Source organism: Caretta caretta, chromosome 2 (genome assembly GCF_965140235.1).
Source record: "Caretta caretta isolate rCarCar2 chromosome 2, rCarCar1.hap1, whole genome shotgun sequence".
NCBI classification, from domain to species: domain Eukaryota; kingdom Metazoa; phylum Chordata; order Testudines; family Cheloniidae; genus Caretta; species Caretta caretta.
The window spans coordinates 180,458,546-180,744,035 of NC_134207.1; the positions used below are offsets into that span (position 1 = coordinate 180,458,546).

Genomic DNA, 285,490 nt, shown 5'->3' on the forward strand with positions numbered 1-285,490 from the left:
TCCAATCACATAAAGCCAAACACCCTTGCCCTGCCTCTGTCCCGCCCCTTCTCGAAGTCCCTGCCCCGCGCACTCCGTGCACCCTCCCTCTGTCGCTCGCTCTCCTCCACCCTCACTCACTGTCTTTCACTAGGGCAGGGGGGTGCAGGCTTGGCCGAGGGCTTTACAGTGCGGGAGGAGGCTCCAGACTGAGCCTGGGGCAGGGGGTTGGGGTGCAGGAGGGGGTGCAAGCTCTGGGAGGGAGTTTGTGTGCTGGAGGGGGCTCAGGCAGGGGGTTGGGTGCAGGGGGGTGAGGGGTGCAGGCTCTGGGAGGGAGTTTGGGTGCTGGAGAGGGCTCAGGGCTGGGGAAGGGGGTTGGGGTGTGGTAGGGGATGTGGGGCGCAGGCTCTGGCCAGGAGGCCGTTACTTCGGGCAGCTCCCGGTTGGTGGCACAGCAGGGCTCTCTGCCTGCCCTGGTCCTGCACCACTCCCGGAAGCAGCTGTCACATCCCTGCAGACCCTGGGACTTGGGGGTAGGAGGGGGGCTCCGCACGCTGCCCCTGCCTGCAGGCACTGCCACTGCAGCTCCCATTGGCCACAGTTCCCAGCCAACGGGAGCTGCGGAGTAATCACTGGGTGCACAAGGAGTGCGCAGAGACACCTTAGGGGCTACAGGGACATGCCGGCCACTTCCAGGAGCGGTGTGGGGCCAGGGCATGCAGGAAGCCTGCCTTAGCCCCACTGCGCCACCGGACTTTTAGCAGCCTAACATCTCTCAGAATGCTTCCGTAGCCTCCAGGAGATAGAGCCCGATTCTTGGAGACTCCTGGCAAAACCGGGAGCGTTGGCAACCCTAGCCCTGACCCTTGCCTTCCACCCGCCCTGTCTAGTGGTTGGGGTCAGAGCAGCGTTCTGCTGAACAAAGCACAGCATCTTGGCATCACCACCCTGATAGGTTGCATGGACTCTTCCCTCTCGGAGCAATTGTTTCAGGCTCTCTGCAGCCTCAGGCCACTAGGGCTGCTGCGCTTAAACACACTTCATGTTTTCAAACTTTTCTTCAGACCCACAAGAGCCATTACTACACTTCAAAAGCTGAGATTTTGAAATACTTAGACAATAATGCCCAGGCTTTATTCCAGCTCTGCTGCCATCTTTCCCCAAGGTCACGAACAGCATTTCCTTGTTGCACTGAAATGGGAAGTCCATTGTCACTTCAGATGACATGTATGGAGATGTCTTTTGTACTGTGCTATAGTTGGAGTAGAAAGTGACTCTCTGTTCCTCTTTAGATGTACCCTATCCCATGCTACGATTCTCCCAGCCTCCTCCTCTAGCTTATGGTCACTGATTTTGTATTTGATGAGAATCTGCCTTAGTCTGCCACATGTAATGGGAGTTGCAGCAGCTCTCAATCCAGAGGTTAGAACATGCTCATGGGAGGTGAGCAGCATTGGAGTCCCCATAGAGACATACCACTTATAATATGCTCTGTGACCACACAAGCATTCACAACTGTAAGAAGGGTGAGACTTCATTTCCTTCTCCCAAAGAACAAGCTACTACTTGTGGGGGTAAAAGATCAATTTCTTTAGCTGTAGTATTAGAAGACTCCATAAATGATAGAAGAGGTATAGAAAGCAGGACATCCAACATGCAGTCCACAGCAATCACAGCAAAGGGAAGATGGATCAAGAACCAGCAGGCTGTATCATCAGACATCCCCATGAAACACCTGGTGCATGCACAAGAGGTCTTCAGCTCCCTGGAATGCAATTTTAGAACTGCTCCAGTTTGACTTACTACATCTTCTGTTACATATGCAGACTCAGTGGGATCATGCAGTGCTGCTCTAGCCTGTATTTCTGCACCGCCATGCAAACACTCTGTCCTGCCACTGCACTCTTTCAAATGTATATACAGTACCATATTGCACTATACTGCACCTAGGGGCACTGTGACGGGTTCCCCCCGGGGCGCCACCTGGAACTGGGGTGCCACTGAGCCTTCTGACCCACTAGCATGGGCTCCCTCTCATACTGTGCTGCTGTAACAAGTTGCAAAGCCCTCCAAGCTTGCAATTTCACCAGCATTCACATCCTGCTTCCTAGGTGAGGAACCCAGAGCAGTACTGTCCTGCCCTAGTCAAATCTGGCCAGTCAAATCTGGCCAGTATAAAACCCGGTCTGCCTCTCCCTCAATGTAAAGAGAACAATGCACACTTGTGATAACCAAGTGGAGATTTTCCCCAAGAACTCCAATCAAAGCTCACTGGTATAGATTAAAATATAAAATAAGTTTATTAACTACAAAAGGATAGATTTTAAGTGATTGCTTTGATCCGTTTGCTGATTACCTAGTAAATAAACAAAACCACAAACTGAGCTTAACACACTAGATAGGTAGGATATGAATTAGCAAATTCTCACCCTGAGTGATAAACAGGCTGCAGATTCTTAAGGCACAAGCTGCCGTGGCTCTGCAGCTTGAGAATTCCAGGTTTTCATACACAGGCTAGAAATTCCTTTCCACAGTTCATCCCTTGTTCCTCAGGTGTTTCCAGGTGTGTTGTTGTAGGGAGAGTGAGGTTCCTTCATTATCTCATTTTCCCCCTTTTATATCTTCTTCCCATTTGCTAGAAAGCTCTTTTGCTGTGAGCTGGGTGAAGGGCCAAAATCCATTTGCTGTGGATGTAAGATCTTAACTACAATTTCTGATAAGAACTTTTCATATAGGCCCAGATGAGGGCTAGCTAACAAAGAACAATACATGGCTAAGAGAAAGCTGGGGTAAACAGACAACTTTGTGTGTTTAAAGTCAGTGAGCGGAGTCAGCTTAACTCCGAATGTAATTGGGCATCCTTATCATGAGTTATAGGCACACGAAGCGCTGAGAAAGGCCTCAAAGTTAACTCCCTAATGCAAGGAGAAGATAGTGGCACAATACCCCTCAGATTCTAGACAGAGTTAGGGAGAGGCCTAATATGATTGAAATGAGTAATGACATCCTCCTCTCACAGATGTATGCCAATCCTAGCCCACAGAAATTCAAGGGTAAACCTCTAAACAATTGTCATTGTTAAATACTAATTACTACCTTTTTTGCTTTAAATCTCTAGGAATGTACCTGTTGGTCAACCGAGAGAGCTGCTACCTCATTCCCCTGGACCCCAAAATTATGCTTTAACCTATATACTTTAATAGACATAGTTTGGGGGTAATTACCTGTGTGTCAACAATATGTTAATTTGGGGCCATGGATGGAACCATTATGTAATCTTTTAGACCTTTGGCTTATTGTGCTTATCTTGTCTTGCTGCTAGAACCTCTCCAGGGGCTTGGGAGAACCCATCCCTGTTGCTTCTCTCTGCCCAATGAGCACCATATATATTCTATTGTAATTAATTGTTCTGCAGTGTCTCTGAGCCTAATAAGCAAAGTGACACTCCGCCAGCGCTGTGCGTAATAAATTCCTGTACTTGACTCTACACGGTGTGAATTACTGTCCTTCACTGGGTCAAGCAGTTTCCATTGTGCAGTGCTACCTCTGGGAGGTTTCTATTGTACACAGTTCCTGGGGTAATCCTTGTGCTTGTGTGCATTTCCTCAAGAAGCCATTAATATTGTTTAGCCTTTTTACTGTTGTACCTGAAAGGCTGCTTGTGGGTGCTTTCAACCTCACAACATGTTTCAGTAACACAAACACAGCTTTTAACTTCACATACGGCGATAGCACATACAATCCAACAAGATGTTGTCAGGTATCATTCTAAAAGTCTTGATCTGCTAGACAAGGCATACTTTGTACAAAATATATCCTAATTACATGACAGTGGTGAATACTGGCATCATTTTGGCAAGTCCATCCATTCCCCTTTAGACATTGTCAAGCTGCATTAGTATATTGTACACAATTTTGATCAACTGTGTGCGGTGCAAATAGTCAATAATTAACCCCCTGAGTTTAGTCTTTAAAATGAAACTAAGATACACTTAGAGCAGGGGTCTCCAAACTATGGCCCGCGGGCCGGATCCTGCCTGGGGCTTGCATTTGTCCGGCCCTCCAACCACCAACAGGGGAGAAGCGAACAGCTGAGTAGGCACACCGAGCAGGCGGGGGAGGGGCCACCGGCAGCAGCTCACGTGGGTTCGGGGGCGGGAGGGTAGCTCAGCTGAGCTGTGCGGATGGGTGAATGCCCCCGGGAGCCAGTGTCCCCCCAAAAGGGGAGCCAACTTAGGGGAGAGTTGCTGCTGCAGCCGAGCAGGCACGGACCCCTCCCTAAGAGTAAAAATACAAGCCAGATGTTAATTACATCTCCAATAAATGGAGTAAAGAAGATGGAAATGAACAATTTCATAATGGTTACATTTTAACTACAGCACTAATCGAACCAAACAGTCCCAACAACAATGGGAACCTGGAGCTTCTCTTACCAAAGTACAGCCAAACTTTCAATCCTTTGTCATTTTCTTCAGCAGAGCAGGCACGCCTAGCAGGCAAAGGGAGAAGGGAGCAGGTACGGGGCAGAGCAGACCCAAAAAGGGGAGCCAACTTATAGTACCTGCATTGATTAACTTTTATACCCGATTTAGAGTTTAATGCAACAGTGACACAATCGAGTAATGTTGTTTTTTAAACAATTTTGCATATATTTTGCATATATTTAATTTCTTTCACAGTCGCTTCGGCCCACGAAGCCCCTTCAAAAATCTAATATGGCCCTCGTCTCAAAGTTTGGAGACCCCTGACTTAGAGAAATCTTAATATGTTTATTTTCTTTGTTCAGTATGTAGTTAATAAATGCCTTATCAATTTGATTGACGTGATTTGATTTGGCTGATGTGACTGGGAAAATGTATATACCGGCATTCTCAAAGGAAATGATCTGTTATCGCTAATAATACATAGCACTTTTCATAGTTAGATATCAAAATCTTTTACAATCTTTAATGTGTTTATCCTCATAACACACAGGGTGGAAGTGCTATTATCCTCATTATACAGATTGGGAACTGAGGCATGGAAAGACTAAGTGACTTGCCCAAGGTTACAAAGAGAGTTTATAGCAGAGCAGGGAATTGGACCTGGGTCTCTCAAGTTCCAGGCTAGTGGCAGAACCGCTAGACCATCCTGCTAACATGATATCTTTTTATCAGTCAAAGGCTTCAAAGGTGGTCAGTCTTCTGGAACAATGCTACAGAAAGGCTTGTGAGCACAACAGTGGCCAAGGGACCTAAAGTTACTAGGTTTCATCACAATGGCACACTTTTTTCTCCAAGTAAATTAATACTAAGTTTTAGTATTCCATAGGGCCTAAAAAGGAATCAAAAGACAGACATCGAATAATCTTTTACAAATTTGAAAAACTGAAAGAGAGCAAGGAATTCTGTTTTGGGGATAGGTGAAACAATGCCCAGCACTATGCACTGGACTCACCGTATTGTCACTCTCAGGGATTCAAATATCGTGAGTTAGGCACCCAAATATCATAAGATTGGTTTGAGAGATCAATTTGGGAGACCATCAGATTTTCCATTTTGCCAGCTGGCAATTGTCACCTAGCAGTGGTGAAAGAGAATCCTGTGGGTAATAAACGATAAAATCCAAAGTAGATATAGAATACTTTCTGCAGCTTTAAAAATTTGTCATGAAAACTAGCAGCCCAGACACAGAAACTAGTCACTTGCCTTTTACCATGGTAATATATAATTAAAATAAATACCTGAATTGTCAATTTCCCCTACAAAAACTACTTGCACAAGTCATATGGAATTTTTCCATTTTCAAAGAGCTGGACAAGCACGTATCTAATGACTAATAAAGTGGAGCACCTTCTTATCTCACTTGGAAAGTTTGGGCCAAATGCTGCCTAGCTCTGGCTTTCTTCCTTAAAGATACTTGTGCGTTAAACTTTAACTTGTGCGTTAAACACTGAAGACAAAATCCTTGCCTTATTATGGTCCACAGTGTGGAGCTAGCCAGACTGTGCAGCCCAACCCTACTACTCACCTATGAAGCACTACTCTAATCCTGAGAGGACCTAAACCTTGCCCTTTGCTGACAGGATGGCGTCTACAATCCTGGTGGTCCACCAGCAAAGACAATTGGGAGGTATTATGCATGCAAAGTGCGTTCCTAGCTCTGTGGACAAACTTAGAGGAACCATGCATTAGAGAGACAAATCCTAGCCGACTGCCTTCTTCCAAACAGTACAGAACAGTTCCCTTTCTATACAATAGATACAACACACACAATTCAAAGTGAAAGCTTACACTGAAGTTATTTGCCTTTGCATCTAAGTAATGAGGACATTTCAAAAAGATTTCTTATAATGTTTACATGCAGTAGAATTTTGTCTACACTAAGTCATTTTCATAAAAATTCATGCTGGGTCAGCTGCTGTAGTGAGAGCTCTAATATAGATGGCTCTTATACTCTGGCTGCTGTTCTCAGTACTGTCAATTAAAGCTGCCATCAATTAAACCCATTAAGAGCTAGTCTAATCAGCACAGTGCTTGAAACAGCTTCTGGAACTGAAGAGCTGAAATACACAAAGATTAATTCTCCACAGCATTGCACCTTGTGCCATCATTTACATCTGTGCTAAATGGGTGCAAAACACTCCCCCTCTGATCTGGCAGTGTTTTACATTTGCTCAAGGTGCAAGGCAGAGGAGAATCGGACCATTATCTAGTGCACAGGACTGGGAGAAACAATCTTCTAAATGGGCCCAGCTCTGATATTTATTCCAAAATTGGGCAAGTTACTTAGCCTAGGTGAGGGAGCTAAGAGGGAGGATCCTTTGCAGAGTTTATTTGGGATTGTTCCATCAAGTGTGGCTTCTGCCCTGGAACATGGTTTCCTCCTCTCCAGTACAGACAGGTTTAATTTTGAGAGATCTATACAAATCGCAGTGTAGAATAACTCATAACGCTACAAACATGAGCGTATCAGGGGATCACTCACAACCATATTAATAAATGGCTCAATTTTCTAAAGCAGTTGGGATCTTAACTTTATTCCCAAATCATCCTACAGTTCTGCTGTCTCTAAGCTGGTAGTACATTGCTTTCATGCCATCCCAGGAATCCCTTTCCATAGGAAATTCCCCAGATCACCAAGTTTGCAACCTTCTGTGCCAGTGGAGTTGCTCAAAAGAGGTTGTAGGTCAACAGAGTATAGGGCTCAGAAAACCAAAATAGGTTAAAAAAGATGGTTATACCTCAGCAACGTGGCTGAACAGTCTTCAAATAATGAAGAAATAATGAAGAAAAGACAGGGCCACCAATGGGGGGGGGCGCAAAAGCCCCTTTAAGGGTACTTAAAGCACTGCCATGTCAGTGCTTTAAAGTAAGGCGGTAGCGGCCGGTACCGGCGGCCACATTTTACCGGTACACCGTACCGGCCCGTACCTCCTTACTTTCACCCTTGCTAGAAGCTCCCTGCTGCTAGAGCCTTTCCTTACAGCCTGCCAGAGCCTTCAACTGCTGCATGTAGCTACATATGAGATTTGGATGCAGTCTGCTTTTCACTGTAGTTTAGGCCTGCCCTCCATACCACCACCAGTGTAGCCAAGGCCTTAGGATCTGTTCTCTCTGCAGAACCAGAGCTGATCATACAACTTTTCTGAATATACGTGAAAATCATCTCGGCATTATATATTGGCAAATTTGGCAGAAAGGAAATTTACTCATGACAACGGTGAGGGAATGTGAATAAGCAACCTGTGCAAGTTCACATGTTGCACGGCTTTAAACTATCTATGCTCGGAGCACAGAAATAATTCTCATTAACCTTAGTGGGAGATATGTGATCAGCACAACCACAGTAAGAGAACATGAGGTCCCTAACTCTTGCAATATAATGTTCAGTATTGTTGAGACTTTGTTTTACGATTTGAAACTCAGCATCAATTTATTAGTCCAGCCTGATGAGTATCAAAAGAATAAAATACTCTTTCAATCTGATCTTTGCAAAAAAGGAAAAATATATTGCATTTTCAAAATTGGTAAAATGCACAGAGTTCATTTTAGACTTTGGGACTGCACCTAGGGGACCATATAGGGTTTATACCCCCATCCCCAAACTCCTGGCCTCTGGCAAAGCTATCTCATCAATTATCACTGGTAGCACCACTCATATTACACATTAGAACAGAGGTGGGCAAACTATGGCCCGCAGGCCACATCCGGCCCGCAGGACCCTCCTGCCCAGCCCCTGAGCCCCTGGCCTGGGAGACTCGTCCCCGACCCCTCCCCCACTGTTCCCCCTGCCCTGCAGCCTAAGCTCACTGCACCACTGGGGCGGCAGGGCTGCGAGCTCCTGGGGCAGCGCAACTGCAGATCCTGGCCTGACCTGGTGCTCTGTGCTGCGTGGTAAGGGACAGGGCGGGTTGGATAGAGGGCAGGGGAGTTCAGGGTGGTGGTCGGGGGGTGATTGAATGGGGGCAGGGATCCTAGGAGGGCAGTCAGGAAGGAGAGGGGGGATTGGATGGGGCGGCAGGGGGCAGTCAGGGGCAGGGATTCCGGAGGCAGTCAGGGGACAGGGAGAAAGGGTGGTTGGATGGGGCAGGGGTCCCGGGAGGGCCATCAGGGAATGAGGGGGAGTTGGATGGGGTAGGAATCCCCAGGGGGAGGCTATCAGGAGGCGAGAAGTGGGGAGGGGGAGACGGGGGGGAGCAGGGCAAAGCCCCCCTCCCCTAACCGGCTCTCCATACAATTTTCTAAACCTGATGCAGCCCTCAGGCCAAAAAGTTTGCCTGCCCCTGTATTATAAGCACCACATAAATGCTGATAGTCTGCGTAGATGGGGGCCATATAAGCATCTAGATAGATGAGCACTGCTATGGTTAGAGGTCAGATGCATCATCTAACACTAAGAATGGTTAGGAGAAAGTGGTGAGGAAACAGAGGTTGGAAGATAAAAACAACAGAAGGTTGTGTGGTGGGGAATAAGAGGAGATGATGAAGAATGGAGAATTGTGAATACCACTGAGGAGATAAGAAGAAGGAAGTGGAAGAACAGGAAGAGAAAAAGGAAAAGTAGAAATCAGAAGACAAAATAGAATAAGAGGTAGTGTAACATGGAAGGAGACAAAAATAATGCATTCCACCAACAAAAAGAGCCTCTTGTCAGACAGGCTAGATTCCAGAAAAACCTTCAGAAAGACAATTTAGGTATAAGGAAGTGGCAGGACCAAGATTAATAGATTCCAAGGCCCAAAGAACATAAGAACGGCCATACTGGGTTAGAGCAATGTCTATCTAGTCCAGTATCCTGTCTTCCAACAGTGGCCAGTGCTAGATGCTTCAGAGGGAATGAACAGAACAGGCAGTCATCGAGTGATCCATCCCCTGTTGTCCACTCCCAGTTTCTGGAAATTAGAGGCTAGGAACACTTAGCGCATGGGTGTGCACCCCGATGACCTTGGTTAATAGTCAGAGGTGAAAGTAAGCCGGTATGGGCTGGTACAGCGTACCGGTAAGAAAGCGGCCGCTGGTAGGGGCCGGTACTGCTGCTGTGGCAATGCTTTAAGGACCATACCAGCAGGGCCGCTGATGCGGGGGGGGAGGGGGGAGGGAGGGGATGGCAAAAGGGGCAGCTGCCCCGGGGCCTGGTCATTTAAAAGGGCACGGGCCCTTTAAATCACCACCGGAGCCCCAGCCGGTGCGGGCCGGGCAGCGCTGAAGGGCCAGCTGGAGGAGTCTGCCCCCAGCCCTGCCCCTTCCAGGGGCCGAGAGCTGCTCCCCCCAACCTTGCCTTTTGAGATGGGGTCAGAATTGCACATAGTATTCAAGAGGTGGGTGTACCATGAATTTATATAGTAGCTTTATGATATTTTCTGTCTTACCTATCCCTTTCCAAATGTTTCCGAACATTGTTAGCTTTTTTGACTGCCGTTGTGCATTGAGCAGATGTTTTCACAGAACTATCCACAATGACTCTAAGACATAGTCACTAACTCCATGGGTGTGGTGTTCAGCACCTACTGGCAGTCCTGAAGATCAGCTCCTCTCCCACCCCCAGCGCCTCCTGCCTGCCAGCAGGCCCCACTGATCAGCTCCTCCCTTTCCTCCCTGCGCCTCCCACTCACCTTGATCAGCTGTTCTGCAGAGTGCAGGAGACACTGGGAGGGGAGGGCAAGGACTGCGAGCAGGAAGAGGCCGGGGGAGGGGGAAGAAAGGGGTGGCAGCTTGGAGGAAAGGGTGGAGTGGAACAGGGGCGGGAAGAGGCGAGTGGGGGTGGGGCCTGGGGTGGAGCAAGAGCAGGAAGAGGCGGGTGGGGGTGAGGGCCTGGGTGGAGGGGGAGGTGGGCCTGGCGCAGAGTGGGAGTCCAGTACCCCTGGGGAAATCACAAAATCAGTACCTCTGCTCAAAGATCTCTTTCTTGAATGGTAACAGCTAATTTAGATCCCATCATTTTGTATGTATAGTTGGGATTATATTTTCCAATGTGCATTACTTTGCATTTCTCAGCACTAAGTTTCATCTGCCACTTTCTTGCCCAGTCACCCAGTTTTATGAGATTCCTTTGTAACTCTTTGCAGTCAGCTCCTTCAGATTTAACTATCTTGAGTAATATTGCATCTTCTGCAAATTTTGCCACCTCACTGTTTACCCATTTTTCCAGATCATATATGAATATGTTGAACAGTACTGGTCCCAGTACAGATACCTGGAGGACCCCACTATTTACCTCTCTCTATTCTGAAAACTGACCATTTATTCCTACCTTTTGTTTCCTGTCTTTTAACAAGTTACTGATCCAGAAGAGGACTCTCCCTCTTATCCCATGACGGCTTACTTTGCTTATCTTTGGTGAGAGACCTTGTCAAAGGCCTTCTGAAAGTGGAAGTATACTATGTCCATTGGATCACCTTTGTCCATATGTTTGTTGACCCCCTCAGAGAATTCTAATAGATTTGTGAGGCATGATATCCCTTTACAAAAGCCATGTTGACTCTTCCTCAACAAATTGTGTTCCTCTGCGTGTCTGATAATTCTGTTCTTTACTACAGTTTCAACAAATTTGCCTGGTACTGAAGTTAGGTTTACCAGCCTGTAATTGTCAAGATTGCCTCTGGAGCTTTTTTAAAAAATTGGTATCACATTAACTATCCTCTAGTCATCTGGTACATAAGCTGATTTAAATGACAGGTTACATGCCACAGTTAGTAAGGGGCAATTGTGGTCAACTAGTCTAACCTCCTCTACATAGTACAGGCCATTAAGCTTCCCCAAAAGAATTCCTGGAGCGTATCTTTTAGAAAAATATCTAATCTTGACTTAAAAATTGTCAGTGATGGAAAATCCACCACAGCCGCTGGCAAATTTTTCCAATGGTTGACTACTCTCATCATAAAATTTTGCCATATTATATTATCATACATATTATAGATAGGTGTATAAGGCGGCATTCATCCTGTTCCCTTGTGCGGTTTACTGATCTGTAGCAGACACCACCTCATACCCCAACTTGTGCTTTATCTGTTAGGATATTGATCCATAAGCATTCAAGATCATTGTCTTCTGAGTTACCAGTGACTCAAAAACAGGTAATGCTATTTTTGACAGAGTGCCACTCCCTCTCTGCTTTTGTTCCCTCGATCCTTCCTAAATAGATTATAACCATTTATTTTAGCAGTTCAGTAGTATGAATCATCCCACCAAATTTCAGTAATACCAGCTAGATCAAATTTATGCTCATAAATGAGCAATTCCAACTCTTTTTGCTTGTTACCCAGACTCCTAAATTTTGGGTATAAGCAATCCAAGAATTTTTTCTCTTCCCTTTGAGTCCCTGATTAATTTTGTTCTCAACATCTCGATTTTGTGCTGAGTGCTCATATCTTCCCTCTTTTTACCCTCCTGTTTTGATATTAGTTTAATACCCACCCAGTTACTCTAGAGCAGGGATCTCAAATCACCATGAGGGCCACATAAAGACTAGTACATTGGCCGAGGGCCACATCACTGACACCTTTTCATACAAAGATACAAAAGCCGCTCCCTCTGCCCCTGGCCTTGCCCCCACCCCACCCCTTCCACAAGGCCCCACCCCTGCCCTACCTCTTCCCACCCCTTCCTCACCCCCATTCCAACCCCTTCCCCAAAGTCCCCGCCCCAACTCCACCCCCTTCCTGCCCCTATTCCAACCCTTTCCCCAAATCCCTGGCCCGGCCCCAGCTCTTCTCTGCCTTCTTCCCTGAGTGCAACACGTTCCCACCCCTGCCTACTGGAAAGCCCTAAGTGCCAGCAAACAGCTGTTTGGCAGCAGGAAGCACTGGGAGGTAGGCGGAGGAGCAGGATGTGGTGCACTTTGGGGGTGGGGGAGCTATGGCAGGCCGCAGGAAATAGCTCTGTGGGCCACGTGTTTGAGACCCCTGCTTTAGAGGAATAGGGGCTGAAACATTTAACCTAAGGTAAGGAGACCAAAAAGATATATACATTTCAAATTCTCTGTCATTGTTGGAGTACCATCCCAAATTGCTGAAATGTACTTTACATGCAACTCAATAGCAGGCTTTCAAAACTGAAATCTGCTGAAGAAAAACATTGTCTGAGCAATCCAACTTTGCATCTTTCCAGGGCCATGTAGGTTAAGAAACATTTCCCTGGAATTTGAAAAACGTTGCTCCACTCTTAATCTTTTCAGTGTAATATTGTATCACAAAATCATAGAAGGTTTCCCAGGACCTCTCTGAATTCAGTCTTCTGACTTCATCATTGATGTAGAAAGATAGAGGAGGGGGAGAACACAAAGACCGCTTTCATTTGTGTCTAATTTATTAAATACTTTCTCTTCTATCTTTTGCCATTCAATACAGCTGAGACATTTTGCTGACACAAAACTCCTGACAAAGACCAACGGCCAGATGGCAAAAATGGAAGTATTTCAATGGAATTGTGCTTATTTATGCTAACTGAGGATCTGGCTTCAAATGTGCACAAAACGGTGGTTGCTGGTTATGTAAAATGACTCAATAAATGACAAAATCACATCATTAATTATATCCCACATAACATAGTATCATATTTTGTATTTTGGAAGGAGTTTTTGAAAAAGTGAGAAATAACTCTTTAAAACCTGGAAGATTTTATTTGAAAAGCTATTTTTAATCGAAAATTTGTTTTGATAAAACAATTAAACCAATTACAATTTGGTGACGCAACATGCAGTAAATTCAAAAGCTAATAATTTTCAGTACTCTATTGCTGCCAAGGACTGATTCTTGTCATGTTGAATTACTGTTTGACAGTACACAATAAACATGTGCTTAAGTGCTTTGCTGAATACCAAGCACACAAGCATGAGCTTAACAGCTTTGCTGAATCATGGCCTAAAAACTGCATCTTATGGATAGAATATTGGCTTATGACCTTGCCTTCTCTACCATTTCTTTTGCATTTTTATTCTAACAAGTGGGTGCAGTGACCCCAGAAATTGTTTATGCAATAACAACATGTTTACACTAGAGGGCATGACTTAAACAACTAATGGATTTTAAGACTATTTAAAACATTTTGCAACTGGAAATCTATTTTTACATTAAAATATATAAGCACTGCTGAAATTAACAAGAGGCTGTGTAAGAGGGTAAACTGCTACCGTGCTGTGAGCAAATCTAATCTAAATATAATGTAGAAAATATTTTTCACATGCTACACTGCAGAGACTTTATTAACATAGCCATCTCTGCTGCAGTATTAAGCTACTCAGATAAACACAAGAAGGCATTGCAAGAGACAACTAAATATCCCAAACATTTCAGCCCTGCTTTTATAAATATTATTGAGTAGATTAACTATAACTAAAGGGACATGGAACGGAGATTTTGGCATGCACATCAATGAGGCGCAAAAGCCTCTGAAAATAATACATAAAATACTAATATTAACATAAATGCAGTGTTATGTATTGTATGGGTCTAATACAAATACAGTGTTATAGAATGTGTGGGTGTAATACAAATGCAGTAGTATATAATCCATGGACTATGGGCAGGACCACCTCCTCCTGCAGTAAAACCCAAAGGAAGAAAACACCAAAAGGATTCCCTCAGAGGATTCCCATCATTTTGGTGGTGCTGTTTTGGGTGAGGGGAGGAGAGGGGCTGCTTGTCCTTCTACAAGTCTGGGATCCACAGGAGGCCAGTGTTACTTATGCAGAGGCCCTGTAGCTCCACACTACTGCCTTGCTACCAGGGCTTCCTATTATGAAAGATAGATTCCCAACAGGGGGGTGCTATAGTATGTAGGCTTATATATAGAGTAATATCCAGACTCTTAAGGAAGTCTACTTTCAAAAAGTGCTAGATTAAAGAGGAATATATATGTGGAGCAGGAAACAAAGCTTGAGTGTTGCACTGTCTTGGTTCTCTCTCTCCCTCTGAGCTTATGTTTGAATGCTGAACACTTGCCCTTGCCGCACCTGCCTCTGAGACCCTGTGAAAGGGGGATACCCCGCCATGGAGGACCTTCATTGAAAAGGTCAGAGCTCCCAGGCTGTACTGCCTGACCTTGAGGAACTCCACAGGACTGGTGAGGAGACAACCCTGGCCAGGCTAGACAAAGGGCAGATCCTGACCCTGATGACTGGCTCCCCGTAAATGAGACAAAGCTGCAGAGGCAGCTGACCCTTCCTGCCAGAGTTGCTTGAGGCAGTGGCCTCTGAAGTCAATGGCAAAGCTTCCATAGTGCAGGACCAAACTCTACGAGAGCACTGAGATCCACATGCAAAGAAAGCTTCAGGGGCTCTTCTTCGTCATCTATTACAAAATCTCTTCCTCTTTAAAATATCTGATTTGTTAAAAGTACCCAAAATGGGATTTGAACTATTGCTCTCCAACAAGATTGAAGAGCACCGGGGAAATCGGTATGATAAATTAAAAGAACAGAGGTTTTTTTAGGCCCAAATCCTGAACTCTTATCTCTGTTTTTACTTAATGAAAACTACCTCCGCCTTCCGTGAGAGTTTTGCCTGAGTAAAGACTGAACAAAAACTAAGGAAGGACTTCAGGATTTGGTCCAGAGTTGGTAAAACTTAGTGATCTAAGTTCAATGGGAAGGAAAAAGACATAAATCCAAATTCTTCAGTCAATTAAACTCATCCCTGGATGAGATCCACTCTTGAAGATGTAGGAAGGTGGAATTTTGTATGACCAATGGCTGCCACAGTCCAGGGATTCACAATCAGGTGGGGCAGGAAGTATTTCCAGTGCCACCATCCCTCATGATTCCATCAGGAAACAGCTTTAGTACCAGATTGCTCTCGGGCTGTGCCACTAACTCCAGGCTGTGCTGGCTGTATGGAGTTCCTTGGCATACACCACCACTGAATTTAGCTCCTGAATTCAGACTAATTAGGCCCTGCATCAGGTCTTACTCTTTCAGAAAAATCTGGACAGTACCTGCTTGCCTTAAAGGTGTAGTCCCATTGAATAGGGTGGTTTGCACAAGTAAGGTGATTTGAGCCTCTCTAAACACGTCGCATAGTCGCTGTTTACAGGGAGAACTTTAGAATCCAGTCAGACAGCGATGTCATAGAGACTTTAGGAGAAGGTTCTAGAAAAGGTGCAACAGACAAGAGAATCAATTAAAGGAAGATTGTTAGTGAAGTTGTTTGGTCAGAAACTAGTCAAGCAGTTAGCAGAACCACTAAACCAGATAATGGGGGATGACCCTTCCACTGCGACTGCTCTAAGTCTGGGCCAAATAATGTGAACTTTTTATTTCAGCTACCCTGGGTCTGTACTAATCTTTCTGAACAGAGTAGGATCTCATGGATAGCAGAAATTAGCCTGAACACAGGGACCAACACAGCGAGAGGAACAAAATAAAGCAGAGATTATTTTAAAAAAATAAAACAGCTTGTGATTTGGCAGCATTACTTAAATTGCTACAGAGTAGGGAACCACATAATATCTTTCTGTTCTTCTGGATCATGCACATACAGACAATAATACTCCTGTAAGGATATTTTTCTACATGCAAGTAGGTCAAATAATTATATTTCTGACCAAAGAAAGTGAAATTATCTCTGGAATGAATGCAATGTTGAAGTGCAGATTTTAAATCCCAGGTTCCGTTCCCATGTTAGTTTTCATTCTATCTCCTAACAATGGGTGAATAGGTTGAAACTGGGATTTAGATTTGTTTGTTTTCAGGAATCCTGCTATTTAATATATTCATACTCTAGGAAACTATCATCTGATCCCAAACATCATCCTCCAGAGTACAAGACTTCCCCACCCCTCCCCACAGTAACATCCATCCTCCCAAACAGATACTAGCTGCATCCCCAGTTTATCTAGACATGTCTTTTCTGTGGAAGTAGGGGAGCCCTGCAGTGTTTTACCCACTCTTCAACTGTACTGACTTTCCAGGGAGAGCAGAGTCTTTTTGCGGTGCTGTACCAGGTTTCAGGTACCTTTTTAAATGCACTAGATTCTTGTTATGACTACGTGAGCCAGATTTCCCTCTAGGGTGAGCTCATGTGCAGCAATGACCCCTGCTCAATAGACACTGCACAGAATACAATCAGTGCCACTCCAGAGGTGATCTGGGCACTTGACTGAGCACCCTGCTTCCTCACTGCTGCTTGCTATTGCTGCCAGGGAAAATTTCCTTGAGCAGCTTTCCCCACTTCCCACCTCCTGTTACCAACAGGAAAACTGGCACTGAATTCTCAGGGGCTCCCCACCTCCGGAAACCACTGGGACCCTATGTAGTCCTTCATTCTGCTTACACTGAGATGACTGACTGCAAGAGTGAGTGTGAATGTGAGAGAAATGAGACATGAGGGAGAGGTAACAACCATGGAAAAGTGGCTGGCAGGTAGCCAAAAAAGGATAGGAAGATGTCTAGTGGGAGTTGGGGGAGGAAGGTGAACTGCAACTATTTAATTTTTTCAAATGCTCTGGCTTCCAGTGACTCTGGGCTGTGCCCACAAGACTCCACTGAATTAAGCTACCTCCAGGATCTAAGCTACCTTCAGGATCCACTGAACCAATTTAGGACTCTCCCTTCATCCCCAACTTCACAGTAAAACAGAGAAAAATCAGGAAACTCTGAGTCTACATCAGTTTGCAGACAGTTAATGAAGTTACTTTATCAGACAGATATCCACTACCTACCACTGAGGGCTTTATCTTACCACTTGCAGGACCTGTGTACTTCTCCAAAATGAACCTGACTCAAGCTTAGCAAGCTTAGCACTTGGCTGACTACAGCCAGAACTCATTCATATCTCCTGAGAGTGGGCTAGATTCCTTAGTGGTATTTGCTGAAAACTGCACCCATGCCAGTGAGGGCTGCTGTACCCATGGAAGTTCACCCTTGATGAAGAGAAGGCAAGGTCTGCTTCCCTGCTCCCCCTGGCCCTCAGGGTTCTGCGGTGGGGAGGACGGCTCTAAACTTTTGACGTGGCTGTGTAGGAGCTCCACCAGCAAACACCACATGGAAGATGTGCTAAATTAGCATGTTACCTGAGTGCACTGGTGAACACCAATCAATTTATTCTCTTATTCTGATTATTTGCATTGCTTGAACTGAGTTGCTGTTTTTATTATAACTGCCAGATATCATGTGAAGAGATAACTGGCTTGTGAACAGACTCTAACCTACCACAGATAGCTTGGTCTATCTATATTTAAACAACGTGTTTATTAATTTCCTATGATTTTTTTGACTTGTAGTGAAGCCTGTGGGTTTGGATACTCCAGTGCTATCAAGATTTATTATAAATATACAGATTAGATCCATTTGTTTATAGGTTAAGCTTAGATTTGCTTTGGACAGAGTGCAAATCCTTTCTACTCCTAGAATTCAAGTTAAAAATGACCTAAAGTCTGTCAGCCTTCAACTATGTATAATTGTATTTCAGTACTAGCTCACACATTAGTATAGATTCTGAAAATGTCATTTAGCCCTCTTCACAGAATGAGTTTAATACCCCTGCTTTTGAGTACATATGAAGCTGTGGTGATGATAATGAAAAGCATAAGGCCATTTTTTTTGAACTGTGACTGCTTGTATTGTAGTACAATCTGAAGCCTAGTTTTTAAACATTGCTTTTGTATCCTATTGTTCTCCTTAGGTTCTTGTACATAGCCTGGGGGCTTCAAGCATTTAGAAAACTACCAAAAATGGATGGGTGACATATTGCTATCTAGATTCATGGCCTATAAACAGGAATAGAAAGAAGATAAAAATCTATATGATCAGCATTATGTGGGGAGAGCCCAGTTACTCAGCCATTGTATTCTATATTTAAAGATATCCAGTAGGAGGATTCATGGAGCTCCATGAAACATTATCAGGTAGGACTCAGAATGAGATTTTTAACTTCTGTAGAATTGGGGCTTATGGACATTCATTTTCTGTTACATCCTAATACAATCAGATGTCATGACTTTGTATTATTATGATTTATGAAAAAAGTTATATACAGTATGTTGTATATTTTTGTTAAATGGTTAATTCAAATACTGGACATTGTACATAATTGGAAAACAGGGACTGAAAGTGTCAACAAAGTGCTGACCATTTAGAAAAATCAAAATATATTACTGTACCAAGTGTATTCCAACAGAGTCAGATTCAAAAATATTTATCTCTGTAATATTCTGAAGTCTGAAAAAAACCAAAAACCTCCCAGAACAAATGTATGTTAGTTGGTCAAACAAATGTATGTGTCAAGGCAGTGTAATTTGCTGCTACTTGACACTTAGTGGGTATTTAAAATTTGGGTAACTTACATGTCAAGGGATGGATGGGTGTCATAACAAGAAATGCAAACAACCTCCCTGCTTTGAATTGTATCCACAGCATCACCTAAACTCTCAGATGCCAAATGCAGCCCTAGTGTAAGTGGATACTTGCAGTAACTTCAGTGAGAGTTGACACTGCTTATGCTAAGATTCAATTCGGGCCCCAGAGAACTCATAGTGGTATAAGCCACACTCAGTTTGCACATGCACTGAATGTTAAACTGGCACAAGTCACATTACTGGGGCACTTATATCCATTTTCCTACGTTATACCCGAGGTGTAACTTACACTATACTTTATTTCATTGCTGAATTTGGTCCAGTATTTGCATTTACATCAACTAGAGTAAAATTACAAGAGATCAAACTGGAAAAATAAAAAGTAGGGGTACTGGCCCAACTCTGCCTACAATGGCATGGAGAGGTGTCAGCCACAGTCCGCTGTGCAAGATCTCCACGCCGGCTATGGCATACATAGCACTGCCTCGTATCTGGGGTAGGCAACGCTGCTTAACCTCCCTCCCAGACTACAAATCCCAGGATGCAATGCTCCACCTTGCTCCCGGCTGTGCATAGGACTGCTGGGAACCGTTGTAGCGCATTGCATGCTGGGACTTGTAGTCTCCATGCGGAAAACCGCATTGTCTCCCTCTTTGCGCGGGTGCTGCGTTTTGTTCTTCCGACCTTCTCGCCCTAGGGCTGTGCCGTGCCATGGAAGGCTGGCGAGTGTCCAAGCAACAGAGCCTAGCCAGCCCTTTTCCTGCGGTCCCTGAAGCAGGGAGTAGGGGAGGTAGCAGCTGCTGCTAGGTGTGGGTGGGGGACAGGCTGCACAGAGCCCTGCACCCTCCCCACTGCTGCAGCCACCTCAGCCCTCTCCTCCCCTGCCTCCCCCTTTCACCAGCCTGTGGATAAAGAAAAGGAGGATACTGTCTCCACCCTGCTCCTTGCCTGTGTCTCACAGCTCTCCATGCAGAGGGGGCGTATTTAGGGTGTTAGGGCAGGAGAGGTAGACATACACACAGAGACTGCAAGAGGAATGATGCTTGAATCCATCCGTGTCACTGGTGAGTATCACTATTCATTATTATCATTATTACCATTCGATTTCAATCCTTCCCTTCCCATCCTATTCCTGCAGTTGCCAGCTACAGCAGGAAAGCAACAGTTTAAGCAGTAAAGTGAAAAAAAAAAAGGCATAAAATGGACTTTAAATACCCCCCTCCCATTAAATTATTAAACTGATAATATTTAGTTTCTGAGGTGTCTTCTGTCCCCTGATGAAGTTGGGATGCTGCACTGTTATAATGATTATAATGAATAACGATCACATTGGAATAAAGCCATAGTAAAAAAACCAAACCACGAATTAAATACTAAATGACTCGTAATTTTATTCATGAAGTGGCCATCTCCCACCTGCTGATATATGTTCTAGGGCACAGCCTTGCAAAAATACAAACATTTCCTAGCAACATCAATAAAAATGATATCAAAACAGAAAAAAAAAACAGTAAAATGGCAACCAAATAAAATACTAAATGATCTCACTTAGTTTATAAACCCCTCGCTTCCCAGGTGTTCATTGACAAGGTGACTTGGGATACTGAATACCTAAACAGCTTAAATTTAATGAAAAAAGGAGAGAACAAAAGAGGCAATATAAAAATCAAATAAAACACTAAACAAGAATGCTAATAATTTTGATTATGAGGCACCCTTCGATCCTAAGAAGTTGTAGAATTTAAATGTAACTACAGCATTTTAATGAAAACACAAAAGAGAGGTAACAAAAGTAAATTAATCATAAAATAATAGTAGTGAAAAGTATTGACAATTATTTCTTCAGTATCTTTCCTACCCCTTTGCCACTAATATGCTTCGAGAACTGTGCAAAGTTACCATATAACAACAACAATAATAGAGAAAGCAGTGTAGACTATAAATACCAATTAAAAAGTACCACTACATAATAAATGCATGATATAGGAATAAATATATGTACAGTACTGTATATAATTACTTTTAAACTACAGGGATATCCCATTAACTTCCTGTAGCTTGAAACCAGTTTTGTTTTGTTTTTCCCCCATACAATTGCTTTGTTAAAAGATTTTTGTACATAATTTCTTAAAGTGCTTCTGGCCAATACAGCCCACCACTGGGAAACCTGTCCAGCAGTGAGGGGGCATGATGGAGTTGATTGTAAGTGCACTGTCACAAGACATTGTTATGCTCATTATTAGGATTGCTTTTAATTAGCATTAACCTGAGTAGCTGTATCGGCTTTTAAAATGTGCATGGCTTCAGATTGGTAGTGGCACTGTCAGTTGAGTGATGGTGAAAATGTCAGTACTTGGGGAAGTTAAAGGAATAGAAATAAGAACTAGAGGGGAGAGTAGATGAAGTCTCCCCTAGAAATGTACAGTAATAATAATAATCTTAAATTATTAACCGTGAAGGTATTAATTTTGGGTTCTGATTCTGCTACTGAATCTGAATAATATCATAAATGATCTGGAAAAATGGGTAAAAAGTGAGGTGACAAAGTTTGCAGATGATATAAAATTACTCAAGATAGTTAAATTCAAAGCTGACTGCAAAGGGTTACAAAGGAATCTCACAAAACTGGGTGACTGGGCAAGAAAATGGCAGATGAAATTCAGTGTTGATAAATGCAAAGCATTGCACATTGGAAAAACATAATCCAAATGATGGGGTCTAAATTAGCTGTTGCCACTCAAGAAAGAGATCTTGGAGTCATTGTGGGTTGTTCTCTGAAAACTTCTGCATAATGTGCAGCAGCAGTCACAACAGCTAACAGAATGTTAAGAACCATTTGGAAAGGGATGGATAATAGGACAGAATATATCATACTGCCACTATATAAATCCATGGTACGCTCACACGTTGAATACTATGTGCAGTTCTGGGCACCCATCTCCAAAAGATGTATTAGAATAGGAGAAACTATAGAGAAGGGAAATAAAAACGATTACGGGAGTGGAACAGCCTCCATATGAGGAGAGATTTAAAAGTCTGGGACTGTTCATCTTAGAAAAGGGATCACTAAGGGGTATACATAGAGGTCTATAAACTCAGGAATGGTGGGGAGAAAGTGAATAAAGAGGTGTTATTTACCCTTTCACATGTAACAAGTCTCGGGGGTCTCCCAAAACCTAGGCCAGTAGGTTTAAAACAAAAGAAAGTACTTCATACAACGCAGAGTCAACCTGTGGAACTCATTGTCAAGGGATGTTTTCAAGGCCAAAAGTATATATGAGTTTAAAAAAGAACTAGATGAGTTCATGGAGAATAGGTCCATCAATGGCTATTAGCTAAGATTTCAGGGATGCAATCTGATGCTCTGTCTATGAGTGCCAGAAGTTGAGTCTGAACAACGCTTGATAAATTGCCCTATTCTGTTCATTTCCTCTGAAGCATCTGGCACTGGCCACTAATGCTGGACCAGATGGACCATTGGTTCTTACCCAGAGTAATCATGCTTGGAACCCAGTTGAAGCCAGTGGGCTGAAACTTACCCTTGCAGCTAAATTTATAGTTTTAATATAAAAAATACACTTTGAATAGCAGATATTAGGTTGCAAGATACAAATGTTAAGTGGAATTTTTAAAGAATCTTATGACCAGTGTTGACTTCTAAAATTTAATTTTGCAGGTATTTCATAACACAGAGTAGACCCTGTTGATAGGCAATTATCTGTTTTAATGTATGAGCTATTGTGATGGCATGAAAATTAGCTATTATTCTTTTTATTGAGCTTACTGACAAGCTGTACAATTAAAAACCATTTTCAGTCAATGGCAGAGCTGGTCACACCGCCTATATGGCTCAGGTTTCCCGACACTTTCCCATTGTAAGACCCACGTTGTGAGCCTCTGAAAAATCTCACTTCACACAGATAGAGACTTAGCAGACATGAGAGTGTCTTGGAAACTTTTAAAGTTGTCTAAAAATGCTAAGTATCTGAAAAATGTGGTCCTAGGTGTCTCAGATTGTGCACCCAAAATTAGTGGACACTTGACAATTTTGGCCTTAATTTCTCTGTGCCACAGTTCCCCAGCTATAAAATGGGGATAATACCACCATCTAATCTCACAGTAGTATTGTGAAGGGAAATTCATTAATGTCTTAAGCACCCGAATACTACCATTGTGAGAGCACTATAGAAATGCCTAGGAGGAAATGGATAATTTAGTATTAAGTGCAGGGTTAGGATGGTGTGCATTAAATAATTCCTGAGGCTTACTGAATGAGGAGTGTAAAAAGAAATATTGACTAAATACCCATAATTATACACATAATTCACATTTATAAAGACTGTATAATAATGCAGATGCACACGGAGGCTGAATTAAGGTTGCACAGGCATCTTTTGAGTTCTTTACTTTGCAATCCAATCATTCTAACATACTTCCCCCGCCGCCACCCGTGTCATATGTACTATATATGCACCTATACATATGAAGTCTCTGTAGATTGTAAATTCTTCAGGTAGGGACCATGGACCAACTTCATCACCAGGACAGGGAATAAGTGGAGGTGGCTGAAGCCTACCCTATTCATGGTCAACCAGAGTCCTGCACGGACCCTGTGTAGGTTAGGGCAGCCTAGAAGGCCACCTTAAGATATGACCCTGTTTCAGCAGCCCTTGTAAGCTTTTGCACGGATACAGAATCACCAGAATGCAGGTCTGCCTTAGCCATACTCACCCAATACATCGCTGTTCCACCTCAGAATGCTCCCTATAGTGGGGGGCACCAGGTCACTCTATGCTTTGCATAGGGTTCCCTAGTACTTTGTTTATTGCACCCATCCTTGGATCAGTCGCCTCCTTGCTTACTGCAGAGATTGGTTGCTATTGCAATATAATTTATAAATAATGAGTCAGCTGGAATATGTTTATCATTATAAGAAAAGGCTGGCCAGACAGGATTTTTTTGTTGTCACTGTGCTGCAAACCATGGTCACTTAGTACCACAGTGAAAGAGGGTTTAGGAGTGTGAAGCTGAGGCTTCAAAAGCACTGGCCTCTGTCATTTGCGCTAAATAAGAATCTGGTGCACATACACATTTATGATATTGCATAGCCATCAGAATTTTGATTCTGCAGCTGTCTGTACAAACAATGCACATTAGCTTGAGTCTTCAATACAGTCAGAGCATGTACCATCTATTAAATATTCATGACAAATACTGAATTGTTTACAAGTTTAAAAATACCCAAAAAAACATAACTGGAAATTTGTGGGATGAGTCAGAGGGAGGACATCAGTCCTAAAGAAATTAGTGAGATATCTTCCCTACAGCTTTCCATTTTAGACTTTTGCTACTTTATTATTTTGTACATGAAATGCTGTAAACTACTTGGCCTTCCTGCAAAATAGCCAAACACATGATGTTATTGTGTGTGGTCGCTGTTATTGAATAGAAAAAAAAATCATATTAGGGTAACTTCTTGAGAGTCATGCTCTAAAATGACAGCCACAAAACTAAAAAATCACAGCCATATCTTTACCTTCCCACAATTAAACACACGGGGGGGTGGGCTGGGGAAGAAATCTTTCTGAGGACCTCCGTGCAAAGATTCTCCCCAAAATCAGTACAGTGAGAGGGACAGGATTTGCCCCTAATGCAGCAAAGGCCACTCTCCTTGTGTGCTATGCAGCCTAACTCCACAGGGGCTCCCTATGTGCTGAGAGCAGGGAATAGAACGGCCAGGGAGATTTGCGACTACAAAAATCCACCAAACCATTCACTCCATTGTCTTCACCTGCAGAGCAAGATTTAAGAGCCTTGGGAATTACCCAGTCCTTGGGGGTGCAAGAATGACCACAAGTGGCCTAGGTGGGAGAAGTTTTCTTCCACCAAGCCTTTTTAGAGATCCCTGGTATGGTGTTCAATCTTTAAGCTGTACACTGGGCCAGGATTTGGCCCTAAGTGCTGATCAAAAGCCCACTGAAGTCAATGGAAAAAAAAAACCCTTCAATGAACTTCAGATCAGGCGCTTAGTTACAATGTAATAAATGATGGTATTAACATGCCAGTTTCTAGATGTTGAAAGCAAATAACTTCAGTAAGAAATTATATGAAATTTAAATCTATAGTAATAATTTTAATAACCTCCAACAAATATTTGCTGCCACTGTGTTTCTACATGATCTGAAGCTATGCATAGGCAGTTTATAAATGCAAAATATATGTTAATACAACATTTTGATGAGGTGCCACATACACAAATAACGAAAGGCAGAATTATGGCTCCCACAACAACCACAACTCATCCCCAGTCTTGGGCCTGAGTCTCTTTTTGCAGTGGGATAGATCACATGTAACTCCACTTAAGTAAATGGAGTTATAGTAGTATAAAACCATTGTAAGAGAAATCAGAATCAAGTCCCATATATTTTCTATTGCTGTACAGTGTATGGTGTTGGTTTTCATGCTGTTCTGTGAACTTTCAGTGTGCCTGAGCTTTAGCTGCTGTAGGAATCCTGACAATTTCTTGACTTGTGTGTGTTAAGAACTCAGCCATAATATTGCAGAAAGTATTTCATATTTAATTGCAGGAAAAGGGGAATAAGGAGAAAACTACCCAGTCAGTGTACAAGCTAATCCACCGGTGTTAGAAAGGGACTGCACACTTGGGTAGGGCCTCAATGTTCGCAGCTTCTGTGTGTGTGTTGCAGAGGGGAGCAAAAGATATGGAGAAAGCCAAACTGGGATAATGTGGTTTTAAGGGACTCTAATGATTTTTTGTCAGAGGTATTGTGTTTTTGTGATACAGTTGCAGTTGCTGGGTATTATGTAGTGGGATCAACTGAGAGAACCTGTGTGTATATCACATAGTTTTAGAGAGGTCATCAGAGCTGCCCAGAGTCTGGAACAGATGCTCTTTTTAATTTTATTTTCTGTTGTATAAATTGAAATAAATAGAATTAAGTCAGAAATCCACCCCTTCCCACTTCCCGACCCCCTCAGAACCTCCGACCCATCAAACCCCCCTGCTCCTTGACCCCTGACCGCCCCCTCCCAGGACACCCTGCTCCTAACCGCCCCCCCAGGATCCCGCCCCCTCCCCCACTCCCTGTCCCCTGACTGCCATGACCCCTATCCACACCCCCGCCCCCAACCGCCCCCCAGGACCCCACCCCCTATACAACTCGCCCTGCTCCCCATTCCTGGACTGCCCCCCACCCCCAGAACCTCCGCCCCATCCAACTGCCCTGTGCTCCCTGTCCCCTGACTGCCCCTCGGGACCCTTTGCCCCTTAGCCAACCCCCCTGCTCCCCGCCCCCTGACCACGCTGGAGCCAGCCACGCCACCGTGCTGCCTGACAGGAACGGCGGGCCAGAGCACTGCCCATGCGGCGGTGTAACTGCTGGGGAGGGGGGACAGCAGGGGAAGGGCCGGGGACTAGCCTCCCCGACCGGGAGCTCAGGGGCTGGGCAAGACGGTCCCACGGGCCAGATGTGGCCCGCAGGCCATAGTTTGCCCACCTCTGCCCTACTGGCTTGGATTGAACCCTAAAGTATCACAGCCATATGCTACATATAATTTTTTAAACCCAAAACTCACACTGATCTCAATAGTAATCCTGCAGTTATATCAAATGAACTCCCGGTGTAGACTGTGCCATGGCAACAGGAGGGCTTCTCTTGTCAACATAGCTACCATCTCTCAGAGAGGTGGAGTACCTACACTGATAGGGGAAGCTCTCCCATCATCGCAGGTAGCATCTTTACTAAATGCTACAACAGCACTGTAAGTGTGGACAAGATCTCAGAATCAAATAGGGGAGGGGGCTCCCAGTCCTTCCTAGCAATCAAGAAGGTGGAAGGTAGGGTTGCCACCTTTCCAATCATTGGTAACTGGAGCCCCAAGGCCCTGCCCCGCCTCTTCCCCCAAGGCCACGCTCCTGCTCTGCCTCTTCCCTCAAGGCGCTGCTCATGCTCAGCATCTTTCCCCAAGGCCCTGCCCCCATCAGTCGCTCTCCTTCCCATCACTTGTTGGATCATCTGAAAGAGCCTGCCTGCAGGTAGGAGGCAGCTCCGGCTGAGCAGTGGCTAGTGTGGGTTAATGACCTGGCGCCTTTCCGCCACCCCACGGTAACCAAACTTTTCATTCAGGTGCCATTTAGGGTTGCCAGGTCCTCTTTTTGACTGGAGTATCCTGTCAAAAATTGGACACCAGGCAACCCTAAATGGCACCCAAACACAGAAGCCAAAAACCAGACTGTTCTGGGTAAGACCTGGTTGGGTGGCAGCCCTAATGGAAGGTTCCCTCTTAACAGTCAGGAAAAGAAAGAGGGATGTCTTTAATGGTGTATATATAAACTGTGCACTTAAAAGGGACACCATCAAACTAAGGAAAAAATCATTGTCTAAATTTATTTGGCCTATTTTGCTACTTGTAGCTCTTAGGATAACTAAAAATGACAAAAAAAAAAAAAAAAAAAAAAGGAGGAAAATAACATTAGTTTACTCACTGTGTGCATTTGATAGCAATGTTTCAAATCACTTTCATTGTTTCCCTGTTAGTTTTCCCTGTTAATTGTGTAGGTCTCATGCAGTAATAGGGGAGGGAAATTTAAAAAAAAAAAAAAAAAAGAAGTGGTTGTAACAATAGGCAGAAGGATTTGGGGGGTGGTAGAGGGCCTGCAACTACTTGTATCTAACATTAAAAAGTATACTAGATTTCAAGTGGACAATTTTCCTTTAAGATCTGATACTGCCCTGTACGGAAAAAACTCCCATTGCAGTGTATTGGAGTTGGGAGCATATGGGTCAAGGACAGTGTTTTGTGTGTAGCTTGTACATTTTTGTTTGCACACCTAATGGCACTGCTCACACAAAATATAGAGCAAATATGGCTGTGCACCATGTCCTCAGTCAGTCTAACAGAACTGCAAAACCAACTTTTCTGATATTTGCTGCAGTGAAGGACATTTCAGGCCCAAATAATGTTCTACCTCTTAGATGGAGCAACTGAAGTGTGTCAGCCTCTGCAGATGTAGAGGCATTAGGCAGAAGATAAGATTATTGCACCTGAGTCTCCTCTCATCTACTTCAGAGATTTCAGTTGAGCTACTCTAATACACACTGGTGTAAGTAAGCGGGAAACCAGGCCTACTGCATGTATGGCTGCACATCTGGTGAAGGCTCCAAGATTAGCACTTAAGAACATCCTGTGGATTTGGGAACAATCCTCGAGAGGCTTTTAGTGCCATTAAGAATTTTGTTTGACTGTTTGGGGCAGATATAATCCTGCTTCCACATGGAGGTCTTCAAGGGACATTGTAGCCATGTCTTAAAACAATCATAATGACATTTCAAAACTTTAATGTGTTTCAAGCGGAATAAATTCAGGTATATGAGAGTATTATTTAGCATCATCTTTTGATATTTCGGACTTCTGAAGTAAAATGGATATGCTTTTCTTTGTATCATTGTTGAAAACAATGTGAAAAAACAGCAAATCGATCATTTATTTTGCAAGAAGGACTGTACCATTTTGAGGCCTGTTTGCATGTATAGCAGTGAACTGACAGGCTGGTCTCATGCCTACTATTCAGTTGTGTCATGACACCAAAAATATACATTGCCACAGGTTGGCAGTGACATGGCACAACCGAGGTGAGAGGTCACTGAAAAAATCAGATTTATATACACCTGTCACTGGCCCAGGGCAAGTAAAATAACATAAATGTTTTAATCATTATCAGTCACCAGTTTAATTGATTATATACCAAAACAATTGAATTTTCACGACACTTTTTCAAGGATACTTTGCCATTATATCTCAGAATGTCAGTCCTTTCCACTTTATTTTGGAAAATAAAGTAGTGAAGATTACAGTATCAGATAGAGGATTCAGCACAACAGTTACACGATTTTTGACCTTTGTATAATCTATGGAAAATAATATCTGTTATAATTATTCAAATCTTTTGGCTCATCCATTGACCCTTATCTTCCAACACAAATGTGTCTCACACAATATTAATCCTGGTCATATTCTGTGTAAATTTAGGTTGGAGAACGTTTAAAGAGCCCATACGGTGTTTGGCAGATGGTTGTAAGGCTTTTTCTTGCAGAATGCACATTTAAATCTAACTACAGATTTGGAGGTGGCAGTTGGTGGAACATTTACCATATATTTGAGCTGCAACACCCACATATGCATGATAGTCACAACAGCATTCGGATTGTTTGCTGCTGCTGCTGCCCTGTGTTATGCAGAGATTGGCAGATAATTGGGTGATCCATTCATGGATTGCCATGACAGTAGTACTTCGACCCAAAAGCTCCATTGGCACGTGCATCCCCAAATAGGTACATGATATTAGATTGATGCAAGGGTAGGGTGACCAGACATCCTATTACCATCATCAGAACTGTCCTGGTATTAGGGGCTTTGTCTTCTATAGGCAACTATGCCCCTGAAAATAAAAGCGTCTCGATTTTTCACACTTGTGATGTGGTCACCCTATGCAAGAATCTCTGGGATTGTATTTTATTTTGGACTGGGTTTTTTTTGCATTTTACTTCTATTTCACTTTTATCATTTCTTAGATATGCTTGCGACATGCTTCTTCAGTTCCAAAGAATTGCTTACATTGTAGCAATAGAAAACCCTTCTCTACCTCAACACTGTTTTGGTTAGGTTCATAGTAAAGGTGACAAATTTCCACCGTTAGATAGCTGGAATTTAATTGTTTTGTAAATACTGTGGCTAAATTTTCAAAGGTGGTCAGCAAATATACACTTTCAGTTTTGCATGCACAACCAAAACTGTGTGCCCAAAATTTTGTGTAAGATTTCACATGATCCGGCAATCAGATTGGCACTCTAACATTTAGAGACTAGGTTGAGGTCACTTGTTAAAGGGCAAGTTTTCAAGCATCCACCTTTCTTAAAGTCAAAGAGCCTCACATTGTTAGATTTAATATATGCCTGAAGGTAGGTTTCCCTACCTTCCTCCTTTCACCCTCTCCCCAAGAAAGAGATGAGAGCAATCCTTTTCTTGTTGCCAAAAGGACCTTTCATTGTGTAGCAATATATGTATACTAATGTGGCTTGTGAACTTTAGCCCACTGGAGAGTATCCTGACTGCACCATACTCTGTGGGACAGATACTTGATATTGTTTTCTTTATGCTGGGAATTGTGATTTTGCACACCACTACAGTATACGCCAAAGCAAAATAAGCTAGGTAAGCAATCTGTCCTGCGTTGATTAAACTGATTTTATTAAACTTGAACTGTAATGCCCTGAAGCCATCTCTGTGCCAAGCCTAAAGGAAGTCTCTCAAATTGACCATAAAGCAAAACTAATCTTACATAATATCTGCTTGTCAGAGCAGGGAAAATACAGTAGAGCCTCCGGAGTTACGAACACTTCAGGAATGGAGGTTGTTCATAACTCTGAAGTGTTCTTAACTCAGAACAAAACGTTGTGGTTGTTCTTTCAAAAGTTTACAAGTGAACATTGACTTAATACAGCCTTGAAACTTTGCTAGGCAGAAGAAAAATGCTGCTTTTAACCATCTTCATTTAATTGAAACAGAAACAGTTTTCTTACCTTGTCAAAAAAAATTTTAAACTTTCCCTTTCTTTTTTAGTAATTTATGTTTAACACAGTACTGTATTTACTTTATTATTATTTTTGGCTCTGATGCTGCCTGATTGCATACTTCTGGTTCCAAATAGGTGCGTGGTTGATCAGTCAGTTTGTAACTCTGGTGTTCGTAACTCTGAAGTTCTACTGTACTTCTTACTCCATCCTTTCAGTGTTGGAAGGACGCTCCACGACTGTGTGGTATTTTCCCCATTTCTAGATGTGTACATTCATGCAAAATGTGAGACCACAGTATCTTGATCAGTTTACTGCTTGCACCAGTATCCCCAGTAGCACTGAACAACATGAGTTTGTACAATGTGAAAAATGAAAATGAATTCATAAAGCATGAAAACTTACATAGTGGTATGGTGTTTTTGGTCTCATTTGTTCTGAGAGCCAAGTCTAATTTTACTAGGAAAACAAAGCTGGAATTAAATTATTGATTCAGTTACCTGGGAGGGATTTAATGATCCCTTTGTTAATGTTCTATTGTCTGTCATGTGATAAACCTCAAGGAATATGTCTAACCAAAATTGGCAACCCTACCCTCTTAGTCCCTTAGGCCCTGCAGAAGCCCAACTGTAGTGCTGAGGATCTGCTTGGGAGGAGTAGATAGGGCCAGTGAAATGCACATCATTCTTCCACTAACTCCATGAGGAATCAGCACAGATGCTACATATGGATGGAGACTGTATTAACTTTTATGTGCCAGTGCTTGGCACTGTAGAAATTCCCTCCTCCCTGAGGGATGTTGCAGGGGAAGGAACCAGCTGCAGAGTTGAAGCCAGTAGGGCTCCAAGCCATTAGAGCTGCCCTACCACACAGCCCAGCAGGGGAACAAGGGACTGGCTTTGCAAAAGTGGATTTAACACAGTCAGTAGGCCTGTAGGGGTGTGTGGCTGTCTCTCACAGTCAATCTCTGAGGGAGGCCACACCTCTTTGCTGTCATGCCCCTGGAGTAGCAGTCTATCAAAGGGGAGGGGGGGGGGTGGAATTAGCAGTCTCTTGGGCTCAACCTCAGGCAAGGGAGAGCAGCAAATGATTTCAGGGCCTAAGCCCATAGGTTGAGGCAGAGCCTCAGTTTAGAGTTCCCACCCTCAAGCACAGTAAAGTAGTTAGGGACCGTTCAGGGGCCCAGGCGCTTGGGCAGGGCAAGGCACCTTGCAGTCTAATACTCTAGCCCTCAGGCAGGGGTGAGCACCAAGCAGTCAAGGGACCCACACAAGGGACAAGCACCAAGCAGAGTCTGTGGTGTCTGAGGAATGCAGGCCTTCCACCCTAAAGATAGGGAGTACTGCCCCCCCACCCAGGGGTGGGCTTTCAGGGGGGACACAGGCCCACCCAACATCACCATGTCCCAGCCCAGGACAGAGTGTTCTGTCACCAAGTCAGCAAGGACTCCACCCACAAAACAGTGACTATGTCTCCAGGAGCACCATTGCCAGACAGTGGTCTAGTTCCCCATGGCTGCTTCCTATACTCCCCATCAGGCATATCTGCATTCAAGGGTCATCCTCCATCTCCCCAGATTACACTGCAAGTAGCAGTCCCAGCAAATCCTCAGCATCAGACATGCCTGGCTGTTCAGGTAGATTAGGAGCCTCCTGCACAGAGGTCTCACTCAGGCTCCAACAGCAAGCACAGCATATCTGTCTCCCTCAACAATTCCCACTCAACTGAGTTACAGGGCCCGCCTTTTATGCTTCCTATTCTTGTCCCGCCTCTCTGCTTCTGGCATGGACTTCCTGGTTCCGCCCATCAAGGGGTGTGTGGGCCTCCCTTACTGTCAATCTCAGAGGGAGGCCACACTTCTTTGCTACACAGACCTTAAGGAACTTTATTTGCCTGTTGAATTTAGTTTAGTTTGTCATTTTTATACTTTAAAGCACATTTTTTTAAACCCAGCTGATATTATACAGCTTTGAGTAGATGTTTTGAAAATGGGGTTAAGTTCCTTATAAATGGCTTTGGTACTAATTGCTCTCTTTTCTTAATAGTCTTAATTAATGGAGGGTTTTAAGTGATAGCTGATAAACCCCCGGCAACTAAAAATGTGAGTTTGGGGAAATATACTAAATACCTGAATATACCCTACCATTTTTGTCATGTTGAAATTTGTTCGCAGGGGCTGGCACGTCCTAGATATTCCTCATTTCTCTGGGACCTTATTCTGGGGAGTTTTCTGGAGAGGGACAGTTTCTTTATAGGTAGGGCCCTTCATTTTTGGCTATTTTAATTTTTGCCAGGAATTTATTGGTGTTTATTACTACAACAATAAAAACAGGTGAAAATTGGTGGAAAAATCTTAATATTTTTTTTCTGGGTAAATATTGGGATCTATTTTGATGGACAGAAGGATAGGGGAAAAAAGTATTCAGTAGATTAATGCTTTGATTAATGGAATTCAGTGTGGTTTGCTGCAGAACTAAAACAGAACTAAAAACACAGTGCCACCTCTGAGTTTAAAAAGCAATGCATATCTAAGCCCCCCCAAAAAAATGTTAATTTGAATAAACAGTTTACTGCTGTAGACTTAGAACTATCAGCCTATAAATATTTGCTTTTAATAATTGGGCCACACCATTTGCAGCACATATGCTTAACTTCACCCTTTTCTCCTGTTTTTTTTTTAAATTTCTAATACTTCTTTGTGTTCTGAAAGGTATTCTGCTACAGATTTTTGTTTTCTTCTCATTTTAGTGTGTCAAATATTTAAACCATTATCTGTTAACAGCTTGAAATGTGTATGTGATGGGAGTGAGATTCATCAGTACGTTCAGAGGTGCATGCACTTCAGAGCTTGCGAGCATGCCTGTTTGTTTATTGTATGTATCTTCCAGACTAATACATGTAGCCGTACTTCAACAGGTAGCTTTGCATATACATACAGACTAATGTATTATCGTAATACATATATCTCATGCAATGTATTGTATTTTCCTACTAAAACAAGTTATTTTTTATATATTTGAATGATACAAAAATAGGGTGAAAATCAGAAAAAAACAAATAATACTTTTTGTAAAACGTGGGATTTTTTCAGTCAAAATCAGTTTAAACTGAAAACGAAGGGGCTTATTTATAGGCTAGATAACACAGCAGCTCAGAGGAGAAGGGAGTACTAAGGTACTCCTTATTCCATTGTGTGGTAACATTAGGGCTGCTTGCATTGGAGCCTGGGCACTTGTGGCTTTCTCATACCAGGAGCAACTGGGCTGAGAGTAGCAGGTAGATGAGATCTGTGGTTCTGCCCCTACTATTCAGTGTCTTGCAGCGCAGACTAGATGCATGTGGGAGAATAAATCACACTCTTAAAGGACTTTACACATTATTTTCCTCTCCAGCACAACAGAGGAGTCCCTGAGGAACTGTGTCTAAGGTCTTGTCTACACTGGCAGTGACATGTAGGGTACATGTAGCTACATACCACAGTGAAAAGCAGACAACAGCCATATGGCTGTGTGTAGCTAAAAGCAACAGTGAAAGGTTCTGGCAGGGGCCTTTCCCCTTTGCCTCTTGCCTGCCAGAGCATCTGCCCACTGCTGAGTCTTTCGCTGCAGCAGGAAAAGGCTCCGGCAGCTCCCTATGGTAGGGAAAGGCTCCAGCACTGGGGAGTCAGCAGAACACTACATGGCTAAAGATAGCAGTGTAGACAGGAGAGGCACTGCTAGGACATGTAGAGAGCCAGGAAGCGTATATAGCTTAAGGCTTTTTTTTTTCATAGATATTTAGGTCAGAAGGGACCATTATGATCATCTAGTCTGACCTCCTGCACAACGCAGGCCACAGAATTTCACCCACCACTCCTGCAAAAAACCTCTCACCTATGTCTGTGCTATTGAAGTCCTCAAATCGTGGTTTAAAGACTTCAAGGAGCAGAGAATCCTCCAGCAAGTGACCCATGCCCCATGCTACAGAGGAAGGCGAAAAACCTCCAGGGCCTCTTCCAATCTACCCTGGAGGAAAATTCCTTCCCCACCCCAAATATGGCGATCAGCTAAACCCTGAGCATATGGGCAAGATTAATCAGCCAGATACTACAGAAAATTCTTTCCTGGGTAACTCAGATTCTACCCCATCTAATATCCCATCACAGGCCATTGGGCCTATTTACCATGAATATTTAATTACCAAAACTGTGTTCTCCCATCATACCATCTCCTCCATAAACTTATCGAGTTTAATCTTAAAGCGAGATAGATCTTTTGCCCCCACTGCTTCCCTTGGAACGCTGTTCCAAAACTTCACTCCTCTGATGGTTAGAAACCTTCGTCTAATTTCTAGTCTAAATTTCCTGGTGGCCAGTTTATATCCATTTGTTCTTGTGTCCACACTAGTACTGAGCTTAAATAATTCCTCTCCCTCTCCGGTATTTATCCCTCTGATATATTTATGGAGAGCAATCAGATCTCCCCTCAACCTTCTTTTAGTTAGGCTAAACAAGCCAAGCTCCTTGAGTCTCCTTTCATAAGACAAGTTTTCCATTCCTCGGATCATCCTAGTAGCTCTTCTCTGTACCTGTTCCAGTTTGAATTCATCCTTCTTAAACATGGGAGACCAGAACTGCACACAGTATTCCAGGTGAGGTCTCACCAGTGCCTTGTATAACGGTACTAAAACCTCCTTATCCCTACTGGAAATACCTCTCCTGATGCATCCCAAGACCGCATTAGCTTTTTTCACGGCCATAACACATTGGCGGCTCATAGTCATCCTATGATCAACCAATACTCCAAGGTCCTTCTCCTCCTCCGTTACTTCTAATTGATGTGTCCCCAGCTTATAACTAAAATTCTTGTTATTAATCCCTAAATGCATGACCTTACACTTCTCACTATTAAATTTCATCGAATTACTATTACTCCAGTTTACAAGGTCATCCAGATCCTCCTGTAGGATATCCCTGTCCTTCTCTAAATTGGCAATACCTCCCAGCTTTGTATCATCTGCAAACTTTGTTAGCACACTCCCACTTTTTATGCCGAGGTTAGTAATAAAAAGATTAAATAAGATTGGTCCCAAAACTGATCCTTGAGGAACTCCACTGGTAACTTCCCTCCAGCCTGGCAGTTCACCTTTCAGTAGGACCCATTGTAGTCTCCCCTTTAACCAATTCCTTATTCACCTTTCAATTTTCCTATTGATCCCCATCTTATCCAATTTAACTAATAATTCCCCATGTGGCACGGTATCAAACACCTTACTGAAATCTAGGTAAATTAGATCCACTGCGTTTCCTTTGTCTAAAAAATCTGTTACTTTCTCAAAGAAGGAGATCAGGTTGGTTTGGCACGATCTACCTTTTGTAAAACCATGTTGTATTTTGTCCCATTTACCATTGACTTCAATGTCCTTAACTACCTTCTCCTTCAAATTTTTTTCCAAGACCTTGCATACTACAGATGTCAAACTAACAGGCCTATAGTTATCCGGATCACCCTTTTTCCCTTTCTTAAAAATAGGAACTATGTGAGCAATTCTCCAATCATACGGTACTGGTGTGTCTTTATTTTACTTGCCTAAGCTGTGCCTCCCTGCTATTTGTACCCATGCTAGCGGGGCGTATGGTGTATGTACTCTACATGCTGCCCTATGTGTAGACATAGCCTAAGAGGAGAGTTTCTGAGGCATGTCTCCCTTTTGGTGAGGTGCACCTACAGACTGCCTCTTACTGCTTGTATAATTCAAGGATCACAATATTTTTAAACAGCAATTACTTTTTGAAAGAATCTTTAAAGATAATAATAATTTGCTTCAAAGTAAACACAAGTAAAAAAGATAATTATATAACTGAACTATTTAAATGTGTGTACACATGAACAGCACCTGAATTTAAACAAGGTAGTCGCTGAGATGTGCACTGAGATAGGCAGAGTTGCTTGTGCAAATTAGGTCTGAAATTCCACATCTAGCTTGTTTAACAATATGTGTGCACGCGCGCACACACACACACACACGCCTGTTTCCTTTTATCTTAAAATCAAGATTGTCTTAAGGTAGTTGTAGTCATGTAAAAAGTTACTTTGTATTCAGATTCTGTTTCATACTTGTTATTCTGTTAGGTCCTAAGAATTGTGTATTGTTTATTGTGTCATCACAGAACAGTCAGATTTGTTCTAGCTTTCCATTTTCTTCTTTTTTTTTAAATGCAGAAAAACTTCACTGGCCTGAGCAAGAGCTCTCTAAAAAATCCGTCTTAAATTCAGAAGAACATAAGCTGATCATTAAGAATGAAAGCAGTCTTCAGCACCTGTCCTCTGGAATCCTTAAGGATATTTTCACAACAGGAACCAGTAGCTACAATGTCCTTCTGCAAAGCAAAGAGGAGAAAAAACACCACTCTCAAAAGCTGTCATCTGCCCACCACAAGAGGAACAGAAAGTCCACCAAGTCTTCTACTACCTCGCGAAGCAACGAGCACCGCAAGATCAAAGTCCCACTACCTTTGCTCAGCAGTGGCTGGTATTGCATGAAGAGGCAGCCATCCATCTTTATCGCTAGCCCAGTGTCCAGCAGTGTAAAGTTTACACACGGTATTTCCGTTGCAGGGAACAGCATAGGACTGCCACCTCGACCCAAAAGCAAGGCTAAGAGACATTATTTTTCTAGTCTACCAAAGCCAAAGCATCCTCAATTGTCAAAAAGCCATGGTAAAGAGGTAGATGTCTCTGGCCGAAAACTGTGTATACTAACTGCTATCAAGCCTTCCAATGTGGAAAAAGAGAAGATTAAATTCTTCAAGTCTGATTTTACCTATAATCCTCAATTTGAATACGCAAATCCTGCATTGCCAAATGTGTTAGCTAAGCACAGCCAAGCATCCGACAAGTTTCTTAAACAGGTATAGTTATTGTTACACATGTTCCTTGTTCACTCCTCTTTGTAGTACCTTTTCCCACTTATAAAGACAGCATTTGGCTTTGTTTGCTGAGTTGAGAACAGTCTTCATTATCTCACAACAGGCTACATTAAAATAGAGTATGAAAATACGGCATCTGACAGAATACAAATTATATGCCACATTAGAAGTACTGAATGCACATCTGTATTATAGCAGCCTTTTCACTTTGAACGTGATTTGATTTGAAAAATCTTTTTCAGGACTAAAGCACCTAAAACATAGTATCATAATCTATAAGGATTTGTCCACAAACTGTTAATTACTAGATGTCTTTCTTTATTTCTTGTTTTCTTTGAGTAGTTTGCTCTATGGATAAAGATTTTACTATAACATTTTGTGGCTCTAACCCCATTTAAAGCATGAAAGGGACCACCATAGTAATTACATGGGGTCTAATCCAAGAAAAATACAGTGAATAAAGTAGGCTTTTTTTGTATATGTTTCAAGAGGGCGCCGGAGAGAAAGAGCCTAGAAAACCTGCCAGTCCTCTTGATGACACAGGGATTTAGGGGGCAATCATACATCCATTATTGCTTGTCTTAAGGTCACGATTGTTGGATAAGCATGTGTTGATTTCATTTGGTTTAATTAGCTTTGGAAGGATTTTCACATTGCGTCCGGCTCAGTCAGGCAGCAAATCAGTGCCCTTGACTCTGACTGAAATTCTGTTCCAGGGACAGGTAAAGCTGCATAAATCAGTTTTCCTATGATACATGGCCTAATTTCAGTATGGATTATTGTGGGTTACTAGGATGATGTTGTTTGTCTGATCACAAATCTGCAGAGTTTTCCGTTTGTTTTAGTAATGTGGCTTCCTACCTATGTATTCTCAGGCTCAAAATGTTTTTATTTTAATTTTAAACTATTTTAACTGTAAACAAAATAAGACACAGTCAGTGCTTATCTACCCAGTTTCAGAAGTGACCCTCTTTCCACTAGTGCTTTTTTGGTACGGTCCTTGACTAGCCTAGGAAATAAAGGGTGTTTGGAAAATGTGTTTAACAAAGAATCCAATATTGTAAGTGATGCCCTGGTTACAAGCCCTGTCATTGTGTAGTAGCTTCTGGTTTTGTGAGCATGAGAAGGCAAATTATTTCACTTCAAAACAACAAAGAAGCTCAGTGCAAAAATTTAAAACAAAAAACAAGCACCTATGATTCTAACATCTGCTTTAGGGAGAATTTTATGGCCACTGATGTGCTCAGAGATCCATTTTTTCATGATTCACAAGCTATCTTATGATATTTAAAGGTGTAGTTTGCAGGTTTATATTAAAATATATATATTAATATAACCCACTAGCTTGGTTTGATTATTACCATTATGAAAAATAGAATTTATAATTTATCTACTCTGTCCTAAAAAGTGGCAAAAAAATCCTCTATTGAGGAGCATATGTATTTGGTTTTTTCTTTCTATTTCTGTCTTTTTTTTTTTTTAAACAAATGTCCATTTGCTCTTTGGATAATTTTAGAAGCATTAAAAAAATAGATGATTTTAAATTCAGGTCCTCTTTTCTGTCTATAACTAATACAATAGTTTTATTGTTAAACTAAATTTTGCAGATTGCACTTAAATTAAAAAAGAGCTAGTGATATTATGAAAAAACAAACAATTCAGCCTGGTATGTTGGAATTTTTTTAAAAAATGAGACCTTAAAAAGATTTTATGTGAAGATCGCATATACAAATACCTGTGAAATACCTGTTTAAAGGTTTGATTTCTTTCAGCCTATTTCAGTAAACCAAAATACTGTAATAATAAATGCATGCCTTTTCTAATAGTGAATGGTTCCTCGGCAATATGCTGTCTGGTTTTAGGGACTGATGTGTCACTTTAAGCTTTTCTACTTTAGAATTAAATGCAGAGAATCACAATTTTTAATATCATAATACAAAAGTAATGCAGCACGTTTGTCTTCTGTCCAGTGAAATCTGATATTTCTGATGTTTTCTCTTTAGTCAGGCACGTAACAAGGGAAAACTTCTCTTCCCAGATAGAGCTGCAAGTGGCTGATCAAATTCATTATTCTAAGTGATTGAAATTATAAGAAATAACATCTCAAAGTCTGACTTGTTAAGGATTGAATAAACAGATTCTGGACTTAAAATAAACAAAATATCAGTAGTCATAACTCAAATAATACCAATCCCAGCAGATGGCACTAATTCTTTTCATTAACTGTAGAAAACCTCATCTTCCTGCAGATTTGAATTTAGACTCTTACAGATTTTGTCCATATGAACCAACATATTATCCAAAATGACAATCAGTAACTTGTATATTCTTGCTAAGATGTGGGCCATATAAGTTGTTGCCTCACTTCAGTGTGAACTGGAAGTCTGAACTGAAAAATGAATTTGGAAAGAGAAGGGGGAACACTCTATAGCCTTTTATAGTGACTGATACATTCTGAAGAGACAGTTCAACTCTTGGAACTAGTTAACAAACAGTACCCAGTATGTCAAGTAGTTTATAGTCAAACACTGCTATATACAGTACATAAAGCATTTTCCCTATAACAGGACATAGGCCTCAATGTTTTTGCAACATTCTCAGGCTTTGATTGGTTACCATAATTATTCTGGAAGAGCTTTCTTTCTACAAGAGAAACCAAATAAATTTCTAACAACTTACCCATGATTGGCTTCCTGGAATGTAACACTGCTGACTTGATCCCCTGACTATGTCTTTGTAACTGGTTTGGCTAGTTTTCCTTTCTTTCAGCTCTGTGCAGAAGAACAGTGCATTGTCCCATCTTTGCAAGTACTGCCTATGCTCAGGCTCTCTGTACCTTACTTTGGCACTGGGATAACTGCCCAGGTTTTCCTCAGACTGCACAGTGTAGTAGTTGTGGACACACAAACTCAGTTGACACATGGCTGTGTCATGAACACAGCTCAACCATGTTTATTATAATTGGATCAGGCAAGAGCATACAATGGTTGTATTTGCACTGTGGATGGGTTAGGCTGCTGTTAGTGTCCTCAATCTATCCCAACACTTTTACATATTTTAATAGGTTATTCTCCATTGGAATTGAATTCATCTAGCTAAGAAGGGTTCATCTCATGATCCTCAAAGGATTCTGTCCACCTCTTCACAGGAATGAGGACCTAATATTTACATAGTGCTTTTGATCCATAGGTTTCAAAGCACTTTACAATGGTTAGTAAGTATCACAAACCCCATTTTCAGATAGGGACTAGAGGTACAGAGGGGTTCAGTGACTTGCTCAAGGTCACACAACAAGCAATAGCACCCAGGTCTCCTGACTCTGAGGCCAGTGCTCCATCCACTGGTTTACAAAGACTCCTAGCCTAGCATTAGTGATCGGAGTTTCCTGTCACCGAGAGCTTCATTTGTGTTCAGTGTTCTAAAGAAATTTCCTCACTGCTATTTATAATGAAGTAGTATTAGAAAATACTGCATTCTGATTAGTTAAATGGCAGAGCATTCTTCTGGGATAGTGCCATATGTCAGAGCTGCTTCTATTGCTAAACTGCATCACAGGTAATATCAACATTCCTCTCTAAACCATGTCAAAATGGAGGATTATCTACTAAAGATTACCTGTAATTGCATTTACTAAACCTCTTCATTTTCCTTTATCTATGAGCTTTCATGTTGTGAACAAACTTACTCAGCGCCAGGCATTACATATATTTTCATCCACATCCTCAAATCTCTTCTCAATCCCTTTGTCCTTTGTCATCACTCTAATTTATCGTGCTCTTTTCAGATACCATCCCTTCCCTAGCTTTAGAGATTAGTTCTTATTCACGTCATCTTTGCCACTCCTTTTGCCCAACTTCACTCTCAAGATTCCTTCCAGCTCTCCCTCCTCCTTATTCAACTCTGTTTCTTAACAAGGCTTAGTCCCCACCAATGAGAGCTGTTTTTTCATTTAATTTTTAAAAAAAGTTGAACCGGGACTAGTGCGGGCTGCCCTTCGTGTTTGAAGCATCTCTCTGAAGCCCTGATGAGATACTTGGTTCTGACAGAAACAGTATGTTGAAGCCATTGCTGGGACCCATCTCTTAGCAGCCCTTAGCATGCGGGAGGACTGCCTTCTTACTCCCACTTCCACACCCCAACAACAGAGATGATGCTAATGCCACATGCTGCTTCCGACTCAGCATCTAGTAAAAATTAAATGAAAAAGAAGGTCCTCAAGTGGTGGCTAGGGTGGAAAAAGAGGAGAAAAAAAGGAATTGGGGAAAGTCTTGGGAGTAGGAAGCCACTTAAAATATGTAAAATAAAGATTTTTGTAAAGTTTTTATTTTTATTTAAGATAAATTGAGTGATCAAAGTAGGGGACAGGAGTCAGGATTCCTGGATTTCATTCCTGATTCTGTTACTGACTTGCTGTGTGACTTTGAGCTAGTTACTTACCAGCAAATTTTCCAAAGCGGCTACTAATTTGTTTGCCTCCATTCTTGGTGTGCTCATCTTGAGACTTCTAGGGCTTGAAAGTGCAGGGCACCCACAACTACAAGTGAGGTCAGTGGGAGTTGTGGGTGTTCAGTACTTTCTGAAAGTCCTGCCTGAGGTATCTTAAGTTGGACTTCCAAAAACTGAGGCTCTCAAAACCAGCGGCCACTTCTGAAAATGTTGGCCTTAACCTATCTGTGAGTCAGTTTCCCAACTAGTAAATAGGGACATTTATTACCTCCCTGAGTCCCCACAAGAGTGTAGAGAGGCCAATTTTAGCAATGTGTGTGAAGCACTTTGACTTGACTTTTAAAGGAATGATTTTAACATTTTTTTCTATTTACAGAATTCAAAATATGAAACTTTTTTCACAAAGGATTTATTACAGTTTTGATCAGATTATTTAAGAGCTTTTTAAAGGCAGTGTCATAATAAATGATTGCACAGACTTTAGACTTACAAGGATAAAAAGATACATGGATCTTGCTGATACAACATATTACAGCTTCTCGGGGAGTTGCATTGCTCTGCCTTTGGCCTCATGACTAACAGCCCCCTCAAGGTGTGGCAGGATCCTAGCCTGGAACACTCCCTATTGTTCATTCTTGCTTAAACATATTGCTGATTATTATATAATTAATGTATTATTGTTGTGGTTAAATTATGAAGTTTAACATAGTTGTGACAGAAAGTTTTAGGGCCTGATCTAGCTCTCAGTTGAGAAGCTCTCATTGGCATTTATGAGAACTGGATTTTATGCACAGGGACAGATTCTGCTACCCTTATGCTGAGTAGTACTATAATCTGCAGGAAGTTCATTCAGTGTGAGTAAGGATGGGAGAGTTGGGCCTTTACTGATCAATTAGTGCAGTAATTTCTCCTATCAGAACTGTCAGTTAAATTTAATTTAAATTCTTATTTTCAGCATCTTAATACATTTTGGTAAAACCTATCCACTATTCATTTTTAAGAAGTGGAATTGAATAGATGTGGGAACAAGAAAGAGAGAAGAAAAGAGGGCTGGGAATCAGAATAAGAGACTATTGGTCAATTAAGTTTCATTATGAATGGAGATATCTGTGGCATGTTCAAAGGGATTTGAGCCTCAGAGACGATAAATAAGTGCCCAGTTCTTAGCATTTTAGGTGCTTCCCCTACAGATTTCCTTGAGTGTCCTTGTTTCAAAAGCAGTGAAGAAAAGTCTATGCCAAAGGATAAAATACTAAAGGAGATATTCTGTTTAAATGAAAGAGTGAAATTAAATTGATTGGACAGTGAATCCAGATATATATAGCAACTAACAGGTAACATAAATATCTTAAAAGATCTGGTACACTATAAGAGAAACTGAAGAACTGTTGTACGGAATTATTCAGGTTATTCAGTGAAAGTAAACTGCACTCCTGTAACTAAGTAGGGAACTTATTATTCTTATAAGTGATGTATACAAGCATGAAAGTACATATCAGAATCTACACAGTGACAGAAAAACATCTATTTAAAATGAATATCAGAAGATGGCTAGAATAACTTGATAATTCAGCCTTTAAAAAAACTTGGAAAAAGCACACAGTTCTCTGACTAATAAACAAACTGGACTATAAACTGAGAATGAAATGTTGCTTAGATTACTCCTGGGAGAATTCTGCACCACTGTACATGCACTGTACATGCAGAATCTATGTCCCCCACATATTTCTTTGCTTCCCTGCAGAAAAATGACTTTCTGACGGGCAAGCAAAGGGAAACCACAAGAGTGGTCACATGACCCTCCCCAGCAGTATGTTTCGGGTGCTTGGGGCAGCCAGCACAGAGGAAAATCACTGTGGGGCGGGGAGTGGGACTGGGGAAGACTCAGCTGGTGGCTCCTACCCTGTGCCAGGCTCAGCTCAGAGTCCCGGCTTTTCTGGGGAGGATGGAACTCCCTCTTCCCCTGCACGGCATCCAGATTTCTCCCCTGGCTGTAGGAAGCTCTGCAAACTCTCCCCTTCCCGTGCTTCCTGCACCCATCGCTCCTCAGTTGCAAGGGGAGGGATCACTGTACAGGGAGCTGCTCCCCCATCCACCCATCCCTTGTGCATCCAAACCCCCTCATACTGAAACTCTCCCACTGAGCCTCCCCCTCTCCGCACCTGGGCCACCCTAATGATCCACCTGCACCCAGATCCCCCACACCGATCCCCAACCAGTTTCACCTGGATCCCACCCCACTGAACCCCACTTCCCCAGCATCTGGACCCCCTCAGTGAGCTCCCCACACCCAAACCCCCCTGCCGAGCTCTATCCCCCCACACCCAGAGCTCCCCGCTGAGCCCCAGCCATCTTCACCTGGACCCCCCTGCAGAGTCCCATTACCATTGCACCCAGAACCCTCTAACAAGCCCCTGTGTATCCAGACCCACCCGCACCTGGATCCACCACTGAGCTGCCCACACCCAGATTGCCCCACACAGAACTCTCTCAACCCACACCTGGATCCCCCCACACTAAGCCCCTCCACACTTGGATCCTCCCTTGCTGTGCCTGCTTGCACACACCTGGTGCACCTGGCATGGAGGGGCAGGGCCCTGGAGTGTTTCTGGGGAAGGGTGGTCCTTGCACCTCCACATTTATTTGACAAATAAACTTTGCAGAATTTTAAAATATTGTGTGCAGAATTTTTAATTTTTTGGTGCAGAATGCCCTCAGGAGTATTAGATTTCTTTTTTGCTTTTATCCCCTGAGCCTGAGAATTGCTAACAGCCAGCAATTTTCGACCGGAACACCCAGTCGCAAAGGGATCCTGGCAGGCCGCTAAACGTCCAATTGGCTGCTGTGCCAGCGGGGCAGGCAGGCTCCCGGTCCAGCTCTGTGTGGCCCCTGGGAAGTGGCTTCTGGCTTCTAGGCATCCACAGGGGCTCCACATGCTACCCCCTGCCCCGAGTGCCAGCTCCACAGGCTCCCATTGGCCAGGAACCATGGTCAATGGGAGCTGTGGGAGTGGCACTTGTGAGCAGGGGCAGCACGCAGAGCCCCCTGGCCGCCCTTCCACGTATGAGCTAGAGAGACATGTCGCCGCTTCCTGGGAGCCATCTGAATTCAGCACCATCCGCACCCCACACCCTCTACCACACCCCAACCCCCTGCCCCAGTCCGGAGCCCCTTCCCGCACTCCAAACCCCTTGGCTCCAGCCTGGAGCCCCTTCCCGCACCCCAAACCCCTCATCCGCGGCCCCACCCCAGAGCCGGCACTCCCAGATGGAGCCCTCACCCCCTCCCACACCCCAACCACCTGCCCCAGCCCGGTGAAAATGAGCGAGTGAGCAAGGGGAGAGCGAGTGACGGAGGGAGGGAGGGAGGATGGAGTGAGCAGGGGCGAGGTAGGGGCCGGGCTCTGGGAAGGGGCCGGACAAGGGTGTTCGGTTTTCTGCAATTAGAAAGTTGGCAACCCTAGGTGCCAGCCTCTTCCCAATGGGGGGAGTGCTGAGGTGGGCCTTAGCCCCCCCTTTCCATGATGTCCCACCCCTGCGCCTTCTTTCAACCCCCTAAGCCCCTCCCCTGTGGCCAGCTTGGCAATGGTAAGAGACACCCAGGGACCCTGGACTGCTGTGGGCAGTACATCTGGTGGGGGACATGGGCCAGGAGCTGCTCTCAGACACCATGTTCCCCCCACCTGGTGGAGGGTCCAAGGCTCCTCACAGTGGCCCAGGCTCCTCTTACCATGGCCTGACTCCAGCTTCTGGGCTGGCCACAGGGCAGGGCCTCAGGGGAAAGAGGTGGAGCAGGGGGCTCCTGCTTGTGTCCTGCTTTTGCCTTCTGAAAAGGGGATCACCCTACTTCATTGATGTATAGGCCTTGTGCTTGCCCTTCCGCACAAGGGTTTTACCCAGGAAGAATAGGGTCTAATAATAAAGATTTGGTCTGTGAGAACCAAGCAAATTATTCCACCTTTAAGGAACTCATATTCCTCCCTTAAAAACAAACTAGCACATAATCTGTCTGAGGTCATTTTTAAATAAGGCGAATTGACCTGATCTGTTGCAAGAGAAATAACTCAGTTATTAATGTAGGGCAATTCCTCTAAACTTCGCTTACCCGTTAGACCCACTCACAACTGGGCATCTATATAGATCTGATCCAAACTCCACAGAAATCACTGAAAAGATTCCCACTGACTTCAGTAGGTTTTGGATCAGGCTTGTGGTACACACATCCAGTCATAGTTCTCGTCACCCAGTCCCATACCTCTCAAATAAGCCAATGAACATACGAGTGAAAACAACAGAACTAACTAAATTTTATTTGAATGTTCAAAATTATCCTCATTTGGTGCAAACTGGTGTAACTCCGTTGAAGTCAGAGTTACTCCAGTTTACTACAGCTGAGGATCCAGCCTCTATATTTTATAAATATTTTTAAAAATGTGATTGTTTTTAAATGCAGTGTTTCCATAGCTTCATGTTTTTCCTATCTGTAGGATTTATTTTCCATACCATCATTTCAAAAGAGAAGCTTCACCCTCTGTTGAGCACTGAGCTGTACAGCTGAACACACACATTCCAGGGGTCGGACAACATCTCAGTAACCACAAGAGCCAAAGTAAAGTGGTTTGTGATGCCATCATAAACCTGAGACATGTGCATGATTTTATGCTGTGTATATGCTCACACACACATATATAATCACCTCAGGTTTTACAAGAAAATCTTTTTAAAAATTAAAACATATGAACTACTGCTACTCACTGGTATGTTTGTTGGTAATGGGACCTGATCCAGTTCCCACTGAAATCAATTACAGAAATCCCATTGGCTGAAGGGGGCACAAGAGAAAACTCTAAGTGTTCTATTGCTGGTTATTGGCCAGATCCAGGGGTCTCTTGTCTGAAGGGGAGGGCAATGGTGATTTAAGGCTCACCTTTGCACTCCCCTGATCCTGGGACTGTCCTGAGCAGGGCCAGTTATCCAATGTAAGTTAGAACAGCTGAGGGTTTCTCTAATGTGTGCCAGCTGCAGATGGCCTCAGTGGGCTGAAACTGCAGCTTGTATGGGCCATTAATATGGTATGGGGCCTTCTGGCCACTTTCTTTGCTCTGCTCCAGCAGCAGGAGGGAGTTGGGGATGCTGTAAAAGCCTCCACATGGCTTTAAAGCACTAAAGATCCTGCTTATATTGGAGTGAGCTTTCCAAGGCCAGATACTCTGACTTTGGGGACAGATTGTGTGGGCAGTGCTGCACAATGTAGCTGCATGTACCTGAGGATCTGGCCAGGTTGCTCCAACGATAATGAAAACTTCCTTTTTATCTCACTTACTCCTATGCTGTCCAGATTATTATTCACTCCACTCACGTCACTTATAAAGCAGTTCAGTAAATAACTTGATTTGGCAAATCAGGCGCAGATGTCTGTTAGGGAGGAAAGGTCATGCTAATTACTGTACACATAATACACAGATATATCCTTTGCCCCTGAACCTATACAAAAATATTTCTATTATTTTGTATAGAAATAAAAGAATGGCTTCGTTAGAGCTAAATTTAGTAAACTATGCTGCTGATAGCCATAGTTGACTAGAGCCTTCAGTCTTACAGGAGACCCTTCGGATACTGTAATAAGTGTGAGAGGCAGCATTCTAAGCTTCATCATAGGAAAATATCAGAAATGGTGTGGAATATTTGTTCAGCATTCAGAGAATCTCTCTCTTGTTCAGCCAAGAGCTACAATACTTAAAGAGTGTCTCATGTATAACATTATAGTGTGTTCCAATGATGATTGTTTGGCATTGCTCAGTTTTAGTTAAAACAAAACAAGACTATCTGTACCTGTGTAAGTTTCTAAATTAATCATATTTTGTGGACAGTAAGTCTACCCACAAAGTTCCCCAAATATCAGAACAATCTAGTCGCAAACAGTGTGCATGGTCACCTTATTAGCTCAGTGTGCTGGGAGTCAGAGCATTTTAAAAAAAGTCTTGAGTTTCCCATTATTATTAGTGGTATATTTGCAGTATTCATGTGGTAAGGCTCAGTCCTGTTCTAATCTATTTTATATAGGTTCTTATCATTATCATTGTAGCATCTGGGCACCTTCCAGTAATACACTAAGGCTTAGCAGTGTGACTAACATTGGTAAAGTATGGTTCCTTCTCGCTTTGATCCTCTCCCCAAGGGAAGGTGCTGAGTTCCTCCTAACTTCAATGTGAACAGAAGACATTCAGCTCTTCTTCAGGGAGGTTCCAGCATCTTGAAGGAGCAGACCTATAACCAGCAACACAGTTTGCAGATGCAGTTCTCATAATTAAAACATTAAAATCTAATTTTTGCAAGAAACTAAGGCTATGTCTACACTTCAAGATTGCAGCTCGAGTCAACATACCCAAGCTAGCTTTAATCTAGCTAGCTCAGGTCCTGGAACAGTGAAGCTGTGGCAGCATGCACTTCAGTTGGAAGCATGGGTAATTACTTGCGGGGCTAGCCCACGTTGAAGTGTGCACTGCTACGCTTCACTACTCTGGGACCTGAGCAAGTTAGATTAAAGCTAGCTTGGGGTATGTCTATACAAACTACAATCACGCCCAGTGACTTCAGTCTAATCCTAGCCTCAGAGATACTTACTCAAGGCCAAGTCCTGTAAAATGGTGCAGATGCGGAAATCCCATTCATATTACCTGTATTTGAGGGCACTAGGATCAGGCCTGAAATAAGGGAGCAACAAGAAATATTGGAGGAATATATTTGAAATGATGTCACATCATCTTAGACGGGTAGCTTTCTATAAACAGTCCAGTGCAACATTGTCAACTCTCATAGTTTTATAGCAAGTCTCATATTTCATGTTTGTCTGAAAGCTCCAGCTCTGGGAGTCTTGTGAACATATGAGAATCTCAGCTTTTTTTTTTAAAAAAAGGAGATTTCTAGGTCTGATGGTTGTAGAGAAAAGCTTGAAAATGTGACCCAAACGAACCTTAAAGGCTCAAAAATCAGCAGGGAAATAAAAAGAACTCAAACCATTTTTAAAAATCTCATGATTGTTAAGTCAATTTCATGATTTTTTAACATTTGTGGTTGGCAATACTGGCAGTGATATGCTGGATGGAGTTCCTGGGAGCTGTTTGTAAAAATTCTCCCAACAAATTTAATTCTCCTCAGTCATCCTGTCTCTGAAGTTCTCTTCCCTGCTTTGCTACTGCTAAATCATTCCTACTAAAGTTGACATATCTCTGGAATCATAAAATTGATCCTTATAAGTATTTTATTGTCTTTGGAATGCACTAAATGACATATTTGAAAATAAATTGGGCTATCCCCATCTCTCCTATAAGATCTTCAGCCACAGTAACCTCAGTTCTCATCATACAGGGCTGAACACTGTGCTGTGCTAGATATATTCAGTTCTGTTTTCAGCAACAAAGTGTAAGCATTTCCAGATAAATACACTTAATATCAGTTTGTGTGCCAAGTGTTTTTGCCTCCTTTCTTGTGCTTATAAGAAAAAATAGTTCTATATTTAAATGGGAAAACTGTGAACTGTCCTTCACATTTCATCTCTCCAGACACATGCATCCATTGTACAGAGGGGTTAAAATATCAGTCATCATCAGGAATGCTCTGTCATGATTCAGCACTTCTAAGTTAAAAAATACCAAAAAATAAACAGAGAGATTGTAATAATGCTTCTCATTTGTACATTGAATGAGAGAAGTACTAACTCCTTAACCCTCAGAACATCCCTGTGAGTAGGGAAGGATGTATTTTCATCTCTGGTTTACAGATGGGGACATTGAGACAAAGAGGCCCAGACCTCAAAGGTATTTAGGTGCCTAACTCCCATTGAGTATCTGGATTTAAGTGACTTTTCCCAAAGTCGTAGAGGGAATTGGTTGCCATTTACTGAGCTAATAGTAGGTGTGTGGGGCATGGTGGTCTAAGACGAGTAAACCAGGTTCCTGCAACTTTTTCTTAATGTATTTGCATTCATACGTGACTCTGAGGATGACAGAAGTTGATTACTGAGGGTAATAGCTTATATGTAACTACAGGAGTTCAGTAATGCATCCCGTAAGAGTGAAAGGGAACAAACAACCATTTGTCCCGTAGCTACAGAGGTAATACAATTGCTAGTCTGCATCTGGAATCTTATTGCACTTATGTCTGCTATGCTTTTGTCTTTTACAGTCTGTCAATATTATGGAACGGACATTGCAGAAATATGGAAGCTATGAAAAGTTTGAGCAGGCTACTGGAGGCAGCCTGCTACCAAAAAGTCGCATTTGGAATCATGTCAGGAAGTACATGGTGAAAGAAGGCTGCGTTGGTGAGGTAGGATGCACACAGGATCAATGAAAAAGCTTCCCCTTTAATCACAGAATCAGAAATTAGAGATCGAAAAGACCTATAAGGTTATCTAGTAGTGCATCCCTTGTCAATATAGACTTGCTCCTTACAGTATGTTTTCTAATGGGTTTGTCCATTCTAGTTTTAAATGATCTAAACAATGTGGCTTCCAACTACTTCTCTTGGGAGATTATTACACTGTGGAATAGAGCACATCAGGAAGCTTTCCTGCTATTTGAATTATGTGTTCCCATTCTTAATTTCATTCTATTACTTGGAGGTGAACCTGACATAACAACTCTCCTCCCTTATCCTTTCAGTTAGTTGTAGCGTAGCACATCCCCATTTAGTCACTACTGTGTATGTCTGCCCTAACCTGCGCTGAGTTTTTCTAATGCCGTATCACAGCACAAACTCCTCTAATTTGCAGTCATCTTATATTGCAAAGCTTTTTTTTGCTGCTTCCTATATTTCTTATTCCTGTTGTATACATTTATGCTGAATTAGGTTTAAACAGGAGAGCTGTGCTGGATTTTGAATTTTACCGGATAGACCTCATTGATATATATAATTATAATTTAAAAAAAAAAACTCAGACAAACAAGTACCTGTTTGTCAAGGTTGGTTTTTTTTAAATTTACTTTCTATTGCTACTAGTAATATACAAGTTTCCAATAAATGACTTAAAAGAGAATTTATTTTCTCTTTTCTTAGTCTGTTAACTTCGTGCATTTGACCGCACTTTTTGTTCAGTCAGTTTCACTGTTTCCCCTCTAGGACAGTTAGGTTCCAATTCTGCCAACTAATTTGCATGTCTGAACCCTTATATTCATGCAAAGTCCCACTGAAGTCAGTGAGGCTTCACACAGGCACAGGGGAACAGAACCTTTCTAGAGACACAAAACCTTAACACAGGGGTAATTTGCCTCTTGTTGGGAAGAGCATTGAGCAGCATATGACCGAGTCCAGACAGAGCGCTGGGGGAGCGAGAGGGAGAATAGAAGCGGCAAAAAGCAGGAAAGGAAAAGAACTTTTTTATGCCTCAAGCTTTCCTTTCTCCTTAGATTGTAGTTCATCTCACTGAGGACCTGCTTTCTCGTGCCTCAATGACAGTGGTGAATGGCCGCCCAACTCTGACTATCAATGTTTCCACTGCACGTGAGCACTGGCTAGAAGGGATGCTGAGGCATGAAATAGGTATGGACACATGTTTTGAATTCTTCATGCCGGAGTGAATATGTGCATTCCTATTTATTATTTGTTTTCAGTAACACGGACAACGTGCTAGGCGTTGTACAAACCCAAAAGGAGTTCTGGCTCCTGTTACCGTAGATGTGGTAAAGCATAAGAAAGGACTATTTATAATTGTAGTATACAGTAGAACTAAAACACCCAACTAGTACCTTGAGAGATGTAGATGTGAGAAATGTTGCCAGTGAACCCCAAATCTGTGCAAATCCCCCTTTTTGAGTTATCTGGAGAGAGAGGATGAGAGAACAAACAACACAACGTATGTGTAGTAGTCATATTGCTTAATGCACTGCTGGAAGGCACTCAGACACTACAGTGATGACCATGGTATAAAAACCTCTATAACATAGAATAGTTACAAACATTTAGCTCAGGATAATAGAAAGTTTTTCGCAAACTTTTTCTAGGTTTTGGGTGAACCTGCCAAACCCTAGTAGACCAAACCCAGATGAAATCCAATGGCTTTGATCAAGTTACTCTTTTAGGTTTTATGCCTGTGAATGCCCTGCACCACTGGTATAACTACCCTCTTATTCCAGGGCAACAGCCTCCTCTACAACTGCAGTAATGCTCTATGATCAGCCTCAAGGAGAAAGAAATACTAGTGCATGTTGAATCTTCCCTCCTCTGTTCTCCCCACTTCCCATCCACAGCAAGGCCTTGTCTACACTAGAGAAATGTGAGTGGGTTAGACACTTCTGAAAAATCTCCCTGTAGGGATTTAGGAGCATAAAGTTCCACCAATGTTCAATGGGATTTGTGCTTCTAAATCCCATAGGTCCTTTTGAAAATCTCTGCTGGAATCACCCGGTGGACACCCTACACTGTTGGCACTTAGATGATTGTGATTCCACTCGTTTAATTACCATTGATTACATTCTCCACGGTTATCAAGGCCAAAGTTACCTCCTTTCCCAGTCCCCCATTGTCCCAATAGGTGAGAATCCTGAAGTTGGATCCTAAACTTAGTTAGCTCCCGTGGTAGCTAACTGTACTATTATTTGAGACACTGGTTGTTACTGTTCTAAGCTCTCTGCTTCTTTCCTTTTAGGAACTCATTATTTTCGAGGTATTAACAACAACAGCCAGCCTTGGTGCAATTGGAATGGACGTAAAAAGCTTGGGTTAAAGCCAATCAATCCTACTGAGGAAGGCCTGGCGAGTATTCACAGTGTCCTGTTCCGAAAAGACCCCTTTCTATGGAGGGCTGCCCTTCTCTACTACACTGTCTATCAAGCTAGCCAAATGTCCTTCAGTCAACTGTTCCAGGATGTGGGGAGATTTGTCAAGGACCCCAACACTAGGTGGGATTACTGTGTACGAGCCAAGAGAGGGTGGACTGATACTTCCCAGCCAGGTTGGTTTCCTATGTAGCTTGAGCACATTCCATCTTCATTCTCCAAAAGCTTTGCTCAAAATAAGGGGCCTCTGCAGCTCTGTTGGCAGGTGATAGGATTTGTGCAAAGGACTGTGGAAAAGTTAAACTCTTTGTTTTCTAAAATGGATTCTATAAAGTGGCAAGGATCCTTCATTTAAAACAATGATTGAGATGAAAAACAGTATTTTTTCCCTACTACTTTCAAAGTGATTTGGTAAAGGAATTTTTAATGGATGTTAAAGGAGACACTGTCAAGACCTTTAGGTTCACAGTTTGCCCTCCCTTGTTTTTTATGTCCTGGGCAGAGCTTGTTATGATAGTGCTGCAAATTTATGTGACCCGGGGTTTTAAAGCTGCTCAGCTCCCTGCCTTACACTGAGATTCCCAGTAAGCCAGTCTGCCTAACGGTCGGTGCCTTTGCTTAGTGTCTTTCAAGTAGGCTTAATCCTTTAGCCAGTGGGTGTCAGGTAAATTTTGCAAGTCCAGGGACAAAAATACCTATGGCAGGAAGTAAAGTAATTTCGTATACAATTACTTTTGGCAAATGCATTGCTTTGAAAAAGCATGAAAACAATACCATGACTCTGATTCCTTTAGGCTGCTTCAGTAAGGATCAGGTATACTTGGATGGCATCCTCCAAATCCTAAGATACAGGGAGTCTATCGATTTCCACTTGCTGATGGCTCTTGGAAAGGTGAGTGGAATCAATCTCCGAACAGAAGCAATAGTAGTATCATTTTAATAAGCACTTTCCTAAATAGTTGTTAAATTGCATGAACATGACAGAATCACTTCCTGTAGGTGTTGTCTTAAAATGTGCTGTGCCCTTTGCATCACCTTGATCTTCAATCTCCACTGTCTGTAAAATCAGACATCACTGTACATTATAGTAAAGAGACACCACCAACTTGAAATATAGTCAATTTCAAATAGTAAGTCAGAAGTACTTTCAGGACCTATACCTTCCTGTCAGTTCCTACCACCCTATACCTGACAGATTGTGGTTTTACAGTCACATTTCTCTGTTTTTTAAAAATGTTTTTCTCCTCCCTGTTTGCATGGGCCTTTTGCACTGCAACAACAGGAGCAATGGGCAGACTTACACAAAGTGCTGTCAAATCTACAAAGTACACAAATGAAATAAAAAAGAAATAATGTCTCTCTCTCTCGAAATCATTTTTATCTTAGGTGTTTGTAACAATGGCAGGTAATGTATTTGCAGACAGAAGTTTCCTTAGCCCAGTTGCAGCGTTAACTGCACATACAGGGAAGTAGCCACCAGTTCATAACCCCAATGTGGGATTTGACTTTCAGATGAGAGTAGGAAGTGTGATCTAGTAGCTGAAGAAGGACACAGGGTCAGGAATCCTGGGCTCTGCTCCCAACTTGGCAAGTCACTTAACATCTCTGGGTAAGTCTACACTCCAGCTGGGAGCGAGCCCCCCATCCTGGCTAGACAGACTTGCACTAGCGGGGTTCAAGCTACCGTGCTGAAAAGAGCAGTGTGAGTGTTGCAGCACCAGGGGAAACTTGGGCTCTTAAGCCCACCCAACTGCCTGGGTCTGAGCTGGGGGGGCGGAGGGGTGGGGGCTATACTGAGCATCTGCTGGTGCCACACCACTATTTTTAGTTCATTAGCTCACGTAAAGCTAGCTTAGATCAGTCTACCTGGGCTAGAAGGCTCATTTCCAGCTGCAGTGTAGACATAACTTCTGTGACAAAGTATGCTCATCTATAAATGGGTGCTATTATTGCTTGTATTATATTAGCACCTAGAGCCCCAGCCACATTCAGGACCCACCTGGCCCGAGCCCAGGTGGCGAGCCCAGGTGTCTGTCCATGCAGCAACATCCACACTGCTATGTTCAGCGTGTTAGCATGGATCTGTCTAACTGGTCTGGGAGGCTTGCTCCCAGATGCACTGTAGACATACAGACCAATGTGTTGGCCCTTTGGGTGTCAGCTGGGGGCGGGCAGGGGGAGGAATTACATGAAATTGTAGAAATTACCTCAATGTACAAGTTTTGCAGAAACCACTAAAACAGACTTTCCCACAAAATCTACTGAGTTCCACTTTAAGCAGAGTCCTCTGCAAGCAAGGTTCCCCTCTCTTAGCTGCCGCTAGCCATGTGGTCCATTATCTGGACCCTGCAGTAGTGGGGCACACTGGTAGTATTTCCATGTAGTGGTTTCACCACAGCTTCAGTGATAACTGCTGGCAGGCTTCTTGCTGTGCACTTGAAAACTTAATTTGATGTTACCTCATTCTCTACTTAGCTTCAGGAAGGCTAGAACGAATTCCTCATATTTGAAGGGGCTGGAAACGTCAGGGACTGATGTCTAGGAGAGCCAGTGAATGACCTTGGTCTACCCAAGGCCTTTGCTCCATTTCAGAAGCATGGTCAGGAATATTTGACTCAGGTCATAAATTGCTTCCTGCCCGCTAGAGAAAATTATAGGGAAGTACTTTATATGGAGAGAAAGCAGATGTGGTTAGTAGTATACAACCAACAAGGAAACTATAACAGAAGTCATTGACATATAGATGTTACCAAGTGGTTTGGCTTTCTTGTTTGCAAACCATTTAGAAATACACAATGGGCCAAATCCACTGGAGTTACATTTGATCCATATTATATTAAGCTATATAAATAATGTATCACATTGGATGGACATGTGACAAATGGACTATTTATAGGTGTCCGTGGTAGCAATATCTATAGTCAAGCTTGTCTAACATTTTCCATGATAAGAATCTATTTTCAGTTGTTTCTAACTGCTGGACCTTACCATTTGGGCTAAAATTGTCCACAGTGAGGGTCTACCTTAGGCGGACTTTTTTGGGAAAGTTTCCATCAAAACAGGTCAGCTGTCGGTTAGGGGAAAATATGTTGTTTTGCCCATATTAAAAAATTCTTACAGCTGCTGTGCTTCCATGGTTTGGAGCAGAGATGTGAAATTTGACAGGAAGTCACTCTGGTATCAAGGATGTGCTTTTTGATGTCTTTGTGATTTCCCTGTTAAGTTATAAGCCTCTAGAAAAAAAAATCACAGTTCACACATACTCAACAGATGTATTTTAGAGGCTGGCAGCATTATTTTGTGAAGGTTCTTTCTGTGGACTTCAATCCCCAGAGTTCCTGTGTGCTAGGCGAACTGAGCATGTGCCATCCCTGCAGAGTGACTGCAGTACTACTAGCCCTCAGTGTTTAAAAAAAAAATCCACAAGTCAAGCCCCTCAAAAATCAGGACATTGGCTTAAAAATGATGAGGTGTTTAAAATAATAAGTTTTGTTCCTTTTGTCTTCTGGTGTTGGATTATTTTAGGTTGGTGGTTTTCTTTGGGCTAGAAACGTATTTTTATTTTAATGAAAGCTGAGATTTTTCAGGTAATAAGTGGACTCCAGTAGCTGGGTCTTTAAAATAATCAAATTGTGGGTATTGGTAAGGCTGCAGCTGAGCATGCTCTGTCATAGCATTGCTGGGGCTGACCAGGATGTTTTCCTGCAATCACTCCTTCTGGTTGCCAGGGGCCACTGTGGCATCAGGCACTGGAACTGAGAGCAGGGCTACTATTTTCCCTTTGCACTCAGTGTTCCGCTTATTGGCACCCAGGCAACAAAGAAGAGTTGGAGGAAGTAGACTAGCTTGAATGGAAAAGGGTGAGGGAAGACAAGCAGAGGGGGATAGGAGGAATGGGGCATTGGGGGGTGGGGGCTGAAAGATCTATAACCATTTTGAACACACTCCCCTTCAGAACCTAGACCTGAACCCAGGAGTCCCAAGTTCAGCATTCCTCTGCTGTCAGCAAATAGGTGTGAAACCCACTTGCAAACTGTGGCCCAGACCCTCAAAGATATTTAGGTTCTGTGACAGGGTTGGGACTCACCACCGCAGCACCTCCTGGGAATTAGCTCAGTTCATGCAGAGCACCCTCACCAGTGGTGTCCCATCCGTCCCTAGATTAGCATCTCGACCCACGTTGCTCCCAGCTTGCAGCATCCTCTTCAGGACACTGCCCTCCAGCAGTGCCCACTGCTCTGGTCTCACCCCCTTCCTGGGGTTTGGTGTTATCAGCAGTCCTCTTTGCCCCAGCCACCATAGCCAACTACACCCCAAAGTCTAACCCCTTTTGGCAGGGGTCTGGTGCAGTCCATGATGGCCACTCCTAACAACCAGGTGGAAGTGCAAGTGGGGGGGGAACCTAGGCCCACCCTCTACTCTGGGTCCCAACCCAGGGACCCTTTGGCAGCAGCCTTCCTGCCTGCCCTCCTTTTGTCAGTCTCTCTCCCTGGGCCATTTCCCCTTCAGCCCCTTTGCACCAGCTAGGCCCTTTTTCTCAGGGTCCACAGCCCAGCAGATACCAGGTAGGAGATCCCTCGGGTGCAGGTGTCCTCACACAGGAGACAGAGCTTCACCCTCTGAAAGCCTGGGAGAGACTGCCTGTGCCCTTCCTGGCAGCCTTTATATAGGACCTAGCCTAGCCCTGATTGGCTCTAACAGGCCCTCCCTGATTGGCTGCCGCCTTGCGCAGCTGCTCTGGCCTGTTGAAGCCCAATCTGGCATGGAGGTGGGGCACTGCCCCACCACAGGCTCCCACATTTCATTGATTTCAGTGGAAGTTAGGCCCAGATTCTCAAAATTATTTAGGGTCCTATGTGTTTAGTGGCTGGTCCACATAGAGGATAATAGCTGACTTCTGCTACCACGTACTCTATTAAAGTGGTGAAAATCTGAGCTGTGGATCCAAAGGTCCCATGCCAATGACCCACGTAATTCTATATGATCTAAATTCTGATTTTGCAGTTTTGTTTTATTAAAACTTTAGGAAATTACATAGAATAAAAACTACTTTAAAAGAACAATAAGGTTTCAAAATCAAGTGCTCAAAAAGTTAGGAGCCGCCAGAATTAAGGTTTCCTGTGCAACCCCTTGTGTGCATGTATTTGGATACAATTACATAATCACATACTATTTTTCTCACGGGACCCAGCCTCATATAGTGCAAAGGATGGGTTAGGCTCAGGGAATGAAAGGAGTTGGTGTATGTGTGAAGCTGTAGTATTCCTGGAGGACCCCTCCCACATTTGCTGTTGGAAGGTGTGTAATGAATGAGGCAGGGAGTTGCAGGAAAAGAAAGGAGAGTCTCATGGTTAAGGCAGCTGAATGCTACCCTGGAAAATTAGATTCTATCCTTGTCTCTGCCATAGAACTCATATATGATGCTATGCAAGTCTTTTAAGCCAAACTTTTCACACACGATCACTAACTGTGTGTTCCTCATTTTCTGGGTGCCCAACTAGAGATCCTGAGGTCTGATTTGCAGAAGAACTGAGCACGTCCAGCTGCAGATGAAGTCAGTGGAAGCTGTGCTTTGAACATATAAACTGCTATAAAAATGCTAAGTACTCTGGAAAAAAAAATCAAGCACTAGATTCCTCAAATTGGGCACCAAAAATTTGTCAACACATTTGACAAATTTGGCTTTAATCTCTGTGCCTTTTCTCCATCTGTAAAATGGCAATACCACCACCTTATGTCAGAGGGATCTTGTGAAGATAAATTCATTATTGTTTGTGAAACACTGAGATATAACACTGATTAAATGTAATAAAAAAGCCCTTGAGGAAATTAATAATTTTGTGTTGGTGCAGGGTTTAAATGGTATGCAATAAATGTAGTCTGTGGCTACTACACATTGAGTGATGAGGAGGATTAAAAGAAATCTTGAATCAGTAAGCACTGTCCCTATCCCGTGCACTGAAAGAGGCAGAGGTCCTGTGGAAAACATAGCATGGGAGCATGCAATTATTATTAGAGTGTATCATAATGTATACACACAAGAGGGCCAAATTACAGTTAAACAGACACCCTTCATTCTGGCATTTGCAACTTTAGTGTTCTTTTAATGTGGGTTTTTAATATAATTTTAATACATTTTGTTACATGTATCTTTTGCAAGAAAACTAAGTCTGAGGCATGTAAGAGCAGTGGCTATTCTTAGAAAGTCAAATTCTGCCATCAGATATGAACAGAAAGCTCCCACTGCAATTTGACAAACGATAAAGAAGTGTTATGATGAGACCAACTTAAAAAAAAAAGAAAAGAGGATATTGATGTTCCAAAAAGAATATTAAGCTTTGCTGAAAGAGCTTGAAAAAGTAAAGGATCCAATCATAGTGAAGATTGCCATCCACTTGGGAAATTCTCACTGCAAATCAGAAAATGTTCTCATGGCTTATTGCGGCAAATGTACAGATTATTCTGAGCAGACGACAGATCACAAGATATGCATTTTCCTCTGGCATTTTTCTACCATGAATACAAGTTCTATATGGGTCCAAAATGGAATAACTACTTTGTACAGTTTATTGATAGTTAAATTAATGTGTCTGTAAAATCAATCCCTGATTTATCATGGGAATGTGTTTAGTATGGTGCTCATTGGGGAGTTTCTATATCTTCTTCCCTTCCCCAGTGCTGAAAGCCTTGTCAATCCCAGGAAAAGTCCTCTCTTTTGCTACTTCTCATTTTACTTGGTATTTTGAAGACAGCAGTGTGTAGGAATGCATAGAGTAAGACTAATGTGCTGTGCAAGCCGCTTGGCCTGCCCAGAGGGGAGAAACAGATGAAAGAAGCTGAAGCCCGGAGAGAAATAATATTGAGAAGTAGCCATTTTAGAGATTTGCAGTGGTTTGCTAGGAATTAAATCTTAGAATCCTTACAGCCCAGAATGTGATAATCATGTACAAATTAAGCTAGACAACAGAAATAGAGCTCATACATTGCACATAATTCCTAAATGCATTAAATCCAAGAATTTTTAAAGTCAGAATGTAAAATGTCACAAATACACATTTTTGGAAAGCAATCTGGCGAGCGTGACAGAAAAATCAGCCTCAAAATAAACTCAAAAGCAAAAATCTCTTTTTTTTACCCAGTACAATAGATTTGCTTGCACAAAGTGGTGAAAGTACATTAAGAGAGAGCTATGTAGTGAGTCATATCTTTCCCTCCTAAAATGTTGCCAAATACCATTTTTAGTGATGGCAATGGCTGGGGGAAATGCAGCTTGATTGGGGCATAGTTTGATCACAGCTATTGAGCACCTGGGTAGATTCAGGTCAGATGGGAATCTGACCTTTTCTAAGAAACAAAAATAAAGACTTCCTTGTCCTGTGGAGGGAGGAGGTTGAAATTTGAAGGCAGGGTGTTGAAAGGGCGGCCTCATAGAGTGGCCCTGCCTTCAGCGCTCTCCAGCGGGAGGCCACTGCATGACAGGTGCACCTGCTTCAGTCTCCCTCCTTCGGAGTCCCTAGTAACTCCACACAAGCTTTCTTGACTCACTGATACCTGCGGGGGGCAGGGGGCAGAATATTGCCAAAACATAGTTTCAAATCCACAACCAAAGTCCCAAGCATGGACCATTTCTCACAGCCAGTGTGTGTAGTCTGTAAAATGCCACATCCTTGGGTCCATCAGCATAGTACATACCACACGCCAGCATCTTCACCACACCCAGGCTCTTTCTTGATCCCCCATTGATTCTGTGCTGGGAGTTCATCCTCAATTAGGGAACATCCCTAATACCCCATGGACCCTCAGCCCTCTGGCTTGGGAAGACCAGCCAGCAAACCCTTCTTGCTCCCCTGTCTTTAGCCTTCCCCCAGGAACAACCTAAAGCTTCCTTCAGGGACCTCTCAGTTGCCTGGTCTCTGGCAGCTCTCACTTACTGATTGCCTGGTTCTCTCAGGATATGTCTACACAGCAGTAAAAGAACTGCAGCGTGGCTGCTGCTGGGCTGGGTCACACTTGGGCTTGCTGGGCTCAGGCAGTGGGACTAAAAATTGCTGGATCCCAGGCTCTGAAACCCCACAAGGGGGATGAATCTCAGAACCCAGGCTCCTGTCCGAGCCTGAACGTCTACACTGTGGTTTTTAGCCCCACAGCCCAAGCTCTGCAAGCCTGAGCCAGTTGACCCAGGCTGTGAGACTTGGCGCTGCAGGTTTTTTATTGTGGCGTAGCTGTACCCTCAGGCTGTCGGGCACCTCTCACCTGGTTCTTTCCTGACTGGAACCCTCTCAGGCCCAAGGCCTTCACTTAAACTCATGTGGGAGGTAGCTGATGAATCACAGGTGCACTGGACACCACTTCCTCTTAAAAGGGGCCAGTCAACTTGTGACATCTTGTAGGCATCTAACCTCAGCCATCCTACCTTGTACACAGCAGTGCTCAGGGCCGTGTCCCCAGAGTTAGGGGAAAGAGTCCATTTCCTGCAACTTTCCACATAGCTTCCCTGCACACAGCCAGTTAACTTGAGCTAGTGTTTGGCTTTTTAGATGTTTCCATATTTGCACTAGTCAGGCTGTAATGTAGATCTTCCCTTTTTATGGTCCTTTTAAACAGTAAGTCTCCCATTTGACTTGGATTAGCCTGTGCTTGTTCTCTTTTATCAGGATTTATTTTTCCACTGTAGCTCAGAAGACTTATCTGTGCACAAGCAGGTGTCTTTCCCAAGATGCTCTACGAACACAGTCTGCACACGATATGAAGTCCAATCTCACCCATTTCCTGGAGCGTGGAGTTGTTAAGTAACAATGACACGATAACATAAGAGCAGCTCCCCAGACTTGGCTGCTTCTAATCTTCCTCCAGACTGCTCAGTCTAAACCCTACATCCTCTCTTTCCACCCCACCCACTTATGTATAGATGGATTGACAAGCCACCTGCCTCAGGGAGTCAGCAGAACTTTCTTTAACTCTTTCCCCAATCTGCTATATCACTGCCAGCCTGTTACACTGTGATTAAAGCTATATCCTAGAGAAGCTACATGTCTTTTCAGCCCTGCAATAGCATATGGGAGAATTTTGGGGGTGGGAGAAACCTATGCAATATTACAAAACTCTCTGGCCACCTACCACATTTTGTAAAAACAAATGGTATGTACTGTATTTGTTCCTTATTTAAAAATGAACAAAAAGCTCTAGCTGAAATCCCTTGTTGCAGAAACATTTTAATTTCTAAGGTTGTTTTAATTTTATAAAGACAGTTGTTGTTTTTTTAACTTAGTAACTGCACATGCTCGACTAGTAGGGCCCTACCAAATTCACAGCCATGAAAAACACGTCACAGACCATGAATCTGGTCTTTTGTGTACTTTTAACCTATACTATACAGATTTCATGGGGGAGACCAGCCTTTCTCAAATTGAGGGGCCTGACCCAAAAGGGAGTTGCAGCGGGCGGGGGGAGTTGGGAGGTCGCAAGATTATTTTATGGGGGTCACAGTATTGCTACCCTTACTTCTCCGCTGCCTTCAGAGCTGGGTGGCTGGAAAGCGGCAGCTGTTGGCCAAGCGCCCAGCTCTGAAGGAAGCACCCCACCAGCCGCCGCGCAGAAGTAAGGCTGGCAGGGTATGGTATTGCCACCCTTACTTCTGCGCTGCTGCCTCAGAGCTGGGCGGCCAGAAAGTGGCGGCTGCTGACTGAGGGCCCAGCTCTGCAGGCAGCAGCGCAGAAGTAAGGGTGGCAATCCCATACCCTGCCAGCCTTCCTTCTGCGCGGCTGCTGCTGGCCGTGGCTCTGTCTTTAGAGCTGGGCTCCCGGCCAGCAGCCGCCACTCTCCAACTGCCCAGCTCTGAAGGCAGCGTCACGGCCAGCAGCAGTGTAAAAGCAAGGGTAGCAGTACTGCAGTCCCCCCCGCCCTCCACAATAACCTTGTGATCCCCCCAAAACTTTTTTTGGGTCAGGACCCCTACAATTACAGCACCATGAAATTTCAGATTTAAATAGCTGAAATCATGAAATTTATGATTTTTAAAATCCTATGACCATGAAATTGATCAAAATGGACCATGAATTTGGTAGGGCCCTATCGATTAGCAAAGAGAAGCAGGTAGTTGTGTAGGGTAAGAGCTTGCAAAAATGCTCATGAGAGCATTCCCCATCCCCATGCAGGAGCAGAGCAGGATTACAACCTTGTACTTAAGAGACTTCTAGGGAAGAGGATCTGGCACAACACAGCCTCAGTGAAATGTGGCGTGCCAGTTAGTAGAAACATCCATGCCTCAGGCCTGCCTGTGGCACAACAGTGCAAGTCCAATCGCGCTGGACATTGCTGGGGGAATGGCGCTTGTAGCTAACACCCAAGCCAGCACTCCTCCACTCTTCCTCCCTGCACGATTCAATCACAGTGCTGCCAACTCTCATAATTTTATCAGGAGTCTTGGGATATTTGGAGTTTTTCTTAAAGCCCCAGCTCCTGGAGTGTAGTAATGATGTGAGAATCTCAGCTGTCATTTAAAAAGTAACTATATAGTCTGTATGGTAGCGGAGAAATGCTTGAAAATCATCCACCTGCACTCTGAAGGCTCAAAAGGCTAAGAAAATAAACCCATAATTTATTATTTTTGTAACAATCTCATGATCGTTGAGACCTTACTCATCATTTTGGAATGCTTAGATTGCCAATACTGCAATCATAATTTGTAACAAATTACTTACTAATTGGGTTGCCACCTATGCAAGTTTTCCCAGTATCATTCCTTTTTGGAGATACTGATTTCCTAAGACAGCTAAGTACACACTGCCAGCTGTCCAGTTTTATGGGCCCCAAATCATCCTGTATGTCCCAGATATTTTGTAACTCAGAGGTGGCAGCCCTCCGACTAGAATGACACATTTTTATTTCACTTTGCACAAGCACAAATGAATTATTGGGGATGAAACTAAAGCTTTGGAAGCTTGGGTCATGTTAGCACTGACAGTTTGGCTGCTTCCCCAAAACTTTTATGAACCATACGAGGACTCCTGGGAACTACAGGCCAGTCAGCCTCACCTCAGTCCCTGGAAAAATCATGGAGCAGGTCCTCAAAGAATCAATCCTGAAGCACTTACATGAGAGGAAAGTGATCAGGAACAGTCAGCATGGATTCACCAAGGGAAGGTCATGCCTGACTAATCTAATCACCTTCTATGATGAGATTACTGGTTCTGTGGATGAAGGGAAAGCAGTGGATGTATTGTTTCTTGACTTTAGCAAAGCTTTTGACACGGTCTCCCACAGTATTCTTGTCAGCAAGTTAAAGAAGTATGGGCTGGATGAATGCACTATAAGGTGGGTAGAAAGTTGGCTAGATTGTCGGGCTCAACAGGTAGTGATCAATGGCTCCATGTCTAGTTGGCAGCCGGTGTCAAGTGGAGTGCCCCAGGGGTCGGTCCTGGGGCCGGTTTTGTTCAATATCTTCATAAATGATGTGGAGGATGGTGTGGATTGCACTCTCAGCAAATTTGCGGATGATACTAAACTGGGAGGAGTGGTAGATACGCTGGAGGGCAGGGATAGGATACAGAGGGACCTAGACAAATTGGAGGATTGGGCCAAAAGAAATCTGATGAGGTTCAATAAGGATAAGTGCAGGGTCCTGCACTTAGGACGGAAGAACCCAATGCACAGCTACAGACTAGGGACCGAATGGCTAGGCAGCAGTTCTGCCGAAAAGGACCTAGGGGTGACAGTGGACAAGAAGCTGGATATGAGTCAGCAGTGTGCCCTTGTTGCCAAGAAGGCCAATGGCATTTTGGGATGTATAAGTAGGGGCATAGCGAGCAGATCGAGGGACGTGATCGTCCCCCTCTATTCGACATTGGTGAGGGCTCATCTGGAGTACTGTGTCCAGTTTGGGCCCCGCACTACAAGAAGGATGTGGATAAATTGGAGAGAGTCCAGCGAAGGGCAACAAAAATGATTAGGGGTCTGGAACACATGACTTATGAGGAGAGGCTGAGGGAACTGGGATTGCTTAGTCTGCAGAAGAGAAGAATGAGGGGGGATTTGATGGCTGCTTTCAACTACCTGAGAGGTGGTTCCAGAGAGGATGGTTCTAGACTATTCTCAGTGGTAGAAGAGGAGAGGACAAGGAGTAATGGTCTCAAGTTGCAGTGGGGGAGGTTTAGGTTGGATATTAGGAAAAACTTTTTCACTAGGAGGGTGGTGAAACACTGGAATGCGTTACCTAGGGAGGTGGTGGAATCTCCTTCCTTAGAAGTTTTTAAGGTCAGGCTTGACAAAGCCCTGGCTGGGATGATTTAATTGGGTATGGGTCCTGCTTTGAGCAGGGGGTTGGACTAGATGACCTCCTGAGGTCCCTTCCAACCCTGATATTCTATGATTCTATGACTCTATGATTCCTGCCATCCCTGCAGTCTGCATACATCCACAGAGCCTTTTCATATCCCTTTCTAGTTTCCCAAACCTTGGCCACAACAGCCCCCCTTCCCTCCTCACATCTCCCATGGGGCTTGCCCCTCCCCTTGCATGTGAACATGTGTAAGAGCAGATTTTCCATCCCTTCCCCATCACCTAAGAGGCCTGCAATAGCTCTGATCCTTCATGTGCGCAAGCTCATTCTGTCTTTCACATCTTGCTCACATGGTGGCTTCTGTGTCAGAGCACCCCTGTCCCAATTGCACTGTGCATCTCTGTCAGGAAAGCTCCAGAGCACGTAAGGTTTGCAAGGAGAAATCTGCCCCAGTGTAAGGAACTGGTTGTCTGCTGGCACGTACAACAGGAATGTCAAAAAAGAAGAAGAAAGGCCATCCTTGTGGATGGGAAGGAAATCAGTTTTTCCGGACCAGTTCATTCATCCTTAACAGCCACCAATCCTGCTCCCATTGACGTCACTGAGACCTGGTCTACACTACAGACCAAGTAGACTGTGTAAGCATCTACGCTACAGTGTTCCTCCTGCTGATTTAACTTCCCCACTACACCAACCTAACAACTCCACCTCTGCTAGAGGCGTTGCACTTAGGTCGCTATAGTTAAGTTGATGCAGTGTCCGTGCAGACACTGCGTTACTTACATTGTCTGCTGCTGCCTTTGACAGCTGTTGGCCTTGGGGTGGTAGGGGGCTTTGGCTGTCAGTGCCCCGAACTGCCCCACTTAAGTCGGTGCAAGCATTTGTGGTGAGGACACACACCACTGACAGAAGGAGCATAATGTGGACACAAATGGTCGATTTAATTACTGTGGTGGCTGTAGGTCGACCTAACTTAAGTCGACTTAATTTTGTAACGTAGACATGCCCTGAGAGTCTGTTCATTGACTTCAGTGGAAGCAGAACCAGGCCTCCTTCGAAAGGATTTAGTAATTCCCTGGGCTCATGTTCTAATGCACACTTTACTGGACCATGCGTAAAGCCAGACCCTACCATCCCTTTGAGAGAAGGATTCTGACAAGCTGCTTTAAAACACCTGTGCCCTGGAATCCTTTTGTCACCTATGGGAGGGGAATTAAATTGTGTGTTTTAGACATGTCAGTTTGCAAAATGGGTACAGCTTTGACTTAACCCCCTGTCCTCTCCTCTAGGTCTCTTACGAGGATGTGGATCACTTGAAGGAATTTGCGGTGATCGAGAACGTGAGAGTACCACACTTCTTGCAAGACCATGTCAGATACATGGAACACTTGGAAAAGATCATGGAGGTGAATGAGCTGACTGACCAAGAGCTCAAGGATCTCATAGTGTAAAGTCAGTCAGTCTCTTTTACCTGAAATCTGTTCTGTATGCCGCCGGTTATACAGAACTAGACTTCACCACAGCTTGCAAAACTAGAATGAATCAACTTTTGTTTTGTTGTCTGGCAAAAATCTTGACTATTCAGATTTGTTAATTTTTTTTAAAAAAAGAAAAAATTACAAACCTCAGACTATCAATTCAGAAATGTTTATTTGAAGGAAAAAAGAGAAAAAAAAGAAGAGTTCTTTGAGATTCTTTCCTCACTCCCATAATATATATTGGTGGGTGTTTTTGGTTTTTTTTTTAAAAAGGTTTGGTGCCTCTTCCAAATTAAATTATGGAGTGAACATCATTTAGGACTTCCCTTGTAACTGGTCAGTCCCATTGTCCCTTAAATGTTCTGTACACTGAGGAGGATCGTTTGAAATGTCTTGCTTTTAGGATATACTGCTTTTTATTCTTTCTAAAGTCTGTGTTTTGTAATTTTTCCCCTTGGCTCATTCGCATTGGCCTCATTTCTGGTCACGGCCTTCACAACAAACCCCCACAGCAGCAAAATTGCGGAACTGCTGTAGACTATGCCACCATCTTCTTAACTCTACCACATTGTATACTGCTTCCCTCATTGTAAGGTCACAATGCACAGACGCTCTCCCTTGCACAACACTGCTGTAGTTTGGATATGTTAGAAAGATGTGGTTTCCACACTTCATGTGTCAAATAGCAGCAGCTGAGGTTGCTGTTTAAATGGGTGTAAACAGGCTAGAAAGTTGCCCTCTTAATCCCAAGAGGGGATGTGCTGTTGCAGCATTGTATATATGCCTTTCCCTGAAGTGACTGTCCTCCTCTGGCTTGTACAATACAGGTTTCAAGAGGAGGAGTTGCAGGAAAGGGCCTTTTTTTGCCCTTAAGGACCCAGTTAGCATGTTTAGCAAATCGAATGTGCTAGTGGTTCGGAAGAAGGACTGGGCTGAACTGAGTTTTCTGACTAACGTACGTAATGAATCCAGATATGGAGCCATATTTCATTTCAAAAAGCAAAAGCACCCCTTCACTCTAGCACCTGAACCCTGCGTGTGTTTGGTTACTTGGAGTGGTTTCGGCCCTAATGCTGCAAGGAGCTCAGCCCTCATGGAGCTCACTGCCGGATTGGGAACTTTAATGGGGGGGTGGGGGGGATGACAAAATTCACAAGTGCCCTAGTCCACTATGCAAAGCGACTGAAGAGCTCTGGCACACCTGAAGCATCCTGAGCTCTGTTTTAAATGTGGGTGCCATACAAAACACGTAGCGAAAACACCTCAGTGTAGGGTCATCTATTCAAACGGCTAACTTAGGCAAGGCAAGAGGGTTGTTCCCTACAGAGGCCATAGTTTCTGAGTCCGGGGTATTAGAAAAGCGCAAATAATGGCACCACAGCACATGCTGAACTGAGCTTTGCACCTAAAGTATTGGGCTTACGTTTAATTCAGATCGTTTTACCAAGGCTAAACGCAGCCGTTAGTCCCTTGTGCCTCTGGAAGAGTCCCAGACTCACAATTCCTTCCCTTGCGCCTGTGGGGAGTGGGGACAGGAGCAGCGTACCGCCGCCGTGAAAAGGGTTCAGCTTGCTTTCCCACCCCCACGTTGGCTCAGCTCTGCTGGTCAGTGGGTCGGCAGGTGGGGGAAGAGAACTGGAGCCAAAGTGGCCTGCTTTGCAGCGGGAATACTGGCCACAATCCTCCCCTCCTCCTGTACAGCAGGAGCTGCCTGCGATATGTGGAACATTAATGCGGACACACCATGGGGGTAGGGAGGTCTTACTCCCCAGCATGGCTGCATCCGGCTGAATGACAATCCAGCCCCTGGCATCCAGTTGTGTGGAACTTAGTGGCTTTTGATTAAGGAATGGAATAACTCCCAAAGCCTCCGACTTTACACCAAGTACGATGGTGTCCATTCCAGATTTAAAGTTTAAACACCACATTTTGTGACCAGTGGGGATCTCACCTAGCCTAGAGGTTTTGAAGTTTTTGAATAACCCATAAAACCAGCTGCCTTTAAGGTACTATTACGTGTGTGTGCTGTGGTGGCTGCCTGCTTGAAAAAAAAAAAGAAAAGAAAAACATTTGAGCTGCTCCAGGAATTCAATGAGCAAATTTGATGATCTGAGTGTTTTATAAAATATGGACCAAGAACCTCAGAATAGCCTTAATTTTGTATTGTTTAACAGCTTCAGACTCTTAATCTCTGAATTCTAGTGGGTGAATCTTCCCTTCTGCCCCCAAAATATCAGTCTTAGCCTTGCCTGCCTAGCTTTGTTTCAAAGCCCTTCAGGCGACCTGGGGAGGTGCTGTACAATTGCATCAAGCTGGTGGAAATATTTGCACGTCAGTGTCCGGTAATGCACCCAGACATTCAGAATGTGTCAGCTCAGCTATTTTGCTGTGAGCAGCAGAAGTGCAGATCAGACTTTTCACATGTCAAAGGTTGAATGTGAAAATTCCAGGTAAAAATCCATCCTTGGGGGTAATTGGATTGAGGTCTGTGGAATTACACCAGGGATGAATTTGGCCCACTGTGTTGAAGAAGAGTTCCATATGTCCCGTTCTTTGCGAAAGGGCCATACGTTAGAGGTGAACTTTTCTTAACTGAAATACCCCTGCATTTCTCCAGTCACTTCTGTAGTCAATACAAACATGCGTAAGCAACCCAATCGTAGTCATGAGAATAGTCTTGCGTTTTATATTTACAATAATGGTGTCCCTGAAAACATTACATTTATGTGTTGCCTTACTGCACAATATGATGGTTACAGCCCCTTCTCAACTGCCTGTTGATACTCCATTACCCCTCTGTGGGTTTGCAGATGTGAACTCCAGGGGCTTATTTTTCTTCTTTAAGAGACCTGGGGTTTATTTTCCCCAGAGAAGTTGCTGCCATTCCACTTCTACCATTCTCCATTATGCGAATAGGTGTACTCCAGCACAAGCTTAGATTCTAGAAGTGTCAGCATGGATGTCTCAGCATAACATCGTACTGAAACAGGAACAAATGTCAACCTCTATTTTTCAGCACCTAACTTGTCCTGCCTCTTTTGTAACAGTGTTTCAGATTTGTAATGGTAGTTTTGTAAACTTTTTGAAATTTTTATTGTGATGGACCTTGTTATTGTCATAGTATTGAAGTTCTGTAATAAAGTATGTGGATGATACTGCATAGAAACTCACATGATCAGAAAGTCTCACAATGTCTCTAATGTGAAAACAGACTTCTGGTCTTTAATAATTGTTTAAGTTGAAAAGTGAAGAATATCACTAAAGTGTCCCACATGCCCTTCCATCTCCCCCGCCTCCCTCACCACCACCACCACTCCGAGCCTGATCTTCATCAGAAAAGTCACACCTCTTTAACTTAAAATCACTTTTAAGACCTTTAGATGCAAAAAAATGTTTCAAATGTAAACACACAAGTTAGGATGTGAAAGAGTTGTGGGGCTCACTGCCCTGTTAGCTCTAGAGCATGTCAGATTTTTTTTTTTAAACTGTGAACAATTGTGGCAAAAATGAATAATAAAAAAAGTTATCAAAATTTTCCATGGAAAATTCTGACTTTTTGGCAAAAATTGAAACCCAAGAGTTTTTCTCCAAAACTTCAGTTGCCAAATGCTACCACTCTGTCTCACGGGAGTTGTAGTTGAGGTTTCTCCTCCCTCTCTCTCCTCCGTACTGTACTCTCATGAAATAGCCGTGTATACGTTACCAACTCTAATTCAGGGTGATAGAACATAGCTGATGGAATATTTCCCATTTGCTCTCAGTACCAATCTGAAATTCATTAGACCCACTGCAGTGGCAGACGTACGACAAGAACATATCTTAGATCTCTTTTACAGCATTTGAGTTGTGTTGGTGCAAGTCATCAGTTAGGCAGCTTTATAAACGATCATTCTTAATTCACACAACAGATACAGCATGGGCAGCAGCAATGCAAACTTCTCCACACTGAAGGACCAATGTTGCTCTGGAGGGGCAAACTACAACACCCATGAGGCACTACAATGTCGAAATTCTAAATATATAGACAAAAAGCCCATCGCAGACACTTTTCACCAAAAATTTCGTTTACTTGACAACCCAGTTTTCCCTTGAAAAAACTGTTCTGATGGAAAATTTTTGACCAGCCCTAAATTTATACCAATTATTTTTTGCAGGCAGCACTGCAGTCCCTCCCACCCCCTTTGTCAATAACAGAAACAGCTCTGGGTATGCAAACAGCTTGTATGGAAGATGCCTTATACAGGAAATAGCTTTTAGCTGCCTGGGGTCTTGGTTCAGTAGGAACTCTTAAGAGTAGTGTGTCCCCTATTGAATCAACACCGCCACCACTTTCTGGAACACATCGGGTTTGCTTGGGGAGGTCTCCAATCCAAGTACTGAGCTGGCCCAATCCTGTTTAGCTTGTGAGAGGGAATAGCAATCACGGAGCTGAGTGGTACAGGGGGACAGCCAGCAAGTTTAAAAATAAAAACAAAGAGCCTGATCCTCCACTCACATAAAATTGTGTAAATCAGGAGTAACTCAAATGAAGTCAGTGTGAAGCTGGGGTATGTATATGAGAGGAGAACAAGGTCCAAAGTGACATGAAGGAGGAAAGGCATAAGGGGGAAGACTCTAGCCTCCCTCTAAGGAGCATTTACACCACACTGGACACCTTAGAGCAGGGGTGGGCAAACTTTTGGCCCAAGGTCCACATCAGGGTGTGAAACTGTATGGAGGGCTGGGTAGGGAAGGCTGTGCCTCCCCAAACAGCCTGGCCCCCGCCCCCTATCCACTCCATCCCACTTCCCGCCCCTTGACTGCTCCGCTCAGAAGCCCCCCCACCCCCGCTCCTTGTCCCCTGACCGCCCCCTCCCGGGACCCCCACCCATAACCACCCCGTGGGACCTCCCCATCTAACCCCAGCCCCGTTCTCTGCCGCCGCCCCCCAGAACCTCTGCCCCATCCAACCGTCCCCTGTCCCCTGACTGCTCCCCGGGACCCTCTGCCCCTTACCGTGCTGCTCTGAGCAGCAAGTCTGGCAACCGCGCTGCCCGGCCAGAGCTAGACAAGGTCCCTGTAAGATGTCTCAGTCTGAACACGTAAATACCAAGGCATCCAAGAATCACTAGTTACTTTTAAAAATCTTGCCCATTGAACCTAATCTAAGCAGCTCTACAGGTTGGACCTGCTATAAGGAGGAGACGTTCACAGATTAGTAGCACTGCAAAAAACCATACAAATAGTATCAATATTTTTAAGGCAAACCAAAGAGAAATGAAACATCAAAAATCACAGAATACAAAAAAAGCCCTACTAATTAAGTGGACACTTTATATTATAATATAAACACAGTGAATATTCATTGCCACATATTTGGCATGATACTGGATTGAAGTGGATCACGTCACAAGACTAAGTCAGTTAGTCTCTTGCAAAAGATATTTGAAGGGTCATCGTTACCAAGTTTAGGATGGCAGGGAGGGGAAAGGAGGAAGAGAAAGAAAGACAAAGGGGAATATTTTTAAGAAATAAATATAAAATAAAAAGTTAATTGAACCAAGTTTGGTTCTGATTTAAATAGTCCCAGGTGATGCATTGTAGCATTGGAAAAAACAAAACAAAACACCCATAATGGAAGGCTACAAACAAAATCTAAACAGAAGTGAAACAGACATTCATTGCCTAAACTTAGAGAAAGGCAAAAAAGAGTACACGAATGGCATAAAGAGTTGAAAAGTAAGTTGGAGTTTAAAAATTGTCACTTTTCATAAAATGGTAATACCAAATTAAAGGGTTCTTTTTAATCTATTATTTGTAACTAGATGGTGTCCCAAATGTCCAGGGGATCTGCAGGCTCTTCAAAGCATTTGGGATGAAAATACAGAGGTCCCTGGCACCATTGTGATGATACAGTGAGAGAACAAGCCGTCATAGGAATGATGCATGCAGGATCATGCTGCATAAGGATCTGTCTGAATAGGAAAACAGCAAGAAAAAGACAAGTGATGCAGGAATCGATGCTAGCGGTTCAGCAGATGGCGCTCTTCTCCAAGCCAGTACTGTATCAATTCCCCAGCATGATCTTGTGCACACTGTTGGAGCGAGGTGCCATCTATCTGAGGAGACGTATAACTGAAGTCTGTCACTGGTGGTTATTTGAGATCCCTGTCACAAGATTAGGAATACTGCCCCAATGTCCTGGCCTGATTCCAATTCAGGTAATTCCATGCTGCCTGCTGTAGCCAAATTTCCACTGCAGTTAGGGCAACTAGATTTCTGAAGTGAATTATCAGGACCCCTGTTTCTGCTCACTCCCTGTGCTTCAATCTGCTCACTCTTTTCTCTTCCCTCCCTTCCTTTCTCCCTGCTACTCTCCTGTCACACCATGTGCTGCACTTCTTCGTTCCCAATCTTTTGTCACCCCTGCCCCCAGAAACATGCTCACTTCCAGGCCCCTGCAGGATTGCTAATCCCCAGTATTCCAAAATTATGAGCCAGATCCAAAACGCTGGCTTAAAACTGGCTTAATACCATGTTGGGGCTTGTGTGTTTTTAAATCACCTTGGTTTTTGCCCTGCCTTCTGATTCTGGAGCTTTTAGGAAGGAAGCTGTTCCAACCCCAGTAGGTCTCTGATTCGTCAATGGAAACATGTTGTGGGTGTCCTACCATGAGTGCAATGGGAGACACACCTGGTTCTCTGCCCTAGACAGCCCTGTCATTCTGCCCCACTCCATCCAGCTCAGCTTCCATTCTCCTGCCCACTTCCCCATTTCCTCCCCTCCCAGTCTCTGGTCCTGCCCCACCTGTTCTTTGCTAGCCTCACAATCTTCCCTCCTGCTGTTGTCTCTTAAATTCATCTGTCCTCCCCCTCTTCCTTTGCAATCTGATCTCTTTCCATCCTCCCACTCTACACTCCGTATTACCTTGAACCTATATACTACCTCCAATCCTCATTTCTTGCCTCAGTTACACCTCCACATCTCCCAACCCCTCGCTACACCCTTTTCTCCCTGTCCCCTGTCTATCTTTCTACCCTCCATCCATTTCCAGCCTTTCTTAAGTCTCCTTCCCCCACCCATCCTTGCACTAGTCTCCGTCTTTGCTGCCAACTGTCATGAGAACGAGAATCAGAGTCACTTTCTTCTAATACTGAACAAGGAACATGATTAGAAGACGGGAAATTGTCCCTAAAGCTGCACTTACTCAGTGTCACTGCAGAGCTTCTGCCTAGAACCTTCCTTAGGCCCCTCTGGCCTGGCTTCCTGCTACAGATCTAAAGACACAGCATACATATCCTCACATCCGCCCCACATAGCTGGGAAACCCATTGGTAACGTGTATGTCTCATGCTCCTGTAGTGACAGGTCCACATTCAGGATGAATACCTGCTACTGCTGCCAGCTAGCAGTGGTAGAGGTTTGTGCTGATGACCCAAAAGTTAAGTATTCCAAAGTCAGGAAATACCAACATTAAGGTTGCCCATGCAACATCAATTTGCCCCCCTTGTGACTACGCATGAGGATACAGTCTTAATTAACATGATCGCTTACTATTTTTGAGTGCTTGACTTTGCAACTTTAATGGTCTTTTAACACAGGCTATTTTTTGATGTGGTATATAGTAAGGTTGGCAGTGACCAAAAAACATTAGTTTTAAAGTTTCAGTACTGTGGAGGAGTTTGCACTAGCCACACTTTACCTATTCTCTGCATAGAGAATTTCACTCTCTTGCACTGTCATTCAAGTCCTACGAGATACATAGATCAAAAATATTTCATTTCTCTCAAGGGGGAAATATACACGTTGCCCACAAGAGCCTTAAAATCCATCGGGGTACTTTTGATTTATTTAGTAAATATTTGCAGCCCTCCCATATCGCCTGCCCAGGTGATGATCGGTATCAAACCTGAATCTGCCACATAGCAGTACATCGCATAATCAGAAGGCCAGTTCCATGGTCAAGCCTCTTGAAAGGACACTGAATCTGATGTTATGTTTGAGAGAGTGAGGATATGCTTGATAGATTAACATTAGATCTTTGTCTAGGTATGATTCACCCCTAGCCATTGATCACTCAATCAGCTTGATGAAATCCATCTCTAGGACAGAATTACCCATTTAATCACTTTTTGGCATTCACTCTTTTAGGCTATATTGGCCTCAGAGACCTTTCAGGAAACATTTTGCCCAGAGCCAGACTATTTCTGCAGACCATTTAGAACACTGTGTTGTTAAATAAGTCACTGAAGTCCTCCGACCAGTTGCCGTGTATTATACACACTCTCCTAATTGTACAAGCTGGTAACCAGGTAGTTGGTACACAGCATAGGCCAGATCCTGAAGTCAACAGGACAAGGCAGCTGAAGAAATCAAGGAGGATTTAGTCCTGTGTGTTCTAAGAAGTCTGTCAATTTGGGTATGTGGTGCAGGGGAAGGAGATGGAGAGAAATGATACTATAGAGAACTAAACATCTCACAAATTCAGTCTTATCTAGTGAAATTCTTCTTAACTGATCTGAAGCTGGATATAAACTAGGTTCACAAAAAAATAGACACACCCTAAAGTGGAACCAAAAGGAAAATACTAGTGTCTAACAAAGCAAACTTGCCTACAAGATAATCAGACAACTTTACTAGGCCCCCTATCTAATGGTTGGTGTCAGATAGAATTAACTGAGGTGAATAGCTCTGAGCTATAGCTATCCACATACCTTTACTCTAGGTGGGTCATTTTCATAGCTGCCTTAAAAAAAAAATCTTGCTTTCATTTGTTCAATTAAAAGTGAACAGAGACCTTGAGAATCTTGGTCTCATCACTTCATGGACTGTATTTCCTGAGCATGGAAGAAAACTGTAGACCAACTTTATCTCTTACTCTGTATTTACATTGGTGAGACTAATTCCAGTCACTTGTGATCTCACTTGCTGGTGTAAATGCAGAGTGGCTCCGGAGTTACTCTAGATTTACATATATAGTAAGCAGCCTTGTCAGTTTTCACAACTTGCTCTGAGAATAGTGCCTCCTTTGAAAGGGTAAAACGCAGAGTCATATGAGCTGGTCACTTGGAAAGCACAGCATCTCAGACACTAACTGAATTAGTGTGTGGTTATAATTATTAACAATTAGTGATAGGCTCCAACCAAACCCAGACCCACAAAACACCCCCTAAGGCTGGATGGATTCAGAATCTACAACTGGCTCCAGATCTGAATGTCTTATCTGACCTGTGTGTCCCTAAGAGCTCAAACACTCCCACCCCAGATCTAAACATCCTGAATAGGTGTTGGGGTGTATGTGTTCAAAACCCAGATCTTGAGTCAAGTTTGTAGCTTGGACGGCCCTGTAATATAAAGTGGCTTGTAAAGATGCCATCATGTTCCAGCCCCTCTCTGCACTGGCTGAATCCCATCTACTTAGTTTGCTGACAGGCCCAAGTTTGTGTTACTGTCAGCACTGCGGAGCCAACGTGGCTATGGAAAGGTGAACTACTTTTGCTTCTGCTTTAGGCGCGCACACACACACACACACACACACACACACAAAAGCTGCCTAAGTTTTGCTTTTCTCCTCGGAGTTTCTGGTGGAGATGAATGCAGCAGGAAGGAGCACAGCGTGAGCTGGAGACAGTCGGCTGCATTTGCAGGGTTTGGTTTGGCTTGAAAGCGAAGTAAAACATGATGGAGACACTATCAAGAGGATAACGACATGAGAGCAGGCTGTGAGAGTGCTGGAAAGCAAAACACCCCAAGGCCCCCACTCCAAACAAGAGCTATTAATGCCCCCCCCTCACCATGTTCAGAGAGCACCATATACAACAAACGGAGCAAACTCCCCTTAATGGCTGCTACAGTCCCTTGTGCAGAGGGCAGCAAGAGGCCTATGCACCATTTATATCTCCATAAGTCCCAATGGGATGTAATAGGGGCCTATGCCTTACACTCCCCCTCACACAGAGGTTAAATTCACTTACTCTACATAGCCAGGAATCAAAAGCATCAGGGCTGTTTCCTCCACGCTGTAGACTTCTTGCTCCAAAGCGCCTCTTTCTGCTTACCAAACAGCTACTCTGTGCAGTTTCCTGCCTTTCTCCTGGGGAGCCTCACTGGCCTGCAGCCTTCATCCCTGCCTCACCAACCTTCCCCAGAGCACCTGCACAGCAGGAAGGCTAATGTTCAGCTAGAGTTATTAACCTGCTCTGCCAGCAATCTCTAGAGAGTCCCCCTATGCCATTTTATAGCCACTTTTCTGATTGTACCCACCACCGGTTAAAGGCTGCCATCAACACGCCAGGCCAGATCCTCAGCTGGTGTAAATCAGCATAGCTCCATTGACTTTCGTGCTACTCCACTGTTCACACCAGCTGGGGGTCTGGCTTATTTAGCTTAAGTTTCATTAGCTAAAAGGTAAATTCAGTCTCCAGCCATTTTTACAGGAGGAAAATATTAGGAACTAAAAAAAAGCAGGAAAAACTCTATGATAATCTTTTTCTGATGATAGGTTGTTCATACAGGCCTGGATTCTGCCACCCTTACTCATGTTGAGTAATACCTGACTCTGCAAGTGATCAGTTGATTTCAGTGGGATTACTGGAGGAATTAGGTGCCACTCACCATGAGTAAAGACCCCAGAATCAGGTCCATGCAGCACTAGGCATTAGCAAACCTCCTGGATGCTATTCCAAGCTCTGCTGGTTACTCACTTTGTGACTTTGGGCAAGTCACTGTGCCTCAGTTTCTCTGTATGTGTGAAAATGGGAATCAAAGGACATATCTTTGTAAAATTCTTTGAGATCTATGGCCCCAATTCTGTAAACGTTCATGCATGCACTTAAGCACATGAGAAGTCAATGGGATTACCCCTGTGCTGAAAGTTTAGGAGACGCACAGGGTTTCCAGAACCAGGATGTCTATGAATGGAAGATGTGATATAAATGTAAACTATATATTAAATCTCTTGCTCTGTGAAGCATTTAGAAAATGGTTACACTACAGCAGTGGTTCCCAAACTAGGGGCACCGCTTGTTCAGGGAAAGCCCCTAGCGGGTTGGGCCAGTTTGTTTACCTGCCGCGTCCACAGGTTTGGCTGATTGCGACTCCCGCTGGCCATGGTTTGCCACTCCGGGCCAACGGGAAGGGCAGACATACCTCTCATGGTCTTCAATGGCATTAGCCCAGGATTTATAGCAGTGTGAGTTCAGAATCAGGTCCAAACAGGTTTATTTTATTCCAGTTTCCTTTTTTTTTTTTTTAAATTTAAGCAAATCTGTTCAAAATTATTGTTTCTGCAAAATAACAATGTGTATGTGTGAGTGGTATCACTTAGTTACTCCTAACTAAGCGTTCAGACTTTATTTCCAAAAGCCAGTACAATGAAAGTAGCGTGGGGAGATTTAATGTATTTTGCTTTTAAGCACTCATTTATAATAACCCACTCAGATATAAAGCTGTGATTTATTTTTTCTCCATAGCACAATGTTATAAACCTTTTCTTTTAATTCATGGTGAAAATGTTCTGGATCATCTGTTAGAGCCTAGAACAGAGCGCACCTTAGCAGGCCATTTGGCAGGGCTACGGCTCCTTTCAAACTCAACACATTCCTTTGGTAAATGCTGATTTGTTCTTTCATATCCTGGTTGGCTTTGTGTCTCTTGCTTTTCAATAATTACTTTGAGAATTGTGCATATGTGCAAATGTAGTGCTTGGCTCCAGCCACTGGATTGACAGCCTGTTGACTGAAGTCCTCTCGCCACAAGACAGGCAAGGGAAACAAAATTTTCCCCAAACTGCCGCACACTTCACACAGGCATACCATGTTCAAGAAAGGATTGTCCAGATAATCATTTCCCTACCACTGTGGTGGCCTCGGGCATTGGTGCACCTCAGTCCCTCCTGTTCTCTGCCTGTGGCCCATAACAGTCCAGTCTCCAGTGGGCTGTAATACTTTGGTCTAATTTCAGTTGTTGGGTTTAGTGTGCAGGTGCTGAGTGATATTAGTGGCCTGTGATATATAGGTCAGACTAGATGAGCTTGTGATTTCTTCTGGCCTTAAACTTCACGACTCTAGGACTGTATTCCCTCAGCTTTCAGGACAGAACAAAAATAGGGCTTGCCTACCTGGTATGGTAGTGCATATCAGTGGGGCGTGAACTCTAATGTGCACCAAAGTGTCGCATACTCATGGCCTGTGTAGACCCTGCTGGGGTGCACTAGAAGTTCCCTCGTGCACGTTAACTTAGTCCTGGCTGATGATGTTGGTTAGCATTAGAATTCACACCCCACTGATGTGCACCACTGCACTGTGCAGACAGCAGTTTGTTAAAAATGCTAACTCATGGATAAATACTATGGACTAGATTGTCTCCAAGACCACCGCAAATTCTCTGCTCAGCCATACCAGGGTTACTCAGATTACAGCTCCATCTGCAGGGTGGGAAGCAGGGGCTGCTTCTCTAATATTTCACCCTGTGAGCAAGGAGGCAGAGAGGAGTAGCAGCCTTGGCTCTGCTCACTCACTGACAGCTTGAGTAGCTGGCTGGGTGCACGGGGGGAGTTAGCTGGAGTCTGAAAAAGGATGAAGTAAATTACTCTCCACCTTCGGGAGCAATGGGAGAACTGGGGAATACGTTTGCCTCTCTGAGATCAAAAGACTCAAACTAGCCCTATATAATCCTCAGGTCAGATCATGTATTGGTCAGAAAGAAATGTTCCATCATGACAGTTTTTGCACGTGTTAAACTATACTCGACAAATCACTGACAGTTTCCAAGGCATGTCTCTTGTCTCTTTTTATGGTCTCCATTATTGCTTCACTTTACAAGGAATCAATTAAAAACATCAACAACAACAAAAGCCCTGTTCTGCTGGGTTTTAACAGAGATAATGTGCTGTAGTAAAAGTGCATTTTATTTTCTGTATGATTCTCCTCCAAGTCTCCAGGTGCGTATGCGTCCACTGCATCTGTAAAAAGTTACAAATCGCTCTGCGGCAGTGAGATCTCCTACAACACCCAGGAGGGGCACTGGAGGCGTGGGGGTAGGTGCAGTAGGGGAGAGACATCATCAGAAGCAGAGGCTGATGCTCTTTAAATGGGGGAGGAGGCAGTTCTGCTTCACAGTTGAGCCTCAAGCAATGGGATCTTCTGACTGGGCCCTGCCACGCCCTAGTTCATCATCGTTCATGTTTAATGTGTGAGTCACTGCGTTCCACGGTCACCCCGTTTCCATTTCGGGTCACCTCTTTTCTGTTCCAGTCCTTTTCCATGTAAAATTCAGCTAATACAGGGCAGTGTTCTGAAGCCACTCCTCCCCAGGACCAGTTATCAGGGATCCATATATTTGTAAGGCCTTCTCTCACAACAGCCCAGTGACCTGCATGAAGAACAATTGCAGAGAAAAAGATTAGTACGGAAAGGGGCCAGAGGAAAGAGGCTTAATCCATATAAGACCAAGGGCCCAATTCTGCAAACATTTATGCACATGAGGAATCTCATTCCGACTGACATCAATGGGACTGATGATGAGATAACACTATCCACGGGTGAGTCAAGATGCCAGCCTAGAAGGGGTCATATAAAGAATGTGTTTTCAAACATTGTTCCCGCTGGTAGAGAAATTTTACCTGTGAAGATCTTTTTCAAGCTTCGACTGATCCAGATGTTATCCAGCGACTTAGATCCCTGAGGATTCTTTGTGCTGATGTTTGTAAATGTATTTGCAGGGACTAGGTGATGGAACTTTTCTTTTCTCAAAAGATCGAGGTCAGTGCTGTCTGGGGCTTGGTTAAAATCGCCTAAGATGATCAAATCTTTTTCTCCTAGAAAAATTAAAAGGACAAGAAAAGAATGGAGGAAAAAAATCAGTGATTAAATATGGGATGTGGGAAAAGATACAACCACTGAGTAGCGATACTGAATTTACTTTGCATAGGGCTGTTTGTTTTTTGAACATGACATGATATGGTTAAAAATCTTCTATTGTGAACGAACACATTAGCTTACCTATCTTACTAATAGCCACTCAGGTTACTACAATTGTAACCAAAAAAAGAATCTGGAAATCCAATATACATTGCACAATTTATGCTGCTTGTTTCCTTTTTGAATTTCCCTCATCACAACTATGTCTGGGGAACTATCCATTTGTACACGACAGACTGACCCTACCACCAAGTGGTGGTAAGTCTGGTCTTGTATATCTTAGGCGTTGTAAAAGGTGGGAGGGTTTTGTTTGCTTGTTTGTTGTTTTGTTTTAAACAAGATCTACATTTTGGGCCAAATATGCTCTGCTGCTGTCCTTTTACAGTTTTGCTACTAAGACATTTTTGTGAAAATCTAAGAAGGGTGTGTCTTCCTCAAGGATGGATTAGTGCCAGAAAAACACAAGAATGCAGGACCCTCATTCTAAAGTTGTAGATTTAAGAAATCTAAAAAAACCACCAGGTCTAGCAGCCTGTGAGCCTGATGGCAGAAGCAGCAGTCATGGCCCCTTCCAATTCACAATCCAGGACTCTATACACCTATAGAAGAAATGAAACTTGTATTTATTTGCCTATGTGATTAAATTGATTTTGTGGAACTTTGAGATGCCTCAGAGTTTGTCTAAGGTTGAGACTTTGAAAGGAACTAAGGATGTTACGCACTCAACTTCTTTAGGCTTCTTTAACAATCTCACCTTAAATATATGTGGAAAATTGTCTAGATTCCAAATATTTTATTTTTAAACCTCATCCCCATTCCTGAAATATCCTGCTGCTTTGACACCAGTGTAGCTCCAAGGCTACCAATGAAGATATCCTTGATGTATGCTAGTGTAAGAAGAGAATCAGTCTTTAGATATTTGTGTCTCTTTCATCCCTTGATAAAAGATTCTTCTGGTACCTAACTCAGACCACTCCCAGGGTTGTGGTGATGACCTCAATGATGCTGGTGTCCAACCAAAGAAGTCATTGCATTATGACCTGATAAATTACTATGAATAAACTTCTAAAAAAGGACACAGATGTGCTAAAATAGCCTAAAATTTGACCTCAGAAAATCTGATGGAGAATATCGTATGGATTATAAGTATCTGGGTGTTTGAGAATGAGTTTATTTCAAATATATGCTGTTGATGTACCATCCTACAGTTACTGTCACAGACCAGATCAGCTAGGTCCAGATACTGGCCTGCTCCCTAACTTCACAGCTAGGCAACCAGTGAGCCCACTGTACTGCCTTGGGATTGACAGAGTGTCCACAGCCCCGACTGGCTGCTGGTTTAGCAACCTTGCTTATAAGCCTGGTTCCCACAGCAGATCAGCAACTACTCAATGTGCACCATGTCTGCAGCTGTGCTTGACCTTGTTCCGGCCCCTGCTGCCCTCTGGCTTACTGCTCTGATTGATCCTCTGGTTCTGGATTCGGCTTCAGTCTCTCTGGTACTGGTCCTTGGCTTGCCTCTGGCTTACAAACTGTGGTTTACCCTCAGGCTCTGGCATTTGGCTTCTGTGCCTCCAGTACTGACCCTTGGCTTGTTTCCTGGACTGTGCTCACCCTAGATCCAGCTCTAACCAGTAGGCTGAACTCTCCCCTAGGTCTGAAGGTCCCTGGTCTAACTGGTTACAATTATGTTCTGTTGCTGTAGAGGCAGTCAGCCAGCAGAGGGAGCTTAAGTTAAACAACAAACACTGTTCATCTCTTCCCTGCTATCTTTTTACTTACTGGACCAACTTCTGTTGGTGAGACAAGAATTTGACAAGCTCTCTCACCAACAGATGTTGGTCCAGTATAAGATACTGCCTCCCTGACCTTGTCTCTCTAATATCCTGGGACTGACACAGCTACAACTACACTGCATTCATCTTTTTGCTTATGCTTTAGAAGGGGAAAAAATACCCCGCTGCAAAACCGAGCTGCCCCATAAGAAACAAAGGGTGGCAGGACCAACCTTTACTGATTAAAAATAATGAAGCAGAGAAACCACCATTATTTTCAGTCTTCTGAGAGTATCACAAACCACATGATATTTAGTAATTACTCTGCAGAGTGTTTGTGACGGTGGCTCCCCCTTTTAAAAGAAACAATCATGCTATTTTCAGCTCCATTAGAATTACGAGGAAAATCAATGCCTGCCTGATGGATAAGGTCAGAATCACTCTGGAAGTAATTCGTTTACTTGCGTGCTTCTAACGCATTACTACAAATAGAAAACACCGTTTAAACAGCTTATAAACAAATTCTTGAAGGCGTCCTTTTAAAAGGTATTATTCCCACCTTGCAGCCTATATCCAATCTGGTCGGGTACCACTTTTCATGCACTAAGTTGCACAGGATGGTATCCATCAGTCCTGAGTTTTGCATGTTTATCTCACAACCAACTAAGATCCCAGTCTTGGTAAGAGCAGGGAAATGAATCAGATCTCATTGGGTCATGATGTTACAATGTTGCAGTGAAGTGGGTGGCAGAGCACGGTAATTACCTCTAATTGCTGGACCATCCTTCCCCTTTTAGAAAGGAAGAACTGAGCCATCAAAAGCATCTCTCTCCAGCCTCAGATTAGGTCTACAATTGCTCTTGGACAAGGATATCAAAAATTGCTGAAATAGCTAAAAGAATCCACGTGGAGATGCAGCCTTTGGCCAAAGTAACTGGCCAAGAAAACTAATGCAATCACAACATCCCAGCTGGAAACTAGACTGAAAAGGAGCACAAGGATCCCAGAGGCACATTGCTGCAACTTTCCTAACCACTCTCTTCAAGAAAAGAAGTTTTGAGACTAAGCCGTAATTAGCAAGATTGCTAATGTCAAGGGATGGTTTCCTGAGCAAAAGCAGCTGAGAGAACCTAGTACATTTTTTTCTACCCAAAAGGAGGTATTAGTAATCTTCATAAAAAATTGACTCCAAACAGCCCCTCACTGGCCCAGTTTTCACCATTTGTGAGTAACAAAGGTCCTCTCACAAGTCAGAGCTTTGCGCTTCCAGAATCTCAGCTGGCAAGATCAGGTGGCACTCAGCTTTGAGATGATGGCATGCTTGTCCAGTCTTGTGGGTTCTTATGTTACCATAGCCAGAATCATCCAGATCAAAGTGATCTTAATTAAACAGATGGGAAAATCTTCAGAGTGAGAAAGATTCCACTATGTTCTATTTCCAAACAGAGACAAAGCATATTCACTAAGTCAGAGGTGGGCAAACTATGGCCTGCAGGCCATATCCGGCCCGTGAGACCGTCCTTGCCTGGCCCTTGAGCTCCTGGCCATGGAGGCTAGCCCCCGGCCCCTCCCCCGCAGCCTAAGCTCGCCCTGCAGACAGCGCAGCTGGCTCCATCCGGGCAGCGGGGCTGCAAGGTCCTGCTGCTCTGAGCGGCATGATAAGGGGACAGGGGCAGCTGGGGGGGGGGGGGTGTTGGATAAGGGGTAGGGAGTTGCGGGGGGGGGGCAGTCAGGGGACAGGGATCGGGGGCGGATGGATGGGGCAGAGGTTCGAGGGGGAGTGGTCAGGGGTTAGGGAACAGGGGGCGTTGGATAGGGCCTGGGAGTCCCGGGAGGGCCTGTCAGGGGGCAGAGGTGTGGCTACGGGTCGGGAGGGCAGTCAGGGGACAGGGAGCAGGGGGGTTGGATAGCAGGTGGGGTCCTGGGGGGGGGCGGATTGGGGCAGGAGGTCCTGGGAGCGGGCAGTCAAGGAGTGGGGGTGGTTGGATGGGTCGGGGGTTCTGAGGGAGGCAGTCAGGGGGCGGGAAGAGGGAGGGGGCGACAGGGGGCGGGGGCCAGGCTGTTTGGGGGGCACAGCCTTCCCTACCCGGCCCTCCATACAGTTTCGCACCCCGATATAGTCCTCGGGCCAAAAAGCGTGCCCACCCCTGCTCTAAGTTGTACACTACTCGGAACAGTTTCTCTGATCTGTACTTGGTTGACTTTATGGCAGTGGAGAACAATACTTTCTTAGCCTACCCAACAGCCACAGTATTGAAATGCAAAAAACCTCTGTACGTTGCAGATTCTGGGCAAGACGACGCTTATCAATGGTCTACTCCCCTCCTCAATCTCTTTATTTGATCATCTGTATACCAAAGTGATTAGTGAAGGCATGTCTAGATCCCTTGGAATGATAGTCAAAGAAAGGTAAATCACCATCTCCTACTAGGTAATGAGCAGTGTTGAACGCTGTTTTCTCTCAGAGAATTATGAAGCCCTCATTTCCTTCCAGCAGTCTCACAGGGCCTGATCCAAAGTCCACGTAACTCAATGGTAAGCTTTCCATTGACCTCAATGGGCTTTGGATCAGTCCCATAGCAATGAAATAGAATTTCCATCATGTGCTGCGGTAAGACCTGACCTACTGTTGAAGGAAGTGATGGCATAATCATGAGAAGGGCATGACACAGAGCAGGGAACCTATGAGGAGGCTCCAAAAAGAAGGACCCTCCCAGAACCTCAAAGATCTGTCTAAACTGGGCACTCAATACATGGACAGCCTGTGGGGGCTTGGCCAGCCAGGGGGAGGAGGAGTTACTGGACCTGGAGCCTGACTGACATATTAGGACAACCAGCTGCTAGCCCAGGATGGCTTGAATATGGGTGGGATCACACAGACTTGTGCATTGAACACAGACAGGCACAATGTTTGAGAGGAAAAAAAGGGAGTTGGCTGCATGGGGTCAGCTCCTAGCAGCTGTAGGAGAGACAGCCTCTCAATCGCTCCCGGAGGGAAGAGCATTAAGAATCCAGGGCTCACTGGCCTAAGACCACAGGGCCACTGATGAGGGAGGCACAAGGAGACTCTATTGCTCTTGAGGACCCAGGGTGCTCCATGAGGGAGCTATGCTTAATAACTAGTTTCCTCCAATGTACAGGTGCCACTTCCCGTGTGCAAGAAAACAAACCTGCCATTTGTTCACAAAAGGAGTCTGAAAGCAGAAAAGGTTTCCTTAAAGTTCCACTTTACTTCATTTTAATTCATAAACTAAGTGACACACTTGAGTATCCCGGTGAAATTCTGTCTTTACTATCCACATATTATGGCCTAATTAAGGAAGAAAATTGAGCACATGCATAACTTTAAGTACATGAGTTATCTCATTGACTTCAGTGGGACTGAACACTGTTCGTTTGGAGAAGATACATAGTAGTCTTCACACAAGACGAAGAGTCTGAATTCCTGCTTTAGGTGAAAAACTGAACACAACCCAACAGTACCATGCCTCTGTAAAGTTCCAAACCACAAGGACCATTGGTCTGACACAGCATGGCCATTCTTATATTAAACCCTGGTTAAAATAAATGAAAACAGAACTAAAATGAAACTCTAAAGATGTAAACCTAAATTCAGACCCAGAGTAAGTGGGTGCAACTCTATTGGCTTCTATAAACCTGCATCCCCTTATGCCAGGTCTGAATTTGGCCCATATGGGTTACATAAATGATCCATTTTTTAAAAGAATCCTTTCAAATTTCAAGTTATGTGAACAAATACTTAACACAGTACGACTTAAAAACAGCCTTGACTGACATCTTGCAGCTCAAAGGAAAAGAAGAGAGTGTGCATAAAAACTGCCCACACCTCTCCTGGAATAGGAGATTGGTATAGATTCTGAACTTTTCAAGCAGCTGACCTTGCCAAACTGGGCCAAACTGAAAATCATCACATACCTAACTTTGACAGGTTTCAGAGTAGCAGCCGTGTTAGTCTGTATTTGCAAAAAGAAAAGGAGTACTTGTGGCACCTTAGAGACTAACCAATTTATTTGAGCATAAGCTTTCGTGAGCTACAGGTCACTTCATCGGATGTATCTTATGCTTATGCTCAGATAAATTGGTTAGTCTCTAAGGTGCCACAAGTATTCCATACCTAACTTTGTAACTGTTTGGTCTTTGTTAAACAGCAAACAACATGCTCACTTTTCCTATCCCTATGAAGGGCCCTAATATCAAAAATCATAAGTACTGGAAAATCACTGCTTAGCCTCATAAGAAACTGTTTGAGCCCAACCTACAAGTACCCGGACAGGAAGCAGGCAGGTTGTCAGAAGTGGGACAGAGTCAAGCTTCCCTTTATTAAATTACATATTCAGTGCCAAAATCTACTCTGATTTACATGCTGTCAGTTGAATTACTCTGAATTTACAACAATTTATAACAAAGTAGGATTTGGCTTTCTTCTTCTTTTTAAATATGCATCAAATGATTTGAAAGATGCACTGTTTTTTTTCCAAATAGTTACAAAAATACTCTGAAGTTAATACATACACTCAATTTCTGCATGAAAAATCACTAGTCCTGATTCTGATCTCACATAAGCCCCATTTCAGCAAAGCACGTTAGCATGTGTTTAACTTTAAGCATGTGAGTATTCCATTGACATCAGTAGAGCTTTGCTGAACTGGGGTTTTACACTGGTGTACAATCAGGAGTAATTCTATATAAATCAGTGGCAAACCAGTGCAAAGTGAATCAGGCCCCATGTTAATTACTGTTAATTGTTCAGGATCAACAATGTGCCCAGCACAGTAAGATAGTCCTGGTACCAAGGAGCTTATGCCTTAGAAGTCAGACAAAAAACAGAGAAAAACACACTGAGAAACTCATGGGATGGAAATAGCTTAGAACTTTTAACCTGAAATAGGGATGGTGAGAATATAAAGTTGTTGTGGGTGTTTGTGGACCTTAGTTTTAGATTAGTTGTATTAAACAAGCTGACCTATGCCCATATCTTTGGAGAAAAATAATGTCATAGTCATACCTTTCAGTGTTTCTTGCAGAGTCTGTGCAAAGGTTGCTAATTTGTGGCTATCATGATTCTTCTCTGTATTCTCTCCTGCTGAGGGTGCAAGGGCCAGATGAAGGTTAACCAGTGTTAGATCATTCATTCCAACCTGAAAAGGAGCAAACAACATAACAAAGACAGGTTCAGGATAGTTCACAAAGGCATAAGCTTTTCATGCTGTCACTCACACCTAGAGCACACCTATTTAGCATTTGGGACTGGTCACCAGGATGAGGGTGTGATTTATTTTTTTGTTTTCTTTGAAAAGTCCAGGGCAGACATTCTGCAGCTCTAGCTGCAATATAGTTCTATCCTTTCAGGCCTGGGGAAGCAAGCAGCTTTTCATAAGCAATAAGCTCCTTTACTTTGTGTACCAACACAACACACGTTACTACTGAAAATACACATAACACCAACTTTGTTCAGTTATTACACATATTAATTATCCCATATTGTGACCAGTACTAAAATGTCACGGAGACCAAACAGGGAACACAACTCCTTGATGAAAACTGTTCACTGGTCTCTTTGCCCAGCGCACACATACTTAGCAGCTGGTACTCAGATCAGCATCTGGTGTGTGTAAAAAGCAAGCAGCAGTATCCCTAACTTTGACCTTTTTTGTACATACTAGAAATCAATTCAAATATTATCAAAGGCATCATAGTCACAAACCATGATCCCTCTGTAGCCCAGTTTATTTTATGTGAAGGCAGGTGCATCAAATTGACACTTGGTCTCCTTTGTTCACACACATACAGGCACACAGGCAAGTACCCCATTTCAGACAGACAACGCTTCTAGAGTTTGTTGACATGCCTAAAGGGGCTGTCCCAGTGAAAGAGCTTACAAACTTTGTGAGGTCTCACTGGTGGAACTGAGTTTACATTTCTCCACCAAGGGAAAGATATGAGCATGTCCTGCCCCCTGAAGGCATCGGGGAGCTCAGCCTGCAGATCTCAAGGCTACTGGAGCCCCTGTGCTTCCGCATTGCTTCCCATCCTCCTCCCAGAGTTTATGGCATAATTGTACTGGTCCTGTGGTCATTTCTATTGGACCTGCCCCACCCTCAAAGGAGTTCATTTGGTGAAGGTGGAACAAGATTAGCATGGATTTATACCAACAGTTCCCATGGAGTTTAAAGGGGACAATGCCACATATAGAGGCCCCACCCCATACCTTCCCTTCCTACCATGCATAGCCTGTGGTGTGGGAATGGAAGTGCTCCCCCTGGGTTGATAAAGAGGTGGAGCATAGCAGAGAGTCAGCATGCCCTATTCTACACCATCGTCCATGCTGCTGAGATCTGCTGATTGTTGTTTACCCCCTGTCCATGAGAGCAGAAGGGCCTTCACTCTCACTTCTTCAGTACAGAGGGATAAGGCCTGCTAATGCCTTATCGCAGTCAGAGTACAGCCAAGCTGCTTTGCTTATGATATAACAGGTCACTGTATTGGCCTCCATTAAAGGCCAGGCAACTTTTAGTCATTAGAAAGGAAATGTTGCTCCTTTAGATTTTCTATCTAAAACGTTTTTACAGAAGCATAATTAAAAAGGCAAACTCAACACGATGCCACCACCTTGAAATGTGCAAGGTAAGGGGGAGGGTAGGCGCGTTTCCCATTGCCATTAGTGTGGGCGCTCTCCTGGGAGGACGCATCCTTCAGCTCGATGCCAGCCGTCGTGTCCCAGAGGAAGCCAGAATATTCGACACCCTACAATTAAAAAGGGAAAAAGCTGGTAACAAAAGCTGAAACGTGACACCGTTCCCGTCATCATTCCACGACTCGCACAAAGGGCTACACTCAGCCCAACGCAGCTGGAGCATATCACTCCCACCAGCGTCTAGGGTCCAAGGTCAGTAGTATCCTCAACGGTGGCGGAAGCTGTTCAGAAAACATGAGACACATGGCAATGTGGGGCAACTTGTGCTGATTTAGCATCCAGTGGAGGCACAGAATGAGTTTAATTTACCACACATGCCAGGCGAGGAGGAGGAGGAGGAAGAGCAAAGCTACAAACAGTAGAATGTGAGAGTAAAACAGCTCCTCTACCCATTCACTTGAATTTATGCCCACAACACCCTAAAAGAATGCTCCATGGCCAAATTCAGCCCAGATGTGGCAAGGCACTTCAGCCACAACTTCCACTGACCTCAACGAAAACTGCTTGCACCAAGCGCTCAATTTACACAGCTTTGCACTACTTACAGCTACTTTATATCTGTCTTCTGGACAACTGAGGCCTATGTAACTTACAGCACTGCTAAATTTAGTCAACAGTCTCTGAATTTAATAAACCTCCTCAACTATTCCACTGGTAAAATGGCTGCATGCGGTATGGTCTGGTGCAGTGTAAGATGCATCCTTTCAAAGGGTATAGTATGGGCTACTCTGAGATCGGTTCTCTGGGTATCCTAGGAAATTACTCTGATTTAGATATAATATCTCCAGGAGCTCTTGCTGGGGTCACTAATGTCTGTCTGCCTTTCTTGCTCTTGCTCTCTCTCACACACACCCCTCTGCCTCTACTTGACCTTTTTTAAACACCTCCCTCCAGATGAATCATAGCTAAAGCCAGTAGTAGAAATGGCTTTCCATTCCCTGCTGCAATAAAAAAGCAGCATCCACTGTGCTGTATTTCCATAGGCTTTGTAAGACGACATTAGGATGAACTCAAATTCTTTGCTAGCTCAGTTAAAGACTGCATAAAACTTTAAAATAGTACCACAACTATTTCATCTGGCACAAGACTATTGTACCATATAAATAAGTAATATGAGGACGGAAAAAACAGCTCTCCCCTGTTCTCTCCATTCCCTGGCTCCAGACTACCTCATTACACTCACAGCCAGAAATCAACATTTGGAGGGGCTGAGAAACCAAATGCAAGGAACGGTGCCTCTGTCAAATGAAAGGGTTGTGTGGGAGCATGGGTCTCCCCATCCACCATCTTGTATTATTGATCACTGTAAAATGTCTTGGATGCAGTTTGTGCTAAAGATACCACACAACGTATGGCTAGGCTATGGTATTGTATTGTGTGTGCTGACTGCTCAAATCTGACTATGCTCCTGAGCCACTAAATAAGCTAAGACATAGGCTGTATGTCTTGGCATAGCTAGTGGCTCAGTAGCATAGTCAGATTTGCTTCTTGATAAAGCACATCACAGCAGAAGTCAGCGGACACAGTTTTTACTCCTAGTTTGGGCATAGACTTCCTCTGTGATTTGTGCAGGTCATTTAACTTCTCTGTACCTGTGAAACAGGCTTCCTCATGGTTATTCATCAGTCACTCAGTTAAAACTCCCATTGACTTCAGTAGGAGTTTGGCACAAGTAAAAGCAGAGAAAAGACTTCTGGACTGGGTCCAGGAATACAGAAAGACAGTGAATATGTAATTTTTTGAAAGTGTAACGGGGGGAACTTTACACCACTTCTATATTTCGTATTCAATTGGTCTAATTTTTAAGATGTTACAATAGATCCCAACGCCGCAAAGGGGATCAGTATCCCATCATAGAGATGGGAGTCCTATCAAAGCTAATGGGATTCTGTGCAGGAGCAAGGACCCTGCTTGTAGGTCCCTTAGGATGGAGGCTCTAGAGTATAATTCTTAGAAATTGTAAACTGACCTAACTAATCCACTCTGAGCTAGATTTTAATGGTTCATAACACCAGTAAAAGTCAGAGACCTCCTTGACTCAATCACCAACTGCACTTTATCCTACACATTATTAATTATAATTATTATAATTAGTGCCAGGAGTTCAGGGTTCTATTGTGCTAGATCCACAGACACATAGTCAGAGGCTGGGGAGAAAGAGTAATTATTCCTTTCCCCACCGCCCCATTTTACAGAAAGGGAGCTGAGGCACATAGAGTAAGTCGCCTTCACCTGGCTAATGTCACAAAGGAAGTCTCACAAAACTGGGAAACAGAGTAACAGCCGTGTTAGTCTGTATTCGCAAAAAGAAAAGGAGTACTTGTGGCACCTTAGAGACTAACCAATTTATCTGAGCATGAGCTTTCGTGAGCTACAGCTCACTTCATCGGATGCATACCGTGGAAACTGCAGCAGACTTTATATACACACAGAGATCATAAAACAATACCTCCTCCCACCCCACTGTCCTGCTGGTAATAGCTTATCTAAAGTGATCATCAAGTTGGGCCATTTCCAGCACAAATCCAGGTTTTCTCACCCTCCACCCCCCCCGCCCCCACAAACTCACTCTCCTGCTGGTAATAGGCTATTACCAGCAGGAGAGTGAGTTTGTGTGTGGGGGGGTGGAGGGTGAGAAAACCTGGATTTGTGCTGGAAATGGCCCAACTTGATGATCACTTTAGATAAGCTATTACCAGCAGGACAGTGGGGTGGGAGGAGGTATTGTTTTATGATCTCTGTGTGTATATAAAGTCTGCTGCAGTTTCCACGGTATGCATCCGATGAAGTGAGCTGTAGCTCACGAAAGCTCATGCTCAGATAAATTGGTTAGTCTCTAAGGTGCCACAAGTACTCCTTTTCTTTTTGCGAAAACTGGGAAATGAACCCAGTTGTCCTGAGTCACAGCAGAGTATATTAACAAGACCATGCTTTCTCTCAGGTGCAGCTAAATGGTGTTCTTAAAACAGCAAATGAATGCTTGCATAACTCTGGTTTCCTATACCCCAGCCATCAAATGCTGTGGTGAATCTAGTAACAGAGAGTAGAAATGGCATTTTCCAACCAAGGATTAAAAATGCCTTGAAATAGATTAGCTCATTGTGCACCCAATGAGGTACTGTCACGTATTCACATTAAAACTTAAACAGTAAGGCTGTCAATTTATTGCAATTTATTAATTAATCACAGTTTGAATTGCGGTGTTAAACAATAGATTACGAATTGAAACTTATTAAATATTTTTGGATGTTCTTCTACATTTTCAAATATATTGATTTCAGTTACAACACAAAACAAAGTGTACACTGCTCACTTTATATTATTTTGATTACAAATATTTCACTGTAAAAATGATAAAAAAAGAAATAGTATTTTTAATTCACCTCAGACAAGCACTGAAGTGTAATCTCTTTATTGTGAAAGTGCAATTTACAAATCTAGATTTTTTTTGCTTACATAACTGCACTCAAAAACAAAACAATGTAAAACTTTACAGCCTACAAGTCCACTCAGTCCTACTTCTTCTTCAGCCAATCTCTAAGACAAACAAGTTTGTTTACATTTACAGGAGATAATGCTGCCCACCTCTTATTTATGTCAACTCAAAATGAGAACAGGCATTCACATGGTACTTTTATAGCCGGCATTGCAAGTTATTTATGTGCCAGATATGCTTAACAGTCATATGCCCCTTCATGCTTCAGCCACCATTCCAGAGGACATGCTTCTACACTGATGATACTCGTTAAAAAAATAATGCGTTAATTAAATTCGTGACTGAACTCCTTGGAGGAGAATTGTATGTCTCCTGCTCTGTTTTACCTGCATTCTGCCATATATTTCATGTTATAGCAGTCTCGGATGATGACCCAGCACATGTTCGTTTTAAGAACACTTTCACTGCAGATTTGACAAAACACAAAGAAGGTACCGATGTGAGATTTCTAAGGATAGCTACAGCACTCGACCCCAGTCTGAGAGGGATGAGGTGCGGAGCATGCTTTCAGAAGTCTTAGAAGAGCAACACTACGAAGTGGAAACTACAGACCCCGAACCACCAAAAAAGAAAATCAACTTTCTGCTGGTGGCATCTGACTCAGATGATGAAAATGAACATGCGTCGGTCTGCACTATTTTGAATCGTTATTGAGCAGAACCCATCATCAGCATGGACACGTCCTCTGGAACGGTGGTTGAAGCATGAAGGGACATATGAATCTTTACCGCATTTGGCAGACACATATCTTGTGACATTGGCTACAACAGTGCCATGCAGAGGCCTGGTCTCACTTTCAGGTTACATTGTAAACAAGAAGCAGGGAGCATTATCGCCTGAAAATGTAAACAAACTTGCTTGTCTGAGCAATTGGCTAAACAAGAAGTAGGACTGAGTGGACTTGTAGGCTCTAAAGTTTAACATTGTTTTATTTTTGAATGCAGGTTTTTTTTGTACATAATTCTACATTTGTAAGTTCAACTTTCATTCTAGAGATTTCACTACAGTACTTGTATGAGGTGATTTGAAAAATACAATTTCTTTTTTTTTTACAGTGCAAATATTTGTAATAAAAAATAAATGTAAAGTGAGCACTTTACAGTTTGTATTCTATGTTGTAACTGAAATCAATATACTTGAAAATGCAGAAAACATCCAAATATATTTAAATAAATGGTATTCTATTATTAACAGTGTGATTAATCACGATTAATTTTGAAATTGCTTGACAGCCCTACTAAAAAGTATTCAAATCATCAATGTGTTTCCAGTGATTGCTAGAATACATTTCTTATGATGCTTGTGTGGCTTTTCGATTAGTCCCAGTAGCTGTACCTAATTTGTAAAGGAAATGCTTTTTTTCCTTTAGCTTCCACTTCAAAACCATGACAGCACCCAACAACTGTCACAACAAGCCATGAACAAACTTGAATAGTAACATGATTCATATGTGGAGGAGAAAAATGAAGCTGTGGGTTCTTTTTTCAGTACTGTGATGAGGTATTTAATGGGACACAACCGTTACCATCTGTTTCATAAAAACAATACCCAGAATAGACTGAAAATAATCCCCTTGCACAACCACAAACAATTCATTTCCTTCCATGGGGACATGTCTCATCTTCATGACATAAGGTGTGCAGAATACCCAACTATACAATTATAAGTGCCATGCAAATTACCATATTTAATAACAACAGACCAGATCCTGGCATGCTGAAGAGTACTTTATCCTCAGGTAGTCTCACTGGAATAAGACAGCTACTCGAAGAGTAAGGCACTACTTATCCTCTGGAAGGCTGGCAGAATCTAGCTCAGTGTAAATATATTTTGTATATTGTCAACAGCGGTGGGTGCCAATAAATAATTGTTCATTACATTACAGGATAAATACATTGCTACAATATACACTCTTAATATAGGAAGTGCTGCAGTAAAAGTAACACTGCAGTACTGTGTTTATTTTTTAATAGTGCCCACAGTGTACTTTAAATATATGCAAGATACAGTTGATGGGACATAGAAGGTAAGCTACTTTTCCAGATGACAAAAGAGCACTGAAGAGAGTCCCTGTGAGATCTTAATTTGCAAACTAAGAAAACTGGAAACATTACCAACTTCCAGCCAACATTTTATCATGGAACAAGGTTAGCTGACTAGCAGACTAGTACTTGGGAAGTACGTCAGTGTGTCAGCATGCAGAATGCAGGACTATTTTCTTATCCTATTGTGTGGCCTTTGCCACACACTCTTCTTTTTTAAATATATATTTTTTCCTTGCTTCCTGGCTACACAGAAAGAAAAAAATCACTCTTTGAAAAATCAGTAACAAAAGTAAAATCAAATACCACAAGAAGAGTCAGCTCAAAATAGAAGAGAATTGCAAACCTTGCCCCCCACCCCTGCCGAAAAAAAAATTGCTGAATGCTTTGGCCCAAATTAAAAATATGTCCTTGGCTACAGCAAAAGAAAATGAAGTAAAAGGTCAAGCTTTGGGGATTAATGTACCTTATGTAGCTCGCCTGAAGGTTTCTCGGAAACAACACCCTTCCAGCATCCTCTAGGGCCCTTCCATTTGCGGATATTTGGCAGAGTCGGCTGGTTCAACTCCATACAAAACTGCAAAGAAAAAGAAAAAGCTTTGTAGAGAGTTTTTTTTTTCCTCATACAAGAGTAAAGCAGTATTAATAATAGACATAGTGGAGATGACAGATTATAACCTCTACTGAAATATTAAACACACACCACCTATGGATGTAAGGCCAGCTCCTCAGCTGGTGTAAAACTACCTTGACTTAAATGGAGTGATGTCAATTTATACCAGCTCTGGATCTGGCCCCTGGATTTTGATCCAGCAACAGCTTGAACAAGACGTGGAAAGGAAGGCTTGTTAACATAGAGAGAACAAGCGCACGTCACTAGTACATAACAGAAACTCTGAAACGTTAACCTCGGCGACAGTTTGCATAAAAGGAACACCGAGCCAAATTCTGCACTAACTTGCACTAAGGATGAATTTGCACCAAGGATGAATTTGTCTAAATGAGTTTTTCAATAATTTAAATCATAAAACAAAACCACTGCTGGCGATAAGAGTTCTTATTATAAATCTAAACAAGGAATTCACCTATCTTTATGCTGCAAGGGTCTGGAACAGCAGGTCAGAATCTGACAATATTAAATAAAAAATAAAATATCCATTATTCAAAAGAGCACCTGCATTCAACTAGTACAAAGATTTTGGTTCCACTAAATTGAACTGACAATGCTACAATTTAAGTGTGCTCAAATGAAGTGGATGGAGCAAAAGATCACACGGTTCTTCCTCAAAAGGACCGATACATTTGGGATGTTATCAGAGGGATTTGAAAACTTGCTCTGAATCAGCTGATCTTGACTTGTGCTCCTTTTCCAGTAGAGGAGGCACACAAACGCTGAAATTCTCTCAGCTTGCTTGCTTTAGGTCATCTTTGTGCTCAAGTGAGGAGGGGATTTCTCAATTCATGCTGTCCTGCCCACAAAATCCAATATCAAAGTACATTAGGCTTCACTTTTTACAATATGAATATACAGATAAGTGCTTGGTCTACATGAAAAAACCCCTCATCCCTTATCCATTCTCTAATTTAAATTAGATCTGTGATAAATACATTTTGAGAGAGTCCTTTAGATGGGCAAGAAACATTAATACAAAATTCTTGATCAAAAGGATGCCTTGGGCTCATAAAAATAAATTCCTTATAAAAAGAGCAATAGGACAGAATTTGTTTTTCTTCTATAGCACCTTTCAGAATCCAGATTTCCCGAAGTTATAGTAAACCAGGATTATTAAATTTGGAAGGGAAGTCAAGGGGGTCAGCAGTGGAATACTCCATCCAACACACTATACTAGGATGTGTTTCATTTTCTGAACCCATGGATGCATACTGAGCATAACCTTGAATATTCTCAGTAATAGTGATTGTGTAACTACCCTTGACAGCTTGCTCCTTTGCAAGTTTTCCTAATATTTAACCTAAGCTGTCATTACTGCAGATGCAAATATTCAATTTTTGTTCCTGTTGACCAACAAGAATAACCGATCCGTATAAAGAGCTAAAAGTGACAACATGGTAATTATGTTTATTAATACAACACCGTTATTCACACTTTGGTGACTCATACACAGGCCTCAGAACCTGTCTCACAGGATGCCAGGGTTAACTTCCATTCTTATCAGAAACAGACAGAGAGGGACTTTGGTTTATCTTCTCCAAAGAACCGCATCTCTAATGCCGTACAACCTGCCTAAAACAGCACTGCAGTATCAGCACGGGGAACGAGGCTGAGCCCACGGCTTGTTTGAGGTGAAGAAAGACCTTCGGTCTCAGAAAAGGGTGTGCTACCCACCAAGCCATATGGAAACCACAAATGACCAAGAAAAAAAAGCTTGGGGTTTTTATAAAGTAGTGTGCAGATTATGTTATCTGTTGTTAGCACGTGCTTCCACTTTGGAAGGATCCTTAAATTTCAGACACAAAATCATAATGCAGGCTGAAAAGGAAAAAAAAATATTTCAAGAGACTTCTGCTGGAAGCCCATTAACACAGCACAACACACTTCCAGGTAGTATTTAGTGTGAACTTTAAAAAGGTGCTCGAAGCAATTAGCTGTCCAGTTTGTTAAATTCCCATAGAGGCTTTGGGACCAAAAGGGCACTACAGTAAATGTAAACAGCAACATACTTTACTAAAGCAATGCTGACCTTGCTTCCACTTTAAAAAAAAAAAAAGGTAGGGAATAAATTTTTTTTTTTAAAGATGCCTTTGCATATGCATTTTTCTATAGTTTTTTTAAAGTTGCTTGATGGATAATAGTTTTAATAGTTTTATTTTTGGGGGGGAGGAAAGCAGGGCAGTGAGGGGGAAACAGGTGGCTAATCTCTAGAGATGTGTTTTCTGAAGTGTAGAGATAATTGTAAAACGGTAGCAAATCAATACATTTAGAAGTAGGGGCACAGGAAATACATATTAAACCTATATCATCAAGTGCCAGTGATTCCAGATATTTTAAGAAGACCACATTAGCAGAGGCAGAGCTGATTTTATTTCTGCGGGGTTGAGAGATATGGGGAGAGACACTTGAAGTCCATGAAGTCCGAGGGCTGCGAAGGCTTGTTGTGGTTCTGGTATCTGAAAAGGAGAGCTTGACCAATCAATTAAATGTTTTACCATGTTAGGCAAGGACACAGGATGTGCTATGCATGAACAAACCATCAAATTCGATATCCTGCCTCCTGCAGCAGCCAGTACTGTGCTGTGTGCTTCAGAGGAAAGTAAACAAGAGAGACCTAAAATATGCTTTGTTAATTGTGCAATTCTGTCTATGGAAAATAATTCTCTTCCTGATGCTTCTGGCAATCAGCTTCCACCCTGAAACACGAGATTTTTATTTCAGATAGGCTTAAAGATTTAGAAGATACAACAAAGAGGAAGGATGAACATAGTTTCATAAGGCCATCCAGAGATAACTCTCTCCTAATTCAGTCTCTAATTTATCCTTCCCCAGATTTCTTCCTCCATTTCCCCTTCCCTTCCTCTCCTTCTGTTGCTACATTTCCTGTTGCCCCTGGAGCCACTATCAAGCTAAACTTAATAGTGGCTCCAGCTTAAACTTTGTGTTCAAATCCTATTCACTTCTCAACTGTTCTCATTCAGGAGTAGAGTTTAAATCTGCTCCCAACAAGAATACCTAATCAGAGCAAGACATTTGTAGTTCTCATCTGAGCTACCTTGGAATCCAAGAAAAAAGAATGATGTGAAGGATACAGGTAGGGCTAGTGTGCCACAACTGAGCCTGTGATCTAGACAATTGGGAGGAGAGAAGGTGGTTTAAGGTTCTCCCTTTCTTGAATATTTTTGTTCACACCTTCAGTTACAAGTGTCCTGATTTGACATTGATTCTCCAGGGGAATAGAACATGAGGTTGCTAGAAAACTTTTGTGATGAGGAAAAAAGAGGTAGGGTTTTCTTTTGCTTTTTTGTCCAACTGGTCAGCTAGATAAATGGCCAAACATTATGGGCCTCAGTGATTCTCCATTGCCCTACACCTTGTGCAGTCATTTACACTCGTGCAAAGTAAGTATAAAGTGGATGTAAAATGCAACCAAATCAGAATTCTCCATTCCCGTATGCAGACTGACAGCATTTTACATTCGTTTTGCCTAGGCACAAGACACTGTACAAGATGCGGGCACAGGAGCAGCATACCTTTGAATGTCATCTTGCTTATTCTATAACCAAACCGTACACCTGCTGGATGAAAGGAATGGGCCTCGTGGCTAAAGTACTGATGGGGACTCAACACATCTGGATTAAATTTCTCTCTACATATTGAAACCTGGACAAGTTACTTTCTCCCTATGCATATCAATTTCCGCTCCGTAAAACGGGATTAATATCACAATGTTTGGGTGGATAAATACATGAGTGTTTGGGAGGTACTCACATATGGCATTGATGGGAACCATACAAACATGTATATAATTAGGAATCATTTGCTGAAGTATTGTGTTTTATAAATGGCTATTCAATTAGTCCTTTTCAGGGAGACTTTATTAATGATCATTTAATGGTTTTTTACTAATATTTAAATATTGATATTGCATAAAGGAAGATAAAACTTGGAGACATTCTTTGGGCCCAACTAACAACCAATTATTAGCTATTTACAAAAGAGAGCGGAAAACCACATGAAATCAGTTTCTAATCACAGACACATAAATAGGTATGTTTTGGAAAAAAGCTTTCTACCTTTCATTCTTGATTTAGTTGTATAACGAGATTAAAGTGAAATACCAACAGCCTTGTGGGCTACAGGAGCTGAGTTATACAAGTTCAGAGAAAAATGCAAGAATGAAAGAAAGTTTAAAGAACAAATATGATGAAAGCGAGATCACCACCAAAAACAAAACCTTATGTGAACTTTGACTCTGCCTCATTTTGCCTTTCTACCTGCTTTGCCATGTCAGTTTGATCCTCCTATTCTCTGCTCTTTAGTTTGAATTGGGTCTGTAGCTTTGGATAGGCTTCTTATGTCTGCTTCTTTATTTATTTCTCCTAATACTAAATAACTAATAATACTTAGCCCTCAAATAGTTCTTGTCATCTTCAAAGTACTTCATAAACATTAACTAATTCATGCACCAAAGAACCCTTTCACAGACTGTGGAACTGAGACAGAGCAGTTCCGCACTAGACATTCAGCTGGGCCTCTAACCAGTCTTGTCTTGTGAATTTCCAGACTTCACCCACTCCACATACCCATCCTCACTTTGAACCTGTGAATACCTGCGAGCGCACTTTAACAACTATAACAACTGTGACCACAGAAGTGTTAAGAATTTGCATCTGCAAAACCCACTTGTCTTGGATGCAAATTGTAATATTAGCATGTACACAGCTATTTGAATTGTTCAAGTGAGCATGCATGTGTTTGGGGAGAAGTGGAAGCCAGGGCCTAAAATTAGGCCCCGAGGCGCAGCTCCACAAAGGTACATAAGCGCCTCACCCCCAGACCTAGACGCACTATGAGTCACACAATTCCCATTTAGATGTTGCCTAACCCTGTAGGTCCCTAAACTCACTTGGGACCTAGATATTTACAGTAACAGTTCTCCAGGTGCCTAAGTTTTTGCTTCTGGGCATGTGTACTGCTACCTGCCCCTAGGTGTCCAGAAGCATATCTCCTGCCTAAGCCCCAAGGTGATCCATGAACCAGGGGAAAATAGGTATTTGGCTGCCTTTCTTGCCCGCAGGGCCCACCCAGTAGGTGAGCTCAGAGGCAGCCTACCAGATTGGGTCTCATTCAAAACCTGGCAGGAGGAGGAGGTGATGGCACCCACCTTAAAACTTTTAGTCCAGTGGCTAGAGTGCTCACCTGGGATGTGGGAGACCCAGGTTCAATTCCGCACTCTTCCTAGTGGGGAGCAAGGATTAGAATAGGGGTCTCCCACCTCTCAGGAGAGTGCCCCAAACACTGAACTATGAGATATTCTTACATGGGGCTCCCTCAGTCTCTCCCTGCTGAAGCTGCTCTACTGTGGATAAATAATGAAAGAATCACTGGAGTTGGGGGACTGGACCCTGAGACTCCCATCTTCCAGGTGGGTGCCTTCACCACTGGGCTGCAGTGTCAGTCTTACTCTCTTTCTCTCTGACCCAATGACTCTCATCATCTACCCAGGGTGGAACAGCTTCAACAGCAGAGATGGAGGGAGCCCTCAGCAGAACATCCCATAGTTTGGTGGCTTGAGTTCTCTCCTGAGAGATAAGAAACCGCTGTTCAAATCCTTTCTCCCTGCCGGCCAGAGGAGGGAAAAATCGAACATGGCTCTTTCCCATCCCAAGTGAGTGCTCTAACCTCTAGGTTAAATGTTATATGGTCATCACTGCCTCCTCCTCTGGCCATTTGGTGTGGTGTGAGGCAGATGCCTACCTCATTCTCACAAAAAATGACCTATGCACCTCAGCCACTGGACTCCAGGTGCGGGGTTCCCATCGCTAACAGAGAGAGGCGATTATCTCTGTGAGAAGGGTGTGGCTTAAGACACAACCTTCTCGTTGGCATCTCCCACTGGCTAGCTTAGGCAGCTCCCCATCTAGTGTGCCGGCTTTTGTGGATCACATTCTTAGGCATCTCTCTCTCCCCATTCGTTGTATTTGGAGTCTAAGGAACTAACTCAGGCTCTGTGGATCGCAGTGTTGTTCCGGAGAGTTTCTAGGTGCTGAGCACTGGTTAAAATGAACCAGATCAGAATGTGAAGCACTCTTGCAGCTGCTGCAATACTCATTTAGGGTGCTTGCATGAATTCTAAAATCACTGTGTTCACTGCTGAAGCAACATATAGTACACCTTTGTTATTTTACTGTACAATCCTTATTTACTGTACAGTAGCCTATTTCCACTTATGAACTGAACGTTCTTGACCCTGATCAACTTTTGTAAAGATCTGGGGGTTTTTAAATCCCAAATTATTTGCTTTTCTTCCTTCAGTTGATGTTTTGGAAAACTGAATAGTGAGTTTTAATTGATATGGGAACACAGAGCAAAAACTCACCACAATTACTCCACAGAAGCCTCCTTTGTAATATCTGACAGGAAGTTACACATTTTATCTTTGAAGATTTGATTAAAAAGAGATTATAGTCTACAAAAATAGTCTGGTGTCCATCCTTTAAACACGGGAGTCTTGGGATAGCGGTTCAGACCTTTCATTTGTGTTTTCCTAGCTTCATTCTAAACAAAATTATTATTTATGTAAAGAAGATCTTCTTATAGATCTTCAAAAAAAAGACAGAGAAGCGCAATGTCTTTGGTGCAGGGCAGTGATATGCAGCAATGAAGAGAAAACATAATAACAATCATGCCCTGTAAGCATTATGTGCCAGTGCCAAAGGAACTACAGAACTATCAACTATCTGTGGTGAAAATGGACTGAATAGTATTTCTCAACCAGTTTGTGATTTGGTGCAAAATTCTCCTCTCCTGTGTGCATGCTGGAGATCTACACCACTGTTCTGCTCCCTGACGGGAGAGCCACATATATATACACAGGAAGAATATAAGAATTTTGCTCGAAATTAGTTTGATGCTACACCCACTGAAGTCCATGGTGAAGCTCCCATTGATTTAAATTACGCAGGATCAGGTCCAATATGAGAAGCATATTGGGGGGGAGGGATAGCTCAGTGGTTTGAGCATTGGCCTGCTAAACCCAGGGTTGTGAGTTCAATCCTTGAGGGGGCCATTTAGGGATCTGGGGCAAAAATTGGTGATTGGTCCTGCTTTGAGCAGGGGGTTGGACTAGATGACCTCCTGAGGTCCCTTCCAACCCTGATATTCTATGATTCTATGAGGAAAGAGGTCTGAACAAATTCCTTTAGAATTCAAGGGTTGGGCCGTAAGCAGCTACAAAAGGACAACAATGCAAGATTACTGCCAGAGTGAAGTCACCCATCTACCACGGTTGTAGGGGAGCTGCAGTGAAATCTTCCTCTCCCCAACAGAAAATCACAGAGAATTCTGGAGTTTTAATAGGAGGTGTGGGAGAAAAGGAAAGGCATGGTTCTCGTACATATTCATATGCTCTTATTTATAGTATTGCCAACCCCAAGCATTCAAAAAACATGAATCACTCCCCTGTTCCCCTCCAAATCATGAGAAAAATGTGTTGTTTTATGTGCTGCCTTCTGCTTTGAGGGCCTTTAGGGCTCACATTTTCATGCTTTCTTCCACAACCATGAGGGCTAGAAGCTTACTTTTCTTTTCTTTCTTTTTTTTAAATAAAAGCTGACATACCTATGTAATTACATGACTCCAGAAGCTGGAACTATAAGAAAAACCACCTAATAAAACTCATGATAAAAATGACTTCACTGTTCATAATTTCATGTTTCCAATAAATGCAGACAGTTTTGTTTGCTCATAGAGGCTCTGAAGGTTAGTTACTAAATATTGCAAGTCATTTTTGAAGTACTTTCAAATAAATCAATGTTTTGATCTAATTTATGCATAAAAGAATCAGTATAATCATAAATAACAAGATTACTTAAATATCTAGTTACAGCAGAAAAAAAGGAAAGTCCTCTTGATCATAATGCGATCTTTTAATCACAGAGTTCTTATAAAGAAATGAATCCTTGAACTCAGTCACCTTTTCCATATAGTTATAAACGGTCCACTCATTTAGTTGGCTGTAGCAAGAACACGATGACCTCAAAATTAAATAGTTTGTAGTTTCTGGAGAGGGAGGAAAAGTTTTAATCTGCTACCATTTTAGCCTTCAGAGAAACTACAGTACAATATCTCTCTTTGTATTTCTTTGTGCACATTCTTCCAGAGAATACATGAATGCTTGGGGGATCCTATTAGCAATATTGTTAGAGCAAAAAAAACACAGCAGAATATTCAGAAAACTTATTACAAATGTGCCAACCTGGACATAGCTTCAAATATAAAGAAGAAATTCAAAACTGCTACAAAGCAAACTACTGTATGTTTAGCAAAGGTATATATACACTCCATTTCCCATTGTTATTCTGAAACTGCACAATGAAACCATGTAGTATGCAATAGATGTTAAAGGGAACTTAAAGTTCAGGGATATTCCTTTGAGGCTTGTTTCTACAATGTAATGAGCAACTGAAGTCAATGGGAGTGGAAGACACTCAACCTCTCAAGCGTGTGCACTTATAGCTTGTTCTTGCTGCCACTGAAATGAATTGCAAAACTCCCCTTGACTTCAATGGAGCGGAATCAAGACCTTAATGCTAGATTCTGATACTCTTACTCACGTCCAGCAGTACTTTAATCATTGAGGAATCAATAGGACTACTCAAGGTCAATCAGATTATCAGAATCTGGCCCCTAATTTGCAAGCCAAATGGAGTAATTCCGTCTGAAGTACAAGATGAAAAAAGAACTAGTTTCCAGTTCAATGGTGAGGGGAAAAATAATAAAGCTATACCAATTTGCCATGATCTGGTCTCCCCTGAATCTATTTACCTTCCCACTGCCATGAGCACTGCACTGAGCAAGCAGAAAGGAAAAAGGAGCTGTAAAAAGAAAAGAAGGATTTTTTAAAATTGTTTCTAGGGCTGGGATAAATTTATACTGCCACATAAAATGTTACAGTAACCAAGACAGAAGAAAAAAGCTTAAAGGGAAGAGGAAAACCATTTTGATCTGATTTTAGCAAATTTCAGGAAAGTTGCTCTAAAAAGGAAAAATATACAAATCAACAGTTTTCTCCCACATCACAAATGTTTACCCTTTTCTGCATTCCTCCATAGATTTCTCATTTTACAATACATTGTGTTATACTTCATAATGTCATGGAAACAGATTTCATCACATTTCATTATTTCTTTTGGGGTGCTTATTATCAGGAGAATATATTCTAATCTACTACCTTCAAAAGACTTCACTACACATGAAGAAAACCAGTTTCCTCGCAAATTTAATATTATTATCCCCTCCTTTCTGATTATATATATTTTTCACATCTTTAATCCTCAGGCAGAGAGTCCTGATTTGACAATGATTCTTTGCTGGCACAGAAGACAGTTGCTAGTATATTTTTATGAGGAGGAAAAGAAAAGGGCAGGGTTATTTGTCTTCTCCCTCTGTTGCCTTCCCCCACACTGATTACATTTAAAGAACCGACCTTCTGTACTTTAATTGCACAAAATACTGTTTGAACAGTCCTAATGGTCACTGGCTCCCCATACAGAGTGAATACATTACTAATCCATTTAGACAGCTAAATGCTGATTTAGCTTGATATTATGGGGCTCCTGCTGCTATGTAAATTAAAAAAAAAATGACTAAACAACAATCTAAAACTAGGCATAGAGCTGTTGGCCTTCGCCTCTTTTCCCACTATCTTGTCCAATAAGGTCAGCCAAAAAGGACAGAATAAGGGCTCCATATACTATTTCTACCACCTCTGAAGAAAAACTATATGGTCAGCAGCAAGTGTGTGTCCACTGTTTCTTGTTCTTCCTTGACCTGGAATTTTGTGGGCTTATTTTACCTGTGGCATGCTTGGCTCAAATCCAGACTACAGTCACAATAGGCTTGGTCATGCATTTAGCACAAACACCAGAGAAAGGTGTGGCATGGAGATGCACCACCCGATGGGGAGCACCCATACGCACAGTGCCTCTTGGACCATCCCATCTGTGCTGCGGGAGAAGGGAAATTTGCAACAGCTTTTTAAAGGAAGCAATTATAATAGAATGTTAGGGGACTGTCAGTCACTTTATCTGAACTGCCCATACCAGCTTATCTGCCTACTTCTCTGCAATGGAGCACAGAGATGCCTACACAAGATGCACAGCATTGCTTCCCCCTGTTGCTAACTACATATCAGCTGTTCTCAGTGGGGGTGAAAGAGATAACCACTCCCACTGAGAAGCCCTGAAAAACATGAGGCAGCATAAGGACCTCTGCCAGGAGCAGCAGCTCTGAACTCTGGGCTAGCCAGGCCCCATAAAGTCTCCTGATAGAAGCAGGCCCCCTACGGTTCCCAGGTAGCTTTAAATCACCCTGCACCATGAAGAGTGCTGGAGAGGGAAGGGAAAAGATATGGCAGTGGGAGAAATGGTGGAGGAAGGAGAGAAGAGTGAGAGGTTGCGCTGTGATCCTGGTCAGCTTTCTGAAGTGGTGCTGGTGATTCAAAAGCAAGCATTCTCGCTTCCGTATGAGTACTGGACCAATGATTCACGGAACTATGGGCCTGCAAAGGTGCCAATTCTGAATGCAAGAGTAAGGCTGCTGTGAATCTGTGCCCTGGTCAAATTACCAAGAACATAAGAGTGGCCATACTGGGTCAGACGGGGGACAGTGCTTGCAGTTGAGGGCAGCACACGGAGCCCTCTGCACCCCCCTTTCCCAGGGACCACAGGGATGTGATGACAGCCGCTTCTGGGAGCGGCGCAGGGCCAGGGCAGACAGGGAGCCTGCCTTAGCTCCGCTGTGCCATGGGGCTGGCAATCCCGCAGGCCAGATAGGCCGTATCCAGCATGCAGGCCGTAGTTTGCCCTCCCCAGAACTAAATCCACCCACACAATCAAAACACTCCACTCTACCGAATTACTTAATCCACTGCACATGCTTCACCCTCTGGGGAGAGGATGAGAGGGAAAAACAACACATGTAGGGGTTATACTGAGGAGCTGCCTATTCTCTCCTTGCCCGTTCCTTCTCCTTCAGGAAGGACAAAACAAACCTATACATAAGTTGAATTTGGGCAGGGTGAGCCTTTGACAATTGCCTCTGGCAAACAGAACTGTTTTCTGCTCTGGCAACAAGTTTTATCCAAAGCAAACTCTCTCTCAGTGCAAAGGCTGGCAAGACCGCCGAAGTATGGCACCATTCAGAAATGCCTTCACCACTCTCCAGCACTTTGGATTTACACTTCTCTTCTGCACTGGCTCACAGCTGTTGCATTTTACTTATATAAGAAGTATTTATGTATGAAACTCAGGAAATTGTCTGCAACCTTGTCACAGGCCATTTTGATAATGTAGATCATAATTTCTTATGTTCTTGTCCCCAGGCCTAAACTGACAATGAGAAAGTAAGATGTGAAAGATACTTAAAGGTCAGATTATGATTTCTTTACTCACACTGAATAGCATTTTACTCCATGAAAGAAAATGATTCAAGTATAAATTTAATATGTGCGTAGAGGCTTTGGGTCTTTTAAAGGACACTGTTACACAGTCCTCATCTGGAATTGTTACTTAAAGTTTTTAAAGTTATATATGTGTAAGAATTTTTGCTAAATTTTAGTAGTATTCTAAAAGATCGATTCTCCTCTTGATGTGTGGGAAATACACTCTCCGAGGTCAGCTTGACTCCTGTGGGAGAAAAAAATCAGGTCCTCGACACAAAATAGCAGCACACTTTATCTAGCAAACATTTCTTCAATACTTTTTAACTGTGGTATAAAGGGCAATGGGTATTAATGTGCTAGTATAAATAAATAATACATCTCAATTATATAGTGCCCTCCAGCTAATGATCTAAAAGCATTTCAGCAACACTAAGTGATTATGCCTCTGGTGAAATAGGCTCATTAAATATTATTCTCCCTACATTACAGAATGGGAAGCAGCCAGAGAGGTAAAATGATCTGTTAAAGGTTACATTGTAAGTCAGAGTCAGAGTCAGAATTAAGCTCCCAAGTCTTTTAGCACCTCCTCCTGTTTTCAAACCACTAGAGCATGCTGCCTCCCTGTATCACTATAGAAAGCACAAATACTCAGATGTTAAAACAGATTAACAAAAAATAAAAAATAAAAAAAGTTTTGAGCACAGTCAATATTTACAACTTCTTAACTAACCCGGGGCTCATCCCTTGATTTGTGTTAATTGAAATACTATTATTTATCAGTTATAGAGTTGGGGGACAAACGCATCAGTCCTGTGGCCCTTATTAGTCAGGACTCCCATTAACAGTTCATAAAAATATGCACAGGAAGATGCTGTACTGGCCTAAATTCAGTCCTAGTCTAAGCAGGGGCGCCTCCTGCTGGAGTCAATAAAGCTTACGTCCATGAGGGAAAAAATTGTTTTTAAAACACTGGACTGGACTCAGGAGACCTGGATTCAATTCCTGACCCAGCCAGACTTCTAGGGTGACCTTTTGCAAGTCATTTAATCTCTGTGCATCTCCATTCCTCATCTATAAAATTAGGATAATAATTCTTCCCTACCCTATGGGATGCTGTAAGGATAAATTCATTAATAATTGTGAGGTAGCCAGATACTATCATGATGAGGGCAGTAGATAGATTATACCAGGTTCTGTTTGTCCCAACATATATAAGCACACAGCACATAAACACGCATACACAGACTCCTACACATTGGAGTGTAAGCAGAGTCAGGATGAGCTCTACCCTGACACCTGGTGGTGAATTGTGGCAAGTTGTGGAAAAGACCTTCAGGGGCTGATCTTGTTTGCATAGTCACACCCACCCCGCCTAGCATGAGCCCACAGCAGTCCAAATGGTCACTTTGGCTGCTGCGGTATCCCCAGTTTCTCTATTATTGGGGGAGGAAGAATAAAGTGTTGTTACCCTGATTATGCTATCAAGGACAGTGGAACTGTTTTATGACGGAGGAACTCACCATCAACTAAGCAGCACTCGCTAGACAAGGGACATGGGTTCCAAAACCCAGTGAATTGAGACAGGCTGGGGGATAGGTACTTGTACCAAGTGGTGTGGGCCTGAAACACCAATTGCACCTCCTCCTCCTCTCTCTGCTATAGAATATCAGAGCTAATTTTGAGTACATTAGGACTCTAAATTACAGGCTGCTGAGCTGAATTCACTTTTGGCCAATAATACATCAGCACTGAGGCTTCCCTACTACAAGCTGAAATCACTAAAGAGCTAAAATTACTAAGAGCTGAAATCACTGAGTGCTGTGTTAAGTAGTGGGGGGGCCTGAAGCTATATTGCAGAGCAGTTCACAGGATGGCTGGTGGAGCAGAGCAGCTTGTGGTGAAGGCTGCAGCAGAACCCCATGGAGAGGCAGGGCAGTCGGCCTTGGACCACGTAAGGTACCCCTTAACATGCCCCCATTTCCACCCAGGCTGGGAGGTAAAACCCTGCAGATAAACTTTTGAACTCTGGGCCTGCACTGACCAGGGACAGAAACTTTTGGGTTATTGGACTTTTGGGACTTTGGGTGATTTTTGGGTTGCTGGACTCAAGAACCAAAGAGAAAGGACATGGCCCAATTTGCTGGGGTGAGTCTTTGCTCATGGTTTGGTTTATGAACCCTAGTTGTGGTGTTTTCCGAATGTAATGCTGATGTTGTTTACCTCATGTTATTAAAGATTTTCTGCTACACCAAGACTCTGTGCTTGTGAGAGGGGAAGTATTGCCTCTTTTAGGCACCCAGGGGTGTGTGTAAGATTTTCCCAGGTCACTGGGTGGGGGCTCAAGCTGGTTTTGCATTGCGTTGTTGAGAGGGAACCCCTATGTACTGAATCCGGCCCTTGCTGCTATCAACTCGGCCTGGCAGAAGGGTTACAGGAGTATTCATGTACACAAGAACTGACATGCCTGTATTTCAACATGCAAATAGGAAACATGAGCTGTATTTCAAACACTGAACAACTCTTTTCTGCTTAACAGTCCATTCACACACACACACAAATCTGCTTTACTCTGAAAGCGATTTAGAAAGCACAGTGATTACAATGTGTTTAATCATGATCTGTCTCAATCTACTCAAAAGTAGACTAGCCCCCCCCCGCCCCAGCTGACATTCTAATAACTCAACAGAGGTTGTCAAAGTAAGTGCAGATAATGTCAGCACAAAATACTGTATTGAATCAAGAACACTGAAAATAGTTTTTTGTTAAACATCTCTGCCTATCAAGACACTTTGCAGACCACAGAAACAGCAGCGACAGCACTTCACAACTCAGCATTTTAAAAATGTTAGAAGTGCCTGAAATCCCCTCCAAACTGCAATAATAATTGTACAGCTAGAAAGGGGAATGCAACAGAGTTGCCTCTTTTCTCCCATCCTTTGGATCTCTTCCCTGGAACACCCAGCAATGCTAATAATGCAGCACTCAATACTTAAAGGCATCTCTATCAAGTAAACAGAATTTAATATCAGTTGCTATGCAGTTGACATTTGTCTTATAGTAAATAAACCAGCCTGTTCAACACCACACCCACTGTATTTCACTGATGCCTCTGTGGTTCTATATCAGGTTTCTGCATCAACAGGAATGGTCACACCTACCGGGCAGGTCCAAAATATCGATCCCAACATCTACTGTTTCACGTTACAATACAAACAGAGGTCCACAAAGGTGACCCAAAATACTCTTCCTACTGCTGAGTAGGGTGAAAATAGGTAAAAATGAACATATATCCTATGAATTACTTGCATTTTGGGATTGTCATCAATGCAGATAAATGCTACATGTTTTAAAACAAGATAATTATGTTCTTTTTATGGGAATGGAAATGGCCCTATCACATTCATATGATTTGGAGGGGCGAGCGGGGAGGGAAGAGACCTACCAGATTAATATCTCTATCATTTCGCCTTCCATGCACATGCCGGCACAAAATGTCAGAGTAAAAAGGATGCTGACATTTAGAAAACAACAGACACATACCTACTTAACCCAGCTATCAAGTCCTTTGGATATTAAGTCTAGTAAGAACTTCACTGTACATTAACCCAGTTCTCACCCCAGCCTGGGTCAGCCCCTCAAGAACATCACTCATTCCAGGCCAGACAATTCATTTCTAACTCATCCATACATTCCAGTTGACCCTAACACTTTCAAAAGACTACTGAACGAAAAATACTATCTTAAGAAGTAAAACTCTTAATAGTTGACAAGAAACTGGCAACCCTGACATATCTGCAGTGTAAATATCAGAGTCCTTTATCACACAATCCAGTGTATCAGCAGATAGGCAAGCATAGTAATACATAAATAGGGAAGGAATGGCCTACAATAAGTATAGTATTCTGCAGTACAGGATCTCAATAAAAATGGGATCAAGGCCTACAACATCATTAACATCTCAGACCCAACTGGGAAAATATTTGGCAAAATATCAGGAATAAGGAACTGGTAATAATCTTATGATTTTACCAAAATAAAAGGATCAAAATTGATATACTGGACTCCAGAGAGGCTGTTTAAGATTTTTTTTAAAAAACAGAACACATCGCAATTACCAGCGATGACGACAACCACATGCCAATGTCATCTAATTTATATCCTGATCCGAAGTCCACTGAAATTAATGGGAGTTCTATTGACTTCAGTTGGCTTTAGATCAGTCCCATAACATACACACGCCCTAAATTATGTTCTTATTGGGGGAAAATAAATTAAAAAACTATGCAAGGGCTTCTGTATGGCCTTGGAACTACCATACAATCCACATAACTGTGTCTGCTGCAGGATTTGAATATTCCAGTCAACCGCATAAAGTGGATGTGCATTGCAGTGGGTGTGGCAAAACATGTCTTACTGGGAAAATGGAGTTCTGAACCATCTTTAACACACAGAGTACACCAGCATTTCATTGTTAACACACAGAGGGCCAGAGTGTCAGCTGGTGTGCAGAGCTGAGCTAATTTATACCAACTGAGGATCTGGCCCAGATGTTTTTTTATTTTTTTTTTACCAGTGGCATCTTTGTTTTTGGAGGGGTAGGTTAGTCTTTTCACCATCATGAGAACGTGTGTGTTAAGTTTGTTTGCTTTATATATAGAAAAGTTCCTAGAAAGAGATTTCTTCCTGCATGTTCTGTTGGCTTCAAAGCACCAATGAGCAGAGCACAATAATTTTGGCATATTTGCTGTGCATAGCAAAACACTCGTGGGTTTGAACATAAAAACAGGAGCTGAGCTGGAATGTCACCTGGCTGGCTGTGCAGTTCTATTTTCTGACTACCTAAACAGACTTCTTCTTAAACTACAAGGAATAGATTTCCCTTGAGGGGATATTTTTTCTCCCTATATTTATTTAATGTGAACTGGCCAAGAGTTTCTCATCTTTAATTAGGGACTCTATACAATTACTTTTGTAATGTTTAAAATTTAGATAAGGTAAATAGTACACACCCCCACACCACGCCTATGTGCTGGTGATATCCATGGGATACATTGCAGAGCTATGTGATACATTGGATTTATAACATACCTTTAAACAACTCTGCCAGCTAACGAATCTCCTCCAGGGTTGCATCCGAAGTTCAAATCCTCTGAGAATCTTTGCATATCATGAGCAATGCAGCCATCACAAATTCATGCTGTTAAATCCTTTCTACCACACCCAATCATCGCATGCTTTCCCTATATGTCACTGCTTAGGACAAAAGATAGCCGTGCTTTTCAAACGAAGGACTGTGAGTTCTACACTTTAAACTGCCAAATAAGCCGCACTGTTGTAACAGATGAGGTAAGCTGAGGCTGAGTAAGGGAAAAACGGACAGATTTGGAGGTTTATGATATGACAAAATGCTTCTTATAGCTACAACTTACTAAGGATCCAGTAAAGCACTTAAGCACATGCTAAACTTTAAGCATGTGAATTCTACTTAAGTCAATGAGACTACTTAAATGCTTAAAGTTAGAATGAGCTGAAGTGTTCTGATGGACTGGAGCCAAAAGGAAAACAAATGGGCTTGCCTTGAGAGTCTTTCTCTGTCTGGATTTGAGTTGTAATACGGGCTCACTGGGGGAAATTCTTGGTTAAGGACTCACTCTTTTTACATGACCCAATCCTGTTCCATTGAAAAGGACAAGAATTCTTCTATTGACTTCAGTGGGAGCAGGCAACGGCCCATATTCCTCCTAGAGTCCTGTTTTACAACTCTCACCCACATTCAGTAGCACTTACTTGTGTCAACACTCTGTTCCTCGAGGGAACCCTTTGCACCCCAATGTTCATCCTTATAATATGATTGTGTGGTATCCAATGTAAAGTTTGTCACATTGGGTGTCTTCAGAAGGCTAATGATGTACTGAGCATTGTTGTTGTAGTAATGTTATAGGTTGTAATTTCACGTATATAGTTATGAGGCTGAAAATGTGTCCTCATGGCTGTAAGCAAGCCCAGGCAAAACTCTCCAGAAGCAGAGGGACAGTTCACACCTCATCAGGGCATGTATGGGACAAACCCAGCCGAGCCTCACAGGAATAAAGGACACTGGCCTAGGCAACAACAAAGGATCTGTTGGACTCTCGAGTGAGTCATCCCCCCCTTCCTTTGGTCAGTTTGGGACTGCGATGAGGTAATGCTCACCTGATTCTGATGGGGGAGGGCAAAGCCAAGAGGGAAGAAAGGACATGATAAAAGGGAGATATGTTTGCCATGCTCTTCCTCTCTCTTCCACCTACATCTACAGACATCCCCACCAAGCGACTGAAGTGCTGATCAAAGGGGAAAGCCTGGCTGAAGGGCAACCAGCCAGCCTGTGGTGAGAAGCATCTAAGTTTGTACGGCCGTTGAAAGCGTTAAGGTCAACTTTGAATGCGTTTTGTTTTATTTCATTTGATGAAATCCAACTTTTATGCTCTGCGTTATAATCACTTAAAATCTATCTTTGTAGTTAATAAATCTGTTTATTCTACCTGAAGCAGTGCGTTTGGTTTGAAGTGTGTCAGAGACTCCCCTTGGGATAACGTGCCTGGTACATATCAATTTCCTTGTTAAACTGATGAACTAATATAAGCTTGCAGCGTCCAGCGGGCATAACTGGACACTGCAAGACAGAGCAATTTGCTCTAGCTAAATCCAGACAATTTCACCTTCTGGCCGGGTTCCCAAGTAATCCTTAAAATTCGGGCAGACCCTTGTGGCAGATTTTTTTGGCTTCAGGGCAAATTTGGCCAGAAGGTTAGATTTTTCTAAAATTAAACTTCTACAAAACCTCAGAACAATGTAATGTTTCCATTATTATTATTTGATTCTAATGATAACAGATTTGTTTGTTTTTTAACAAAAAACAAATATTTCTTTACACTGTATGAAGCCCCATATGTTGCAGCATTGTTCTAGTCTGTGAGTACTTGAAAGTAAAACTGACCAATCTATTTATTGTCCAAGCTGGGAAAAATGCAAAAAGTAAACAAACATAAGTCGTTAAAGATGAGATTTAAAAAAACAAAACAACCAACTTTTGCTTTAGAAAAATCAAAGTATAAAGGTAAATCATTTAAATATACAGTTAGATCTTTATCTTGCTCTTTTTCTTGTGTTTAAGGTGTGTGTGTCAAAAACTGACATACTGAATCAGGCTATCACAGGCTGTTTTCATTCTACCACCATCAAGGAGGTGCTATGTTCATAGCCTGAGAAACTGCTAACTCTTACCCCAGCTCTGTGAGTCAAGGCAGTGCTGCCAGTCCCTCACTTTCATGAGCATCTCCCCAAAATCCAGATAAACTTTTAAAAAAGACACAAAAACCTGTTAATAGTTATTGCCTAATCACTTATTTTCCCATATCTAGGCCCTGATTCTGCAAAGATCTATGCACATGTTTAACATTACACACTTCCATGGGACTTTGCCTTCAGTGGGACTACTCCACAGTGTGCAAACTTAAGCATGTACACAGATCTCTGTAGGATTGAGGGGGAGCTCTTTCTTCTCCTCCTCCACAGATGTTCACATAAAACCTTCGTAAGTATATTATATCTCACCCTTCTAAGGAAACTTTTAAACGTCAACACAGGATTCTGTATCAAGAAATGAAAAATTAGGCTACTGAAGTTAAAGAAAATATAATATTAATGAATACACAGTAAGATGATGTGACAAAGGCCAGAAAACTTATTAAAGGAAAAAACACCTTTGTTCTTAAAAACTCAGCTAGTTTAAAAAAACCCATCCAAGAAATCTAGATTAAAGAAATCTAAGGTATATGGATTCGTAAAAGATATTTAGTATTTTGTTTTCTTTCTACAACACTATAAGATTAAATAGCAATTTAAAAGACATGAGTTGCATATGCCACAGATGAACTCTAAGTAGATAGCACAGAGATCACTGTTCTAGTCCCATGTGCTTAAAAAAAAAAATTAAAAAGAGAAGGATGGGGAGTGCAAAATGTTCCTGTATGTATATAATACAACACTGTTATTTTCCAGGGGGGATAAATTGGTCTTTTTAATTCTTTAAGCCTGGCATAGTATCAAAGCAGATATAAAATAGTCACAGAGCTCAATTTAGAAACATCATTTTTCTTATGTTGAGCTTTTATGAAGAGCTTCCTGCAAAGCTGCAAACAATGGTCTGTCCGGCAGCCAGACCACACTGAGGTCACCCTTTCTTGCAAGGCCTTGTTTAAGGAGGCATTTTGCCAAAAGGTAAACAGAGGTCTGCCAAATACATGTGGAATTAAAAGTCCACTGACCCTCAAAGAGGAACCCTATTAGATCCACCACCAGAAACAAAACAACAACAACAAATGCTTGTTTGTTTTATAAATATATAATGGGTGGGTGAGTGTATAAAAAGAAAGAAGGATCAGATATTTGATGCCCTTAACCAAAAATCTTGCTCTTAGTCTACTGAAGCCAATGAAACAACTCCCACTGACTTAAAGAGGTGTGGATAAGTCCCTTTGTGAAACTCACCCAAAAACAAAGCACAAGACACAGACACAACTTGTGCTGGCCCTCTGCACACAATACCAAGGGTTGTTCTTGTTGTTCAGGACTGAGGTAGTTCTCTACACATGTTCATTCTATATCTCCTAGTATTTCTAGAATATTGATCATACAAAATGAATGCAGGGCAGGCTATAGCAGCTGCAAATGGAGTGGACAACAGATAGGATGTCTGGTTCTCCATGGAATAGATAAGTATCTTTGAAAGATCTGAAGCTAGAGTGATTATAAATACATTATTTTTATGATTTACATGAAAAGCCTGGCTCTGGTGCATATGGCTTCTTAAATCTGCTGACTCAGATCTCAATGGCCTGTTTGCGATACATTCTTGGCCTTGTCTCAATAGGAAATGTATGCTAAACATTTTCCTTCATTGCAACCAGTACAGCTTCATTGTTGGGATCACTAGTGTAGACTGGATGCCAGCAACTGCCATTGTCTTAAACACCATGTTGTGTTGACTTGTTCTGAGTATTCAAATTGCTGGATCTCTCTCTACATCAGTACTCCTTCCACTGCATAAAGCCACTTTTCCCCTGGCCATGCCCCTCAGATTCCAAAGGGAGACAGCACAGAATTAGGGCCTTCCTGACCTCTTTGGACATTCCTCACTCTTTTTGCAAACCATGTACTTCACCTAGCTACTAGGAAAGTTGCTTTGGAAATGCTCCTACAAACAGATTAGAGAGAGATTTCTTTTCAAATCCTGCTATAAAGTACAAAAGCCTCCAGGGAATACAATCAGTCCAGAACAAATATTGTCCCTCTGTCACGATGTATTGTGAAGCTGAAAAGAAGTCCTACTTGTTTATGTTTTATGCTATTTGATTTCACATGAAATTTGGAAAGCCTGCTGACATTAAAAGATTTGAGCTTGAATACATTTTATTGTTGTTGTATAAAAGGTTAAAAAAATACCTTTCCCAAAGCATCTCTATCGACCAGCTCCTGCACTGCCAAGAGCTTGATGCTGTAAGAGAGAAACACAAAAAATGAATAATTTAATGGCAAACATTTCCAAAGCACCAGTTATACTAGGACTGAAATCTTGCCCTTATTTTTTTTCTTTCAGAAGGTTTAAAATGCCTGTTGCGTGATGCAGCATGCAGGAGTCTACAATAAATTAAGGACAGGCACTGTTACGTGCTTTGCTTGATCTGATCTAGCTGTCCTACATAGACTTTTTGGTTCCTAAATTAGTAACCATATTCAAATTCGCCCTATAAGAGGAGTCCACTGATCATCTCATTTGCACAGTTTAAAACACTGAAAGATCTTTTGAAAACAAATACTGAAGAAGTATTTAACAGAACGGTCATTTTTCTGTCCAAATGCTTACATCTCTGCAGTTGCAGAGATATATATACACACACATAGTTAATAAAATATGGGGGACGACAAGTTACACACGCCTAAAGAAAACTGCCTGGAAAGGAGTATATGATTTACCCCTTTTCTATTCAAAGCCTTATTCCCTCACCATTACAAAAATCTCTTCTTGGTCCACAAAGGGCTAAATCTTGCTCACCCTATGCCAATGACTTCAATGGGGTCCCTCCTGCACCCCAAACCCCTCATTCTCGGCCCCACCCAAGCCTGCACCCCCAGCCAGAGCCAACACCCCCTCCACAACTCCAACTCCCTGCCCCAGCCTGGAGCCCCCTGCTGCACCCTGAAACCCTCATTTCTGGCCCCACCCCAGAACCTGCTACTCCAGGGCCTGTCTACACTAGAGATTTTTCGGAAAAAAAATCGTACGCATAGTACTCTCAGTTCAGCTGCATTTCTAATCAAACTGGTAGGAACTCGGGTGCAGCTAAGGCTCTGTGGTTTCCCGTGTCTTAAAGAACATCTTGTAGAACTGCGTCTTTCCAAGTGAAAAAATGAGCATAACAGTGAGAAATCAGGTATCATTTCCCCCTCCTTTTTTTGCAAGCTTCAAGTCCAAAAACCCATTTTATACCAAACTCACTTCCGAAGGAACCCTAAGTACTGTTTTATACACATTACTTATAAAGCGTGCTGGCCATTTCACATTTTGGACTCGATTCAAACCTGTTTGGGTAGCAGGTGCAAACTTTGCACCCACTATACCAGCAGGATCATTGGAGAAGTCAAAAGCACTGTTTGCCCTTTTTCCTGCTCATGGGGCTTCACCAGTAGACATCGGGTATAACGTACAGTCAAGGCTCCATGGACTGAAGGCTAGCCAGAGTACGGAATAAATCAGTAGCTTCAGCCATGCCACCTAGCAGAAATGTGTGTCTCCTGGCAGAACAAAAACATCCTCCACCACCAGCGTTCTGCATTATGCTGATATTGCCACTCCGATTACCATGCTTCCTTTCCAGTCTTACAGCCAGCCACTGACCAGATTGTCCATGTGACCCTGAGGAAGCTCCACTTTTCCCCAGTATACCCATGTATTTGCATCGCAGCAGGGAATGTTGCTCACAGTCACTGCTGAAATGACTCAGTGATTCTGGACAGCCACAACAGTGTATTTAAGGCGTAAAAACTGATTTACTTCTGAGACCATGCTAGGAACTGATGCACAAGGCTGCCAGAGGAAGCCATTTGCAGTGTACAACAAGAAGTTTTATTGTCCTACAAACCCCTGGAACTATGCTGCATGTTCTTGACTGGCATCTTATTTATTAACTATGTGTGTGTATATATATATATATATATATATATATATATCTCCAGATATAAAGCATTCCTATAACAGAAGCTCAAATGACAAGCTTAAATCAAGCTCTTTTTACGAGATTTCCATTCCTTCCACTAAGAACTGTCATGTTCTAAACCAGGGGTGGGCAAACTTTTTGGCCCAAGTGCCACATCGGAGTGTGAAACTGTATGGAGGGCCAGGTAGGGAAGGCTGTGCCTCCCCAAGCAGCCTGGCCCTCACCCCTACCCGCCCCCTCCCACTTCCCGCCCCCTGACTGCCCCCCCCTCAGAACCTCTGACCCATCCAACCCTCCCCCCAGCTCCTTTTCCCCTGACTGTCCCCTCCCAGGACCCTCCACCCCTAACCGCCACCTCAGGACCCCACTCCCTATCTAACCCCCATCCCGCTCCCTGACTGCTCCCCCCCAACCTCTGCCCTATCCAACCGCCCCCTGTTCCCCGTCCCCTGACTGCCCCCCAGAACCCCCTTCCCCTTCTCCAACCCCCTGGTCCCGGCCCCTTTACCATGCCGCTCAGAGCAGCATGTTTGGGAGCTGCGCTGCCAGGCTGGAGCCAGAGATGCTGCCACGTTGCCCTGCATGAGCGTTGCCCGTGTGGTGGCGTGGTTGCGGGGGAGGGGGGACAGCAGGGGAGGGGCCGGGGACAAGCCTCTCCAGTCAGGAGCTCGGGGGCCAGATGCGGCTCGTGGGCTGTTGTTTGCCCACCTCTGTTCTAAATCCTAAATATAACTGTGCCCTCACTTTCATGTATTTCAAGCTTTCATACCTCTCCAAATTTCATAATGACCAGGTACATTGAAGTATAAAACAGTTCCAGGCAATGCTTTTTAGGTCTGCCAGGTCTATTGCTATCAGTACAGACAGGGCTAGCATCCTGATAAAGACAGTTCACACATTAACATGCTTCTATCAAAGGAGTACATCAGAGAAAATGTATAGCTCTAATGCACTGCTGCTGTAAGAGTAGGAGAAATCTGGATATCTGCTATGATTTACTGAGTATTCTGTACAATAATATTCTAGTAGAACAGACAGAGGTACTTAAGGAAAATACAATGCTGAAATTAGAGAACCTTTCCATCTACTTATCAGAAAGCTCGTAGTTGAGCAAATAAGCATTGAGCAAAGAAAAAATTCAAGAAAAAATACTTTTAAACCAGTGCAGTCCCACTGCCTCTTGTTTTTCTTATTTTTTGTTCCTAATTCTATTTATTTATTTATTTATTTAATTTTTAAATTGTGCTTGTGAATTGCAAGGTTGTGAAAGAAGTTAGTACTGACATCCTGGCTCTTTATTTATTCACAGAACAAGTACAACACGGGCAATGGCAGGACAACCCTCCCCACCCAGCACCATGAATACATCTTAATATTGGAGAAGCCACCTCTCTGGACAGGCAGTGTGAACTCCGTATCCACTGAACTCTTGGCCTCTCAGAGATGACTGTCATCCAGGGCAATAATTAGACAGTGATTTTTCTCCAGTGATGTGTACATTCATCACTGGGTGATGGATTGAGACCCATCAACTTGCATCTAGGCCTCTAGGCAGTTGTCATAGTACAGTAATAACTGTGTCACAATATATCTGTTCTGGATTTGAACTCCATGCTTAGTGGCTAGTTAAAGGTTCCCTATCCAGTTACACACCCTGCACCATTGAGCGACCAAACACTAACATTCTAAGCTTGCACAGGAAGAACATGAGACAGTTCATATGGAGAAATGCCTGTACATAAGTTCATTAGAAGTTCAGTGTGATCAGGAAGACAAACAAAGTGGTTCAGTAAAAAGATCAGACTCAGATCCATGCTGCAGATAATGCAAACTGGGATTTTGCCTTTCCCTGGTTTATACTGCAGCACAAGATACTTAATATGTAAATTACTTTCATTATTTCTCTAGCGGCTTGTAACCTTCATAAAGCATTTAATTTCTGATCAGTGGCAACACGAATACTTAAGATGGCTGCTGATTCTACCTATTGACAGGTTCGTTTGTAAAAACGCTATTTGTAGAGTTCAGTAGATAATTTGACCTTCCATGGCTAGAAGTGAGAGATGATGAGCCTAACTATCATTACAACTGCCACTCTCATTACTGGTCCCTCTGTTATTGCAAACTCTCCTACAGCGCTATTCTCGTTCCTTGCTATACTAAAGCCCATTAGAATTCCTCCCACCTGCCATGTGTTCTTATTTAAAACGGAATGTACTCAGTTAGACCAAAAAAGTGTTTACATGACGAGAGGGATCAGTTTCCTTCATCCAACTGATTTACAGGGCTGCAATCGTCCTATTCAGCAGCCCAGGACCAACATGAAGCATCTTTATTATAGAATTAAAATAGACCACAGTTTTCTAGTCTTTTCCACAGCACCTCACTGTTTTCCACTAAGGCTACGTCTACACTGCAATAAAAGACCCGCACTATGGCTGCGGCTCACCCAGGTCAGCTGACTCGAGCTCGGACTGTGGGGCTAAAAATTGAAGTGTAGATGTAAGCTCTGAGACCCCAAGGTGGGGTGGGTCTCAGAACCCAGACTCCAACCCACGCTTGAACATCTACACTGCAATTTTTGGCCCCACAGCCCAAGCTAGAGTCAAACGACCTAGGCTCTGAGACTCAGTGCTGAGGGTTTTTTATTGTAGTGTAATTGTATCCTAATATTGTCTCACTGTGTGGGCTACAATCCATTAGCTGGGAAGTTCTTTAATAAGCCATTTCCTTCTATTCCTTCCAAGTTAAAAAAAGGAATCCAGAACAACATTTACCTGTGGCTCTTTGTCCACCTTCAGCTTGAAATGTGGTGTCTCACTGGGAGCTCAGTGCTTTTGAAAATCAGGTCACTTATTCAGGCACCTACATGTGGACTTAGGAGCCCAATTTTAGGCACTTAATTTAAAAATTCTTGGCCTAAAGCACCAATCCTGCAAACACTTAAGTGCCTTCACAACTCTACTCATCTAAAGTTATTCACATGGTTATGTACTTGCAGGACTGGGGCCTAGTTCAGGAAAGGGAACATAGCTCCTTGGTAAGCAGGAGTAGAGCTGGGAGGTATGACTGTAGATACATGGTTCTGGGAAATGAGGTTTGAGGCACACTGTCAAGGCAGCATGAAGAAGATTGTGTTTCTGCTACCTGCGACATAGCTATTTGCACCACCCTAGTTTTGTGAATACCCAGAGCATGATCAATCCCCAGGGATGTCAATCCAGCCATCACTGAACATATCACACTTTTTATTCCTCTAAAGCAGCGAACCTCAGTGTAACCTTGGAACAGTGTAACTTATTGGACAGCCAATAATGACTACTTCTTACTTCTGCACTGATTGCAGAGCAAGTCTGGTAAAGAGCAATGATTATGTCCAATCATTTCTGCTTTCTACACCAGGCTATTTATTGGTCCCAGTTTGCTATCCAGCAGCTAGATAAACTGATCTCAATTCACTCTGCAGTGCTATAAATCCTGGTTCAGTGATTAAGCTTCTCTACAAGTGTTATACTTTCTACTAGTCAGCACACAAGCCTGACTAAAGTTAACAGACAGAAATGCCACTTGATTTCTCTTCTCTCTGGCGCATTTTGCACTATACAGCTATACTCAGTCACCCTCACCTAAACAGCATGGGCATAATACAAAGCCATTCATCCACAAATAAGCTACATTAAGTAGTAGTAAAGCATCCACCTTGAACCCACAAACTTCTCCCCCTCACACACAAAACCCCGACAAACTACTCTTGAGGTAAGGCCCTGTAACTGTGTTTCAGCCCAGGGTCTGTTATGGGATATATGGGAGTGGAGAGCAGCAACTGTACACACTGACGGGACACACCAAGGACTGAACCAGAAATAAAAAGTCCTACAACTTGAGTTAAAGAGCAACAGTTTTGTAGCTGGGGGCTGTATCAACTCATACGGACCATAGCACAGAGGGGGATCTGGAACGCACATTCCCCTGTGGGTTCTACAAGCACAGAGGAAACGACAAACATTTTTTCTTTTCTCTTTTTCCATTTCACTTATTACATGGCTCTTTGGTATCCTGTGCTGCCCTCCCAGTTCCCTACCTTCCCAACCTTTACTTCTGGACTACAGCCAACAGAGTCACAGACAGTATCTCTCTTTCTCCTGCTCCCTCCACGACTCTTATACTACAACAAACAAGGAGATTTAATTTTGTGGGGGTCAGGGACATTATATTGTGGGCCTAATTCACATTGGATTAACTTCACCGATTTCAATGGAGCTGCAGCGCCATTAACTGGAATAGCACAGGGATGAATCGTGTAGAAAATACACATGTGCATGCATGAACACAAAGAGGGAGAGATCAAGACTAAGAAGAGCAAACTTCTTCCAGACATTCCAAAAGTGAGTGAGAAATGCTCACAAAAATGTCTCAAAACATTACTGGGAATCTAAAGCTAGCCACTAATGGGCTGGAACACTTCAAGAGACTTTGGGAATAGGGATCTCCCATTAAGCCCATTTGGAACTGCGCATTCCTGAGTACTTTCCAAGGCAGGCAATATTCAAGCTCCTCAGCAAACTGGTTTATTGACATGCGTGCACATAACTCACTTCCTAAAGCAAATAATGGAGGACTCCAGGTCCAGCGACTGGTAAGAGAATGCTCATCAGCCAAGCTACTATGGAGTCGGAGGAAGAACAGAGAGGTGAGGGGCCAGTGAAGAATCAGAGGACCAGGGGTTAAAATAAGAAAGGGCACAGCTCCCCTTTCTCTGCTTAAAGCAGGTGAACTCCTGCTCCTCTCCATGACTTGGGAGAGCATTGCCCCTTATAGGTACCTCTCCTCTCTGCCCAAAGGAAGACTCATCAGGCAGGGGAGAGTGAAGTGGGAGAAGCAGATGCCTGGCTGGGGAGTTTCTACAGATTCTGGCCTTTTCTGCCAGGGACCGGAGCAGCAGCAGCACTTGAGAGGGAAGCACCTTATATTATTTTCCTCTAAGGCAGGGCTGTCTGTCGGTCAGCTCTCCCATCCCTCCAGAGGAAGAAGATCAGACATAACTCAACTTCCCTTTATATAATATCTTCCTTTCCAAAAGGTCTTTTATATCTTCCAAAACATAGGAAGTTGCACTGGGAATTTCTAGTATTTCTCTGGAAAACTGTGATGTTAAAATGAATGAAAACAATACAGATTCTCCATCCTGGTCAAAATTGGGGCAGGGAGCTCTAGGGATGTGCAGTCAGAGCCAACTGCACATGCTGCAGACATTTTTGTTTCCTAAGCCCTGGGCCTTCTTGGGGACATTTCTTCTCATGTGCTCATTCTCTTTCTCTTTCCTATGTCTGTTCACTACACACTGATGCAAAGCCATGGTACTGACACCTGTGATGATACTTACCAAAACTGATTAGCCTCCTCTCTCATCTAACTCTACTTTAATCATTATAGAAGGCCTCCCAAGACCATCAGCAAATTTGCAGGTATAAGGGATTTTTGCTGTGTAGGAGCAAACTTTTGTTCCTCTTTGATGCAGGTGGCATAAAAGTATAATATTGCAGATCAGCAAATGAAAATGCTGATACCTATTCCCTTCTCTAACCAGCATACATAAAACGTCACCTTTAATGTCTTTGTTTTCAGTTCACAGTTGACAAATACCAATCCAAAAAATGCCACTAAGTCTATTCATATTAAATTCTTGGTGGAATTATGCGCCACTGAGCAATGCAGAATTTTTGCAGAATTCCCTGTTTCCCCCGCAGAATTTCTGGCAGCCACTAGGGGCCGCTGGACTCTGCAGAGCCCATTTCGCAGTGAGTGGAGCGCCCAGCCTGGTGGGGCTGGAGGCTGCAAGCTCTTTGATCCTCATTCTCCCAGGGACGAGAGAGGGCCTGGGAGATGCAGCTCTGGCAAAGGGCAAGGACAGTAAAGAAGTTGGGGGAAGTAAAGGCTCCTGGGGGGCTGATGTCTGCCTCGGGGGCTGCCCTGTGGCTCAGCTCTGTGGGAAGGGAGGGCTGGTGTCTGGGGGCTGCCCCACAGTGGGGCTCTCGTGGGATGGGAGTGCAGGAGTCTGGGCTCTGGGGGCCCTACATAGCCCACTCCAGCACCCCACAACTGGAACTGGGTTGTAGTAGGGGGTTCTTTAACTCTCTACTCCAGGGGGAATATTTTTTGCTATTGTTTGTATTGTTGACATACTTGTTGACAGGTATTTGAAATAAATGACTAAAATAATTGAAACTGGAGTGATTATATTGTGTTATTTTGATAAATAAAATATGCACAATTTTAAAATATTGTGCCAATTTTTTTGATTTTTGGTGCAGAATTTTTGGGTTTTTTTGGCGCAGAATTCCCCCAGGAGTAATATTACACCCTTATAAAAACAAAAAGGTGTCTTATTTGTCCCTACTATAGTACATATTGGCTTCCTATTACATTTAACTAGCGACATTAACCCCTACTTAAAACTAGCTTACAGTATTTAGAATAGTTCTGTAATTAGGGAAAACATGCTGTGTATTATTTGTGGTATTAATATTTTTAACTTTCAGGGCACATCAGTTTTCTCAGGGTTTTGTCAGATAGGATGGGCTAGGAAGGGTGTTGTGTGTGTATGTATGTGTGCGTTTGATTTTTATTTAGTCATTTACATTGGGTTTGGGCAAATCATTTAACTGACACTGCGTGATCAAAATCTGATCATGGGAAGAGAAAAGGCCAAGATTTAAACAAAAGATTAGAAGCTCATAAAATGAAAGGTGACTGAGTGTTTCCAAATATAGAACTATATTATACTGCAGGATGGCCTTTCACATTTGGCTCCCTTTCTTGGATCTTCTGAATCACTTCCCACCTGAATTGTATTTAGTAGCTCCAGAAACTGCACCTTTTCCAGTCCACAATCCTGCCTCACTGCACCAACGGAAAGACTAACTAAACCCTTAGTTAAACGATACTAAGGATGTTTTGGAAAGGGCACATAAATGTGACCAATGTTTTACCACCATTCCTTCATTTGTAATGATTATTATCAATACAATTAATATTAAGGCAGTTGGGAATTAACTGGAGAATTATTTCTGTGCTCTTGCAAAATGGCTTTAAACTTTGGAAATAATCAAATGTAATTTCAGGTTATTTGCCTCCCTGACTCCCAAGAATGCCTGAGCCATATGCAGATACCTCTTTCAATGTTAAAATGCGCATCCTTCTCTCACCTACTCTCAAATTTTTAAGGCAATATTACTTGGACTCCATTGTCCTATTTGCACATTTCAATTCCTCAAAGAGAGATAGGCACATGAATTTAAAATCCTACAGAGGATACTTTGTCCTCACCCACAACTGTTTCACATTTGGGGACAATATATACCCCTTCAAGTCAGCGGCACTGCTATGGGTACCCGCATGGCACCACAGTATGCCAACATTTTTATGGCTGACTTTGAACAATGCTTCCTTAACTCTCGTCCCCTAATGCCCCTACTCTACTTGCGTTACATTGATGACACCTTCATCATCTGGACCCATAGAAAAGAAGCCCTTGAGGAATTCCAAAATGATTTCAACAATTTTCATCCCACCATCAACCTTAGCCTAGACCAGTCCACACAAGCAGTCCATTTCCTGCACACTACAATGCTAATAAGCAATGGTCACATAAACACCACCCTATACCGGAAACTACTGACCTCTATATTACCTACATGCCTCCAGCTTCCATCCAGGACACATCACGCGATCCATTGTCTACAGCCACACTCTACGATACAACCGCATTTGCTCCAATCCCTCAGACAGAGACAAACACGTACAAGATCTCTATCAAGCATTCTTACAACTACAATATCCACCTGCTGAAGTGAAAAAACAGATTGACAAAGCTAGAAGAGTACCCAGAAGTCACCTACCACAGGACAGGGCCAAGAAAGAAAATAACAGAACACCACTAGCTGTCACTTTCAGCCCCCAACTAAAACCTCTCCAGTGCATCAAAGAACTACAACCAATCCTGAAAAATGATCCCTCACTCTCACAGATCTTGGGAGACAGACCAGTCCTCGCTTACAGACAGCCCCCCAACCTGAAGCAAATGCTCTCCAGCAAACACACACCACACAACAAAAACATGAACCCAGGAACCTATCCTTGCAACAAAGCCCGATGCCAACTCTGTCCAAATATTTATTCAAGTGACACCATCATAGGACCTAATCACATTAGCCACGCCATCAGGGGCTCGTTCACCTGCACATCTACCAATGTGATATATGCCATCATGTGCCAGCAATGCCCCTCTGCCATGTACATTTGCCAAACCAGACAGTCTCTACGCAAAAGAATAAATGGACACAAATCTGACATCAGGAATCATAACATTCAAAAACCGGGAGGAGAACACTTCAACCTCTCTGGCCACTCAATAACAGACTTAAAGGTGGCAATTTTGCAACAGAAAAGCTTCAAAAACAAACTCCAACGAGAAACTGCTGAGCTTGAATTAATATGCAAACTAGATACTATTAACTTGGGTTTGAATAGAGACTGGGAGTGGCTGGGTCATTACACATATTGAATCTATTTCCCCATGTTAAGTATCCTCACACTTTCTCGTCAACTGTCTAAAACGGCCATCTTGATTATCACTACAAAAGTTTTTTCTCCTGCTGATAATAGCTCATCTTAATTAATTAGCCTCTTACTCCACCTTTTCATGTTCTCTGTATGTATATATCTTCTTACTATATGTTCCAGTCTATGCATCCGATGAAGTGGGCTGTAGCCCATGAAAGCTTATGCTCAAATAAAATTGTTAGTCTCTAAAGTGCCACAAGTACTCCTGTTCTTTTTACTGGACTTCAGCACACTTGTTCAAATAGAGCTCCACAGAGCAATCATAGAATCATAGAATATAAGGGTTGGAAGGGACCCCAGAAGGTCATCTAGTCCAACCCCCTGCTCGATGTGTTCTGGTGGTGTGACACATTATTTGGCAATGTCTGAAACTAGTAAATATTGGTGCAGTGTTATAGAAATAGGATAGAGTCATTGGTTACTGGCTGAATCAGCATACAGAACTTCTAAGTCTTTTATAAAATTGAACACTCTTCTTTTTGGTTGTGACAAAAAGACTGACCCTCAGACGGTGGGTCCTAGTTTTAAGAGACTAATAGTTTGACATGACAGTTGTGTTTCACAGAAGAATCTTATTCATAAGACTTAGGACTGGTCTACACTTAAAAATTAGATGGACCTAGCTATTTCGCTCTAGGCTGTGAAAAATTTCGTGCCCTGAGCACCATAGGTAGTCAACCTAACCCCAGTGTAGATGCAGCTAAGTAGATGGAAGAATCCTTCCACTGACCTAGCTACTTCTCGGAAAGTGGATTTACTACATTGAAAGAAAAACCCCTCCTGTCAACGTAAGAAGCATCCACACTATGGTGCTACAATGGCACAACTGCAGTGCCATAGGCCATGTCTACACTGCCAGCAGCACACCTAAGTGGCAAAACTTAGAAGCACTGAAATGGGGGAAAAGTGACTCTCTATTGTATATGAAGGAAAACACAAATGAGAGTTATTAGATAGCATGCAAATGAGAGGTGCTGCAAAATTACAACTGAGGCATTGTTGGGAGAGCAGGGCTGGGGGGAGGAATGGTGGAGAAATCCAGAACTGTGTTTTGGTAAAGAGAATGTTTCTAGAGTATATTTTTTTATTTTTACGTATAGTTTGTATTACTGTTTTTAAACTTCAATAAAGACATTTATATAAAAGGATAAAAAAAAGTGAATTGTAAGAGGAGTTGGGCCAAGATCCTCAAAGACAATTGGCTGGTTAAGTCCCACTGAAATCACCTATTGGACAGTAGGTGCCTAAATACCTTTGAGGATCCGGGCCTTACAGACTAAAAAATGAAATCTGTAAGTTTCCAGTATGTACATTTTTAGGACTTTTCTCCCCCTCCTCACAAAAATCAAAAGCAGTTTACTGGATTATTACATTTAAGGTTAATTCTGCAGAGTCGTTTTTGAACCACTTTAGTCACCTTTAATGAAACACCAATAACACATCAGAGTTAGCGTTCATTGCAGCATGTGGGAAATTGGCTGCATGACTCACTACCTCTAACGTGTGTAAGATAATTGTCGCAGTTCACTAATGATTTTGTCCAGCAGGTACTTAGAGCAAAAGAAGAATAGAAGCAGGGATCAAAATACTTCTCATTCCTCATTAGCTAGATTGCTCCTGTTTTCAGAATAATCACCAAACACAAACAGTCTGAGTCACACTAGCCAGGTCCCATCTTTTTTTTTTTTTTTTTTATGCCTCACAGATCACGTGAGTTTATCAAGGCACATAAATGTTGATCAGGTTTATGCAGCTTAAAACTGCCTCACACACAGAGCAGAGCAGCTTCAGTTAAATGAAGGAAGGTGTGCAGAATACAACACACACACACACTTTCCATGGACTGCATAAACCATCTTGACACTTATCCATCTTGATCAACTGTGAGGACCTGCCATGCACGTATAAAAACATAAAGATGAGACTTTGTCAGCCTGGCTGAAGCCTAGTCCTCGCCAGAAAAGGGTCTGCCAGAATAAATATACTAGCAAACCCACCTAGTACAAGTGCAGCTTGTATCAGCAAAAGAGTGCTTTTTGCTGGTATACTGAATTTCTCAGTGAAATAAGCTCTATCAGCAAAAGCACTTTTTTGCCAGTATAACTGCACCTACGCTCGAGCCACTACAGATACGTCATTTAAAAAAGAAAAAAAAAATCACACTTCTAACCAACATTACTATACTGACAAAGATTTCTCCTGTAGACTTGGCCCAAAAATACAGATGTTCCACATTTACAAAATAATCAGTTTTGTATATTAATCAGTACATATCACATAATGGACAAGAATGTTAACAGGGTTAACTGCCAACTATAAATCATCAGATGTCAGGCTGAACTTTTTTTTATGGCTATACCATATGAAAAAGTACACTGTAAATAACTAGACAAAAGGACCCACAACGAAAGTTGACGATAAAGTCAATGGGAGTTTTGCCTGGGTCTTTTGACTGCAGTATTAGGTCCATTAAAAATAGAACACAGCAATCAAAAAGTTAACACCAACATCAACCAATTCTTCCCTCAGGACATGCTGGCTACTGCTACTGAAAGTCCATTTACAGGAATTTCTGAGAAGCAACAGGAGTAAACTGCCATGTGGTTATGGGAAGTTTAGGGACTTCTTTCCAAAAGTTAATTTCAAAAGTCCCATATCAGCTTCACATGTGAAGTTGCATGAGTCACAGTTGAGTATTTAGCTTGTTGGGCATTCTCAATGCTATGTACAGCACCAGGACCATAAAGCAAATCAGAGAGGTTTTCAATCAGGATCCAGCTGCTTTTACTGTAATGATGACTTTGAAGTGTAACGTGGCTCCATGAAACTGGAACCTCAGGTTTGCCAGAAGCCACAACCTCATACAGACATTGCTCACTGTACAAGAATACTGTCAAAAGGGTTTGATTTAAACCTTCTGGGGATGCATCATGTATCTGTAATTCTAATCCAGGGGAGAATTTAATCCTTCCCCAATTCTGTGAGCAGAGCAAACTGGCTGAATCTGCACTATCTGAGCCAAGTGCTATCCCGGAGGCAGGCTCTGCTCAGTACGATGACAGAATTTTCTAGCAACGCTGTACTGAGTGGGAGATAGGAGCAACTAGAAAATAAAGAGTCCGCAAGCAATATAAATATATACTAAGGCAGGCTCTGGCTGATTTTAATGCATGGTGCAAGAACCAACAATTTGCTAATGCTTCCCACCCTAACGGAAATAAAAACAAAACACATGGTGAAGAGGTGAGCTTTGGCGAAGAACAGAATCCTCTATGAAATACACTCTGGACATCAACATGTAGGCCCATTAACCTTTTGCAGCACTCAGACACTACAATGATGGATTCTATGGAACATAGGAATAGCCATACCTGAGCAGACCATTACCCTGTCTGACAGTGGTGTGTGCTGGATCCTTCAGAGGATAGTGCAAGGTCTCAGTGGAAAATACCTGAAGTTTCTATGTGTAAGTGGGGGATTTGTCCCATTGTAGCCGGGGAATTTCTCTGTGTACACATTACCCTGGCTGAGCCTAGTGACGAAAGAATATGAATCCCTGCCCCGATTCACTTCACCCTGGTACTTGCCCACCTTGACTTTCCTTCCCAGCCCTGTGTGAACAGGGCTCGCATCACACAGGGAGGATTGAGCCCCGAGGTTCCTGGGTGTTTACCTCAATCTCTCCGTGCACAATGGTGGGGATGCCCCTACTCCAGAATACTCTAACTTGCTTGTTACCCTTTTAACCTGTGATCACTGCAATTCACATTTATTTACAACTAAAACCGTTTTGTGTGGGAACAAACAACACTTCACAGAGCTAGCACTGGGATGAAATGGTTTGGGTAAATTTCAATGCAACAGTCTCCACAGTGCAATAAACTTTACAGTTACATCAAATTTATGAGTCTGGTGTGTTTTTCCTGGACCTGGATGTGCTGCTATGAGGCTGCTGGTGTGGCACTGCCCCAGGATGGATCTTGGCACACCTTTCATGCCACATCCCCTTCTGAGGCTGGCACAATGCCCTCTTGACAGACCATGGGAAAGGGGCTTGTCTCTTCCTTTCTCCCTAGACCAGTGCACACAACTCTGGTGGGAGAGTTGGAAACACCTCCCCACAACTATTGCCTTGATACTTCTCTGGCTCTGGATGCTGCTCTGGCTCCGGGCAACTGCTTGGGCTGCTGCAGTCGCCCCTGGGCTGCAGCTCTGGTTTCACAGCTCTGCTCTGGGCTGCTGCACTCTCCCCAGCGCTGCCCTGGCAGCCCTAGCTCACACAGAGGATGCGGCCCTGGGCTCTGGATGCTCAGTGCCCTCACTGGCTTGCCCACCCTGTCAATGTGTCTCACTTGGAGAGCTGTCCTCTCCCTGGTGGCACTTGGGGCCTGTGAGTCCCAGGATCCTGACTCCTCTTCGGCCCTTCCCCTTTCTTCTGGTATTGGGAGAGGGCCAAGTGAACCCCTCCCCCGCCCACACCACTAGGTTTCAATAAGGGGCCAACAGCCCCCTTACATATGGTTTGCTCCTTATCTAATATAACTGGATTTTACCACTACCTACAGAAACGTCTAATCCTTCATTTGAATTCCACTGAGCTCTGAAGCCACCAGGGTACCTTGGAACACGTTAATTATGCATCACGTCAAAAAGTTTCTCTCTAGACAGGCATAACTGAGTTGTTATTTTGCTTTTTCTAAGTTTTATTTATAAAATATAATAGCCCAGTTATTTCACAATGGCTTATTACATTTGTCTCGTGTTCCTCTGTGGGAGGCAGTATGGCCTAGTGGACTGGCACTCCAGAAATCTGGGTTCTGTTCCCACCTTGGCCACTAGCCTGCTGGGTGACCTTATGCAAATCACTTTACCTCCCTGGCCTTATTGATCCATCTACAAATTGTGCTCACCACCTCCTTTGTAAAGTGCTTTGAGATCTACTGATGAAAAGCCTAATAATAATGATACTGAAGCTTTTGGTCAATTATTGCAGAAAAGCAGGGTGTGGTTTTTGTAAGGAAAAAGCCACCTGGCTGCCTGAAGCTGAGAACATTACAGATCAGTGACGTTTTGAATGATTCATATTGGCTGATCAAAACTGAAGTGACTCTACACAGATGTTTAAATAACCTATCATCATAGTGAAGCCTCCCAGGACTGGTTACTGAGGGGCAGATGAGAGTAGAATCTGGCACTCAACCTGGTTTGAGGACTAATCTAAGTGCCCTGCTGCCAGGGTGTCAGTCATGACTCACTCTTTTTATATATTAAAAAAAACCAAGTGCTGCATTTGTCACAGTAATAAAAAAAAAAAAAGCTTCATGGTGACAGTCTCCAAACTCTCTGATCTGAGATCAGAATCATACCATATATCGAACACAACACAACATTGTCCAGAGCAGGAAGCAACATATAAGGCAAGAAGCAGGATGATCTAGTGCACTAAGCACCACACTGGAAGTCAGGAACACCTCAGCTCTAATCCTAGCTCAGCCACTGACACGGTGAGTAGCCTGGAAATTAAGGGCCAGGTTTTCAGAAGAGGTGAGAACCTGTTTACTTCAAATGGATTTGTAGGTGCCCAGCCCCTCTGAAAAATCATGCCGGTAGTGCCTGATTATCAGAATTAAGTGCACCAATTACAAAAAATGTGTTCCTAACATGCATACACTACCATGACTGCATACAAATCAGGTAACTGTCCTGCAAATGACCAGTTATGCAGCTAACCAGCCATTTTAAATTCAATTTGCCTATTTAAATACACGTTTGTGATAATTAAGTGTGCAAATTAGTTGAATGATATTCCATGTCTAATTTTGAAAGTCCAGATCGTAACCTCACTGTCTCATGGTTCCCACACTTGTGGCATAACCACACTTACAGAACACTAACCTCACAAAAGGGTTATGAGAATTAATTAGGCAATGCATGAATCATATCAGAGAAGAGGATGTAACAGGTCTTTTCCTAAACCTTTTTCCTGCCACTGCAGGACAGTTCCTTTCAATACATTTCCTACTGTTTTGTGCAGTCTAATATCACCACCTAGGTCTTCATCTGTAGATCTCCAAGTGCTTTAAAAGGAGGCAAGTATTGTCCCCATTTTACACATAGGGAAACTAGGACAAAGAAATATGAAGTTTCTTGTCCAAGATCACATCACTGGAAGAGCTTGGAATAGAACCCTAGTCTCTTGATTATCAATCCAGAGCCCTATGCCCCACTGCCTTTTAATGTCTCTTTTACACAGTTTTGAAACACTATGAAAGTATAAACATTATATAAGTGCTAATTAGTTTACCATTATTGACCCTTGGTTCAGCCTTAAGAAAAATCTTAGCCTCTTATTTATTACTTTGTTTATCAGTTACTCTTCATTGTTTGGATTTTAAGACCCTGATTTTAAAAACTGCCTCTTTCTTAGCAGTTCCAATTTGTTCTCAAAAATAACTCAGATATACAAATGAGGGCATGCAGATGACTCACTACCTGAAAAATCAGATAGTCAGAAGTTGACTGTATCTTCATCTCTGCCCACAAATGGGCACAATTCTTTAAAAGTGCAAAACCGTAAACAAAAAACTATTTAAAAAGGAGGCCAGGTTAAGGCTCCTTTAAAAATCAAGCCACTGATGTGTACCACCTTGGAAAAGAATTCTAGTAAAGCCAGGGCAGTTATTCATTTCATTTTATGGGTTCATTTGCTAGAGATATGGCATAGGCATAAACAGAACTACTTTAGAAAAGCAGCAAGAATGCCAATCTTTTCCTTTTAGTCAAAACTGTTCCAGTAATGCATGCTTTAGGTATGTTCATATTTTTAAAGTTGCTCAAAACAAATAATCAGATTGAAATCCCCCAAAAGAGCCATGAGAATGTGAGACTTTTGTCAACTATGCAATCTTCTTCCCACTTTGCCCTGCTGTCTGTATTTTACAAGTCTCTAAGCTGCTTTGACTTTGGAGTGGATTCAGTCCGCCACGAACTCTGTGCACGGTGAACTTTCTGAACTCAAGTAACCCTCTAAAGGCAAAGATCCAAGCAGACATCTTAGGGGTTACTAGGATTCATGTTTAAGGAAGAGGAACATGGTTTCTATCTAACCAAAATAAAAATCGCTGAGGGCAGATGTCTCTCGACATTTTTGGAAGAAGTCTGCAGATATTATGTGGTTAGGATTGCATTGCTACAGGATTTATTAGGGGAGTTTCCTAATCTCCTTGGGTCAGGCAAAAAGAATTTTCAAAAATAATTCAGTGCTTACACTGGGTCAGCTGACCTGCTGTCAGTAGTAGGAGCCCTAAAGTAGCAAGGCTTTCACCTCCAGGCTTGTTTTTACAGGTGTGTCAATTAAAAACCTGCTTTTCCATCCAGATTAATTGACAGCAGTATTTATGTTATTTATTTACATTTAAAGGCTAAAGATGCCTATCCAAAGCCCTAGACATGCTAACCCTTGAATTATACAATACAACAAAATCCCAAAAGCACTAAAATAATCAATCCAACAGGAACTCAGCCAGCCATCGACCTACAGAAACATCTTTCAACCCTTTCGTCATTGTGGGAAGCACACATACACAGCCCTTTCCATTAACCCTGTGGAACAGAGGGTCTTTTGCAGTGTGTCCAACAGGTCACCAACTCTGGGCTATTTCAGACCAAGATGGAGAGCAAGTTCCAGAGTCTGCGGACCCACACAAAGAGAACCCTGCCTGCTGTCCTGCCTCTCTTTTATAAATGAGGGGGATCCAGCTCGGGCACCCCTGCTGCCCATAGCTGTATGGCACAAGGAGAGTAAAATGCTGGGGGCTAGCACAGTCTTGTCTACACTAGGGACAGTGTTTATGTTTAAAAACAAAAGTAGTTGATTTATGGGACAACGAGATTTTGCAGGTGAAAAAACACATCCTGAGGGAAAAGAGTTATGAGGTCTGGTTTTAGAAGGGTGCCTGCCCCCAGTCTGGGTCAGTAGCTGCCTGTACATGATCACAATATAGCCCATAGGCTCATTACTTGGAATGGTGCCCCGAATCTCAGACATTCTACATGGATCTGGCTCTGCGTGTGGGGGAAGGCTGGCTGGGATGCTTCATGAAGAATATGGTGGTAACATTAATGTACAACAGACCAGGGGCTGGCCTCTGTGGTGCTAACCCAGCCTGCTGTCAGCTTTGCCAGCTCAAGTGACCCTCACTTTATTTAAGGCAGATTTTCTGCTGGGGTTTATAAAAACCAGAACCAACTGTAAAACCAACAGCCCCAGGACCTGAAAACAGGGACATTCCCAGTGTCTCAGAACACAGAGTTACATTATCTACTTATGTAAAACGGAGGGCAAGACTGCGATTTTACATCACATTCTGAGTAAGGTCCATGTGTAGCTTCGCTATCCCAGGAGCAGCCCAAGGCAGGAACTGTGACTCTCTAAAGGGTAGAAGGATGTAATATGCTACTGGCTAACGCAGAAGGGACAGAGCCAAGTCTCTGCCTATTCCCCTCTCTTCTGCTCATAATGCAGAAGGCAGTGATGAAGCGAAGTTGCACAGGTAACTTAGGCTGCACCGTCGTGGAACATAAGCAAGTCATAGTATTGCCTTGATACTGTGTTGTTCATTCACAGGAATGATGCATAGGGAGACATGAAAATGGCAGAGATGAGACAGTTACATTTGGGGTTGGAGGCAAGGGCTGTGTAAGAAAGACTGGGATCAGAGTCAATTTTTATCTTTTGGAACAAGAGGGGCAGGATTAGTAGCAACATATTTTATAGGCCTTAACAACAAAAAATGCTAAGGACAGCCCTGCCTGAAAGAGAAAGATGAATATCTTTGGTAGGGGCCTTCCGAAATTTTCTGATCTATTATTTCAAGCAGTGGGGAAAACAGCAAGAAGTTAATGTGATACAACTGGAAAAAGACGACAAATTAGTCTTTATTTGTCAGTGGTGAGGATGAAATGTTACCAGCCATGAAGGACAGGTACAATGATGCACAGTGCTTTGGAGAAGTAAGATGTGCAGTCAGTCCAGATGCTGCCTCCAAGTGCTAGGTAGCAAGTGCCTCTCATGCTGCCCACTCTCAAACAGTGAATTGCTACGAAAACATCCGCCCTTCCATCAGTTAACGGCTTGCAGAGTTCATGGAAGAATAGAAGACACACAGAAAAATCATTTCTCCATTACACAAGTATCTCTGAACTCTGACTAGACAGAGAGAAGAGCCAGGATATTTGATGTAAGAGACATTGATTTTTCCTGTTTATAAAGAGAAAAGAAAAAATGTCATCCTTTTAAGATGTCATTAACCAGGGATACACACTGTGCTGAAGGAAGCTTCACTCATAAAACATTTACCCTGTTACATAAAGGAGAAGGAAAACTGGTGTTATAACAGGCTGTTTCTTACTATGAGTAAGTGGGGGATGATAAGTTTGTGCGCGCACGCACGCAATTTGGTTTGTAAGCCTGGCCATGGTAACAGTGGTGAGTAAACACACACTTCACTGGTGTCAAAACCTCAGCCTGAATCACCACAGGAAATGCTGATGCAAAGATTTAGGCAGCAGGGATGACATGTTACCAAAAGCAAATAACATCAGAAGACTGCCATCTCTGCCTTGATTAAATCTCTTACATGGCATTCAAATCATATGATCCCTAGCCAGAAAAGCTAGATTTTTTTTTTTTTTTTTTTCAGAAAAACCAACCTTCTGAGCTGCTCCTTCAGGAAGGGAAATGCCCAGACTGTCTATAAAACACATACAGGGAAAGAGAGGTGGGTCAACTTGATGCCAGAATTTACTGTACGCCCTTGAGGATATATCAGTTTTGTCCCAAAGCCCATTAGAGTCAATGGAAATGAAAGGGGGCTGTTGACCCCTTACTGAAACTTAATGTTTTTTTGGGTTGGCCCTCTCCCAATACCAGAAGAAAGAGGAAGGGCCATATAGGAATCAGGATCCTGGAACTGACAGGTCCCCAGGGCCACCGGGGAGAGGCCAGTGCTCTAAATCAGCCAGGGCGGGTAGGGCAACAAGGGAGTCCAGGGCCCAAACTCCATGTGAGCTGTGGCTACCAGAGCAGAACTGGGGAGAGAGCAGCAGCCCAGAGCAGCTCAGAGCCAGAGGTGCGTTGAAGCGATAGTGGTGGGGTGAACTCTCCCACTCTCGCAGTTGGGTCGTATGCGCTGGGCTAGGGAGAGAAGAAGAGATAGGCCCCTTTCCCAAAGTCTGTTGAGAGAGCATAAAGTAACAGCTGTGAACAAAAGCATTAGTCACACCCTACATACCACTGTAATAATCTTTATACCAAATATGCCTTATGAAGTATCATCTGGAAACTAATAACTTGCTGGTCAATAGTATCATGGTGAAATGCAAGTAGCAACCTTTTATGTAAAGTTATGAATTCTCCCTGTCTGATGTTGTTAGCACATGTTCAAAACCACACAGCCCTGCCTAAGGAAAAGTTGATAAGTAGGTCTATCCTAAACAAAGGAATGTGTGTTTACTTCAATTTGCATATAAGCAGTAAATAGGGTCCTTGAGACAGCAAGAGGGGAAAATGGCAGGCAACAAGGCAGATCTGCATTTCAGCATACACGGGGAGAAGAAAGAGCAAGGAGCCGCCTTCACCACCAGACTCCTCGCCATCTTCTTTAATGTTTGAATAAACTTTGCTTTGAGGGGTAATCCTCAGAAGGATCCACTTCAAAGGGTGACTGGACTATGAAAGTGATGGGCAAAACCACCCCAAGGCATCTCTCCCTAACACTCTCTCTTTTTCACCTAAGAAGACAAAGGAACAGCTCAGTTGTTTGAGAATTGGCCTGCTAAACCCAGGATCGTGAGCTCAATCCTTGAGGGGGCCATTTAGGGATCTGGGGCAAAAATTGGGGATTGGTCCTGCTTCGAGCAGGGGGTTGGACTAGATGATCTCCTGAGGTCCCTTCCAACCCTAATATTCTATGCAAAAATGCCACTCCCATTGAACCAGCCCTTTGACTTTGTGGGGGGAATCCTGACCTGAGAATTTGATAAGCAATGTTGCTGGGAACATATGGTAAGGATTTTACCTCAAACCAACTCTAGTTTTGATAAAATACTTTCCAGTAGCTAAAATGTTATCTTTATTTCTCTTGTACCCATTTCTGAGTTTAATACCTGATGCCTGTACTCACTTAAAATCTCTCCCTTTGTAGTTAAATAAACTTGTTTTATTTTTTTAATCAACACTAATCCAGCGCTGTGTTTAAACTGAACTTTTTACAGGTGCAAAGGATCTTAATATTGCAACTGCCCAGGAGAGAGCTGGACAGTGCAGAACATATTTTGGGAAAAATTCAGGATTGGGAGTATGTTGGGGACACCCTGCAAGTGGTAACCAAGGCTGGTGGAACCTACAGTGTGACTGGAGTGTTGCTGACAGGCTGCTGGGCCAGGGCTTCAACTATACTCAAAACACTCAGGGTGTGACCTAAGTGCTGGCAGGCTGTTTGTGAGCAGCCCAGATTGGAAGCTACAACAGCAAAACATTATGAAGCACCCATGGTTATGGAGCAGGTGGTAACACAACCTCTCACTGGTCTGGACTGCACCTCAGAATGTGATACCAGCCCCAGAGTGGGACACTGCTAGTCAAGAGGGTATTAAGTGCCAACCCCAGAGGGGGACGTGGCCTGAGAGGAGGGCCAGAAACAAAGAAATGTGTTCTGTGACTTCGAGTCCAAACCCATCCTGGGGCAGTGCTACACCAGCAGCCTCACAGCAGCACATCCAGCTCCAGGAAGATGACACTGGACCCATAAATTTGTCGTAACTGTAGAAGTTTATTGCACCATGGAGACTGCTGCACCAAACCTCATCCAAACCATTTCCTGCCGGTGCTTATGCTATGAAGTGTTGTTTGATCCTCACAGAAACGGGTTTTGGTGCAAACAACTATATATGTGTTTAAGTGAATTGCAGTGATCACAGGTTAAAAGAGTCCTCCCTGTGCGATGGGAGTTCTATTCACACAGGTCCAGAAGGAAAGTCAAGGTGGGCAGGTACCAGGGTGACGTGAATCAGGGCGGGGACTCAGATCCTTTCGTCACTCAGTTCAACTGTGATGCTGTGTATACAGAGAAATTCCCCTTCTACAGTGGGACAAATCCCCCCGCTTACAGAGAGGCTTTCACTGACTTCAGTGGAAGTTGGACTGGGCCCTCTGCCAGAATCCAGAAATGAGGTTGTAAGATCTAATATAATTCTGGGGCCCTAAATAAACATCTATTTAAGCATCTTCCCTTTTCGAAGGAAGAATAAGGTTTTCCTCTTTCCTAGAGCAGGTTGGTGGGTCTTATACTGCTGAAGGCTGACAGTGGGTGTAACTGATAGTTAATAGTCATAGTGGTTATAGAGTATATTAGCTGACAACTTCCAGCAGCTCAGCTCATGCTCTCCCAAAATTATTGGTTGTGGATATTTGGTGTGTTGGGAGGAGGTAATTTGGTAAAGGTGATGATGGAAAGTTGTGTTTGTTGGTTAGCTAATTCACTGTATTACACTAGTCCCATGAACTGTTGCTTTCGTTTCTACACAAAACAAAAATAAAATGAGTTCCTTTCCCTAAAAGTTATATTCAGGGCTGTGGGGAGAGAAAACAATGTCTCAGTGAACTGAAACCACTGTAGCTTAAACTTTAAAACAGCCAGCCATACAACAAATTTAAGAGCTCTCAAGTCTAAAATGACTCCTTGTACTTAGAGGCTTAGAGATGTCTGGGTATAAGAATGGACATTAAAGCATAAGGAGTTCAGTAGTGCATTGCCTGGCACACAGAAGATCACTGTGCAAATGCAAATAATCATAGCCCAAGTTTGACTTGTTCTGGAATCAGAAGCTAATTGCATTCTCTGGATTCTTAACCTTATTTTGGTCAGAGGCTCCAATACAACTGAATCTGAGAAACACAGTTCTCATCCCTCAGTTTCTTTGTGGGGATAAGAAGGTTTGTTTTTGCATTTCACACAAAAAATCAAAGTTCTCCAAAGGATTTCAAAACTATTAAAATCAAAGCAAGTTCACGTTGCAGGGAGGTGCAACAGGAGTATGAAGTATTATACTGTTATAGGAGCATTCTGTACACTGCAGGCTCTAACACAGGGATCTCAAACTCAAATGACCACGAGGGCCACATGAGGACTAGTACATTGACCCGAGGGCTGCACCACTGACCCCGCCCCCACTGCCCTGGCCCTGCCCCCACTCCACCCCTTCCGTGGGGCCCAGCCCCTGCTCTGCCTCTTCCCACCCCTTCCCTGCCCCCAATCCAACCCCTTCCCTAAAATCCCTACCCCAACTCATCCCCACCAGGGGGGTGCAGGAGGTGTGCGGGGTGCGGCAGGGGGCTCAGGGCAAGGGGTCAGGGTGCAGGAGGGGCTTGGGGGGCGGGTCCGGCCCAGTGCGCACCGGGGGCAGCTTTGGGGGAGGTACCTGGAGGAGCGGCCAGGACAACACACAGACCCCTGTGGCCCCCCTCCCCCAGGTCCCAGAGCAGCACGGGGACAGGGCAGGCAGGCAGGCAAGGAGCCTGCCCTACTCCCAGTGTGTACCGGGCCAGAGCTGCTCTAGGTAAATGCTGGGGGGGGAGGGCAGGGGTGCCGCAGGGAGCTGGCGGGCTGCAGAAAATAACCCCGCGGGCCACGTGTTTGAGACCCCTGCTCTAACAGCAGTGCAAAACTAAGTCTCATGCAGCTTTGTATATGCTCTATATCCACCATAACAAGTGGATGAATCAGCCCTTAAGCCAACTCCTTAACATCACATGTCAAAACAAAAACATGCGGAGAGTTAATCAAGCAGTGCCCTTTAGTTTCTCTATAGCGTCCATCCAGACACTGTGACAACAGGCCCTCAGTAGTGCCATATGGCATCTCCCCACTATGCTCCACAGAACAGGTGATAGCGCCATAGCTACAACTGGCAATGAAAGTGACAAAAGTAGCTAAGGACACCCCAAAGGGCAGAAGATGACAGCAGGAACAGAATTTCACTGTTTGTACTAAGAAAAGGAGTACTTGTGGCACCTTAGAGACTAACCAATATATTTGAGCATGAGCTTTCGTGAGCCACAGCTCACTTCATCAGATGTGTACCGTGGAAACTGCAGCAGACTTTATATACACACAGAGAATATGAAACAATACCTCCTCCCACCCCACTGTCCTCGCAAAAAGAAAAGGAGTACTTGTGGCACCTTAGAGACTTAGTCTCTAAGGTGCCACAAGTACTCCTTTTCTTTTTGCGAATACAGACTAACACGGCTGTTCCTCTGAAAACTGTTTGTACTGAAGCCCTGGTTTATACTGAAGTCTATTTTATCTAGTTCAGTACTGGATGTTTACACCCCTACCACCTATATTATATTGCTAGTGGAAAGCTACATGAGCAAAACTCTTGTAAATCTCATAAACAGCATCTATGCCCCTGCAGCTGTAGAAATTATAACCCTGGACATTATCCTATTACAACTGCATTCTGATCTTTCAGTTCTCTCTACTATTTCATGGCAACTCTGGGGATGAACTAATCACTGTTCTCGCAGAGCATTTCAGATAGTTTGAAGATGCACAATTCATACGAGTTTTATTAGTGTGACTGCTTCCTAAAATCTTGCCATTAAAAAAAAAAACAACAGGATAAGGTTGTGACGACTTAACACACAGAAGCATGCAATGGAGTACTAAAATACCATCAAATATTTATGCCATAACAAGAAATGACATTTAAAAAGTGGATACAGTAGATTCCCCTTTGAAATGTACATTTAAACTTAGGGTGAGAGGGACAAGAAGACAACCAGAAATATATGGGAAAGCAGGAAAAGGAGGAGGTGATTGGACATAGTGCAAAAAGAGGGTGGAGGTAAAGTAAAGAGGACAAGAGTACATTTTACCAAGATTGATGGAGTAGGTTCTTTTCTCAAAACCTGTTATATGAAGTAATGTATTACCTAATTAAGAATGTAATGCCATCTCAGGGTTTGGGTGACAATGAAAAGGGGTGATGGTGGGGGAGAGAGATTACTTGATCTTAGTTCTGGTGGTTTATGACGTTGCGAGAAACCTTTCATGGGACTGCAGCAGAATTACCTACACTTAGAAGTATGTTATTTATAAGTGAGCTCTCCTATCTGCCGTGGCCAAGTCTTTAGCATCCTTGCTGTCAGATTTGCATATGAACAGCAGTCTTGAAGGAACAGCAGTGATGCTATTTTGCACGAGAACTGCATAAAACTGCTTCATTAATTAGGAGCTAGTCATTTCTGTCAAGTCCTCCTTTGTTAACCTAGACACAGGGGCCAGATCCTCTGCTGATGTAAATCAGCCTAGCTCCACTGAAATCAACAGAGCTACCCCAATTTACATCAGCTGAGGATCTCGCCTAAGATCTAGCACTATTCTAGATATACACAAACTCTTTCTAAATCTTGCTACTTTTGGACGATGTTATCCCAAAGACAGCTATCATGTAACTCAGGGATGTCCTATGGAGAAACACAATAGCAACAGGAATGGGCCCAAAAAAGTCAATAGAAATTTTGCCATTAACTTCAACGGGTGCAAGATCGGGACTTCCATAAATCTAAATAAAAACTTTCAGGACTCAAAATTATACACCCTCTACAAGGTTTAAAGCACAATAATCTCTCACCTCAACTCGTGTAGGACTCTCCCTTCCTTGCACCTGCATAAAAACATCTGAAGAACTGAACTCAGGAAGGAAATGCTTTGGACATGCACCATCCTAACTCACCTGAAACAGACCCATGTCTTGCCTTAATATGGCTTTGAAGCTGGTCACTAAAGCTGAGCAGAGAATGGAAAATCCGTTTCATAAATTATTTCAAGATTTTGAAATTTGGCTTCGCTCCGAGTTGGAACAAAATTCCAAAATTCTAGAATTCTCCATAAAAGAAAATTTTGAAAAAACTGTTTCAGGTGGATTGAAATATTTCAACTTTTTCAAAACAAACTATTTAAAATGGATTGACAGGGATGTTTCAACATTTCTGGAACTTTTCCCACCAGTTTTTCTCCAAAATCAAGTTTTGGTGAAACTGACTAAATTTTACAACTCATTTCAATTTTTGACAGCACTGCATTCTCTGATAGAAAACAGTTCCCTCAAATATTTTCCCACCAGCTCTACTGGTCACCCATAATGCACAAAGTAAAAAGCATGGATGAAAGAGGTAACAAGAAGGGCATGCAAATAAGTAGATTAAAACATTTGAAAAATTGTACTAGCTTTAGTATGGGGATAAGGAAGAGAGGCAAGGCCAACTGCTGAAGTGAACAAAAAGGCTCAGCATAGATTTCCAGCTTCCTTCTAGCTCTTTAGGCTGTTTTTCCCCATGTAAATTAAGACAGATTACATCGCTGACTGAATCACTGGCAGGATGTGCTGAGGATGACAGAGGCAAAGTGATAGGGGATGATGCCCTAGAGGACAAAACCAAACTCCAGTGACTTCTGCAAGGCAGGGCTTTGGGAGTGAGCCATCCCAGTTAGGAATGCCATTTCCCCTCAGACCAACCTCAGCAGCCAACGCCAGAATCATCTAGCAGCACTGAGAAAACATACCAAGGCTTTGTGTGAAATATCTGATAAGAACTGAAGGAGTGTTGAGTGCGATGGATGCAAAACATGAGGAAAGCGGAAACCATGACTGATAAACTGGCCAAGAGGAGAGCTGGCACGACAGGAAAGCAGCTGCGGATGGTGGCAGGCATTTTTCAGACAGTGGACACAAACCTAGCATCTTAGATCAGAGTAATGAAAGTAAATATATTGTTAACACCCCATCCGCAGCTCCTCAAGAATGACAAGTTCAAAAAAATCTAGAGCCATGAATTCAGCCACTCCCTCGAGCCCTACAGCTGCAAGGCCCAAGCTTTAGTGCCTAACTTTCTTGTACCATCACAACTGTCCCCAGAACTGCTCTACCATGTCAGTCTGGGGGTCGGGGCAGTGAGGAAAAAGAATTCATCCAGAGCTGGTGTGGGTGGGTGTGTATTTACAGAAGGAATAGGGGAAAAGCAAATGAAAATTTTGTTTTAAACAGAAGGAGAAATGTATGACGTGATCCAGCTGGGCCCATGGTAAGGAGGAAAGACTGAGATACCCTAGAAAGCTCAAGCTATTCTCCTTCCAAAGGTCTCATTCGCCACAAAGAAGCCCATACTGCACATCATGTAACAATGGGACGTGAGCAGCAGACATCACATTACCATTTCAACCAGCACTTGGTGAAATTCCCCAGCAGATGGTGGCAGCTGGGGCTGCAGGTTAGGCAGGACGGTGTGAACCAAACTGTCCTGGAGAAGAGCTCTGCTGGAAATGACCTAGGAGTAATGCTGTGGATACTCAGAGGAGCAGATGGTAATGATCTCTGTACCTTCTGTGAAGAGTAATTCCAGCTGCTGTAAGATTACATATAAGATCAGACTCACTGAGCTAAAAACAGAGGCCAACATTTTCAAAATGATTTGGCGCTCTTGACTTGAGACACATTAAGGGGGCCTGATTTTCAAAATGTCACTTTTGAAAATGCTGGCTAGAGGCTCAGGAAAGGGAAACTGAAGCTGCAGCATATCTTGAAGTCAGGACATTTTTAGAAAGGTTTACATAAAAAAAAATATATAGGACCATATTGTGCCTGTGCTACACGTACACACGTTTGCACACACACCACCCTCTCTCTGGACTTCAGGGACACACAAGAACAAAACTTGACCCATACACTGGAATGTTTACATTCATACAGATAATAACCACGGTCTCTTATGTTGGAGAAGTTACCACCACTTGACAGTAATTTGAAATGTTTCACACCAGCAGGCAATAGTTTTCCTCAACTCTGGTTTCTAGGTCAGACTCTCTATACTTCTACCAGCAGAGAGGGGTCACAATTTACACACCTATTTAAAACCACATGCCCTTTCCTGGGAGAGAAAGGACCAGGGAAAAGCAGCCTTAATTTGCTGACAGGGAGCTGCAAAGGCTGCCCAAGAGACGCTCTGAATCTGGGTGCCCTCCATGTATTGTTCATGGGCTCCTGAGCAGCAAGGGTTACAGGCACTAGGGAAGATTGAGGCTGGACTGACATACCTTTGCTGAAACACTTCTCACTGTTCTGATCTCATCAAAGACTTATTCAGCCTTCTTCTGAGAACTCACTAGTGGCTTGAGTGATGGACTTGGTGCATGCTATGTAATACTCTAAGAGAACTGAGAAGTAATAATTTTAGGAAGTGACATAGCCAGTGAGATAAAATTATTGTATATCACAGAGGTGGGCAAATTATGGCCATGGGACCGTCCTGCCTGTCCCCTGAGCTCCTGGCCGGGGAGGCTAGTCCCCGGCCTCCCCCCCGCTGTTCCCCCCTCCCCTGCAGCCACGCCGCCACACAGGCAGCACGGCTTCTGCCCGCCCACCTCCCAGGCTTTCCAATAAACCCATCCTGCCACTCTGAGTGGCATGGTAAGGGGGCGGGGGGAGAGGGGGTTGGATAAGGGGCAGGAGCTCCTGGGGGGGGGCAGTCAGGGGCGGTTGGATGGGGCAGAGGTTCAGCAGGGGCAGTCAGGAGACAGAGAGCAGGAGGGGTTGGATGGGGGGGACAGGGAGCAGGGGGGGTTGCATAGGTGGTGGGGCCCTAAGGGGGCAGTTAGGAATGGGGATCCTGGGAGGGGGCAGTCAGGGGACAAGGAATGGGGTGGGGCTTGGATGGGTCAGGCAGGCCTGTCAGGGGGCGGGGGTATGGACAGGGGTCGGGGCAGTCAGGGGACAGGGAGCAGCAGGGGTTGGATAGAGCGTGGGGTCCCGGGAAGGGGCGGTCAGGGGACAAGGAGCAGGGGAGGGGGGTTTGGATGGGTAGGGGGGCAGTCAGAGGGCGGGAAGTGGGATAGGCCCTCCATACCATTTTGTAACCCCGATGTGGCCTTCGGGCCAAAAAGTTTGCCAACCCCTGGTATATCAGGTTATAAGCTTTTCCTGAATGAATGCACTGAGCTAGCATAATAGGGAGCTCTGAAAAAAACAAGCAGTAAAACAACACAATAGGAATAGATAAGCAACCTCTCAGCAAGTCCTGGAATTGCTCCCAGTACAACAGCATACTGCCAGGCCACAGGTCAAAGTGACACAGCTGTTCAGCCAGTGCTGGGAAGTAACACATCGAAGGGCTATAAACAGTTAAAAAGCCCCACTTCGGAGGGGATGGGAGGTGGGAAAGGTGTCTGGAGCTGTGCAGGGGGACAGGCTGACATAGAGAGATGCCCTAAGGAGGGAGTATAAAAGAGTTGGGCCTTCCCCAGAGCCAGGGAATAGTGAGCTTTAGGGAAAAGCAGGTATGCATATAGACTGGTTTATTGTTTTAAGATCTGTTTTTTCTTAAATGCTTTGGTTTTAAATACACAATTTTCTACTTTAAGAAGGTTACCTGGTCATTGGTTACCACGGTCATTATTCCCAGGCACTGAAAATTGATTACCTCAGCAGGTCTAATCTCAGTTGACCACAGGGGACTGAAGCCCAGGGCCCACTCTGAAACAGGGAGAATTGTGTGATTCCACCCCAAGAGAGAGGTGACAGCTTGAGGCCTGAGACCTGAGAGGGTACATTTGAAGAGACCAGGAGGGATCAGAGGTACAGTTAGCCCAGTAACTGTGACAACTCAATCCACCTCCCATTGCAGTCAAAGACTCCCACTGAATTCCATGGGGGGCTTAGAGATGGACTCACGCTGTGAAGTTTATACCTGGATTTTCCCAAAGTTCAGAGGAGTTCATATCAACCACTTCTGTGAGTCAATCTCCTTTTGATTTATGCAGTACAAGTGTGAGTGTGTATATTATGCAGCCACTCAACGTTAAACTTTGTTTTTTTAATTGTTGTGGCTATTCTTAGGCTATGCAGACGAATAAATTCAAGATCCATTGTTGTGTTTGTATCAGGTCAATCCAAAAACAACTTCAGTTTAAACAACAAAAAGAAAAGAAAATAGAATTTGAATCTCCCTTTGTCAAAAAGAAATGTAAGTGAGTCAGGCCACAATGGGGCCTAATATTTTGTTTCAAAAGAAAATTGTAATACTTTGTGTTTTAAAGGTGGCTATTGCTTGTGTATTGTAACTTCCATATACACATACATGATTTTCATAAAGATTTTTACTACCAGCTGCACACTGAGAAAACTATCTAAATACATATTTACACTGTGAACTGATGATTCTGTTTAGTCCTTGAACTCTTATTTGGTTAAGTAAACTTCCCCTTCTCTAAAGGTTCTTTGGACTGAAGCAGCCAAAAATAAAATAATTTTGTGTTGCTGATGGCAGAGGGATCCCTTTGAAACATATTGAAAATAGGATAGAGTTGTCTTTCAGTACAACAGACAAATCTTTCACCTTCCTGTTTATGGTTCTAATCCCACAACAGGATTCCAACCAACAGGTGTTCCACCTTAGGCCTGCCCACAGCGTCAAATCAGCCCACACAATTCAAAGTCTCAGTTCTTGCTCAACAAACCACAGCATGAACTAGCTTTTTTTTTTTTTTTTTTGGGGGGGGGGGGAGGAGAAGCACAGAGATTTTTAAAAACATTATTTGTACTATTTGATAGTACTAGTATATCAGTTTGGATTGATTATGATACGGATACCGTGTACAGAGGTATGGCATAAGTGCACTATCAACCACTAGAATAGCAATAAATAAATAAATAACTCATTTAGCCAAAATCATCCTACAGTCACTGTTAAAACCATGGGGTAAGCCTGATACACTTTTCTGTAGATGTCTTGGGCTGGCAAATATAAAGATTTTAAAGGTTACTTAGATGCTATTTCATCATCTTTCTGTGTTTCCAAAGTGCACATTTTCACACGTATGTTGTAGCCTTAAAGACAATGTTACGGAAAAAAATATGCAGAAGCTTTTGTGTTCAAAATACTAAGAGTTTTAAGCCAAACGGTGTGTGCCAAAAGGCTCTCTGTGAAGGCTCTCTGTCTTGCATGAATTCACACACTTTCATTTCACTCAAGGAGAAGATGAAAATAAAGTACAATTATTTTATAGGTTTCAGAGTAGCAGCCGTGTTAGTCTGTATTCGCAAAAAGAAAAGGAGTACTTGTGGCACCTTAGAGACTAACCAACTTATTTGAGCATAAAGCTTTCATGAGCTACAGCTCACTTCATCAGATGCTCTGTACTGTACTGATATCCATTCTGCAGAATTTATTAACAGCAAACCTCAGTATTGTACAGCTGATCTTTCAGTACTGGTACAAACACCCTTTAATTCAGTGATGTTACAATAGAGATGCATTTGGCCCTATTTGTTTTTAAATAAAGGAAACTAGACAAGTTGTTCTAAGTCAGCAGTTACTGCATATACCACAGCAAGCCACTTCAAGTTCAGCAGAAACTCATTAATCCCTACGTAAACCAACTCTTGCAGAGGTCATTGACCGGCAATTACTGTGGGTAATGCTGGAACAGACCCAACAAGTGGGGGAGAGAGATTGCCTCTGTGTATTCTGCAACCACAGGCATGTGATGTATAGACAAGCAAGAAGGAAAAGGAAAAGGAAACTGTAAACACCTCAGAGTCAGCAGCATCGCAATAAAAATATTAAAACAATAATCAACTAAATTTATGATTGAATACACTCAGGGCTTGGGGTTTTTCTGGTAACTATGGGAGGGATTAGTATTATTTTTGTGTAAGTCTGCAATTAGGTAGCAAAGAAGCAAGGGATTTATAAAAGCACAAACTTGCTACCACCTACCATGTCACACAGCAAAACCCCCATTTATCAACTAGCGATTCATTAACCCATTAAATTAATGTGTAGACTCTTTGGATTGTATTTCATTTTATATTTTACAATGGGAAATCCATTTTGTTAGATGATTTTTTTGTCTACTGTTCATTTCCACCTAGTTAAATTAAAACTAGGGCTGTCAATTAATTGCAGTTAACTCACGCAATTAGCTAAAAAAAATTAATGGAGATTAAAAAAATGAATCATGATTAATAGCATTTATAACAATAGAATACCAATTGAAATGTATTAAATATTTTTGGATGTTTTTCTAAATTTTAATAGTGATTTCAATTACAACACATAATACAAAGTGAACAGTGCTCACTTTATGTTATTATTTTTTATTACAAATATACGATAAACAAAAGAAATAGTATTTTTCAATTCACCTCATACAAACACTGAAGTGCAATCTCTTTATCGTGAAACTAACTTACAAATGCAGATTTTTTTTTGGTTACGTAACTGCACTCAAAACCAAAACAGTGTAAAACTTTAGAGTCTACAAGTCCACTCAGTCCTACTTCTTATTCTGCCAAGTGCTAAGACAAACAAGTTTGTTTACATTAACGGGAGATACTGCTGCCTGCTTATCACCTGAAAGTGAGAACAGGCATTCACATGGCACTTTTGTAGCTGGCACTGCAAGGTATTTACATGGCAGATATGCTAAACATTCATATGCCCCTTCATGCTTCAGCCACCATTCCAGAGGACATGCTTCCATGCTGATGATGCTCTTTAAAAAAATAATGTGTCAATTAAATTTGTGACTGTACTCCTTAGGGGAGAATTGTATGTCTCCTGCTCTGTTTTACCCGCATTCTGCATATATTTTACATTATAGCAGGCTCGGATGATGACCCAGAACATGTTCTCTTTAAAAACACTTTCACAGCAGATTTGACAAAACGCAAAGAAGGTACCGATGTGAGATTTCTAAAAATAGCTACAGCACTCGACCTAAGGTTTAAGAATCTGAAGTGCCATCCAAAATCTCAGAGGGATGAGGTGTGGAGCATGCCTTTAGAAGTCTTAAAAGAGCAACACTCAGATGCGGAAACTACAGAACCCAAACCTCCAAAAAATAATAATAATAAATAATAATAATAATCAACCCTCTGCTGGTGGCATCTGACTCAGATGATGAAAATGAACATGCGTCCGTCTGCACTGCTTTGGATCATTATCAAGCAGAACCCATCATCAGCATAGAAGCATGTCCTCTGGAATGATGGTTGAAGCATAAATATCTTGCAACGCTAGCTACAGCAGTGCCATGCAAACGCCTGTTCTCTTTCAGGTGATGTGATGAACAAGAAGTAGATAGCAGTATCTCCTGCAAATTGTAACCAACTTTGTTTGTCTGAGTGATTGGCTGACCAAGAAGTAGGACTGAGTGGACATGTAGGCTCTAAAGTTTTACATTATTTTATTTTTGAATGTATTTTTTGTATATAATTATACATTTGTAAGTTCAACTTTCATGATAAAGAGATTTCACTATAGTACTTGTATGAGGTGAATTGAAAAATAAAATTATTTTGTTTTCTTACAGTGCAAATATTTGTAATAAAAATAAATGTAAATTGAGCACTGTCCATTTTGTATGCTGTGCTGTAATTGAAATTAAAATATTTGAAAATGTAGTAAACATCCAAAAATATTTAAAATAAATGGTATTCTATTGTTGTTTAACAGCATGATTAATCGAGATTAATTTTTTAATCGTGCGATTAATCAAAATTAATGTTTTAATCATTTGACAGCCCTAATGAAAACAAATCAAACAAAACAAAGCCAATATTCAGCTGAGAGTTGGTAGTGCCTGAAGCATAGAGCATTTCCTTTACCTACTTCCCTTCACAAAAAACTCCAACCACAACCTGTTCATGGAAGGTTATGTTACACAAATATAGTGGCTGGATTTGAAAAGGATCTGAATAACTTTATCTGACTGACAACCAAGATGTGTGCACAAGGAAAAGAAGATCTCATGGCCTGTCATTCCCATCTCTATTCCTTCTCCCCATCTTTATACTCATGGGCGTAAACCACTGTCTGCTCCCACTGGCAGCTTTTTCTTAAAGAGCTTCCCTTAGAAACAGCAGGAAGAAAATGTCATTGAACTTCTTTTCAAGTGATGGAATCACCGCCCAAAATAGAGACGTGGCAGAATGCACAGCAATGGAATCACCGTCACACACAGAGTAAGGACAGGCAACCGATACAGTCTGACCATGAAAAAGTAGGGGTTTTAAACTGGAAAAAGTCCTACAAAAATCCTAAATTTCCAGAGCAAAAATCTCCAAATAGTAGATCAAATCAGATGGGAATACTGGGATTATTGCACTTGAGATTGATGTTTGATCTTAAATGAGAAATTGCTGCATTTCTAATGTTCGTTAACTATAATATGCCATTAATATTGTTTTCAGTACAAGGCAGTATGTTTACAAATGGTAATTGTTAGTTCTGGGTTGGGTTTTTTTTGAGAATATAATTAAGACTTTCTGGGCCGTTCAGATCTATGAATCACCACAGAGGCACACTGAAGATGCAAACATTTTCTAAGCAACACTCTTTTTTTACTACAGGGTCTCACTGCCTTCAATGGAACTACTCACATGTATAAAGTTAAGCACATGCAGAAGTGTCAGCAGGATTAGAGCCCAGATTTGGAACCCATGGACTGAGAACAACAATCCATCACTGGACCCTGGCTGGGGCTTTAAAACAAACAAAAACGCATAGCACGAAACCTCCTAGCTTTAAGAATATAAATGTGATCCTTGAAAGCTAACTTTTTGTTGTTGCTGATGGTACAAATATTTTAAACTGCTTAATTAGAAAATAAACAACTTTAAAGTTAAATGGACAGTGTATATGCTACAGAATGAAACAAAACATTAAAGCAGATTCTAAACAGAAATCATATTTTCCACCACAATTCAGTGTTCTATTTACAGTCATCATGCTGCTAACTCCGTGCCCAAAGTGTTCTCAGGATGTTACATGGTGTCCCATAACTCACTGTTCATCTCCAAAGCCTGAGACTGAAGCGAAGGCAGGGAAAGTCAAGAATTAACTTGAGTAACGTGATGGCTCTGATCCTGAAAACACCATCACACATGCTTAATTTTACTCATATGAGTAACTCAACAAGTTCTATGGGTCACCCTGCATGCCTAAAGTTGGCAATAGCTAACCTGTAATATACATAAATCTTCAAATGAAGAACCTACTACGAGTCCTACCTTTGCCAACCTCGTAACACACTACAAAATTAATCTCAAAGACTACACATTATCATAGTGTTGGGGAATTATTGTAGTATATTGTTTCAAGAGTACTATCTCCCCTGGGTGAGCTAACACAGGCACTGCAATGGAAAACTTTGATAGGATAAAAACAGTGCCATTAAAAATGTATTTCATTCTTGTCATAAATCTTTCCAATTCACTCTGACCATCTGGCCAAATCTTGTGGTCCTTATTCAGGCAGGAAGGACTAGTCCCACTGACTTCAAGCGGGATCTAAATCCAAAGAAGGAGAGAAGGGGGAAGCTACGTATGTAAAAATATTCTCTTAAATATCCCATTTTTTTCTTGACTAAAGAGTAGATGGTAACTTCAAACCAGATTGGAACTCAGCTAGAAAAAGGATATTCTTCTCTATCTCAGACTAACTGATTTTATACATAGTCTCATATAACTCTAGGTATTTAACTCCCATGTCATTAGTCCCTGGACTTTTCTTATAGCAAGCTCCCTCCCCCCTCTTCCTGGGCAGAAGGCTTCTTTTGCTTTTGGAAGACTTCTAATTGCTCTTGTTAAACCAAAGGTGTAAACATATCATTCCTTTAGCTGTCCTATTATCTTCAATAGCTGCAAAAAGTGCCCTGAAGCACTGGGAATTCTTCTTACAGGAAACCATCTGCACATATAGACCCGGTGTACTCTTTGATATAGTCTTGTGGCCCTAAGGTTCATGAGAGGCAAAGATTAAAGCCTCTTGGAATCTGTTCACGTTCCAGGGGCATGCCTTGTGAAACATCAGGGAGTAATTTGCTGATCAAAGAGTGTAGTTTTACAGCCGGTCAGTTATAAATTCGCTACATGTCCATTGCTGGAATCTGCTAGGCTTTGCAGAAATCACTCATCTCTAGTTTAGCAAGATGCATACAGTATATAAAGCCAGTGAATCCAATGAAATGAAAAAATGCATCTATTAATAAACTGGAGAGAGTGAAACTGACTAGATTCTATGTTGTCAAATGCACACGTACAGAAGTTAGAAAACATAAAGAAGTATTTTTCTCTCTAATCTTTTTCAGCTCTAGTCATTTTAGGTGCCACTTTAACAACAGTACAGTAAGCAAAAAAACAAAACAGAAGTGTTATTTTTACATTGTTGATTTCCCTCTAACCAACACTATTTCTCTAGTTATGCTATCCTCTTAAATCAGAGATGGGCAAACTACGGCCCGCGGGCCACTTCCGCCCCGCGGGATCGTCCTGCCCTGCCCTGAGCTCCCCAGCGGGGAGGCTAGCCCCCCGCCCCTCCCCTGCAGCTACGCCGCAGTGTGGGCAGTGCTCTGGCCCGCTGCTCCTCACGGGCAGCACGTCTGGCTCCGGCATGGTAAGGGGGTGAGGAGCGGGAGGGTTGGATAAGGGGAAGGGGGTCCCAAGGGGCAGTCAGGGGACAGGGAGCAGGGGGTGGTTGGATGGGGTGGAGGTTCAGGGTGGGGGGGAGTCAGGGAACAGGGGGAGTTGGATAGGGGGTGGGGTCCCGCGGGGCAGTTAGGGGCGAGGGTGTGGATAGGGGTCGTGGCAGTCAGGGGACAGGGAGCAGGGGGGGAGGGTTGGATAAGGGGGGGTCCCAGGGGGCGGTTAGGGGCCGGGGTCCTGGGAGGGGGTGGTCAGAGGACAAGGAGCTTTGGATGGGTTGGGAGTTCTGAGGGAGGCGGGAAGTGGTGGATAGGGGGCGGGGGCCAGGCTGTTTGGGGAGGCACAGCCTTCCCTACCCGGCCCTCCATACAGTTGTGCAACCCCGATGTGGCCCTTGGGTCAAAAAGTTTGCCCACCCCTGTCTTAAATGCTGGTGCACAGGCAAAGATGTCTTGGCTTGATAATAGCCTGTAGGCGCTAAAGGAAAAATAGCAAAATATTTGAGAATAAAAGTAAACAAGAAGCCCAGTTCATTCTCTTCTGCAGTACAACCAATAGAAGGGGATCTTAGGAAAGGAAATTTCTGTGAGGTTCTTCCCTCCCACTCTCATCCCCAATAATTCCAAGGTGCAGGGCTTGTGCGTTTGCCCTGCCCTCAAATGGAGAAAGTTGTGGGGCCTGGCCCAAACCTGATAGATACCCAAGGATGCAGAGGAAGTTAGGGCCACCTGGGCAGAGGATGGTTCTAGTCCTCAGTTTCCCCTCCATCTCAGGCTTCCTGGTACTATGGCTCAGGGTGCGTTATCAAGGTCTCTACTGCCTGTTGCTGTTTACAGGACACCCAGGGAAACCTCTACAAGACTGCAGTGGTGGATAATACTCACTTCCATGATCCCACCACCAGCCCATCCATTCCATTCCCATCGCCATTTAGTCTCCTTCCCTCTGCAAGGATCTGTGGAGCATCTGTGGGGTCAGGATGAGCCAAATAATGTCATGGAGGCAACTGATCCCCCTTCCAGTCAATAAGTCAGTGATTTCCACATGGAGGGTACCCTCCACATCAGTATCTTGGGAGCATGATCAGGGCCTAAGTTATTATTTCACTACATCCACTCTTTATGGGCCCAGTCCTGCAAGGGGCTGACTGCCCCCAACACGCAGTAAAGCCAATGGGAGTTGAGGACATTCATGCCCTCAGAGAAGCCACCCAGATCTTTGCCGCATTGAGCTTTATAGTCTTCATATAATTCTGCAGCCAAGAATAATGTGCCAGATCCTCAGCTAGCACAAGTCAGCACAGCTCCTTAAGAGGACACAGTCTAAGGATCTGGCCAATAACTTCTTGCTGCATTCCCACTAAGATGATATCCAGTGTGCATTTACATCAACTCTGCAAACTTCTATTTGCCCGGGATGAGTAAAATGACATTTGTTATTTTCCCCTCATCATATTAAAGAATGCTCCTTTTTACCCAGGAGTCTTTGTGCCTCAGCTGTTAAATTTCCGTGGCAATCTTGCAAAGCTAATTCACATGCACAGTTCATGAAAAATAATTCACTTATAAATTGCATATAGAAGAGTTACAGTAAAAACAACGCTTTTCTTTCTTAAATTGGTCTTGAAGCTGTGGAAGGCAGGACTTAATAAAATGGGATCCCTCTTGTAATATTTTAGCCTTTCACACCTTACACTTTATTAGTTTGGTCAAATTATTTGGGCCATGCTTCTTTCCTGCTCTTTTATTGCAATGCAGTTATTCTTGGCTGTGCTCCACCATATCATTAGCATGACTGAAGGAAAATAGAAAGATAAAGACATGCCTTGTTACTTGGCAGGGTCACCAGCTGTTCTAGCAACAAAACAAAAATAACAAACACAAGCACATGGTGTTTGATGAGACTTTGAAACACTCTTGTTTGTTGACCAGTTAGTGCCTGTTATTACTACTATCAGAAAACATACAAAGGACTTAAGAAAAAGTTATTTGAACCCTTCAGGCACATGCCCCTCTCGTCTTTCCATCTTTTTTGGAGGGTGAGGGGGAGTGGAAAGGGAATGCAAACTGTCAGGCTTTTCCTTCAACCTCCTCCCCCAGCTCTCCCTGCAAAAGAATTCAAAGAAGAGTAATAAAACAATTGTCTCTCATGTAATTACACTGCCGCCCATACCTGTTAGACAAGATGCATCCGAGAAAAAAAAAAAAACCAACTGAGAAAACAAAACAACCCTCCCTCCTTCTCCCCTCCGCCCCCCAAAAAATTGTTGACAGCTTTTCATGTACAGTAAAGCCACATTACAAGTTGTTCCACCAGGAAGATAGATTAAGTGTCTGGGAGAACTGCATGTTTGTTTTCTAAAAAAGAAACAAGTGACAAACTTTGCTGCTTCTGAAATCTTGAAAGCAAAATCTGGATGGTCTAACTGAAGAGATTCCTTAGTTGTACATGTTTCTGTGAGTATACAACTTGAGTTAATGTTGGTTATATATTTTATATGACTAATAGGAGCGGACAGTTCCAAAAGACTGATTAAAGTGAGGGATCAAAGCGGACGATCAAACATAGTAATCTGAGTTCCAAGTAGACTTCTTCCATCTGAATCAGATGCATATGCTCGGTGGCATTTGAGCCTCAGTCTTGGCACTTTTTTCCTGTTTTGAGAGTACAAGATTTGGCTTTCAAACCCTGTGTCATCTTAAATTTGCCTAATGACAGAGTATAGCAAAAAAAAGGCCCTTTCAGGGTCACTAGTACTACTCAGTATTTTGAAGTACAAATGTTCACTTGGAACATTTAGTTTAAAAGATGCTGTTTCCTAAACTAAAAAGATTACGAGTGAACCCTCTAGTGAGTGGTTCAATGAGGAGGATGTAATATCAATATATTCTCTGTAACAACACAAATTATACACGCACGTACTTAAATCACACTTCTTGATGTCACTGCAAACTGCACACTCTTTGCACATAATAAAAGGGCTGAAAATGTGTATGCACTAAGGAGCAAATCTTAAGCCCAGTGCATGCCCGAGTAGCAGAGCGAGGTTCTAGGCAGATTGTGGGGTGGAAAATGGAAGGAACTCTCTCCCCTCCTAATCCAGGTCATGAAGCAACCCTGATGCAGCTCTCCAGCTGTTCTGCAAAGACTACTGCAGCCCAATGGCTGAAGTAGGCTCTATATGGTCCATTTTGAGGCACCTACCTTCCAAAAGAGAGGATGGGAGGAGCCATGAAGTGGTGTCCTTCTACAGTCACTCACCTTCGCCAGCCTAACCATGCTCATCTTGAGCCCACTCCTGGCATGTTCACAGATAGGGGGCCCCTGTGAAGCTAAGCTGTGCATCACACAGGGACGTGTGTGGCCCTCTGGAGATTGTCCTGATCCCCTAATGATATGCCCACACTTCAGAAGAAGGGTATGGATTTGGAACTAATGTGGGCATGTACTAGCACAGGAGTACCCAACATACAGCCTGGGGGGCCAAATACAGTCTACAAAGTTTAAGGATGGATTGTGTTTTTAAGGCACAGCTAGGCAGTGGGGGGTCATGCTGCATTGGAAGTCCCAGGAGACATATTGGCTGATCCAGAATTGAAGTCAAGAGAACAACACATCTGTAAGTAAAGCAACAAGTCAAGATCCACAAACTGGTCCACAAGTCAAGATCTGGCCTACAAACAATCAGCAGCATACAATAAATATTGAGTTATCAAATGCATCACTGAAATACAAGATTCACCACAGTATCATGATTTTGCAGTAAACCTCAGGACCACTGACCACCTAGAATTTACTGTCACTGGAGTACAATCAGTGGGGGCTAACAAGAAGGACCCTTCCATTGCAGAGGCTCCAGAGCAACGCTGCATTCTCATGGACAGTATACTGACTTTATGTATACTTTTCTGTAGTACTTCAGAACTGTTCAGCACACCCTGCAATGTCACTAAACCACACGAACGCAACGTCTACGCTAAACTGAAGCTATGCTATTTAACTATTATTGTCAAAGCCAGGGCCATACTAGTGGGGATAACATTTTTTTTCCTTATAATAACCATACAGAATACCCTCTCGACTCACTCCCATAAGCAGGACTTTACATATAGCACATTTAAAAGAAAAAACAAATAATGGCTTAAACACCGACCGCTGTTAGCACATTTTCCAATTACAGAGTGGAGAGGGTTAACTTGCCTAACTTACATGGGAAAAGCTCTCAACAAGTGAAAAAATAAAAAAAAAACTTTCCTGACTCACACCTAGCATTTCGTTCAACGTTTTATGAAACTGTGGCATTATCTCCCCACTAACTTGTTCATTACCTATCTTATTACCTCTCAAAACCAAATTCTGTTACTTTAAATCTTTTAGAGGGGATACTAGCTGCTCTAGAGCAGCGGTTCTCAACCTTTTTTCCTTTGCGGACTCCTAAAAAATGTCAAATGGAGATGTAGACCCCATTAGAAATCTATTGTCTCTCGATATAGTTGAATTCTGTTCAGTCAATTTTCAGAATTTCGCGAACCCCTTTGATATGGTCCACAGGCTGAGAACCATTGCTCTAGAGTGCCCGCATTTACACTGGGGAACTAAGGGCAGCTAGGGGATGGAGATCTGCATTTTGATACAAAGGTTTCAGAGTAACAGCCCTGTTAGTCTGTATTTGCAAAAAGAAAAGGAGTAGCCCACTCTCCTGCTGGTAATAGCTTATCTAAAGTGATCACTCTCCTTACAATGTGTATGATAATCACGGTGGGCCATTTCCAGCACAAATCCAGGGTTTAACAAGAACGTCTGAGGAAGGGCGGGGGAGGGGAGAGGAATAAACAAAGGGAAATAGGTTACTTTGTATAATGACTCAACCACTCCCAGTCTCTATTCAAGCCTAAGTTAATTGCATCCAATTTGCAAATTAATTCCAATTCAGCAATCTCTCGTTGGAGTCTGTTTCTGAAGTTTTTCTGTTGTAATATCGCAACTTTCATGTCTGTAATCGCGTGACCAGAGAGATTGAAGTGTTCTCCGACTGGTTTATGAATGTTATAATTCTTGACATCTGATTTGTGTCCATTTATTCTTTTACGTAGAGACTGTCCAGTTTGACCAATGTACATGGCAAAGGGGCATTGCTGGCACATGATGGCATATATCACATTGGTGGATGTGCAGGTGAATGAGCCTCTGTTGCCAACTGTGCCCACATATCTATTCAGGGGACACCATCATAGGGCCTAATCACATCAGTCACGCTATCAGAGCTCGTTCACCTGCACATCTACCAATGTGATATATGCCATCATGTGCCAGCAGTGCCCCCTCTACCGTGTACATTGGCAAAACTGGACAGTGGGGTAGGGGAAGAGAAAACCTTTTGTAGTGATAAACACCCATTTTTTCATGGTCTGTGTGTATAAAACCATCCTCACTGTATTTTCCACTTTATGCATCCGATGAAGTGAGCTGTAGCTCACGAAAGCTTATGCTCAAATAAATTGGTTAGTCTCTAAGGTGCCATAAGTCCTCCTTATTTTGATACAAAGAACTCTAACCATCTTTAAATAAATCCTGGATTTGTGAACTAGGTCTGCAGAAACGTTGCAGGTTTGGTTAACTTCACTATAGAATCGATGCTTTAATCCAATTACACTACACATTCTCCAGCACATCAGCCATGTTTATCTCTTCCAAAATTGATGAAATCTCTCTAGTCTTAGGAATGAAAATATATGCTTCTCATTCTCTGCATGCAATGCTAACAATGGATCCCTTTCATATATGTAACAAAGTGTTTGCGGGGGGGGCGGGCGGGCAGTGTTACTGTGCTTCCTTGTTTTTGTATCACAGTAATGGATTTGGATTTGCTGCTATTCTTAAAGAACCTTAGCACCTCTGGACCTGAGTTAGATATTTTTTTCTCATTCTTAAAGAGATTACTCTCTAGTTTAATGTGGAGTTTGACCCCTTCTTGCTCTTTCTGTAACCAAAGGGTGTATAGTACTCTCTCTCCCTGTATTACCATTCTTCATACATAGATTATGCAGGGCCTGAATGGTATTTATATTAACAAGGGGGGACCCTCACCTTCTGTCCTCACCTGTTAGGGCAACTGGATGTCCTATACGCTTAGTAAGCAGATACGGACAGTAATTTGGCCAGGGTTGATAGTTACTTAAAGAAGCTGTTAACAGAACTGTGTGATGGCTTGTGTAAAACCATCTGGAGGTCTCAAAGCTACTCCCTGTGGGCTGGTCATCAGAAAAACAGCACCACAGCCAAAGGCAGCCTTAGGAAAGCAGACTTGATTCTCCACTGCCCTGCACTTTGTGCAGACCTTTACCCCATGCAAAGTGAGTGTAATCCTGATTTAGCAGTGTTTTATACTGACTTTCCACAGCACAGATGTAGAGGACTGTACATGGTGCCAAGCAGTGTAGGACCAGGCCCTCAATAAGCATGAGCAGTTCTGTGGGTGCACAGAGTACTCCAGACCCTTAGACAATATACTGTAACAAGGAAGTGTGTACAAGATGTTCATTTATCTTAATATAGCTGTGCACAAAATACATTAGCAACCTGTCATTCACAGCATTCATGCATTCCTGCAAGCTAAGTGATAAGGCTAAATAGACTGCAAATCCACTGGACAACAGGTGGAATCAATGCTTGGAAACGTAAGTGACAAATGTGATCTGCTCACTGTACATTCTGAGCTACTTAAACATTCACCTTTGTGCCTCGCTGATGCTATTGGACTCAACAAATGCTGATAAGCCCTCTGTGATGTATTCATGACTGAGCAAGAAAGAGTTGAATTTCCACATCTGATTATTATCGGAAATTAATCTAACTCGGCAAGGATTAGTCTGTTGCGGACTTTATCACTTTCCAACAACAAGTACATGACTGGAGACCGGAATTTAAACCCTTCCACTAATACATACAACAGGGCCTGTTGCGGAGCTCAATGAAGTCAATTTTACAGCAGCATAACTCCACTGACTTCAATAGTACTAGTATGAATGAGAGGAGATTCTTTCCCACTTGCTTCCCAAGTGCTGAATGAGCCTATTGCTAGCATTTTTTCCCACTTTTTGTTAACCCATGTTTACTTCAGTTTCTATGGAAGTGTAGGCTTAGCTATACACTCCAGTCTTTCTCACTGCCTTCCAGACTCTGATTATCCACATATGTGCTTCTGATTAGAAACCATTCAGACCATACTCTGTGAGAGTAACTGTGTACATGGTTTTGAGTTCATGTTCAATGTAAATGCCTAAACTGGTCTACAAAATGGAAAACTAAAAGTTACATTCGCAATAGGCTCAATCAACACTTGGGGGAACACGTTCTCAAAGATAGTCATCTAAATCATATTCATAATGTGAGTACATATTTTGGAGTATTTGTACAACTATATGTGCAAAATATACAAGTATGCATATGATTCTCTGTTCTGCATGCATAATTACATGTGCACATTTTGCAAATGCAACTTAATTGCCTGTTTTTAAAAATTTGAGCCTTGATTTTCAGAGTTTGCTAAGCACTCACAATTCCTTCTGAATTCACCACTGGCTCTTTGAGCTAGCTCAATGCACAGAAGTTGAGGGCACTCAACGCATCACAAGATCAGGTCCTATGTAAATCAAATTACTTTCCCTTCAGTACTGGAATTTCATCATCCCAAGATTAGTGAGAATTAATCAGTTGCATGTGTTTGTTTCCTCAGCCATTTGTGTTCTTTCTGGCCTTCCTTTTGTCCTATTTATTGCGGTTTTCTGATATCCCTTACTTTTCCACTCAATTTCTGGCTGCTTTTGACTTACAGGTGAAAAAAAAAAATCACTCTCCAGTGGAGTTGGAAATGATTGACTGCCACACTCAGCTGGTAATGGTGATGATTTTTTTAAATATAAACCAGCAAATAAATTAATATCACTTATGCTCTCCTCCCACTAAAAATACTGGCTAGTAATTTGTTTGTAACAGGAGACTGACCACGGTCAGAGGAAAGCACAGGAAATATGAAATACCATAGAGGTCAAGAAATACTGACCCCAGACCAAAAGCGTTCAGTTGAAATGGGCAGCAGGACATCCGAACACTCAGCAGTTTATACCATTTCATGCCCATATAGCTTTCTTGCTATCAAACGATGGCATGCCTGCAGGAAATAAGTTTCCTGTGTCAAAACACTTGTCTCACCAATGATACGTTGCAATGCAGGAACATTGCAGCACAGCTTTGTTACAGAAATGTGCATACTGTTACTCCAGCACACTTCTCCTGCCTGATGCCATAGCTTTATATTTTCTTCTAAACAAAACAAGAAGCACAACATAGTGTAATAAAACATACTGCATTTCTAGCTAGTCTGACCTCTGCAGTCACATAAACAATTACCATTATTCAACTTGACAGTACAGTTTTGGGAAAAAAAAATAGTGCTAGAAATACTGCAATAGCTAATGGCTTGTCAGCACTCCCCCCACCCCACCCCAATATCTCATTTTCAGAGGTTTGAGGGTCATCCAAACAAATTTGTTTCAGGTTAAAACTTGCAAGGGAGCAAAGTTTGGTTTCACAACATTGGACAACAAAATCCAATCAGCTGTTTTTTTAATTGTGGAAGGAGAGCTAGGGAGAAAAGTTGTTCTCAGAGTTCTTTTGCGGTTGTATGATGGGAAAATGGCTTTAAAATAGAGAGTTTAGTAAGCAACTATTTATCATAGAAATGTATATAGATCCCCATCATCCAAGCACATGTTTGTGTTACCTTAATGAAACAGTTACAAAATATGGCACAACCTCTTAAAGAACTATTTCATGACATTACTAAAAGTCAGTCCAATCTCTGACCAGACAAACAGGTCTTGAACTGTGCCCTTAAGCTCACTAAAACCATGGTTTGGCACACTGCCTGAGATAGGAGGTTCCAGATGTATTACTCTCCCCTCCGAAGGCTGCTACCAGTCACAGGGCATTCAGCACTAGACAGACAAAAAGGGATGTAAGCCGATTGCAACCACCTTCACCATGACAGTGTCCCAGAACATTTACACCATGAATTGCACCTGTGAGTAAATGCCTACTGCACAGCACAGAGCAATGATGTGTGTCCATAATGACTTGCTACACCCTACCAGATGAGCTGCAGCATTCTACACTGGCTAAAGATCCAAGCATTTCTGAATTGCCTAGGTAGTTACATTAAAAATATAATCGGTTATATATTCACACAAAACTTTCTAAAGAAATTTAGATGCCTGGGCTTGTATTGCCATGACAGAGAGAAACAGACAGTATTGCCCATTTGATCTTTCCCTAATACACATTACCAAATTATGCACTAACCCACTAGGTCCAAAGCATTGAGGGACCACCACCAGTTAAGGATGAACCAAGAAAAATGGGGGTAATACATACAACATTGTGAAGTAGTAAGGAGGATCAAAGTACACAGCTTTTTGGAAACATAAGGCATCAAAGGCCAACTAAGGCCATGTCATTTGAGCAGCTTACCTGTTCTCCAGCAGCGTCATGCACACAACCTCTCGCACACCAGGGTTGTTGGCTTTTTCAACAGAGCAGCTTTGGAGATTCCAGGTAGCCACCCTCAGCACAGGCTTGCCGTCTCTCACCCCGCCAAACATCTCCACCGAGGGGCGAGTGGATATGATCTGGGTCGGGCCCCCAGGTGGGAAATCCAAGTCCTCGCTCTGGAGGCTCAGAGAGGTGGGGCTGGGGTGAGGATTGACGGTGAAGCTGAGCCCCCCGTTGGTATTGGTGGAAGGGGGCCGTGACCTCTCGGTGAAAATCTGGTGCCTGATTTTGTCCAGGAAGGAGGAGTTGATGCAGTCCATCTTCACCAGGTCCTCGATGCTTCGGAAGGGCCCGTGCTCCTTGCGGTAGTCCACGATGCCGTGGGCTATCTTCTCCGTGACGCCTCGGATGCTCATGAGCTGGGCCGGCGTGGCCGTGTTGATGTTGAGCCTGGCGGCGGCCAGGTACTGCTGCGGCTCGGGGTTGAGGTCCTTCCTCAGGGAGCTGGGCGAGTGCTGCGCCGAGCTGCCCTTGCTGCTCACGCAGATCTCGAACTTGACCTGCTCCAGCCGGGCGGCCCCGACCCCGCTCACCAGCGCCAGGTCCTCCACTTTCTTGAAGCCCCCGATGTACTCCCGGTACTCCACGATGCTCTGGGCCACGGTGCGGGTGATGCCGGGCAGGGTCATCAGCTCCTCCTCCGTGGCGCTGTTGATGTTCAGCCGCTCCTGGTTGACCAGGATGTGGCTGAAGTTGCACGCCGCGCTGAACTTGCGGCTGTGGCAGAGGTCCGAGGGGTCCCGGGGGATGGAGCGGTGGCAGCCCAGGTTGCCCCCCATGGCCGGCGGCGCGATTCGGTCCTACCCCGCGGCGCGGGAGGCGGGGGCGCGACTCTCCTGCCGGCGGCGCGAGCGGGGCGAGCTGCGGGCTCAAGGCAGCGCGGGGCTCCCCTCCGGCTGCGAGGCTGGGCGCGGACTTGTGCCCCTGCCCCGGCGAGTGGAAGCTCTCCCGGCCCGGCCCGGCCCCGCATCGCCCAGGGGGCGGGGCCTGCAAACGCTCGGCTCCGGGCTAGCGAACTTGACAGCGGGGCGCGGGTTCAAAGCAGAGGGGAAGTTAAAAATATCCCCGCCCCCTCCCCGCCACCCACACGGCAACCTGCCCCCGGCCGGCCGGCCAGCCAGGCACTCTCCCCGCCCGCCAGGCTGCAGCGGGGGCCCGGCCTGGACAGAGAGAGAGAGAGAGAGAGAGCCGGGCAGCGCGGCGGCTGCAGAAAGGGGGGCGCCGCGCCCGTAGCCAGCAGCCGAGCCGCTGCGGGTGCCCCCCCCCCCCGCGCGCTTCCTTCCTTCCTTCCTTCCTCTCCGCGGAGTTTCTTTCCCGCCCGGGGCTGCTTGTTGACTGCGCAGAGCGAGGCAGGGGAAGGAGCCTTCTCCTCTCCTGCCGCCGCCGGGAACTGATCCAGCCCCGCATACAACTCGCCGCGTCCCAACTCTCCCTCCCAGCCCCGGTCACCGCGCAGCAAAGGCCGGGTTCTCCCCGCCGCTGCCTTCAGGCTCGGACGCCCACCGGCCCCTTGCGCCGCCGCCGCCCCTTCGCTTTCCTCCGGGGTTCGCACCAGCGCTCCCCTCCTTCCGCAGGGGAGGAGGCGCCGGCGGCCTTGGCCTCCTGCTGGGCTGGTCACATGGGCTCCCTCCCTCGCCCGCCTCCCGTGCGGAGCCCAGCCTGCGGCCGCAGCAGCCTGGAGCGGGGAGCGACAGGTAGCTGAGCTGGGGGGTGGCTGGTGAGCGCGTCCCTTCCTTGCTTGGCGCAGCCCTTTGGCTACTGCGGTCTCCAGGTGGTGTCAGCACGGCGGGGGGTGGGGACAGATCTCGCTCTGTCACGGCTCCGACCCCTCACCCCCGAGGTCCTTTTCCAGGGCTCTTGCCCGCTCGGTCAGAAACCGTGGTGCAGGGGGCAAAGAGAGTCATGACCACACGTAGAGCTTATTGGATAAAGACGCTGCCTTTTCCGAGTGCTGCCCAGACATGAACGAACGGATCTGACTGCAAACCCCTGCTAATCCGCGGCCGGTGCTGCGGGCCCGGAAAGTTGCATCTAATCTACCAGGGCTTTGTTGGTGGTCGCAGCATTTGGACGGCAGCCCTCCGGGGTGCCCTTATTAAAAAGGACTTGTCTCCTGGCCCAGATCCCGGCTTAGACATGGTAGATGGCTGATCCCAGCATGGCTTGTTGGAAATCAGCACATTTTCCAGGGGCTTGGTAAACCTTTAACCTGGGGTGGTATGTCCATTCTTTGCAACATAGGAGAGCCACAGTGGCACCTTATATGTGCAACTTTCCATCTTCGGCCAAGCAGAATCCCAGATCCCATTGTGCTGCATGCTGTGCCAACCCCAAAAAAGATTGTCTCTGCCCCAAAGAGTTTACAGTCTGTGGCATCACAAGTGGGTGTAAAACTAATTGGAAGGAACAGGGGCAGAAAAATGAAGAAAAGAGCAACATATGTTTATGGATGCTAGGTATGTGCACAGCTAGATTAAAATGGCATAATACAAATAAATATTTAATATAAACATCAGAAGTGACTACTGGCCCTTTAGGACACACCTAATAAAATAAATAAATGTACACAGCCATAATAGTAGTTTGTTCTTGCATCACCAATGGTAGATTAATGTAAAGAATTTTAGTACACCAAAACAGAAAGCATTTTGATCAGCTTCAACCTCTCACCAAAGGTGCAGGGAAAGGAGATTTAACATTTGAGGGAAGAGCTGGCTGCACTGGGCCCTTGGGTTTCACTTATGCACCAGTGCTTTTACGTTTGCAATGAGTACTGTATTGTGTATTTTACATGACCTTATACATTTGTTTCCTGTTTGAATTTACAAGAAATGTAGCAAATTAGTAGCTTGGTTTTTCAGTGCAAGAAGTGCTTATTCAAGTGATTAAATGATTCCATAAATATAGTGAATTCCAAACCGGGAGAACAGCTTCCAATGCATCAAAAGTCACACTGGGCCTAATTCTGCAAAGCGCAGATTAGAACAATTTAAAAGAGTGTTCTCTGCACTGCAGTAATACTGGGGTAAGAGCCCCAGGAGCTATTACCTTAGTGTAGAAAATTCTCATTTTTATAATGGTAGATTTCTACAATAGATTGAATAAGTGCTAAACAAACCGATTAAAGAAGTAACTAAGTACTGAAATCAATGCAAGTTGTGCCTATGCATCTGTGGGCAGAATTGGGCCCACTGTATTTAAAAATAAAAGACTGTTGATTGGAGCAACTCCGAGAGGAAAACAACCCTTGTCATCAACATGAAATTGTTTCTGTTCCTAGTAACTAGGGAAGATATTAAGCAGCAATTATTAAACGTTTTAAATATGAAAAAGCAGATACTACTCCTTTTGGTGCAAGTTAAAAGAATTGGCTGCAGAGAACTCTGAACCAATAGTGTTGATTTTTAACTAATCTTGGAGAAATGGGGACGTTCCAGAGGATTAGAAGAAAGCTAATATTGTGCCAACATTTCAGTGACTCAGGAAACTATAAATTGGCTAGCCTGACAATAATCCTGAGCTCAATCATGGAAAGACTGATCTGGGACACAACTGGCCAATAATGAAAAGACAGTAGAATTCAACTTGGGTCTCCTACAGCCTGAGTAAGTGCTCTAACCAGTGGGCTAAAAGTTATAAGGGGACTACCACCTTCTCATTTATCTTGAGAAAGGCACCTAAGCCAGGTCAGCCCTAACTCCAGGAAAGGGTTCACAGCTGTGAATCCCAGTTGGAGACAGGCACTTAAGTTTCCCTTCTGAATCTAACCTGAAAAGGTTAAATGTTGATCTGATCACAGTCCTGTGGGAATGTGTTAATTCTATCAAACCTTTTGATGGAAATCATATTTCCTGGCAGCATGCCCCAGGTCCTCACCTGGGGGGCTGCTGGGCTCCCTGGGATTTCCAGCTCTCCAGAAGCCTACCAGGCTCCCCAGATAGCTGGCTTCCTGAGATTCCCCCACTTCCACCTTCACAGGCAGCCCAGGGAGGAGGACTGCCTGTTCCATGGTTAACCAGCTCCCCAGGCTACCTGGGAGTCAGGCAGCTGTCGTCCCAGGCTCCTTTGGTGGCTAGGTCAGCAGCTCCCTGGACTGCTGGCTTGGTGGGTGGATGGGTGGGCTCCCTGGCTCCCCATCAAGCAAGCAAGACAGCTAGGAAACCAGCCCATCAGGCTGGCAACTGGCTGGGCAGATGGGGAACCAACTTCCCTGGCTGCCCAGTCAGTTCAGAAGTTTTCAAAAATTTAATTCCCATAGAAAATTTTGCATTTCTGATTTTGTTCTGATTCAGAATATTTTTTCCCCCCCAGAAATGTGAAATTTTCCACAGGAAGGAAATTTCAGTTCCCAGGCAGTTCTAGTAATTAACCATTGGAACAACTCACCTAGGAATCAGAGTAGCAGCCGTACTGAATGCATCCGATGAAGTGAGCTGTTGCTCACGAAAGCTTATGCTCAGATAAATTTGTTAGTCTCTAAGGTGCCACAATTACTCCTTTTCTTTTCACCTAGGAATGTGATAGATACTCCATCACTTGAAGTCTTTCAATCGAGACTGGATATCTTAAAATGGTATGCTATAGCTCAAATGGAAGTTATGGGCTTGATGCAGAAATTGTTCAGTGCGGTTCTTTGGCCTCACTTAAACGCAGGAAGTGAGACTAGATGATCATAATGATCCCTTCTGGTCTTAAATTCTATGAATCTGTGTTCCAAGGTCCTGATCTTTGGAATATATCTTACATGTGACATAGCCTCAACCAAACAGTCCTTTGCATGATGATGGGTTAAAAGGAGTCATAATTTTTGCTCAACAGAAGGTCTTGTTGTATCCTTCAGTTTTCAGTGCCATCTATTCAAATCCCCACCTGAGGGCCAACTGACCACGTGATAGCAGCAAAGTTACACTGGCTGTGAGCAGTACTGGTTTGGCACCAGTCACTGCCCATACACCACTTTCTTCAAATAACCATTGACTATAGGCAGTTGTCACTGGGCTGTTGAAGAAGAAGCCTTATACAAACTCGTCCTTCCCAATAGGTGTCCCTTTTATGGGGGGCCTCAAGAAACCTAAAATTGGGATGGGGATAATTAATTATTTTGCTGCTGCATTCCTCTGTGTCAGACTATCGCAGTCTCCTTTTGAGTCCCGTTATTCCTTTGGACCAGGGACATGAAATCTTGGCTCCACTGCCAAGCAAAAATCCTGTTGACTTCAGTGGAGGCAGGATTCACTCCAGCTGCACATGGAATGGCACTGGAAGTGTGTTTTGCTCCAGAGACCTGTTATATAACAAAAAGAAGGAAACTGGGGGAGGAGGGTTTATTGATTAACTGAAACATTTGTATTTCTATAGAAAAGGGACATTAAAAGAAGTGTTTCTGATGAATAAACCCAACATCACCTCCAGCAGCACTTGAACCACTAGAAAAATTTGGCAACTGACAAACAAGGTTTTCATTAAGACAACTAAAAGAATCTCCCTGTCATCATAGGCTATGTTAGTTAGGCTGTCCGGGCTGGGGCAAAGGGGTTGGGGTAGCATTGATTGGGTGGTCAAGTCAAGTGTCACTTGACATAATGAACTCAGGCTGTGTGAAATATAAGCAGAAGTAGCTCTTCTCTGCACCTTGGTCAGGACTTCCCAATATGCAATGACCACAGTAGACACTTGTCAATCTTTGCCTCTGGTAGGATTATCCTCAGTCTGAGAGGTCATATAGCAAGTGCTGAACTTGTCTCACAACAAGACAAGCACAAGTTCTGAACTTGCCTCATGACAAGCCAAACTACTTGGAACTCAGCACCAATAGCTGGAATAGAGCTCACATCCGCCAAAAGCACAAGGCCCACCCTCCAACATGAAAGGAAGAAGACTGTTAGCATGGAAAGATAGGGTTTATGGCAACCAGTTGAGTAGTGCTGATTACCGTCAGAAGGAGCAGGTGGTTCCCTATACATCAGTTGGTCTGCTACAATATAATGATTACGTTACTCTCTGGATGGTGTAGAACATTAAGGCGAGCAGACATTCTTAGCAGTTTCTTCCCTCCCCTCCCAAATACTTAAACATAGTGACCTCTTCCTTGTTGCCATAAGATACTGTCACACTTTGAGGGGCAATCCAGACTGTGTCACCACCTCCCCTGTAATGTTGGGTGTCTGAAATGCCCTGCTGCGGTAGGTCCCAGCCTGGGACCCTCACTGCCAGCCTACAAGCATGTAGGTCAAACCCCCAGTGTCTGTGCCCTAGACTGCCCTGGTTCAGCAGCTCTGACCCCAACAGCCTGTCTACAGCCCCATTCTGGCTTCCATCAGCCTTGGTTACAACCAGCAAGGTGACCCCAACACAGTCCTGAATTTTCTCAAAACCGTGTGCCCATAAGTGTCCAGCCCTCACCAGGACGACCCAGAGTAACAATGAGGTCCGTTACTCCTTTAAAGAGACAAAAACACATTACAGCTTACTAACTTTATGGGGTAAATACTCCCTTACCTTCAAATACAGTACTGAGTTGGTTTACAGTAAAAAATAAAACACATTTATTAAGATATACATAGGAGTAGGTGAGTTCAAATATAAGGAATGAAGATAAAATAAAAACAAAACAAAATACATGTTCTAGTGGCTAAGACTTATCAAGATGTAGTCTTTGTTCAGGGTAGATTTCTCACCAATCTTTCCATCCATAGATGACTTTCTCTCAAGTCAGGACTTGCCACAGAAGCACAAAAGCTTGGTTTCCCTTGTCTTTCTAGGTGAAAGATCTTTGCCTAAGCAGATTTCTCACTTATACTCAGTTTCCAGAGACTTCAATCCCCGCCCACCCTTGGTTGAAGGATCCATCTTTCTCAGCTTCCAAGAGCTCTGTTCCCTTTTGTCTGTCTAGTGATGCATGCCAAAGATGGCTTCTGTCTTTGCTTATAGCTTCCAAAGGTCAATGACATCATTTCAAGAGGCAGGATGATCTCATGATGTTTTTCCCCTTCCTGTGGGCTTCCCATCCTCCTGTGTGTAAATGGGGTTTCCATTGTTTTGAATCCACCATGCTTTATTTACATAGGAGACAGGTAAATAGAAGTAATATTCCCTCCTGTCTGGGAGAGACCGCATTCTCTCTGTGTTTGGACACAGAATATAAAGCCTAATGTCAGAGAGTATCCATAATTCCTTTATAATGTTAATATATATTTCACAGTATTAGTCACCAGTGTATCACAGGTTTTCATAAAACACCTCACTCAAACTTTTATAATTCAGTAATACTTTCTACTATCAGTTGATTCAGTCGCTTATCACTTGAGGTTCAGACCCCATCTTTGTACATCAGTAAATTCTTTGAAAGGTAAAACCGAGACCAAGCTTCTCTCTCCTGATGGGTGTAGACATCATTGCTATCTCCTCTTCCACTTGTTATCTAATATGTAAATGGACCTTTGTTTTCTTTACCTTAGGACTGGGCTGGTCAGAGAAGCAAACACATTTATTGTTTAGGGCAGACCTGTTTACCGTCTCCTGACATGACTGATTTAAACACACTTAAGTCATAATTCCAGCATATATCCATAACTCTTAATATATACTGTATACATACAGCATGCAAGATTATTAATTATTAGTGAGTTATTAGATTTCAAACAGTATATTACATGTCACCTTTTAAATAGATATCATTACTACAGTGTGTGAAGTGTAGAGAGTACGTCAGGCCTGACACAGTTGCTGATACAAAGTAGTGATCCACAAATGGGCCTCTGTGTCATCGATACTACCCAAAGCTCTGTCAGTGAGGGACTTTGTCACTTCCCAGTTGAGAAAATAGTCTCTCAAACATTCCTTATCATTAATGTATATTTCACCCTTCAGACGTCTTTGGCTGAAATTCCTCTGTGGCAGATAGAGTTTTAAAGCACAAGCAATTCAGACTGTTAATTTACAGTGAACCATGGACTTTATAGATTTCAGAGTAACAGCCGTGTTAGTCTGTATTCGCAAAAAGAAAAGGAGTACTTGTGGCACCTTAGAGACTAACCAATTTATTTGAGCATAAGCTTTCGTGAGCTACAGCTCACTTCATCGGATGCAACATGAAGTGAACTGTAGCTCATGAAAGCTTATGCTCAAATAAATTGGTTAGTCTCTAAGGTGCCACAAGTACTCCTTTTCATGGACTTTATAGACACTGCAAGGAATTTCATACTGTTATCATTTCCAGACATTATTATTTCAGAAATCAATATAATTCATTAATGTTTAATGCTAAAAACGATAAGTAGACCTCACAGAAGTCTGCCTTCAGTTCATTTGGTTATTTCATTGGGGAAAAAATTATTACTCCAGCTACAGTTTTGCATTTTTTATTGAAATATCATTGATTACTTACTACTGTACTAGCTACTGGTTTACCCTGTAGGTTTAAATGTTGAATTTTTAAAAAATCATCTTTTGTTTTTTCTTCAGTTAGGATTACCGGTAGATAACCACCACTTGAGCATTTAGCACTTTATATGTTCCAATGGCTTTATCAACATAAATTAATCCATGGATTCAGCTTTATAACCAGGGGTTAGAAAAGTTCCTCGGTTACCGGTGAATACTATGTATTGTTTGCTACTTTTACTAAACTTCCAGGACCCAGTCTGATTCAAATGAATAGTCTCAATGAAGACAATGGAAATATTCATGAGTAAAAGCTGCAGAACTGCACCCTTAATTTGTCTGCTATTCTTATATGTAAGGAAACATCAGGTCTCTATGTGGGGATTGATATATCATTTATTACTTCGGTGTGTCAATTTTCCCATCTCTAAAATGAGGAGAATGATACTGACCTCCTTTGTGGAGTGCTTTGAGATCTACTGATGAAAAGCGCTATATAAGAACTAGATATTATTATTTGTTTTGCAACTGGTTTACTTCCATCTCTGACTCTTCATTGTTGTTTCTGCTATTTGGAAAAAAATGTGTTCATTAGAAACTAAAATTTCCCCTAATCTAGGATTATTAGAACAATTCTGTAGGAGTCAGATCCTCAGCTGTCAGATCCTCAATTGTCATAGATTCATTGAGGAACTGCCTTTAGTCTCTGGAATAAAGGAGGTCTCACTTAGAAACAGAACACTATTTTACACAAGGTACCATGCTTTAATAGCAACCTTCCCCATGTTCCAACCCACAGCCTTGAAAGCCTGGATCTCTTACATGTAAAGTCTTGAGCTACCAATAAAAATAGCTTGGTGAACTCACACACCCATGGACTTTGAACTTGTTTGAGAAACTTTCCTTGGAGCCCTGTCAAGAGAAACAGTATGTAGGAGATTTGGTTGCGTGCTTATTACTGGAAACACCCTCATTAAGGACCAGGTCCTATTTACATTAAAACCAGTGGAAGGATTCCCAATGAATCAAAATTGAGCTATGTTCGCTTACCTAAGCTGACTGATTGACTCAGTTTAATCATTTGTTTGTATAGTTCTCCTATCTTTTTCTCTCAGGTATCGGCTCTTGTTTAAATTAAAGCATGAATATGAAGGCCATGTCACACTGAAAATGTTCTTCCAAATTCCAGGGAGCTCCAACATGACTATCTCTGCCTCATCAGATATACCCTCATGTAAGCCACATAAAACATAAATACAACAGTCTCACTGAGAGGTGGGGGTAATTTTTCTCCACTCCTCTTTTCACTGATTCCATCTTATTTTTGCCATCCTTGGCATCATGTCTTCATTCTGCTCCTTATGCTTGAACAACCTGCCATCTCCATCTCCATTTTTAACTAGTCCTCCTTCAAACACTTGTCCTTCACATTCCCCCTTAAAACTCTCTCTCTCTCTCTCCCCCTCCCTTTGTTGATCTCTTCCTCAATGCTCTCTCCTAGTCTACTTGGACTTGAACTGTCCCCCGGTCTTTTGTTTACATGGGTGTTACATGACAAGATCTTCTGGAGGAGAGATGTTATTTTCTGGGGTACTGTTATCCAGCACCTAAGGCACAAAGACTTTTAATCAAGAGAAGTGGGATTTATTCCTTGAGTTGCTGGGTACCCTCAGACAAGTCTCTACTTCTCTGTGCCTCAGTCTCCCACTCTGTACAATGCTCACCCACCTTTATAAGGTTCAGATCTACAGATGAAAACCGTGAGGTAAAATTAAGTATTATTTCTAATTATTTGTTTTCTAAAGCAAAATCTACATTTATGGTGCTATATAAATAATAGTTCATAATAGTTACAGAGATACAAAAGTACTGGTTGCCTCACTAAGTACTTCTACCATTTAGACTCTAGTATTTCAGGAACTATTTGATGTAGTCAGGTCAAGCTTCGTATTTAAAGACATTTGAACCAGTCCCAAAGATGTCAGGAAAAGTACTTTTTAGGAATCTGATCGTTCTCTCGTTCAAGTCAATGAGAGGTTTGCCAAAATAAAGCCATAAAGATGTACCAATGTCCTTCAAAAAGATACCCTCTGTATTTGACAATAATAAAAGAACACCTGACCTACCTCTGTTAAAGCATGATGCCATTAATTGTAATGACACCACGATGATGATGATACAGTTATGCAATGATATAATTACTATCCAGATCGTGATGCTAAGTTACTGAGTGCTTGGTGTTGTACAAGATACAGCCCTGAGGAGCTTACAGTCTTAAATCCATAGTCCTCAGTCATTATTCATTTTGAGTAATACTTAGTCACAAGAGACTAACTGAAGTAAGGAGTTCACAATTCAAATAAGGATCCTAATTACATAAGATGTCACATTTTTTAATAATTACTGCATGTAACATTGCTTATGAGGTCACATTCAGAACTCCAAAAGTCTACTTATATATACCCATGTATCATCTATTCTGGAGAAGTCTTTCCAAGACCAGAAGAGCCACGAAAAAAAAAAAATCAGTCACCACTGCCTTACATGAGCTTTTGTGACATGGCAGCTGTACAATGTCCCCCTGAGACAGGGCATTAAATGTTTATTCCCACCCTAAAAATTTATTATTTTTTATTAAGATTTGTGCTAAAACAAATAGTAAATAGATAATATCAGTGCACAAATTGTTACAAATCTCTGGCCTTCTAGAACTTTGTGTTTGTCATTTTTCTGCCCACTATTGACACAAACTTCTCAGCAGCAGCAAGGACAAAACCCAGATACTTTGGCTTCATCCTACCACTTACGCTAATAGAGAATGTTTATAGGTTAGTAATAGATGTCCAATGACACAAAGATCATCAGTGCAGATTCCATCCAGCAAAGAGCAGTGGCTCTCATACGCACTAGCCAGTTTGTTACGCTATTATCTTTGTACATGATTCACCTAGACTGAATTTCAGCCCTGCAGCAAATGCCTGAATTTATACAGTGATAGGGGGAATTAAGGTACTGAAGAGTGACTATAATATGATTCGTAAGACCTGATGCTGCAAAGCGATGAGCACCCTTAACTCACATCCCCAGCTTACTTCAAGAGGAATTGAAGGCCCTGAGCACCTCACCAGAGTGGGCCCATACACAAGACACACAAAGATAGGGCACTCAGAGAGGAAGGCATACATACATGATCACAACAAAAACAAATTGGCAGGGGAGGGGAGCTTGTGGTTAATAAGACACCAAAACCCAGTATCAGGTACCCAGTTGTCAAAGCTGAGCAGATAGTCGTAATTAGGTGGATACAGTCTTTATCCTAAATAGGGAACTTCAGAGTGGGAATGATATTTACCATATTATAGGTATCAGACTCATGCAACCCAGACACTTTGTTGTAGGCTCTTATTCAGAGTTCACATACATCTCCGCAAAGATCTGTCAAAGTTGATCAAAGTGTGGAATTTTTTCAGCCTGTAGAAAGATGCTGTGTCAGTCGCAGTGATTTCTGAATGGCGTTGGTTGCAGGGGAGGGAGTGCTGCCAGCCACACATTGTTTCAAGCACCCAGCTGCAGATGCAGGACAGTGTGGGTTGGGGAGGCAGCACTATTGCTCCCTTTTTGTAAAGGGGCAGCACGTGGCCCCCAGCTGCTATGTACGGCAGAAATTCCCTGTGGTGGCTTATATCGTTAACAGCAGGCAACAGGGCTTCACATAGGCACAGGGGTCCATCTGCACAGAGCTCATTTCAGGATGGCAAGTGACGGAATATGAGTGGGTTTATCATTTCTTTTTTTCCTGCTAGCATTTTTTTATGAAAGTTGTTGACTTGTAATTGACATTGTTGGCCCAATCCTGCATCCTTGTATACCCCAAAATCCTGACTGAAATCAATAGGAAACTCAGATGCACACAGAATTCAAAATCAGACCGTGTGTGTCCTTATGACTTGTTCTAAGCATTACACACCAGGGACCAGATTCAGCCACCCTTACTTTCACTGGGTAGTAGCCTACTGTGCAAGTGGTTCCTCTGAAGATAATAGAATTACTTACAGAGTAATGTACTACTTAACATGAGGAAGAGTGGCAGAATCTGGCCTGAAGTGGCTATGTTTGAGATACAAAGCAGCACATGCCAGTAGATGAGATTGTGGGCAGGAACCCCCAGCTGAGCTTTCCTTAGTCTGCCTTAGTGCCACATATGGAGCAAACTGTGGTTTTAAAAGGCGAATTCTGCTAAAAGACAAAACTTCTCCATTGTCTTTGAGTTTGGGGGCAGAGATTGGGGGGATGAGAGAATTCTCTTGTGAGTGTAATCTTTTATCCTCACTGGTTTGGATAGGGTGGCACAAATTTTCAAGTTCTGATGTAAATGAAAGCATATTGTAAATTTCATAGGGAGTCTTGTTGTCGCCTGTGTTTGCAGTGTTATTGTAGCCATGTCAGTCCCAGGATATTAGAGAGACAAGATGGGTGAAGTCATATATTTTATTGGACCAACTTCTGTTGGTGAGAGAGACAAACTTCTGGCTGACACAGAGCTTTCTCCTGTAATTTTTCTGTTGAAGTCTATACCAGAGGGTAGGTTCTGCCCTCAAGTTGAACATCCCTGTAGAACTGTCTTGCCAAATTGCTAATGGTTCACAGAGGAACCAATGTAAATATTTTTGGGATTGACTTTCCAAGGTGTTGAAAGTTTCCTGGGTGGTGGTGGTGAGTACTCCACTCCCTTTGATTTCAGTGATAATTGGGGTTTCTCAGCATGTCAGGGGAGAGGAAACAGCTGGCATCTTGCAGAATCAGGCTTCATGTTTACAAGTGAAGTACTAAGGGTGTTTGAAAAGAGTGAGACAAATATTTACATCAACTAGAACCGGCTGAAAGAAGGGAAAAGTTTCAAAGAAATTTTTTAACTTTCTTTTGCAGGGTGTGAAAGGGAGCCCTCTTCTGTTTTTCTAGAAAGGTTCCATGACATTTTTATTGACACTTCTGAATCAAATTGTTTATTGGGATCACATAAAATTTTTTTCCTTATCAGAGCCAGCATTTTTAGTAAACCAAAATGTTCCACAACAATTTCAAACATAATTTTAATTTAAAAAATTGATAAAAATGTTGCAGAAAATGAAAGATTTCAACAGTGTCACCCTATTTTTGTGAAAAGTTCCATTTTGGGTGAATAAAAGGCCTTTTTCAGTTGAGAAATATTTTGTGCAAAATTTTTGAACCACATCTAATATCAAAACACTTGCTCCAAACTTTTGCCAATCCGGAAAATCATTTTTTAATGAACATTTTTGACTAAGTGGTTGAATTGTCATTTAACTCAATATGTTTTTTAAAACATAAAAATCAAGGAACTCAGACAGTTTAAAAGACAAAACAAAACCAAATCAGGCTATGGATGGCATCCCACACTTAACTATGTAGTGTCATAGCACATGGTGAGATGCTCCTAGGGGTTAGCATATCTTACATCAGGATAAATCTATAATAGGTAGAGCAGGTAGCAACAGCTATTGTTAAGATGGTTGACATTTTGCATTAGAAGACCCTGTTTTCAGTTGCTTATAACTTTGCCAAAATTAAACCATTTGGGCTGAAATCTCCCATTCTGGTTGTCTACCTCAGACTGATTTTTTGTGTGGAAAGTTTCAGCAAAAACAGTTCAGCCATTTCCAAGAATGATATTGGGGGGAAATACATTATTTTGTCCCTGTTAAAAATTCTTACAACTTTTTCTTTCATTAAGGAGCTATAGTGGCTCCATGCACTGGAACACAGACTTGAGATTTGAGAGGCGAGGTGTCACCCTGGTTTCAGCAATGAGCCTTTTGCTGCCTCCAGGAAAATTCACCCAAATTTGGCCAAATGGTAAGTCTCTGGATAATCTGTTTGCACATGCTTCATAGGTGCTGACTCCGTGGATGCTCTGGGGCTCAAGCACCCACTGAAAAAATATAGAGGGTGCTCAGCACCCCCACGGCTGGATTAATCTTTTGAGCCCTAGTACCCGGACCATGGGCCCTGGTGTCCAGCCCGTGGTCCTGCCCCCTGAGGCCCCACCTGCTGCTCTGCCCTGAGGCCCCGCCTCTGCTCAACCTCTTCCCCCAAGGTCCTGCCCACTGCTCCATACACCAAGGCCCTGCCCCCACTAAGCCTCTTCCCCTGACGCCCTGCCCACCGCTCACACAGGCGGTAGAGAGGAGCACCCACCAGCAAAAACAAAAGTCAGCACCTGTGACATGCTCAGTAGAGGCTTGTTAGAGTTTGGCAGCTAAATTTTCCTCTGAACACCTTACCTCACTGGTTCCCACCATAGTTCTTTGGTAGGAGACTTTCACCTATTAGAGATCTGTGACACTTTCATTACTGCAGGCACTCTGTACTGTACCTTTCCCTCGCTGAAAGATTTCTTTACATGGTTTGAGGGTCTCTACAGCCACAAGCCTTCCCATCCTGCCTGGAGAGCTCTAATTTTCCAACTTCTATCCCCTCAACTGTTGTCTATGGAGCAATCTCCTCCTAAGATTAAAATTGCCTTTCTGAGCCTACCTCATGGCCTTCCCATATAGCTAAGCTCTTAGCAATGAGAGAGGTGGTCAGCACAGAGTACTTTTAGTGGGCGGAATGCTTGCTTGAAGAGGGCTCTATTCCACTGTGCAAATACTGGGCTCTGACCAAGTGCGAAGGGGGGCAGTTTCCATCTTTAAGCTGCTATGCACCATTTTCAGCAAACCGCAAGTTAAAGCATCTAATGGTTACTGGGAATCTCTAACCTTGGTCATCCCAAGTTCCCAAATTTGGAAGAAACCTCTGTTCATTTTCTGAGGAGCAGGAAGATACTCCTCAACCACAAGAGATGAAACTTGAGGAGCAGAAGTGGGTACTGAAGTAGTCCAATGGAAAGCTTCCTTCATCTAACCCAGCAGAGGATATGGGAAACCTGGAGTTAGAAAAAAGTCTGATAAATAGGACTTATTAGCAGAAGCCCCAAACAGAGGCTGTTTTCTCCTTTATCAAGTGGTCAGTAAGGTCTGCCCAGACAGCAGGATATTTTACGATCAGTGTGCAAGCAAACCACATGCTACAACTGACAAGGGAAGCAAATAAAGCCTTGCCAAAAACCTATGGACCTCTTCAAACTGGAGACCTTGGATCTTACTGAGCAAAAAGGGGACATATCTAAAATGATGGTTACCCAAAAAGCCAGGCAAAAAGGATTCTCTCAAGCAAGCCCAAGTTCTAGACCCCAAAGTGGTTCTCTTCAGTGACAAGACCTTCCGCAGCCCATGGCAGGACTCTTCTCCAATTCCAGAGCGTTAGAACTTTTAAACCTAGGTTTGCAAGATACAAGGTTTATGCCATCTCAAACCTGTTGAAATAGCCACTTTCCAGTCACTCAAATTACTCCCAATATATCAGTTGCTGGCAACCACTGGACAGCTTCTACACTGCAAGCAACCTGGAGAAAGACTGAAAGACCCTCCCCACTGTCCATCTGAGAGGCTAAAATTGTACTTCAGTTCAAACCCAGTGTAATGAGTTGCCCCTTCACCCATGAAACTTAGAGGGAGATATCTCCTGGGCACTAGAGGAGGAAATCTGTGAAGCTCTCCAGTCTCTAGCCCTAGATAGTAAATAATAATCAAAGCTCACATGATGTGTTCAGTGCTGGAAAGGACACAAAATTTGGCCTGTCCCAAAGAGCTTTCAATCTAAGAAAAGTAATGGAGAAAACCAGATACACCAAGAAGCCCAGAGGATGAAGGAGCAAGTTTGAGTTAATTTCTATTTTAATTCATGTTCATTTCATGGACGAGGATGTTCTGGAATTTGGAGAAGGTGGTGACTTGGTAAACAAGGATGGGAAAGGAATTCAGTGACTAGGGGGCAATACCAATGGTAGAAGATGAATAGAGTGGTAGAGGTATAACAGGGGTTGGGTATACTCATTTCTACAGCCCCTGGATCCACAGGGGGACACAACCCCATTTTACATCTAAAGTTGCTGAACTAGTTTATAATTACTCTGCTATTTTGTGTGGACGTAAATGTCACTGTATTTAAAGGGGAAATGCAGGCAAAACTGGATCCAAGTAAAGCTCAGTCTCCCTATGCTCTCAAATTATAAAAGGTTTCTCCAGTTCTCGAATGGATACATGCAGTAGTAGCAGTGATGGTATTCAATCTGTGTGTTACCTCAAGGGGTTTTCACTACAGCAATGAAACCACATGTTCAACTGCTTAGGGTGCAGGGGGTAAGAATGCTCACTTAGACAATATCTTGATTGGAGCACAGTGTCAGCGGCTTCTGAAGTCTGCTTAGTAAAAATTAGGGTTGTGGGTTGGTAAATGCAAAAAAAAAAAAAAAAAAACCACCAAACCAACCACCCAAAAAACCACACATCCTTTCTGAGGTTAAAGAGTCTGGAGTTTGCAGCAGATGCTATGGGTCTACGTCTGGATCTCTCAGAGTCCAGGTCCTGCACCTCAACCACAAATCTCATCCCTCCTCTAATGCAGATCAGAGTGTTAGCAATAGGACAGACAAGAGAAATCTTTTGGAAAGCTGTTTGTTTGTGAGAAATACCTTCTAGGAACTGGATTTATCCTAATCAGTAAAAGGATATATTTTCCTCTTTTTTCTAATTTACCAAGTAATATCCATAAATTGGAGCTTCTTTAGAAACACCATATAGAAACATTAATCTACTTGAATTGTTTTTGAAATAGGTACGTGCTACATCTGAGTTATCATTTGTAATGCTTTTTCTGATCTATGAAGTCTTAGCCACCTGGTTCTTAGACTAATATATTAATAAGATTTAATTCTACAGTGTAAGCCTTTCATCTGAGAAGACTTAAGTGCCAGAGAAGTTTATCATTATCCTTTTTGTTTTTCACTCCACCAAGGTGACATTCAATATCTTGCTCTTTAAACAAAGCCTCAGCGGGGTATTTAATTCTTTATTGATATATCAATGTTTATTGTATTCTAGAGATTCATTTTAGAGGAGGTGAAATGCAGAGCAATAGCAATGGAATAGAACACAGTCACAGATAATGGTCTCCTGCTGTTTGATGAATGACAAAGTACAAATGAGTAATGCTGAGTCATTTAAAAAAAGGAATGCATACCTGAAAGATGGCATCCCATAACCACATAACTAGGAGAGCATCCAAGTGAGTTCCGACAGTTCCAGCTAGGTTCACCTATTATGCTGTTCACATACAAGGATGCTGGGTGATGCAGGGGGCAGAGGGGAAATATGATCAAAACTATGGGAACTTTGGCCTAGTTTTGAGGTGGAAAAACTGGAGATCATTTTTGCAGAACATGAGGGTACCCTTCCTACCCCAAGCTCCCAAAAGAATAAAAGAAATCCGGATCAGCCCCATACCGTGCACGTGTTTTGCATTAAATAATTGTAACACAAGCTGGAGACCCCAATCTAAATTTAGGTCTTCCCCCAGCAAAGCACTTAAAGCACAAGCTTAATTTTTGATGCATGTGCAAAATTCCATTGACCTCGCTGACGTCAATGGTACTACTCACATGCTTAAGTGCTTTACTGGAACAGATCCTCTGTCTTAGATCTGGAAGTTTCTATTTCCCAGGTCTTTAAGAGGCTGGATGTGGCAAAGGAATCTACTGAGTCTCCAGTAGGAAGATGCAAGCCTTACACCAGCACCTCATGCCAAGCAATTTACGCAATGGTTAAACAAAGGGACCATTTGCAGTCTTCTAGAATGGATGGATTGAAGGTCTAATGCTACAGCTACAAGAGATACGAAGCTAGGGACATAAAGTAAAGAAATGGCATTGATGACAGAGCATGCAAAACTCTAATCTCCTCCCAGCATAGAGTGAGACAGGAAAGTCCTGGAGAACTGGTAAGACAAAACCCATTCAGCTAAAATATTAGGGGAAGAGGAGGTATAAGGCCACATTGACTCCAGTTTCGTATTTGTTTGTTACACTGCTGTACTATTCTTAATTATAGAAGTATTTGAAATAAATCAACTAGCTTTGAAGTTAGGAGGTAATAAAAGGGAGAGGTATAATTCATACTTCCTTTGCTATGTTTGTTCATCAGGAAATATTTTCTGGCTGCAAGGCTGGTTTAATATGACAACAGGTTTGACAGGCTTACATTGTGATACTATCTTCACAGCAAAAGGAGACTTAAAGAGATGAAAGGTAGGATTCTGGAAAAAAAACCCAACAAATTCTAGAAAAAAACCCTAAAAACAAGGAATTCATGAAAATTCATTTATTTAAACCAGTGAAAATCCCGCCAAAGACAAGGAGTTAGATTACTAAAAAACTAGTTTAAAGTGGGAAAATGTGTTATGCTGGCAATTTGCCAGTATCAGTTTTCTGTTGGGATGGAACTAGTGATGTGCATACAAGGAAAAAGTGCTAATCCAAGAAGGCAGTTACTTTCCCCTTTCCGTCCCCACACCTAATCATTCTCTGCTTCCATATTTCCTGTTAAGAGGCCCACCTCCCCCTTTGAGAGTGAATGGTCACATACCCTCGCAGGATGGTGGAGGTCAGTCTTGCCCCATCCCTAACTCCTATCACCAGAGGAAATCATAAAATTTATCATGAAACCACAAAGAACGAACAAAGCGCTATGGAAAAAATACATTACTGCAGCGTTCTCTTCTGGCTGCCATTTAAAACCTAATTAGATGTTAAGGCTATAAATTCTGTATTTCTTAGAAGCAACTTGACCCTAATATGTTTAAAGTAGTTTGGAGTTAATGACAAGTCTTTAAAATGGCAATGGTGGCATGAAACACACACTTACTTAAAGGGGTCACTCGCTTAAAATGACCCAAAATCCATGGCAAATAATTTATTCCTTTAACCATGCTTGCCTATTCTTTCCTGGGATATGTGGCAGTGTTAGATGATTTGTTCATAGTTATAAATAAACCTGATTTGTTTACCATTTATTTTAAGTACTTCCAAGAAATGGAAGGAAGAAACACCCTGGGGATACTGGAACTGCCTGTCTGCCTACTGTAACATGCTGTGTATTTTATTCTAATTCAATTGTTTTCTTTACTCAAAGAAGGGCTGATAAAAAAGTGTGACTTCATATTTCCTATGTGAGACAGAAAATGTTCCCCTGGTAACAAAAAAATTGAATACCTGAAAATAGGTCACCCCTGGGCATTACTAATCATTGTCTGGTTACATCACCTAGATATCATCCTGTGTTCATTCACTTAGTACATTAAACTGCTATCTTCATGGAATACTAAAAAACCTATTTTTAAAAAGAAATTACTGTGTATTCAGAGTTCTGATAGCTTGTTCTGCTCATCATAACGGCTTCCTATGACATTTTGTTATACACTCTGGTAAGCATGGTGAAGTATATCAAGACACTTAAATTTTAAATCTAATTTTCACATGTTCTATAATTTCGGGGGGGGGACGGTGGGAAGAAAACTCTTGTTTACATTGAGGTTCTTTTCTGAAGAATAACTATGTAAAAAGAGCCCCTTCTTCAACAGCTCCCAACATTTATTCAGTCAGATCTGCCAACTTTAGTGACTAAAGTAAACTTTTACTGCTTTTTGCTCCTGTCAGCCCTGCAGAGGCAACACTTACGAGTGAGAGAGCTGGATTTCATTCCTTCTTATGTATCAGCAACAGAATTATTTGTTACTTTCAAATAACTTTATAACATTTCATCTCTTCTCTGAGTATCCTTCTCTAGTCTATACCTGGACTTGCATCAGTGAGCTCCTGAGAGAGAGAGAGAATGTCCTCTTAGCTGGGGGATTGGTATGATACAGGGCATTCAAGTGTATGAGAGGGGGAAAGGACAGGGGGTAAGTATGGAAGGGGATCTCAGAGGACAGTTGCCACCTCACAATTATGAAACATTCCCAGGATCCTCAAGAGCAAGAGAATTCTCCAAAAAAATCAAAAACTGTCACAATGTGCTCATATAACAGAGCGATGGGCATCACTTATGAGCCTAACTATACCAACACTTCATTTGACTATGCAATATCCAGAGTGAGGACACACTTGACACTCATACTTCCCTTTCCAGAAAGAATCCATGTTCCATAGAAAATTTCTGCCTTTCTTGATCTCTGTCACATTAGATAGCTTCATATCCTGTAGGCTGGCTCACATATTCAAATTTTGTCTGGCTCAGACTGATGCTCCTGTGACCTCGGTTAAAAAATTAGATTTACTCTATTTTATTTAAGACAATAAAAATTGATGAACAAGACATGACCAGTTATCGAAGCTTAAAAAGTCTAATTCCATGTCTGCAAATACCCAAGTCTTTGTCAAAGCAAATGTTCTTAAACTTACACAAGTTCTAAGATCTTTGCTACAGAAATAGAAACTTGCAGATGGAAATGGAGATATAGCATTATATCACGCTTGTAGATAATCCTAGAAGTTGAATGCACAAAATAGCTATATATTTAATTTGGACTTTCTCAAAGAGATCAGTTTCCCTTTGTTTGAGGCTTGAAACAAACGCCATTTGCATTTGATTATGCGATCTCTTGGTGGATAATCTGAGGCTTTTTGGCAGGCATTCAGCTCTTTGATCTGAAAATTACCTGCTATCTTCATGGATTCACTGATGCAAGATGTATAATTAGAATACCATCTGCCACAGAGGAGGTGTAGGTCTCTTCGTTTGTGTTTATACCCATTTTGATATCCTAGACTTCTGGGAAGGCTGGTAGCATATACTATCAGGCCCTGATTCAGCAAAAGTACTTAAGAAGTGCCTATCTTTAAGAAAGCAAGTATTCCTATTAACTTCAGTGGGGTTGTTCATGTGTGTGACTTTAGACAGGTGCTTAAGTACCCTGCTGAATTTAAAGCCTTCAGACTCAACTGTAACCCTACAATCCTGCCCCCAAGTAAGAAGAAACAGGAGCTCTGCTATCCCATGGGGCAGCAAACCACATGCTTCTCAGAGAGTCAGTTTGGTTCCCGCTTCCCTCTTGCTCCAGGGGCAAGGGGGAGGGGAAAGAAAAAGAAACAATCAGTTCCCCCTCTCTGTTGGCTCCAGTGCACTGTCAGGATGGGGAGACAGAGTCATTGCAGTGCTACCTCCCTGCTCTTATCTACCCTCCTTACAGCCGGGGACATAACCATCCAGTGGTAACTGCTCTAAGCCCCAGAACAGGCGAGTCAGATGGTTCCTTGGCTGCCTTACTCTTCTGTGCGGACTCTTCTGCCTTATTCTTCTGTGCATAGCAGGGCTCACAGGTAGAGTTGAGCAAATCATGCTGGAAAAGTCAATACAAAAGTACATTCTACAAATTTTAAACATTGCAGTAAGTCTTACTAGCAGCAGTTTGTCCACACTAGCAAGCGTGGTTAGTGTAAAACTGGATCAGTGTGTCTGCATACAGAACTCCCTCCAGTACCTATGCATTGTTATATCTAGCCCATAGATGAAGGTGCAAGACATGGCACCAGATGCATACATTGCAGTGTAATTCTGTATTACACACCCCAGTGCTGCATTACAGACACCCCACCCCCACACTACATATATGCATACATTTTTTTCCCATTGGAGTGTCTGATAGAATCAAGTTGACTAAAAATGAGTGGGTTTGGAAGTCCATTCTGGAATTCCTTTTATATAAGGAAAATCCACAAAGAAAGAACAAATAGAATGTCTCCTTTAGAGTAAGAAAGACACAATGACTTGCCCTGTAATATTCAGACTTCTTCACATTTAAAGGTGAAGTACACATCTCACTTCATTTGCATAGCTGCAGATATCACAGGCCTGCTGTCTCCAGGTCTGCTTCATTAAAAATGTGTGTGGCTATTTAAAATGTTAAGACTGCAGTCTTAGTCAACTGGAGAATATAAAAATGGCCATATTGAGTCAGACCAATGGTCCATCTAGCCCAGTATCCTGTCTTCTGGCAGATGCCAGCTGCTTCAGAAGGAGTGAACAGAATAGGGCAATTTATTGAGTAATCAATCCCCTGTTCTCCAGTCCCAGCTTCTGGCAGTCAGAGGTTTAGGGACAGCCAGATCATGGGGTTGCATCCCTGACCATCTTGGCTAATAGCCACTGATAGACCCATCCTCCAAGAACTTATCTAATTCTTTTTTTAACCCAGTTAGACGTTTAGACTTCATAACAACCCCTGGCAATGAGTTCCACAGGTTGATTGTGCATTGTGTGAAGAAGTACTTCCTTATGTTTGTTTTAAACTTGTTGCCTATAAATTTCATTGGGTGACCCCTAGTTCTTTTGTTACCTAAGGGATTAAAAACAGTTCCTTATTCTCCACACCATTTATGATTTTATAGACTGCTATCATAGCCCTCCTCAGTCATTTTTTTCCCAAGTTGAACAGTCTCAATCTTTTTACTCTCTCTTCATATGGAAGCTGGTCCATCCCTACTCCTAATCATTTTGGTTTCCTGTCTCTGTACTTTTTCCAATTATATTTTGGAGATAGGGCAATCAGACCTGCATGAAGTAGTCAAGGTGTGGACATACCATGAATTTATATAGTGGCATTATGATATTTTTAGTCTTATTATCTATCCCTTTCCTAGTGGTTCCTAACATTGTTCGGTGTTTTCACTGCTGCTGCACATTGAGTGGATGTTTTCAGAGAACTACCTATAATGAGTCCAAGATCTTTCTTGAGTGGAAACCGTTAATTTAGGCCCCCATCATTTTGCATGTATAGTTGGGATTATGTTTTCTAATGTGTATTGCTTCCATTTGTCAACACTGAATTTCATCTGGAGAGCTGGCTGTATTTTAAAGAATCCTTATTGAGGTTACAGGGACAAACCATCCCGATGTGTAGAAAGAATAGTAAATATGGCAGGCGACCAGCTTGGCTTAACATGAAATCCTTGCTGATCTTAAATACAAAAAAGAAGCTTACAAGAAGTGGAAGATTGGACAAATGACCAGGGATGAGTATAAAAATATTGCTCGGGCATGCAGGAATGAAATCAGGAAGGCCAAATCACACCTGGAGTTGCAGCTAGCAAGAGATTTTAAGAGTAACAAGAAGGGTTTCTTCAGGTATGTTAGCAACAAGAAGAAAGTCAAGGATAGTGTGGGCCCCTTACTGAATGAGGGAGGCAACCTAGTGACACAGGATGTGGAAAAAGCTAATGTACTCAATGCTTTTTTTGCCTCTGTCTTCACGAACAAGGTCAGCTCCCAGACTACTGCACTGGGCAGCACAGCATGGGGAGGAGGTGACCAGCCCTCTGTGGAGAAAGAAGTGGTTCGGGACTATTTAGAAAAGCTGGACGAGCACAAGTCCATGGGGCCAGATGCACTGCATCCGAGAGTGCTAAAGGAGTTGGCGGATGTGATTGCAGAGCCATTGGCCATTATCTTTGAAAATTCATGGCGATCGGGGGAAGTCCCGGACGACTGGAAAAAGGCTAATGTAGTGCCCATCTTTAAAAAAGGGAAGAAGGAGGATCCTGGGAACTACAGGCCAGTCAGCCTCACCTCAGTCCCTGGAAAAATCATGGAACAGGTCCTCAAGGAATCAATTCTGAAGCACTTAGAGGAGAGGAAAGTGATCAGGAACAGTCAGCATGGATTTACTAAGGGCAAGTCATGCCTGACTAATCTAATTGCCTTCTATGATGAGATAACTGGTTCTATGGATGAAGGGAAAGCAGTGGACGTGTTGTTCCTTGACTTTAGCAAAGCTTTTGACACTGTCTCCCACAGTATTCTTGCCAGCAAGTTAAAGAAGCATGGACTATGGATGAATAGACTATAAGGTGGATAGAAAGCTGGCTAGACTGTGGGGCTCAATGGGTAGTGATCAATGGCTCCATGTCTAGTTGGCAGCCGGTATCAAGTGGGGTGCCCCAAGGGTCAGTCCTGGGCCGGTTTTGTTCAATATCTTCATAAATGATCTGGAGGATGGTGTGGATTGCACCCTCAGCAAGTTTGCAGATGACACTAAACTGGGAGGAGAGGTAGATACGCTGGAGGGTAGGGATAGGATACAGAGGGACCTAGACAAATTGGAGGATTGGGCCAAAAGAAATCTGATGAGGTTCAACAAGGACAAGTGCAGAGTCCTGCACTTAGGACGGAAGAATCCCATGCACCGCTACAGACTAGGGACCGAATGGCTCGGCAGCAGTTCTGCAGAAAAGAACCTAGGGGTTACAGTGGACGAGAAGCTGGATATGAGTCAACAGTGTGCCCTTGTTGCCAAGAAGGCCAATGGCATTTTGGGATGTATAGGTAGGGGCATTGCCAGCAGATCGAGGGACGTGATCGTTCCCCTCTATTCGACACTGGTGAAGCCTCATCTGGAGTACTGTGTCCAGTTTTGGGCCCCACACTACAAGAAGGCTGTGGAAAAATTCGAAAGAGTCCAGTGGAGGGCAACAAAAATGATTAGGGGTCTGGAACACATGACTTATGAGGAGAGGCTGAGGGAACTGGGAATGTTTAGTCTACGGAAGAGAAAAATGAGGGGGGATTTGATAGCTGCTTTCAACTACCTGAAAGGGGGTTCCAAAGAGGATGGCTCTAGACTGTTCTCAGTGGTAGCAGATGACAGAACAAGGAGTAATGGTCTCAAGTTGCAGTGGGGGAGGTTTAGGTTGGATATTAGGAAAACCTTTTTCACTAGAAGGGTGGTGAAACACTGGAATGCGTTACCTAGGGAGGTGGTGGAATCTCCTTCCTTAGAAGTTTTTAAGGTCAGGCTTGACAAAGCCCTGGCTGGGATGATTTAATTGGGGATCAGTCCTGCTTTGAGCAGGGGGTTGGACTAGATGACCTCCTGAGGTCTCTTTCAACCCTGATATTCTATGATTCTATGATTTTCTTACCCAATAATCCAGTTTTGAGAGATCCCTTTGTAATTCTTCACAATCAGTTTTGGACTTAACTATCTTGAGTAATTTTGTATTGTCTGCAAACTTTGCTACCTCATTGTTTACACCTTTTTCCAGATCATTTATGAATATGTTGAACAGCACTTGTCCCAGTATGGATCCTTAGGGGCCCCTGCTGTTTAATACTCTCCATTGTGAAAACTGATGATTTATTCCTACCTATATTTCCTATCTTTTAGCCAGTTACTGATCCATGAGAGGACCTTCCCTCTTATCCTATGACTGCCTATTTTGCTTAAGATCTTATGGTGAGGGATCTTGTCAAAGGCCTTCTGAAGTCCAAATATACTATATCCACTGGATCACTCTTGTCCACACAGTTGTTGACACACTCAAAGAACTCGTAGTTTGGTGAGGCATGATTTCCCTTTATAAAAGCCATGTTGATTCTTCCTCAACAAATCACGTTCATTTAGGTTTCTGATAATTCTGAGAGGAATTACCTCCCTTTGTAGACAGAAGGAATTGCCTTCAATCTACAAAGCTGTTCCTAGTCAGGCATTTGCAAGTTTGCTGACCCCTGAAAGGTGTATACTGTAATATTCTGGCTCACGTGGAGAGACCTCAAAGAAGAGCCATCTGAGACAATCATTTTCCATCCTCACTTATGAATAGGTAATTCCAAAGATAGATGCCTGATAAACAGGCCATTTGTGATCTCTGCCAAGAATTACAAGGGGATTTAAAAAGTCAGTCCAGGAGGAGTCGTGTCCTGGATGTAGTGGTTAAGACAGTGGCAGTCCTCAACTTCAAATATTTTTCAGACCACTGCAGGAGACATTAGAAGCATTAGCCAATCAGTCATCCAGCCAATTTGTTATACATTAAGAGTGTGACTCTGAAAAAAAAGCCAATCAATATATTTAATTTCTCATAAACAGCTAACAATTAATTACTTCTATAACGGCTCTGTTTCCAACAGTCTTAGGGGCTCTCAGTTTCACACCATCCTCTCCAGATGTCTGCGCAGGATGTAGACGTATTCATTACCCAAATATTCAGATGGAATGCATTGCTAAATGCCAGCTCTTGGATGTGGTAGCCAAAGCAGGACAATTATTTCATGAGGCATGTGTATGCAAACAATTATCCCTAGACCAGCCAGGCAAGTCAGAAAGAATCCCTGGCAGACGGTCGGTTAATTCACATACCTACTGATGAACTTTGTGTGCAAGATCTCAAGTGAATGTGCAGTAACTGCATTTCATTGGCTACGGGTAATAGTGATTATCCTTTGAAGTTTTGGCTTACGGCCATTCCAAAACCTCTGTTCTCTGCTTTGGATGCTTTCCTGCAATAATTAGGAAACCCATTGTTTATGGCAATGATTCTTGTCCCAAAATAAACTCACCAGGATATTCGGTATCTTTGCTGAGAACATGGGTGCCACTCTGCACCAAAAGATGGATGCAGTTCAACCACTAAAGCCATCCCCCAGAAAGACAAAACAAGCCACTGCCAGATTTGTGTCCTTTCACATTGCCCTCCTTAGTTCTGCTACAGAGAATTGCCACTTTCTCAAGGAAACCCAAAGCTTTATCAGCTGTGTCGCATGGCAGTACACTTAGGCTTAGGACTCATCTTTGCTAAGTCAAGAGACCCTAATACAGTGGTTCTCAACTGTGGTCCACAGAAGCAGTGCAGGCCAAGGGATGTGCTGGCCACCCTTCCCGCAGCCCCCGTTGGCCTGGAGCGGCAAACCGCGGCCAGTAGGAGCTGCGATCGGCCGAACCTGCAGGCACGGCAGGTAAACAAATCAGCCCGGTGCACCAGGGGATTTCACTGAACAAGTGGTGGACCACAGTTGAGAACCACTGCCCTAATACAACATGCTTTTCTCTAACCTGGTTACAAGACATTTAAAATTGGTAGTGTGGTGGGGGCCCACCTGTGTCCCCTTAACTGGGTTAAAGCCTTCAACAGTTCAAGGGTTCCACTGAGTTATGGGGCACAGCTCTCATTCACATTACAGACTTTAAGTGGGTCCCTGATGTGCTTACAGCTGGGTGGGCATTAGCACAGTAAGAATTTACTTCATTCTCACTGTGGCTGCCTTGGCACATTTGGTGGTTGGGGCACATGTCTCCCAGTATCAATCTGCTGCTTCATTTGGCTTTAGAGATGGGTCTATCTCACTGACCAACTCAAGAGTAGGTTTTGGAAGAGGGGGAATTCTCTCCCCGTCTCACTCCACCTCTAGACTCACTCACGGTGACAGAGTGCTCTAACAGACCTTGTAGCATCCAACACTGGGGTTGTGTGGATGTGCTAACTTTGAATGTGGCTTCAAATATTAACAAAAGTATCTCTAGCTAAACTATTTTCTAAACACAGTGTGCCCAGTCAGTGTGCACAGGGCAAAGCTATGTCTGAATCAGGGTTTCATCTAATGCCATTATTAAACATGATCCTAACAGTATTTGTCCCCATCTACAACAGATGCTAGAAACTGGTTTAGTTGGAACTGTGTTACAGAGTTTAAATAGGATTCCTTAACCTGGTTTGTGGTCCATTGTGGAAGGATCCTAAATTCTTTTAGCTGCCCCTGGAGGACTTAAACTCAGGACATGAATAGAAGCATTTCTACACAAATGGAGCAAAATCCTGGGGTTTGCATCCCCAGAACCTCACTCTTCCAGCTTAGTGGTGGCCATACAGCTCGCTCTGCACTGACATGCCATTGCATGTGAATGAAGAAAACAGATGCTGTACAAGGAGCTGGAGCAGCAGAAACAGAAAATCATCCCCCCAAAGGGGAAAAAAGAGGTTTGGGTTCACCAGTACTGATGGAGTTTAGGGAACTGCAAATGTCACTCCTCAGTCTCTTTGACGCTATCGATTTTTGTCTTGCTTATCAGCCGTGATCTCTCAATGAAGTGAGCAGAGCGTACGAAGTTGTGAGAGTCAGGAAGATTCGTAGAGGAACTTCCCTATTTGATCACACTCAAGAATTCGCAAATGCATTTCAGACCAGAGTCACCTGCAGCATGGTGGCAGATCAAAGCATTGTGGTGCACTGAAATCTGACTCATCTTGACTCCCATAAACACTCAAAATTCAGAATGTTGAAGGGAGGAGGTAGGGGGATGAGAAGGAGAGTGATCAGTGAGCACTGAAAAGACAGACTACCCCAACAGCCAAGGAATAGGTTGGACATTGGCTTAGCAAAGCAGGTTTCCGTGCCGGTCACCTACTCTAATATTGTTGTTGCTGAATAGAAACAAACATTTGGGAGATTTATGCCTCTGTCTTGTCCATACAAAATGCAGCACAATGGAGAGAGTCAAGATAATATGCTTGAGAACAGAAGACAATGCAGCCATGTTCCTTGGAGTTCCCTCCCAAGAGCGTGCCTGGAACATAACAGAGGCCCTTGAGACACTCTGAGGACTAGCACTCAGCAAACACTCACAGTTTGGCACACGGCAGCGTGTGCTTTTTCCAGCTGGCACAGTTATCTTATTGGTACACCTTCCCTGATGCAAATAATCTGTTCTCAGTATTATGTATTACCTTATGGGAAACCTTGGTCCCTAGTTAAAGTGCGTTTACCCTCTAACACCATGTGCGGAATGAATAGCCACCAGGAGCTAGAACTGAATAAGTCTTGCCTCAGAAATGGCAATGAGGTATATTGTTAAGTGAATGAGGTAGGGGGGGCGTGTGCCATTGCCCTCTGTTGGATAGAATAAGATTGCCTCTACTGCTCAACTGTATGTGTTGGGTCCTATACTGTCAGTTGCTAATGGAGAGTTGTTGTGATGGTTTTGAAGCCTTAAAGGTCTACTTAGCCGGCAGATTTCCTATCATGCTAGGTGACTAAAATTGAGATCCTATATGAAGGGGAGGTCGGATTTTAATGCTACAGGGCTGTAGCTCAAGTAGTAGCAGCTTCTGCGTTTGAAGCAGGAGGAACCGTTTTCTCTCTCATCTGTCACCATGAAGTTCTGAATGATCTTTGTGTGCAGCACAATGACAACCATTAAGTCCTAGGTGGCCAGCTTTCGATGTATTATTCTTTCCAGATTTACAGGGAGGGAAGCAGTAAATTACACCTGTCTGTTCTTTTTAGTGAGCCATTGGAATAAACTCCCCCATTTACCCTCAGCTTTGCTGTTGATTTGACCTACATGGCTTTTATCCATTCAATAAAGTCAGTTCCTGGTTCTCTTTCCAGTTCTGCAAACGCACCTTCTCTCCAACAGCAGCATGTAACACTTGCAGTACATACAATAGTACCGTATAGCAGCATATTCCTGTAGAGATGGGAGAACTTGTTTGACTTACAGTAGAACCTCAAAGTTATGAACACCTCGGGAATGGAGGTTGTTCGTAACCCTGAAGTGTTCATAACTCTGAACAAAATGTTGTGGTTGTTCTTTCAAAAGTTTTCAGATGAACATTGACTTAATACAGCTTTGAAACTTTACTATGCAGAAGAAAAATGTTACCTTTGACTATCTTAATTTAAATGAAACAAGCACAGAAACATTTTCTTTACCTTGTCAATTTTAAAAAACAAACAAACTTTTCCTTTTTTTTTTTTTTCAGTAGTTTATGTTTGACATGGTACTGTACTGTATTTGCTGCCTTTTTTTTTTTTGGTCTCCACTGCTGCCTGATTGTGTACTTCTGCTTCCAGATGAGGTGTGTGGTTGACCAGTCAGTTTGTAACTCTGGTGTTCGTAACTCAGAGGTTCTGCTGTAGTTTCAAATCCACGCAGACATTCTGTGTTTGAAAGTTCAGCTCAGACTCATACATTTCTGTCTTTTGGTTCTGCTTGGGAGAGACGGAAAAAAAGAAGCAGGCACGGTCCAGAGTGGGGAAAAGAAAATCTAGTGAAAAATAGTGCAGAGCTAATAAAAATACCATATAAAAATGATTGTGAAGTTAGGAGCTGAGAAGGGGACAAAAAATTCTAATGAAAAAATAAATGTATACCCTGGGCAGGGCAACCACTTGTATCCGTTTTTAGGGGAGAGAAAAATAGTCTTTAATGTGTAGCACAACATGCCCTATAGTAAGAGGCTTGTTTTGTTCTCTATTGAAGAGCTATTGTACAAAACCATAGATGTAAATTAAAAGGAAAAAAAGTCTGAATTCAAACTATCTTTGGGAACGGTCCAAAAATAATCCCAGAGGTTTGTAAAAACCTTGAACTCCCTTAGGTTCACACATGTCCACATGCAGTACGATACAGATGTAATATTTCCAGTAGAGACCACACTATAGCCCGGTTAGCATTTGCCCTTTAATTGGTATCCCTAAAAAGACTTAGAAGTGTTATCTGAATCCTATGACATTCTGCTCCCACAAAACATTCCAGTTTGTGGGGGGCACTATTACTGCCTACTTTGTGATAATATGTAGCACTTTTAATTCATACTGTAGATCACAAAGCTCATCGAAATAAATATTGTTTTACAGCTGGGAAACTGAGGCACAGATTAAATGGTTTTCCCAAGGTCACACAGCAAGTCAATGGCGGAACTGGAAATAATAATCCAGATCTCTTGACTCCCTGGCAGAACTGGAAATAATAATCCAGATCTCTTGACTCCCTGTCTAGTGTTTTTAATCTTGAATGAAGCTGACTCCAGGGAAGCAACCAGCCCAAATTCCTCTCATTGGGGGCCCACCCATATATTTTCTTCTAGATCGTTGTAAATATGAATCTTTGCTTGGTGGAGAAAGGATATGTTCCATTTTACGCTATACTGATCATACACAAATTTCATGTACATTATCTGCAAGTATGGTTATTTTGCCATCACAGAACCCTAAACTCATACTCACATTTGGATATAATCCCTTTTATGATTAAATAAAAGATTAACTAGATATTATATAATCTAGGAAGTTAGGCTGCTGGATAGCTTTGACTCTTTCAGTATTACTGCTTCCCACTACGTGGGATCCGAGTCACCACAAAAAGGAAAGTATTATGAGCTCAATTATGCAACTATGATGTCAGTCTGATCTAGCAGTTGCATTTGATACTTTGAGCTGGGTGATTTAACTAATATTTTCAGCAGAGTTCTTTCTCCCCTCCCCCCAAATGAAACAGAACCAGTGCAACATACATGATGCTGCAACAAATAAGAGTAACACAGGCAGAAATACTGTCATGTAACATACTGCATTCCTCCCTGTTTTATTCTGAAGGAAGAACAAACTCCCAATCTTTCAGGATGTCCAAAGCAGCGGAGAATAAAACCAGGTTATATTTTGTTCAAAAACATTGAAGGGGAAAAAAAAATCTAATTTTCTTCCCTTATGTTTGTAGTTAGCAAATCTGGCAGTGGCCAGTGAGCATTCGAGAAGAGCCCTTGACATCCTATATCTGAATAACTCCTCAGTGAGAGGAAGAAAATGGCAAAAGGGACAGACTTGAGCTTTGGGATTAGAAGTAAAAATCAAAGTCCTGACCAAGGCTGTGCAATAGTTTCATTCAGAACCCTGAACTCAGAGCAGCTTCAGGGCCTATTGCTATCCTGAAGCCTCAGCCTAGGTTCAGGAAAGCTTCCCAGATTCAGACTGATGCTTTTTGCACATTCCTACCTCAACTAATTTTCCTGCCAGTACACCCTTTTCTACACAGCCCCGAGGGGCTGACTGACCTTGGCATATGTCTTTGGAGCAACATTTTTGCTCCATTCTGGGTTTGGATGCTCCCCCTACCACAGAATCTTAAGGCACTCATGGGTTCTTAGTCCATCTCTAGCATGGATTTTCTCTGCAGCTTTGGCCAAGTTACTGCAGTGTGTGGGTACGGGTCACTTGCCAAGATCATCTGGGTATCTCTCACTTAATCATTTCCATGTCATTGTGGGAGGCTTGAGCATTGGTGAATCTCGGTCTCTCCTGTTCTTTGCCTGTGGCACATAATATCTTAGGCTCCTGGGGGCTGTAATATTTTGGTCTTATTTTGGTTATTGGGTTCAGTGTGCTGGGTGGTGTTGGTGGCCTGTGATATACAAGAGGTCTGTGATTAGTGGTCCCTTCTGGCCTTAAACTCTGATTTCACCTCCCCGCCTTCGTTTCGCTAGCTGCAAAATGGGACTAACACCACTTGTTTTCGTACCTCTGTGGGCTACTGTGAGAGTTACAGCACTAGGAAAATTCAGTCTATTTGAAAAAAAAATAATCTCCATCTTTTCAGGTTCATAGAAGGTACAATATAGGATAGTACACTGCTGGCTTGAATTAGATATATGTTGTATACACATGATTCTGCTCCTACTGTAGAAACACACCACTGTTGAATGTCAAAATAAATTGTAAAACATATTAGAGCAGTGTTTCCCGAACTTGGGATGTCACTTGTTCAGGGAAAGGCCTTGGCAGGCCAGGCCTGTTTGTTTACCTGCCGCGTCTGCAGGTTCGGCCGATGGAGGCTCCCACTGGCCACGGTTCGCTGCTGCAGGCCAATGGGGGCTGCAGGAAGCAGCATGGGTCGAGGGACATACCAGCCGCCGCTTCCCGCAGCCCCCATTGGCAGCGGTTCGCCGCTCCAGGCCAGTGGGAGCCACGATCGGCCGAACCTGGGGACGCAGCAGGTAAACAAACCGGCCCAGCCCACCAGGGGCGTTCCCTGAACAAGCAACATCCCCAGTTTGGGAAACACTGTATTAGAGTATTAAAAAGAAAAGGAATGCATGAAAATGATCAAAGCACATTATTGAAAGCTCTTCCTAGTATAATTCCAATAAAGTTCAGGGATAAGCTTGGACCACTGAATACACCTTAGTTCTGACCTCTACCACTATTTCCAGTTTAAACCCACAGAAATGGTCGCTTGTATGTACTGTGATATACACAATGGGACAATAAGATGATATTGTCCAGCTCTTTATTCATGCCCTAAGCAGAGATTGGAACACAGGCCTCTGGTAGTGACAGGCTAGCGTGCTAACTTATTGCACCACTTACTCCTCATCCACCCCCATTTGATATCAGAGAATATGCCCCCTGCATAGTTTAGATTTGAACCGGGTTCCTACTTCATACCCCGATGGGACTTGTGTTCCCAGAACATGCATGAGTTTCTTTTCAATGCCATATGATGATGTTGGTATTCATCCCTTCTCTGATAATTGTCATTAGTGCTACAGCTAATAATATTTTCTGGTCTTGCTGGGAATCAAACACTCCCTGAGCCAAAGTATAACAGCTTAGGGAAACTGGAAATTCAGCTCTGAAAATTTCTTTCTCTGGCTTAAGTTCCATTCTAACTTGTCAGTGGAGGAAAATTCCTTTGATTCTTGACACTTCTCAAGACAACTCCATCTCTATTTCTAGCCTCATTTTGAAACAGTAGAAGATAATGGGTTTTGTGAATGTCTTTCATCTTGATGCACACTTTGAGATAAAGGGATGCTTCTTGTTAAATTAAATTATTATATGGTGCAATCCTCAATTGTATAATATACTGCTATTCTTCAAGTTCTATGCAGCTTACTTGGCTAGCCTCTGAAATGTGCTCCAAATACAAAAATTCTTTAAGATGGGTAGGTTCATTTTTGGATATACAGTAATTTAAAACCAATCCTTGGAGCCAACAGTTGCACAGACACCGTAAGAATTATAGTTGCCCAACTTTCCTTCATTTACTTAATTCTAGTGGCAGTGGTATTAAACGGCATAAATCATTCAGGACATCCAGGAGCTGGATAATGGAACTGTGTTTGCCATCCTCAGCTAAGGCTTATGTGGGAGGGATAGCTCAGTGGTTTGAGCATTGGCCTGCTAAACCCAGGGTTGTGAGTTCAATCTTTGAGGGGGCTATTTGGGGATTGGTCCTGCTTTGAGCAGGGGGTTGGACTAGATGACCTCCTGAGGTCCCTTCCAACCCTGATATTCTAATGCTTGGTATTGATAAGGGAACCTGTGTTACAGAACTTAATATACAAATTACAGTAGATCTGCCCCTGCGATGTGGAAGTATTTTAGTTAATCTGCTGTGGTATTTAATTTTCCCCAACGTACACGGCACACCGCTGAAAATAAATGGGTGGGTGTTGTGCGTGTATGGGCATATCCTTGTTTCTTTCTGAATGTTGCCCTTTGTCTAAGCAGGCATGCTGTCCTGCCTTCTGTTCTACTCTGTACCAACGGGATCATTAATTTTAACAAAAAGAAAAGGAGTACTTGTGGCACCTTAGAGACTAAAAAATTTATTTGAGCATAAGCTTTCGTGAGCTACATCCGATGAAGTGAGCTGTAGCTCACGAAAGCTTATGCTCAAATAAATTTGTTAGTCTCTAAGGTGCCACAAGTCCTCCTTTTCTTTTTGCGAATACAGACTAACACGGCTGCTGCTCTGAAACCTTAATTTTAACAGTTTGCTTTGATTCTGGGTAGATTTAAGGGTTTTTCCTCTTGGAGTTGAGTAATTTTCCCTTGCTACTGATTGCAGGCTGGCTCCTAATTGTTTGATAATGAGGTTGGTGTGAGTATTATAGGCAGTAGGTATTGCTGGCTTTCTGTATTAATATTTCACTAATAAGTCTCTTCCCTTAAATGCTGATTTATTTAAATTCTGAAATCACAGGGCTATGACTTTTGGCACAGCCATTACCAAGGGCTGAGATGTATAAGATGCACTCCCCCAAGAATAGCCACGGGAGGCATTGTGAATCAGATGTGTCCAAGTCATAATTGCCCCAGTTCCTTCTTGCTCTTGGAGTAGCAATTTGCTGCTCTCCTACACCAATGGCAAGATGCAACACCTCCCACAGTGGTGGTTGGCCAGAGTCACTGAACCAGTGTGTGTGGTGGGCGGCGGAAGAGAAGAGGGGCTGGGCTCCCTCCATTTTCTGCCCGGATTTTTTCTGCAGGGAGTACATGGGAATGCAGCACCTGCTTACTTCTATGAATCTAGACCCAAAGTGCAGGTGGCCTGCACCAGGGCATAAGGGGACTTCAGATTCTCTTACATTGGCATGTGGTCCAAGTCACAATCTAGCTCATAATGATACAGTGGCTTAAGGACAATCTCATGCATAGCCCCACTACTACAAATGATATTCTGTGTTCCTGGGCAGGAAGAAGTTCACTCCCCACCCTGTAATAACTCACTTCAGATAATGAAACGCTGGCATATCTTCCTTCGAGTCTGGTCTGCCACATCCAGGATTTCAGCCAGCCCATGAGTGCCATATCTTGTATTCGAGTCTCTATTCCACCTGAAGGCCATGAATGTCACCAGACCTAAGAAATACAACGTGGAGGAAATTTTTTCCATACTGAATCAGGAATCACTGCTGTGTATAGTAGGACGGTAGAATGATATGGAGACTCTACTTAGCGTAAAATTAAATTTTAAAACACTTATGTAGGGGAAGTGAAACAAGCCCATCTATTTGACCTGTAGTGGGGGTGGGGCCCCACCTCCAAATGACTACAGCCTCCCCATCAGGATGAGAAAGAAGGGGCCACAAATGGACAGAGTGAAGCATGCCAGTCTATTTGATTACTAGGATTGGTGGGCAGAGTCTACCAAGTCATAGAAGGCCCAACCCCTCAGGCGAGGGACAGGCCACAGAACCCAGACACCAACTGAGCATGGGGGAGAAAGGGGAGAAAAAATGAATAGAGGTGGTAGTACAGGTCGTAGGGCCAAAAGGAGGGAACCAGAAGGGGGTACGAGCAGAGAGCCCCAGACAATGCCCACTTCTCCAAAAAGGGGATGTCTGCCTGGATGTGTGCATGCACAAGGCTCCAGAAAGAGGTACACTTTTGCAGAGACTCCTACCCCATCCAGCTTCCTCCTCCTGGACAGATGGAGGGCTGTCTTGGCGAGTGCCAGGAGGAGATTGATGAATTGATGAAGGAGACTGACCATCTACCCACAGAACAACCAGAGCCTTCTCATCAGCAGCACAATCTTCCTAAGAGACCCCTTCCTGCCAATGTGCTTCAACTCTGCCCAGGAGAGTCTACCTCTAATGTCCATTCAGTCTTTGGACTTTCGGATCAGACTGCCAACCTGAGTGCCAGTTTGGATGGCAGTTTTTGTGGCTTGCACGCCTATCTGCGAAGAGCTAGACTGAGGTAAGCAATTCATTTAACAGAAAATGCTTAAAAAACTGTCAGACTGTACATGCTTTTGGGCACTACTGACTTGGCCTGACTTTGAACTAGAAGCCAAAGGGTGAAGGACTAACAATTCTCTGAGCCCATTCTTCTGGGGGGTCTGAAGTTCAGGAAAATAAAGCCATCCACTCTATTTAAAGTTTTCCATTAATCCCCATTTAAGTATTTCTTCTGAGGTAATTCAGCATGATCTATAAACGTCGGTTATTGATTTTGTTAATATTTTATTATCTCTATTAGTCATTTATATTTTTAGAAACTGAGGCTGTGAAAAAATTTAGGTCACTTTTTCTTCAATCTGCTTTGGGGCAAAGGATCTTTTCCTCGGCATTGTGTTTCATTAAAGCCTTCTATGGCTGACAAATGAAATTAGAGTGAAACTTAAATTGAGGCCTACATGGTATAGAATTTTGAAATATGGCTGTACCTGTATGCATGACAGAAAACTATAACACTCTCATTAGCCAAGTTCAAAAATTTTCCATTACAAATCTCCTCTTAGCAGCAAATGCCCTAAATATCCTTTTTTCCACCACCCATTTATTTCCTCTGGAGTCATCCTTTTCCCAGATGAGAACAGTGACAGTTACCTTTTAATTTTGTTTTTAAAAATGTGCTATTGTGCTCTGTAATATTTAAAGGCACACTAGCTTTTTGAATACGATTATTCCTCAGTTAATATTTCAGCTTCCTCAGTCAAGCTGCAGGGCAAGGAAAGTGAGTGTCTTTTGAAAGACTGGATGGTATTGGCAGTAATGAGGCAACACAATGTCGTTGGAATTACATAGGATAATGGTATTATAGCGTACTATAGGGATTACATAGTGATAATGGCAGAACAACAGGAATACAAACAATGCTACTAGGCCATTTGGGAGGAAAAGTGAACAGAAAGGTGCCATTAAAATTATGCATCTGAGGCAGTCCTATGATTGCCTGAGTTTCCACTATGGACTTTGCTTTGTGAAAGGTTAGTGAAACTCTCTAGATGAGTTCAAAGCCACACCAATCTTAGCTGGTTGGCAAAATTCTGAAGCTCTTATGGATGCAAAACTTCCAGGGAGCCTGCAAGGTCTTTGACGCAAGGCCTGTCTCTTACCATGTGTTTGTCCAATACCTACTACAGTGGAGCCTCCAGGTGCTTCCCCAGTATTACAATCAAAATCAATCAATAAGGACTGAGTGAAAAACTGGATAAGGCCCTCAGTGTTTGGGCTATCCCATGGTTTTATACAAATAATGCGGTTTTAATGGCACAGAAGGTGTGGATGACCCAAGGCTCAGCAAATAGTCCTTGCTATACGAAGACATGAAATGTGTTATGCTATGCACGCAGCTCCATTGAATATACCAAGCACCAAAAACCTTCACATCAAATAAGCTGGGATACACATGGTGAACAAGCAGGAAGTTCAGATTTCTGGGTGACACAAGTCCTTAGCTCGCTTTGTTAGAAAGAAGGAAGAAGAGTACAAAGGTACAAGATAATATCATCAGGATTAACTTTGAGTGTTTATTTACTGGCTTTTGCCAGGGTTTTCCACCATGCTAGTGCTGGTTAAACATAGATTATTGGTTTTAACACTTTAAAAATCATTTAATGGATGGTTACAAAATGCAGCTCTAACCTTTTGCACCAGCTTTACATTGCTGTAACTCCATTGACACATCCTGATTTAGGGCCTGATCCAGAAGCCCACTGAAGTCAGTGGGAGACTTTCCACTGACATCAGTGGGTTTTGAACCAAGCCGTTGATATGGTATAAGTGAGATCAGAATATTAATAATTAAAATAAAGCCTAAACAGTGAAAGAAACAGGAGTAAAAAGGAAATAACTCCCCAGCCCCTACCCTCCCTCCCCCTCAAAAAGTCACTCCAAAAATCATTCTAAGATGAAGACCTTGTATATAGCAAATTTCAACCTTGAGTAAATATGTACAGTCATATAAAATCCCCATTAGGGTAAATTGGTAATAGAAGTCCTGATGCACTCAGCTACACTAATATGAATCAAGAACTGGGGGACTGGATAGCTCAGGAGACATATGTAGTGTGACAAAATTCCTCCTCTGCCTTGGTGGGTCCTGCACTTATTGGTGGATTTTCTCGCCTCAGAGGTTCACGGCAGCCCTCAGTTGGCCATTTTTGTGGCTCAAATCTTCCGTTCACTCGTTAGCCTCATCACTGGCCAGCATGGGGAAAGGAAGAAGAACAATCCCCGCAGTCTCTGCTGATCCACCTAGTGGATCGGGGAACAGGCCAGACACCTTCCCCTCTGGTGGAACCCACAGTCCAGTTCAACTCCTCCAGTATCAAGTAGGGAATTGGAGGGATGGGGGGAACCCAGGCCCGCCCTCTACTCTGGGTTCCAGGGCCCTGTGGATTGCAGCTGTCTACAGTGGCTCCTGTAACAGCTGCGTGACAGCTACAACTCCCTGGGCTACTTCCCCATGGCCTCCTCCCAACACCTTCTTTATTCTCACCACAGGACCTCTCTCCTGATGTCTGATAATGCTTGTACTACTCAGTCTTCCAGTAGTACGCCTTCTCACTCTCAGCTTCTTGCGCCTCTTGCTCCCAGCTCCTCACACACACCACAAACTGAAGTGAGCTCCTTTTTAAACCCAGGTGCCCTGATTAGCCTGCCTTAATTGATTCTAGCAGCTTCTTGATTGGCTGCAGGTGTTCTAATCAGCCTGTCTGCCTTAATTGTTTCCAGAAAGTTCCTGATTGTTCTGGAACCTTCCCTGTTAAGGAGACGGAATCGTTCTTCACTCGCTCCTGAGCTATCTGCTTTCCTTTCTTTCCTAAAGCCCCCCGGCCCGGATTTTTCACACTTTTCCTTTTGCTTAGTTTCCCCCCCCGCGTTTGGGCCGGACGCTTTGTTTTTTTTGGTTTCGTTTTTTCCCGTTTTTCTGAGCTGCGTCAGTGTGCTGGCCGGTCGCCAGCACCCCCCCCCTCCGATGCCTGCTTTTGGACTTTGCTCTTTGCTAACTTGAAACCCCCGGAGGAGGGGGGGAGGACTGCCGACCTGCTGTCCGGAGAGGGGAGTGGACCCCCCCAGACCCAGCTGTTTTGTTTTTTGCCTGGACTTTTTCCGAGAGCCTTGGGACAGAGCCAACAGCTGTAGCAGACGCCAGAGGCCGGAGAATTTCGCCCGGGCAGCTATAAATCACCTTGGAGAGAGGCCGTAAGACTGAGGGATTTCTTTTGAATTCTACCCTCGGGGGGGGGGGGAGTTGACTGCGTTTCAGCTGCGTCTGTGGCGGCACAGGGTGTAGCAGGGAGCTACCCCCAGATCCATCGGTGCCCCCAACCCCCCCACCACTACTACGATTATCACGGCCCCCGCTGCTTCGTCCCTGCTGGCAATCTGCCATCTGCCTTCGGATCCAGCTGTTTGCTTTGGACTTTGCCTTTTGGACCGGCATAATAATCAACCAAGCGAGACTCTTTGGACACTTGTGGTGGGTTGTCCTCCCTCCACCCCCCCCCCCCGGATTGTTTACCCCATAGCCTACCCCTACTACCGGACCCCGATTTTTGCCCCCCCTCCCCCTCCCAGTGTCTCCCTGTCTCTCCCTGCTTACAATGGCAGAGAAGGAGGGACGCAAGGCCCCCCCACCGAAATTGGTTGCCCCCTCCCCATCTACCCTCCTGCCCACCCCTCAAGATTTCCCCACCGCCTCCATTGTTAGAACCCCTGCCACCGCCCCCGCTGGGGCATCGGCAGTAGGAGGCACCGGGGCGCTTACTACTGCTGCTTTGGTTTCTGCCCCATTAGATTCTAGGAACCCCCCCCCGGTTAGACGGAAAAATCGAAGCGGGCCAAAAGGGAAGGGCCCCGCTAATGCCGCTGGACCCTCCGTGGCAGAGGCCGCCCCCACCACAGTGGCCTCGTCATCGATCGCGGCACCCCTCCCAGCTGTTCCCTCCACCAGCTCTGCGACCATCCCTCCCCCGGCCCCCAGGACGTATGCCCGGGTGGCGACAGGCCCCCCCTCACCTGCCGCCTCCTCATCTCGCCCACCCACTGCCTCCGCTGCCATCACTAGCAATCGAGGCCCTTTTCCCGCCCTGACCAGGAAGCACGGTGTCCGTTGCCTCCTAGTGCCCGCCTCGCCCCACGTGGAGGCATACGTGCAGGCGTTGGCGAAAGTGGTAGGACCCATGGCCATTGTGGCGGCCTCCAAGATGTATGGGAAGGTCGTTTTTTTTCTGGCCTCGGAGACTGCCGCCCAGGAGGCGGTGGAGAAGGGCCTAGTGGTGGGGGGGGTGTTTCTCCCCCTAGAACCGCTAGAAGATCTGGGCGTTCGCTTCGTCCTCACCTCCGTTCCTCCCTTTTTGCCTAATGTTGCCCTGTTACCTGCTCTTTCCGCCCTGGGGAAGCTTGTTTCTGTTATTAGCCCTCTCCCGCTAGGCTGTAAGGACCCCGCCCTCCGTCACGTCCTTTCGTTCCGCCGGCAAGTGCAGATTTCACTGCCGGCGGGGGTGCGTGACGGAGAGGCGCTCGAGGGGTCCTTCCAAGTTCCCTACCAGGGAGCCCGCTATAGGGTCTTTTATTCCACCGGAGAGGCCCGGTGCTACCTCTGCCGCTCGGCAGGGCATGTCCGCAGGGACTGCCCTTTGGCCCGGGGGAGAGGGGCACCTGAGACCCCCGAGACCCGGCGGGATATCGGCCCTGTTGTTGCCGACACCCCCGGCCACCCGGCACCCGACACCACCCCCCCTCCCACCCGATCCACCGCTGCCCCCGTCCGGGCCCAAGAGGCGCCCCTCCAACAACGCCCGGGCGACCACGGGAGTCCCACTCTTGCCGTAACCACCTCGGCAGAGTCCATGGAGGGGGGTGTGGCAAAGCTTTTGCCGGGTGCAGGAGAGGGCTCGCCCCACGGAGAACCCCCCGCCCCTAATGCTGCCTTGCCGCTACCCCCCCAAACCCCTGAACCTCTGCCTCCGCGCCCCGCTCCGTCCCCTGCTACTCAACCCCCGGACGACGCCATGGAGGGCTGGACTGTAGTCCAGGGGAAGCGAGGCAAGCGGAGGGCTCGAGCTCCGCTGCATTCATCTGACGCGGAAGCCCCCCGGAAGACCAGGAAGGGAGGTACCGACCTTGAGCCTCCCGCCTCGGCCACGAGTGAGATCCATTCGCTGGTGTCGGGAGGTGAAGATAGACCAGCATTGGAGGGTGGAATCCCCCCTCCGCGGGGGACCCTCCCCTCCGAAGCCCCGGAGGAAGCCCCTTCTAACCGGATACCACCTGAACTCCCAGCGAACCCCGACGCGACCGTCGAGGCGGGCCCTAGCGGAGAGGCCCCTGGGGTGGTGGGAGTTGGCCTCTCCTCTGTGTACGCAGAGATTGAAGCCCTTGATTTGACCCCGGTCACCCAGGGAGGGGATGATTTATTGACGGCCGGCCTCGATTTGGGCAATCTCACCCCAGGCCCCCTCTCCCCATGTTCTTTCCCCCTGACCGCCTTTCCAGGTGAGCACCCCATGGAAAGTGGTTTACCACCTGAGGCCATGGCTGCCACGACCACCCCGGAGCCAGTACCTAGCATTCCTCGGAGCCCCCTCCCTTGCCCCTTAACCCCCGACCCTGCTCGGGAGGCACCTTCTTTTTGTTGCTCGCCTCCTGAAGCCCAGGGCCTTACCTCTGCCCCTGCCCCCACCCCTATTCCGGTTCCGTTTCCCTCCTCCTGCAAGGCTACCGCCGCCCCTGGGGTTATTTCTTTTCCGCCTTTTGCAGATTCCCCCCAGGGAGCAGTCTTTACGTTTTCTAGTTGCGACTCCCCAGGAGTTGCACCTTTCCCCCTGCCATCCCCGTCCACCCCAAGGCATGAGATGGAGTTAATAACCCCAGCCTGTCCGACACCCCGTCGGCGGTCCGCACCCTGCCTACCCGCCTTAGCGGACCACGAGGCTGTATCAAAAGCCCCACCAGGGACTGCTCTGGGAATTGTAACCCTACCCCCCCATGAGCTGCAGCACGCACTACGGGAGTTCTTAAAACAATGCCGTGGTGCCCGCGATAGGGCACAGCTGGCTCTCCAGCAATGGGGGGACTTTGATCGACTCCTCCGAGCCGCGAGAGCCCTTATGAGGGAGGGTAGACGGCAAGGGAGGGGCGGTGCCGCGGCCTACGAGCGGGCCCGCAGCTTCCGGAAAGATTTACTTACTCACGGGATGGGACACGGGTTGCTACGCGACCCGCCGGGGGCCTTGAGTACCCCCACCAATGAGAACTCCCCATTCCCCCAGCCCTCCGCATGACACCTCTCACTATTGTAACCCTGAACACCAGGGGCTGTAGGATGGCTCTCCGCAGGTCCCAGGTGCTCTCCTACCTTCGGGAGGGGGGGTACTCTGTGGTTTTCCTGCAGGAGACCCACACGGACCCAACCGCCGAGGACAGGTGGCGGCTGGAGTGGGGGGACGGGGTATACTTCAGCCACTGCACGGCTTGGCAAGCTGGAGTGGCGACCCTGTTCTCCCCCACCCTGCGGCCCGAGGTGCTAGGAGTCACTGAGGCCGTGCCGGGCCACTTGTTGCACCTCCGAGTTCGTCTGGAGGGGCTCGTGGTCAATCTTGCTAATATCTATGCCCCGCAAGTGAGTTCACAGCGGCCACAATTCTACCAGCAGGTGTCCGAATTTCTCGACACCCTAGATTCACACGAGTGCCTGATCCTGGGAGGGGACTTTAACACCACCCTCGAGGAACGGGACCGCTCGGGGGCCGAGCCGAGCCCGGCCGCCGCGACCATTCTCCGAGACATAGTCGACTATCACTCCCTAGTGGACGTCTGGCGTGACCATCACCCAGATGATACTTCCACCTTTACCTTTGTTCGGGTGGAGGCCCGTCGGTCACACCGCTCTCGGTTAGACCGTATTTACCTATCCCGTCTCCATCTCTCACAGGCCCACTCCTCCACCATTCGGCCGGCCCCTTTTTCCGACCATCATTTAGTTGCCGTCACGGTCTCCCTCCGTGCAGAGGGACCGGGGCCGGCTTACTGGCATTTTAACAACAGCCTGTTGGAGGACGAGAGCTTTGTGATGTCCTTCCGGGAGTTTTGGCTGGCCTGGCGGGAGCAGTGGCGTGCCTTTCCTTCGGTGCGGCGCTGGTGGGATTTAGGGAAGGTACGCGCCAAGCTCTTCTGCCGCAACTACACTCGGGGCACCAGCCGACGGAGAAATGCGGCGATAGAGCAGTTGGAACGGGAGGTCTTAGAGCTGGAGAGGCGCCTGGCCGCCAGCCCCGGGGACCCGTCCCTCTGCGGAGCGTGCCGGGAGAAGCGGGAGGAACTTCGAGCCCTCGAGGACCACCGGGCCCGAGGTGCCTTTGTCCGGTCCCGCATCCGCCTCCTTCGGGAGATGGATCGCGGCTCCCGCTTCTTCTACGCCCTGGAGAAAACGAGGGGGGCCAAAAAACACGTCACCTGCCTTCTAGCGGAAGACGGCACCCCCCTCACGGATCCGGAGGAGATGTGTGGGAGGGCCCGTGACTTCTACGCAAACCTTTTCTCCCCGGATCCGACCGATCCTGGCGCTTGCGGGGTGCTCTGGGAGGAACTCCCCACGGTCAACGTGGGCGACCGAGACCGACTAGAGCTGCCTCTCACCCTGGCCGAGTTCTCGGAAGCCCTCCGTCGCATGCCCACCAATAAATCTCCGGGCATGGACGGGCTGACCGTGGAGTTTTACCGCGCGTTCTGGGACATCCTTGGCCCAGACCTAGTCACTGTCTGGGCTGAGTCCTTGCAGGGCGGGGTCCTCCCTCTCTCGTGCAGACGAGCGGTGCTCGCCTTGCTGCCGAAGAAGGGGGACCTCCGCGACTTACGAAACTGGCGTCCCCTCTCACTCCTCAGCACGGATTACAAAATCGTAGCGAAAGCAATCTCGCTGCGGCTAGGGTCCGTGATGGCGGACGTGATTCACCCAGACCAGACCTATACTGTCCCGGGTCGCAGCATTTTTGACAACCTCTTTTTAGTCCGAGACCTTTTGGAACTCGGGCGGAGAGACGGTCTGTCGTTCGCCCTCCTGTCTCTCGATCAGGAGAAGGCGTTCGATAGGGTAGATCATGGGTACCTCCTGAGCACCCTGCGAGCGTTTGGATTCGGACCTCAGTTTGTGAGTTTTCTCCAGGTGCTGTACGCCTCCGCGGAGTGTCTGGTTAGGCTCAACTGGACCCTGACCGAACCGGTCAGCTTCGGGCGAGGGGTGCGGCAGGGGTGCCCCCTCTCAGGCCAGCTGTACGCTCTGGCGATCGAGCCCTTCCTCTGTCTCCTCCGCAGGAGGTTGACGGGGTTGGTGCTGCGGGAGCCGGAGCTGCGGCTGGTCCTGTCGGCGTACGCCGATGACGTCCTCCTCGTGGTCCAGGACCCGGGCGACTTGGCGCGAGTGGAGGCATGCCAAACCATCTTTTCGGCAGCCTCCTCCGCCCGAGTCAACTGGGTCAAGAGCTCTGGCTTGGCGGTGGGGGGCTGGCGGCAGGTAAGCTCCCTCCCACCCGCGCTTCAGACCATCCGGTGGAGTGCCGGCCCTCTGCTCTATCTCGGCGTTTACCTTTCTGCCACGCACCCTTCTCCGCCGGAGAACTGGCAAAATTTGGAAGGCGGCGTGATTGAGCGGATCAGGAAATGGACGAGGCTACTCCGATGTCTCTCCCTTCGGGGGAGAGCACTGGTGCTTAACCAACTAGTCCTGTCCACGCTCTGGTACCGGCTCAACACCCTAGCCCCGGCCCCGGGTTTCCTGTCCCACCTCCGGAGATTGATTCTGGAGTTCTTTTGGTCAGGATTGCACTGGGCCCCTGTTGGAGTTCTCCACTTGCCCCTGAAGGAAGGAGGGCAGGGCCTGAAGTGTCTGTACACTCAGGTCCGCGTTTTCCGCCTCCAGGCCCTGCAGAGGCTCCTTTATAGTGCAGGTAGTTCGACGTGGAGCATATTGGCGCATGCCTTTTTACGCCGCTTCCATGGGCTCCGATATGACCGACAGCTCTTTTATCTTTGTCCGAGAGGTTTTCCGCGAGACCTCTCCGGGCTGCCGGATTTCTACCAGGACCTCCTCCGGGCCTGGAAATTGTTTTCAACGACCAGGTCCGTGGCGGCCATCGTGGGGGCAGATCTCCTCGCGGAGCCCCTGCTACACAACCCTCAACTTTGTGTGCAGGCGGCGGAGTCCCGCACGGTGCGCCAGAGGTTGGTCCTGGCGGGAGTTACGAGGGTCGGGGACCTCCTGGACTACGACCGGGGGGACTGGCTGGATCCCCTGACGCTCGCTCGACGCATGGGGCTCTCCAGCCTTCGTACCCCCCGGCGCGTGCTTCAGGAGGTGGAGGCCGCTCTGACCCCCGCCGCTCGGGCTTATGTTAGCCGAGCCTTGCGCGAGGGCGCACCCCGCCCATCCCTTACCCCAGGCCCGCCGGACCTTTCCATCGGGCCCCTACCCTGCCGATCCCAACACACCCCTCATCCTTTCACTGCAAGCCGGCTGCATGAACTGCAACCGGTCGGTTTTCAAGTTGCATCACGGCAATATTTATATACACTCACGCTTCATACCCTTCATGCCCGCACCCTGGTGTCCCGCCCCGATACAAAGTGGCGAGATCTCTTACCACCTTTGGAGGGTGAGCAACCTCGGTGGGCCAGCCTGTACTCCACCTTGGTCCCGAGGCCCGTCGGGGACATCAGTTGGCGGCTCCTTCACGGGGCTGTGAGCACGGGCGTGTTTTTGACACGTTTTACCTCCCTTCCGGAGACTTGCCCTTTTTGCAACGTGAGGGAAACCCTGGCGCACGTCTATTTAGAGTGTGCCAGACTGCAGCCTCTTTTTCGGCTCCTCACAAATATTCTTTTGCGCTTTTGGCTTCATTTCTCCCCCCACCTCTTTATCTATACACTCCCCATCCGTGGCCCCACCAAGTCGCGGGATCTCCTGGTTAACCTCCTCCTAGCTTTGGCTAAAACAGCCATTTATAAGACCAGAGAGCGGAGGTTGGCTCATGAGGCGTCCTGCGATTGTGAGGCCGTTTTCCGACTCTCAGTACATTCACGTATCCGGGCGGAGTTCCTCTGGGCAGCGTCCACCGACTCCCTTGACACCTTTGAGGAGCGGTGGGCGCTGTCCGGGGTTCTCTGCTCGGCGACCCCGTCCGGTTCCCTCCGTCTGACCCTCTGATTGAGGGAAAGAGCGAGAGCCGCCAGCCACAGCCGTTAGTTGCTGTGAATACCATCATTACTGTCTTCTAGGAGGGGTCCTATAATACATGGGTGTACCCCCCTCCCTCCCAACCACCCACCCCGCAGCCGTGCCCATCTTGTCGGGCACTCTCAGGAGAGGGAGGGTCGGTGACCCTGGGCGTGGCACTAGGTAACTCGAGAGGGTGGAAGACCACGAGTGTCGAGGAAGCCCCCCCGCTCTAGGCCACCAGGTAACTCAGGAGGGTGGAAGACCACGAGTGTCGAGGAAGCCCCCCCGCTCTGGGCCTGGGCTAACCTGAACACCTCTCCCTCCTGAAAGCTGTTGTGTTATACCTTTTGATTGCGTTGTTTTGTTGCTAAGTTTTTCTTTCTCCTTTTGTACTTTCTGTAACTGTTACAAATAAATTTCTTTTCTGTTTCAATAAAAAAAAAAAAAAAAAAAAAAAAAACCTTCCCTGTTAAGGAGACGGAATCGTTCTTCACTCGCTCCTGAGCTATCTGCTTTCCTTTCTTTCCTAAAGCCCCCCGGCCCGGATTTTTCACACTTTTCCTTTTGCTTAGTTTCCCCCCCCGCGTTTGGGCCGGACGCTTTGTTTTTTTTGGTTTCGTTTTTTCCCGTTTTTCTGAGCTGCGTCAGTGTGCTGGCCGGTCGCCAGCACCCCCCCCCTCCGATGCCTGCTTTTGGACTTTGCTCTTTGCTAACTTGAAACCCCCGGAGGAGGGGGGGAGGACTGCCGACCTGCTGTCCGGAGAGGGGAGTGGACCCCCCCAGACCCAGCTGTTTTGTTTTTTGCCTGGACTTTTTCCGAGAGCCTTGGGACAGAGCCAACAGCTGTAGCAGACGCCAGAGGCCGGAGAATTTCGCCCGGGCAGCTATAAATCACCTTGGAGAGAGGCCGTAAGACTGAGGGATTTCTTTTGAATTCTACCCTCGGGGGGGGGGGGAGTTGACTGCGTTTCAGCTGCGTCTGTGGCGGCACAGGGTGTAGCAGGGAGCTACCCCCAGATCCATCGGTGCCCCCAACCCCCCCACCACTACTACGATTATCACGGCCCCCGCTGCTTCGTCCCTGCTGGCAATCTGCCATCTGCCTTCGGATCCAGCTGTTTGCTTTGGACTTTGCCTTTTGGACCGGCATAATAATCAACCAAGCGAGACTCTTTGGACACTTGTGGTGGGTTGTCCTCCCTCCACCCCCCCCCCCCGGATTGTTTACCCCATAGCCTACCCCTACTACCGGACCCCGATTTTTGCCCCCCCTCCCCCTCCCAGTGTCTCCCTGTCTCTCCCTGCTTACAATGGCAGAGAAGGAGGGACGCAAGGCCCCCCCACCGAAATTGGTTGCCCCCTCCCCATCTACCCTCCTGCCCACCCCTCAAGATTTCCCCACCGCCTCCATTGTTAGAACCCCTGCCACCGCCCCCGCTGGGGCATCGGCAGTAGGAGGCACCGGGGCGCTTACTACTGCTGCTTTGGTTTCTGCCCCATTAGATTCTAGGAACCCCCCCCCGGTTAGACGGAAAAATCGAAGCGGGCCAAAAGGGAAGGGCCCCGCTAATGCCGCTGGACCCTCCGTGGCAGAGGCCGCCCCCACCACAGTGGCCTCGTCATCGATCGCGGCACCCCTCCCAGCTGTTCCCTCCACCAGCTCTGCGACCATCCCTCCCCCGGCCCCCAGGACGTATGCCCGGGTGGCGACAGGCCCCCCCTCACCTGCCGCCTCCTCATCTCGCCCACCCACTGCCTCCGCTGCCATCACTAGCAATCGAGGCCCTTTTCCCGCCCTGACCAGGAAGCACGGTGTCCGTTGCCTCCTAGTGCCCGCCTCGCCCCACGTGGAGGCATACGTGCAGGCGTTGGCGAAAGTGGTAGGACCCATGGCCATTGTGGCGGCCTCCAAGATGTATGGGAAGGTCGTTTTTTTTCTGGCCTCGGAGACTGCCGCCCAGGAGGCGGTGGAGAAGGGCCTAGTGGTGGGGGGGGTGTTTCTCCCCCTAGAACCGCTAGAAGATCTGGGCGTTCGCTTCGTCCTCACCTCCGTTCCTCCCTTTTTGCCTAATGTTGCCCTGTTACCTGCTCTTTCCGCCCTGGGGAAGCTTGTTTCTGTTATTAGCCCTCTCCCGCTAGGCTGTAAGGACCCCGCCCTCCGTCACGTCCTTTCGTTCCGCCGGCAAGTGCAGATTTCACTGCCGGCGGGGGTGCGTGACGGAGAGGCGCTCGAGGGGTCCTTCCAAGTTCCCTACCAGGGAGCCCGCTATAGGGTCTTTTATTCCACCGGAGAGGCCCGGTGCTACCTCTGCCGCTCGGCAGGGCATGTCCGCAGGGACTGCCCTTTGGCCCGGGGGAGAGGGGCACCTGAGACCCCCGAGACCCGGCGGGATATCGGCCCTGTTGTTGCCGACACCCCCGGCCACCCGGCACCCGACACCACCCCCCCTCCCACCCGATCCACCGCTGCCCCCGTCCGGGCCCAAGAGGCGCCCCTCCAACAACGCCCGGGCGACCACGGGAGTCCCACTCTTGCCGTAACCACCTCGGCAGAGTCCATGGAGGGGGGTGTGGCAAAGCTTTTGCCGGGTGCAGGAGAGGGCTCGCCCCACGGAGAACCCCCCGCCCCTAATGCTGCCTTGCCGCTACCCCCCCAAACCCCTGAACCTCTGCCTCCGCGCCCCGCTCCGTCCCCTGCTACTCAACCCCCGGACGACGCCATGGAGGGCTGGACTGTAGTCCAGGGGAAGCGAGGCAAGCGGAGGGCTCGAGCTCCGCTGCATTCATCTGACGCGGAAGCCCCCCGGAAGACCAGGAAGGGAGGTACCGACCTTGAGCCTCCCGCCTCGGCCACGAGTGAGATCCATTCGCTGGTGTCGGGAGGTGAAGATAGACCAGCATTGGAGGGTGGAATCCCCCCTCCGCGGGGGACCCTCCCCTCCGAAGCCCCGGAGGAAGCCCCTTCTAACCGGATACCACCTGAACTCCCAGCGAACCCCGACGCGACCGTCGAGGCGGGCCCTAGCGGAGAGGCCCCTGGGGTGGTGGGAGTTGGCCTCTCCTCTGTGTACGCAGAGATTGAAGCCCTTGATTTGACCCCGGTCACCCAGGGAGGGGATGATTTATTGACGGCCGGCCTCGATTTGGGCAATCTCACCCCAGGCCCCCTCTCCCCATGTTCTTTCCCCCTGACCGCCTTTCCAGGTGAGCACCCCATGGAAAGTGGTTTACCACCTGAGGCCATGGCTGCCACGACCACCCCGGAGCCAGTACCTAGCATTCCTCGGAGCCCCCTCCCTTGCCCCTTAACCCCCGACCCTGCTCGGGAGGCACCTTCTTTTTGTTGCTCGCCTCCTGAAGCCCAGGGCCTTACCTCTGCCCCTGCCCCCACCCCTATTCCGGTTCCGTTTCCCTCCTCCTGCAAGGCTACCGCCGCCCCTGGGGTTATTTCTTTTCCGCCTTTTGCAGATTCCCCCCAGGGAGCAGTCTTTACGTTTTCTAGTTGCGACTCCCCAGGAGTTGCACCTTTCCCCCTGCCATCCCCGTCCACCCCAAGGCATGAGATGGAGTTAATAACCCCAGCCTGTCCGACACCCCGTCGGCGGTCCGCACCCTGCCTACCCGCCTTAGCGGACCACGAGGCTGTATCAAAAGCCCCACCAGGGACTGCTCTGGGAATTGTAACCCTACCCCCCCATGAGCTGCAGCACGCACTACGGGAGTTCTTAAAACAATGCCGTGGTGCCCGCGATAGGGCACAGCTGGCTCTCCAGCAATGGGGGGACTTTGATCGACTCCTCCGAGCCGCGAGAGCCCTTATGAGGGAGGGTAGACGGCAAGGGAGGGGCGGTGCCGCGGCCTACGAGCGGGCCCGCAGCTTCCGGAAAGATTTACTTACTCACGGGATGGGACACGGGTTGCTACGCGACCCGCCGGGGGCCTTGAGTACCCCCACCAATGAGAACTCCCCATTCCCCCAGCCCTCCGCATGACACCTCTCACTATTGTAACCCTGAACACCAGGGGCTGTAGGATGGCTCTCCGCAGGTCCCAGGTGCTCTCCTACCTTCGGGAGGGGGGGTACTCTGTGGTTTTCCTGCAGGAGACCCACACGGACCCAACCGCCGAGGACAGGTGGCGGCTGGAGTGGGGGGACGGGGTATACTTCAGCCACTGCACGGCTTGGCAAGCTGGAGTGGCGACCCTGTTCTCCCCCACCCTGCGGCCCGAGGTGCTAGGAGTCACTGAGGCCGTGCCGGGCCACTTGTTGCACCTCCGAGTTCGTCTGGAGGGGCTCGTGGTCAATCTTGCTAATATCTATGCCCCGCAAGTGAGTTCACAGCGGCCACAATTCTACCAGCAGGTGTCCGAATTTCTCGACACCCTAGATTCACACGAGTGCCTGATCCTGGGAGGGGACTTTAACACCACCCTCGAGGAACGGGACCGCTCGGGGGCCGAGCCGAGCCCGGCCGCCGCGACCATTCTCCGAGACATAGTCGACTATCACTCCCTAGTGGACGTCTGGCGTGACCATCACCCAGATGATACTTCCACCTTTACCTTTGTTCGGGTGGAGGCCCGTCGGTCACACCGCTCTCGGTTAGACCGTATTTACCTATCCCGTCTCCATCTCTCACAGGCCCACTCCTCCACCATTCGGCCGGCCCCTTTTTCCGACCATCATTTAGTTGCCGTCACGGTCTCCCTCCGTGCAGAGGGACCGGGGCCGGCTTACTGGCATTTTAACAACAGCCTGTTGGAGGACGAGAGCTTTGTGATGTCCTTCCGGGAGTTTTGGCTGGCCTGGCGGGAGCAGTGGCGTGCCTTTCCTTCGGTGCGGCGCTGGTGGGATTTAGGGAAGGTACGCGCCAAGCTCTTCTGCCGCAACTACACTCGGGGCACCAGCCGACGGAGAAATGCGGCGATAGAGCAGTTGGAACGGGAGGTCTTAGAGCTGGAGAGGCGCCTGGCCGCCAGCCCCGGGGACCCGTCCCTCTGCGGAGCGTGCCGGGAGAAGCGGGAGGAACTTCGAGCCCTCGAGGACCACCGGGCCCGAGGTGCCTTTGTCCGGTCCCGCATCCGCCTCCTTCGGGAGATGGATCGCGGCTCCCGCTTCTTCTACGCCCTGGAGAAAACGAGGGGGGCCAAAAAACACGTCACCTGCCTTCTAGCGGAAGACGGCACCCCCCTCACGGATCCGGAGGAGATGTGTGGGAGGGCCCGTGACTTCTACGCAAACCTTTTCTCCCCGGATCCGACCGATCCTGGCGCTTGCGGGGTGCTCTGGGAGGAACTCCCCACGGTCAACGTGGGCGACCGAGACCGACTAGAGCTGCCTCTCACCCTGGCCGAGTTCTCGGAAGCCCTCCGTCGCATGCCCACCAATAAATCTCCGGGCATGGACGGGCTGACCGTGGAGTTTTACCGCGCGTTCTGGGACATCCTTGGCCCAGACCTAGTCACTGTCTGGGCTGAGTCCTTGCAGGGCGGGGTCCTCCCTCTCTCGTGCAGACGAGCGGTGCTCGCCTTGCTGCCGAAGAAGGGGGACCTCCGCGACTTACGAAACTGGCGTCCCCTCTCACTCCTCAGCACGGATTACAAAATCGTAGCGAAAGCAATCTCGCTGCGGCTAGGGTCCGTGATGGCGGACGTGATTCACCCAGACCAGACCTATACTGTCCCGGGTCGCAGCATTTTTGACAACCTCTTTTTAGTCCGAGACCTTTTGGAACTCGGGCGGAGAGACGGTCTGTCGTTCGCCCTCCTGTCTCTCGATCAGGAGAAGGCGTTCGATAGGGTAGATCATGGGTACCTCCTGAGCACCCTGCGAGCGTTTGGATTCGGACCTCAGTTTGTGAGTTTTCTCCAGGTGCTGTACGCCTCCGCGGAGTGTCTGGTTAGGCTCAACTGGACCCTGACCGAACCGGTCAGCTTCGGGCGAGGGGTGCGGCAGGGGTGCCCCCTCTCAGGCCAGCTGTACGCTCTGGCGATCGAGCCCTTCCTCTGTCTCCTCCGCAGGAGGTTGACGGGGTTGGTGCTGCGGGAGCCGGAGCTGCGGCTGGTCCTGTCGGCGTACGCCGATGACGTCCTCCTCGTGGTCCAGGACCCGGGCGACTTGGCGCGAGTGGAGGCATGCCAAACCATCTTTTCGGCAGCCTCCTCCGCCCGAGTCAACTGGGTCAAGAGCTCTGGCTTGGCGGTGGGGGGCTGGCGGCAGGTAAGCTCCCTCCCACCCGCGCTTCAGACCATCCGGTGGAGTGCCGGCCCTCTGCTCTATCTCGGCGTTTACCTTTCTGCCACGCACCCTTCTCCGCCGGAGAACTGGCAAAATTTGGAAGGCGGCGTGATTGAGCGGATCAGGAAATGGACGAGGCTACTCCGATGTCTCTCCCTTCGGGGGAGAGCACTGGTGCTTAACCAACTAGTCCTGTCCACGCTCTGGTACCGGCTCAACACCCTAGCCCCGGCCCCGGGTTTCCTGTCCCACCTCCGGAGATTGATTCTGGAGTTCTTTTGGTCAGGATTGCACTGGGCCCCTGTTGGAGTTCTCCACTTGCCCCTGAAGGAAGGAGGGCAGGGCCTGAAGTGTCTGTACACTCAGGTCCGCGTTTTCCGCCTCCAGGCCCTGCAGAGGCTCCTTTATAGTGCAGGTAGTTCGACGTGGAGCATATTGGCGCATGCCTTTTTACGCCGCTTCCATGGGCTCCGATATGACCGACAGCTCTTTTATCTTTGTCCGAGAGGTTTTCCGCGAGACCTCTCCGGGCTGCCGGATTTCTACCAGGACCTCCTCCGGGCCTGGAAATTGTTTTCAACGACCAGGTCCGTGGCGGCCATCGTGGGGGCAGATCTCCTCGCGGAGCCCCTGCTACACAACCCTCAACTTTGTGTGCAGGCGGCGGAGTCCCGCACGGTGCGCCAGAGGTTGGTCCTGGCGGGAGTTACGAGGGTCGGGGACCTCCTGGACTACGACCGGGGGGACTGGCTGGATCCCCTGACGCTCGCTCGACGCATGGGGCTCTCCAGCCTTCGTACCCCCCGGCGCGTGCTTCAGGAGGTGGAGGCCGCTCTGACCCCCGCCGCTCGGGCTTATGTTAGCCGAGCCTTGCGCGAGGGCGCACCCCGCCCATCCCTTACCCCAGGCCCGCCGGACCTTTCCATCGGGCCCCTACCCTGCCGATCCCAACACACCCCTCATCCTTTCACTGCAAGCCGGCTGCATGAACTGCAACCGGTCGGTTTTCAAGTTGCATCACGGCAATATTTATATACACTCACGCTTCATACCCTTCATGCCCGCACCCTGGTGTCCCGCCCCGATACAAAGTGGCGAGATCTCTTACCACCTTTGGAGGGTGAGCAACCTCGGTGGGCCAGCCTGTACTCCACCTTGGTCCCGAGGCCCGTCGGGGACATCAGTTGGCGGCTCCTTCACGGGGCTGTGAGCACGGGCGTGTTTTTGACACGTTTTACCTCCCTTCCGGAGACTTGCCCTTTTTGCAACGTGAGGGAAACCCTGGCGCACGTCTATTTAGAGTGTGCCAGACTGCAGCCTCTTTTTCGGCTCCTCACAAATATTCTTTTGCGCTTTTGGCTTCATTTCTCCCCCCACCTCTTTATCTATACACTCCCCATCCGTGGCCCCACCAAGTCGCGGGATCTCCTGGTTAACCTCCTCCTAGCTTTGGCTAAAACAGCCATTTATAAGACCAGAGAGCGGAGGTTGGCTCATGAGGCGTCCTGCGATTGTGAGGCCGTTTTCCGACTCTCAGTACATTCACGTATCCGGGCGGAGTTCCTCTGGGCAGCGTCCACCGACTCCCTTGACACCTTTGAGGAGCGGTGGGCGCTGTCCGGGGTTCTCTGCTCGGCGACCCCGTCCGGTTCCCTCCGTCTGACCCTCTGATTGAGGGAAAGAGCGAGAGCCGCCAGCCACAGCCGTTAGTTGCTGTGAATACCATCATTACTGTCTTCTAGGAGGGGTCCTATAATACATGGGTGTACCCCCCTCCCTCCCAACCACCCACCCCGCAGCCGTGCCCATCTTGTCGGGCACTCTCAGGAGAGGGAGGGTCGGTGACCCTGGGCGTGGCACTAGGTAACTCGAGAGGGTGGAAGACCACGAGTGTCGAGGAAGCCCCCCCGCTCTAGGCCACCAGGTAACTCAGGAGGGTGGAAGACCACGAGTGTCGAGGAAGCCCCCCCGCTCTGGGCCTGGGCTAACCTGAACACCTCTCCCTCCTGAAAGCTGTTGTGTTATACCTTTTGATTGCGTTGTTTTGTTGCTAAGTTTTTCTTTCTCCTTTTGTACTTTCTGTAACTGTTACAAATAAATTTCTTTTCTGTTTCAATAAAAAAAAAAAAAAAAAAAAAAAAAACCTTCCCTGTTAAGGAGACGGAATCGTTCTTCACTCGCTCCTGAGCTATCTGCTTTCCTTTCTTTCCTAAAGCCCCCCGGCCCGGATTTTTCACACTTTTCCTTTTGCTTAGTTTCCCCCCCCGCGTTTGGGCCGGACGCTTTGTTTTTTTTGGTTTCGTTTTTTCCCGTTTTTCTGAGCTGCGTCAGTGTGCTGGCCGGTCGCCAGCACCCCCCCCCTCCGATGCCTGCTTTTGGACTTTGCTCTTTGCTAACTTGAAACCCCCGGAGGAGGGGGGGAGGACTGCCGACCTGCTGTCCGGAGAGGGGAGTGGACCCCCCCAGACCCAGCTGTTTTGTTTTTTGCCTGGACTTTTTCCGAGAGCCTTGGGACAGAGCCAACAGCTGTAGCAGACGCCAGAGGCCGGAGAATTTCGCCCGGGCAGCTATAAATCACCTTGGAGAGAGGCCGTAAGACTGAGGGATTTCTTTTGAATTCTACCCTCGGGGGGGGGGGGAGTTGACTGCGTTTCAGCTGCGTCTGTGGCGGCACAGGGTGTAGCAGGGAGCTACCCCCAGATCCATCGGTGCCCCCAACCCCCCCACCACTACTACGATTATCACGGCCCCCGCTGCTTCGTCCCTGCTGGCAATCTGCCATCTGCCTTCGGATCCAGCTGTTTGCTTTGGACTTTGCCTTTTGGACCGGCATAATAATCAACCAAGCGAGACTCTTTGGACACTTGTGGTGGGTTGTCCTCCCTCCACCCCCCCCCCCCGGATTGTTTACCCCATAGCCTACCCCTACTACCGGACCCCGATTTTTGCCCCCCCTCCCCCTCCCAGTGTCTCCCTGTCTCTCCCTGCTTACAATGGCAGAGAAGGAGGGACGCAAGGCCCCCCCACCGAAATTGGTTGCCCCCTCCCCATCTACCCTCCTGCCCACCCCTCAAGATTTCCCCACCGCCTCCATTGTTAGAACCCCTGCCACCGCCCCCGCTGGGGCATCGGCAGTAGGAGGCACCGGGGCGCTTACTACTGCTGCTTTGGTTTCTGCCCCATTAGATTCTAGGAACCCCCCCCCGGTTAGACGGAAAAATCGAAGCGGGCCAAAAGGGAAGGGCCCCGCTAATGCCGCTGGACCCTCCGTGGCAGAGGCCGCCCCCACCACAGTGGCCTCGTCATCGATCGCGGCACCCCTCCCAGCTGTTCCCTCCACCAGCTCTGCGACCATCCCTCCCCCGGCCCCCAGGACGTATGCCCGGGTGGCGACAGGCCCCCCCTCACCTGCCGCCTCCTCATCTCGCCCACCCACTGCCTCCGCTGCCATCACTAGCAATCGAGGCCCTTTTCCCGCCCTGACCAGGAAGCACGGTGTCCGTTGCCTCCTAGTGCCCGCCTCGCCCCACGTGGAGGCATACGTGCAGGCGTTGGCGAAAGTGGTAGGACCCATGGCCATTGTGGCGGCCTCCAAGATGTATGGGAAGGTCGTTTTTTTTCTGGCCTCGGAGACTGCCGCCCAGGAGGCGGTGGAGAAGGGCCTAGTGGTGGGGGGGGTGTTTCTCCCCCTAGAACCGCTAGAAGATCTGGGCGTTCGCTTCGTCCTCACCTCCGTTCCTCCCTTTTTGCCTAATGTTGCCCTGTTACCTGCTCTTTCCGCCCTGGGGAAGCTTGTTTCTGTTATTAGCCCTCTCCCGCTAGGCTGTAAGGACCCCGCCCTCCGTCACGTCCTTTCGTTCCGCCGGCAAGTGCAGATTTCACTGCCGGCGGGGGTGCGTGACGGAGAGGCGCTCGAGGGGTCCTTCCAAGTTCCCTACCAGGGAGCCCGCTATAGGGTCTTTTATTCCACCGGAGAGGCCCGGTGCTACCTCTGCCGCTCGGCAGGGCATGTCCGCAGGGACTGCCCTTTGGCCCGGGGGAGAGGGGCACCTGAGACCCCCGAGACCCGGCGGGATATCGGCCCTGTTGTTGCCGACACCCCCGGCCACCCGGCACCCGACACCACCCCCCCTCCCACCCGATCCACCGCTGCCCCCGTCCGGGCCCAAGAGGCGCCCCTCCAACAACGCCCGGGCGACCACGGGAGTCCCACTCTTGCCGTAACCACCTCGGCAGAGTCCATGGAGGGGGGTGTGGCAAAGCTTTTGCCGGGTGCAGGAGAGGGCTCGCCCCACGGAGAACCCCCCGCCCCTAATGCTGCCTTGCCGCTACCCCCCCAAACCCCTGAACCTCTGCCTCCGCGCCCCGCTCCGTCCCCTGCTACTCAACCCCCGGACGACGCCATGGAGGGCTGGACTGTAGTCCAGGGGAAGCGAGGCAAGCGGAGGGCTCGAGCTCCGCTGCATTCATCTGACGCGGAAGCCCCCCGGAAGACCAGGAAGGGAGGTACCGACCTTGAGCCTCCCGCCTCGGCCACGAGTGAGATCCATTCGCTGGTGTCGGGAGGTGAAGATAGACCAGCATTGGAGGGTGGAATCCCCCCTCCGCGGGGGACCCTCCCCTCCGAAGCCCCGGAGGAAGCCCCTTCTAACCGGATACCACCTGAACTCCCAGCGAACCCCGACGCGACCGTCGAGGCGGGCCCTAGCGGAGAGGCCCCTGGGGTGGTGGGAGTTGGCCTCTCCTCTGTGTACGCAGAGATTGAAGCCCTTGATTTGACCCCGGTCACCCAGGGAGGGGATGATTTATTGACGGCCGGCCTCGATTTGGGCAATCTCACCCCAGGCCCCCTCTCCCCATGTTCTTTCCCCCTGACCGCCTTTCCAGGTGAGCACCCCATGGAAAGTGGTTTACCACCTGAGGCCATGGCTGCCACGACCACCCCGGAGCCAGTACCTAGCATTCCTCGGAGCCCCCTCCCTTGCCCCTTAACCCCCGACCCTGCTCGGGAGGCACCTTCTTTTTGTTGCTCGCCTCCTGAAGCCCAGGGCCTTACCTCTGCCCCTGCCCCCACCCCTATTCCGGTTCCGTTTCCCTCCTCCTGCAAGGCTACCGCCGCCCCTGGGGTTATTTCTTTTCCGCCTTTTGCAGATTCCCCCCAGGGAGCAGTCTTTACGTTTTCTAGTTGCGACTCCCCAGGAGTTGCACCTTTCCCCCTGCCATCCCCGTCCACCCCAAGGCATGAGATGGAGTTAATAACCCCAGCCTGTCCGACACCCCGTCGGCGGTCCGCACCCTGCCTACCCGCCTTAGCGGACCACGAGGCTGTATCAAAAGCCCCACCAGGGACTGCTCTGGGAATTGTAACCCTACCCCCCCATGAGCTGCAGCACGCACTACGGGAGTTCTTAAAACAATGCCGTGGTGCCCGCGATAGGGCACAGCTGGCTCTCCAGCAATGGGGGGACTTTGATCGACTCCTCCGAGCCGCGAGAGCCCTTATGAGGGAGGGTAGACGGCAAGGGAGGGGCGGTGCCGCGGCCTACGAGCGGGCCCGCAGCTTCCGGAAAGATTTACTTACTCACGGGATGGGACACGGGTTGCTACGCGACCCGCCGGGGGCCTTGAGTACCCCCACCAATGAGAACTCCCCATTCCCCCAGCCCTCCGCATGACACCTCTCACTATTGTAACCCTGAACACCAGGGGCTGTAGGATGGCTCTCCGCAGGTCCCAGGTGCTCTCCTACCTTCGGGAGGGGGGGTACTCTGTGGTTTTCCTGCAGGAGACCCACACGGACCCAACCGCCGAGGACAGGTGGCGGCTGGAGTGGGGGGACGGGGTATACTTCAGCCACTGCACGGCTTGGCAAGCTGGAGTGGCGACCCTGTTCTCCCCCACCCTGCGGCCCGAGGTGCTAGGAGTCACTGAGGCCGTGCCGGGCCACTTGTTGCACCTCCGAGTTCGTCTGGAGGGGCTCGTGGTCAATCTTGCTAATATCTATGCCCCGCAAGTGAGTTCACAGCGGCCACAATTCTACCAGCAGGTGTCCGAATTTCTCGACACCCTAGATTCACACGAGTGCCTGATCCTGGGAGGGGACTTTAACACCACCCTCGAGGAACGGGACCGCTCGGGGGCCGAGCCGAGCCCGGCCGCCGCGACCATTCTCCGAGACATAGTCGACTATCACTCCCTAGTGGACGTCTGGCGTGACCATCACCCAGATGATACTTCCACCTTTACCTTTGTTCGGGTGGAGGCCCGTCGGTCACACCGCTCTCGGTTAGACCGTATTTACCTATCCCGTCTCCATCTCTCACAGGCCCACTCCTCCACCATTCGGCCGGCCCCTTTTTCCGACCATCATTTAGTTGCCGTCACGGTCTCCCTCCGTGCAGAGGGACCGGGGCCGGCTTACTGGCATTTTAACAACAGCCTGTTGGAGGACGAGAGCTTTGTGATGTCCTTCCGGGAGTTTTGGCTGGCCTGGCGGGAGCAGTGGCGTGCCTTTCCTTCGGTGCGGCGCTGGTGGGATTTAGGGAAGGTACGCGCCAAGCTCTTCTGCCGCAACTACACTCGGGGCACCAGCCGACGGAGAAATGCGGCGATAGAGCAGTTGGAACGGGAGGTCTTAGAGCTGGAGAGGCGCCTGGCCGCCAGCCCCGGGGACCCGTCCCTCTGCGGAGCGTGCCGGGAGAAGCGGGAGGAACTTCGAGCCCTCGAGGACCACCGGGCCCGAGGTGCCTTTGTCCGGTCCCGCATCCGCCTCCTTCGGGAGATGGATCGCGGCTCCCGCTTCTTCTACGCCCTGGAGAAAACGAGGGGGGCCAAAAAACACGTCACCTGCCTTCTAGCGGAAGACGGCACCCCCCTCACGGATCCGGAGGAGATGTGTGGGAGGGCCCGTGACTTCTACGCAAACCTTTTCTCCCCGGATCCGACCGATCCTGGCGCTTGCGGGGTGCTCTGGGAGGAACTCCCCACGGTCAACGTGGGCGACCGAGACCGACTAGAGCTGCCTCTCACCCTGGCCGAGTTCTCGGAAGCCCTCCGTCGCATGCCCACCAATAAATCTCCGGGCATGGACGGGCTGACCGTGGAGTTTTACCGCGCGTTCTGGGACATCCTTGGCCCAGACCTAGTCACTGTCTGGGCTGAGTCCTTGCAGGGCGGGGTCCTCCCTCTCTCGTGCAGACGAGCGGTGCTCGCCTTGCTGCCGAAGAAGGGGGACCTCCGCGACTTACGAAACTGGCGTCCCCTCTCACTCCTCAGCACGGATTACAAAATCGTAGCGAAAGCAATCTCGCTGCGGCTAGGGTCCGTGATGGCGGACGTGATTCACCCAGACCAGACCTATACTGTCCCGGGTCGCAGCATTTTTGACAACCTCTTTTTAGTCCGAGACCTTTTGGAACTCGGGCGGAGAGACGGTCTGTCGTTCGCCCTCCTGTCTCTCGATCAGGAGAAGGCGTTCGATAGGGTAGATCATGGGTACCTCCTGAGCACCCTGCGAGCGTTTGGATTCGGACCTCAGTTTGTGAGTTTTCTCCAGGTGCTGTACGCCTCCGCGGAGTGTCTGGTTAGGCTCAACTGGACCCTGACCGAACCGGTCAGCTTCGGGCGAGGGGTGCGGCAGGGGTGCCCCCTCTCAGGCCAGCTGTACGCTCTGGCGATCGAGCCCTTCCTCTGTCTCCTCCGCAGGAGGTTGACGGGGTTGGTGCTGCGGGAGCCGGAGCTGCGGCTGGTCCTGTCGGCGTACGCCGATGACGTCCTCCTCGTGGTCCAGGACCCGGGCGACTTGGCGCGAGTGGAGGCATGCCAAACCATCTTTTCGGCAGCCTCCTCCGCCCGAGTCAACTGGGTCAAGAGCTCTGGCTTGGCGGTGGGGGGCTGGCGGCAGGTAAGCTCCCTCCCACCCGCGCTTCAGACCATCCGGTGGAGTGCCGGCCCTCTGCTCTATCTCGGCGTTTACCTTTCTGCCACGCACCCTTCTCCGCCGGAGAACTGGCAAAATTTGGAAGGCGGCGTGATTGAGCGGATCAGGAAATGGACGAGGCTACTCCGATGTCTCTCCCTTCGGGGGAGAGCACTGGTGCTTAACCAACTAGTCCTGTCCACGCTCTGGTACCGGCTCAACACCCTAGCCCCGGCCCCGGGTTTCCTGTCCCACCTCCGGAGATTGATTCTGGAGTTCTTTTGGTCAGGATTGCACTGGGCCCCTGTTGGAGTTCTCCACTTGCCCCTGAAGGAAGGAGGGCAGGGCCTGAAGTGTCTGTACACTCAGGTCCGCGTTTTCCGCCTCCAGGCCCTGCAGAGGCTCCTTTATAGTGCAGGTAGTTCGACGTGGAGCATATTGGCGCATGCCTTTTTACGCCGCTTCCATGGGCTCCGATATGACCGACAGCTCTTTTATCTTTGTCCGAGAGGTTTTCCGCGAGACCTCTCCGGGCTGCCGGATTTCTACCAGGACCTCCTCCGGGCCTGGAAATTGTTTTCAACGACCAGGTCCGTGGCGGCCATCGTGGGGGCAGATCTCCTCGCGGAGCCCCTGCTACACAACCCTCAACTTTGTGTGCAGGCGGCGGAGTCCCGCACGGTGCGCCAGAGGTTGGTCCTGGCGGGAGTTACGAGGGTCGGGGACCTCCTGGACTACGACCGGGGGGACTGGCTGGATCCCCTGACGCTCGCTCGACGCATGGGGCTCTCCAGCCTTCGTACCCCCCGGCGCGTGCTTCAGGAGGTGGAGGCCGCTCTGACCCCCGCCGCTCGGGCTTATGTTAGCCGAGCCTTGCGCGAGGGCGCACCCCGCCCATCCCTTACCCCAGGCCCGCCGGACCTTTCCATCGGGCCCCTACCCTGCCGATCCCAACACACCCCTCATCCTTTCACTGCAAGCCGGCTGCATGAACTGCAACCGGTCGGTTTTCAAGTTGCATCACGGCAATATTTATATACACTCACGCTTCATACCCTTCATGCCCGCACCCTGGTGTCCCGCCCCGATACAAAGTGGCGAGATCTCTTACCACCTTTGGAGGGTGAGCAACCTCGGTGGGCCAGCCTGTACTCCACCTTGGTCCCGAGGCCCGTCGGGGACATCAGTTGGCGGCTCCTTCACGGGGCTGTGAGCACGGGCGTGTTTTTGACACGTTTTACCTCCCTTCCGGAGACTTGCCCTTTTTGCAACGTGAGGGAAACCCTGGCGCACGTCTATTTAGAGTGTGCCAGACTGCAGCCTCTTTTTCGGCTCCTCACAAATATTCTTTTGCGCTTTTGGCTTCATTTCTCCCCCCACCTCTTTATCTATACACTCCCCATCCGTGGCCCCACCAAGTCGCGGGATCTCCTGGTTAACCTCCTCCTAGCTTTGGCTAAAACAGCCATTTATAAGACCAGAGAGCGGAGGTTGGCTCATGAGGCGTCCTGCGATTGTGAGGCCGTTTTCCGACTCTCAGTACATTCACGTATCCGGGCGGAGTTCCTCTGGGCAGCGTCCACCGACTCCCTTGACACCTTTGAGGAGCGGTGGGCGCTGTCCGGGGTTCTCTGCTCGGCGACCCCGTCCGGTTCCCTCCGTCTGACCCTCTGATTGAGGGAAAGAGCGAGAGCCGCCAGCCACAGCCGTTAGTTGCTGTGAATACCATCATTACTGTCTTCTAGGAGGGGTCCTATAATACATGGGTGTACCCCCCTCCCTCCCAACCACCCACCCCGCAGCCGTGCCCATCTTGTCGGGCACTCTCAGGAGAGGGAGGGTCGGTGACCCTGGGCGTGGCACTAGGTAACTCGAGAGGGTGGAAGACCACGAGTGTCGAGGAAGCCCCCCCGCTCTAGGCCACCAGGTAACTCAGGAGGGTGGAAGACCACGAGTGTCGAGGAAGCCCCCCCGCTCTGGGCCTGGGCTAACCTGAACACCTCTCCCTCCTGAAAGCTGTTGTGTTATACCTTTTGATTGCGTTGTTTTGTTGCTAAGTTTTTCTTTCTCCTTTTGTACTTTCTGTAACTGTTACAAATAAATTTCTTTTCTGTTTCAATAAAAAAAAAAAAAAAAAAAAAAAAAAAAAAAAAAAAAAAAAAAAAAAAAAACCTTCCCTGTTACCTTACCCAGGGAAAAGGAACCTATTTAACCTGGGGCTAGTATATCTGCCTTTTATCACTCTCCTGTAGCCATCTGGCCGGACCCTGTCACAGTAGCTAAGTCAGATACCTGAAATGTGTTATAGGTTTCAGTTTAGTTCCTACTGGACAGGCAGCCACACCTCAAAACCCACCATCAATCTAATATTTAGCAGTGATCCCTCCAGGTCAGGATTAAAACACTTTGACTGGGCAAAGTAGGGAAACTTGCACTGCCATCATCTGCACTGCAGTATCGCCAACCGCAAGCATTCAAAAATCATGAGTTAAGCCCCTCAAATCTTGAGATTTTATAATAATAAAATAAACACATCTCTATAAAATAATAAACATTGGGTTCTTTTTATTTGCCTACTAATTTCTGGGCCTTTAGGGCACACTCCGGTCACATTTTATAGTTTTTCACCACAGATGTGAGGGCTAGAAACTTACTTACAAATGTGAATCTGAGATTCAAATGCAATTTCTTGATTCCAGAAGCTAGGGCTTTAAGAAAGAACGCTCAGTAAAATTGTCAGAGTTGGCAACACTGGTTCTGTACCTGTTTGGTGAATAATCAAAAAACTTCCATTTTCAAGAGTGGTTTACAGGTAATTTTGGTTGCAGCAAGTATTCTGTTCACTACCTGTACACTGCAGCTCTGGTAGGTCACAGCCAGCCAGAGAATTGCATCTAATTTTGTGGGGGCCACTATGTTTCATGGCCTTGCCATTTATAGGTCTGGTGTACAGTAACTGGGAGACTGAAATCTATTATTTTCCCACTAGCCTATTACTGTTCACAGCTGTTAAAAGTGGGCATATGCTGGCTTCCAAAATTAGAAAGCATACATTTTCTATGTAGCTTTCATTAACACCCCTAGTTTTCCAGGACATCCTTCATATGCCTTCTCTTGCACCCTTACATTCCAGGGCTGCCAGCCTGTCTCCTCCTCCCATGAGCACCCAGTTCACTTTAAAAAAAAATCTAATCAGACATCCAAGAATCCTGCAATGTGAAGTCTTCCCTTTGGATCACTTCACATTTAACTCTAAACTGATGGAAGTGAAAGAACATTTGGGCCATGATTGTTATTCCTATTAAGAGATTCTGTCACATTTCATTGAAGTTCTTGAACCCATGGAAATGGCCAAAAAGACTGAATGGGGTCAGAGGTTTCAATACAGGAAGCTCAAAATCACCAGGTAATAAATCTTTGCTTCCATAACCAGATCTGGCAAAAGTCTCTGTTCTAAAATCCTCCAGGCTTAATACAGTCAGAAAAAGAGCCTGAGCTATGAAGCTTGGAGCGATACCTTATTGAGTTCCTTATGCTAAACTTTTAGCCTTCACCCTCAGTGTGCCGTGCAAAAGGGAACAAGATCACAGCAGAGGATGTGGCTGAGCAGGATGCTCCCCTTGTTCTGTATAAGCATTTTCCTCCTGCATAAAATACCCGTGCAGAGTTCTAGGAGTTCTTATTGTAGCCCTTAAGCGGCGTACCATTCTCATTGCTGTTAATAAGAGGTACACACTTACCAGAAGAAGGGAGATGCCCCTGGAGAGATGGTTGGCTGAACTGTTGAGTCTGATTCATGGACAATTAAAGTGTCTAAACTTTTAGATTTTTTGTAATTTTCAGTATAAAAAAATACTGGATGAGATATTTTAATGCTTCCTTCCTATCAAAGGATCCGAGTAGTATATATTACATTTCACCTTCCTCAAGTTTTTCCTGTAATCTAGGTCAAAGATCTAGTTTCATGTCATCCAGGCCATTGACATCAGAGTTTGGTTGTTCAAATACATAGGATCAATACTTTCCTTGAATTTTTGCAGCCTCTGTCCTTGAAAGCACAGGATCTCTCACTGGACATGAATCTAGCATCAATGTTTCCCCAGGTTCTGTTTTTCTGTCATAGTTTTGCGGCAGGCTTAAAATCAATTCCTGGATCTGAAGCCAAAATGAGGAGCCTTTGCCACCCCAGCTCCAAGTGCTTCAGAAAGAAACAGTTCTCAGGCCGTGTCTACCTTGCAAAGCTTTTCCAGTTATACTGGTGTAATTATACTAATGTAGCTAAACAGACACCATTATAGTGGTGTAACTGGCCATGTCAACACTATTATTTGGCTTTAAAAGTGGCTTTTTCCATTTTAACTTAAACCCCTTCCAAAGAAACGTAAATTAAACAGGAAAAAGCCACTCTTATACCAGAATAAATGCATCTACAGGGGAGCTATACCAGTATAATTCTAATGCTTTAAATTTACACCTTTTTAAAGCCCTACTCAAATTGCAGGATGATTGTCAAAACGTTGCAGCTGAGTTGCGGACAAGCCATGAAAAATTATGTAAAAATAATAATGGACCTTATTATTTGAGGTAATAAAGTCCATTATTACTTTCTGCAATTTTCTGCTGTCGGCTGCCCGGAGCTGACAGTAGATGCTCCCATTCTCATCCCCGCACCCAGCAGGGCTCTACTGTCAAAATTGTGGTGAAAGCCTAATATTGTGGAATCTGCAATTTCTGCAATATCACAAGTTAAGTTGGGCCTTACCCCCTGCCTTATGTTGGTATTATTCCTCCATATAGATAAGCTCAAAGAAATGTTCAACAACATGTATTAGATAACCATAAGGCTCTATTGTATATTAATAGATTACATACAAAGGGGCAAGTTCTGGATAATGTAGGACAAGGGACACAAGCATATAAATAAGTGCATACTTTGCGTCAAATTCTCTGCTCATGTAAATTAGCAGAACACTATAAAAGTAAATAGAGCTACACCCCTTTACACCAGAGATTTGCCCCAAAATATATGCTGCAAAAAGCATTAACATTCATCCATCTACTAGCTGTAAACAGCCAAAAAAAACCCCAAACAACCATGTGTGTATGGCTTGGTTAAGTTGCCCATATATGTGCCTACAGGCTCCAGTACTGTGTTCCCTTTATATTCGTCCGTGGCTCATGCTCATGCTCATGCAATGGCCATCTGTAACTTTCTGGAGTGTTCAAATACAGGTGCCCCAACAAAGGTGACCGCAAGAGCTGCAGAGTGAACATGTGTTCCTATTTTATTTTTATGGCATGACCTAAGTGTACACCCACCCCAAAGTGTGATCTTTTGGCTGTGCTTTCACTTCAGTTAGAAAGAAAGCCAAAGGTTGGAACAATGTTGTTTGTACCCAATTTCTATTTATTCCTTCTGGTTTTAATTTTTCCTGCATTTGGTTTTTAATTCTTCCAGGATTTTGTTTGAGATTGGTAGGTTTTTTAATCCAAGATAGTTCTAACATTGCCAGGTCAACTAGTACAATAGCAAAGCAAATATTTTATTGTCCGAACAGGTTTAGATGAAAATTGGTAGATAACAGTGGGGCAACTTATCTTCAGAGGAAACCTCACTTCAACCACAGCATAGTGCATTTTCAAGAGATCCTTTTAGGCAGGCAGGCAACCAAAAATATGTTTTATCCCTACATTTTAAGTAGCAAAGGGAACTAGCCAAGATGGTTTGTTGTGAGATCCTCAGAGCTGGGACCATCCTAAGCATTTGGAAAGCCCCTAGCACAGGGGTGGCCAAACTGTGGCTCCAGAGCCCTGTGCGGCTCTTCAGAAGTTAATATGCGGCTCCGTGTATAGGTACCGACTCTGGGGCTGGAGCTTTCCAGTGTTCTAGGGGGTGCCCACGGCTCAACCCATGGCTCTGCCACAGGCCCAGCCCCCACTCCACCCCTTCCCGCCCCCTCCCCTGAGCCTGCTATGCCCTCAGTCCTCCCCCTCCCCCACAGAGCCTCCTGCATGCCATGAAACAGCTGATCGGGAGGGCTGCTGGGGGGCAGAATACACTGGGAGTGGTGGGTGGGGAGCTGATTGGGGGGGTGGCTGATGATGTATTACTGTGGCTCTTTGGCAATGTACATTGGTAAATTCTAGCTCCTTCTCCCATTCAGGTTGGCCACCCCTGCCCTAGCACATAGCAGATGACACCATAAATAATAATCATGTCTGAGATTCCCTGGTAAGCTTAAGGATCGAATCTGCTATGATGAACCGCTGCTGTTATTGGGTCAAAACATACCCGCCCTTACTCAAGCACTGAAGCCAATGGGTAATTTGGTCAAGGCCTGCAAGCCACATATTGCTTGGATGCCCTCCATGCCCAGCACACACATTGACATTAATTAGAGCACTGTCTGAGAGGTCTCACAGGATCAGGCCCAAGTAAGAACTGTGGCATTTGATCCATGGACATTATATTTTCCAAGGAACTTTTTCCAAGAGGATAAAATTGGAACTCCCCTGGGGCAAAGAACCAAAATGCTCAGCATCATTTCAATGAAAGGCAAAGGCAGCGAGGCAAGACACATGGAAATCCACTTTGCCCTCATTAAAAGTCAATGGGAGCTGTGTGGGGCATTCCTTGTGACATGGATTGTCTTGTTGTTCTGGGTTTGTACTGCGCCTAGCACAATGGGGTCCTGCTCCATGACTAGGGATCCTTAGTGCTACAGTAATTCTATTACTACTAATAATAATAATATCCAAATACAGAATTAGGACCACTGTTTTTATTAGACATCATGATGCAGCACCTAAAGACCCACATTCTATTCCCGAGCTGGCTACTGACCTACTGTGTAACCTAAGCAAAGTCACTTCACTTCTCTCTGCCTCAATTACTCTCTCTCTAAAATAGGGATAAAAATAATACTCTCCTTTGTAAAGTGCTTTGAGCTGTGGTATATGAAAGCTAAGTATTATAAGTTTATGAAACAATAGAAACGTAAATTAGAAGAAATTATTAAGAAACAAATTACTGTCCCTCAAAAGAATTATTAAATTATAGTAATGCCACAGGTTATTACTTGTTTATATTTCAACCCTCATTTTAAAAGGTTTTCTTCCTCTCACACTGTCTCTCTAAGCTAGTCAGTGTGTATCACTAATTCTTAGCAGCTCCCAGCACAAAGGACCTGCACTGTCATAAAATAAACTGCAGTTCACAGATGATCATATTTCACTAACTGAGTGGCCTTTACAAGGGGAAAAAAAAACAAACAAATCCCTTTTCATTGGGTTTAAATGGAGAGCACATGGGAGGGACAGAGAGAGGTGTGTTCTATTTAAGCTACAAGTTCTCAGAGGCCTGGTCTACACTACGAGTTTAGGTTGAATTTAGCAGCATTATCTCAATTTAACCCTGCACCCGTCCACACAATGAAGCCCTTTTTTTGACTTAAAGGGCTCTTAAAATCAATTTCTTTACTCCACCGCCGCCAAGGGGATTAGCGCTGAAATCGGCCTTGCCAGGTCAAATTTGGGGTACTGTGGACGCCTTTCAATGATACTGACCTCCGGGAACTATCCCAGAGTGCTCAGCTGTGACTGCTTTGGACAGCGCTCTCAACTCAGATGCACTGGCAAGGTATACAGGAAAAGGCCCACGAACTTTTGAATCTCATTTTCTGTTTGGCCAGCGTGGCAAGCTCACCTGCACAGGTCACCATACAGAGCTCATCATCACAGGAGACCATGCAGTCCCAGAATCACTGAAGAGCTCCAGCATAGACCGAACAGGAGGTACGGGATCTGATTCCTGTTTGGGGAGACAAATCTGTGCTGGCAGAACTCCATTCAAAAAGACCAAATGCCAAAATATTTGAATAAATCTCCAGTTGCATGAAGGACAGAGGCCATAACAGGGACCCGCAGCAGTTCCACATGAAAATTAAGGAATTCAGGCAAGCCTACCAAACAACCAGAGAGGCAAATGGCCGCTCCGGTTCAGAGTCCCAGACATGCCGCTTCTATGATGAGCAGCATGCCATTCTAGGGGATGCAGCCACCACTACCCCAACCCTGTGCTTTGACTGTATCCAAGGAGTGGGACGCAACACGGAAGTGGGTTTTGGGGGTGAGGAAGATGATGATGATGAGGAGGTTGTAGATAGCTCACAGTAAGGAAGTGGAGAAACCAGTTTCCCCAGTAGTTAGGATCTGTTTATCACCCTGGACCTGGACCCAGTACCCCCCGAACCCACCCAAGGCGGGCTCCCGGACCCTGAAGGTGGAGAAGGGACCTCTGATGAGTGTACATTTGTAAATATTATACATGGTTTAAAAGCAAGCGTGTTTAATGATTAATTTTCCCTGGCATTCACAGCCAGTACAGCTACTGGAAAAGTCTGTTAACGTGTCTGGGGATGGAGCGGAAATCCTCCAGGGACATCTCCATAAAGCTCTCCTGGATGACTCCCAAAGCCTTTGCAAAAGGTTTCTGGGGAAAGCAGCCTTATTCTATCCTCCATGGTAGGACACTTTACCACGCCAGGCCAGTAGCACGTAGTCGGGAATCATTGCAGAACAAAGCATTGCAGCGTATGGTCCCGGTGTTTGCTGGCATTCAAACAACGTCTGTTCTTTATCTCTCTGTGTTACCCTCAGGAGAGTGATATCATTCATGGTCAGCTGGTTGAAATAGGGTGGTTTTAGTAAGCAGACATTCAGAGGTGCCTGCCTCATACTGGGAATGAGGGGCGATCAACAGGTTATCTCAAGTGCTTATATACGAATGCACAAAGACTTGGAAACAAGCAGGGAGAACTGGAGGTCCTGGTGATGTCAAGGAACTATGACGTGATTGGAATAACAGAGACTTGGTGGGATAACTCACATGACTGGAGTACTGTCATGGATGGTTATAAACTGTACAGGAAGGACAGGCAGGGCAGAAAAGGTGGGGGAGTAGCACTGTATGTAAGGGAGCAGTATGACTGCTCAGAGCTCCGGTACAAAACTGTAGAAAAACCTGAGTGTCTCTGGATTAAGTTTAGAAGTGTGGGCAACAAGAGTGATGTAGTGGTGGGAGTCTGCTATAGACCACCGGACCAGGGGGATGAGGTAGATGAGGCTTTCTTCCGGCAGCTCACGGAAGCTACTAGATCACATGCCCTGATTCTCATGGGTGACTTTAATTTTCCTGATATCTGCTGGGAGAGCAATACAGCGGTGCATAGACAATCCAGGAAGTTTTTGGAAAGCGTAGGGGACAATTTCCTGGCGTAAGTGCTAGAGGAGCCAACTAGGGGGGGCGCTTTTCTTGACCTGCTGCTCACAAACCAGGTAGAATTAGTGGGGGAAGCAAAAGTGGATGGGAATCTGGGAGGCAGTGACCATGAGTTGGTTGAGTTCAGGATCCTGACGCAGGGAAGAAAGGTAAGCAGCAGGATACGGACCCTGGACTTCAGGAAAGCAGACTTCGACTCCCTCAGGGAACGGATGGCCAGGATCCCCTGGGGGACTAACTTGAAGGGGAAAGGAGTCCAGGAGAGCTGGCTGTATTTCAAGGAATCCCTGTTGAGGTTACAGGGACAAACCATCCCAATGAGTCGAAAGAACAGTAAATATGGCAGGCGACCAGTTTGGCTTAATGGTGAAATCCTAGCGGATCTTAAACATAAAAAAGAAGCTTACAAGAAGTGGAAGGTTGGACATATGACCAGGGAAGAGTATAAAAATATTGCTCGGGCATGTAGGAATGAAATCAGGAGGGCCAAATCGCACCTGGAGCTGCAGCTAGCGAGAGATGTCAAGAGTAACAAGAAGGGTTTTTTCAGGTATGTTGGCAACAAGAAGAAAGCCAAGGAAAGTGTGGGCCCCTTACTGAATGAGGGAGGCAACCTAGTGACAGAGGATGTGGAAAAAGCTAATGTACTCAATGCTTTTTTTGCCTCTGTTTTCACTAACAAGGTCAGCTCCCAGACTGCTGCGCTGGGCATCACAAAATGGGGAAGAGATGGCCAGCCCTCTGTGGAGAAAGAGGTGGTTAGGGACTATTTAGAAAAGCTGGACGTGCACAAGTCCATGGGGCCGGACGAGTTGCATCCGAGAGTGCTGAAGGAATTGGCGGCTGTGATTGCAGAGCCATTGGCCATTATCTTTGAAAACTCGTGGCGAACCGGGGAAGTCCCGGATGACTGGAAAAAGGCTAATGTAGTGCCAATCTTTAAAAAAGGGAAGAAGGAGGATCCTGGGAACTACAGGCCAGTCAGCCTCACCTCAGTCCCTGGAAAAATCATGGAGCAGGTCCTCAAAGAATCAATCCTGAAGCACTTGCATGAGAGGAAAGTGATCAGGAACAGCCAGCATGGATTCACCAAGGGAAGGTCATGCCTGACTAATCTAATCGCCTTTTATGATGAGATTACTGGTTCTGTGGATGAAGGGAAAGCAGTGGATGTATTGTTTCTTGACTTTAGCAAAGCTTTTGACACGGTCTCCCACAGTATTCTTGTCAGCAAGTTAAGGAAGTATGGGCTGGATGAATGCACTATAAGGTGGGTAGAAAGCTGGCTAGATTGTCGGGCTCAATGGGTAGTGATCAATGGCTCCATGTCTAGTTGGCAGCCGGTATCAAGTGGAGTGCCCCAAGGGTCGGTCCTGGGGCCGGTTTTGTTCAATATCTTCATAAATGATCTGGAGGATGGTGTGGATTGCACTCTCAGCAAATTTGCGGATGATACTAAACTAGGAGGAGTGGTAGATACGCTGGAGGGGAGGGATAGGATACAGAAGGACCTAGACAAATTGGAGGATTGGGCCAAAAGAAATCTGATGAGGTTCAATAAGGATAAGTGCAGGGTCCTGCACTTAGGATGGAAGAATCCAATGCACCGCTACAGACTAGGGACTGAATGGCTAGGCAGCAGTTCTGCGGAAAAGGACCTAGGGGTGACAGTGGTCGAGAAGCTGGATATGAGTCAGCAGTGTGCCCTTGTTGCCAAGAAGGCCAATGGCATTTTGGGATGTATAAGTAGGGGCATAGCGAGCAGATCGAGGGATGTGATCGTTCCCCTCTATTCGACATTGGTGAGGCCTCATCTGGAGTACTGTGTCCAGTTTTGGGCCCCACACTACAAGAAGGATGTGGATAAATTGGAGAGAGTCCAGCGAAGGGCAACAAAAATGATTAGGGGTCTAGAACACATGACTTATGAGGAGAGGCTGAGGGAGCTGGGATTGTTTAGCCTGCAGAAGAGAAGAATGAGGGGGGATTTGATAGCTGCTTTCAACTACCTGAAAGGGGGTTCCAAAGAGGATGGCTCTAGACTGTTCTCAATGGTAGCAGATGACAGAACGAGGAGTAATGGTCTCAAGTTGCAGTGGGGGAGGTTTAGATTGGATATTAGGAAAAACTTTTTCACTAGGAGGGTGGTGAAACACTGGAATGCGTTACCTAGGGAGGTGGTAGAATCTCCTTCCTTAGAGGTTTTTAAGGTCAGGCTTGACAAAGCCCTGGCTGGGATGATTTAACTGGGAATAGGTCCTGCTTTGAGCAGGGGGTTGGACTAGATGACCTTCAGGGGTCCCTTCCAACCCTGATATTCTATGATTCTATGATTCTCCTGGGCAGTTTGCCTGTAGCTGAACAGAAATCTTCCCCTCTGTTAGCCACGCAGTGGGGGGAGGGGTGAAGCTGTCACCCCAGAGAATTGGGTGTGTGTGGGTGTGGGGGGGGGTATTAGTTGGTTTTCTGCTGCATGTGAACCTGGAAACTGCAGCCCCTCCTTTTAAATGGCCAACCCATTTTTAATGGCCAACCCAACGGCTACTTTGTATGGGAAATGAGGGCGCTGCTGTTTGAAACCATTCCCACATGTTAAGAAGGTTAAAGAAGCCAAAAGACTGTGGCTTACCATGGCTGCCTGCAAGCCGAATTCTGCTGCCCAGCCCTGCGTGAGTCATCTCTCACATCAAATTGGCAGACCCTCAATAAGAGGCGAAATGTGACCTTGTAATGAAAGCACATGTGCTATGTAATGTTAACAGCAAGGTTTACCATGAAAGAGTGTACCCATTGTTCTATAAAATGTGTCTTTTTAACTACCACTCTCCCTTTTTTTTCCTCCACCAGCTGGATATGCTTCTCATTCCCAGAGGCTAGTGAAGATTAGAAGGCGAAAAAAATGCACTCGTGACGAAATGTTCTCTGACCTCATGCTGTCCTCCCACACTGACAGCACAGCAAAGTACGTGGAGACAGACAATCTCAGAGTGCAGGAAAACACAATATGACCACGAGGAGAGGTGGCGGGCTGAAGATGGTAGGTGGCGTCAGCTTGCTGAAAGAAGGCAGGAGTCAATGCTCAGGCTGCTGGAGGATCAAACTCATATGCTCCAGCATATGGCTGAGCTGCAGGAAAGGCAGCAGGAGCACAGACCTTTGCTACATCCCGTGTGTAGCCAACTGCCCTCCTTCCCAAATTCCATAGCCTCCTCACCCAGACGCCCAAGAACGCGGTGGGTGGGCCTCTGGCCACCTACCCACTCCACCCCAGAGGATTGCCCAAGCAACAGAAGGCTGGCATTCAATAAGTTTTAAAGTGCTGTGTGGCCTTGTCCTTCCTTCCTCCACCACCACACCTGGAGCTTCCCTCCTCCACCACCCTTCCCGGGCTTCCTTGGCAGTTATCCCCCATTTGTGTATGAATAAATAAAGAATGCATGAATGTGAAGCAACAATGACTTTATTGCCTCTGCAAGCGGTGATCAAAGGGCGGAGGGAAGGGTGCTTAGCTTACAGGAAAGTAGAGTGAAACTGGGGTCGGGGGGGTTTCCATCAAGGAGAAACAAACAGAACTTTCACACCGTAGCCTGGCCATTCCTGAAACTGGTTTTCAAAGCTTCTCTGATGCGCACCGCGCCCTCCTGTGCTCTTCTAACCACCCTGGTGTTTGGCTGCACGTAATCAGCAGCCAGGCAATTTGCCTCAACCTCCCACCTCACCATAAATGTTTCCCCCTTACTCTCACAGATATTGTGGAGCACACAGCAAGCAGTAATAACAATGGGAATATTGGTTTCGCTGAGGTCTAATTGAGTCAGTAAATTGCGCCAGCGTGCTTTTAAATGCCCAAATGCACATTCTACCACCATTCTGCACTTGCTCAGCCTGTAGTTGAACAGCTCCTGACTACTGTCCAGGCTGCCTGTGTACGGCTTCATGAGCCATGGCATTAAGGGGTAGGCTGGGTCCCCAAGGATACATATAGGCATTTCAACATCCCCAACAGTTATTTTCTGATCTGGAAAGTAAGTCCCTTGCTGCAGCTGTTGAAACAGACCAGAGTTCCTGAAGATGCGAGCGTCATGTACCTTTCTCGGCCATCCCACGTTGATGTTGGTGAAACATTCCTTGTGATCCACCAGTGCTTGAAGCACCATTGAGAAGTACCCCTTTCAGTTTATGTACTCACTGGCTTGGTGCTCCGGTGCCAAGATAGGGATATGGGTTCCGTCTATGGCCCCACCACAGTTAGGGAATCCCGTTGCAGCAAAGCCATCCACTATGACCTGCACATTTCCCAGAGTCACTACCCTTGATAGCAGCAGCTCAGTGATAGCGTTGGCTACTTGCATCACAGCAGCCCCCACAGTAGATCTGCCCACTCCAAATTGATTCCCGAGTGACCAGTAGCTGTCTGGTATTGCAAGCTTCCACAGGGCTATCGCCACTCGCTTCTCAACTGTGAGGGCTGCTCTCATCTTGGCATTCTTGTGCTTCAGGGCAGGGGAAAGCGTGTCACAAAGTTCCATAAAAGTGCCCTTACACATGTGAAAGTTTCGCAGCCACTGGGAATCGTCCCAGACCTGCAACGCTATGCGGTCCCACCACTCTGTGCTTGTCTCCCGGGCCCAGAATCCGCGTTCCACGCCATGAACCTGCCCAATTGATACCATGATGTGCACATTGCAGGGGCCCGTACTTTGTGAGAAGTCTATGTCCATGTTCTCATCACTCTCGTCACCGTGCTGCAGTCACCTCCTCCTCACCTGGTTTCGCTTTTCTTGCAGGTTCTGGTTCTGCATATCCTGCTGGATAACGCGCACAGTGTTTATAGTGCTCATAATTGCCGCGGTGAGCTGAGTGGGCTCCATGTTCCCAGTGCTATGGCGTTTGCACTGAAAAAAGGCGCAAAACGATTGTCTGCCGTTGGTCTGATGGAGGGAGGGGCGACTGACAACATGGCTTAGAGGGTTGGCTTACAGGGAATTAAAATCAACAAAGGGGGTGGCTTTGCATCAAGGAGAAACAGAATGGCCCCCTCAAGGATAGAACTCAAAACCCTGGGTTTAGCAGGCCGTTGATTTCACGGGGGGAGGGAGGAGAAAATGAATACAAAACAAATCTGGTCTATTTCTTGTTTTGATCCACTTCATCTATCTTTATACATCTTGCTGGCAGCAGACGGTGCAGTATGACTGCTGGCCATCGTCGTCTCCTGGCTGCTCATTAGAAGACGGTGCAGTAGGACTGCCGGCAGGACTGCCAGCATGAGACCAAACTTAAAAGGGAAATGACCTGGCTGAGTCACTCCCATGTTTGCTCAGGCGCCCCTGACCGACCTCACCGAGGTCGGCTAAAACAGCACCCTGGAGTACGGCGACGATGGCTACCAGTCATACTGCACTGTCTGCTGCCAAAAGGCCATGAACTGCTGCTGTGTAGCAATGCAGTACCACGTCTGCCAGCACCCAGGAGACATATGATGACGGTTAGCTGAGCGGGCTCCATGCTTGCCGTGGTATGGCATCTGCATGGGTAACCCAGGAAAAAAGCCGTGAAACGATTGTCTGCCCTTGCTTTCACGGAGGGAGGGAGGGAACGGGGTGCCTGACGATATGTACCCAGAACCACCCACAACAATGTTTTTGCCCCATCAGGTATTGGGATTTCTACCCAGAATTCAAATGGGCAGCGGAGACTACCCACAGTGCAACAGTCCGGAAGTTGACTGTTGCCTCGGTACTGTGGACGCACTCCGCCGACTAAACGCACTTAGAGCATTTGTGTGGGGACACACACAATCGACTGTATAAAAACACTTTCCACAAAACCGACTTCTATAAATTCGACCTAATTTTGTAGTGTAGACATAGCCAGAGCAACAAAAAGACCAAGAAAGAGGAGAATGAACAACTTCAGCTAAATAATCCTTGTAGCATAATACATTCACTCTTTAAAGCGCTCCTATTGCATAGAAAGTGATGATATGAGCAACTAGATGGACAGCACATTCTTCAGCTGAAAGAGTGAACTCCGGGGAGTTTTAGAGTTAGAGAAATGCCCGTGTTCATGACTTGTTCCTTCTTTAGCATACACTGCACAAACATCCAGCCTGCTCTTCCTTGCCTTGTCTCCTACTATGCTACAGGTCGAATCTGACTTGATTCATAGTGCACTGTTAAGAGGATCTGCAATGGGTGACCCTACATTAGCTAGGTATTACAGAGCACTGAATATGGAACAGTCAATAATTTATTCTAAGCATAGCATCCTTGGGGACGTGGGTTTACAGCTAATAATATCACCTCCTACTAATCTCAGCTATTTAGAGGAGGTTTTAGCAATGAGGAATCCTCCATGGAAAGAGACTTTCAGCTTCTGGGTTCATCAGTGCATTCAGCAGCAGCAGGTGAAAATAACAAGAGGGTGTGAGAGCTGTAATTAGTGCTGTTAACTTTAGCTACGAGTCAGTCTGTCAAAATGAGCAATGGCTGGCTAGTTAACCGCAACACCCCCTTTCATAAAAGTTAAACCACAACTGGATACAATAATAAAATACAATGTTTCTGATGGTTTTTAAGCCTCACACACAATTTTCATAGATGACTGGGAGCATAGTCTAATTGATTAGTCATGGGACTGAGAGGCAGGATGGCGGGTTCTAGGCCTGCCTCTGCCATTGACATGCTTTGTGGAAGTCACCTTATGTGCCTTTTTAGATGCCAAAGTCCCTAGGTTCTCAGAGGTATTTAGGCTCTTAACTCCCATTAATTTCAGGGAGAGTTAGGTGCCTCTGAAAATCCCACTCGGGCCCAGATCCTCAAAGATATTTAGCTGCTTAACTCCCACTGAAAGTAACTCCACTGGGAGTTAGGCACCAATGTGCTTTTAAAAGTCCCTCTAGGTGCCATCTGCATCTTTCAGCATTTAAATACTTTTAAAAAAATATGGCCCTTAACCTCCATCTCTCCTCTTACCTACTCCATGAGGTGTTGTAAAGATTAACATTTGTGAAGTGCTCTGAACAAGTAGAGTGCAATAGAGGCAATCAGTATTATAATTCCATAGGATAATTGACTATCAAAGTTAGAGCTGGCCAAAACTTGGGCTCTCCAGTTCATGAGAAATTTCAAAATTTATTTTCACTCTGATTTGGGGGTCGAGTTCTCCCAGGCCTTCCAGGCTCCTAGCTCCATGGCACAGAGCCTAGAAACTCTTTTTCATTGGAGCTGGCTGGGAATTTTCCAATGAAAGGTCCTTTATAATTAAAGTTGGTCAAAAAACCTGAAAGAAATTATAAAGTCCTTTCCATTTTGCAGGATTCAGAACAGACCCCTTTAACCTGAAATTTCTGGTAAAATGTTTAGTGAATCTGTTATGGATACGTATCAAAAAACAGCTTTTCAGTTCATAAAATGGTGGGGCAGGGGTTGTTTAGTTTCCAATATATTGTTTGTTTGTTTTTTAAAAAGGCCATTTTTGAGAAATAACACAAAGCTTCATTTGAAAGATTCTGACCAGCTCTACTTAGAATATTCAACCACTGGACTGGTCTAAGACTTTGGGACTGAGATGACCCATGTCTGCTGCTAGTGTGCAGCGCGGAGGGGGGAGTGCATGAGCATGCTTAGTACAAGCCAAGCAGCAAAGTGGGGTGAGGGATGTAACCCCACATGCCCCTCCCCCCCCACACACATTACCAGTAAATTGTCTCCTATATTGCATTTTCAAGATATTGCTGGAATGCCTTTGAAACGTAAATCAAATGGTGGTACAGTGTAAGAATTCAGCCAGACCATATTAGCAAAAGCTAGTGTCTGTTTATGAGCATTTTATCTCAGTTACCACATTTTGTAATACAATATAATAACCACCTGTAAAATTAAGCAGTACAATTCATGTAAAATGCACACTGTAAAATTGACCTCCCCCATCTTTCAATTTCAGCTCTTCCGGTCCTTATGTAGAACAATTCACAAATTGTTGGACAGGCGCTGGATTTAGGCCGGAGCGGGGTAGGTTAGTTTACCCTACTGATGATGTGATGTTGCAGTCGTAATCCTGCTTGGAATAAGAGGAGCCAAAGGTCCAGGTATTTACTGTACTGTGTGCGTGTGGCAGGGAAGACTTCTTACTAATTTGTGTCATCAATGGAATTATATAGTCTCAGCACTAATTCACAGAACTGGAATTCATGCCTCCCTAATTCTTCTCAGGAGTCTGTAACTACTCATAGCACATATAGAAATGTAACCTTCAGGTCATTCAACAATGCAAACGTCTATCTTTAATATTAAAGAGCTCAGATGATGAGACCCTGGAGAAGCACTGACTCAAAACTCACTTTATTGGTATCCTTCAGAATTTAGATGAAGCTCTAGAACCCCATTAAAAGAAGTGGGCCTTATTAATTATTTATATTTTCAAGGTTGAGATTGTATATTGGAGCAACATGCATGGGCCTTGGAGGGAGGAACAAAGGTTATAAGAGGGAAGAGTTTGGGGAAGACTCCAGGAAGCCAGTCTGTGTGCACATGGCTGGAATACTAGCTGCAGTACCTCTATCAATAGTTCTTTAATAAAGAGCCAATTTAGTTTTAGAAACATGGCATCCTCTCATGTTATTACCCAGCTCATCATGCACAAAACATGCATGAGGTTCAATGAGTCATGTATGACTGTAATTAACTAGCTTGCTCAGATATCTGACCTGAAGGGAAAAATCCAAGATGCAACTTCACCTACAGCTTGGTCAGAGGTGACAATGCTAATACTGTACACTTGTATAGCACCTTTCATTCAAGGAACTCAAATTACTTCATCAAGACTGGTAGATGTTATCCTCATTTTACAAAGGGGAACCTGAAGGGCAGAATGGTAGGAGAAATGCCCCAAGTCATGCAGGGAGTCAGAGGCAAAGACAAGGCAAGAACCCAAGTCTCCAGAGTTTCAGTTTTTTGTCTGTACATACAGTTAGCTAAACAAAAACACGGTGGAAAAGTTTGACTGATTCTCAAAGGCATGCCCATCCAGCAGTGTGTATAGTAGGCAATTTTCTACCCATTACCAACTGCATCCACACAATATCGATTTCATAGCTTCAGTAGTTCAGAGTGTCTGTTTGATCCTGGAAGATTAGTACAATAAAAGCTTTTATTGGTGAGTTTTTACTTTTATTTGTGTAAGCAGTGTCAGGATGAGCTCCACCCTGACATCTGGTGGTGAGGTGTGGCAAGTTGTGGAAAAGAACTTCAGGGGCCAATCTCATTTGCATAGGCACACCCACCCCACCTAGAATGAGGCCATAGCTGCCCAAATGGTCACTTTGGCTGCTGTGGGATCCCCAGTGTCTCTGTTATTGGGGAAGGAAGAATAAATTGTTATTACCCTGATTATGGGAACTGTGCTTGGAACTGTACTTGGCCTTTTGTTATGATGGAGGGACTCACCATCAACTAAATAGCACTCGCTAGGCAAGGGTCATGGGTTTTAAAACTCTGAATTGAGAGAGGTTGGGGACAAGTATTAATACTTGGTGGCATGGGTCCCTTGGTGAGGGTCTTACATGCTAATTGCATTTCCTCCTCTCTCCACTGTGGAATATCAGAGCTAATTTTGATTCCATTAGGAGTCTAGTTACAGGCTGCTGAGCTCACTCTGGGCTAATGGTGTACCAGCACTGAGGCTCCCCTACTACAAGCTGAATTCACCAAAGAGCTGAACTGACTAAGAGCTGAAATCACTGAGTGTTGTGTTAAGTTGTGGGGAGCCCGAAGATATATTGTGGAGCAGTTTGTGGGATGGCTGGAGTGCGTTGTGGACAGGCTGGTGGAGCAGTTCGTAGGACGGCGGGAGCTGCTTGTGGGCCGCAGAGCTGAGTGAAGGAGTTTGTGGGGCGGCTGGTGGAGCGGAGCGAAGTGAAGGCATATGGAGCTGTGGGGCGGTCAGCTTCAGATCATGTAAGGTGCCTCTTACCCCCGTCCCATCTCCACCAGGTTGGGAGGTAAAGCTCCGCAGATAAACTTTTGAACTCTGGACCTGCCCTGACCAGGGACAGAGAGTTTTGGGTCATTGGACTTTTGGGACTTTGGGTGATTTGGGGTTGCTGGACTCAAGAACCAAAGGGAAAGCGGCATGCCCCAATTTGCTTGGGGTGGGTTTTTTCGCTCATGGGTTGTGTTATGAATCCTGTTGGTGGTGTTTCCCCAACATAATGCCACATTGTTTCTCTCTGTTATTAAAAGGCTTTTTGCTACACTCAGACTATGTGCTTGCGAGAGGGGAAGTATTGCCTCTTGGAGGCACCCAGCGGGGGTGGTATATATTTGTCCCACGTCACTGGGTGGGGGCTTGAGCCGGTTTGCATTGTGTTATTGGAATGGATCCCCTAGATATTGAACCCGGCCATTATTGCTGCCAACTCTGACGGGCAGAAGGGTTACATTTGTGAGGAGTAGACTTCTTGAGCTTCAAAATTTAAATTCAATGTGAATCGGCACCTAAAAGTTTGAATACTTATGCACACTTCACTGAATGAACCAAAACTCATGGATCCACAAAATTAGGCTGCCCATCACACAAAAGCAGGCTCTCACAGGAAGCTTCTAGTGCTTCCTGCTAGACCCAAAGTACCTCAATAATAGCCTCTTGTGGTATCCCAGCTCATATATATATAAAAATAAAATTACACCCTGAATTGTAAGGTTAAAGTGGTACCGAGACTGTGTCTAGAACAGTAGTTCTCAAACTTTTGTACTGGTGACCCCTTTCATAGCAAACCTCTGAGTGCAACCTCCCTGATAAATATATAAAAAAAGAGTTTTTAATTTAACACCATTATAAATCCTGGGTGCAAAGCAGGCTTTAGGGTGGAGGCTGACAGCTCACGACTCCCCATGTAATAACCTCACAACCCCCTGAGGGGTCCTGACCCCCAGTTTGAGAACTGGTCGAGAGCAAGCCTCAGATTTTTTTAAAAGAAAGGCAGCAAGCTGCCAGGCAGCTGCAACTCAACAGCTGCAACAGAGAGTAACACTGCTGGAAAATGGATTGAATTTTCCCTAGGTGTCGGTGACCTTACTACCTAGCTACGGTCCAGATTTTGAGGTCCTTCCAGCACCCTCTGATTCAGAAGGGAAACCCTGTCTAATGGCCAGAAAGTGAGGCACTAGGGAAAGATTGTTTCTAAGTATTTAAAAAAAAAAAATCTTGAGCTACTGGATTAAAGAGACCACAGGACTTTAGCTTTTCATTTAAGTGTCTCCATATTCTCACAGTGACAACAACAGGCTGTGGCTGGGTCAGTGTTGCCCTGCAGTTTCCAGTCTAATCTGAATGTTTTACAGCTTGCTGCATATAGTAAAGTGGACCACTGTACATGGGCAGAGCCCCCTTTCGTAGGATCAGGTACTGAGTTTGTAATTTAAATATATTTATGCTTACAATTGGGAGTTTTTAATGCATTCAGAAAGGGCCAGTTGTATTTTGTTGGCGTGCGCCCCTATTCTTTCAGTAACAATAGGAAGGGGAGAATGCAGTAAAACAATGACCTAGGAGAGGGTTTGCACCAGTGTTGCTACATTGACAGAATGGCACTAATGGAGTTTGAAATGCAGTCTGGATATGCTGCACCGCTGTGACACTAGGCTTGCACCCGTGTAAGTGACTGGGATAACGTGCACCTGTGCAGCATTTCTTCATTTGGGCTTCACACCAGTTGTCTCGATTAGCAGTATTGATGTAGTTACAAGTCTGCAATGACCTGGATGCTGACTCTCCCCTGTCTTGCTTCTTCTGTAGTCATTTACATTTATACAAAGCAAGTGCAAAATGCTACCACCGGTGTGTGCAAGTGGAGAATTGATTGGTTAGCCTTTCAGACTCACTTTGCACAGGTGTAAGGGATCGCACAAGGCACATAGTAGCAGAGAACTGGGTCCAGAGACTCTACCTCCATGGTTACAGTGTAGATGGAGAACTGGCATGATTGCTGTTGGGCCCTGAGGAGTCAGGGTTCGGCTTCCTTCCAAGATTTTTCAGAGTGGGGCATTCCTAGCGTGCCAGTCACTGCTTCATTGCATCACTGCATCTGTTTCTGAGGCTGTGGTTAAACCTGGGAGACTGAATCACAGTGATACAAAAAGAAAAGGAGGACTTGTGGCACCTTAGAGACTAACCAATTTATCTGAGCATAAGCTCTCGTGAGCTACAGCTCACTTCATCAGATGTAGCTCACGAAAGCTCATGCTCAAATAATTTGGTTAGCCTCTAAGGTGCCACAAGTCCTCCTTTTCTTTTTACAAATACAGACTAACACGGCTGTTACTCTGAAACACAGTGATACAGTTTGTTTAGTAAAAAGTAGTGTGAAAAACAGTTATTGTCAGGAGTTTGTCATTTTGCACAAGCCTTAAAAACCCAGATCCAAAGCAGGAATGTATGAACCGATTTTGCAAAGCCCAAACCTCTGTTCTATTCAGACGACAAATCCAAACCTATAAGGCTGATATCGGTTTGGACAAATTACCTCTTCTTTCCCGGCAAACCAACAGACCCTCTGTCTTCTCTTCTCCCATCCTCATATGCAGAGGCCAGTAAACAATAATAGACTAACCAGATCACACTCATAGCAAATACCCGTGAGCTCCCACCTGCTGCACTGACCTTTTCTCATATTTATAGGCACAGAAAGCTGGCAGAGATGAAGCAGTTTCATAAGACTGTAATAGAGAAGCAGGTAAAATTAGATCTCCAGTTTCTTTCTTGTTTTGATCGAAGCCATTCTCCAGAACACTTGCAAAAGCAATGATAGAAAGCAGCTTATTACCATGCAGTGCTGTTTTCCACCCTCAGCATGGTGAATACTGATGGCGACAAGCCCCCACATTGCTATTTTCTCCTTCAGTGGAATTTTAGTCAAGCTCTCCTCCCCATGCTATGGCAGCAACACACATGTTGAGAAAGCCCTTTTGCAAGTGCATCATTCCAGTTGTGTGCCCGATCCACAATCAGCCACCACCTCCCTGGGTCTTTCTGCCTTCCTTTCCACCCCCAGGCACAAGCATCCAGTGACGTGCATGGCTTGATGCTCTGCTTAGCAATGGGGTCAACCCGAAGTTTCACTTCATCATAGGTCAGACCAGCAGGAAGACGCAGTAGCAACTCTGTAGCTATGGTCTGCAAAACATTTGGCAGACTGTGTCCATCTCAACACGCTCTTTTTTAATAAAGAAAAAGCATCAGAATGGAGATCTCAGTAAAAAGCTGAACTGGAACATTTTGACCCTTTCAAAATGGAACATTTCCATTTTCTGTTTCTACATGACTTTTGGGTTCAGTTTGTTGTTATAATCTAAATATTTTAAAAGTTGAAATCAGAACAAAATCTTCTAATTTTATCAAAATTAAATGTTTTTAGTGATATGAATGTTTTTAAATGTAATTTCATGGGAATTTAGACACTTTTTGTTTTGTTCCATTTGCAACAGAAAAATGGTGGCATTTCCCATGAAACAGAAAATCCAGTTCCCACACAGCTCTTATTTTACAGTCAGGGAGGTTTCAGTCAATGTTTCCTAACTTTGGAGCAGTGTAACAGAGCCAAAACCAGAACCTGTATCTCCTGGCTCCCATGCATGTGCTTTGACGACTAAACAAGAAGTCATTTAGAAACAGATTGACACATTTCTGCAAAATGGTTTGGTTTGACAAAAGAGCATTTTCCAGCAGAAAAATGCTCCACCAGAAAATTTTTGACCAGCTTGAATAATAATAGGCACAAATATAGCCCTTCAGTGCTTCTAAATCACCTTGAACAAGTTAAATGCTTTATATGTGCTGTAGCAAGGCCAGCCATCTCTCATGTAGCCCCTCATGGCCTAAAGTCACAGTCCAGACAGCCTGCCTCCGTTTCCCCTCTTGACCTGAGTTCAGTGAGCTCAGAAAACACTTTTTCCCCATCCCTTCTTGAGTTATGCCTTATTAAATTAACAGACATTCAAAATGAAGTTTTGCAGTCTATCCAAAAAATACAATCCAAAACAAGGTTTATCTTCCATCTCCCAGGTCTTCCTGCTTTCGCAGGCTACTCCCAAGCCCTACCTGGCTAGATTCTCAGCCCTAGCTGGAACCTGCTCACTCCTAACAATCTCTAAGCACAACAGCATGGCAATTTTAACTTTGGTCTTCTTCCCTTCAGTGTAGTACAGCTGCTCTTCGTAGGGCAATCACTGTAATCTCTCCCAGCTGTGGCTCATTCTGTACTCGGGGTGGTTAGCCCCAGCCCTTAATAGGCGAGCCACCCTGTTACCAGTGCCACATGTGATTTGGTTTTACAGAGGGAAGAATGGACTCAGCTGTTCAATCACTTGCCTTGGGCCATAGTGAGTCAGTGACAGAACCAGGCTGGGAACCAAGATCTTTTATGTACCTGTTGTGTGCTCACCACTGGCACATGCTGTGCCCCTAGGACATAGTAAGTACAGTGCTCTGTGTATAGCTCAGAGGGATACCATGAGGCTTAGTTCAGTAGGGTTTCTGTGTGTGTGTGTGTCTCTCTCTGTATGTGTGTGTGTATATATATATATATATATATATATATGGGGGGGGGAAGAGGTGTTTTGAAGTCTTCTCCTGATGGAGAATAGTTGTTTGTTTTTTGTCGCTGGTTTCAATTTCTCTCTCCCGTCTGCCCCAAATTGCTAAGTGTCACTGATTGGCTGAGTCATATGGTGGATTTTTTTTTCTTTCAAAAAACTGAAATGGTTTTGAAATAGAAGATTCATTTTTGAAAAATCAAGTTTTTCACCCTGAAAATAGACATCATGCAGCTTTTAAACAAGCTCCCCACACTAAACGTTTCATGGTGGAAGAAGGTAGTGCACAATAACTGAGCTGGGGCAGCTTTTGTATTTGTGAGCAGTGCAAGCCAAATTCCACCCTGTATAAACCCCATGAAATGAATGGGACCAACGTCCCCCACTCTGGGGGTTCTAATCATGTACTGTTTTGCAAGAGTGTGGAACTGGTGCTCTTCTCTTGCACATAAATTACTGCTTTGCTTTCTACAAGTCAAGATTTTTTTTTTTTAAAGTGAGAGATTGATACTGGCTTGAGGCAGATGTGCTAACAGATGCTATTTCCCACACAGCTCCATCAATGTTCCTTAGTCATGATCTGCAATAGCCTGGCTGTGACTTAATCCCTAGGCCTTTTAAGGTTCTTGTGCAGACAGCACTTCCACTCAGAGGGCTAGATTGTACCTTTTCAGACAGCCCTGAGGAAGGGATGCATGACCATTCAGAGACGACTGAGGCACAATTCCCTTCCTGTCTACCATCGCCTGGGTTAGGTTGAAGGGCAATATCACCATCTTTCTACACTGTAACAGCCAAAATCTGAACAGTGCTAGAGGTGTGGCACATTACTCCACCTTACTTCCCTGCAAGGGTAGTTAGGACTGTAACAATCCACGCCCCAGCCCCATGAAATGTGGCAAATTATGCAGTGATCTGAGTCTCCCCTCCAGCCGATGCTGAGTCCTGTGTTGTGGCTTCATTAATTATTTCACAGACTAGTTCTCTGCATATTGTGTGTTTAGAGAACCAGGCCCAGCTGGACAATGGTTATTTAGGCACCAAACTACCATTGAAAGTGTTCATGAAAGGTTCTAGATTGGGGTGGGCAAACTTTTGGGGAGATTGCATGCCGGGCCATGAATGTAGGGCTGGGGCAGGGGTGCAGGAGGTGGTGTGGTGTGCAGGAAGGGGCTCAGGGTAAGGGGTTGGGGTGCAGGAGGGCTTGGGGCGTGGGCTCCAGCCCAGTGCCGCTTACCTGGAGCAGCTCAGGGTGGCAATGGCGCACAGTGGGGTTAAGGCAGGCTCCCTGCCTGCCCTGGCCCTGCGCCGCTCCCAGAAGCAGCTGGTGCCATGTCCCTGCAGCCCCTTGGGGAGGGGAGGCAGGCAGAGGGCTCCGCGCACTGCCCTCGCCTGTAGGCACCACAGCAAATGGGAGCTGCGGGGATTGGTGCCTACAAGCGAGGGCAGTATGCGGAGCCCTCTGCCCCCCACCTCCACAGGCTGCAGGGACGTGGTGCCAGCTGCTTCCGGGAGCGGTGTGGGGCCCGCGGCGCCCTGGGGGTGGCAATTCTGCAGGCTGGATCCAAAGCCCTGATGGGCCAGATCCAGCCTGCAGGCTGTAGTTTGCCCACCCCTGTTCTAGATCAACAGTTCTGGGACTGCAGTCCTCTATTTACCTGCAGCACAGAGAGCAGCAGTGAAAGCTTCCCATGGGGCAGGTTATCTCATAAGGTTGTTGCCACAGATACAGAAGAGTGGGGGCAGAGTGTAGGATAACCATATGATAATTATAATACTGCCTCTCCAAACAGACTTTTACTCCCCATGAACCACTGCTGTGCAGGCAGTGATGGGAATGTCTAATCTCCGGTTGTGGTACTGCATTCATCAGGACAGGTTGTTGTATACCTCCAGAGATGTAAATAGCACAAGGGATGGGAAGACTAGAGGAAAGGAAAGAGACGATTCTTGTGACTTGCAGGTCTTCTGTTCTAAAATTGAGATGAAACAGCGCAAACTCTAAATGTAAGAGGCCTTTGCTTGCATACTGTACCTTAGGCCAGCCGCATGCTCAGGACTCAGTGACACTGACGACAGTAATAGACTCCAGTGAATACCTTCAGTTATTCATTTGATAGCCCGGTATAATTCCATATGGTAGGGTCTAAACACTCCACACCTGGAGAAGTTTGGATCCAGATGCAAACGCTATGGCACCAGCTCATGGGACTGCATGTGTGATCCCACACTCCCTTATATATACACAGAATTAATTTGAGTATTATAGGTCAGATTTTCAGAAGGACTGAGGCCTGGCCTCCCTTTGATTTGCCCCCATAAATGGCTAGTTAAAGAACTAGGAGTCAGATTTGCACCCACAGATAAATTTCAGGCTGTTCTGAAAATGTGGCCCTGTATAATCTAGTTTTAGGTCTGATTCATAGATGTACTCACTCCTTTGCAATCTTTCATATCCCCAACTGATTTATATGACATGATTTGTGTACAGAATCTCAGATTCTAAATCTGGGGATGGGGGATGAAAAGCAAGAGAACCTTAGGATTCCTTAAAATCATGGGCCTGAACATTGATTTACATTAGTGTTACTCCATTCTCTTCAACAGTTAGTTCTGGTTCTCACAGGTGAGAGATAAAAATCATGCACATCAATAATACCTTTGCAGTTATAATGCTGCACTTTTGGTTCCTAGCTGATTGGGAGCACTTCAAATAGTACTGAAATGTTATGGAAGAAACATAGTGGGTCAAATTCATCCCTGATATAAATCCATTACAGTCAAAATGTTACTACAGCTGGGATATACTTAGCCCACCATGCTTTTCTTAGCCATGGTATGGAAATACACATCCACTGAAAACAAATACATTTTTTGACTGGAAATAGATTTCCCCAAGGAAACATGCAAGCAGTGGATGGACATTCTTTTAGTGGTTTACATAACTGTCATGGGTGACCTACAGAGGCTGTGTAATATTAATAAATGCTATGTTTGTACAAGTGAACCCTGTACAAGCAGATAGTATATTTATTAGTGTTATTGCAACTACCAGCTGCTAGGTGTTCAGAATTACATGGGCATTGCCTCACAGGTCAGTAGAGTGTTACTCACCCAAAATCTTTGTAGTGCCTTACAGCCAGGGTGGCTGTGATCCTTCTCCGAGACATACATGCTTGTAAGTGAAAGATTCAGTGTCTCTCTTTGGACTCCAAGATGTGCTAGACCAGGGACAATCAATTATTTTTTGTCAAAGTCCAAATTTCTTGGTCAAGATATAGTCAAGGTCCAGACTCCAGAGAAAATAATACAGAAATAAAATAGGAACAATATAATAGATTTTTGTGTTCCGGATTTGGCCCATGGTCCACCTATTGACTACCCTTGTACTAGACCAGTCCTCTGTCTTTATTCATAAACAGGACACCCCCTTGCTGGTTGTTTCTTTTTGTAGGTTTCCTTTCCTGTAGATTGTCTTCTACCAATAGGCTTGAAGGGGTCCCCTGGGTCACAAACCTCTTGTCCAATTCACTTTAAATGTAGCCAAAAAATTCTACCTTGACCCTAAGAGGAAGCTACCAGTTTTGAGGCAGATAAGTTTCTAAAGTATTTTGTGGCTTTTAGAGAGAAGCCAGGTCTGGCTTAGAATGAAAACTCAGTTGTAAACGTAACTATGGCGTGATGGCTGTCAGTCCATGATAAAAACAAAAGCAAAGTCCTTTTACAGTGTGAGGTTACAAGACACAACTACAATGTAAATTTTTTGCTCGCCTCTGCAATATTTTAATCAATAATCACTTTATCAACTTTCTGATTTTTTTTTCCCTTCAACATCCATTTTTAAAGGCATTCCTTTTAGTACAAATAGAGCCAGTCAATTTTATAAAGGTGCTTGTGGCATTTCAAAACAGTGGGGTTTTTTGAGCAATCAAACTTTTAGGACATGTAAAATGTTAAGATATGGAGTTAGCTATTATAAACATTTTGTCATTCTAAACCTAATTTAAGGGACTGCAGTCATGTAGCTGGAAAGAAAAAGAAAAGAAGGAAAGAAAGTTGGAGTTTTGCTGATAGTTTAAGGGGAAAGAGTCTTCAATCTTAAGAGGAAAGAAAACATTTATTTCATGGTGGTATAAAAAAATATTAGTTTTTCTAAACAGAGAAGGATTAAAATGTGACCTCCAAGTTTGTTTAAACATGTTTCTCTCCAGCGCCATGGTGCTGGTGTAAACAGGATGCACTTTCAATCCCTCATATTTGTTTGTGATGGCACACGTACAAGGAATTAGCACAGATGCACTCATAAATCTAATTAGCTCCCACAAATAGAACTTGTGAAGCCTTTGTCTTGTTTCAGATTTTCTCGTCAAGTATCAGGAAATGCAGAGAAGAGCAACTGAATGGGTCCGGGGGGGGTGTGAATAATAGGATCCAAATGGACCCCCCAAAATCCCGGCTCTGAACTTTTGGGGACATTTGGGTTCAGATCCAGAATCAAACTTTGCAGATTGGGTCCATCTCTACTCGTAGGTTTCAATCCATTCTAGGTTGCTAAAGACTAAAAGTTACCACTCTTCAATGGCTGGTTGGTGGCCATGGAATGAATTGGTAGTCTCAATCCATTTCCTAGGTGCCTGCATCCCAGAAACTACCATTACAGTTAGTAGTAATGGATGAACAAGATATTTGGCTTTGGATGCTGCTCATACATGGAGTAACTTAATGTTAAGTTGCTATTAAAGGTTTGCGTGTTTGTTTACATTTATTTCCTTCCTTTTTTTTTTTTTTTTTTTTTTTTTAAAGTTTTCTTGGAATAAGTAGTGAGCCTGTAAAACCTTCAGGGCAAAAATCATGCCTGCTCCATGTTCTATTCAACATCAAGCACACTGACAGCATCCAAAAATAACTGATACAGATAAACTCCTGCTAACCTTTGTGTTCTTAGGTATGTCCCTTTGCACTTTTATGCTGGACAGCCCTCTGTTAAACATGCAGAGTTTACTAGCAGCCTCTGGTATTACACTATTACTAGTCAATGAACAGTTCACATGACACGGTCATCTTCCTTTAGATGATTTTTACTTGCTATGTTTGGTTGTAAGTATAAACATTTCCTTTATCTATCTATCTCAGTTATTTATGCTGCCAGCCAGCCCCAGAATGTCTGAGCGCCTTCCACATACAATCATGACAATAGCAGAGTCCCTAGAGGACTTCATCGTGTCTCTGACAATAACAATAAGCTTACACTTGTATTTATTTAGACCCTGATCCAGCAAAGTGCTTAAGCATATGCTTGACTCTCAGGATATCCCTAGTCCCCCTGAAGTCAACAGGACTACATATGTGCTTGGAGTTAACCGGCTGCTTAAGCGTTTTACTAAAAAGGGATGGATTTATGCACACATTTAATGGACTGAAGCCTCAATTAGCACTTGAGTTATATCATCATCAACAAAAAAATTCTTCTCATGCCCCAATTATTTCATGTATAGAAAAAGAGGCAGCTCTTCCAGATACAACCGCCTCAAACTTCATTGTTCAGTATCCCATAAGGATGTGTGCCTGGTAGGAATTTAAAAATTCAGATGACTATATTTGTCTCCTGTGACATCATCTAAATAATCCTAAACTCCTATATAAGTGAGGGTTTGGACAGGCATCTACAGCTCAGTTGTCCGTTTTTTATGCACTGAAACAAAACAAAAATCTCAGAAAGGCTCTTTCTGCATTTAAGCAACAGTCATTCGTCAAGTATCCCAACTGCTCAAAAATATTTCCCAAAATTAACATGAGTGTCTGGGCCAATGATTAAACTAAATGCTTAGAAAATTACGTTAAAAAAGAAAGACCATAAGTTCAGCTCAGCAAATACAAACAAGTGTTTTTTTGGCAACCCAATCCTGTATGGGAGGATGAAGTCTGTGACATATGCATTAAATGTACTGCGTACATATATACAAACACACACACAATAGTAGAGTTGATTTCTAAAGCAGCTAAAACATTCCAAAGGCTACATCAGAGTCATTCTGGCAATTCCCCAGAATGCCTTTGGTTTCCTGTTGAGTTGAGGGGTTCTAGCAGTTGATGGGCAAAAGAGGGGGAGAAATGGAAAAAAAGAGTCCCTACTAGAGGGGATCTTGTTTGAAAGGTCTGTTGTGGGCAGCTCAGTAACAGCTGGGGTCTGTGATTCCCACCTGCAGATAGTTGTGGACAGTGAACGCAAAACAGGTTTGAACAGTCAAAGCCCATTGAGTTACAAATCCGAATGACAAGTCAGACATTTTTCTGTAGTATTCACCCAGCTCTAAAACTAAACAGCCAAACGCATTTAAAAAGATCAAAAGGGACATAGCCAGAAGGGAGATGAATATAGCATTTGCGCCACTGAACAGAGGTAAAGTCCATGCTGTAGCTGGCAGCCCCCATTAAATTGTCATTCATGTTCAGCAGTGCACATTTTAGCTCTTGGTATAATGCAGCAAAGAGGTGTGGAGATGGGGAAGTCTTGCCCAGGTGACGCTACAGAGCTTTCACTGATGGAATGATTTTGACACTTGATCCCTTTTCTAAATGGATATTGATATTTGTAGTGTGCTCTCTCAGGCTGGGCCTGCACTGCCCCCAGCAATAAAACTCCTGCTCCAAAATGCTGGTATTTTTTAACATTTGGACACTTTATTTTTTACTTTTTGCCCTAAGGCTTTAAACTGCATCAGCAATTTCTGCCAGGGCTAGGGAAAATTCATGCTGGTCTGTCCTGGGCTGAGCTTTTGCTGCAAGGTTGAGGCAGGCTAGTCAGAATCGTTCAGCTGCTCCAAGTAGCAAGGCAGGTCAACAAGCTCATTTGGACTTCACTGAAAGCTTTTTGCTGAATCCACAGGTTAGTAATGAAAGTGGAAGAGGAGGAGACAGCAGCTTATGGGAACATTGCACATAGGGCTGTACTTACTGCTTAGAAACCAAACACCAGGGGCACAAAGCCAGATTCACAGGATATCTGGGATTATGGGACACTGGACACTCCTGTGTCCTTTTACCCCTTTCTTGACTCTGCTCTTTTTTGTTTTCTCCACATTCGTCTCTCTGTCTAGTTTTTATTTAGAGCAGAGAGAAATGTTCATTCCCACCCCCCCCAAACCATCCAAGGTTCACCCAGTCTCGGGGATAGTTACAAACCAGAAAGGTAAGCAGGTCCCCTTTCCGGTGCCCAAGTTCAAAGTGAACTCGGGCCAAATGTATGGCTTTCCACTGGGGTTTCACTAGAACATCAGGTGAAATGTCAGTTTCTGAGGAGGTTTGCTTTGAGCTTTTTGGAGTTCTAAACTTGGAGCAGAGGTGCAAACAAAACCCATATGAACTGAAACCAGTGTTACCAACTCTCTCAATTTTTGTGAGTCTCCTGATAGTTCGTGTTTTTCTTATAGCCCCTGCTCCTATGAGAATCTCAGCCCTTGCTTAAAAATAGAAGTAAGTTTCTAGTCCTCATGTTTGCAAAGAAAAGCTTGAAAACAGCACCCAAGTGTACCCCAAAGGCTCAAAAGCTAGAATATAAATAAAAGGAATGCAACATTTATTTCTTTTCTATCAAGCTGGAAGGTCATAATGAGTGGGGTCCCTCAGGGATCAGTTCTGGGTCCGGTTCTGTTCAATATCTTCATCAGTGATTTTGATAATGGCATAGAGACAGAACACTCTTATGAAGTTTGTAGATGATACCAAGCAGGGAGGGGTTGCAAGTGCTTTGGAGGATAGGATTAAAATTCAAAATGATTTGGATAATGATTTGGATAAACTGGAGAAATGATCTGAAGTAAATAGGATGAAATTCAATGAGGACAAATGCAAAGTACTCCACTTAGGAAGGAACGATCAGTGGCACACATTCAAAATGGGAAATGACTGCCTAGGAAAGAATACTGTGGAAAGGGATCTGGGGGTCATAGTGGACCACAAGCTAAATAAGAGTGAATAGTGTAACACTTTTGGGGGGGTGGGGGGGAAGCAAATGTGCAGGTCATTTTGGGAGTGTTGTAAGCAAGACACGAGAAGTACCGGCAATTCTTCCGTTCTACTCCACGCTGATTAGGCCTCAACTGGAGTATTCTATCCAGTTCCGGGCACCACACTTCAGGAAGGATGTGGACAAATTGGATAAAGTCCAGAGAAGAGCAACAAAAATTATTAAAGGTCTAGAAAACATGACCTGTGAGGGAAGATTGAAAGAATTGGGTTTGTTTAATCTAGAAAAGAAAAGTGAGAGGGGGCATGAAAACAGTTTTCAAGTACATAAAAGGTTGTTAAAGGAGGAGGGAGAAGAATTATTAACCTCTGAGGAAAGGACAAGAAGCAATGGGCTTAAATTGCAGCAAGGGAGGTTTAGGTTGGACATTAGGAAAACCTTCCTAACTCTCAGGGTGGTTAAGCAGTGGAATAAATTACCTAGGGAGACTGAGGAATCTCCATCATTGGAGATTTTTAAGAGCAGGTTAGACAAACACCTGTCAGGGATGGTCTAGATAATACTTTAGTCCTGCCATAAGTCCAGGGGGCTGGACTAGTTGACCTCTCGAGGTCCCTTCCAGTCCTATGATTCTATGACTTTTAATCCTGATTTTTGGGGCCTGCCTGATGATTCCAAATGCTTAGGGTTGGCAATGTGGAGAAACTAAAAAAGAGGTTGGCACTTACCTGTAAGAAATGAAATTGCCCCATTCCACTTGCCACTCCCACTCCTTCCCTGCACCAGAGATCAACTGGGACACTTAAGGATGCCTTCCATCCAGTGGAGAGCTCTCTTCCTCCCCTGACCTCCCGCCATGTTTCTGAGACTGACTGCCTGGTAGTGTTGGTACTGTTTTGCATTCACACTGCTGTCACCCTACAGTGCTGTCTTTGATGTTAGCTCTTCTTAGCAGTGTGACATGTGCAGGCCATGCCAAGCCAGGAGAGGGAAGATCACCTCATGGTTGTATTACTGTTACTCCATCCCCTCTTTCCTCCCTTTCACTCGCTTGTGTGTTTCATCCGTGTGTCTTGTCCTAAACTAAGATTGAAACATCGTATTATCAAAATTCCCCACAACAAGAGGACGAATCCCGCCTCCCATGCCACAGAGGGTGAAATTACAATTCTGTAGATTTGATTTTTTATTATTATTATTATTTTTATGAATCCAATGACACCTCTCTGCCTTTCTGTCACTAACTTGCCCACGGAATGACATTTTACTACATCACGCTCAACCAGACTAAGATGTGATCTCTATGGGGCAGAGACAGCTTCAGTATATGTGAGTAGAGCAATTAGCACAATGGAGACCACTCTGGTTGGAGCCTCTAGAAGCAACTGTAGATCAAATAATGTATAATAATAAAAAAGCAAGCCTGGAAATAACGATATCAGGTGAGCTTTAACAGAATATGTGAACATTTCAGTCAAATAAGGACCAATGCAATCTTTCATTCAAATCTGAAATGGGGACCAAAACTTTCTTTAAGCTTCAAATAAGCAGAGTAAGTTGTTTTCTACCCCCCAATTTTTGCTGGCTTCTGTATTCTCTCTCTTTTGGCCAGCCATAGAAGTTCCACAAGGAAAGCTGTTTTCAGAGTAACTCTGACCCATCTGAAAGCACGAAAGTCTGGAAATCTCACAGATGGCCTTGTGTCATGAAACTACTAGCCTGATGTATAGACCAGAGGTTTGGATAGTTAAGTTCAAGTTTGGCTATACATGCCAGCTTTTATTCTTATCATTCACACCATCAAAGTGCTTGGCCCTGTAGAGAATACAAACACACAGACACCCTGTGCCCCAAAGCTTAGAATGTTAGAATTGGATTTTTCAAAGACTTATATGTGAGTTGTTTTATATACAGCATTAGGCCCAGGATCTGAGCCTAAAAGACAAACACAGAGGCCATGTCTACACTACAAAAGTAAATCGACCTAACTTACATTAGCATACAGGTGCCGCAGTAATTACACCGCTTGTGCATGTCTACACTTTACTCCTTGTGTCGGTGCACATCCTCACCAGGAGCACTTCTATTGATTGTACTGTCAGTGTGGGGCATTGTGGGACAGCTCCTGAAAGCCAATGACAGTTGACGTAAGCAACATAGTGTCTATACTGACACTGCATTGAACTAACTACATTGACGTTGACTCTATGTCACTTGTGGAGGTGGCGTTATTAAATCAGTGTAGTGGGGCAGTTACATCACCGGGAGTGAAATTTAAGTGTAGACACATCCACAGCTAGGTCAACGTAAGCTGCCTTGTGTTAAGCTTGCTCTGTAGCATAGACCAGACCAGAGAAAATGGTGAGCAGCAGGTTTTTTTGTTGTTGTTAGAGTGGAACTTTCAAAAACGCTCAGAGTGGGCCTAGCTCTGCTGTCGCTGAAATCAATGGGAGTTCCACAGTTGACTTAGTGGAAGCAGAGTCAGGCCAGCCCTAGGGCTTTTGAAAATCTCTCACTTCTTCTGGCCACAGCAGAAGAAAGGAGGTTTTAAGAGGGCCGTGAAAACATTTGAAATAGTATTGCTTCCCCAGTGGATTCATGGTACATCTATCGTTGCTGGATGTAAACTTTTTAAACATTGGGAAGGGGAAGTTTTGCATGGAATGGTGTTCACACTATGGTGGATGGGATCTTCTTTTCCTCTTCCCTATATGGGCCGGTGAGAGCTTGAACCCCTGGGGACCTCTTGGATTGATGCCTAAATTCTGTATGTTCCCTAGTCATCCAGATCAGACCCAGTCATAAAGGTGCAGTGTGGGGAAAATCTGAACTGGATCTACACAGTATGTTGCCTATGGATAAGGAACATAAGTCTCTTTGTCCTTTTGTTTTAAAGAAACAAAATCAAGTTTGTGCTCAGACTTGAAAAGACACTGGAAGAATGAGATTCAGCTGCACTGGTGCTCTACCCACTAAACTGCACAAGAAAGCCCCAACTGTCTGAGCATAGGCAAACAGGCTGTCTCTGACCTGACCCAAGCCAGGACCTGTATCAAGGGGACTCTCACCTTCCCTGAAGCAGGGCCTTTGAAAATAAGGCAGCACCATTTTCTCCATAACCCCAGTTGCTATGACTTGAGTTTGATGCCTCATTGCTACAGCGACTACACAGGCTAGGTAAACAAAAGTGATACTGGGTTATTTGTGATGACAGAAATACACACACAGGGTCCAATTCTGTTTTTCTGTATTCCCCCCGCCTACAGGTGACAGCATCACTTCTGTCCAAAATGAAGCTGGGGCTGCTTTAGATATCGTCAACTGCCATCCGTCCACAACTCAGATCCACATGTTAAAAATGTTGCCATGGTCATTTAAATGTGTATATACATCCCTGCCCTTTACTGGATGTAATCAGAACTGTCCTCGCGTATGTCTTAGGCTCCATACTGCTATAGCAGAAAGAGATTCTCTTTTAAGCCTCTGTTAGAGGCTTGATTTTCTGGAGCCGGAGGATCTGAGTTCTAGCTCCTTTGTTGCTGTGAAGTCCCAGAGGCCCACTGAGGTCCCGCTCAGTGACAACTAGTGAAATCCCATGTAGGGGGCCACAGGCTTATTGCGGTACATTTTTCTGGGACTCGACACACACATTTTGCTAATGATGTTGAATCTTACATTTGCATTATATTTATTGTAAAAGCATGTGTCCTCCCCTTTTAATGTGATCCCAGGCATCTTCGAGCTCTCTCCTTGCATCCACCAGGATCTCTACTCCGTGCCTTTCTCTTCAGCCATTCCCTCCAGCCTTTTCTCTTTTTCATCTTCTCAGTACAAAGCCCCATTAACAGCTCCTCCAACCTTATGGCATTTACTCCTCTTGTTCTCTGTGTTGCTCCTTCACCCCATTACTGGCTGATTGCTTGCAGGGCTGAGGATCTTTCATCGATTCTAAGTCCAGAAGAGATCACCCTCGCTGCCCTCCTGTATAACAGAGGCCATAGCAATTCCCCAGAATAATTTTTTGAACTAGAGCATATCTTAAAAAATCCAACAAATACAATCTTGATTTAAAAATCACCAGTGATGGCGAAGCCTTTTAGGTATGCAGCACATTTCAGTTGAACTACAGTGGTTTGATCAGGTAACACAGATATAGGCAAGTCAATGTCAAAGAGAAGCATCCTGGGAAAACATAAACAGAAATGGGATAAACACCTGGGAATTGGCATGCATATGGGACAAATGGACAGTTATGTTCACACATGTATAAGGTGTCAAGGTGGGCTAGACGCAAAGGGCCTCAAATTATACAGCCCAGGTATCGTATGCCAGCACTCCAGAGTGAATTCAAAAGGGAGGAATCTCTGGCAACTGGGGAGGGAGGCCTTGGACCACTTATTTCTGAGAGTGTAAGAAGATCTTAATTTGTGGGGTTGCATTTCTCAAGAACCAGATAAACAGGATGTTGGCATGTGAAGTATCTCATCAGGCACAAGTATACTAAGAACCTTGCAAGGATCTGCACACAGCCAAAAACAGCCTTAATTGCATTGTCATTGCTTTTGGCAAGAGAGAACCCAGCAAATTGTGGCAATGGAAAAGAACCACTTCAAGCTGAGAGACCGGTTTGAACTGATTAAATTGTATCTGCCCATCTAGAAAAGATGCCCATCTAGAGCCCACTCAGGAATTGTCTGAATGGGTCACTGGGCAAGTCACAAATGTCATTGGCTTTTGGAGGCTATTTGTGTATACGCAGCTCGGCCTGCATTTTCAAAAGTGACAAATGATTTTGAGTGACTTAATTTTGGGTGCCCAACTTGAGATACCTTAAAGGGGCCTGATATTCAGAAAGTGCTGAGCATCCATCTGCCTTCCGAAAATCAGGCTCCTTTAAGGTATCTCAAATTGGCTGCCCATGTTTGAAAATCTAAGCCTTTGTGTTTATTTCATCTTCATTCCCAGACAATCACCAAGGCCCTCAAGATTTCTCATACTGACAGAGGCAGGCACTTGCGGTGGAATGAGGGATAGCTCAGTGGTTTGAGCATTGGCATCTTAAACCCAGGGTTGTGAGCTCAATCCTTGAGGGGGCCATTTAGGGATCTGGGGCAAAAATTGGGGATTGGTCCTGCTTTGAGCCGGGGGTTGGACTAGATGATCTCCTGAGTTCCCTTCCAACCTTGATATTCTATGAAACTTCTATGAAAAGAAAACATATTAAAATAGCAGTAGTGACCATTTTAAGACATATCGGTTCTGTAAAGAATAAGCTGTATTGCTAACAAATCTTGATGGATATTGTTGAATAAGACCTCAAAATACTGATTATTTTACTCCAATTTATTTTTCTCTAGTTCAAATAGGAATTAATTCAGGGAAGTCTTATGGCCTGTGTTACACAGGAGGTCATACTAGATGATCACAGTAGTCTTCTATGTCTGTTAAAGATGAGGGCTACATTTGTTCTTTTTGTGATGCTAGAGCAGCAGAAGTCAATGGAGACAACAGCATTGCCTAGCAGGTAGAGCAGAGGACTGGGATTCAGGATACCTAGCTTTTCTTCCGGGCTCTGTCCCTGGCTTGCTGGGTGACTGTGGCCAAGTCATGTCATTTCTCTGTGCCTCAGTTTTCCCCATATGTAAAATGGGGATAATGGTACTTCTCTCCTTTGTAAAGTACTTTACGATCCACTAATACAAAATGACATATAAGAGCTATGTATTGTTATTAATATAGGGGATGACCCCTAGTGGTGGACCAGTGGGTTCTTGGACCTGTGACTCTACAACATATTATGATGTAGGTGCTAGGGGGAGAGCCATGTGCTGGCCTGAAACAGGGATTTCAGAAAGTTGAGCTTGCTAAACCCGGTATTAATGCAGGTATCTGTCCAGATCCTCACAGTGCAGCTCCGGAGGTCTCTTGTCCCAGTCCAGTGTGTGATGTTTTGACATATCTTACTGCTGTTAATTCACCACTTTGGACTCTTAAGGGCCCACTGTGTGCCCTTATAGGAAAACAGCCTCCTGCCATGAAGGAAGCCTTCCCGCGGAAGAAGAAGAATGTAACCAGGCATTTCAGATGTGGCAAGATGCCTTCTTGCTCTACCCCATTATATTTACACTCCCCTGCTCTGACTGCCACTGTGCAGGGGAGTAGCTTTGCTGGCTTGGGGACGGAGCTTGCTCAACACTGGAACAATCAAGACCTTGTTGAAGGATTATGCTAGTCATGTGCCAACTTCTGCTGAACAAAACCTAACATGTACAAATGCTTAAAAATCCTCTGGCCAGTAGCTAAGCATCCTGAGCATCCAGTTTACCATCAAATTAGAGCATCAACCATTGACTTGGTTTTGAACCAAGGGCAACTATCCTAACGGTTTAATGCATTATAAGACTATCAGTTCACTGTTTGCTGTAGGTCTTGAAAAAACAAATATGCTTTGTACTATGATACATGCCACTAGTCCCATTCTCTGGAGCTACTACCTCAGTACTCCCTGCATCAACCAGAGGAAAACCAGCAAGCAGGGGCCACATTCTGTCAGCTGTAGGATTCAGTCCTGGCAACGGAATATCAAGAGAGCATGGGAGTGTGGAAGACGGATAGGAGAGGCTTGCAGCTCCTGTTAGTTGTGGCACAAAGAGTGGTATACTGGTGCACCACAAGACTTGCAGCTTAGCGTTTAGGTTTTATTCATGTGACTCCTAAGGGTTCCTAAGTCAACACCACAAATTCTCTTACTCCACTTGCTCACAAAAGCTGGCCATGTCCTCTCTGGGTTTTAAAAAGCACCAGAAATAGCACGTTGGGAACAGTTTTTTGCTTTCTTTCCACCTCACCTTTTGTAATAGCCAATGTTATGTTTATGCCCATTTCTGACGTCCTCTTTAGTTCTAGCCCATTGTCCTGAACCTCTCTATTCTCTGACAGGGAGCAACCTGGAGAGACGCATGAATTTCTTGTAGAGAAATATGCACAGCAGGATCCCCAGCAATGTTGAATTAGTTACCAAACTGGGTATGCTGGACTAGTTGTTCCACTGGATGCAGGTTGTGCAATCCACACCTTAGAAATACTGAGTCTCTCCCAAATGGGAACATACGCTTTTTCCACAGGGCTACCCATGCAATGATTTGAAGATGCGGTATAGAGCTTTGCAAGTTTATTTCACAGCTGTTGACCTAGCGAGTGCAATTTGAATACATAGCGATACCCCTGGTAAATCCCTCCAGGGGAAAACAGCTTTAAATTCCAGAGAGGGCTCCATAAAAGCCCCACCAGCCGAGGCTGCCCAAGAGATGTGTTGGATCTCCTAGCTGCCACGTTGCCTTTATCTCTGGCTGGTCCAGACCTCTTTCTTTATGGTCCCTCACTCCAGTGGGGCAAGAGTTGTGCTTCAGCACGCTCTCTCTCCAGAAGGGCTTTCTATGACTAGGGTCCCGCCATCTGGATTCTGCTAGTGGAGCTTGTCCCTGTCCACGTTAGGTTTTGTGGGGCTCAGCCCCAAACTGGGATGTTGAGGGAAGGGTACTCTTGGGTCCCAGTGTGCAGTAAAATGAAGAGCAGTCTTCAAAGTGGAATTATAAAACCTTGCTCATTCATTATGCCTGTGACAAGAACTGTCAGTAACTTCTTCCTGATAATCCAAGCACAGCTGTCAATGTGGAATCATGAGTCGGCAACATTTGAGAGGTCAGAAACTGCAGTTTCCTGTGTGCACAAGGTGAAACCACTTGGACTTGGTAGGACTTCTTTCTGGGAAGCCAGAGGGCTCCAATTTGAGACATGTGTCGGGTACAGCTCTTGAGCAAGAAAGAGAAATGTGATGACGGTGGAATGCTGACAACCCCTCTGACTGCAAGGCAAAGGGCTGTATACCCAAGATTGCAATCGTTATTCTGAGTGAAGCTACACGAGCCAATAATACATGGAATGTGCAACTGGTGCTTTCATGCCAATTTAGTGGCTAACAAATAATCCATTGTGCAGCATCTTGTTCAGAGTGAAGTATTAACGTTCGAATGTCTGTTAACTAGATTGAGATTTATTTATTTTTATTTAAGATGGGGGGGGCGGGGAGCCTAATTTAAATCTTCTTGCCCTGGCTTCTGTCATTCCATCAGGATCTTGATGCATCAGAATCCAATCACAGTTGTTTAACACTCTGGACTAGATCCTCAGCTGGTGTAAAATGCCATAGCTCCATTGATGTCAACTGAACGAAAATGAGTTATGCACATGGAGGATCTGGCACTCGCTATTTTCCCACTGATGGAAATATTACGCCTTGTCACCAGCCTTGACCCTGATCCCCACGCTCAGCTCTTCCAGAGGAGCCAGGAATCTTCTGAGCCAGTGCTCAGTTTCCTGTTCAAACAATATGATTCATGTCCTGGTACAGAAAGCTTGTCTAACGCTTCCAAAATGGGAGGAGGCATGCTATATTGCATAGCGTAGTAATGAACGCCTAATAAAGATGTTCATTTGCTTTTGTGCCTTGTATAAATACCTCTCTGCATGAGAGAGCTAAAAATACGCTGGGCTGATGGAGCTGGGCGGAATGCTGCCAATGCAAACTGTGGCAGTCAACTATTCAAACGCCAAACTAATTCTGTCACTGTACAGCTTCCTGAACTCAGAAGTGGCTGGTTGCTGGCAAAGATGCTACTGTGTGGGCTGAATGAGGTTTTTTTTAAAGAGTTTTGTAACATGATTTGATATACTCTAGTTGATCCCTGACTATTAGAGGGATGCACATTGAATTGCTTCAGTAGTGTGAGCTCATTGCACATGCCAGGGGCTCCTTGCATTCCTCCATTGCACTCCACAATTTCTGTGTTATGCCACGCTCTCATCCCTCTTTATTTCAGGTACTCCCTACACCCACCCTCTCATGCCAGGGGCTCAGAGTGTCCGCCAAAGCATTGTTACTCATTCTCTCCCCCACTAGTTATGATGCTCCAGACAGAGACATTCCACCAAGCTGAGTGTAAGACCTTACTTTGCTCAGCCAATTATTTTCTATATATTTATATAAAAGATGTAGGGAATTAATTTATTAACATTTGAAATGCCAAGGTACTGTGGTGACATGGGCCACAGCAAAGCTCTAAACACATATATGTTCTGTTTTACTGTGGCGGTGGTGATCAAATGCACAGAAATACCTTGGGGAGCAGTACTGGGCAGGCAGGTCAGCTGTCACAACAGTGAGCCAACCACTGGTGGTCAGTAAGCAGAGCATTCAGGGTTTTCCTCATCTTCCCAGACAGCATAGGTGAATGTAATGGCCTCCCACAGCATATTTTCCCCTTCTGGGTAGCCATACAGACTGTTAACAAAAGTGGAGATAAAAAAGTCAAAATCATTTGGGAAAACATCATCTCCCTTGTCCAAAAAGCCATCCATTAATTGTAAGCCTTCCCCTTGGTTTGTTAGGTCATAGTTAAGGAAGCCCCCTTGCTTTGTTAGAATCTGAGGGTCATCTGGAATTACATCCCCGTCAGTCGCGGGCCTGAAAACAATGTGCTACGTGGCTGGAGTGATGGTCTGCTGAATGAGTTCTTTGTAGTTCTATGGCCAATATGACTCCACAGAAAGTAATAAATTGATTCTCACCACCCCATCCCCGGAGAGGTCAAAAGTATTAATATTCCCATTTTAGAGAATGGGTGACTTGTCTGCAGTCACACAGGATGTCTGTGGCAAAGCAGGAATTTGAAATCAGAAGTTCCGAGTCTCAGCTCAGTGGTTCAGCCACAAGATCTTCCTTCCTTTTTAGGGTCCTTGGGCCAAATTTTTGCTCCCATTTTCACCCACAGGGCTATAAAGTGGTAGGTGAATATAATTTGGTTACTAGCCACTCAGTATGATGCATATAAAATGAGTCCAATCATAAGGCCCAAAGCTGCGTCCATGTTGCCCTCTCTGCATTGAAGGTGAAAGGAAAGGATTTGTGAGGGTTACAATCCCCATATATTTCTTTAGCTAACAATTTTAAAACTCCCTTTCTGGGTGAACTCCATATGCAGTACAGGAAGTACTATCCACTGGTTAGAACAGGGGACTGTGAGAACAGACTTCTTGCATTTTATTCTCTGCTCAGTCACTTCAGCTAGCTCCATCTCAGTTTATGCGCCAGTATGTAAAATGGGTCTTAGAATAACTTATCTGATTCATAGAGATAGCGTGAAAATTAATAAATTGTGCACTATGAGATGGATTCTCATTTACTTAAAGCCCGTGTTCACTTCTCGGGCAGTGTAAAGAGGCATTAAAGTGAATGCAAGTGTAATTTATGGCCATTCTAATGCCAGAGTTGTGTAAATGGGATTCAGGCTCAAGTGCTTTGAGAATCTTGGCTAAAATGTGACTTATAAACACACAGGATTATTGTAGTGGAAAAAAGAGAAACAGGTTTAAACAGGGTGGGCACCATTATAAAGTAGATAGAGCCCAGGGATCTCCAACTCAAATCACCATGAGGGCCACATGAAGACTAGTACGTTGGTCTGAGGGCCACATCACTGAAACCTTTTCATACAGCGATACAAAAGTATAGTCAAAAATGAAAAAAATGAAGAGTAATATAGTTTGCTATTAAAAGTCAACGTACTAACTTTTTTAAAACTATAATGCGAAGAGGGGTTTTAATAAAATACAGACACTCAGTAATGCACCTTACTTAAATGACAAAACAGGCATTTACTTTTAGAATTACTTCGGTTCTTCTTCCCCACCCCCACTCCACCCCTCCCATGAGGCCCTGCCCCGCCTCTTCCCACCCCTTCCCCAAATCCCCACCCCAGCCTCGCCTCTTCTCCACCTCCTCCCCTGAGCGCACTGCATCCCTGCTCCCTCCTGGAAAGTCCTAAGCGCAGCCAAACAGCTGTTTGGTGGTGGGAAGCACTGGGAGGTAGGCAGAGGAGCAGGGAAGCGGCACGCTCTGGGGAGGAAGTGGGGTGGGAGCTTGGCTGCTGGTGGAGTCGATTCCTATGGCGGGCTGCATGTTTGAGACCCCTGGTATAGCCATTCATCCTAGCAGGGATGCATAGTCTTTTCAAAGCCACAAAGGCAGTCACACAAGTGAGGGATAATGTCTCCATCTGGTCACATTTTGCTTTTGCTTAGTATTGGTGTGGGCTATTAAACAACTGTTGTGTTCCACTAAGACATGGCAGCATTTCAGCTGCAGGTGGAGTGACTAAACCTTACAGTTTTGTGAAGCTTAATTAGTTAATGTTAATGTGCTTTGAGATCCTCAGCTGACAGTCCTGGTAGATGAATAAAGTAGTAGTACTATACTTACAAGAGACTAACAAAATTAGCATTTTTGGATACTCATGTCTGATGTCACTATTGTGAAATAATTTCTTCAGGGTTGTCAATCAGTTAAAAAAATTAACTGTGATTAATCACACAATTAAACAATAGTAGAATACCATGGATTTAAATATTTTGAGATGTTTTCTACATTTTCAGATATTAATTTCAGTTACAACACAGAATGCAAAGTGTACAGTGCTCACGTTATATTTTTGATGACAAGTTTTTGCACTGTAAAAATACAAAAGAAATAGTATTTCAGTTCACCTCATACGAGCACTGTAGTGCGATCTCTTTATCATGAAAGTTGAACTTACAAATGTAGAATTTGGTACAAAAAAAACTGCATTCAAAAATAAAACAATCTAAAATTTTAGAGCCTGCAAGTCCACTCAGCCCTACTTCTTGTTCAGCCAATTGCTCAGACAAACAAGTTTGTTTACATTTGTAGGAAACAATGCTTCCCACTTCTTGTTTACAGTGTCACCCGAAAGTGAGAACAGGCGTTCTCAGGGCACTGTTGTAGCCGGAATTGCAAGATGTGCAACATGCCAGATGCGCTAAAGATTCATATGTCCCTTCATGCTTCAACCACCATTCCAGGGGACATGCATCCATGCTGATGACAGGGTCTGCTCGATAACAATCCAAAGCAGTGCGGACGACGCATGTTCATTTTCATTATCTGTGTCAGATGCCACCGGCAGAAGGTTGATTTTCTTTTTTGGTGGTTTGGGTTCTGTACTTTCTGCATCGGAGTGTTGCTCTTTTAAGACTTCTGAAAGCATGCTCCACACCTCATCCCTCTCAGATTTTGGAAGGCACTTCCGATTCTTAAACCTTGGGTCAAGTGCTGTAGCTAGCCTTAGAAATCTCACATTGGTACCTTCTTTGAGTTTTGTGAAATCTGCAGTGACAAGTGTTCTTAAAATGAACATGTGCTGGGTCATCATCTCAGACTGCTATAACATGAAATATATGGGAGAATGCAGGTAAAACAGAACAGGGGGCATACAATTCTCAGTATTAGGCCCTATAATGGTGTCCCCTGAATAGGTATGTGAACACAGTTGACAATGGGCTTTGTTGCAAGGATAGGTTCCTGGGTTAGTGGTTCTGTTGTGTGGTGTGTGGTTGCTGGTGAGTATTTGCTTCAGGTTGGGGGGCTGTCTCACCAGCAACCACACAACAGATCCACTAACCCAGGAACCTATCCTTGCAACAAAGCCCGTTGCCAACTGTGTCCACATATCTATTCAGGGGACACCATCATAGGGCCTAATCACATCAGCCACACTATCAGAGGCTCGTTCACCTTGCACATCTACCAATGTGATATATGCCATCATGTGCCAGCAATGCCCCTCTGCTGTGTACATTGGTCAAACTGGACAGTCTCTATGTAAAAGAATAAATGGACACACATGAGATGTCAAGAATTATAACATTCATAAACCAGTAGGAGAACACTTTAATCTCTCTGGTCACTCGATTTCTGACCTAAAAGTGGCTATTCTTCAACAAAAAGACTTCAGAAACAGGCTCCAACGAGAGACTGCTGAATTGGAATTAATTTGCAAATTGGATACAATTAACTTAGGCTTGGATAGAGACTGGGAGTGGTTGAGTCATTACACAAAGTAAAACTATTTCCCCTTGTTTATTCCCCCCACTGTTCCTCAGACATTCTTGTTAACTGCTGGAAATGGCCCACCTTGATTATCACTACAAAAGGTTCTCTCTCCTCCCCCCTCCCCCCTCCCCCCCCCCCCCCCGCTCTCCTGCTGGTAATAGCTCATCTTAAGTGATCACTCTCCTTACAGTGTGCATGATAAACACCCATTTTTTCATGTTGTGTGTGTATATAAATCTCCTCATTGTATTTTCCACTGAATGCATCCGATGAAGTGAGCTGTAGCTCACGAAAGCTTATGCTCAAATAGATTGGTTAGTCTCTAAGGTGCCACAAGTACTCCTTTTGTTTGTCTTAGCAATTGGCTGAACAAGAAGTAGAACTAAGTGGACTTGTAGGCTCTGAAGTTTTACATTATTTTGGTTTTGAGTGCAGTTATGTAACAAAAACAAATCTACATTTGTAATTGTAAATTGCACTTTCACGGCAAAGAGATTGCACTACTGTACTTGTATGAGGTGAATTGAAAAATATTATTTTGTTTACAAATATTTGCAGTGTAAAAATGATAAACAAAAATAATATATTTTATTTTAATAATATATTTGTATTGTTCTAACTGAAATCAATATGAAAATGTAGAAAAACATCAAATATTTAATACATTTAAATTGGTATTCTATTGTTTAACAGTGATTAAAATTGTGATTAAACACGATTAATTATTTTAATCGCAATTAATTTGAGTTAATTGCATGAGTTAACTGCGATTAATTAACAGCCCTAATTTTTTTTAAACTGGTATATTTGAGGCAAATGTTTATGTTCCCTTTCAAAAAATGAGAACTGCCTCTGTTTTAAGGGTCTGATGAGAAGCCACGAGACATTAGGTTCATTGACTTGTAAAACAAATAGTGTGAAAATAAGCCCATCTGACGACATCAGCAATCAGCCAATACCCAAATAAAGAAAGGAAAATCCAATGGTCTGCCCTGTAGCTCTTCTTCACTATGACAGATCTGGATGAATGACCCCTCCACGGGACAGGGCTATAAATTACTAACTGAACCCAAAGTTCAGGCGGGTGCAGAAAGCCTGTCTTTTTTGCCACATACGATTACAAAATGATGGCATTTTCTCCACCGCAAGTGCGCCGTTCACAGAGATGCCAGAAGTCATTGAGCAGGGCAGATTGGGAAATTTTCTTTAGGTCTTGCCTATACAAGGATTTTTTTTTCTTTTTTCTTTTCTTTTTTTTTTCCTGAAGTCTCCTGCTATTGTTCAGCCCCATGGGAATGCTAGAAAAGACCAGGCCACTTGGAACCTAACCCTTACACTCCCACAGGTGGAGCTGTGTATGGTTTTGGCAAAGCTGGGAGACTTTAGGAAAGATTTCCTTGTGCAGACACAGTCCCACAGAGGCACACTGCAGGACACCTAGGATGCAATGTGTGATCATATGCTCAGTCACAGGAACAAAAGTGATTTTTTTTTTTCAGGACAGTTCATTACATTGCCCTCTCGCCCATGCCTATTCCCCTACTTGTTTTGTTTACCTCTGAAGTCCCTTGCTCTCATCTCTGGTGGCCTTCCAGCTGATAATCCTCCTGTACCTCTGTTAGAAGGGGATAACCCCAGGCTCCTGGCCAACATTTCTCAATAAAACAGCTTCTAATGTCCAAGGCCGTAGAAGAGCAATACACAATTGCTTCATTTACCTGCCCAGCCATTGGCATTGCCCCTATTTCTAACTCGTTGTTTTGTATGTCACTTGGAGATGCCTTGACTATGAAAATTGCCATATAGGGGTACATTCTTTTCTTCTTGCATTTGTTTTGTCCTGCAAATAAGCAGATAGGGACTGACAGGTTTTCCTTTGTTTATGAACAGTGCCTACCGCATGGTGAGTGCTATCTGAATGCAAACAATGAATAATTACCACTCGCTTTCTTTCCTCTCTTGTCTGTCTTGGAAGCTATTTGGAGCAGAGCCCATTCTTTACTCTGTACTGAACAGTGCCTAGCACAATTATTTACTTGTATCACAGAGGTACCTAAAGGCCCCAGTCAGGATTGGGGTCCCATTTTTGGTAGATGCTGTACCAATAATGAGAAACAGTCCCTGCCCCTAAAGAGTTTACAGTCTAAATAGATACAATAGACAAAAGAACACATACCACCACACCAAGAGACCCCTGTCACAGTTCAGGGCAACTGCACCTGGATTTCCTCTCTGTGGTCCCTCGATGGCACCCACTCTAGGCTCCTGACTCCTCAGCCATCGCCTCTCTTGGTAAAGACCTGCATCTCTCTTCCTCCTGACCAGGGGTTTTCCCAGACTGCACAGTTCCCTGCCTACCCTGTGATATCCCCAGCAAGCCAGACTGCCTAGAGGTCTGCATCTGTGCTTTGCTTTCTCTCCAAAGGCTATAGTGTAATAACCCTGCAGTTACAAGTTACCACACAGCTCTTCATAAGCAAGCACATTATTCTTTAGGGGAAACCATTGCAGACAAAATACATTAAAAACAATTTTAAAAAACCCAGCATGCCTGCTAGTCACCCCAGCTCCAGCAAGAGCTCTGGTAGGCGTCTGTACTTCAAAATCCACAGCTGAGTTTTCCCCGTGATTACAAGTCCACTCTCTCTCAGGTTCAAAACCTGACCTCCCATGAATAGTACAGTCTTTCCTTTATACAGATCTTGGTCCTCATGTAACAGGTGATCAGCAGACAGTGGCCCACTCCCCAGGGCATAACTTCAAAAGGCTGGATTTTTGCATAACTGGTGGTGGGGAATTTGCATTCACCTCCCTCTAAAAATTCCCCAGGAAAAATCACTTCACTCAGATGGTTCCAAAAGTCCATTCTTGTCTGGCCCATTGTTCAGTATAGTCCTTTGATCATCCACGCCTTCTGTCACATCTCCCTTCCCCCGTCCCCAGGATGTGACATACAATCCCTGCGCACAATAATACATAACCTTTGCATTTAGAGCAACGGTCCCCAAAGCTACTTAAACTTAATTCAATAAGGTTTTTCAAGGCTATTGATATACTTGTCACAGCCCCATGCAATATCTGTGTCCCATTGTGCTAGGCACTATACAAATATAGTAAAAGTCTCTGCCTTGAAGACTTTTCACAGTGTAAATAGGGTGGGAGAAAAAGTATTACTATGCACATTTTGCACAGATGGGGAACTGAGGCAAAGTTGGGCTGAGTGCCAGTCCAGTGCCTTGGACTCCGATCTCAGTTGGGAGCCCTAGGTGTTACTGAAATGTAAATGGATAATTTCTTGTTAAGGTGAATGTTTGGTTAATTAGGACAGTAGTTGCTGGACCTACTCTAGCCAGTAGCCTCTGCGATGGTCACTGCAGCAGGAAGAAACCAAAATCCATTAAAGCTAACTGCGACCAGCTTCTTTAAAGAGAAGTTAATTATGCCTGCAAACCACAGCGGGGTCATCACTGAGGAGAACTCCAAGGCAGTAGTAATACATGGGCATAACACACAGTCAGTTACTCCCTAGGGAAATGTGAGCGGGGAGCTGTGACCTCTCTGCCTTGCCCAGAATATAAGAGCAGAATAATGAGCTCTGGCTGGCTGACACTTTCGTAGTTTATGTAACCTGTGTTTTTTCATAGATAAGGTATACATCAAGGATAGGTGTAGGGAGCAAAGGAGCCAAATTCTCTAAGAGGAATAGCAAAAAATGACAACGTCTGCATAAAAACCACTGAGCAAGCCTTTATGCAACAGACATGGAGGTGAGATGAGAAAAAGGATCTTGTGCCCATTAGCCCATCCTTGCAATAGCATTATGAGAAGTCACTAGCTCAAGCACCAGATTTATGTGTCCACCCTGTGTCATAAAGATTATAATAAAAGTGACTGATATTTTGCTTTCCTGTTGTGCAGAAAAAAAAAATGCACCCAAGGCAAATGGAATTTTGCAAGGCTGAATTAACTGGTTAGACCCGATCACAGGCCAGTGGTTTATACAGTTCAACTGAGTGGAAATCTATAGCAGGTGTGTCACCACCTGTATACCTCACACTCGGACTGTCGCCAAGCATTCTTCAAATACAATGCTGAAGCCAAACCATGTACCTTAGTGCGGTTTGGCATGTTTGAAAAAAAAAAACAAAAAGCTCATGCCCGTCTTCAACGGCTGTTTTAAAATAATTATCTCCCATCATTGTTATATTCAGAAAATTGTCTTGTGGTTGGTCTCTCTAAAGATTCTCTGTAGGTGCCATGTACGCCTTTCCACATTCCACTCTCTCAAACGCTGGCTAGCACAAATCTTTTCACTTTCCTCAATGTGGTGGCATTGTCTTGGTGCCAACAACTTCAGCTGATTCCAGCAGCTGCTCAGAGAAAGGTTGGGCCTGTGGTTCAGGGTATTGGGCTGGGCTCAGGATTCACTTACCCTCTCTTTGCCTTTGTTCCCCCTCAGGGGATAATAGTACATGCCTGCCTCTCATGCGTGAGGAGAGGATACTGTGGTGAGGGAGTCATTGCTTAGATTTGTGTGTGTGTGGGAAGCCATTCTGAGCATTGTTCCTGCCTTCTACAAAAGTTTTTAGTTGTAGGACAGTTGATCTGAGACATGACAATATTCTTTTTGTCTGATTTCTCTCTCGCCTCTAGTTGCTCCAGAGGCAAATTGTCACCCCACTCCCCGAAGTCAATTGGAAAGGTCTTCCCTAGCAATGTAGTCATCAGTTACAATGCACTACAGGCAGAACCAGGAATTTGCTGCATAATGTGGGCATGCTCACCTCCAGCTTGCTACTCACCCAGCTGATAAAACTGGCTAGACCCAATAAATCAGTAATGAAGATCCAAACTCCACTTTCTAGATGACATTTTAGTGTGGCCAGCACACTAGAGACTGCTACAAGCCCTGAAAACATAGTGGGGCTGGTTTTCTGAAGTGCCAAGCACTACTGCCATCAATGTAGGTCTGTAGGTGTTCAGTACCTTTGGAAAATCAGTCCTACATGTTGCCTATAAACACTCTACAATGAGGCAGAAGTTCAGCCTGTTGCCTTGGTACAAGTCCCTTGTGATCCCTGGATGTGTTTCCTGAGGGACCTGTTCTGATCTTGCTTGGCTTTGCCTTTTAGAACTGAGCAAGCTGTTCAAGTGAGGCTCTTAATCAACCACCATCCTGCAGGGGGAGCCTTTGTGCATCTGTGACAATTCTCAGCTTTGCACAAGCTCCCTTCTCAGCACAACAGAAAGATTTTTCTGACAAGCTTGGGTTCCAGTGTGGGAAGACATTATAGAATGAGAAAAGGAAGAGGAAATATGAGGGGATGGAAAAGAGAAATGCTGTCATTTCTGTGTGTTGCATAATAGTGAATAGGAGGTGATGTGTGTCATGGGTTCCTCCTGGGGTACCACCTGGAACTGGGGTACTGCTGAGCCCTCTGACCCACCAGCCTGGCCTCCCTCTCACACTGTGCTGCTGTGACAAGTTGCAAAGCCCTCCAAGCTTGCACTTTCACCAGCATTCACACAGGTAGGGACACACCAGCTGCAGTCACATGCAGGCTCTCTAACAACCAGCCTAGGACCCCAGAGCAGTACCATCCTGCCCTGGTAAAATCTGGCCAATATATGGGTTTAACGCCCGGTCCGCCTCTCCCTCAATGTGAAGAGGACCATGCACACTTGTGGTAACCAAGCTGAGATTTTCCCCTTACACCTTAGTCAAACGCACACTGGTTTGGATTAAGACATAAAATAAGTTTGACTACAAAAGGATAGATTTTAAGTGATTATAAGTGATAGCAAACAGATCAAAGTAGATTACCTAGTAAATAAACAAAACCGCAAACTGAGCTTAACATACTAGATAGGTAGGATATGAATTAACAAATTCTTACCCTGAGTGATAAACAGGCTGGCATATTTCAGCCTGGGTTTCCTAGGTTTTCATACACAGGCTAGAAATCCCTCTAGCCTGGGACTATCACTTTCCCCCGTTCAGTCTTTATTCTTCAGATGTTTCCAGGTCTGTAGTTGTAGGGAGAGTGAGGTCCCCCTATGATGTCATTTCCCTCCTTTTATATCTTCTTCCCACTTTCTGAAAGGCTCTTTTGCTGTGACCTGGGTCAAACAGTTCCCACTGTGTAGTGCTATCTCTGAGAATCCCTGGGGCAGTCCTTGTGCTTGTGTGCCTTTTCTCAATAAGCCATTAACATTGTTTGGCCTTTTTACTGTTGTACCTGAAAGGCTGCTTGTGGGTGTTTTCAACCTCGCATCATGTTTCAGTAACACAGACACAGCCAAACTTCATAACTCCACATACAGCAAGAGCACATACCATCCAACAAGATATTAATGTCTAGCAGATCAAGACTTTTAGAATGATACCTCACAAGGCATACTTTGTACAAAACACATCCTAATTACATGACAGTGGTGAATACTGGTGTGCCCTGGTGTCACAATGTGCTTCATGCCATTGTGTACTGGAGAGTAGCTGCTCTACATAGACACAGACCATTAAGTGTGATCCATACTATGGAAAGGTTTGAGACCTCCTCTGTGTACTGTCCACAGCTTGGGGCTCATTTTGTTTAGGGAAATGCGATAGTCCCATAGAAAATGAATGGGCTGGAAAGACAAGCCACAGTGTGTGTGTGTGTGTGTGTGTGTGTGTGTGTATATATATATATATATATACTGATTGGCACGCCATGATAGGCACAAATTAGGACCCGTATAAGAGTTCTTAGTTGTTTGTCACTTGTTTATGCAGAGAGAAGATTCAAAAGAAGATATCTTTGGTAGATGGCACATTATCCACCATCTGCTGTTTGTGAGCAAGGGACAGCAACTGCGAATGTCATAACAGCATTTATTTTGGAATCTCCAGCAGACTGTGTGACAAGAATAAGCTGGGTAAGTGTCCTGAGAGTTTACAATCTTCCCTTTGCTGACTGTGGCTAAGATTTTCAGAAGCAACTAGTGATTTTGGCTGCCTCAACTTTGGGTGCTCAGTTTGAAACATTTGTAAGCGGTTCTTCTTTTAAGAAAGTGGTGAACAGTCCTTCTGAAAATCAAGCCCCTTTTAAGGTGTCTAAATAAGGCACCCAGAATCGCTAGTTACATTTGAAATTATTGTTGTGATCTTATCCCCTGGAAAAGGGCTTTGGATTGTTTACCTTTTTATCTGGTGGGGATTTACTTTGGCCAAAATCATAACAATCCCAGAAGGAAAGCAACAGGAAAAAGTGAGCAGGCAAGGACATTCACATAAACATCACAGTCTGTTTCTAAAATTAAATGGACAGGGTGCCATTTCCTAATTTATTATTCCTTCCTGTAATCATACATCAGGCTGGCTCACACTGCTGCTGGAGAGAGAGGTATTTTCAAAGGCAGGCTTTCCCTGAGAATAGGGGGGTCAGCATTACATGGCAATAATTTTCTTTTAAGTTCTCTGGTTTCTTCTTTCATTGCAGGGTAATGAATCCAGTGCAGGTTCACACTTCAAATAAACTCACAGCTTATGTGCTGTATTCATTCATTTAGAAACCTATTTCACATTCAGAAATAATGGGGCCCACTCCACATATGAACAATGATGGGATCGGGTTCTGGATTGAGGCTGGGATATTCTAAAGGGCCTAAGACAGTTGGGTACCCAGCTCTGACTGACTTTCAGTGAAAGTTGGGACCCTACCTCCCTTTGGTTCCTTCACTCAGTCCAGGCTTTGCTAGCTGTCTCTCTCTATAATGGTCTGAACCAAAACCCTGGATCCCAGCACCCCCCCTAACTTTGGGTGATGATCAAGATCCAGATCTAGATTTTGTGGAATAAGCCCTCCACTGCTAGCACTTCCAAGGAAGAGCAATGCACACTGGGACTTGAATGAAGCTCCCCAGGCAACAGCATCTTTGAACCAGCATCAGTGTTGTGCTCTGTCCTCCTTATTTATTATTTGTATCTCAGTAACCGCTAGCAGCTCCAGCTGCGATCAAGACCACATTGGGATGCATGCTGTACAAATGAGTAGTAAAAACCCAGTCCCAAAGATCCCCCAGTTTAGCTTGTGACAAGATTCTACAAGTGGATGGAAACCCAGTGGCGCAAGAGAGGATGAAGTAGCATTAAAGGGAATCAATTATCACACTGCAAGCAGTAGTCTCAGCTCGCTATGACAGGGGTCACAGAAATGCATCACCACACGTAACCTCTCCACTCCCTTCCTCCCCCCCACCACACCCTTTGCTGTGCTTGTTGATATGGCAGCATCAAAGTAGGGGCTCTACAATATATTTTGAGTGGTTCAGCTCTGAAGCTCAAACTGACGTACCAGTTCTAAGGGTGCATAACCGGACACTTTATGTACTGCTCCGGATGGTTGGTTGGCAGGCGATTGGATTTCAAATGCATTTGGCACTTTCTGATGCCTCCCTGAGGTAGTGATATAAAATCTAGGCTTGTGAAGAACACTGTGTTCATCCTGTTGTTTCTTGGCTTGACCTTTGCTACTGTCCCTGACTTGGCTTGAGGCCAATCTATTTTTGAGAAGATTAACAAGAAGTTCAGAAAGTGGTAAATCAGCCTCCGGACACACACAGCGAGAGTGCGTGTGTGTAACTAGTGCTATTGGAGAGCAGTCTGAGCAGCAGGATTCATGGTAATAATTCATTGCTGTATAGGTTAAAGTGCACCCCACTAAGGTTTGGCAACATTGAATGGCTCCTTCACCTTTATTACGCCAGCACATAAGAGACTGTAGGTTCCAGTATGCAATGTTCCACTTTGTCCAAGTGGAAGGTCACATAGACCAAGCTGGAGCACTGACTGCTAAGATCTGTATCTCCCTGGATCATGCCTCTGTGATGAAGAGGGATGTAATCTGCTCCCTTTTATGCAAATTAGACATGGGCTTGAGCTCATGGCCAAGTATAGTCCTTGACTGGGCAAAATGTGGACACCTATATTCTAATGTACATGGGCAAGCAGCATCTTCCTGACAGATGAAAGGTTTTAAGTAAATGCTATATTCTTGCAGTTGCGATGAACCAACACTACATCTTGCCTCCTAGCACCACTGAAATCTAATGTAAATGCCACTCACTGTTCAAACTGTTCAGATGAGCCCTGTAGAAGGGGCAAGTATTTCTTTCTTCAGCAATGATGATTCTCTTCCACCATCTCCAGCTTGAAAGGTTGACACTGAGCTCACAAACCTCCTCCATGAATCAATTTTGTAATGATCATGGCCCAAGCGTTTAAACTTGATCAGAGGTAGAAAGAAAACAGAAGAGACTGTGTAGGGTATCTGATCGAATGGTTGATGGAGAGACAGATTTACAGGTCATGTCCCCTATGGTAGTTGTCCAACAGCTTTCCTTTACTTTGGGTCAAAATCTCCTGCTGACTCCAAAAATCCTCTTCGAGTTGGGCAATCCTCCATTCATGAGAATTTTTCCTTAATGTGATATCATTACACACCCAAATCTATCAGCTCAAGGAAACTCCCAGGCAGCTTTTGTTGATATGTTGGATCTTATGGCTCTGACCTGTACAAGTACTGTATAGCCTAAAACAAAGTCAGATCTAAGCCATTTGTATTTGAAATGCAGCCCCCATGCTGAAAGCGTCAGATCTATATACATCGAAGCGAACAAGACTCGTTCTGAAAAAGCTGTGGTGGTGCCCGTTGGAACCCGTTACTCATTAATGCTTAATTCTTAGCACTACTCATTGCTTACATAATTGGTAAGGAAAAATGGGGAGGTGAGCAGTTAGAGAATTCACAGGAAGCCAAGGTTAAACAAAGCCAAATTCTTGCTGAGGTCGCCGTTTTATTTAGAGGAGTCTTATCCAAACAAATCAGGGAAGCCTCAGGCCATCTTAGCAGGCTCAACTCCAAACCAAGAAGATAAAGCCAGAGCAAACAACCAGAGCAGCTTGTATTTCCAGAGCTCCCTGCTCTACCTTCCCGTCACCGAACCCAACCCCTGCCTGTGCTGTGAAAAGGCTGCTGGGAGGACACCGCCTAACCCCACTTGTAACAGGACCAGAGACGAGCGTCACGGATGGTTACAAAACCGTGGTTGTGCTCCTAATGCAGGCAGAGCCTGGGGCATTTGCACATAGCTCTCTTGTGAGACCCTAACTGCAGGTGGCAAAGAGTTCTCCGGAAGGGACCGAACAAGTGAGGCAGGATGTGGGGATCATCTCTGGAGGAAGTGCAGCATTGGCACTCTGCCTGGAGAACCCCTTTAAGTGTGGCAATACTGATGGGGGAGGGGGAAGCTGGGGTTGAGAGGCACAGACCTGCTCCCCTCCCCGAATGGATTCTCAATCCATTTATCCACCAGGGCAAGTTTTATTGCTTCAACTTTGTATTGACCCAGCATCCGCAGCTCTCCTGAACTCACAGAGATTTAGCCTATGGTAAGAGAAAGAGGAGAACATGTTAAAAAATAAACAGAAGCCACTCTAACATTACCCAGCATGCAGGCTCCAATTTATGATGATCCAGTGGGATGCCATCACTAAACTCAGGTGGAAACTTCTGGAACTCACCTACCCACAGCTGGCATTTCACCCCACACCTCCCCCCCACACACACACTGTATAACACATAAGGTTAAAATTAATGACACATCATTTAGTGTCTTCCTTTTCATCATTTTAAAAGAAATCTTGTCTAGGTTCTCCACCCCACACTCTGAATAATGAATGTTTTGCTGGTGCCACATTAATGACTCGAAATGCTCAGGCACATCACCTGTCAGATGTACTTCTAATGAGTCTGATGGTTTCTGGGAGGTTTAAGTAATGCCAGCTCCCTTCCATTTTGTTTAACAGATTTGGGGCTGAAGCCAGAGAGGTGCTCAACACCCACAGCTCTCATAGACTCCAGGTCTTGAGGAATAAACATAGTTCATATGAGTTAGTCTAAGGTTTATAGAGATACCCCATTCAGCTAGAAAAGCCCTTTGAACTAACTGCAGCCAGACTATGCAAATTCTTCTGCTTACTTTCAAGGGCCAGTTGAGACTCAGTGTTACCTACGCAGGTTTCGTTGTTGAAAATTATTTGCATCAAAAAAAATCATGAAGCTGAGGTTATAGGAGGAGTTATTTACACTAGAGGAAAGAAATCCTAGAGCATCTTAAGCTTCTTTCATGAAGAATTTTCCACGTTCCTTATTTTGGGGCTGCGTCACACATTGGGTTCCATGTTTGGGTTTTGGCGTGTTGAGAGGTATGTACACCAGAGGAATTCACTCCTGGGCATTTACCTGCTCTGTTATGATAGTGAAAACGAAAAAGAACATGTCCCACAACACATTCCAGGCAAGATTTTCCAAAGCGATTAGTGATTTGGGGTGCCCATTTTGAGATGCCTTAATGGGTCTTGCCCATAAGAAGTGCTGAGCACCCACCCTGGAAATTAGGTCACTTTAATTTGCATCAAGATGGGAGGGGGGGCCCAAATCACTGTAAAAAGAGCCAAGTCAGGAAAAGTGCAGTTCCACATGATACATTTTGGATAACTATAGAGGGTCAGGAGATTCTGAGACCGTTAGGAGGCTCATCCAAAAGGGCTGAGCCCCGGTCTGAAGCTTAGCCAGACCCAGTGGGTCTACCAAACTGGGATATCTAGCTCCTGCATGAGGTTTCCAGCATGTCTGCAGCTGGGAGTGCAGAGGTGTCACACAATATGGAGGTGGGGGAGAGGAAGGGAGGAGTTACCTGAACGACTACTTTCCTCAAAAAAAAAAAAAAAAAATGTTCAGCATCAGATGAAGATTCAGGGAGCTAACGCTGCCAGGGAGATGGGAAGAGGATTTTGGAGCAGGTGTGCCCTCCCTGAGCCATTCATATAGCTCAGTTCAGCAGGGGTTCCACACACTGGGGCTCCATGAGGACAAGTAGGGGACAAAACTGGTGGATCCACTGGCAACTGCCCCCTGCAGAAGGGGATAGCAGCCCTGGAGTAGGTCCCCTGCTTCTCCACGGTTCCAGGGAGAAGAGAGAATCCAACACTGAGCAGGAACCTGCTCTTGAGTATAAACAATGTGAAAATGGAACTGGGACAAAGACCATCCCACCCCACCCCCCACAAAAAAAAAAAAGTCTTACAAGGAAGAAAGCTGTTGCTATGGAGTGAGCATGATCAATGTTTTTCTGCTATTTCCCCCCCTAACATGTCCTATGAATTGCATGGGAAAAGCCAAATGTGTTTGGACCATGTCTGATCACAAATTCACAATACTTTCATTACATGCTTTCTCCAAGGTGGAGCAACTGAGTCTTTCATTTTTCATCTGCCCACTACCAGGGTTGCCAATTCTCAAAGTTTTATGACAAGTCTCATGACATCTGTTTTTTCTTAAAGCTCCAGCTTCAGGAGTCACGAGAGAATCTCAGCTTATTAAAAAAAATTCTAGTCCTTGTTACAGAGAAAAGCTTGAAAACTTTAATGACCTCAAAACCAGAGGGCAAAAGAAATGAATCCCAAATTATTTAAAATCTCTTGCTTTTAAACCAATCACATGATTTTTCAAATCTCTGGCAATGTTGGTTTTCTGGACAATAGCGATTTAAAGCAGGAATGAGGCTAACAAAGGGCATTTCTCGGCTACCATTAATGTCTAGAGCACAAGGCTTGGCAAAGCATTTCCCTCTTTGTAGAGCTGTCTCAGTCAGGTAGTTCTGTGCTGCTAAAACAGGAAGTACATAAATCGTTGTTGAAGTCCTTGAGATAGTAGGAAGTGCTAGTTCTGTGCAGTAGCAGCAAGAAATTCAAGGGTTATATTGGTGTAAAAGTATGATGCACTTTGCACCACCTTTCATCCTAGAATTACAGAAGTACATTACAAAAATGGGTATTATTTCCCTCATTTTGCCAGTATCAGGTTTACGACGACTCCGGACCCACACTTGGAAGGGGCACATAATCCCACCCCTTGCTAAAGTTGTACAATTGTAGCTAACTGGCTGGGGTGGGAGAGAAAAACAGAGAGGACGAGCCTGGTGCTTTTTCCCCTCAGCGGCACTTTGCAGACGCTCCGGTCCTCCAGACGGGATATCTAAGTCACAGATAGGTTAAGCAAAGTGCCCAATGGGATTCTGAACCAGGGGCAGTATTTAGACTAGTAGCCATGATTTCTGGCTCCCAGTCCCCAGCTGTAACCACTGCACCACAGAACCGCAAAAGTCATTCCAGATTTTAACCTTCATTGTACGTTTCTTTGAAGGCTTAACACTCAATTATATATTTGAAATTTTATCACAAAGTTTCTGTTGATGAAAACGGATAAGACAATATGGACGCATAATGAAAGCAATAGTGGGACAATAAATTACCTTGAAAAACTTAGACTAGTCAAAAATCTCTCCCTCTTTCTAATTCCTTCCTCCCCCTCCACTTCCCTTCCCACACACTTATTCTTACAGCTTTCCCAAGGATGCATGAGAGCCGTCTAGGCAGAGCGGAGCTGTCTGCAAAGCAAAGCAGCTGCTAAGCAACTTGTAGACCCCAACAACAGGCCTAAGCTCAGCTACATGTGCATACACAGACACACACACACACCGACCCCCTACATTTTCTTGAATACATCAAGAAATGAGACAATCACTTTTGATGAGCTCAGAAAATCAGCACATGCCAGGTAGGCACTTCGACTTTTCAATACGTAGCCTATAGATCCTCTCTTCTTTTTCCAAACCACATTGCTAAGCCTTCCTCATCTCCATGCTCTCTCACACACAAAGAAAACTGGCACCAGCTTACAAATGTAGACATTGCCAACAAGGCGGGAGAGAGAAACCTTGTTGGTGCCAAGTGGGCCACTCTTGTCTGTCTCAGTGGAGGCTCAGTCCTTTGGCTGCCTGCTCTCTCATTGGCTGCTGGGGAATCACCTCATTGGCAGCGCTGCAGACTCTCTTCTAGCCAAGGTTAGTTCATCGAACTAATCAGGTTCAGTGTGGCAATTTAGGGTGGTTGGGGGATGGGAAGAAGCCAAAAGGCCTTTGTTCCCAGAAAAAACAATGACACTGAACATCCCCAATTGTCTCCAACAACGGGGAGAAGGAGATCAATCCATTTGGGATTTTAAATAGAAGTGTCACAGATTTGATATGGCAACTGTACATGCTTTGGTTAAAATTATTGATTCTTCTCTGGTTTCTCATCTGAATTGAGTAAGAGAAAGTAGGGTGTGTGTGTGTGGGTGTGAGAAAAAGAGAGAGATCTAAAAGCATAAATAGACTGCACTTCTCCTTTGAATTCAATTTCTTGGCAAGCACCAACAATGAAAGGAGTTGAATCTTTAGCCAAGACTACTGGTAAAATCCATGTCAGAAATCTAGCTGGGGTACACCTTTGAGGATGGGTATGGAGAGGGGGAAGAGGCAGAAGAAATGAGAAGCGGGAGGAGAACGGCAAGGAACATTCAAGGGAAAAAAAAAAAGTTGTTTGGATACTAACTAAACACAAAAGCCACTTGTTTAACTTCTGATATTCTCCATAGTCCACTCATGTTCTAGCCTCCTAATACTTTTGGGCCCAGGACAATATACAGCCAAGTTAAGCTTCTTTATAAGCATCATTCGTATTCCTGGGCTTTCAAGATATTTTCAATACTCAAATTAGCTTTCATGCAGAAAAATCAGAAAATGCTTTCTGGACTATAATACGTGGCAGACTTTTCTGTCTAAGGGACTTCCATGTCTCCCTTTACCATCGTATTTGAGTGTCTCCCCTCACAACTCCCCCTGTCAGTGGCAGGGAAGGAAGTACTCTCACCCCCATTTTACAAAGCTGAGGCTATTCTCCCCATAATCTGATGAGGTTCAATAAGGATAAGTGCAGGGTCCTGCACTTAGGACGGAAGAACCCAATGCACAGCTACAGACTAGGGACCGAATGGCTAGGCAGCAGTTCTGCGGAAAAGGACCTAGGGGTGACAGTGGACGAGAAGCTGGATATGAGCCAGCAGTGTGCCCTTGTTGCCAAGAAGGCCAATGGCATTTTGGGATGTATAAGTAGGGGCATAGCGAGCAGATCGAGGGACGTGATCGTCCCCCTCTATTCGACATTGGTGAGGCCTCATCTGGAGTACTGTGTCCAGTTTTGGGCCCCACACTACAAGAAGGATGTGGATAAATTGGAGGGAGTCCAGCGAAGGGCAACAAAAATGATTAGGGGTCTAGAACACATGAGTTATGAGGAGAGGCTGAGGGAGCTGGGATTGTTTAGCCTGCAGAAGAGAAGAATGAGGGGGGATTTGATAGCTGCTTTCAACTACCTGAAAGGGGGTTCCAAAGAGGATGGTTCTAGACTATTCTCAGTGGTGGAAGAGGACAGGACAAGGAGTAATGGTCTCAAGTTGCAGTGGGGGAGGTTCAGGTTGGATATTAGGAAAAACTTTTTCACTATGAGGGTGGTGAAACACTGGAATGCGTTGCCTAGGGAGGTGGTGGAATCTCCTTCCTTAGACGTTTTTAAGGTCAGGCTTGACAAAGCCCTGGCTGGGATGATTTAATTGGGTATGAGTCCTGCTTTTGAGCGGGGGTTGGACTAGATGACCTCCTGAGGTCCCTTCCAACCCTGATATTCTATGATGCTATGATTCTATGATATTCTGCAGATCTGCATTTTAAGACACAGTGAGACTAAGGGCCAGATTTCCAAAGGCATTTAGGCACCTTGTAGGATTTTCAGAAGGGCCTAAGCAGATTAGGTACCTAACTCCCATTGGTTTAAATGAAAATTAGGCATCTAATTTGCTTGGGCACTTTTGAAAACCCTGTGTGGCTCCTTTCTGTATCTTTAGGCACTCAGACCCCTTTGAAAATCTGGTCCCAAGTGACTGGTCACAAGGTCGCACAGGAAAGCTGTGGCAAAGAAGGTAACTGAACTTGAGTGTACTACGTCCCGCACTGGTCATTTCACTCACCAATGAAATGCAGCTGTATCATATATAGGGGACACGCAGTTTACTACAGGAAGTGAATAACTTATACAGCTGAATCTCCAGACATGTAGAACGTAATGACTCAGAGCTGGGATTTGGCCAGGAAAACAGGTTAGTGTCCCAATCTTGTAAAGGCTGGGAGTAGTCAGGACCTTTTGTATTACATTTAACCAAAAAGGCAGTTTTACACTTGCCTGCAGCACTACAGCTGTTGGGCTAGGTTGCCAGGTGTTCGTTTTTTGACCAGAATGCCCCTTTGAAAAGGAACCCTGATGGCTCCAGTCAGCACTGCTGACTGGGCTGTTACAAGTCCGGTCGTCAGCGCAGCAGGGCTAAGGCAGGCTCCTTGCTTGCTGTGGCTCTGTGTGGCTCCCAGAAACAGCACCATGTTCCCCCTCTGGCTCCTAGGCTTAGGAGCAGCCAGGAGGCTCCGTGTGCTGCCCTTGCCCCAAGAGCTGCTCCGCAGTTCCCATTGGCCAGAAACCGCAGCCAATGGGAGCTGCAGGGGCAGCGCCTGCAGACGGAGCAGTGCACAGAGCCGCCTGGCTGTGCCTCCATGTAGGAGGCGGGGGGGAAGGGGGACATGCTGCTGCTTTGGGGAGCTGCCTGAGGTAAGTGCTGCCTGGAGTCTGCACCCCTGACCCCCTCCCGCATCCCAAACCCCTGCCCCAGCCTGGAGCCCCGTCCTGCATCCCAAACCCCTCATCCCAAGCCCCGCCCCAAAGCCCACACTCCCAGCCGAAGCTCTCATCCCCGCACCTCAAGCCCCTGCCCAGGCCGTTGAAAATTAGCAACTGAGTGACGGTGAGGAGAGTGAGCAACAGAGGGAGGGGGGATGGAGTGAGTGGGGCGCGAGGCCTCAGAGAAGGGGCAGGGAAGGGCAGCGGCAAGGGTGTTTGGTTTTGTGCAAGTAGAAAGTTGACAACTCTGTGGGCTAGTACTGAGTCAGAGAGAAGAGTGCTACCTACCGAAATCATTTTCAAGAGTGGTTTGAAAGTCACTGGCAATTGGGCCCCTAACTCCCATTAGTCCCCCTGAAAATCTCCTCCTGAATCACCAGTCCCAAACTCCTGGAGGATCCTTTTCCTTGGAGGTCTGAGTTTTGATCTGGCTCAGTCCCACGTAAATGGTGAGTCCTGATGTGAATTATAGCCTGCGATTGCCTGGCTACAGAGGATACCGTATAAGCTCATTCATAGCTATTACAAAGTACTTTTGAACTTTAGGTAGCCTAGATTTGCAATCAGATGTGCATATCTATTTATAAGTCTGTAGCATACAATACATTCTCGGTTATACACCAGGTGATTTTTTTCTATATACATATAATTAACTGGTATTCTCAAAATAGATGAAAAAAAGCATGATATTTCTTAAAGTTTTAATGCACTTTAATCCTAACCTGTGACACCCTTGTCTACATAGACTAATGTCCACAATCTCCAGTCTCATCTGACTTGTTTGTCCTGCTAAGCCATACCTGGTAGGACAGAGGTGGCTCATATGATAATTCAATTCACAGTGACCAAGTATGGGACATATTTTACTGTTGAATAAGAGACTTTCAAGTCTTCTGGAGCCTTCATAAATTAAAAAGAGACATTATTAGGTGTCACTAGAAATACTTGGCTCCAAGCAGCA

The 285,490-nt window shown here is 44.8% G+C and overlaps 2 protein-coding genes and 1 long non-coding RNA gene across 5 annotated transcripts; 2 read left to right on the top strand and 1 right to left on the bottom strand.

The window, feature by feature from the left end:
* The first annotated feature begins 19,366 nt into the window (after positions 1 to 19,366).
* MATCAP2 (microtubule associated tyrosine carboxypeptidase 2) lies at positions 19,367 to 69,391 on the top strand. Of its 3 annotated transcripts, none has more exons than XM_048839211.2 (7): positions 19,367 to 19,812; positions 36,540 to 37,228; positions 49,876 to 50,019; positions 51,099 to 51,231; positions 52,337 to 52,642; positions 53,261 to 53,358; positions 57,968 to 58,256. In XM_048839211.2, exons 1-7 carry the CDS (start codon positions 19,785 to 19,787, stop codon positions 57,974 to 57,976), a joined length of 1,407 nt encoding a protein of 468 aa, XP_048695168.1. In that variant the 5' UTR covers positions 19,367 to 19,784; the 3' UTR covers positions 57,977 to 58,256. The 3 variants fall into 3 exon arrangements, with proteins under 3 accessions (XP_048695168.1, XP_048695166.1, XP_048695169.1); XM_048839209.2 differs by lacking the exon at positions 57,968 to 58,256 and adding an exon at positions 66,033 to 69,391 and having other exon boundaries at positions 19,368 to 19,812; XM_048839212.2 differs by lacking the exons at positions 36,540 to 37,228; positions 57,968 to 58,256 and adding an exon at positions 66,033 to 69,391 and having other exon boundaries at positions 19,369 to 19,812.
* A 9,475-nt stretch (positions 69,392 to 78,866) lies between these two features.
* Positions 78,867 to 164,200, bottom strand: EEPD1 (endonuclease/exonuclease/phosphatase family domain containing 1). The gene is made up of 7 exons (XM_048839213.2): positions 162,219 to 164,200; positions 115,750 to 115,801; positions 94,614 to 94,724; positions 88,525 to 88,659; positions 86,921 to 87,053; positions 79,822 to 80,016; positions 78,867 to 79,571 (listed from the first exon to the last, which is right to left on the bottom strand). The coding sequence occupies exons 1-7, from the start codon at positions 163,076 to 163,078 to the stop codon at positions 79,372 to 79,374; spliced, it is 1,686 nt and encodes a 561-aa protein (XP_048695170.1). The 5' UTR covers positions 163,079 to 164,200; the 3' UTR covers positions 78,867 to 79,371.
* Positions 163,951 to 235,756, top strand: LOC142071148 (uncharacterized). Its single transcript, XR_012667151.1, has 3 exons — positions 163,951 to 163,993; positions 166,813 to 166,872; positions 235,202 to 235,756. It is a non-coding gene; the product is annotated as an uncharacterized LOC142071148 (long non-coding RNA).
* Positions 235,757 to 285,490: the final 49,734 nt, after the last annotated feature.

Bases quoted from the DNA above. Each gene is read 5' to 3' on its own strand.
- EEPD1 (XM_048839213.2), bottom strand. From the start codon at position 163,078: ATGGGGGGCAACCTGGGCTGCCACCGCTCCATCCCCCGGGACCCCTCG. The intron at 115,802-162,218 runs GTAAGCTGCTCA...TCTCTCTTACAG, and splicing joins ATGACGCTGCTGGAGAACAG to CATCAAGCTCTTGGCAGTGC. The intron at 87,054-88,524 runs GTGGTGGCATCG...GCTCCTTTTCAG, and splicing joins CTTACCTTGCACATTTCAAG to GTTGGAATGAATGATCTAAC.
- MATCAP2 (XM_048839209.2), top strand. From the start codon at position 19,785: ATGATGCTTGAATCCATCCGTGTCACTG. The intron at 37,229-49,875 runs GTATAGTTATTG...TGTCTTTTACAG, and splicing joins CCGACAAGTTTCTTAAACAG to TCTGTCAATATTATGGAACG. The intron at 52,643-53,260 runs GTTGGTTTCCTA...TGATTCCTTTAG, and splicing joins GACTGATACTTCCCAGCCAG to GCTGCTTCAGTAAGGATCAG.